Here is a 260,067-nt window from a genome sequence, read left to right as displayed (position 1 = left end):
GTCATGGAGAACAACAGACAGGACATTTTAGTTGCTCCTTGAAGAACAAGTAGCAAATGGTAAGGAGGTGAAGGGCAACATTCCATGCAAAAGAAAGAGCGTGAACGAAATTACAAGTGATACCACTTGGCTTGATGCGGGGAGGGTGCAGGAAGGAGGGAGGGCATCAGTTATGGCTGGAGCCAGGAGCAGAACTAGGTTATAAAAGGCCCGTGGATCATAATGAAATCTGTACTTTGTCCTGCAGGCACTGGGGAAATGAGAGCAAACCCCACTTTCACAGAGACCTAATGTCAGGAACTTACGTCTCCTCCGCTGCAGTCCTAGAAATGGATTAAGAACCTCCCAGGTGTACACCACTAGCAAGGATCTCATGGCCCAGGGCAGAAGTTACTGAGCCTAGGAGGCTGGGAAGAAGTGGGGAACAAGGATTGGGGACCCTAAGGAGGAAGGGACTATGGCAGGAGGTGTGGGAGTAGAGAAGGTCCAGGGGGTCAGAGGCTGTAAGGGACAGCACTGCGCCCCAGCCTCCTGGGGTCAATCTTTTCCCATCCTCCTCTCATTCTTCTCACCATGGACACGTGGCAGGCACGAGGTGGTGGGCAGGAGAGGGAGGTGCAGTGGCAGGACATGGGTGAGAGCCTTTTCTTTCCACATTCAATAGCAGGGACTAGTGTTGAGAAGAGAGGAACAGAGGGAGTGGGGTAAGGAAGAGGAGGTGGAGAGGGAATCTCTCCCCACCTTTCCTCCACCAAAGGTCCTATTTTCTATTTTTTATCTATCTATTTTTGGCTGCTTTGGGTCTTCGTTGGTGGCACGCGGGCTCTTCTCTAGTTGTGGCGAGCAGGGGCTACTCTTCGTTGCAGTGCACGGGCTTCTCATTGCGGTGGCTTCTCTTGTTGCGGAGCATGGGCTCTAGGCGCGTGGGCTTCAGTAGTTGCGGCACGTGGGCTCAGTAGTTGTGGCTCGTGGGCTCTAGAGTGCAGGCTCAGTACTTGTGGCGCATGGGCTTAGTTGCTCCATGGCATGTGGGATCTTCCTGAACCAGGGCTCGAACCCGTGTCCCCTGCAGTGGCAGGCGGATTCTTAACCACTGCATCACCAGGGATGTCCGGTCCTATTTTCAACAGCTACTCACAGTAGAACCAGGAGAGGAGTTGGGGGCGGGGTTGTCATGTGGGAGACACGGTTAACCTCAGACATGGTGTGATGCAGCGATGACTCTGCGATGGCAAAGGAACTGGGCAAAGAGAGGCAAAGCGCACGCGCGCGCGTGTGTGTGTGTGTGTGGTGTGTGTGCGTGTGCGCGCATGCGCGCATGCACGCGCACCTCCAGGGTTATGAAGTGAGGGAGAGGGAATCTCTGGAATCACCCAGTTGGGAAGGTGGGTGGGAGGGAAAGGGGCAGGTACAAGGGGCAGCAGAGATTAATGTCAAGCCGTCAGAGACCGGCAGCCCAGGGCCGGAGCCACCTAGCAGATGGGAAGGCACATGACCTGGCTCCGTGGTTCTACTGCAGTGGCTTTGGAGGTTCTTGCCAAGAACTTCTTGATGGACTCCCACAGGACTGGTATTGGTCTTCAGTGGAAAGAATTGCTCCCCTATGACAGGACCAAGAGGGTGTAAATTAGAGAAAAGTATGCTAGTCATTTGCTGGTCAGATTGCTTTTTTTTTTTTTTAATTAAGAAGCTTAGACGACATATTACAAATTAGCTTTTAAGCCTTTTCACCAAACTCCTAGACTAGTTCCACTTCTATGCACTGTTTTCCTAAAACAGCACAAGAAAGATTTTGGATTGCAAGTTGCCTTCTCCACCAAGACCTCGTTCCATTACTATTAGAAGTAACTGTTTAAACTCAAATTTTAATGGAGTCAGTTTAATTATTGAAACCTCATAAATGAACAGTATTTAGATAAATATAATACGTATATATATTTTAAAGTCAAAGTATAAAAACTATGTATGTGGTTGTACAATACCAGTACTTTTTCATAGAATTGAAACATTAAAGCTGAATATATACATATATATGAATATATATATGAATATATATGAATATATATATATGCATCACTGAATCACTTTGTTGTACACCTGAAACTAACATAACATTGTAAATGAACTATACTTCAATTTTAAATATGATTAAAAAAAGACAGATGGAGAAAGAGCAAAAACCTCAAAAATAAAAGATATCATCTGGCCTTCCCTGGTGGCGCAGTGGTTGAGAGTCCGCCTGCCGATGCAGGGGACACGGGTTCGTGCCCCGGTCTGGGGAGATCCCTCATGCCGCAGAGCGGCTGGGCCCGTGAGCCATGGCCGCTGAGCCTGGGCATCTGGAGCCTGTGCTCTGCAATGGGAGAGGCCACAACAGTGAGAGGCCCGGGTACCACACACACACACACAAAAGAAGATATCATCCATTCAATTATGTAAGGAATATACATAAGCTTATAAATAGGGTTTAGTAATTTTTTGAGCATTATATTTCACGGTTTGTTTTGTTATACCAGCAACTAATATCTATTAAAAAGAAGGTTCTGGGGCTTCCCTGGTGGCGCAGTGGTTGAGAATCCGCCTGCTGATGCAGGGGACACGGGTTCGTGCCCCGGTCCGGGAAGATCCCACATGCCGCAGAGCGGCTGGGCCCGTGAGCCATGGCCGCTGAGCCTGAGCGTCCAGAGCCTGTGCTCCGCAATGGGAGAGGCCACAACAGTGTGAGGCCCGCGTACCGAGGAAAAAAAAAAAAAAAGAAGGTTCTGGAATCTTGCCCTGGCTTCCAGAATTCTTGGGGAAAATTTTTTTAGAAGCATTATTTCTGTGCATCCTCCATTAAAATAGCCCTGCTCACATGTATATGATTCATTCGTTTGTGTACAACCTACTTGATGCAAGGTGCTGTGGCCACTACTCTGAGACGTCAGATATATAAGTATATACTTATATGTGTACATGCAGAATAACACTTTATGCATACGTTCTCTCCTGCTGGCTTGTGATCCTCTTTAGGGCAGGTCCCATGTCTGTTTTATCTTTGTATATTTGTCTGATTTTTTAGGACAGTGCCTTGACCATAGTTAGGACTAATTAGGTGTTTTTTGCCTGCTGTGTGGTCTGCTGGACAAAAATGGTAAAGATGACCACAGAAAAGATGGGTTTGGACAAGTTTGGCTAAAACATACCCTTTAAGTGAGTAAACTCTATCCTCTTCCAGAGTTCATTTCCAACATCAAATGGTGATGAACTAAAGCTTTATTTTATTTTCTCCTTAACGGATAGGTTCGTTAGACAGGACACTTGAAGCAGGGAATAACAGGCGACGTCATTACATTCTCTGTCCACGATGGCGTCATACGCACTGGGCTCCAGTCCATTCAGCTTGGATAGCACTGGCTGTGAACATCCTCTGAGGTTAAGATACCGTTCAGGCGTCCCCGCGTCATCACTTTCCATTCCTTCCGGCACCTGGAGTCCCATTTTAGCTGCGGGGATCAGGCAGTGTGTCTATCACGTCACTTGCAGAGATACCAGGACTGTTTTGTGTCTACTGTCCAGTGCCCCCACTCCAACACCCCGTGTCATGTACCGTGTGTGTAATTTAGAAGAAGGGCATCTGAGTAGAAGGCTTTGCCTGCAGCAAACTTTTCAAAAAGAAAGTGTGAGACATAGAGAACAAACTTATGGCTACCAAAGGGGTAGGGGGGGAGGGATAAATTAGGAGAGTGGGATTAGCAGATACACACTGCTAAATATAAAACAGATAAACAACAAGGTCCTGCTGTATAGCACAGGGAACTATATTCAATATCTTGTAATAAACGATAATGGAAGTTATAGTTATAAGATATATATATAACTGAATCACTGTGCTGTACACCTGAAACTAACACAACATTGTAAATCAACTCTACTTCAATAAAAACAATAAATACAAAAAGAAATTGTGAGCAAGGCAATTTCTCAGTGTTCAGCAACAAATTCAGTCCAAATACCTAGGTAGCTGTAACACACATCATCTTTTCCCTACAGTAAGAGACAGTAGGATAAAAAGTCCCCCTCTGAGTAGCCAGGGCTCCAAATGTCCTTCAAATCCTCCTGCAATTCCATCAAGATTACCATCCCATGGGTAGCGGCAGGGATTTTTAGTAACCTATTTTTCCACCCGGGAATATCTCTTTAGGACAATCACTTTCATTTCATTGCTATTTAGTTCCAGACGCAGAAACGTAAAGAGGGAAATCCAGAAATAAAATCGGAGGGACAAAGAAAGCAAGCAATGGAACAAAATACTTTCTGAGAGTTACATGGACTTTGTGGAATTTCCTTTCTTAATAATCCTCAGGATCATCAAAAATAGGTCCCGGCTGCCCTTTTGGGTGCTGCAAAGTTCTTGGTCTTGTACCCCTCCTAACTTGAACGCCAAGCTGGGCAGGTGGGAGCCCTCAGGGCAGGGGTCCCTTACAGAGCAGCTGCACAGAAGCTTCAGGAGCTCAGGTTTGCCAGCACTCCCTCAGCTCGCTGCCAGGTTTCCAGAGTGCTAGAATAGTAAACAGTTGTTTCTCAGAAACAGAGATGGGGTTATATCCACAGCCTCACATGCTAAATTTAAATTTAATGAAGCTCTTTCCTAACAACCCGTATCACTGATTTTCAACTGGCTGGTGGTGAGACAAGATCCATCTCCAGGGGGCTGGGGGAAGGAACCAGCACGTGTACTTTGAGAAAGTTCCCCAGGTGACTCTGTATCCCACCTGCAAACCCCAACGCCTCTTCAGAAAACCACTGGCACAGATCTTGGATGCTGGTGGAGGGCCTCTCTAGCTTTTTCTGCAATTTGCCCACAATGCTCCTGACATTTCAGAGTTAACTTCTGAAGCACTTAAGGAAGATGACCTAAGCCTCCCTCCCCCAATGCTGCCCTGTGAACTTTCTCACACTTAGGAGAGCATAGCTAAGGAGGCTGAATAGCATACAGTATAATTCAGTATCGACAACAGTTGACTGAATGTCTTAGGTTTGTTCCTTGGAGCTGCCAAAGACTTCAAATGTAAAGTTGGATGCCATCAATCATGTCTTTCATAATCCCTGCAGAACAGGGATGGTTGCACAGCCTGGAGCAAAGGGCTGATGGTGGAGGCAGATGCATCCTTCTACTGCCCCATCTCTGACACATCTTCCTGCTCCATATCCTTCTCTCATGCCACGAGCTTGGGAGGGAAGCTTCCTTCTTGCAGAGATGCCTGGGAAGAAGGAAAGCACAGGCAACATTTATTTCACCCGTGACTGAAAAGACCCTATGCCTTTCTGAATCCAAATGCATATTAGGGAAACCAAAGTGAGCCTGCATTTACAAAACTGCTGGTCGTTTTCTGTTTGGTAAGCCATGAAGAGCTGCACATAATCGTGGGGAAGACTGTTCCTTGGTTCTGAGGCTAACACTTGAATTGACCATTTAGTTATGCAAATAAAAGGCAAAGCCCCAAATTGGAAAATGAGACCATGGCAGACACCCCTCAATGGCTAACACAGGGCTCCCCAACTAAAGACCACATCTATGCTGCACTGGTTCTCAAAATGGTCCTGGGACCCTTTCAGGGGGTCTGTGAAGCTGGTACTATTTCTTCCAACACGAAGACAGTACTTGCCTCTGCCACTCCCATCCTTTCACGAGCGTACAGTCACATTTTCCTGACGTTATACGACATGTGATAATGAAACATTGCAGGAGCCGATAGGAGAATCCAGCTGTCCTCTATTAAGATACATAATAATGAGATGTGCAAAAAAGGCAAAACAATGCTACTGTACCCACCTATTTTTTTGGGGGGGGAATAGAGTTATGGGGCTTCCCTGGTGGCACAGTGGTTAAGAATCTGCCTGCCAGTGCAGGGGACACGGGTTCGAGCCCTGGCTTATGAAGATCCCACATGCCACGGAGCAACTAAGCCCATGCGCCGCAACTACTGAGCCTGCGCTCTATAGCCTGTGAGCCACAACTACTGAGCTCATGTGCCACAACTACTGAAGCCTGCGCACCTAGAGCCCACATTCCACAACAAGAGAAGCCACAGCAATGAGAAGCCCGCGTACCACAACGAAGAGTAGCCCCAGCTCGCTGCAACTAGAGAAAGCCTGCGCACAGCAACAAAGACCCAACACAGCCAAAAATAAAAACAAATAAATAAATTAATTAAAAGAAAAAAAATCATTAAAAAAAGAGTTATGTTTCATAAAAATATATTCTTTGTGTGAAACCTGTACTCTGGGTTTGTTATTGATATTCTAAAATGAATTAAGAAATATTCTTTAAATGACTGATTTTTCTTTTTAAAATTATTATTGTGATAAAATATACATCACAATTTAACATTTTAACTGTTTTAAGTGTGCAAGTTCAGTGGTATTAAGTACATTCATATTATTGTACAACCATCACCATTATCCATATTCAGAACTTTTTCATCATCCCAAAATAAACTCTGTTGCCATGAAACAATAACTTGTCAATATCCCTTTCTCCCAGTCCCTGGTAACCACTATTCAACTTTGTTTCCATAAATTTGACTATACCAGGTACTGCATGTAAGTGGAATCATACAGTATTTGCCGTTTTCTGTCTGGCTTCCATGACTTAACGTTTTCAAGATTCATCTGTGTTGCATCAGAATTTCATTCCTTTTTAAGGCTGAATAATATTCCAGTGTAAGTACATACCACAGAATTTCTCAGTTTTTATATCTGCTATGGTAAATATTGAGAGATATAAGCCACATAAATAAAAGCTCTTTATGGTTCCACTATAGAAAGTGGGGAAAACAAATAAACAGGAAACAGATATTTGCTTTCCTGGCTTACCGTGCATCCAGTGGCCATGTGTCTGAGTTCTCACCAGCGAGACCTAAAAGTTGGTGAGAGTTGTTTCTGAGAAAGCTTCTGCTTTCTCCCAAAAGGTCCAGGTAGGAGACAAGGACATGCTGACACGACCCTGTCCTCTCCCTCTTGCCTGGAATGCCTGGGTTGAGGCAGCTGTATTGCAAGTGTGAGGGGGCCACACACATGGCCTATTGGGTGACAGCATGGGAAAACTGGCCTAGATGGCATCCCTGCAGAGCCTCCTTATTCTTTTTGTCACCTCAGAAAAAGAAACACTATTTGTTTAAGTTTTAGTGTGACTTTCTGTTCTTAGCATCCCAAGCATGGCTAATGGATACAGTTACCTAAAAGCTCTAAATGTCCTGTGGCAGGCAGTGCTGCGAATTTTGGTTGCCTTGAGGAAAACGTTTTATTCATTTTTTCCCCCTTACATATACTTAGAGATTATTCCGAGCCTAAAACATAAAACAACACACAAAAAGAAAACGTGCACTCTGGCGGGAGCGTGTGTGTTTTGAGAGCTGCTGACAGATCAGTGGCTGGGCAGAATTACGGCTTCTCTCATTGGGTGTTCATCTCAGCTCTCAACTCTTCTCAGCGCACGGCATTCAGGGTCCTTCTACCTTCACTCTCTCCTCGCTGCGTCTTCCATCAATCTCGGTGAAAGCCTCTTGCTCGTGGTGCTGGGGACCTAACAGCTCCCATAGGATCTCCTGGGCCCGGCCCCCCTGTAAAGGGGAGGAGCAGGGAATACGGCCACTTCGAAGACCGGAGGCAATCATCCTGAAAAACGATGTGTGAAAATAATGCCGGAAATAGAGGCACCTAATCACACGTTACTATCACTCTTGTCCCACGTTGTAATCTTCGGTGGGTATCCTAGTAGCACGGGACGGCTGGTGAGCCAGCAGCATCCCCTTTCCGGTTCCATTCACATTCTGCATGCTGAACACTTCCTTTTGTGCCTTATATTTTCTTAAGGCGCCTTGATGTTTGCTTCTGTGTTGTTTCACTGCTGTAAAATATGTGTGCGAGTGTGTGAAGGAGAAGGAGGGTGAGGGGGTGGGGTGGGAGATGTGATACCCAATCTGACTTTCCCCAGACCCTGTTTTTCAAGTGTGGAGATTCTCCTCATTGTCAGAGACAGCCTTTAGGACCCAGGACAGAAATAATGCACGAGGAGTGAACAAGAAGCATTTCCTCCTTGTGGGATGGAAGGTACAGGACCTTCCTTCCTGAATTCACACTTGTTCTTTTTGTTTCCTCTTTCAAACAGTTTCTAACTACCTGGTTCTTTCTTTCAGATTTTACCTCTATAGTATGCACTACCTTCCATTTGTTTTCTAAAAAACACTTTCTGCCTTTTATTTGTAGACATATTTTGCATGTTGAGCAGCCAGTCTGAGCAGGCACCACTCTTGCCCTCAAGACTCCCATCCCAGGACTTCCCTGGTGGTCCAGTGGTTGAGACTCCATGCTCCCAATGCAGGGGCCCGGGTATGATCCCTGGTCAGGACACTAGATACCCCATGTGGACACTAAAGATCCCTCATGCCTCAACTAAGACCCAGTGCAGCCAAATAAATAGACTCCCTTCCCAGACTAGGGAAATTTAGACAGTGACATTGTGGACATGCTGTAATTATGCTGCCTCTCTTATCTTTCCTCTTTTCCCTCCCTCCCTCCCCCTCTCCCTCCCCCTTCCCCTCCTTCTCTTTCTTCATTTCCCTCTCTCTCTCTTCTTTCCATTGTTTTTCAGGAAGACTCAACTATTGAACAGATCCTGTGCTGCAAGATCGTAACCAAGGAGGGGAAGAGGGTAGACCAAGCCCATTTATGTGGACTTTTTCAGAGACCCTACCTGAGCAATTCCAGTGAGGCCTCTGAGGGAAGAGAGTTGCCCTCCTTGCCTCCCTTCATTCAGTTAGCTGATCCATTCAGCTTTCACTCTTGCTTCCTCTCACCTCTGTGTACTGGAGAGAAGGTGGGTCCGGATTAAAAGCACAGAAGTTAATGAATCTGCCTGGCTTACATGGGACTCTAACGTAGGATGCTGGCCTTATTACCTCCGCTGCCCAACCACATAGAGAAATTGGTGACACAGAAAGGGATGGCAAGGGTCTCCTGAATTTCAGACCACGCAAGTACCAGCTTTCACTGCTCTTCAGTGCCTTCCCAAATTCAACTCGAGATTTATTTAGGCACTAGGGACTTCCCCGGTGGTCCAGTGGTTAAGACTCTGCACTCCCAATGCAGAGGACATGGGTTCGATTCCTGGTTGAATTGGGGGAACTAAGATCCTGCATGCTGCATGGCACGGCCTAAAAAAAAAAAAAAAATCTAGGCACTAGGTAGAACTGACGTTTCCATGTAATTTGGTATTGGAAAAACGAAATATAGAAAGAAAAAAATCACTGGACAAAGAAAGAAGATTAAGGGGTTTCTTTTAGGTTAATAATAAGAGACAGACTGAAAGCTAATTCCCAAAGCCATGGGAATATTCTTTTGTTCATAAGGATTACCATAAGTAACAGGAAAAATGGAACTTGAATACTTATTTTATTGTAGTTAAAGACAGCACTGAAGGAGAAGGAGGAAGGTGAAGAGGAGGAGGAAGAGAAGAAAAAGAGTAAGAACAAGAAGAAAAGGGTAAGAGGAAGCAACAAACAGAAGCAGAAATGATGCATCTAATGTGTAGTAAAATTATATGGTAATATGCTATATATATGTACATTCACAATCAGTATGTAATTATAAATATAATTTCCTAGATCATTTGGCATTTATGTCTAATTAGAAAATATTTAATTATAATATGTATAATTACATGTATAAATTAATAATAGCTTTCCTGCATTTATGGAATTACTAAAAAATGCAATTATACAGAGATGTCGTTTCAGCATACTATTGGAATGCACATGACTGTGTGACTAAGCAAAGTAAATGTTTTCTCTTTCCAATCTGCTTTTCATCATTTGATTAAATGAGGTGACATAAGCAATGCACACTGCATTGTGTTGGCACATGGTACATGCTTCATAAACTTTAGCTGTTTATGTTCTAATCTTGGGATTAACCAATCAATATGCATTTCCTGAATGGCTCAGTTACTATTGTACACTTCAGATTTGGAGGATGAAAAAGCCAATTCATAATCTATAAGGTTATTATTATTTTTTTAAATTGACTTTTTATTTTTGGCTGTGTTGGGTCTTCGTTGCTACGCACGGGCTTTCTCTAGTTGCGGCGAGCGGGGTCTACTCTTGATTGTGGTGTGTGGGCTCCTCACTGTGGTGGCTTCTCTTGTTGTGGAGCACGGGCTCTAGGCACGCGGGCTTCAGTAGTTGTGGCACACGGGTTTAGTTGTTCCACGGCATGTGGGACAGCCCTTCGGACCAGGGCTCGAACCCATGTCCCCTGCATTGGCAGGCGGATTCTGTGCCACAGGGGAAGCCCTACAAGGTTATTTACAATCTACCTTCTGCTTTTAGAAGTGATTCCTTCATCTTCAATGTTCTTCTAGCATTTTGCTTATACCTCTAGTGTGATTTTTCATTCTTATTTTTGTATTATAGTTTTTTGCATGTGTATCTCCTCTATTTGACTCTAAATTCCTTGAAGTCAAGCGTACAGCACCATTACCTGTGATTTGCACATAGGAATAACTCAATAAATGTTTTTTGAATATAAAAATTTGATTTACTGAGTTAAACTTTATAGATGACTTTTTTTTTTTTTTTTTTTTTTTTTTTTTTTTGTGGTACGTGGGCCTCTCACTGTTGTGGCCTCTCCCACTGCGGAGCGCAGGCTCCGGACGCACAGGCCCAGCGGCCATGGCTCACGGGCCCAGCCGCTCTGCGGCATGCGGGATCTTCCTGGACCGGGGCACGAACCCGTGTCCCCTGCATCGGCAGGCGGACTCTCAACCACTGCGCCACCAGGGAAGCCCTATAGATGACTTTTGATATGCTTTTTTCATGCCACATGTACAATGTCCTAAAAGAATATGGTTACTAAATTACAAGTTTTCTTCTGATACTTATTCATAAGGTAAGGATACACAAGTGCAAGATTTTCATTTATAGTTGAAAGTGTAAATCTTGACAAAAGGGTGAGATCATGATTGAATTAAGTTTAAAAAAATTTTGGTGGGGAGGAATAAATTAGGAGTTTGGGATTAACAGATACAAACTACTATATATAAAATAGATAAACAACAAGGATCCACTCTATAGCACAGTGAGCTATATCCAATATCTTATAATAACATATAATGGAGAAGAATCTGAAAAATAATACATATAAAGTATATATATATATATATATATATATAAATGAATCACTTTGCTGTACACCTGAAACTAACACAACATTGTAAATCAACTATACTTCAATTAAAAAAATAACAACAAACTTTGGTATGCTTATACCATGGAATAACAATACAGCAATTAGAAAAGAATGCAGAATATCTACATGGCCCGGTGTAAAAGCCCTCTAAGACATGCCATTAAGCAATGCTCCTTCTAAGCATCCCTCTTTGTGTTCACAGTAGTCCACTCTTCTAGTGACACAGGCTCACCTCCCTTTGTCTCCTCACATCTAGAGTCACATAGTCCTTTCTTCAAGATCTGCCATCTTAATTCCAATCCATAGCACGGCACTCAACGTTGAAGCACTACAGTCTGTTGGTTTCTAGTTTCTTCCTGTTCTGCTAGTCCATGGTGGGTCCTCCTAAGATGTGACTTCACATATATCACATCCTTTGCCCACCCATATTTTTTTTCAGAAGCCTGCATTTAACAGGTTTAGCCAGCAGTCAAGACTTTGCATAATTTCACCGCTACCTAAACGGGTTTTAATATTATCTCCCACTATCTACTTGAGTTGTTTTCTAGACAAAGTCAATTAGGTTTTGCTCCCAACAGTCCACTCTTGTTCCTGGAATTCTAGGGACCACGCTGCCCTCCTCCCTGCTGAGTGCTGTAAGAGGGCATTAGACCCCGATTCAGAGAATCTGGTCTCCGTTCCCAATTCTGTCATTTAACTAGCAGTGATGTTGGCTGGCAAATCCAAGTCCTTGGATTCTACTGCCTCACCTGTGAGACAGACAAATGATTTTCACCTTGCCAACCTCTCCAGGTTGCTATGAGGAGTAATTGAGCTATGTCTGCAGGGGTTTTAGAAAGTGTAAATAACAAAACAGTGGTAAGATTTAATAGCTAATAAAAATGCAGACTAATAAGAAAATGAGCAATTGATCTATGTCTATAGTGTAAAGAACAATACAAATGTAAGATTTAATAACTAATAAAAATGTACGGGTTTTAAAAAGTATAAATAACAATTGTAAAATATGAAATCTAATAAACAAATAAAAGTGTCTTCAACAAAAAATTTCTCAGCTTTTAATAATCACTTTCTTATGGTCAATGTACCTGATTTAGCTGCCTCATGGTGTGTTTATTTTTTGTAAATATCTTCTCTCCCCAACTAAATTTTAGCCTTGTATGGAAGAAAATACACTGTGTCCCCTTTTTAATCCCAACATGTAACACAATCCCTACATGCAAGGAATGCTCCATCAATAGGGTACTTGTCCCTACCATAACCATTTAACAGCCTCCTCTTTCACTTTCAGATGTATCCCAGTTTGGACAACAAATTTTCTGGTCACTCTATGAATAAGTGATTGTGGATGGTGATCATGGTACAGAAGCATCCTTCATGCTGCATTTTATCTGGCTTCTTTTTCCACTCTCCTTTCATTTCTCCATGTCACAGCCAGATTTTTTGATGTTTGTTTTTGAAAACAAAAGTATTCATTAGTGGTTCTTTCACACAGAAATATAGAATTGTAATTTTCCTTTCAAGTCCAGCAGAATGTTAGGATGAGAAAATCATCTCCTGAAAAGCTGTACGCAAAATATGGTTGTTCTCCTTTTGGCTTAGCTGATGGAGACAAGGGCAGAAGCAGGTTGGCATAGAGGCAACCCAGAACAAACTCGATATTCTTCAAGTAGCCTGAGCTAACCCTTTGAGCCTGAATGTAAGCACAGTGTAAAATCAGCAGGTGACACAATAAGACAGTAATTAATTCTCTGATATTTTAAAACATCATTATAATGACTGACACAAGGAAGATGTGTTTTCGGATGTCAATTATCATTCGTATCAAAGGGATTAAGAAATTAAAATTCTATTTAGCCCCTAAGCAGTCATTTACGACGTAATCCACCCAAGCAATGTGATTTGAAAATTTAGAGTCTGGTTTCAGTTCCTCTGAAAATAGCAGACATTGCTTTGATCTGAATTTAGCATGGCCCTTTTGGCAATAGGCACAATTTGTGAGAAATCTCTGTTTGGCGGTGGTGGGGGCCATTTTATCCTCCCTGTGCAGAGGGCTGCCTTTGAGTTGGGTACCTGTGTGAGTCTAAGAACGCTTAATGTGAGAATAGCACTCAGTTCAGACTTGGAGGAGACAAAACTGTTATAGGATGGGAGGATTCAGAATTGACTCTTGTGGCCAGATTTTCCCCTCCTGGAGCATGTATATTTTTGGTACAAGCAATGTTATGGTAGGTGTTCAGTATGCTTAGATACATTTTGGAAAGCACAAAGTTTCAGAGGTGAGTGGTATGTTCAATTAACCCTGTGCTCCAGAAAAAAAGCCAACTCTTTGCTGGAACCTAAATAATATCTTGTTGGTTTGGAAGAGAAATCTTACCCCAGGTACCAGCATGCTGATATAAAATGCTAATCCGCTTGTGACTCGGTCTGATAGAATTTTGATTCTGGCTTCTATTTTCGGTCACCTTCTTCTGGAAAATGTCTTATGTGCCCCACAAACATCATGTAAGACCCACATTCTGAGGTGGATCTCAACCTATGCTCCTGCAAAAACTCTGTTGCTCCAACACTGAACTCAAGTGTCCTGCTGGCAAATTCAAAGAATGGTAACTGTTTCTTAACTTTCAGAAAATGATAATTTAATGGATAGGATTTTCTCAACTTCAAATTATTTTTTTCCCTACTTTTCTTCACAGTTAAGAACTTGAGTTGACCAAAGACAAAATGAATAAAAATTTAGCAAATAAATAAAAACTCACACATTTCCTGTTTTCCTTTTTTAAGTTCATATTGATTGTTACAATTTTATATACATCTATTAAATAGTTATCCTTTCTTTTAGTCAAATTATCTTGGTTTTGGTGAAGGATTTGAATATATCAGTACATATCAGAGCCTAGCACAGTGCAGGCACTCAATAAATGTTTGCTGAATGTCTGATTATGGGATGAATACATCATGGTCTTCCTGGAAAGCACCATGGGATTCTGCAAAGAGTATCCTGTCTCCTGAAGAAGTTGGTGAAATCACGCACCAACCAAAGCAAGACACTGTTCTAGGCCCCTGGAGAGACAAAGAAGAGCTAGATAGTTTCCACCCTTTGGAGAATTGTTAATCTTTGGCAAAGTTTGATTGGTAAAATATGGCAAGAACACAGATTATTGTACTACCATATAAAGAAAGATGGGTGTCTTGGATGGACCTAGAGATTATCATACTAAATGAATTAAGTCGGAAAGAGAAAGACAAATACCATATGATATCACTTATATGTGGAATCTAAAATATGACACAGATGAATTTATCTACAAAACAGAAACACACTCAGGGACATAGAGAACAGATTTGTAGTTGCCAAGGGGGAAGGGGCCGGGGAGGGAACCTTTGGGATTAGCAGATGCAAACTATTATATATAGGAAGGATAAACAACAAGGTCCTACTGTATAGCATGGAGAACCATGTTCAATATCCTATGATAAAACATAACGGAAAAGAACATGAAAAAAAAGATTTGTTTATAAACTATAAAATTGAATCTAAAAGAGATACTTAAATGTTCCTATGCACTTGTCTGGACTATGAAAATTCCTTAACTGTGGAAAATTATAATATTTCTCCTTCAAAAGGAAAAAAAAAGAAAGAGGGGTGTCAGAAGAGAGGTGTTTTTCAATGGCAGAGTGAATAATTATATCTGATTGGAGATGATCAGAATAGATTTCACGGTGGTTCTAGTACTTAATCTGCACCCTGAAGGATAAACTGGATGTTGTTGAGCAAACTTAAGATGTGTAGAATGAAACGCAGGGGCAAAAGCAAAAAGTGAGGAAGCATCAAAGGCAGATTCAGCGAACCCTGAGTTCTATTTGGTGTGTGTGAATTAGAGTGATTTGGGACCCTTCTGTGTGGAAAGACCTACAGGCCTGGGTAGGGGTTATGGTTAAGTAGGAAAGCAATGGAAACCACAGGAAGGTTTTGAATGGGGAAGGTGATGTGACCAGAGCTGCTCTTTGGGAAGGTCAGTATGTATGGAATGGATTTGTTCCCCCCAGGAAGCAGGTATGAGTGTACCACCATCCAGCGAAGAAATGATGATTAACAGCAATGCTATGTTCTTTTGAGTTCTTATCATACAGCCATACCAAGGTCAATAGGCAATAAGTATTAATTCTTGACAATGATCTGTACTGTTACCCACAAGGAGATAATAGCTAACAGACCTGTCTAACCTCCCCACGACTTTGGATCCTTAGAAATGGTCTTTGTTTAAAGTCTGGGTAAGTTGTGCTGGCCCAACTGCAAGGAGCGCCAAGCACTTCAGGGCACCACAAATTTATATAGTCATGACGACAAGAAGCTGTAAAATGTCCTTAAGAAGGGGATCCCTTTTCTAAATTGCACAAAGTCTCCTGTATGCAAAAAGTGGGGTGGCGGGTGCATGATCCTTTAGAGGAAAAGACGCTTAAATTTCTCGGTATTTTTAGAGGGGCTGCTCCACGTTTGCTGAAAGCTAACTAGTGCCTTTCATTTCTGGTTTGCTAACACCCTATCATCCCAGAAACTCTTTACTAACCCTGGTAACTCAAACACCGGCTGAATCACTCCATTCTTAGTGAGCGTGTCCTGTCCTCTTCCTACCACCTTGAGACCAAGAATGTTTCTCAGTCAGTCCAAGAAAATCTTAATTTAGGCAATGGCTCTTCCAATCTCCCATGCTTTTTGTCCTCTTGCCAAAACTTGTATAGGTTATCTGCTTCTAGCAGTTAAATGCCAGTTACCCTAGAGAAGCAAAAGAAACAGATTTTGGCTCGACACTTCCCTACACTGTTGACATGCACAGTAATAGGACTGTATAAAACCCAAATACTATTATTAGCTCTGACCTCCTACCTCCTCTTCCCCTCCCCCCCAAAAAAATAAATGAATAAAACCCAAGTCAAGAGGTATTCCAGGGTAGACATGAAAAAGTAAGTGGATGTCTTCATTTTGTTACTCCAACCTTGTTCCAGTCAGTTGGCTTGGCCATGTAGTTGGTTTCACTTGGGTGTATTTTCAGGTCAGGCCCCTAAAGGATCTCTCCTCCTAGGGGTAAGATAATGTGGTAGGCAAGTCTGAGAGACAGGCTGGGCAGACAGCACTTGCCTGTTATGATTCAACGGGTGAAGTCCTCCACTCTCAAAAAATGTGTCTATTTATATAATAATATTGCTTTCTCCCTGTAAGTACAGTTACCCTTGAACAACACAGAGAGTGAGGGGTGCCCACCCTCCACTACAGTTGAAAAATCCACATATAATTTATAGTTGGTCCTCCATATAGGCAGTTCCTCCATGTCTGTGGTTCCTCTGTATCCCTGGTTCTGAATCCTTGGATTCAACCAAGCATGGGTCTGGACCATGTAGTACTTTAGTATTTACTACTGAAAAAAATCCATGTATAAGTGACCCATGCAGTTCAAACACATGTTGTTCAAAGATCAACTGAATTCACCTTCTGAAACGTAGGCATTCCTGCTACAACCTGTCAAGGCTTTTCTGCCTGGGGCAGTGAGGAAGGCCCAGCCCATCTGGTGTACAGAGGAGAGGAAGGAGCAAAAGATGGGGGAGGATAAGACTGGACCTCACCTTGCCCTAATTTTGCCAAGGGCTTGCCCACTTATGCACGTGGATTAGCAGACTGGCAAAATGCCTGTAACTAGAAGAACAATTTTTCAATAAGCCTGTTTCTTGGGGTGTAGAAGCAGCTGAAAAGTTCTTAGAGGTTTTTTAAGATGCCTTTTCCAAATGACATTTGTTCATTACCCAAAGTTTATTTGTAAAACCAAAACTATGAACAGGACCGGCTATGTAATGTATGGGGCCCAATGCAAAATGAAAATACAAGGCCTCTTGTTCGAAAATTTAAAATTTCCAGTGGTTGGTGAGAGCAGAGAATTAAACCAAGCATGAGAGCTTCTGAGGGGAGGTGGGGAGTCTGGGCTGCTGCCGAGGTTGTGTGCCCATGAAGAGGCTTTATTCACCAACTCTCCTCGGACCAGTTTTCTCCACTGCCGAAATCTAGTGTTCTCAGGGGTGAGGTCCCTAGAAAGTGACATCAGCGACATCCAGGAACTTGTTGGACATGCCCATCTTGGGCTCCTGTCTGTGATTTAATCAACCTTCCAGGTGATTGTGTCTCATGTTCAAGTTTGAGAACCACTGCCACATGATGGAATTCGATGTTTAAAATGATGGATCTCGGTAAGTCAGACGGAGAAGGACAAATACTATATGATATCACTTCTATGTGGAATCCAAAATATACAACAAACTAGCGAATATAACAGAAAAGAAACAGACTCACAGATACAGGGAACAAACTAGTGGTTACCAGTGAGGAGAGGGAAGGGGGAAGGGTCAAGGTAGGGGTAAGGGATTAAAAGGTACGAACTGTTATGTATGAAATAAATAAGCTGGGCTTCCCTGGTGGCGCAGTGGTTGAGACTCCGCCTGCCGATGCAGGGGACACGGGTTCGTGGCCCGGTCCGGGAAGATCCCACGTGCCGCGGAGCGGCTGGGCCCGTGAGCCATGGCTGCTGAGCCTGCGCGTCCGGAGCCTGTGCTCCGCAACGGGGGAGGCCACAGCAGTGAGGGCCCGCGTACCGCAAAAAAAAAAAAAAAAAAAAAAAATGCCATGAGGGTATATTGTACAACACAGGGAATATAGCCAATATTTTATAATAACTATAAATGGAGCATAACCTTTAAAAATTATAAATCGCTATGTTGTACACCTCTATAATATTGTACATCAACTACACTTCTATAAAAAAATAAAAATAATAAAATGAAATGAGATACGATACCATGTAAAAATAAAATAAAATGATGGATTTCGGAATGAAAGCAATCTTAGGGATCATGTGGCCTAACTATCTTGTATTGAGGAAATGAAGAGCAGGGTGAAGCAGGGCGAGGCCTAGAGTTTGTGGTTAACTCTTTACTCATCTGCTGAATAATTTTTAGAGCACCAAATGGTCTACGGTTCATCACTCATGGTCACCTTCCCAGTCAAGCCAGCTCATATCCCAATTTTAAAGATGAGGAAATCAAAATGCCAAAAGTGTTCAATGAGCCGACAAGTGGAGCTGAGATTAAAACCCTGAGTTCTTAAATCTCCTGCCCACTGTCCTCTGCTCGGCCTACAGGTAACATGATACAGGTGAGCTAAACGGCTAGCCACTCTCTACCAGCATCAAAACCCAACACCAACCAACAGAGCGCCATGGGCCCAGCAAATGCGTAGCTCAGAGTGGCTCAGTTCAGTGTCATGAAAAGGACTGATGGGGGTCTTGGCTGTTTTGAAGAAGCTGGTATTTGTGATTCACGCTGTATGTACTCATGGATCTCAGCATTGGCACAGAAGTGAGTCTTGGAGTTTTCTACCCTAGTCTAAGCAGCCAGCAGGAGAGGGATGCAGCCTAAGTCCTCTGCACTCAAAGGTTCTTCAGGAGGCTTGTAATACCCTCTTCTGTATCCTCAGGTCTGCCCCTTGCATTCCTGGCATTCAGTCACTTTGAAAGCTTTGGCCCCAGCTTATCATTTTTTCCATTCTTAGGCCAAGGCTATTTGTAGTTTCTCCACCTGTCACCATGTGTGTTAGGCTGCAAAGGGCGAGTGCGGCTTCATGAATCACACGATCCCAGCTCAAGCTCCTTTAGAACACCATGCTTTCTTTGAACGTTCCATTTGAGGGACACTTTATGAATCTTCACAGCTTTTCAGCTGTGCCGTTTCACTTGGGTTGGGTGATACATATTGAGTTAGGTATATATGAAGTTAGTTTCATGTAGGGTCTGAGTTATTTCCCATTTTTAAATGAGAAATCTTTGACTTACTAATTGCAAAATATGCTCATGATTAAAGAAGCTATTGTACAGGTCCAAACCATATAGACGTTATAAAAGGATTATTGCAGAAGAAATACCAATGGAAAGGAAGCAGAAAAACTTAGTGGAATAGAAAGTAAGAAGAACACAATTTTCAGAGCGCAATTTATAGTGTGAATGGAAAATAGTCACCAATGCAATAATTAAAATGGGAAATTATGGAGAGTATTAATCAAAAAAAGAAAATAGAATGTATCACAGATCTAAATGAAAAACTCCTGGAAGATAACACAGAAAAAATCAAGGTGACCTTGGTTTGGTGATGAGTTTTAAATACACCAAAAGTGCTATCTATGGGGCTTTCCTGGTGGCGCAGTGGTTGAGAGTCCGCCTGCCGATGCAGGGGACTTAGGTTCGTGCCCTGGTCCGGGAAGATCCCACATGCCGCGGAGCGGCTAGGCCCGTGAGCCATGGCCGCTGAGCCTAAGCGTCCGGAGCCTGTGCTCCACAACGGGAGAGACCACAACAGTGAGAGGCCCGCGTACCGCCAAAAAAAAAAAAAAAAGGGCTATCTATGAAAGGAAGAAATAAGTTAACATAGAAAACAAACATGGTTACCAAAGGGGAAGGGAGAAAGGGATAAATTAGGAGTTTGGGATTAACATATACACATCACTATATATAAGACAGATAACCAGCAGGACCTACTGTAGAGCACAGGGAACTATATTCAATACTTTAATAACCTATAAGGGAAAAGAATCTGAAAAAGAAGATATATATATATATATATATATATCTGAGTCACTGTGCTGTACACCTGAAACTAACACAATATTGTAAATTAATTCTAGTTCAATAAAAAAAATTTTTTTAAGAAGTAAGTTCGACTTTATTAACATTAAAAAAAAAACCTTCTGGGGCTTCCCTGGTGGTGCAGTGGTTGAGAATCTGCCTGCCAATGCAGGGGACACAGATTTGAGCCCTGGTCCGGGAAGATCCCATATGCCACGGGGCAACTAACCTGTGCGCCGCAACTACTGAAGCCCGCGTGCCTAGAGCCCGTGCTCCACAACAGAAGAAGCCACTGCAACGAGAAGCCTGCACACCGCAACGAAGAGTAGCCCCCGCTCGCCGCCAGCTAGAGAAAGCTCACGCATAGCAACGAAGATTCAACGCAGCCAAAAATAAAAAATAAAAATAAAAATAAAATCAACAAAGAAAACAACCTTCTGTTCTGTTTAAGTTACTATTAAAAGAATGAAAAGGCAAGCCACACACTGGGAGAAAATATTTGCAAAAGGGATCTCTCATAAAAGACCGTTATCCAAAATATACAAAGAACTCTTAAAACTCAACAATAAGATCTGAACAGATACCTTAAGAAACAAGATATACAGATGGCGAATAAGTGTAGGAAAATATGTTTTATATCATATTGTCATTAGGGAATTGCAAATTAAAACAATAATGAGATACCACTACATACCTGTTAAAACGGCTAACATATAAAACGCTGACAACCCAAATCCTGGTGAGGATGTGGAGTAACAGGAACTCTCATCATTGCTGGTGGGAATGCAACACAGTGCAGCCACTTTGGAAGACAGCTGGAGTTTCTTACAGAACTAAACATACTCTTACCATATGATCCAGCAGTAGTGTTTACTATTTACCCAATAATTTAAAAACTTATGTCCATATGAAAACCTGCATATGAGTGTTTGTAGCAGTTTTACTCATAATTGCCAAAACTTGGAAGCAACCAAGACATCCTTCAGAAGGTGAATGAATAAACAAATTATGGTACATTCAGATAGTAGAATATTATTCAGTGATAAAAAAGAAATGAGCTATCAAGGCATAAAAAGACATGGAGAGAGTATAAAAGCATGTTACTAAGTGAAAGAAGCCCGTCTGAAAAGGCTACATCCTATATGACTATTTACGACATTCTGGAAAAGGCAAAAGTATTGAGATAGTAAAACGATCAGTGGTTGACAGGGATTTGGGGGGAGAAGGCAATAAATAGGAAGAGCATGGGGTATTTTTAGGTCAGTGAAACTATTCAGTATTATTCTGTAATGATGGACACAAGTCATTACACACATCTGTCAAGATCCAAAGACTGCAGTACCAAGTATGAACCCTAATGTAAATGATGTACTTTAGTTACTAATGACATATTAATGTTGGTGCATCAATTGTAACAAACGTACCACACCAATTGAGATGTTCGTATTAGGGGAAACTAGTTTTAATAGGGGAAATAGGTGAGGGAGTAGATGGGAACACTCTGTACTATCAGCTCAATTTTTCTGTAAACTTAAAACTGCTCAGGGGCTTCCCTGGTGGCGCAGTGGTTGAGAGTCCGCCTGCCGATGCAGGGGACGCGGGTTCGTGCCCCGGTCCGGGAAGATCCCACGTGCCGCGGAGCGGCTGGGCCCGTGAGCCATGGCCGCTGAGCCTGCGCGTCCGGAGCCTGTGCTCCACAGCGGGAGAGGCCACAGCAGTGAGAGGCCTGCGTACCGCAAAAATGAAAAAAATAAATAAATAAATAAACTGCTCAAAAATGTCTATTCATTAAAAGATTATATAAACTAACAAAAGAATAAAGGATTAACCAAGCCTGAATTGCCTACCTCTGGATTTCTTGATATGTGGGGCTACACATTTTCCTTGCTTAAGTGAGTTCTAGTCAAATTTCTATTACTGGTAGCCAAAAGTGCCCCAACATAAAGTTTTTGTTTGTTTTTGGTGGTGTTTTAGAATTATGCCACTCTGTATTGCTTTAACACATTCATTCTCAGTGAAGGGGTGAAAAAAATCTTACTCTTTTTATGTGTAAGGCACAGATACACATACAGTGTCTAAACAGATTTACAGATTTTCTCTCGTATTTTAATTTCATGGAGAAGTGACAGGTTTAGGGGGAAAAAGACCAAAAAAAAATTCCTGGGGGTATAATAATGAAAAAAGTGGTTGAGAAGCTCTGCTTTCACAGAAAAGACTGGAAATTTAGATAGCAGCATGACGTACTGAAAAGAACATTTACTTTGGTGTCAGAACACCAGCTATGTGACCTCCATAAAGGCACCTAAATCCTCTGACCACATTTTTCTCTGTCTAAAATATGGGATTGCACTGATGATCTCTAAAGGTGTATTCAAGTTCCAACAGTCTATAATTTTAAAAAAATTTTTACAAATGTGACATTTTCTAGCATTAGAATACAGTGTTATTGAAAGCAATCTCAGTGCTAACAGCACCATGCGACCTTACAGTGAAGGAAACAGAAAAATAAAATCAAGTTGTCTACACTGGAATTGATAACTGTTTTTAGTTTTCTGTCTACAGGAACCTTTTCAAGACGAGCACTGACTAGAAAACTTAACTTTATCTTGCTGATGGAGATAGGGCTCTGAGAGCCAACTGCAACTGGTCCAAGGGTGACTGATGTGAGACAGGGGTGCTGCCAAGGTATGTGACAGCTCGCCTCTCTTCCCACTTCCACCCTCGCCCCGTCCCCAAACACACAGACATAGACACAGTCACGTGCACATCCTTTTGCCTCAACAATATGCAGTTAGAGACTGTGCTTTCTGATGAAGGTAGAAAAAAGAGGAAGCAGGAATCAAAAACAGAAGGGAAAGGATGGACCAGCTTCTGTTTATAAACTCAGGTGTGTGCAGGGGACTAAAAGTACTTTAGGTGCGAGAATGAAGCCTGGAAGTTGAAAGAACTCTTCAAGAACAGAGCCTCTGCGTGCAAGCGAGCTATGTGGTATTCCAGAGGAGAAGGTTGGAAAGGAAGCCCATCCCCTGGCCTCTGCGCAGGATCCGATAGTGCTCTGACATCCCAAGTCCTGGAAGCACTGGGGCTCGGAGGTTGGTGGTCCACGGATGGGCAATCAGTGAAAGTGTCTTTCAGGGCCATTCCACCAGCCAAGAGGCTAAGGAAAGGAAGGCCTGGCACTGGGAGGAAGTGAAGGCAACAAATTGCTTTACGAGCACTTGACAATCCCTCTTTAAATTCTCCAAAAACAGCTGGGAGATGTTTTGAGGGGGGCTGAGACCCTGTTGTTATACATATGAATGCTGTTGAGTCAGTCAGTACGTGGGTTAAGAATGATACCCTGAAATGGTACAGATGAACCTATTTGCAAAGCAGAAATAGAGACACAGACGTAGAGAACAAACATATGGACACCAAGGGGATAAATGGGGGTGGGTGGGATGAATTGGGAGATTGGAATTGACATATACACACTACTATGTATAAAATAGATAACTAATAAGAACCTGCTGTATAGCACAGGGAACTCGACTCAGTGTTCTGTGGTGACTAAATGGGAAGAAAATCCAAAAAAGAGGGGATATATGTACACATATAGCTGATTCACTTCGCTGTACAGCAGAAACTAACACAACATTGTAAAGCAACTGTACCCCAATTAAAAATAAATAAATAAAGGCAATGTAAGGAGAAAAAAAAAAGAATGATACCCTGTTTAATGGGTCCAGAGCTTTAATTTGGGAAGATGAAAACCTTCTAGAGGTGGATAGTAACGATGGGTACACAACAAAGTGAATGTAATTTGTGCCATTGAAATGTATACTTGAAAATAGTTAAAATAGTAAATTTTAAGTTTTAACACAATAAAAAAAAAAAGTCCTGCAGAAATGCTGTCAATCATCTTGTATTGCCAGAGTCGTCTTTTCAAAAAAAGTTAATAAAACAGATGTATGACAATCACTTTACTGTAGACCTGAAACACTGTAAATCACCTAATACTTCAATTAAATAATTAATAAAACAGAGGTCTGGGAAAGGAAAATTTGATTAATATTTCTGGGACTTTGTCCTCTGTAAAAATGATCTCCAATTTCCTCCAAGCTCAAAGATACCAAGCTTCATAATTCTGTGACTTAATTTGACAGGGATGTTTGCACAACAGGAAGGTTGGATGGATAATGAAGCAAAAATGAAATGGAAGCAAAAATGAAATGGATAAAGCATTTCCCGCTTTATCATTTCAAGGTGGGCTCAGCTCAGCTGTAGTTCTAAATGTCTCCACAGTCTATTGATAGAAGCAGACTTCCAGGAAACGAGACACAATTGGGAAGGGGCGAGTTTTTCTCTCTTGCCGTTTGTGGTACTTTCTGCCCTTTCTGGGCAGCACTGCTGAACTCTCTCATACCCCCCAGCCCCCTCCCTCTCCCTCTCAGCAGATGTCCTTGCTTCCTCCACTTCATTGGTGACTCTAAAAAGCCATCAGACAGAAGCGCCTCATCTTCCGGGGACCATGCCCACAGCCACCCAGCATCTGTGCACGTCTTTACCAACCCCCTACCCCGGGAGCCCCTGCCTCACCCTCATGCGCTCCGATCCCATTCCCTTCCTTTTCACACCCACCTTCCTATTTCTCATTTCTTCCTCGAATGCTTCCTCTCCTGCTCTCTTCTGGATTGTTTCCCTCCACATTCAAATTTGCTCTAATATGTTCTACCTTTCTGTTATCCTTTCTTTTTTCTTGCCTTTTTATGGATAAAATGTTTTCTTTCTTCCTCAATCCAATTTTTCCCCTTTACTACTTTGAAAGTTATACACCATATTTCTATTCTGTTAGCAGTTAGATGGGAATTACAACATGATAAATGTTAACTTCTAAAGTTACACAACATCTTTAACTTCCTCTTGGACCATGCAAGGACTGTAGACCACTGTAATGCTGAGCACCCGTTCCTGATTTATATGCTATTGTCCTCATGCCTTGTCCTCATGCCATATACATGACAGGGACTTCCCTGGTGGCCCAGTGGTTAAGAATCCTCCTGCCAGTGCAGGAGACACGGGTTCGAGCCCTGGTCTGGGAAGATCCCACATGCCGCGGAGCAACTAAGCCTGTGCGCCACAACTACTGAACCTGCTCTCTAGAGCCTGCGAGCCACAACTACAGAGCCCACGTGCCACAACTACTGAAGCCCGCATGCCTAGAGCCTGTGCTCTGCAACAAGAGAAGCCACCTCAATGAGAATCCACCGCAATGAGAATCCACCGCAATGAGAAGCCTGCGCACTGCAACGAAGAGTAGCCCCCGCTTGCCACAACTAGAGAAAGCCCACATGCAGCAACGAAGACCCAACGCAGCCAAAAAATAAAATAAAAATAAATTTTTAAAAACATGTAAGAAAAATAAGTACATATGACATAAAAATATATAGCAAAACAAATATGACATAAATTTTACCATTGTAACTTTTTTTGTTGTTGCAGTACGCGGGCCTCTCACTGCTGCAGCCTCTCCCGTTGTGGAGCACAGGCTCCGGACACGCAGGCTCAGCGGCCATGGCTCACGGGTCCAGCCGCTCCACGGCATGTGCGATCTTCCCGGACCGGGGCACGAACCCGTGTCCCCTGCATCGGCAGGCGGACTCTCAACCACTGCGCCACCAGGGAAGCCCAATTTTAATCATTTTTAAGTGTACAGTTGAGAGGCATTAGGTACATTCACATTGCTGTACAACCATCACCACCATCCGTCTCCAGACACTTTTCAGCTTGCAAAACTGAAATTCTATACTCATTAAACAATAACTCTCCATTCCCTCCTCCCCCAGCCTCTAGCAACTACCATTCCTACTTTCTGTCTCTATGAATTTGACTCCTCTAGGTACCTCATATAAATGGAATTATACAATATTTGTCCTTTTGTGTCTGGCTTATTTCACTCAGCATTAATTCATTCCTCAAGGTCACCTATGTTGTAGCATGTGTCAGAATTTCCTTCCTTTCTAAGGATGAAATATATATGTGTATATATTTCACACTTTGCTTATACATTCATCTGTCCATAGACACTTGGGTTGCTTCCATCTCTTGGCTATTGTGACCAATACTGCTATAAACATGGATATACAAGTATCTCTTTGAATCTTTGCTTTCAAGTTTTGGGGGTATATACTGGTTCCAAGGTAATTCTATATCACTGGATCATATAGTAATTCTATATTTAATTACTTGAGGAACCTCCATACTGTTTCCCACAGTGGCTGGACCCTTTTACATTCTCACCAACACTGCACAAGGGTTCCAGTTTCTCCACATCCTTACCAACACATTATGTTCTGCGTGCGGGGTGGCAGATTTGGTTTCCTTTTAAGTAACGTGATGCTTCCATATTCAAATTTTGTAAAACATGATTGATGGAAAACACTGTAGATGATGAAGTCCTCATTTCTATGTGGGATTTTTCCAGAACCTACCTCTGTATTCATGCAGGCAGTCTGAGTGCTCTGACACTGATTTCCCTCATGAGGTTGGGGCCTTGTAAGATCAAGTGACTTTTGGGTAATAAAGGGAAAATGAAATTGTGTTCCAGTTACCTGTGTGTTCTTTAGGGCAGGAAATGGCTAACTTTGACTGTAAAGGGCTAGACAGTAAATATTTTAGGCTTTGTTGGCTATATATTGTCTCTGATGCAACCAGTCAACTTATCATATTTATAATAATACTCCATTGTATGTGTATTCTATCTTGATTTTTTTGAATTTTTGAATTTATTTTTTTATACAGCAGGTTCTTATTAGTTATCCATTTTATACATATTACTGTATATATGTCAATCCCAATCTCCTAATTCATCACACCACCCCTCCATCTTGATTTTTTAACCATCAAGACATTACTATTTTTGTTTCACACAGTTACAAAAATTTTTTTTGTTGTTTATTTATTTTTGGCTGTGTTGGGTCATTGCTGCTGCATGTGGGCTTTCTCTAGTTGTGGCAAGTGGGGGCTTTGCTTGTTGCGGAGCATGGGCTCTAGGCGTGTGGGCTTCAGTAGTTGTGGCACTCGGGCTCTAGAGCACAGGCTCAGTAGTTGTGGCACACGGGCTTAGTTGCTCCCCAACATGTGGGATCTTCCTGGACCAGGGCTCGAACCCGTGTCTCCTGCATTGGCAGGCGGGTTCTCAAACACTGCATCACCAGGGAAGCCCTGGCTTCCATTATTGATGTTGAGTAGTTGGGAATCTAATTGTTATTTCTTTGTGGTAAACTAACTGGGTTTTCTAATTGACTAGCATCTCTTTCTCTTTGTTGCTCTGCGGTTAACCATGAGAGGTCTAGGGATGGATTTCTTTTCATTTATCCTGTTTGAAATTCAATAAATTTCCAGCATCTGAGGATAAGGATCTTTCACCAGTTAGGACAATCTTATGTAATGACTTCTTTGAAAGTTGCCTCCTCCCTCCTATTCTCTATTTTGTCCTCCTGCAACTCCTACTGGTAGTGCCTTAGACTGCCTCACACTCTCCATATTTTTTAAACTTTCTTTCATATTTTCCATCTCCTTTTCTCTATGATGCATTCTGTTTTTTTTTTCCCCACATCAATCTCTAGGTTATTTATTTTCTCTTTAGAATATCTGGATTCATTTTCTATTGCTGCCATAACAAACTACCACAAACTTTGCGGCTCCAAGCAACACAATTTTATTGTCTCACCAATCAGTAGGTCAGAAATCCATTGAGCTTGGTTGGTTTTCTCTGCGCAACTCCCACAAGGCTGAAATCAAGACCTTCGCAGGACTGTATTCCTTTCTGGAGGCTCCAGGGGAGAATCTGTTTCCAGCCCATTCAGGTTGTTGGTAGTACTGAGCTCCCTGTGGCTGCAGGACTGATGTCCCCATTTTCTGGCTGGCTGGTAATCAGGATTGTTCTCAGCTTCTAGAGGCTGCCCTCAGCCCTTGGCTCATGGTCCCCTTCTGTCTTCCAAGCAAGCAACAGTGGGCTGAGTCTTTCTGACCCTTCCGATCTCTCTCTGACTTCAGCTGGGAAATGTTCTCCACTATAAAAGGCTTGTTACCATAAAAAAGAATGAAATAATGCCATTTGAAACAACATGGATGGACCTAGAGATTACCATACTAAGTGGAGTAAGTAAGACAGAGAAGGACCAATATTATAGGATATCACTTATATGGGGAATCTAAAAAATAATACAAATGAATCTATTTACAAAACAGAAACAGAGGACTTCCCTGGTGGTACAGTGGTTAAGAATCCACCTACTCGCAGTGGTTGAGAGTCCGCCTGCTGACGCAGGGGACACTGCCCCGGTCCGGGAAGTTCCCACATGCCATGGAGCAACTAAGCCCGTGTGCCACAACTACTGAGCCTGTGCTCTAGAGCCCATGAGCCACAACTACTGAAGCTCGTGCGCCTAGAGCCCATGCTCTGCAGCAAGAGGAGCCACTGCAATGAGAAGCCTGCGCACCGCAACAAAGAGTAGCCCCTGCTCCCCACAACTAGAGAAAGCCTGCACACAGAAACAAAGACCTAATGCAGCCATAAATAAATAAATAATAAATAAATAAATAAAACAAAACAAAACAGAAACAGACTCACACATAGAAAACAAAGTTTTGGTTACCAAAGGGGAAAGGGGGAGGGAGGGAGGGATAAATTAGTAGTATGGGATTAACAGACACACACTACCATATATGAAACAGATAAGCAGCAAGGATTTTCTGTATAACACAGCAAACAATATTCAATATCTTGTAATAACCTAGGGTGGAAAAATAATCTGAAAAATATATGTATATAACTGAATCACTTTGCTGTAAACCTGACACTGACACAGTATTGTAAATCAATTATACTTCAATAAAATAATTAAGTTAAAATAAAGGCTTGTTACTGAACCAGGTTCATTTACCTGACGCACAGCAAGCTGAACGCTGAGATGCCAAGGTCTGCAGCAGAGAAAAGGTTTATTCACGAGGCAACCAAGCGAGGAGAAAGGAGAACAAATATCAAATAGTCCTCCACCAAGGCACAGAGGTCAGAATATTTATGGGATAAGGAGCAGGATGGGCTGAGGCGGCGGGGCCTGTGGCAAGGTGAATGTAAATAAGAAAAAGGTGAGGTAATCATGGTTTTGCGCAGGCGCAACTAAACTACAGGCATCTTCACAGGACACGTGTTCAGAAATTTGGGCATTAGCATGATCTGAGCGTGGAGCTTCCAGCCCTCTGTTGTCAAAAGGTCACGGAGCGGGGCTTCCCTGGTGGCGCAGTGGTTGAGAGTCCGCCTGCCGATGCAGGGGACGCGGGTTCGTGCCCGGGAAGATCCCACATGCCGCGGAGCGGCTAGGCCCGTGAGCCACGGCCGCTGAGCCTGCGCGTCCGGAGCCTGCGCTCCGCAACGGGAGAGGCCACAGCAGTGAGAGGCCTGCGTACCGCAAAAAAAAAAAAAAAAAAAAGGTCACGGAGCGGACACTCGCGCATGCCGGGTTGGGGGGTCGGTGGTCCTAACCAGTCTTAACCGGCTCAAGCTCCAGCTGGACACAGCTGACTCCAGGTTGCTAAAAATCAGCTCAGGCAAACCTCTTATTGTTTCCACCACGTGATGCTTGAAGGACAGGGAAGTCTTCTGTAGCAACAATTAAAGCAAGCTTGATCAGTGAAGGCAGGTGACAGGTGTAAGAGATCTCACTGATGACTGATTGCCCTCAGTTTCAAGCTCCCGTGTTGACTTTGGACCCACCCAGAGAATCCAGAATAATCTTCTCATCTCAAGATCCATAACCTTAATTACATCTGCAAAATACCTTTTGCCGTGTAACATAACATTGTCACGGGTTCTAAGGACTGAGGTATAGACATTTGAGGGGAAGGATATTATTTACCAAAGTATATTTTCAGCTGTGTTTAATCTATTGTTAAATTCCTTTGGGTTTTGGTTTTTTTGGGGGGGAGGGAGGTGTTTGGCATGTGGGATCTATTTCCCCAACCAGGGATCAAACCTGCACCCCCTGCAGTGGAAGCAGGGAGTTTTTACCACTGGACGGTCAGGGAAGTTCCTCCTTTGGGTTTTAATTTTCCATTATTATTATTATTATTTATGTTTTTTGCGTTATGTGGGCCTCTCACTGTTGTGGCCTCTCCCGTTGCGGAGCACAGGCTCCGAACGCGCAGGCTCAGCGGCCATGGCTCACGGGCCCAGCCGCTCCGCGGCATGTGGGATCTTCTCGGACCAGGGCACGAACCTGTGTCCCCTGCATCGGCAGATGGACTCTCAACCACTGCGCCACCAGGGAAGCCCTAATTTTCCATTATTGTAGGCTTATTTTTTTAAGTTTTAATTTATTTCATTATTTTGCAGTATTTAAAATTATTTTACAGTCCTTTATATATTCATGTTTTTAATTATCTTATTTCTTTAAACATAGGAAGCATATTTTATTTTATATTCTGATTTTGATACCTAATTTTTTTCCTGCAGATTTTTTTTTCTGCCTTCCTTCCTTCGGTGTTTTGGGAGTTTCGAACATAAGCTCAGAATCCTTTGAAGCTGATTGATGGGAATTTTTCAACCCCAGTGTTTAAGGTATCTGGTATTCCAGACAGCATTTGGATTTACTTCTACCAGGAGACTGTGGGCACTCGTGATTGATAGCCCTTTATATTTTGTTTTGTTTTGCTTTGTTTAAAATATATTAAGGCATCATTAACATAATAATGTATACACATTTAAAATGTATAATTCAATAAAGCTGACATACGTATACACGTGTAAAACCATCACCACAGTCAAGATAATGAACCCCTCCAAAAGTTTTCTCGTGCCCTTTGTAATAACTTCATTTCTGCCCTTCCTCACCCCCAGGCAAACACTGATCTGCTTTCTGTCTCCATAGTTTGCATCTTCTAGAATTTCACAGAATTTCATAGAAGTGGAATCATGCAATATGTACTCTTTTTTGGGGTCTGGCTTCTTTCACTTGGCATAATGACTTTTAAATGTAGCCATATTATTATGTGGAGGAAGTGTTCATTTCTTTTAATTACTAAATAGTATTCTCTTGTATGTGTATTAGTTTCCTGGGGCTTCTGCAACAAATTACCACAAACTGAATGGCTTAAAACAACAGAAATGTATTCTTCCCACAGTTCTGGAGGCTAAAAGTCTGAAATCCAGGAAGACCACTGTTTCCAGGGGCTCTAGGAGAGAAACTATTCCTTGCCTTTTCCAGCTCCTAGGGAAAGTCTCCATTCCTTTACTTGCGACTGCGTCACAGTCTCTGTGGTCACAATGCCTCTCTCTGCCTCTTGTTTGTCTTCTCTTTCTCGTGTCACTCTTACCATCTCGTGTCACTCTTATCATGTCACTTTAAGGTGGTATTTAAGGCTCATCTGGATAATCCAGGATTATCTTTTCTTCACAAAATTCTTAACTCAATCATTAAAACAAAGACCCTTTTCCCAAATAAGGTAACATTCAGAGGTTTCAGGCATTGGACTTGGGTGTCTTTGGGGGGCAATTTTTCAGCCTACCGCAGCATGGATATACCACAATTCTTTTATCTGCTCACCTGTTGATGGACATTTAGTTTATTTTCAGCTTTTTGACTACTACAAATACTGTAAGGACATTCATGTATAAGTCTTTGTATGTACATATGCTTTCATATCTCTTGGGTAGATATCGAGGAGTGGATTGATTGGAAGATATGGTAGGCATATATTTAACTTTTAAAGAAACATCCAGGGCTTCCCTGGTGGCGCAGTGGTTGAGAGTCTGCCTGCTGATGCAGGGGACGCGGGTTCGTGCCCCGGTCCGGGAAGATCCCACGTGCCGCGGAGTGGCTGGGCCCGTGACCGCTGGGCCTGTGCGTCCGGAGCCTGGGCTCCGCAGCGGGAGAGGCCACAACAGTGAGAGGCCTGCATACCGCAAAAAAAAAAAAAAAAAGAAACATCCAAACCATTTTTCATCAGCAATGTCTTGAGGGTTCTGTTTCTTCCACATCCCGGCCAACACTTGGTATAGTAAGTCTTTTTAATTCCAGCCATTCTAACACACATGTGATGTTATCTCATTATGCTTCTGATGTGCATTTCCATAGTAACAACTGATGTGCCTATTTTATGGTGCTTAGTTGCCACCCCTATATTTTTATTGGTGAAGTGTCTGTTTAAATATTTTGCCCATTTTTTATGGGATTGCTGGTATACCTAAACATAGGTATTTTACAGATAGGACTTGTAAATATTTTCTCTCCTGTGTAATTTGTCTTTTCATTCTCTTACTAGTATCTTTTGAAAAACAGAACTTCCTAATTTTGAGGAAGCCCAATTTGTCAATTTTTTCCTTTCACGGATAATGCTTTAGATGTCATATCTAATGTAATAATGCCAGCTCATTAATGCATTTACAAAGATGTTTTAAAATATTACGTCCAGTCTCTTAATTGATTTATTGTATTGAACTTCTTTCAATCCCAGGCTCCCATTAGAAAAATTATGACATTTCCCAGATGAGAGAATGAAGAGGATAAGAGGCCTTCCTATCATTTCATAAACCTCACTGTGCAGGTAATTACCTCTCTCTATAAACAAAACCCATCCTATCAACTTCTCGAAGGTACTTTGTTCAACTATCAATAGAGTCAGGATTATCCCCCTTCTTAAAAGTTGCTTCTCTATAATAAACGTTTACAAAGTTCTTTTGCATATATTATTTCATTTGCTCTTCATAATACCCCTGATGAAGAATGCAAGGCAGGAATTATTCACATTTTACAGCTGGGGAAGCTGGAGCTTGGGGGATAATTTGTCCAGCATCACGCAAATAATAATAATTCTGGGCCTTGAATCTAAATTCTTTTTTTTTTTTTTTTTTTTTTTTTTTTGCGGTATGCGGGCCTCTCACTGCTGTGGCCTCTCCCATTGCGGAGCACAGGCTCTGGACGCGCAGGCCCAGCGGCCATGGCTCACGGGCTTAGCCGCTCTGCGGCATGTGGGATCCTCCCGGACCAGGGCACGAACCCGTGTCTCCTGCATCGGCAGGCGGACTCTCAACCACTGCGCCACCAGGGAAGCCCTGAATCTAAATTCTTAAGTCCTGATGATGTGAAATATGAATTTGATCCGTACAGTAAGTAATTTGTTTATATATGCTTCTAATTTATGTTTTTTAAGTTTAAACACATTAAATGTCATGTTAATATAAATATAATACATAAATAACTATAAATAAAAATAAATAATATACATATACATATAATGTTAATATAACTAGAGTGTTTATGATCAACACTATAGCACAGAGTGTTTAAACACAGTGCTTCTCAAACTCTAAGCCGGTAGTGGATCTTGTTAAAATGCAGAGTCTGATTCACAAGGTCTAGTCTAGGGTTTGACCCACAAGCTCTGCTGTATAATAAGCCCCCAGGTGTAGCTGAAGGTCTGCAGACAGACCACTCTTTGAGTAGAAAGTGTTTCACAATTTTTGCAAACAAGAACTTACGGTGTGAGGGGCAGTAAAGTGTGGTTTAAATGTCCTGGACGAGCGACCAGGTAATTTTGGCTCTGATCTTAAAGAAGCCACTTGGGGACTTCCATGGTGGTTCAGTTGTTAAGACCCTGTGCTACCAATGCAGTGGGCACGGGTTCGATCCCTGGTCTGGACGACAAAAAGCCACTTGGCTCCTCCCCATACCCTCCCCAGTGTGCGCCTCCCCAGCCTCGAGACCTCGGTGGCCATGTGACTGAGGCAGTGGCACGCCCCCCCGCAAGTTCACATGGTGCTTTAGCACTGTGCATGCAGGCACAATTAAAATAAATAAACAACAATGAAAAGCCCAACCAACCAACAACAACAAACCATTTTCAGGATGCTATCACTTGAAGTGATAGTAGAGATTTTTTTGTGTGTGTGGTACGCGGGCCTCTCACTGTGTGGCCTCTCCCGTTGCGGAGCACAGGCTCCAGAGGCGCGGGCCCAGCGGCCATGGCTCACGGGCCCAGCCGCTCCGCGGCATGTGGGATGTGGGATCTTCTCGGACCGGGGCACGAACCCGTGTCCTCTGCATTGGCAGGCGGGCTCTCAACCACTGCACCACCAGGGAAGCCCAGATAGTAGAGATTTTATAACCCAGGTTTTTCTTTTTTACATGGATGGAAATCTAGCTCAGAGAGGTAACTAAAGCTGCCTGAGGTCTCAGAGCAGGACCAGAAGCTGGGTCAAACTGGCTCTATTACCAGTTCTTTTCTGCTACAACACATGGCCTCTCCAGAGGCCAAGTGATGATTAGCCCTAGGGCAGGCCCCTAAATCCATCAGCCTCAGTAAGTATATCCTCACCTGTAAAATGAGAGGGTTACACATGATCACTATGGTCCCACTACCTCTAATACTCTCTGAAAGTTGTATCTCCTTTACTTCTCATGTTGGAAAAGAATAGGACAAGAGATGGGTCCCCGCTCCTACTGTAGCAATTTAGACCTAAGGCAATTAACCCAAGCACAAAGTGTTGTTTAAAATAAAATTTCAAGTGGGAATGTACTCTTTCCACTGTTAGAAGCAAGTCCCCTGATTCTGTCTCTGTCAAGTGAGAAAATTGTTTTGCCTTTTGCCTGGAAGCACTTGTGTTAGTTTCAGCTGAGTTGCCTTAAGGACTAAATTATAGGGTGGGCTTGGAACTTGGCTTCTTTTTTGTGACAAAGAGATAACAAAAACTCATCATCCTATTTCTTTATCATTGCCAGACCTCCCAGGAGGGAGCTTTAATAGCCAAGGGCTACTTCAGTTGTGGTCTTCCTACATTTCCTCCACTGCTTGACTTATTTTGTTTAAACTGTCAGGGTCCATTACTAGGGATTGGGAAAGAGACAGAGTGGAATTGGTCTTTAGAAGATGCATTTGAAGATTTCTTTTAGATGAAGGAAATAAAAATTCCTGATGATTTTATAACTTTCTAGAAAAAAAGCATATTTGTATGAACATTCAGAAAAAAGAAACTGTATTACTCAATCCCACATACAAAATAAAGAAAAAGGAGACTAAAATAGAATAGAAAGTTTTCTGGCTTGTGGCCAAAGAAAAACAGCTAGCCTTTTGGTATATTCGGTAGATCCATGCATGCTGATTAAATTCAAACCAACAATAGTTGTTTTGAATCTCTACTAATTAAAATAGGATGCCATTAAAAAAATGATTGTCAAATCAATGAGCAAATCTGCCCACAACTAGTTAATGCTGCAGTCAGGATTCAGAGATCTTTCCGATTTCAAACTCCTTAGCTATTGTGGTATACTGCTTTTCTCAAGGCAGTAATCTCAGTCTATCTCATTTTAACTGGTAGATTCTGATCCAAGCTAGGCAAATATCCTCTGATGCAATTTTTTTTAATTTTACTTTTTTAAAAAATTAAAGTATAGTTGATTTACAAAGTTGTGGCAATCTTTGCTGTGCAGCAGTGACTCAGTTACACACATAGAGACATTCTTTTTTTTTTTTTTTTTAACATCTTTATTGGAGTATAATTGTTTTACAATAGTGTGTTAGTTTTCCCTCTACAACAAACTAAATCAGTTATACATACACACATGCTCCCACATCTCCTCCCTCTTGCATCACCCTCTCTCCCACCCTCCCTACCCCACCCCCCCAGGCGGTCACAAAGCACAGAGGTGATCTCCCTGTGCTATGCAGCAGCTTCCCACCAGAGACATTCTTTTTCTTTGTATTCTTTTCCATTATGGTTTATCACAGGGTATTGAATATAGTTCCCTGTGCTGTACAGTAGGACCTTGTTGTTATCCACCCTATATATAATAGTTTACAGCTGCTCACCCCAAACTCCCAGCCCTTCCCTCCCCCTTCCCCTTGGCAACCACAAGTCTGTTCTCTATATCTGTGAGTCTGTTTCTATTTTGTAGATAAGTTCATTTGTGTCATATTTTAGATTCCACATATAAGTGATGTCATATGGTATTTGTCTTTCTTTCTGACTTACTTCACTTAGTATGATCATCTCTAGTTGCAGTCTGATGCAATTTTGAATTTAGTGATTCTCACCAAGAGAGCGTAAGGAAACCCAAGGCAAAAGAATTTGCCAGACCTGTGCTTGGGGAAAAGTAGGTTCAACTCTTGTTCTTGAATGACCCGCTTCCCTGGGCCACTCCAGTTTAGAAATACTCCCATACAAGTGAGAAACTTCCAGAAGTTCCTCTGTTCTCTGAATCAGCTCTGTTGCAGCCAAACAATCCGGAGAAGGCGGGTCAAGAAGGTCACTCCTTTATTCAGCAAATATTTTTTGAGCAGATTCTAAGTACCAAGGACCTGGGTAGGTGCTGGGGATACGAAGAAGAAAGCAAATTGCGCTTACCTTCAAGGAGCTCACAGACTAAAGAGGAGAGAATCACAAATGAAGGGCTAAACAGTAGAATCATTTAGTAGCTGTGATGGGAGTTTGTACAAATGCATGGGTGTAAAGGAAGATGGGACTCAGGTCTGATCAGGTGAGACAAGGCAGACTTTACAGAGGAGGTGGGGTTTGAGCTGAGATGTGAAAGTTGAGCAAGAGTTTTCCAGGTACCTAAGCTGGAGTCAGTATTTAGGAAGACGAAAAAACACATGCAGAGGCATGGATGCCTGTTAGAGCCCTGAGTGTGAGAATCTAACGTGAGGTGGTGGGGTGGGGCAGAGCAGGAAGGAACAGCAGACACATCATATGAGGGCTGGTGCAGACCGTGACGAGGGGCCTCGTGTACTGCACAGGACAGTGTAGACCTGGTCTATAAGACAGGGGAGAGCTACAGGAGAATTTACTAAGGGCTCATAATTGGATTATCATGTTAGAAAGATCCAAAATTCAGGCCCTGGCACGCTATAGAACCATAAATCTGCCAATGGCAGTAGAGAGCGTTTAAGGAATTATTCCAGCCAAGTTTACCCATATTTACCCAAGTTCTATCAAAATTACAAAGTACATAAAAGTCTTCGCCCACCTCTCTCACTTCCTTCTTCTCTTCCAGCACTGTGTTCTGTCCTTTACCATCTAACATCCTACATCCCACCCACCCAGGCATTCCCATTTTCCAAAAGTCCAAATTAAACCTTGCTACCTAGAACCTAAACTCAAATTCACAAGACCATCTCAGACATTGCCTCAATAAAACAGTTGGCACAAATGGATATTTATGAACAGGCAGACTTAACACTGTGTGTCCTCCGGCCTTCTACCATCCCCCCACCAGGTGTGGGAGAATGCTGTCCTGGGGTGAACTTGGCTTGAGTGAATCCAGAAGGGCAATTCTGGCAGGGAGAGGGTCTCTTCTCTGGAGACTACCTATCAAAAATTGTAAATGTGCTCTTTGACCCAGAAATTCCATTTTTGTGAACCTACCCTACAGATACAGACAGATGTCCACGTGTAGGGGGTTGATTAAAGAAATTATGGAACATCTCTAAATGTTGATGTCTGTGATTTAGAAATGAAAAGCAAGTTGCAAAAGTGATTTCTTTTCTGGAAGAAAATTACATATGTCTATAAAATGTTTGTATTTGGAAGAAAACACTCCAAGCTCTTCATATCAGCAAACCATGGCAAATGGGTGGGGGGTGGAAAGATGCGGGGACTTCGACTATTTATTTCATACCATTTTGTACTATTTGTATTTTTACAGGGAGTACATCCCATTTATAATAAATGATAGCCTTTATGACTCCAGCTGTGTTCTCGCCAGCTCAGAGAACAATGCATCATCTAGAACTGAATATCACATCTATTAATCCAGTTTAACTTTGCATTTGATTTCTTTGGTCCGCCTACAGTTGGCTTCTATTGAACTTGCTGTCAGTTAAGACACCTAGGTCTTTTTCACAGAACCAGAAAGCAGTGTGGGTAAAAAAACAAGAGATAAAATTCAGTCCAATTATTGTTACTTATTGTTAAGAACAGACTTAAAACACATGAAATCCTTGGCATTTCCAACATTTATTCATGCATCAACCCACATTCTCTTTCCTATTGATGATGTTTATGGTTTCCTTGAGTTACCATGAGGTTCATCATCTCTTAAGAGAGTGAAAAAGGGCAGGTGGGTGGCATGTGCAGGTAGGGCTATTTGACTGTGCTGGGGGTATTTCAATTTGTTTGTTTTTTTATAAATGTACATTTAAAAATGTGATGCTTTTCCATAAGTTTTTTTAATTTAAATAAGATTAAACTATATGAACGATTGTACAACTTCCTGTTTTTAATGTAACACTATCTTGGATATGTTTCTATATCACTGCATGTAGATCATTCTTCCTAAAGGCAGCATTGTCTCAATAATGTTGATTTAACTTCTTGACAATCAATCTTTTTTTAACTGAAGTATCATTGGCTTAAAATGTTTTGTTAGTTTCTGGTGTACAGCAAAGTGATTCAGTTTTATATATGTGTGTGTGTGTGTGTGTGTGTGTGTGTGTGTGTATTCTTTTTCAAATTCTTTGAAATATTGAACTATTGAATATACTTCCCTGTGCTATACAGTAGGTCCTTGTTATTTATTTTATATATATGGTGTGTGTTTGTGAATCCCAAGCTCCTAATTTGTCCCTCCCCACCTTTCCCCTTTGGTAACCATAAGTTTGTTTTCTATAACTATGAGTCTGTTGTATAAGTAAGTTCATTTGTATCATATTTTAGATTCCACATATACGTGATATCATATATTTGTCTTTCTCTTTCTGACTTACTTCACTTAGTATGATAATCTCTAGGTCCATCCATGTTGCTGCAAATGACATTATTTCATTCTTTTTTATGGCTGAGTAATATTCCACTATATATATATATATATATATATATATATATATATATATATATATATATATATATACCACATCTTCTTTATCCATTCATCTGTCCTTGACCAATCTTTACATGTAGGTGGGAGGAGTTGGGGAGAAGGGGCCAAAGGAAGGGTAGAGATTTTATAAATTTTATTGTTTAAAAATGCTAACCATCATCTGAGCCTTTAGCAAGTTGTAATCTTTTTGCTGGTGGAGGGTCTTGCCTTGATGTTGCTGGGTGGTGGTTGCTGAGCCTGGGGTGGCAGTGGCAATTTCTTACGATAAGACAACAAGGAAGTTGGCCATCAGTTGACTCTTCCTTCCATGAACAATTTCTCTGCAATGCTGTTTGATAGCATTTTACCCACAGGAGAACTTCTTTCAAAATTGGAGACAGTTCTTTCAAACCCTGACGCTGCTCTATCAACTAAATTTGTGTAATATTTAAATCCTTTGTTGTCATTTCAACAATTTTCATAGCATCTTCACCAGGAGTAGATTCCATCTCAACAAACCACTTTCTTTGCTCATCCGTAAGAAGCAACTCCTCTTCTGTTAAAGTTTTATTGTGAGATTGCAGCAATTCAGTCACATCTTCAGGCTTCACTTCAAATTCTAGTTCTCTTCAATTACTTCCTCCACTGAAATCTTGAACCCCTCAGAGTCATCTATGAAGGTTGGAATCAACTTCTTCCAAAGTCCTGTTGTTGATAGTTTGACCTCTTCCCATGAATCGTGAATGATCTTAATGGCATCTAGAATGGTGAATCCTTCTCAGAAGGTTTTCAATTGACTTTGTCCAGATCCATCACAGGAATCACTATCTATGGCAGCCATAGCCTTAAAAAATATATTTCTTAAATAATACGACTTGAAAGTTGAAATTACTCTTTGATCAATGGGCCTGCAGAATGGATGTTGTGTGAGCCTGCACGAAAACAACATTAATCTCGTTGTACATCTCCAGCAGAGCTCTTTCATGACCAGGTGCATTATCATTGAGCAGTAATGTTTTGAAAGGAATTTTCTTTTTTCCCGTGCAGTGCCTCAACAATGGGCTTAAAATATTCAGTTAACCATGTTGTCAACAGATGTGCTGTCATCCTGGCTTTATTGTTCCATTTATAGAGTCAGAGAAGATTTAGCATAATTCTAAAGGCCCCAGGATTTTTGGAATGGTAAATGAGCACTGGCTTCAGCTTAAAGTCATCAGCTGCATTAACCCCTAACAAGAGAGTCAGCTTGTCCTTTGAAAATTTGAAGTGAGCCATCGACTTCTCCTCTCTTGCTATGAAAGTCCTAGGTGCTGTCTTCTTCCAATATAAGGCTGTTTCATCTACATGGAAAACCTATTGTTTAGTGTAGCCACCTTCATTAATTCTCTTAGCTAGATATTCTGGATAACTTGCAGCAGCTTCTAGATCAGCCCTTCCTGCTTCACCCTGTACTTTCATGTTATGGAAATGGCATCTGAGAGGAAGCTTCTTCACTTCTCTCAGCCATAGAATTGAAGAGTTCAGGCTTTACTCTGGATTAGGCTTTGGCTTAAGGGAATGTTGTGGCTGGTTTCTTCTTCTATCCAGACCACTACACCTTTCTCCATCTTAGCAATAAGGCTGTTTCACTTTCTCACCATTTGTGTGTTCACTGGGACAACACTTTTAATCTCCTCCGAGAACTTTTCCTTTGCGTTCACAACCTTTGCTCACTGCTTGGCACAAGATGCCTCGCTTTTAGCCTGTCTTCGCTTTTGACATGCCTCCCTCCCTAAGCTTAATCATTTCTAGCTTTTGATTTAAAATAAGAGATGTGCAACTCTTTCTTCCACTTGAACACACTTAGAGGCCACTGTTGGGTTTAAGTGGCCTGATTTCAATATTGTTGTGTCTCAGAGAATAGGAAGGCCTGAGCTCCCCTGGTGGCGCAGTGATTGAGAGTCCGCCTGCCGATGCAGGGGACACAGGTTTGTGCCCCAGTCCGGGAAGATCCCACGTGCCGCGGAGCGCCTGGGCCCGTGAGCCGTGGCCGTTGAGCCTGCGCGTCCGGAGCCTGTGCTCCGCAAAGGGAGGGGCCACAACAGTGAGAGGCCTGCGTACCACAAAAAAAAAAAAAAAGAATAGGAAGGCCCAAGGAGAGGGAGAGAGATGGGGAAATGGCCAGTCGGCAGAGTAGTCAGGAAACACACACAACATTTACTGATTAAATTTGCCATCCTGGGCACAGTTCATGGCACCTCAACACAATGACAACAGGAACATCAAAGATCACTGACCACAGATCAGCATAACAAATATAATAATAATGAAAACATCTGAAATATTGAATTACCAAAATGTGACACAAAGACATGAAGTGAGCAAATGCTGTCAGAAAAAAATGGCACCAATAGACTTACTCAATGCAGGGTTGCCACAAACCTTCAATTTGTAAAAAAAAAAAAAAAAAAAAAAATGCAGTCTCTGCAAAGAGCAACAAAGTGAAGCACAAGAAAACGAGGTAAGCTGGTAGTATATCTTCTCAGGTGAATTATCTGTTTAAGACATTTGACCATCTTTTTACTGGGTTGATTGTTTTCTTAGTGTTGCATGAAGAGAGTTTTAAAAATGTATTTTGGATATAAGCTCTTTGTTGGATATGTGATTTGCAAATGTTTTTATTCTTTTTATACATAACCAGTTCAGTTTGCTAATATTTCATTGAAGACTTTTGTATCTAAGTTCATGAGGGAAACTGGTCTAGTTGGAAGAGACCAATTGGAATAGACTAATTAGAATAGTTTTCTCTCTCTCCCTTTTTTTTGCACTGTCTTTGTCTGGTTTGGGTACCAAGACAATGCTGGCTTCATAAAACGAGTTGGGAAGTGTTCCTGCCTTTTCTATTATCTGGAAGAGAATGTGTAGGATTAGAGGTATTTCTTTTTACAATTTTGTTAAAATTTGCCAGTGAAACAATTTGGATCAGGATATGTTTTAATACAGTTGATTTTTTTGTATATTGATCTTGTATCCTGCAACTTTGATAAATTAACTTATTAGTTCTAGTAACTTTTTTGATGATCCCATTGGATTTTCTACATAGATGATCATTGTCCGTGAATAAATACGGTTTTACGGGACTTTCCTGGTGGTGCAATGGTTAAGAATCTGCCTGCCAATGCAGGGGACACGGGTTTGATCCCTGGTCCAGGAAGATCCCACGTGCCGCGGAGCCACTAAGCCCGTGCACCACAACTACTGAGCCTGTGCTCTAGAGCCTGCAAGACACAATTACTGAGCCCTCGTGCCACAACTACCGAAGCCCACGTGCCTAGAGCCCGTGCTCCGCAACAAGAGAAGCCCGTGAACCGCAACTAGAGAGAGCCCGGGCACAGCAATGAAGACCCAATGCAGCCAAAAATAAATAAATAAATAAATTTATTTTAAAAAATACAGTTTTACATCTTTTCCAATCTTGATGACTATTTCTTTTTCTTGCCTGATTGACCTGGGTTAGAATCACCAGTACAATGTTGAAAAGAAGTTGTGAGAGCAGACATTAACAGTTTTGTTCCTGATTAGTTCCTGATTTTAGGGAGAAACCATTCAGTTTTTCAAAGTTAAGTATGGTGTTAGCTATAGTTATTTTTTTAATAGATGCCCCTTTTCAGGTTCAGAAAGTTCCCTTCCATTCCAATTTGCTGAGGGTTTTATCAGTAATGAATGTTGGATTTTGTCAAATTTTTTTGTATCTACTGAGATGATCATATGGTTTTTCTTTTTAGTCTGCTAATATGATAAATTAAATGTTAATTGATTTTGAATATTTAAATCAACCCTGAATTCCTGGAATAAATCCCATTTGATCATCAGGGATTGAATTGGTAAAATTTTGTTGAGGATTTTTCCATCAATTTTCATGAGAGATATTGATCTGTAGTTTTCTTTTTTTGTAACATCTTTACCTACCTTTGGTATCAGACCAATACTGGTCTTATAGAATGAGTTGGGAAGTAGTCCCTTCTCTTCAGTTTCCTGGTTATGTATAACCAGGTCTTCCCTCGTGGTGAAGTGGTTAAGAATACACCTGCCAATGCAGGGGACACGGGTCCGAGTCCTGGTCTGGGAAGATCCCACATGCTGCGGAGCAACTAAGCCCATGTACCACAACTATTAAACCTGTGCTCTAGAGCCCAAGAGCCACAACTACGGAAGCCCATGTGACACAACTACTGAAGCCCACGTGCCTAGAGCCTGTGCTCCACAACAAGAGAAGCCACTGCAATGAGAAGCCCATGCACTGCAATGAAGAGTAGCCCCTGCTCGCTGCAACTGGAGAAAGCCCACGCGCAGCAACAAAGACCCAATGCAGCCAAAATAAACAAACAAACAAACAAATAAATAAAAAATTTAAAAATGTTTGATTGAATTCACTACAGAAGCCATCTGGGCCTTAGGAGTTTTTGTGTGCCTATGCTGGGGGAGAGGGGTGTTTTAAACTACAAATTGAGTTTCTTTAACAGATATAGGGCTATTCAATTTTTTACTTCTTGAGTGAGTTTAGTAGCTTGTGTCATTAAAGGAATTTGTCCATTTCATCTAAACTGTTGACTTTATTGGAATATAGTTGTTAATAGTATTAATAATAGTTGTTATTATACTTTAGTGTATATAGAATTGTAATGATGTGACCTCTTTCATTCCTGATACAGATAATGTGTTTTTTCCCTTTTTTTTTCCTGATCAAAAGTGTGGCCTGAAGTGGATCAATTTTATTGATCTTCTCAGAGGACCAGCTTTAAGTTTACTGGGTTTCTGTTTTATTTGATGTCTACATTGATCTTTATTATTTCTTTTCTTTTGCCTACTTTGGGTTTACTCTACTCTTTTTTCTAGTTTTTAAGGTGGAAGTTGAGGTTACTAATATAAGATCCTTCTTCTTTTTTAATATAGGCATTTAGTGCTATAAACTTCCCCCTAAGCACTGCTTTAATGGCACCCCACAACTTCTGATATATAGTGTTTTCATTTTCATTCAGTTAAAAAATGCTTTCTAATATCACTTTTGATTTTTCCTTTCATCCTTGGATTACCTAGAAATGTGTTATTGAATTTCTAAATATTTGGGGATCTTCTAGAGGTCTCTTTGTTTCTGCTTTCTAATTTAATCCTATTGTGGTCTAAGACCATACTTTGTAAGACTTATATCCTTTTAAATTTATTGAGAGTTGTTTTATGGCCCTTAATATGGTCTATCTTTCTGCTCATGCTGGTTTTCCATAATTCCTAAGTCCCATAGGGGTGATTCAAAGGACCCATAATGGAAGCCTGCACACACTGTGGGTTTCATTATAGGAGAGGAAGACTGAGCTTGGGGATTCATGACTTTCATAGCAAGCAGAAGCAAAACTGTTCTTTGTTCAAAGGGGTGAACATTACCTCATCTGTCAAGATTGCTCATTGCAAATACAACCTGGTGAAATTGCCTGGATAAAGTGGCCAGGGTTCTGCAATTCTGGCATACCTGCAAGAATGTGCAGGCATACTCAGGACCCATGGTGGATTACCCCCCAACAAGGTCACTGAAGTTCTCTTCATTCTTCTGGATTATTTTTTTCTTTCTGTATTTCATTTTGGATAGCTTCTATTTTTTTAAATTAATTAATTTATTTTTGGCTGTGTTGGGTCTTTGTTGCTGCTTGCGGGCTTTCTCTAGTTGTGGCAAGCGGGGGCTACTCTTTGTTGCGGTTGTGCGGGCCTCTCGTTGCGGTGGCTTCTCTTGTTGTGGAGCACAGGCTCTAGGCGTGTGGGCTTCAGTAGTTGTGGCACACAGGCTCAGTAGTTGTGGCTCACGAGCTCTAGAGTGCAGGCTCAGTAGTTGTGGTACACGGGCTTAGTTGCTCCGCGGCATGTGGGATCTTCCTGGACCAGGACTCGAATCTGTGTCCCCTGCATTGGCAGGCGGATTCTTAACCACTGTGCCACCAGGGAAGCCCCTTGGATAGCTTCTATTTTTATGCTTTCAAATTCACTGATCTTTTCTTCTGCAATCTCTAAACTGCCCTTAATCCCATCCAGTGTATTTTTCATCTCAGATATTATAGTTTTATTCCTAGAAGTTTCATTTGGATCTTTAAAAAAAAGAATCTTCCATGTTTCTCTTTAACTTTTTGAATATATGGAATACAGCCGTAATAACTGTTTTAGTGTCCTTGTCTGTTATCGCTAACATCTATGTCAGCCCTCGATCAGTTTTGATTGATTGCTATTTTCATTATGGGTTGTGTTTTCCTGCTTCTTTGTATAGGTGGGAATCTTTGATTGGGTGCCAGATATTTGTGATTTTTACCTTGTTGAGTGCTGGATATTTTTGTGTTCTTATAAATCTTGAGCTTTGTTCTGTGATGCAGTTCAGTTGCTTGGAAACAGTTAACTTGCAAACAAGTTACTTGGAAAATAGTTTTATCCTTTTGGGTCTTGCTTTTATGATTTCATGATTGTTTTATGATTTTTTAGGCCAGTTTAGAGCAGTGGTCATTCTAGGACTAGTCTAGGAATAATTAATTCCATACCACTACCAATCTAGGAATAATTCATTCTACACTACTGAAGACCTTAAGTCCTCTACTCAATGCTCGGTGAATTAAACGCTTCTGCGGTCCTGTGGTGGTTGAAGCAGGCACCCACCTGGCCCTGCGTGAATACCATGCACTGCTCCCTCTAATCCTCTCAGATGGCTTTTTCCTTGGACTTGGGTGGCTTCTTCACGAGCATGCTCTGATCAGTACACGCTCAGGTGGGACACTCCGAAGATCTTCAGAGCTCTCTCTGTGTGTGGCCCTCTCCTCTTTGACACTTTATCCTATGAATACTAGCTGCCTTCTTCTCCCCATACTCTCAGCTTCATGTCCTCAACTCAGGAAGCCCTCCGGACTCTACCTCAATAGTCTGGTCTACAAGCCTAGGCTGTAAACTGAGGCAGTTATAGAACTCTCCCCATTTGTTTCCCATCTCTCAGCATTCCTGTCCTTCATTACATTACTTCTGGTGTATTGGAAAACCATTGCTTCATATGCTTTGTCTTTTTCTCCCCCCACAATTGTTTCAAGAGGAAAGGTGATTCCAGTCCTTATTAGTCTTTTTTTTTTCCTCTCCATGTTTCATATTGCATTGTTTCTATTGCTAAGTCTTCAAGTTCTTTCATCTTTTCTTGTCTACCCTGTAGTTAATCCCATTCAGGGTTTTGTTTGTTTGTTTGTTTTTTGTTTTCTGTTTTTTGTTTTGCAGTACATGGGCCTCTTACTGCTGTGGCCTCTCCCGTTGTGGAGCACAGGCTCCGGACGTGCAGGCTCAGCGGCCATGGCTCATGGGCCCAGCTGCTCCGTGGCATGTGGGATCTTTCCGGACCGGGGCACGAACCTGTGTCCCCTGCATCGGCAGGTGGACTCTCAACCACTGCGCCACCAGGGAAGCCCCCATTCAGGGTATTTTTAATCTCAGATGTTGTACTTTTCATCTCTAGATATTCAATTTGGGTCTTTTTAAAATCTTCCATGTCTCTACATAGCATGTTCAATCTTCCTTTTAGCGTCTTGAATACATGGAATACAGTAATAGTTGCTTTTAGTGTTCTTTTCTACTAACTCTATCAATCATGTGTCAATTTTGGATCAGTTTTTTGTTGTTGTTGTTGTTTTTTGCCATGCCACGGGGCACGTGGGATCTTAGTTCCCTGATCAGGGATTGAACCTGTACCCCCTGCATTGGAAGCGTGGAGTCTTAACCACTGGACCGCCAGGGAAGTCCCTGGATCAGTTTTGATTGATTGTTCTCCTCATTAGAGATCATACTTTCCTGTTTCTTTGCACACTTGGTAATATTTGATAGGTGCCAGAAACTGCAAAATTTACCTTAGGTGTTGAATGTTCATGTATTACTACATGTTCGGCTTTGTTCTGGGACAGTTATGTGACTCGGAAACAGTTTGACCCTTCAGGTCTTGCTTTTGCGCTTTTTCAGGTAGCACCAGCACATCATTTAGTTTAAGCCTAATGCCCCTTCCCCCACTCCCCCACTTCTGAACACTCTATCTAATGCCCTGTGAATTATGAATGGAAACCGGAACTATTCCCAGCCCTTTGGAAATTCTAAGAATCATTCCTTCTAATCTTTTTGGGTGCTTCCTTCCTTGGCCTCAGGTGTTTTTCTCCCCACACATTCACTGTTAAGACTCAAGGGAGACCCTCTGCAAATCTCCAGGGTTCTCTCTCTTTGCAGCTCTCTCCTCTTCTGCAACTGGCCTTGCAAACTCTACCTGCCTTTGTCTCTCTGAACTCACGGTTGAGGGAGACCACTGAGCTATGCCTGGGTTCCCCTTATTCTGGTACATCTTGGAAACCTCCTCCAGGCAATAACCTGGGGCAATCAGAGTACTCATGTCATTTGTTTCCTGCCTCTCAGGCATTATCATGTTTCACTGCCTGATGGTCAATGTCTTAAAAAGCTTTGCTTAATATCTTTTCCTCCAGATTTTAGTTGTTTCAGGCAGGATTGTAAATCTGGTGTCTTTTAATACATCTCACCTGGAACCTGAAGTCCCCACAATTTTTGAAGCCTAACATTAACAGTTTTTGTAATTACTGGTCCAGTTTCTAATAATTAAATTTACTCATAAACTTGTTCAGAGATTATAATTTTAATCCAAAATTTAAACTTTAAATTTAAATCCAAGCAAATTAGCTCAGTCACTGTTTCTAAGGATACTTATTTCGTCAACAAATACTTGAGCACCTAGTGGTTTCTGGGGATTACAGCTGTGAACAGGACAAGAGCCCTGGCCTCATGGAGTTCATATTCTAGTGGGCATGTTTTTAAAAAATATTAGCATGATGTATTTGCTAATTTGTCAAAGTTTTTTGCACAAAGCTCAAAAAAATAAAACTAAGTGAGGTAAAAATTCTAAGTAACAATGACGAATCCAGGCATACTTTTGGCTTGAAACCTGTCAACAAATTAGTAGCCCTGAACCACAGTTGTGTAGCACCTGTGGGAAACTTTTATTCAATTTGGACATAAATTGCAGGAGGCAGTGCCTGCCTGCTGGCCTCTGGATTCCCAGTATCTAACACGTATGTGATAAAAAAATTTCAACCTCCTCTTCAAGGGACCTCATCTTGGTTCCTACACGGGCATAAGGAACAGGAAACAGCCAGCTAGGACGATAGGGAGGAAAAGCCTTAAGTGCAACACATCAGGGGGAGATAGAAATGTAACATGAAGCTGGCTGCTTGTCCTCAATTGTCAGTTGTTTTAAGATTGGCAGGTGAGAGCAGACAGGAAACTTCCTGCCTTTGGTTTGGTTCCTGACTTTTTAACATGGCTGGGCCAACTCCCTTGCCTCGGTTTCCGCTGGTGAGGGCAGGGAGGAGAGGAGGAAGAAAGGGGATGCCGTAGCTTCTAAACTTTACTTTTTAGGGGTATATGTGTGTGGTATCTATGAATATGTGGGAATATATGGAAAACGTGAATACGCTGGACAACTTGGATGTGCTGGGGGTGGTCAGGAGTCCAGGCCGTGTGTCCCTCCTCTGATCCGCGAACATCCACTCACCCGGGTAACCCACCTGGGCGCCCGCAAGTCCAGCCGCGCAGCGAGGCAGAGGGTGGGTGGGAGGCGTGGGCTGGTGCCGGCGGCCTCAGCTCGCAGCGCTGGAGGTTTGGGGTAGCACCGCGAACGCGGACTCCAGCCGCCTGGCCCCGCTGCCCGCCAGCACGTGCTTGGAGGGGCGGGGGCGGGGGCGGGCGGAGGCCGGGGCGGGGCGGGGCGGGACGGGGGGTGGGGGCGCGGCCGGGAGGCCACGTGACGGGCGGCGCGGGTATTAAGCCGCGCGGCCTCTGCTCCGCAGCCCGAGCTGGTGCTTCGCCCGCGACCCCGCGCCCAGGCGTGCCGCCCCGAGAGGACCGCGCGAAGGTCACCCCGCGCCCTCCAGCCCGTCCGCCGCCCGCGCCTCCGCCGAGCCCCGCGCGCCTCGCCGGCCCCGCCGCGTCTCCGCCCGCCCGTCCGACCGCCCGAGCCCCGCGCGCCCCGCCGCAGCCCCGGCCACCCGAGCGCCATGAACCAGATCGAGCCCGGCGTGCAGTATAACTACGTCTACGAAGATGACGAGTACATGATCCAGGAGGAGGAGTGGGACCGCGACCTGCTCCTCGACCCGGCCTGGGAGAAGCAGCAGAGGAAGGTCAGCCAGGGCCGCGTGCCCGCCGTCTGCGGGCTGGACCCGCGTGTCAGTGTGTCGCCTTCCTCGGGGGGCGACCGCCCGGGGGCGCCGCTGACCGTGTGGACTAGCGGGAGGGAGCTTGATGGAGGGTCGTGTTGTCCCATGTCCTCGTAGCCCGGGAAAAGTCCAGGGACAGGCACGGACCTGGGCGTCGTGAGTGCGCGCGCGCGCGCGCGAGTGTGCGTGGGTGCGCGCGTCTGTCACATAAGAGTCCCAAAACGAAGAATATTAGGGGAAGAACAGTGCAGCCGTTTCTGTTTTAACCTGCATTAGACCAGAATGTGAAAGTCTCAGGTCTGCTTCTGACTCCTTGAGTCTGTGACCTTGGCCATAGAGTTGTGTCTTCTGGTCCCGTTGTGTCCCATTTCCCCCTAACCCGTCTCTCCCCAAATAAAAGAGGTCAAAAGAACATCGGCTTCATTCCGATTTTCACAGGGCTGCCCCAGAGAGTAATTGAAAATCATTTATTACATGTTTTGGGGTTCCCTGGAGAGAGATGCTGTATGAACACTAGACATTCACCGATAAGTTGGTAGTTATTTCACACTCTATTTACGGTTCATTGAGGTAAGCGCACAGGGACGAGGGAGTCAGCCCGCTCTAAAAGTTCCCTTCCCATCTTGGTTGGCGCTCTCTGGGGGCCCAATGGAACATTCCACTATGTCAGGGTTTCTTCATGATCCCCTTGGCTAGAATTCTAGGGACTGCTCACCAGGAGGCTAAATCCCGCCTCCTGTTTGGGCACAGAGCCTGGCCGGGTCAGGGATGCCAACCCAGACCTGCTCACCCAAACCTTATGATGACAGTGTCCTGGCAAAAGCAAAGTGCCCTCTGCTTTTCCCCCCTATTTTTCTCGGGGTGGGGCAAAGTGGGTTTCCCTTCTAAGGGCCTGCCATAAAGTGGATAACGTCTGTTGACCATCTGTGTGCCTGGGAATGCTCTGTGTAGCTGCCACTGGTGGGTGATTATCTGATAGTGCCTGGTGAATGTATATGACTATAGGAAACACTTCAGCTAACACTTAGTGTTAGCTGAAGGAGAGAGGTCCCATATTTGGATAATTATCAGATAGCCATTTTAGGATTTTTTTGGTTATTATTTATAAAATAACCATGGTATTTTCAAATCAAGATTTTTCTTTTGTTGTCTATTCTCTGTTATAAAACCACTTACTATTATTGTTTTAAAGCTCTAATTTAGCTACATTTCATTCTCCCCCTTAGTTCCATCATCTCTGCCTTCTTGGAAACAGTAGAATGGGAGTGATAAGTAGAAGATGAGTCTATAAAGGAGAATAAAATTTCAAACCTTCTACAATTTTTTAAACACCTGACTTGAGGATTATTAATATGTTATTATTATTATTAGTTTGTCATCTGGGCTAATTGCTGCATCATCAATGAGAAAGAAGTTAAATAGTCGCTTTAATTTTTAACAGTGAGTGTTTCTTTTTAAAAAGTTTTCCCACAATTTTGATTACTACATTTTTTTCATTGATTTTTTCAAAAAGTCTTAAGTTATTTGTTGCAGAGGTTGCTTTTTTTTTTTTTTTTTTCCCCTCATGAGGAAGAGCAAAGTAGCTAAGGAATTGGACCGGTAGTCTGCCCATCATTTTTGAAAGTAATAGTCTAATCACGGTGGTTCCTGTTGGTTTTTTAAAATTACAGTACAGGATAGAGTTAATTTTAGTTTCCAAAGACCACACTGATTTATGTCTTCGGTCATATACATATAATTTTAAATTATTTTTAATATATGATGTATAATTATATATATTTTAAAATTTATTCACAGTATTTTTGGGTATAATTTCATTGTTGTGATTTTTTTAAAGTTTGGGGTTCCTGTGTGAATATATTATTAGAATTGTATAGCATTGTATATTATATATTAAAAAACAGACATATGTCCTGGTCCTTGTACAAAATAATGCTAAAAAGTTTAAAGTGAGAATTCATTTTTTTCCTCAGGTAGGTTGAATGCTGTGTTGTGAATTTAGTGACAAACAAAACAGAGCCAAACATTACGTTAGGAAACAGACCTGAACAGATCCAGAAGATCCTCTGTTTCTACTTTTGGTAGAGAATCCTCTCAAGTCAGTAAAGTAATACTGAACTGTGAGGTCCGGGCAGCCAGAGCAGTAGCCTCTATTTATGTCCTATGAGCCAAACTGCTGGAACAGGACAGGGATAAAATGCCATTGTTTCTATTGTGGGCTACCTTTTCCACACTTGCCATTTCAATGATATGCCGGGTATGAGATCTGTCAACAGATGCTGGTAACACATGATGACGTCTGTGGCGTTATAATGGATGAGGGACCTAATTATATCCACAGTTCACAGAGTCTCATGGGCTGTGGTAAACCTTGCTCTGGTATGTGCCTTGCTACAGAAGGACTTAGTAAAACTGTAGTGCTGTGTGTGTGTGTGTGATGGGAGATCTTTTTTTTTTTACATAAAATTTACCATCTTAACCATTTTAAAGCATCCAGTTCAGGTGTGCTACGTACATTCACGTTGTTGTGCAATCAATCTCCAAGACTTTTCATCTTGCAAAATTAAACTCTGTATAAAACAATAACTTTCTATTCTCCCCACCCTCCAGCCCCTGGCAACCACCCTTCTACCTTCTGTCTCCATGAATTTGACCCCTAGGGACCTCATATGGGTGGAATCATACACTATTTGTCCTTTTGCATCTGGCTTACGTCACTCAGCATCATGTCCTCAAGGTTCATCCACGTTGTGTCATGTGTCAGAATTTCCTTCCTTTTTAAGGATGAATAATATTTCACTGTATGGACCACATTTTGTTTATCCATTCATTGATGCACACGTGCATTGCTTCTACCTTTTGGTTATTTATTGTAAATAATGCTGCTGTGAACATGGGTGTACAAATATCTCTTCGTGTCCCCGCTTTCGGGTTTTTTTGGTTAGATACCTAGAAGTGGAATTTCTGGATCTTGTGGCAATGATTGGTTTTCAATTTCTTGAGGACATGCAGTGCTTTTTCCAAAAGAAGGCAATTTAGAAGATGTTGAATTTAGCATGAGTATGTACAGGCATTTCAAAGTGCTCTCCTCTTTCAGGGGTGTTTCAGAATATTTGTAGTCCATAAATGAATCTCTCTTCAGTGGACTTCTGAAACTTCTAGAGCTTTGTTGTTTAGAAGTAAGCTCCTCCTGGAAGCAGAGAGCACATTCAGCCTTTAATTCAACTGCAGCCTAATCGGGAGGTGACTTGTCAGAACAGCAATGCTGAATATGTGTGCTATCTCCGTGGGCACAGGGCGCTGTCCTTCACCACTCTGGGAGGCTAGAACAGACCTTTTAAGGAAATGACTGTGTGTTTCGATACATAAAGGGCCCTTACATCCTTAATCTGTGTAGGGCTAGGTGATCGATACTCTTTTTCGCCAGTTGTGGAGCCTAAGAGAGTCGTTCATTTATTCCACATTCAGAATTCTGATTCGTTTTCATTGTTCCTAAGGAAATCCGAGTTCTCCCGCACAGTCACGGTTTAGATGGAGCAGCTCCCTGTTCTCCTCAGCACACCTGCTGCCTGTCCTGTCATCAGGCTGAAATGTTGCCACGTGGGGTCAGGCAGTGGGGAAGGAAGCTTTTGTGGGAGCAGCTGCGCACAGGTTGGATTAAATGAAGGATCCAGAACCTGCCAGTTGCCCCTTTCCGTGCCTCAAGGAGCAACTGCTGGTTAAGGGTGCAGGTCAAGGCTCTTCTCCCCTGCACAGTGGAGTATGCTCTCGCGGGAATTTTTCCTGGGGAAAAAAAGGCACGAATTGTTCCAACGAGGTGAACGATTAACGAAGGGCCTGGGAAGTGTCTCAGATTCATGAGACCCAGATGAATCTCAGCTCTGCCTGGTACTCTCTGTTTGGCGTAATCAAGTCACTAAGCCTTTCGAGTTCCATCTCTTCATCTAGAAAATAAGGATAAGGGATTCCTGTCTTTCTTGCCTCACAGAGTTTTTCAGAATCAAATGGTCAAACTAGTTTACATCGAAGGGGCTTTGTACGCTGTACAGGGATCTGTAAATGTTCAAATATTATTACTATCCTAGTGCAGCCAATACTTATTAATTTCATCAGGTGGTGTCGTAGTAATTAGCGCTGTGATTGAATTTGTGAGGATGAAGAAGCATGTGATTTGTTCCTTAGTGACTTCGATGTACTTTTCAAAAAAAATTGTGATAAAATGTACATAACATAAAATTGACCATTTTTAGGTGTATAATTCAGTGACATTAATACACTCACGTTGTTGTGCAACCATCACCACCATCCATCTCACCCCCAAGTTAAACTGTGTCTATTAAACAGTAACTTCCTATTACCTCCTCCCCCCCGCCATGTACCTTTTTTTTTTTTTTTTTTGCGGTACACGAGTCTCTCACCGCTGCGGCCTCTCCCGTTGCGGAGCGCAGGCTCCGGACGCGCAGGCGCAGCGGCCATGGCTCACGGGCCCAGCCGCTCCGCGGCATGTGGGATCTTCCCGGACCGGGGCACGAACCCGCGTCCCCTGCATCGGCAGGCGGACTCTCAACCACTGCGCCACCAGAGAAGCCCCCCCCCCCCCCCCCATGTACCTTTAAAGGTAGGGTTTATACGCTTCCACACTTAGAACAAGAAATTGTTTAATAACAAGTGCCAGGTGCTTGTTGTATAAAGAGCAAAAATTTTAGGAGATCAAATAAGGAAAACCATTGTGGGTGAGGATAATGGGGAAACAGCTTTACAAGGGAGTAGAACTTGGGGTGGGCCTTAATTTGAGGAATAACTAAATACTAGCTGCGTGGTAAGGAAAGAGAAACAGAACATTCCTGGCTAGAGAAATAGAGTGAACAGTCTAGGCTTAACTGAAGCTAAAGATACAGATTTAGAGAGAAAATTGCATAGGTAGTCCGGGGCCAGTTTACAGAGGACCTAGGATGCCAGGGTGAGTGTGGACTTCGTTCTTTAAGCAGTGCAGAGTTCTGGGAATATTTGAGCCGGGAAGAGCCATGCTTCAAGTAGAATATTGTTTTCAGAATAAATCGGAGTGGGTGAAGGCCTGAGGTGGGGGACCCAGGTAGAAGCCCGTTACGGGGATGATACGTTTAAAGCGGTGAGGATTAGAAGCAGTGGTGAGGAAGCCATCAATTTGAGAGTGATCAGGAGGGATTATACAAAGTATTAAATAACCCCATGTTGTTGCATGGCAGGCTGTTGTATAAATCCAATTAAGCAGACATGATCTCACCATTAGAACTCCTGGGCTTAAAACTCAAGATAGTGAAATTGACAAGTAACAAACTAATGAGGAGTGGCTGCTTATCTAACCAGGAGAGGTGTCTGGGTGGAAAGCTAACCATTTACAGGATGTATCATTCAGTGCGGGGGGGCTGAGTGCTGAGGGGCAAGTTGTGTGTCCAGGTGGCCATTGCCTAGATGCAGAGCTGGAGTTTCAGGCAGCCTTTGATGTCCAGAGAGAGCTGCTGATGGGCAGGCTTGCAAAGGCAGAATCTTGAATGAGCCCTAAGAAATCTCTGCCCCCAGAAGGCCTGTTCTTCTCAAGATTCCCTAATCACTCTTTGTGATTTCTGCATCTTCTCTTAGGCACTGCATTGTGTCCTGGGGTCTGCCCTATCCCTTCAGCCACCTTCACCAAGAAAGAAACTTGAACCCAAGAAGCGGTTTTCCGGGAGCGTGGGAGGAGGAATAGAACTCTTAGCTGGGAAGCCTAAAGAACAGCAGCTTCAGAAAACTGTCAGAAAGCCCTGCAGTCGGTTGCTGCAGCTGGGCTACAGAAAAGGCGCAGCTCTGGGGTGGGTGGAGGCACTCCCGTGACGAGCAGAGGAGTTGGTACGGAATACGTTGGAGGACAGTCAGAATTGTACCGCTGTTTCCCTGGGAACGGTACTCGTTCTTCCAGAGAGAACAGAAAGCAAAGATGAGGGGGAAAACGCTTGCTAACTACTGTGCTAGACTTAGTTCAAAGGAAGGAAAATCTTGAGTGCCAGAAATGGGTTTTTCTAAAGAAGCTGAGGAACATGTTTTACACAAGCAGGTATCAGTCTGAGCACTTGCACACTCGCCTCTGAGCTCACACCACACCTGTACCCCTCCCCACGATTTTCTTGATCAGAAACTAGATGTTTTCTCCTGCAGCCATACTGAAGGGCAGAGTAGAAGTAGAGCACAAGCACGGCTGTTTATTCTTTTCATTCCTTTGGCAGACGTTTATTATGGTCCCGCTAGAGGCCCGGGTTAGGGAATGGAGTTGACACCACCCCAGGCTTTAAGGAGCTTGCAGCTTAGTTCAAGAGACAGAAAGGGCAGTGAGAAGTACAGAGGAGGGGCACCCAGTTCACCCTGGCCCGGTGGAAGGGAGTGGAGAGCATTTCCAAAGCCCCTCCTGCATGGTCCCTTGTCGCGGTGCCTGGAAGCATCTTCCTCCCAGGCGCCCGTGCAGGGAAGCTGGGAGTTATCCTTGAGGCTTCCCTCTCTCTCAACTCCTGTGAGCCCACCTCCTAAAGTCCTCTGTACCCTGCCCCTTCCTCCCATCATGTGCTTTTTTTTTTTTTTTTTTTTTTTTTTTGCGGTACGCGGGCCTCTCACTGTTATGGTCTCTCCCATGGCAGAGCACGCAGGCTCAGCGGCCATGGCTCACGGGTCCAGCCGCTCCGCGGCACGTGGGATCTTCCCGGACCGGGGCACGAACCCGTGTACCCTGCATCGGCAGTCCGACTCTCAACCACTGCGCCACCAGGGAAGCCCCCATCATGTGCTTTAAGGCCTTCAGGGCCTCTGCACTTCCTGCCTGGGTGGGGATGGTGGCCCCTGCTTTGTCGCCCTTCCACACACCGTACTTGCCTTCAGGCTTTTTTCTGCCTGATGCTGCAGGAGTGATCTGTATAAAACACAAGCCTGGTCATGGTGTTTCTGCTTAAAGCCCCTGTGTGGTTCTTTATTGCCTTCATGAGGGTGTTGGGAGCCAGGCCTGAGCCAGTCTCTGCTCCGCCTCTCCCCCAAGGGCTCCTGGAGCCCACGTGTTTGATTCTCCTCTTTGCTTATACCCGAGACTACCACCTCTACCCACCCTGGGAGTTCTTCTTCCTCGGGCCCCTCCTCTAGAACATGGGTCCCTGGGTGCTGTCCTGGTCTCCCTATAAGCAGACACTGTCCTGTGGCCCCCTGGCCCTGCAATGGTCCTGCTTAGAGTCTGTGCTCACATTTGTGAAATGCAGGAATTATAAATCATATTTCTGAAAAGAATTTAGTATAATTAAATTTTTTTTTTTTTTTTGCAATCTTTGCAACTCCTTGAGCTACAAATGTATTAACTCAAGCTCATACTTGTTTAATGCTCCTCAAACATGTTTCCTCAAGTTCCCCAAACGATGGACTTCTCTGACTTGGCTCTTATTCTCAGACTGAGCCTACAAAGATAAGCTGTTTAGTTAAAAAAATAACAATAATTTGTAATTTAGAGATTTGGGGGATAAAATCATACATGTAGATTTATTTAAATGATAATAAAATGTGTCACCATATTAATGAACAAAGCTCTGGTAGCCCAAATTGGATTGGAAATGACTGTTTTGTCCAGATTGAAAAACTTTACCCACATCATAGAGAAAATTCCAAATTCATTTAGATTCAGAGAAGTATACATTTAAATTTGTTCTTCTGAATGTAAAACCTGGTAAGACAAAAACTTCTGGAAGACATGCTAGGCTTCACAGTAGTGGAAATGGAAAAGAGAGAAGAGATGCAGATGATTCTGCAGAGTATGTGGACCCTGGAAAAGAATTGGCCTGGGCGGTATTGATAGAAGCCAAACCCAAGACTGCAGAGTTAGCATGGCTTTGGGTTGTCTTGCTGTGTTTGTTTGTTTTTGCTAGGGAATAAATGTATAGTCATCATTGCTATAAATTACTATATAATGAAAATAGATTCTCATTAGCCTCTGTTACAACCTTTTCATTAAAAGGCATGCTATCTCGGGAAAAACTGTTATTTTTTTAGTAATTTGTGAGGATCAAGTGGGCAAGTAAGGTGAATATGAGGTTGAGAGGAAATGAGAACAGTATTTGATATTGAAGGTATGACTGAGTCTTATACAATTATAACTGAGATTGGCAACTCAAGAAATCCTCGGGAATTCCCTGGCTGTCCACGCTTCCGCTGCAGGAGACACGAGTTGGATCCCTGGTTGAGGAACTAAGATGCTGCATGGCATGCAGCATGGCCAAAAAAAAAAAAAAAAGAAATCCTATCTTTTAGAGTCATGAGGAGTCTAAGTTCCTTCATTATAGTCCAACAGGATGGGAAGATAATAATTATTTAGAAGGTAGGTAATCTAATCTCATTGTTTTTTTATTAGGATTTTAAGATATTTTGTATGCATTGGGTTGAACCGTAGGAAATTTTTGACACTGACCATTTTGACCTCCAAAAATTGCAGTTTCTTATGGCTCAACCCAATAAAACCACTTTACCACTATTGTCCCACTATATTCATGGTACTTGACCAAGACCACATCACAGCCAAGCCATAAAACTGAGTTCAGCTTGTTTCTAGTCTTACCTGTAATGCCTTTGGTGTTCATTTGGGAAAATAAGGGGTGGTTAGGTTTTGTAGAAGTTAAAAATGTGAGGTTTGGATTGAGGGCTTGACAGCCCATGGAAATATCGAGAAGGAAGGTCAAGCCTAGAGATTTAGGTGTGGGAGCTATCTGCTCAGAGGCCATGGTGGAACCTGTAAGGAGGGGATAGTGGAAACTGTAAGGAAGGGATAGTGGAAGATCTACCTGCCAGGCGCCGAGGTGAGCTAACATCGAGGGCTCCCAGAGGAAGCAGTGATTACTGGAATGTGGAAGCATCGCTTCTCTGGATGAAAAAACATGCATTTACTGGACGACTTAAAACTAGATGAACTGTCGAAATGTCTGATTTTCTTTTGGGAGAAATCTCACCTTGGTATTTCTCTGGAGCTTCGCCAGTCCGACTGAATCTGACATTTGAATCCGTTTAGTTGCTGGAACAGAAACCCAGGGCTTTGGCACCATGGAAGGAATGGGAGCTCTTTTAGCTCATGAGATAAGTTAGGCTTGCAAAGGAAGTGAAAAGCTGTAAGAAACTATTTATGGCGGTGTGCTCAAGTCTGTGACATAAAATCCTTCTGCAGCTGGAATGGCCAAGGCTGGGCTTTATTGAGAAAGACTTTATTGAAAATTTGTAAGGATTATTGAAGAAAGTAGTTTCATTACTGAAAAGAATTGGTTTCATCTTAACATACCAAGTGTACCATTCAACCACAAGGTGGGTTTCCCTTTTCTGTTTTATCATTTATAAAATTAAGAAAATAGGATGAGTGATGGTCCTCATTTAGGGGTTTTGTTTTAAGGTTTAAAAAATATTATTGATATTTTGGGTTTATCAGTCATGAAAATAGTAAAAGACATAACAGAATTGCCATCAGTTTTGAGATTACCCATAGAGGATAATATTTTTCTATTTTAAAACAAATCTATTCTGGAGGGGTGGCAAGGGTAAGGATCAGGTTGGACTGGGACGTGAGGAGGGGATGTTCGTTGGAAAAATGCAAACCATGTGTTTTACATTTTGTAAACCGTGGAATTTCTATTCTGTTACTGCAGTTTATGAAATAGGAAGTGTCTGAATATTTCATTGCATACCTTTCCTGTTAAATTTTGGAACAAAATGATGTTTATTTTCATTTTTTCAGTATAACAGCAAAACAAAAATATTCCAGTAAGACAGTAAAAGTGATATTTTAATATATGGATTTTTTTTCCAGTGGATTAAAAAAAAGAAGGGGCGGGGATTTGGCATATGGTTCCCAGTATCCCAAACTATTCAGTATATAGGGCAGAGCAGCTATTTATTGAGAATTTTCAGGCACTGTTTTGACCATACGTTTTTTGTTTTTTGTTTTTTTGCGGTACGTGGGCCTCTCACTGCTGAGGCCTCTCCCGTTGCGAAGCGCAGGCTCAGTGGCCATGGCTCACGGGCCCAGCCGCTCCGCGGCACGCGGGATCCTCCTGGACTGGGGCACGAACCTGTGTCCCCTGCATCAGCAGGTGGACTCTCAACCACTGTGCCACCAGGGAAGCCCTATTTCATTCTTTTTAAAGGCTGAGTAGTATTCCATTGTATATATGTACCACATCTTCTTTATCCATTCCTCTGTTGATGGACATCTAGGCTGTTTATTGGCTATTGTGAGTAGTCAAAGGTGGTGCGTTTTAACCACTAAATTTTTCTGTTTTTGTTGCTTTTTTGCTCAGAGTTTTAACCAACAACCCAGAGAAAAAGCCTGGAATTCAGTATTCCTAAGTTTTCACTTATCCAAAACCTACTGCCCATGCATAAGGGTGTGTGTGTGTCTGAATTTTTAATTTCTAAATGGGTCCAGGGGGAACATCTGATGAGAATGAGAAGACTAAATTTTGAGTTATGGAAAATACTGTCCTTCCAAGGTAACCCCAATTGAGGGCCTAGCAATCACTCTGTCCCACAGAAGTGCCAGAGGAGGAGGAAAGGGACCACAGGAAAAGCCAACTATACCTCTCAAATGGAGGCTTACAGGACATGCCATTAAGGGCACATCTTTGGAATTACCTTCTGGTCTGTCTGACACAGTTCCAAAAAGAAGCCGGAGTTCAGGATGCCTAAGTATTTGAGTCAGTTCCCTTTTGGAACTAGAAAAGGAGACTTCCAGAGGCAAGAGCATAGATTAGAGCCGTCCTCCTGCAGAGGTGATGTCTTAGTGGACAGGGATGCTCTCCAAGATTTGGGCTCCACAGATTTGGCCAAAGGCAGTGCCAAGGACTCCCTTCACTTTACATTGAAAAGAATCCTGCTTTTCTTTTATTTATTTTTAACTTACTATGGAAAATTTCAAACATACATAAAAGCAGAGAGAACACATAGCGAATCCCTCTGAGTCCCACTGGCCAAGGAAAACCAAAGTTTCATGAATAGGGGATGCCTGGTTCTTTTTTTCTCCCAGCTTTATTGAGATGTCATTGACAAAAAATTTTATATATTTAAAGTGTGCCACGTTTTGATAAATGTATACATTGTGAAAGAATTACCAGGGATGTCCAATCCTAAAAGGAAAAAAAAAGTTTTTATGTTCAATAGATGCTTTAATCTCTAAACGAAATTTTGAATCAAAACTGGAAGGAAGTTGCCTTCCCTGTTTTGAAACTCCAGTCTCCTCCCCCGCAGACCCCACGCTTCCTGCCACCCCTTTTGGCAGTCCAGGCCTCCTCCCTGCTCTGCTGGGATACCTCTCCTAATCCCCAGTTCTCCTAGTAATTTCTTATGCTGTTAATGTTACAACTGGCTATTTCTAAAAACCAAAGATTGCCAAGACCCGCTTTTCTAGAGATCATCAATATTTTAAAGGTGACCTTTCTAAGACAATAATGCTGTTGTCTAATTACAGGAAGGACCCTGATGGTGAATTTCAGGCTCTGTAGGAGAAGAGGACAGAATTGTGCTAAGAAAGCACTGTTGGCAGAGGCAAAGCCTTTACACATCCTGTAAACGGGGGTGGGGGTGGGGGATGGGGGGATGACGACGACGACGACAGACGGTTAACTGCTGTTTGTGGCCCCTTGTAAAGTCAGTACTGATAGGGTATTTCTCTTCTCCTGCTGCAGACTGATCTGATAAACTGACCTCATAACCTTCTTCAGGTTTATTGGTCTAGCTCCTGCGACCACTGCTTTTACTTCTTGGAGTGGGGCGCCTGAATTTGAGACAGGAGGTGGGCACCCGTGTCTGAAGAGACTGAATTTGATACCTCTGCATCTTTGTTTCCTCCACCACCCCAGAGTGCATGCAGCAGGGAGAAAGGAGCAGAACACACATGTTAAGTGTTCTTGGGGAAAGGTTATTTTTAGGGGCCATCTTGCCAAGACTGCTTCGGCAGCTTTTCTTTAGGTACAGATCACACCCTCACCTGCTTAGGTATGTGAATTTCTAGGGGAGCCCTGGGAGGGATGGGGGCTGCCTGCATGTCGTAGTTCCAGGCCACCTCCTTCCTTACCAAGATTCATTTTATTTTATTTGTTTCCCAGCTTTATTGAGATGTAATTGGCATGTAATAATGTGTAAGTTGAAGGGTTACAACATCTTGCCCATCTCTCAGGTTCTCTTTTCTTTATGAAAGGAAATGAGGAAGGAGGGTGGACTGATTTCCAGAGGTAGGGTGACCCCTTGTCCAGGTTTGCCCAGGACAGTCCCAGCTGTGGCTCTTGTCCCGGAGTAACTATAAATAGCATCACCTTCGACTCTCAGAAGTGGTCCAGTTTAGACTTCTAATTCTGTGGTCACTGTTCAGAGGAGATGCACAAGGCCAACTCAAGAGAAGGTTAACATAATATTGAGACCCAAATAATTTGTATATTGGACAGTAATGCCTTTTCGCAAAGTACCGGCCTATTTCTGAACTTGAAAAAATGCAAATATTGGTGAAATGAGAGTTCTAAAACTTTGACAGTTTTAAACATCACTGTCTAGTAATTTCTGAATCTTCTAACTCACGAATCCTTTAGAAGACCAAGCCTTGTAGCCAGCGGTGGGAGTGAGCCCTGCGTCTGGAGGGTATGGGACCGCGGACCCCGCTGGATGCCTGCTGTGGGCCAGGTTTCCCTCTGAAATCCACATTGCCATCGTCCTTATGGTAGTTTGTATGCCGTCCGTGTGGTTTTATAAATAGTATGTATACTCATACTTCAGATAGCTTGCTATTAATATGTGCTAGGCTTTAAGGATGCTTGTTTTGCCCATCTAAAAAACTAAGAGTTGGGCTTCCCTGGTGGCGCAGTGGTTGAGAGTCCGCCTGCCGATGCAGGGGACGCGGGTTCGTGCCCCGGTCTGGGAGGATCCCACATGCCGCGGAGCGGCTGGGCCCGTGAGCCATGACCGCTGAGCCTGCATGTCCGGAGACTGTGCTCCACAACCGGAGAGGCCACAACAGTGAGAGGCCCGCGTACCGCCAAAAAACAAAAACAACTAAGGGTTAAACTTTATTGAAATATCTGGACCAGTTTCCAAGGTTGGATCTCTAGGTTTGTTCTTATGACAGCTTAAGTCTTTTTCTAATAAAATTGTATATATCTTTGGACACTTGAAAGTCTGGAAGTGAAGTGATGATAAGTATATTTATTGTGGGACAAAACCGTGTTTAATGTAAAATTGTCCCTTCTGTCATGAGACACAGGTGGGGCTGTCACCATTCGAGTCCATTAAGGACTTGGTCGGGCAGCAGGGTGAATGCTGTCAGAAATACTTGGGGAGTGACAGTGGGTTCTATTGCTGTCACTGGTGTCTGGGTAACTGGATACTAAAGATTTCTCTGCTGCGGTCCTTGGACTTGGACAGTGTGTACCTTCTCCATGGGCATTTTAAAAACTTCACGTTGAAATAGGGATTTTAGTGTCAAACTTAAAAAAAGTCCTGAAGTAGCACCTCACCGACTGAACAACTTCAGAAATGTAGGCTTGCTGGAGTGTATCCAATTTAAGTAGTTTTTCTTTTTCAGGTAAAACGATGGAGGCTGAGTGAAAGAAAGCTAGCTAACATAATTACAGATAACCAGGGAAGGGAGAAGAATCAAGCCTAACAAATTATATAGACTTTTCCAAACTACCTTTTTTTTTCCTTTTTTTTTTTTTTTTTTTTTTTGCGGTACGCGGGCCTCTCACTGCTGTGGCCTCTCCCGTTGCGGAGCACAGGCTCCGGACGTGCGGGCTCAGTAGCCATGGCTCACGGGCCCAGCCGCTCCGCGGCACGTGGGATCTTCCCGGACCGGGGCACGAACCCGTGTCCCCTGCATTGGCAGGCGGACTCTCAACCACTGCGCCACCAGGGAAGCCCAATTTTTATGAACACTTTTTAGTCAGCATGAGCCCTAGGGAAGAACTTCTCGATGGAAGAAATCTCAGCCTGGTTCCCCCAGGGCAGAGTGGGCAGGAACTTTGGAAATGACCAGCTTCCCTGTTTTTTAGCTGTTCTGTTTTCCAGAGCTTTCCGCATATGTAGAGCAAACCTGAAGATGGACCTGATTGGGGGCTGTTCCTCACTTAGAACTGTGCTCTGTCCAAACTACCAGTGCAGAGACTGGCGTATTATAGAGAGCTGTTGCCTTTGAAATGAACACTTTGATTTCTCTGTGCAGGCAGCCATTTGTTTGGGTCCCTGAAAATAGTAACAGTATGGTGAACTTGAATTAAAGAATATTTATTTTGGTGTCTGGGTAGTACAAGCTGCTTCCCCAGTTGCTGGGATGGACCGGGCTTGGGAGGGGGACATCAGTGTGCTTTTCTTTAAACTTGAATTCATCCTCAAGAAGAGAATCGTGAAAGTACAATTAATGTTGCTTTTGCCTATCGTGAAGCAACAGTTGGGTCTGCCCTATCCCAGAGCCATGTCTTATACATAATTACCCAGGCTCCAAGGGAACAAGTTATTTTGGAAAGCATAACTCAGGATCAATCATATGTGAGGCTGTTGGGAGCCTTAAATGCTTGCTTACCAGAAAGTCGTCAAAGGAATTCTCCACCGAGGTCGTGCCAGCTTGGGGGAGGCAGGTGTGACCCCACAAAACTCCCAGCCAGCAACTAGGTCAGGCTTTTGACCCCAGGAAATCTTTAAGCTGAGATGACCAGGCACCAATAGCTTTCATGTGGTTCTTTGAGCTTACTGCTTTTTGTTTTTGTTTTTAATACTTTAGAGCAAAAGTGACCAAAACTTTGATTCTGTAGAGATTTGATTTGGTTAGCGTATGCCTCCGGTTGTTTAGGAAGTATCTGCATATTTCTAATCTTAACTCTTTTTTTTCCCATTTAACAGTTAAAATGGGGAGTTTCATCAAGATCATTTAACTGTCCTTTAGAAGACAGAAGGCTGTAACTTTTTTTTAATATATAATTAAGATTTTGTTTCAAGCCTTGCAAAACATCCCTTGGAATTAAAGGAGAGGTAGTTTGGATTGCAAACTAGTATTGGGAGTCAGTGGCTCACAGAAGTGTTTGATGTCCTTGCTAGGTTGCTTCCCTCTACCTTGAGGACTACAGAGAAGCAGAGATGAGTAATTGCCCCTGAAAAATAAGAATTAGGAGAATAAGTAATAAGGACTCCTGTAAGTGGTAATAAAATGTTTTTAGGAAATTTCATGAGCTGGGAGGAAATTAACAGATGGAGGTACTTTAGCTTCTAGAGGAAAGTAAGATTTTTTATGAAACAGAGGAAAGTGCTAAATAATTCAACCCAAATCCAATATTATTTCTGGTGATCTGTGTAAGAGGGAACATGGGGATGCACATTGGGTTTTAAATGAAAAAGGAATGCAGTAAGCTGAGATTTCAGACAGTTGTCATTTTCACAGGACAAGAGAAGCATACTCTTATTAACATCAGCAAGTGATAGACTTCATTTATTATGGTGTATCATTCTTTTTGTAAAATTTTTGCTCATGTCCTTTTTTATTTTTATTTTTTATTGAATTATAGTTGATTTACAATGTTGTGTTAATTTCTGGTGTACAGCAAAGTGATTCAGTTATATATATATATAACTTATAACTGTATACTTCCATTATAGTTTATTACAAGATATTGAATATAGTTCCCTGTGCTATATAGTAGGACCTTGTCATTTATCTATTTTATATATATTAGTTTGTATCTGCTAATCCCAAACTCCTAATTTATCCCTCCCCCAACCCCTTTCCCCTTTGGTAACCATAAATTTGTTTTCTATGTGTATCATTCTTGTGCATTAATTACTATTTGTCTTTATCAAAATCAGTAAAATTTAGACCAGAATAGTGAATATTTTAGCACATGTGAATGTTGACCTCTTTTTAGAAGAAAGACTAAAACTATTAAAAGATAGTTCTTTTTTTGTGTGTGTGGTACGCGGGCCTCTCACTGCTGTGGCCTCTCCCTTTGCAGAGCACAGGCTCCGGACGTGCAGGCTCAGCAGCCGTGGCTCACGGGCCCAGCTGCTCCGCGGCATGTGGGATCTTCCCGGACTGGGGCTCGAACCCGTGTCCCCTGCATCGGCAGGCAGACTTCCCTCAACCCCTGCGCCACCAGGGAAACCCTAAAAGATAGTTCTTAAATAAAGGTAAAACGACGACTCTCATACAAGTAGAAAAATAAACACGTTAAAGATGTTATTTAACTTAACTAATGAGAAAACTGGAGAGGAGTTCCATCCAGTTCAAAAGAGAATCTGAAGAACAGTAACATTTATAGATGGGTAATATTGAAATTAATGTCCAAATGGTGGCAGATAGTTTTCTGTGAGTGGAAGGAGGGTTGTCCCTGAACTAGACAGAATGCATTCCTTGTCTGTAGACAAGAATGACTTTGCATTGCTCTTGATCATCTTTGGCTTAGATAGATGAGCTGTAGAAGAGCGTAGAAGTGGTGCCGCAGACAATGCACAACTTTCCCTTTGGAGCGCAGATGCTTCCCAACATAAAGTACCTTATTTAGCTATTTCCTCTTTCCAAATTCCATAACTTTCCGTCGTATCCTTTCTGGAAGTTACAGAAGAGACTCCACATAGTAGGCAGGTCATTCCTTTTTTTAAAATTTTACTTATTTATTTTTAATTTGGTTGAGGCTGGGTTTTAGTTGTGGCAGGCGGGCTCCTTAGTTGCAGCACATGGGATCCTTAGTTGTGGCATGCGGGATCTTTAGTTGCGGCATGTGAACTCTTAGTTGCACCATGTGAGATCTAGTTCCCTGACCAGATATTGGACCCAGGCCCTCTGCATTGGGAGTGCAGAGTCTTATCCACTGCTCCATCAGGGAAGTCCCAGACAGGTCATTCCTTAAAACGGAATTAGTCCAGGCTAGACTTGGCTTTGTTAAAAAAACTGAAAAGTATTTTTGTCCCGTTAGGCAGCCTCAAGGGTTTTTAAGCACATTTCTTTTATCTGTTCTGAACATCCAGGGACTAAATGGAAGTCAGTCTTATGAGCCTGGTGATTGAAGCCTAAAATTCATGATGAAAACCAGACCTGGTTAAGACTGTCTTTTCAGAGGCTGGGAGAGCCATCTTTAACCTCCCCACTTCAGTCATCCATTAGCCTGATTCTATTTTTAGGTGCCCTCAGCAGTAAGGTTCCCTTTTACTTTTTAGGAGGTGTTTTTTGGGAAGCAAGATTACAGACTCCTCTTTTTTAACGTTTAAGGATTCTCTAAGTTAAGTTTGACATGATAATAATAATTTTCAAAAGCATGGAACTTGAGCAGATAGAGATTTTTAGCTCTGTGGTGTTTTTTATGTTTTCCATTAAAAAAATCTGATTGCTATCTTCTTTGATCTATCCCAGAAGGTCAAATAATATGTTATTCAGCAGGGCTTCCCTGGTGGCGTAGTGGTTGGGGGTCCGCCTGCCGATGCGGGGGACGCAGGTTCGTGCCCCGGTCCGGGAGGATCCCACATGCCGCGGAGCGGCTGGGCCCGTGAGCCATGGCCGCTGAGCCTGCGCATCCAGAGCCTGTGCTCCACAATGGGAGAGGCCACAGCAGTGAGAGGCCCACGTACTGCTTAAAAAAAAAAAAAAAAAAAGATGTTATTCAACAAATAGTTACTGAGTGCCACTAGGTCCTGGGCACTGTCTAGAACACAAAACAAAAATCCCAGCTTCTTTGTGTGGCACTTTCACAGACATTTTCAGAATGTTCCAGGTGGTGGTGTCACCCACCAGGTATTTCTGAGAGGATTATTCCTGCTTCCCTACCAAATTCTTAAAGAATTCTAATGGTGACAGCCTTACTTGAGTTGTTTGTAGGCTTTGATATTCCTTAATTAGAAATTATTAGATATTCTCACATTGCCTAGAAAGAGATCCTGAATCCTGCTTGAAGGCAGTATTTGTTGGGGATGAATCAGTGGTAAAAGGCTGCCTCTGTTTTTTTCTCTTACTTTGTCTTTGAGTAATCAAATTTGTATTTATGAGTATTCCTGTTACTCAAGTTAAAAGCAGTATGTTGTTACTGTTGAGGCTCCAATCCATTTATGACTGAAATTGTCACAGTTTAAGCTTGAAGTATTAAAAATTTGAATAGTGCTAGCTCTGTGTGAGTGAATACAGGTGTCCCTGCTGGGTGCTGATACAAAGGTGAATAAGGGAAGATTAGGGGCTACTGTGTTCATTTTGTGGTTCTTTGATTCATAATATGTATGCCTGTGGGCATATAAAAGCCTGGGAAACCAGTAGTGGGCCTTCCATTTGCAATGGAATGCAATGGAATTTGTCTTTTTAAAAAAATTTTATTTATTTTATTATTTTATTTTATTTTAAAAAATGTTTTGGCTGATTTGGGTCTTCATTGCGGTGCATGGGCTTCTTCTTGCAGTGGCTTCTCTTGTTGTAGAGCACGGGCTTCAGTAGTTGTGGCATGCAGGCTGAGTAGTTGTGGCTCATGGGCTCCAGAGCACAAGTTCAGTAGTTGTGGTGCATAGGCCTAGTTGCTCCACAGCATGTGGGATCTCCCTGGACCAGGGCTCGAGCCCATGTCCCCTGCATTGGCAGGCAGATTCTTAACCAGTGTGCCACTAGGGAAGCCTGGAATTTGTCTTTTTACACGAGTTAATTTTAAAGTTCATGGGCAAAATATTTTTACCCTCTATGAGCAAAAACCTAGTGTTCTGAGCACCTTGTACCTTCAGGAAGTTAAGATATGCCAGTGGGTGTCCTTGGTTCTTTAAATGGTGGGGTGAGTACTTGTGATAAACCAGCAAAGATGGAGACCTGGCATGGTTCTGGGTTCTTGGATCACAGACCTCCTTCCATCCTTCTCTGTGTACAGCAGTAGGCTGTGAAATGTGCTGAGTGACAGCATGTTTATGTTCAGTTATCAGAGGTGGAATATCTCTGCTGTTCAAGTAGATGTAAATTGTGACCATGGGCTGTCTTTATTTTTCTATATGATGACTTACTTCCATTTCCATTGTAAGTACCTCAGGTTTCTTTGAATTGCCATCACCGACTGCAGGTTTTTTTGTGTGTGATCCTGTAGCATTTACATTTGCAAAATATTTTCCAGTCCCTTACAATTCATCACACTTCCCAGCCAACTCGTCGAATTAGGTTCATGGTGCATTGCTTAGGGGAAGAAATAAACCACAGGATCAGCAGAGGCAAACTATTATATATAGGATGGATAAACAACAAGGTCCTACTGTATAGAACAGGGAACTATATTTAATATCCTGTAATAAACCATAATGGAAAAGAATATGAAAAAGCATATATGTATAACTGAGTCACTTTGCTGTACAGCAGAAATTAACACAACATTGTAAATCAACTGTACTTCAATAAAATGAAAAGAATACAGGATAAATCCAAGGAGAAACACGCCAAGACACATATTAATCACACTATCAAAAATTAAATACACAGAAAAAATACTAAAAGCAGCAAGGGAAAAGCAACAAATAACATACAAGGCAATCTCCATAAGGTTAACAGCTGATCTTTCAGCAGAAACTCTGCAAGCCAGAAGGGTGTGGCAGGACATATTTAAAGTGATGAAAGGGAAAAACCTACAGCCAAGATTACTCTACTCAGCAAGGATCTCATTCAGATTCAACAGAGAAATTAAAACCTTTACAGAGAAGCAGAAGCTAAGAGAATTCAGCACCACCAAACCAGCTTTACAACAAATGCTAAAGGAACTTCTCTACGAAGGAAACAGAAGAGAAGGAAAAGACCTACAATAACAAGCCCAAAACAATTAACAAAATGGTAATAGGAACATACATATGGATAATTACCTTAAATGTAAATGGATTAAATGTTCCAACCAAAAGACACAGACTGGCTGAATGGATACAAAAACAAGACCCGTATATATACTGTCTACAAGAGACCCACTTCAGACCTAGGGACACATACAGACTGAAAGGGAGGGGATTGGAAAAAGGTATTCCATGCAAATGGAAATCAAAAGAAAGCTGGAGTGGCAATTCTCATATCAGACAAAATAGACTTTAAAATAAAGACTATATTGGGCTTCCTTGGTGGCACAGTGGTTGAGAATCTTCCTGCCAATGCAGGGACGCAGCTTCGGGCCCTGGTCTGGGAAGATCCCACATGCCGTAGAGCAACTAAGCCCGTGAGCCACAACTACTGAGCCTGCACATCTGGAACTTGTGCTTTGCAACAAGAGAGGCCGTGACAGTGAGAGGCCCGCGCACCACGATGAAGAGTGGCCTCCGCTCGCCGCAACTAGAGAAAGCCCTCACACAGAAACAAAGACCCAACACAGCCGAAAATAAATAAATAAAAAAAAATTTATTTTAAAAAAATAATTTAAAAAAAGACTATTACAAGAGACAAGGACACTACATAATGATCAAGGAATCAATCCAAGAAGAAGATATAAGAATTGTAAATATTTATGCACCCGGTATAGGAGCACCTCCATACATAAGGCAAATGCTAACAGCCACAAAATGGGAAATTGACAGTAACACAATCATAGTAGGGGATTTAGCACCCCACTTTCACCAATGGACAGATCATCCAAACTGAAAATAAGTAAGGAAATACAAGCTTTAAATGATACATTAAACAAAATGGACTTAATTGATATTTATAGGACATTCCATCCGAAAACAACAGAATCTACTCTCTTCTGAAGTGCTCGTGGAACATTCTCCAAGATAGATCATATCTTGGGTCACAGATCAAGCCTTGGTAAATTTAAGAAAATTGAAATCATATCAAGGGACTTTCCTGGTGGTGCAGAGGTTAAGAATCTGCCTGCCAATGCAAGGGACATGGGTTCGAGCCCTGGTCTGGGAAGATCCCACATGCTACAGAGGAACTAAGCCCATGCGCCACAACTACTGAGCCTGTGCTCTAGAGCCTGTGAGCCACAACTACTGAGCCCGCTCGCCTGGATCCCATGCTCCGCAACAAGAAAAGCCACTGCAATGAGAAGAAGCCTGTGCACCGCAATGAAGAGTAGCCCCTGCTCACTGCAACTAAAGAAAGCCCACGCGCAGCAACAAAGACCCAACATAGCCAAAAATAAATAATAAATAAATAAATTTTTTTAAAAAAGAAATCATATCAAGTATCTTTTCCAACCACAATGCTATGAGACTAGATATCAATTACAGGAAGAAAACTGTAAAAAATACAAACACATGGAGGCTAAACAATACACTACTAAATAAGCAAGAGATGACTGAAGAAATCAAAGAGGAAATAAAAAATGTAGAAACAAATGACAATGAAAGCACAACAACACAAAACCTATGGGATGCAGCAAAAGCAGTTCTAAGAGGGGAGTTTATAGCAATACAATCATACCTCAAGAAACAAGAAAAATCTCAACAACCTAACCTTACACCTAAAGCAATTAGAGAGAGAAGAACAAAAAACCCCCAAAGTTAGCAGAAGGAAAGTAATCATAAAAATCAGATCAGAAATAAATGAAAAAGAAATGAAGGACACAATAGCAAAGATCAATAAAAACTAAAAGCTGGTTCTTTGAGAAGATAAAATTGATAAACCATTAGCCAGACTCAGAGAAGAAAAAAAGAGCAAAGACTCAAGTCAACAGAATTAGAAATGAAAAAGGAGAAGTAACAACTAACACTGCAGAAATAAGGATCATGAGAGATTACTGCAAGCAACTATATGCCAACAGAATGGACAACCTGGAAGAAATGGACAAATTCTTAGAAAAGCACAACCTTCTGAGAGTGAACCAGGAAGAAACAGGAAATATAAACAGACAAATCACAAGCACTGGCATTGAAACTGTGATTAAAAATTTTCGAACAGGGCTTCCTAGGTGGTGCAGTGGTTGAGAGTCTGCCTGCTGATGCAGGGGACATGGGTTCGTGCCCCAGTCCGGGAAGATCCCACATGCCACAGAGCAGCTAGGTCCGTGAGTCATGGCCTCTGGGCCTGCACGTCTGGAGCCTGTGCTCTGCAACGGAGAGGCCACAGCAGTGAGAGTCCTGCGTACCGCAAAAAAAAAAAAAAAAAAAAAAAAAAATTTCCAACAAACAAAAGCCCAGGATCAGATGGCTTCACAGGTGAATTATCTCAAACATTTAGAGGGGAGCTAACACCTATCCTTTTCATACTCTTCCAAAATATAGCACAGGGAGGAACACTCCCAAACTCATTCTACGAGGCCACCATCACCGTGATACCAAAACCAGACAAAGATGTCACAAAAAAAGAAAACTGCAGGCCAATATCACTGATGAACATAGATGCAAAAATCCTCAACAAAATACTAGCAAACAGAATCCAACAGCACATTAAAGGATCATACACCATGATCAAGTGGGGTTTATCCCAGGAATGCAAGGATTCTTAAATATACACAAATCAATCAATGTGATACACCATATTAACAAACAGAAGGATAAAAACCATATGATCCTCTCAGTAGATGCAGAAAAAGCTTTTGGAAAAATTCAACACCCATTTATGATAAAAACCCTTCAGAAAGTAGGCATAGAGGGAACTTACCTCAACATAATAAAGGCCATATATGACAAACCCACAGCCAATATCACTCCCAGTGGTGAAAAACTGAGAACATTTCCACTAAGATCAGGAACAAGACAAGGTTGCCCACTCGCACACCACTATTATTCAACGTAGTTTCGGAAGTTTTAGCCGCAGCAATCAGAGAAGAAAAAGAAATAAAAGGAATCAAAATTGGAAAAGAAGAAGTAAAACTGCTACTGTTTGCAGATACATAGAGAATTTGCAGATATATACACTGTTTGCAGATACATAGAGAATCCTAAAGATGCCACCAGAAAACTACCAGAGCTAATCAATGAATTTGGTAAAGTAGCAGGATACAAAATTAAGGCATAGAAATCTCTTGCATTCCTATACACTAATGATGAAAAATCTGAAAGAGAAATTAAGGAAACACTCCCATTTACCACTGCAACACAAAGAATAAAATACCTAGGAATAAACCTACCTAAGGAGACAAAAGACCTGTGTGCAGAAAACTATAAGACACTGATGAAAGAAATTAAAAATGATACAAACAGATGGAGAGATATACCATGTTCTTGGGTTGGAAGAATCAACATTGTGAAAATGACTATACTACCGAAAGCAATCTGCAGATTCAACACAATCCCTATCAAACTACCAATGGCATTTTTCACAGAACTAGAACAAAAAATTTCACAATTTGTATGGAAGCACCAAAGACCCTGAATAGCCAAAGCAATCTTGAGAAAGAAGAACGGATCTGGAGGAATCAGGCTCCCTGCCTTCAGACTATACTACAAAGCTACAGTAATCAAGACAGTATGGTACTGGCACAAAAACAGAAATATAGATCAATGGAACAGGATAGAAAGCCCAGACATAAACCCACGCACATATGGTCACCTTATCTTTGATAAAGGAGGCAAGAGTATACAATGGAGAAAAGACAGCCTCTTCAATAAATGGTGCTGGGAAAACTGGACAGCTACATGTAAAAGAATGAACTACCTAACACCATACAGAAAAATAAACTCAGAATGGATTAAAGACTTAAATGTAAGGCAGACACTATCAAACTCTTAGAGGAAAACATAGGCAGAACACTCTATGACATAAATCACAGAAAGATCGTTTTGGACCCACCTCCTAGAGAAATGGAAATAAAAACAAAAAGAAACAAATGGGACCTAATGAAACTTCAAAGCTTTTGCACAGCAAAGGAAACCATAAACAAGACCAAAAGACAACCCTCAGAATGGGAGAAAATATTTGCAAATGAAGCAACTGACAAAGGATTAATCTCCAAAATACACAAGCAGCTCATGTAGCTCATTATCAAAAAACAAACAGCCCAATCCAAAAATGGGCAGAAGACCTAAATAGACATTTCTCCAAAGAAGATATACAGATGGCCAACAATCACATGAAAGGATGCTCAACATCACTAATCGCTAGAGAAATGCAAATCAAAACTACAATGAGTAGTAGTACAAAACTCAACACCTGTCAGAGTGGCTATCATCAAAAAATCTAGAAACAATAAATGCTGGAGAGGGTGTGGAGGAAAGGGAACCCTCTTGCACTGTTGGTGGAAATGTAGATTGATACAGCCTCTATGGAGAACAGTATGGAGGTTCCTCAAAAAAGTTAAAATAGAACTACCATATGACCCAGCAATCCCACTACTGGGTATATATCCTGAGTAAACTGTAATTAAAAAAGAGTCATGTACCACAATGTTCATTGCAGCACTATTTACAATAGCTAGGACATGGAAGCAACCTAAGTGTCCATTGACAGATGAATGGATAAAAGAAGATGTGGCACATACATACAATGGAATATTACTCAGCCATAAAAAGAAACGAAACTGAGTTATTTGTGGTGAGGTGGATGGACCTAGAGTCTGTCATACAGAGTGAAGTAAGTTGGAAAGAGAAGAACAAATACCATATGGTAACACATATATATAGAATCAAAAAAAAAGGTTATGAAGAACCTAGGGGCAGGACAGGAATAAAGACACAGATATAGAGAATGGACTTGAGGACACGGGGAGGGGGAAGGGTAAGCTGGGATGAAGTGAGAGAGTGGCATGGACATATATACTTTACCAAATGTAAAATAGATAGCTAGTGGGAAGCAGCTGCATAGCACAGGGAGATCAGCTCAGTGCTTTGTGACCACCTAGAGGGGTGGGATAGGGAGGGTGGGAGGGAGGGAGATGCAAAAGGGAAGGGGATATGGGGATATATGTATAAGTATAGCGGATTCATTTTGTTATACAGCAGAAACTAACACAAGATTGTAAAGCAATTATACCGCAATAAAGATGTTAAAAAATTAAAAATAAAATGAAAAGAAAAGGAAAGAAATAAGCCACAGGAGAGATGAGCTGACTTGCCCACACCAGATGCTGAGCTGGTCACAGAGCCAGGCTTCGGATTTTAGGGTCGCTGTTTTTTAGGGACTGCTAAACTGAGCTGTTGGATGCCATGTTATCCAGCAGGATATTGGAGACTAAGCAGAGATTTGTGGGTGGAGAAGAACGGGCTGCCCACCGTGTCTTTAGCTGCCTGGTTATGCCAGTTATGAGAACAGGAGGGCCCCAAATGTACTTCCGAGTTATCTGGTAATTGATTGTAGCACATGCAGCATCCTTAGAAGGAACACTCTTCTACTTACATACTGCTTGCTTTGATTCAATTTTTTAAATGTCTGTAGTTGAGAAGTGTTATTTGGGTGTTTGGTAACCTTGAAGGTTTGGAATGTTTTCAAGATCAGATGATTATCCAACGCTTCACTGTGCTGAAGAGTCGGTGACGACTGTTGAGTGACTACTGGGTCCAGAGAACTATCCTAATGTTAGTATAAACTCCAGCAGAAACACCTTTTTTTTTTTTTGGCAAATTACATTAAAAAAAATTTTAAGTGTTTTTTTTAAATTGAAGTATAGTTGATTTACAATGTTGTGTTAATTACTGCTGAACAGCAAAGTGATTCAGTTATACATATATATTTCCCATTATGGTTTCTCATAGGATATTGAATATAATTCCCTGTGCTCTACAGTAGGACCTTGTTGTTTATCCATTCTATGTATAATAGCTTATGTCTGCTAATCCGAACCTCCCACTCCATCCCTCCTCCAACCCCCTTCCCCTTGGCAACCACCAGTCTGTTCTCTATGTCTGTGATCCTGAGAAACACCTTTTAAATGCTTTTAAAGATGGTTGAGTGTCTGAATCTTTCAATTCAAGGTCATTCTGCTGATTTTTCTGATGTGATGTTGGAGTGGCCCATTTTTCTGGGCGTTAACGGCATTGTCCAGGCTCACCCAGTGCTATTCCCCCTGTGATTTGTGGGTCAGGGTCTTTCTGGCTGAGGGGTGGTGAAGCTTTGTGGTGAACCAGCACGTCTGCTTCTGCCAGCCACATGGTTTGCAGGCATTTCTGCCCTCTCAAAGGAGCGGCTCCCTGCCCTTCAGGAGGGCAGTGTGTCCTTTCTTAAATGCTGGAGCTGCCCCCCTCCTCCCTTAACTGGAGATTTTACAAAATGTGTGCATCTTTCTAGACAACTGCACCCCTGCCTTACTTTTTGAATATTTAAAAAGAACGAGGAAAGCGATTAGGAGGGATCCTGGCAAATTGAGAATTTGTGAAGTGGAAAGGAAGACATTGTTATAATGATTCTTGTAAATAGAAAAACAAATGGAGCATTTTTAGAAAATCAACTTAACAGAGCTGTGGTTTTCAACAGTTTTTCATGGGAGCTGTTCAGAACCATTGTGATAATAGGTCATGTGGCCCGGCTGGGCTTTGTATTTCTTCTCCTCCTGATAACCTTTTGAATTGTTTCATTAAGTTGATCATGGCAATTTTTTGGTAGCTGGGAAGGTGTCAGGACGTGAAGGAAAAATAATTGCATGGTGTCAATTAATAATTAACTGATGGTATGAGATGGACTCAAACTCAGAGAACCGGGTCAGATTCAGGATTGATCTTTTTGGTTCTTATTTGTGTCTCCAGGTGATAATCTCTTCCAGGTAGAGATGCAAACTTGTGTTATTTAAACAATATATATAATCACAGATATTATTCATTTTGATTAAAAGACCTTGTTTTCCCTTCTCTCTTTGGAATAGTCTACAATGTAGGTTGTTGTGTCTGTAGAATTAATTGACTTAATTAAGTTAAAAAGAAACCAAATACAAATGCATAGTATTCAATAACTCAAGCTTATCTCAATATTTCAGTGAGGACATAAGTGCTTTTTTTTTCCTGCTCTGCATGGCATGTGGGATTTCAGTTCCCTGACCAGGGATCAAACCCTGCGTTCCCTTGCGTGGCATATGGGATCTCAGTTGCCTGACCAGGGATCAAACCTGCGTCCCCTGCAGTGGAAGCGCAGAGTCCTAACCATTGGACCACCAGGGAAGTCCTTTTCTTTTTAATCAGTGCTTTTTTGACATTAAGCACATTGTACTGATTGTCATGGCATATAATTTAACTTTCAGAAAGATAGTAGTCTTAGGATTCCTATGGACTTGGGACTTTGCTAGTATGTTCTTCAAGGAAGAAGGTATGGCCTCTGAATGGGGGTAGCAATTCTTGCTAACAGATATTCCTGGAAAACTCCTCCAACTGACATTGTTCTTTCTTTTTCTTTTTTATAATTTTTAATTTTTAATTTTTAATTTTTAATTTTTTGTGTGGTATGCGGGCCTCTCACTGTTGTGGCCTCTCCTGTTGCGGAGCACAGGCTCTGGACACGCAGGCTCAGCGGCCATGGCTCCTGGGCCCAGCCGCTCTGCAGCATGTGGGATCTTCCCAGACCGGGACACGAACCCGTATCCCCTGCATCGGCAGGCGGGCTCTCAACCACTGCGTCACCAGGGAAGCCCTCTTTTTCTTTTTTAAAATTTTTATTTTATATTGGAGTGTAGTTGATTTACAATGTTGTGTTTCAGGTGTACAGCAAAGTGATTCAGTTATACATATACATGTATCCATTCTTTTTCAGATTCTTTTCTCAATAGATTATTACAGAATATTGAGTAGAGTTCCCTGTGCAATACAGCAGGTCTTTGTTGATTATCTATTTTATATATAGTAGTGTGTTTGTGTTAATCCCAAACTCCTAATTTACCCCTCCCCCCAACCTTTCTTCTTTGGTAACCAGAAGTCTATTCTCTATGTCTGTGAGTCTGTTTCTGTTTTGTAGATAAGTTCATTTGTATCATATTTTAGATTCCAGATATAAGTGATATGATATTTGTCTTTCTCTTTCTGACTTCACTTAGTATGATAATCTCTGGGTCTACCCATGTTGGCACATATGGCATTATTTCATTCTCTTTTATGGCTGAGTAATATTCCATTGTATATATGTACCACATCTTCTTTATCCTTTATTCTGTCGATGGACATTTAGGCTGCTTCTGTGTGTTGGTTATTCCAACTGACATTTTTCTCAACCACCATGTTTCAGGGGTTGAGGAGCATTTTCTGGATCTCTAGATTAATGTTCAGGAAGATAACGGGGCAGCGACTGCTGATTGAGTATCCTTCAGACTTATCCCAGGAAAACATAATACTGTAAGTCAGAGGCATATCACCTTAACCCCCAGGCACTCTTCCTCTGCTCCCTGTGTTTGGAGAGTTTCAGTACCATGACCAGAGAGGGTCCTGTATGAGCAGGGAGACCAGTCTGCACCCACAGGACTTTCCATCCTGGCCAGTGACTCATGGGTTATGATTCTATATGTTTCAGGAAGAAATGCTAATATTTGCTCCCATTTGCCTAAGGAATATACAAAGTGAGACAGTGACTCCCATGCCTTTCCGTCTTTTCCTCTGTGACTTGAACACTCATTCCCTTAGTTTTTTTTTTTTAATATACACATTATATATATTTTTATTTTTATTGAAGTATAATTGATTTACAATCTTGTGTTAATTTCAGGTGTACAGCAGAGTGACTCAGTTATACATATCTATTTTTCAAATTCTTTTCCCTTAGAGGTTATTACAAAATATTGAGTATAGTTCCCTGTGCTATATAATAGGTCCTTACCGGTTATCTATTTTATATACAGTAGTGTGTATCTGTTAATCCCAAACTCCTAATTTATCCCTCCCCCCACCGTTTCCCCTTTGGTAACTGTAAGAGTGTTTTCTGTGTCTGTTAGTCTACTTCTGTTTGGTATATAAATTCATTTGTATCACTTTTTATTTTTAGATTTTACATGTAAGCAATATCATGATATTTGTCTTTCTCTGTCTGGCTTACTTCACTTAGTATGATCATCTCTAGGTCCATTATTCCCTTACCTTTGTCATTAGCGTCTTTGAAGGGTGAGAAGGTCTGGAAGCATCAGCCTTTCCTATCTGCAGGTAGACGGTTCGTGCTTTCCCATCTTGGTTCTCTTTGTGTGGCTCTGAGAGGTTTTTTTATATGCTTGTTTTCAGGATGAAAAAAGTGTATGTATTTATAACTAGGTGAACAGGGGCAGGGAAGAAGCTCTTCTCTAGGAGAGAGGTAGAGGAAGATTTGAGTTAGAAGCAAAGGAGTAGGTTGGAGGACGTCAAATGTGATGAGGCAGCTTCTGAGGTGAGCTTTGGGCTGGGGAGACGTTGGCCTCTTTCCTTGAGGGTCTCTGTCTGGTTTGTAACACCATGTCTTTTAAGAAAGGACACCTGCCTTCCTAATCTGGTTTGAACGAAGGAGCCTCCCTCCAAAACGACATGGACCTACCTTGGTTCCATTTCATTTCTCCCAGATTTAGTTCACAGGGACCTTAAAGATGCATGTTGCCATCAAAGAGCAAGAAAATCCACAAAGAAGTCTTTTTTTTTTTTTTAATTAATTAATTTTATTTTTGGCTGCACTGGGTCTTTATTGATGCGTGCGAGCTTTCTCTAGTTGTGGCGAGTGGGGGCTACTCTTCATTGAGGTGCAGGAGCTACTCTTTGTTGTGGTGTGAGGGCTTCTCATTGCAGTGGCTTCTCTTGTGGAGCACGGGCTCTAGGCGTGTGGGCATCAGTAGTTGTGGCTCATGGGCTCTAGAGCACAGACTCAGTAGTTGTGGAGCACGGGCTTACTTGATCCGCGGCATGTGGGATCTTCCCGGACCAGGGCTTGAACCCGTGTCCCCTGCATTAGCAGGCGGATTCCCAACCACTGCGCCACCAGGAAAGTTCCCACAAAGAAGTCTTTTAGGTACAACGTGTGGGATTTTGTTGCTGCTGTGGTGGCTTTTGTTTTTATCTCCTCCACGATTAGCGGGATTTTCACAGAAGCGGAGGACAATGGGGAAGGCATAGGAACAGTCTTTGTAGGCCATGGTAATGGAAACTGTAAAGAGAATGAAAATTAAACAGTCTAATAAAGCTTAAAATTCCTTTTCAGAGTGCACTGGCCTCTTCGCAAGTTATTATCACAGAGCTTTGGGGTACTTTTTCACGTTTGAGTTGGTTAGTCACCACCTTTATTGGTTCTTCGGAATACTCATTAAAGAAAGCGAAACTTCATTAGGCTTAACTGACAAAATTGACCTGGTAGATTCAGTTCATTCTCTGGATTTGCACAACTGAATAATTACCTGTGGTAACTTACCTTCATCGCATGCATGCCTATAAAAAAGTGGTATCCAGCCGGTGTTCATAGTGTTCCATAGTGGGAGTCAGGAAATCTGCACTGATTTCATGAAAAGCTTTGGGGTTCTATCCTGAAGTGCTTCTGATACTTATATTATGAAGGGGCTTAAATAACATGGTAATAAGTTAAGGTACTTTACACCAGCAATATTTGCCCATTTTTAATTAGAGTATAGATAAAGATAATTCAATAAATATTTTATATCATTATATTTTTTTCTCTGTCAGTTCCATAACCCACTGTTCTCTTGTGCCTTCCCCAAAAGGTTAGGTATATGGTTAGTCTTGGTATTGTGAAAAAAAGAAAAACAAACAGAAAACCTTTAAAGTAGTTTTGCTTGCTGAAAATGGGGCCTGGGAAGTTTTTCACTGTATGAACTTAGTTATCTGGAAGCAACCTAAATGTCCATCCAAGGAGCTAGTTAGAAAATAAAGTATGGTATAGTCATGACAGTGGAATACTATGCACTCATAAAAAGGAATGCTCTTTGCTGATATTGAATGACCCTAGGTTACAGCTTTCTTAAAAAATATAAAAAAGCCAGGTGCAGAACAATGTGTATATTATGATTTGTATTAAAGGGATAGAAAAAAGATGTGTGTGCCTTTGTGTTTACGTATGTATACAATATTGTTGAAGAGAAACACAAGACCCTGAATCTCTTTGTTGTTCCCTCTGGGGAAGGGAACTCAGTGGCTGGGAACAGGAGTGAGAGGGAGGCTTTCCACTTTATGCCTTTTTGTACCACTTGAATTTTGAACCCAGGTAATAATAGACTCTTGTTAATAATCTTAGCTTCAAAAAACAAAATTTGATTATGTATAGTAGCACTGTTCAGTAGAACTCTCTGTGATGCTGGATGTGTTCTGTACACATCTGCACCATCCAGTACAGATGTGCTTGTACACATATGGCTTTTGAACACTCAAAAGATGGCTTGTACAGCTGGGAAACTAAAATTTTAATTTCCTTTCATTTTAATTAATTACATTTAAATAGTCAAGTATGGTTACTGGCTACAATATTGATTGGGTGCAGACCTAGAGTATATGACTTAGAGTATCTCTTCTGTTTAGACCTGACTAAAGTTTAGATGTGTTTTAGGAGAAATAACTATTAGTTTCGGCTCTCACAATAACATTTATTATTGGAAATGCAAGAAAATACCTACGTTTTCTTTTTGTCCTAGAATTTAATGCCACCACATATTTCTTTTTCTTAAATTTATTTTATTGAAGTACAGTTGATTTACAGTGTTGTGTTTATTTCTGCTGTACAGCAAAGTGATTCAGTTATACATCTATATTCATTCTTTTTCATGTTCTTTTCCATTATGGTATATCACATATATATTGAATATTGAATATATATATATATATATTCAATATATACATTGAATATTGAATATAGTTTCCTGTGCTATACAATAGGACCTTTTTTTTAACATCTTTATTGGAGTATAATTGCTTTACAATGGTGTATTAGTTTCTGCTTTATAACAAAGTGAATCAGCTATATGTATACATATATCCCCATATCCCCTCCCTCTTGCATCTCCCTCCCAACCTCCCTATCCCACCCCTCTAGGTGGTCGCAAAGCACGGAGCTGATCTCCCTGTGCTATGCGGCTGTTTCCCACTAGCTACCTATTTTACATTTGGTAGTGTATATATGTCCATGCTACTCTCTCACTTTGTCCCAGAGTAGGACCTTGTTCTTTATCCATTCTCTATATAATAGTTTGCATCTGCTAACCCCAAACTCCCAATCCATCCCTCCCCAGGCTCCCTTCCCCCTTGACAACTAGAAGTCTGTTATCTGTATCTGTGAGTCTCTTTCTGTTTTGTAGATCAGTTCATTTGTGTCCTATTTTAGATTCTACATATAAGTGATATCATATGGTATTTGTCTTTCTCTTTCTGACTTACTTCACTTAGTATGATCATCTCTAGGTCCATCCATGTTGCTGCAAATACCATCACATATTTCTTGAAATAAGTGCCCATCAATCAGATTTGAAAATCCTTTTTATTACCCAGAAAAATCATTTTTATGGAAAACTGTGTCTTTTTGTAGTCTTACTTGGAAAAACTCTATTTTTGAGAGGTTCATCTTCTTATCTGTAACACAAACCCTGTTTGTCTGTCTCTCTGTAGTGTGATGTGCCGGCACTTTGTTCCGTGGCCCAGCAGCTGTTGTGTGACAAGGACACAGTTTGCATTCTTAGCCAGCAGCTGCCAGAAGCATTTCCAATCTGGTTTTGGCAGGAAATAGTGCACAAGTGGAAACCAAGTTAAAAGAAGTTTGAAAAATAAACAGAATGACTTTGGATGCCACTTAGTATGTAGTTCATCTTTCTGCTTAATATTGCCCTAGCTATTTGTTAACATGACTAGTCCCTGAGCCCTTCCAGGGCAGGGCTGTTATCTAACTGTCGTTGAAATCCGGGGTCTAGCCCAGGACCTGGATTATGCCAGTAGGAGTTCATTATTATTGCTACTACTACTAGTATTATTATTAATGATTGACTCTACTGCAAATTTGTTTAATTGATTCAGTTACTAGCTTAAAACTGTTGTTCATCCAGGATAAACTAGTTGTAGATAATTAGTGGTTATGGGTCCTTCTTCTCTTTTCCTTTCTACTGCACAATGCTGCCCACCCTCTGCTCTAAAGTACGACATTTTGAACATTCTTTAAGCATAATTTATTCATCCATTCTGCAAGCACGCTGACTTCTGTTGTATGCAGGGAATAAGCACATCCTAATTTCCTACAGAATAAGAGGTTTTCAGAAGGCAAAGGCATAGGTGTAAACATGGTATCTTTTAAAAAAAATTTTATTACTTTTTTAATTGAAGTATAGTTGATTTACAATGTTGTGTTAGTTTCAGGTATACAGCACAGTGATTCAGTTTTATATATATATATTATATATGTATATATATAATATATATATATTCTTTTTTAGATTCTTTTCCCTTATAGGTTATTATAAAACATTGAGTGTAGTTCCCTGTGCTATACGGTAGGTCCTTGTTGGTTATCTATTTTATATATAATAGTGTGTATATGTTAATCCCAAATGGGTTACCTTTCTAAACTGAAGGCAAAAATTCCTCAGGTGGTTAGAGCCAATAAATGATTTTTTTTTTTTTTTTTTTTGTCTATTAAAATCTTACCTTCGGGTCTCAAATCATGCTTTCCATCCAATTTGGTCTGCTTTCTCTCGAAGGTCCAAGATGCCCCAGCCTCCTGGTCTCCCCAGGATGTGTAAGATGTCAGGCATGGTCCATGTGGAGGGGCTCTGAGAGCTGACGGGGCTGTGCTCAGCACTGTCTGCTTCTCGTTGCAGACCTTCACTGCCTGGTGTAACTCCCACCTCAGGAAAGCTGGCACTCAGATCGAGAACATCGAGGAAGACTTCAGGAATGGCCTTAAGCTCATGCTGCTTCTGGAAGTCATCTCAGGTGAGTCTTAAACATTTTTCGTACGTGTTATACCCAGTCTTACACGTACTTCTATGTCCGAGCAGTAGATATGCATCTGTTGTTGTTTTTGTTGTTTTTTTAAAAAAAGCTCCCTTTGAACCTGGCTGGGGGAGATGGTATTATTGGCAAAGCAAACCTTTCCAAAGAGCAGTCTCTGCCTGGAGTTATTTTTCTGTTCTAAAAAAGGAGTGAATTCTGTTTAAAATTGACTTATTAAAATCATGTTTCTCCCACCCACTTCGAAACAGAACAGAGAAGAGAAAATGACATTTTATATGACTGCCCACCAGGCTGCCCTCTCCACTAAGTCCAGCCAGTGTGTATTCCAGAAATTGTCTTTCATGCCAAAGGCCAGTGTGCATGTTGGCTTAACTCTGAAAACAGGAGTTAAAGTTAAAGTTATCCTTTGCCCTGAATTTCAGCTGGCTGGTTTAGACTTTGGACTGGAGAGTGGATCAGGCTTAATTAAAAAGGTGTGAGTGGGAAGGATGAAGGCAGGGTGGCCCTGATCCAGGTATCTTTGTAACTCCACATCTGAGATGAGCCCTGTGATTTGAACGAAGCTCCCTGACTTTCTCCCACAGCTGGTCTGCACCTCTGAATGCTGCAGGGGCACCAACCAGCTTCTTTCTTACTCATTCGTACTTTGGCTCAAAGACCAAACCGGACTCTCCCAGCAAATCTGAAAAGCATATGGCCTTAATAGCACAGCTCCCCTCTGGTTCATTTGACCTTGAAAGTACTGTGATTTACAGAAACCGAGAACACATAAGGAACAGTCAAATAATGATTCCCATTTAAGGAGGGCACGGACTCTGAATTTTGGTATTTTGATTCTGCATCAAGGGTCTCCTTTCTCTGTGTCTACACGATTCTTTCTTCATCCAACAGGGGAAAGGCTGCCCAAACCTGACCGAGGAAAAATGCGATTCCACAAAATCGCTAACGTCAACAAAGCCTTGGATTACATAGCCAGCAAAGGCGTGAAGCTGGTGTCCATCGGGGCGGAAGGTAAATGGGGCGTGATGGGAATGACCCTGACCGCGCACAGACCTCCCTGTGGGGCAGTGGGCCTGCAGCTGGATGCCTGCTTCCCTCCCCACTTCCTTCCCCCCCATCTCCTGTGTCAGCCTCTCTTGCCAGGCTCCCCGCAGGAACCATGAACGGGAGACAAGGCTCTAGGTTCATTTGTACAGAACAGAGTCAAGGGAGTTCCCTGGTGGTCCAGCGGTTAAGACTCTGAGCTTCCACTGCAGGGGCTGCAGGTTCAATCCCTGGTTGGGGAACTAAGATCGCACATGCTGCATGGTGTGGCCAAAAAAAAAAGGAGTCAAATATGATGCTGTCTTTTTCAAACTGATCATCCACATGAGATTGAACTTGTACATCCCAGAGACTCTTAATAAGAACTAGTAGGAAGGATCTCCATTCTCTGTGGGAGATTGGGAGTCCTGGTGAGTTTGGCAGGAGCTGAGACTGCCCTGCCTCTCATTCTATACAACTGAGCCCGAGAACCTGCCAGCTGGGGAGCTCAGGAAGAAGGATCAGGGTAAAGATGATGCAGTGTTCTCTCTGTTTGATTATTTAGAACCTTGGCTCATCTAGTCTTTAAACCTTGGAAACCCCTGGGTTGTTTTCAGTGACTTTGCATCTGCAAGCTTTGTGTTCATTATTAACTCATAACTCATTTAAACTGTAGACATTTGGTTATGAATACCACATTTATAACTAGACACGCTGCAACACTTACAAAAACAGAAACTGGTCTTTCCATATGTATATCTTCCAGTAGCTCTGAAGTCAAAACTTTACAGGAGACTCATAACTTATAGGAAAACTTTATGTGCTGATTATCTTTACCCTCATTTGTTGCTTTTTTTTTTTTTTTCTTACCTCAAGAAATTGTTGATGGCAACGTGAAGATGACGCTGGGTATGATCTGGACCATTATCCTGCGCTTTGCTATTCAGGATATTTCCGTTGAAGGTAAAGGGCAGGGTTAAAAACCTGATTGTATTAAGATACTTAGTGTAATTTGTAAATTGAGCTGATGAAGTTGAATTTGGATAGGCTTTTGTAAAATTGAACAGTCACTGACAGGATTGAATGAAAGATACGGGGCTTGGGTTTTCACAGATTTTCTATTTGTATGAAAAAAAGACCCCAGCAATGCTGTTTCATTCATGGGGGTGGAATCATTTTGGAAAAGATGAGTACATGTTCAGAACAGAAGTCGCTTTTTAAAATGAGCATTTTTTGAGCTTCTTTATTGCTTATTATACTAGTAGGTTCACGACTATAACAGTTCTTTAGACTGTTATATCTTGAAACGCTTGAAATGCTTTCCTTCAAGTGCTGAAAGATAATCGATTGAAATCTGAGTTTGTTTATTTGTTCTTTCTTTTTTTCTCTCTCTCCCCTCCCTCTCTCCCTCTCCCCCCCTTTTTTAAAACAAAATCTCTATTGTCATTGTGTCTTTTGGCCCCAATAACTGTTCCATCATTGTAACATAACCCTGATCCTTGGCACTGCCACTGAAGATGCAGATCTTTAGTCTTTTATGCTCACTGCGCTCCAAAATATTTTGATGAATTCAGCACTGTCAAAAGTGTCAAATTGGCATTCTTAAAATTAGAACTTGGCCTATCTAGCACTCAAATCACAAAAGGTATAGCTGCAGAACATACTTGGGACTTCTCTGGTGGCACAGTGGTTAAGACTCTGCACTCTCAATGCAGGAGGCCTGGGTTCGTTCCCTGGTCAGGGAACTAGATCCTACATGCATGATGCAAGTAAGAGTTCGCATGCTGCAACTAAGAGTTCGCATGCCGCAACTAAGACCCAGCACAGCCAAATAAATAAATAAAAAAGAATGTACTTAAGGGTGGTCTGCCTTGTCCAACCAGGCAGTCTCCTCTAACTTTGTCACCTAGAAGGCAACCACGCACCCAAATGGTCAGGGCTGGGAGCGTGGTTCATAATTCTGTCCAGGAATTTACTTATGCTCTCTAAAAATCAAACTAAGATAGAATGATATTAAAACCTCAAGAATTCAGGCTCAGGAATAACAGCCAGCTCGAATTTATGAAGAGTCTGAATTTGAAAACTTTCATACAATGTAGTCTTATTAAAGTACATTTCTTTCATTCTAGTGAAAATAATAATCTGCTTTTTAAAAGTTCCTGCTTTATTATTAACAAAGAATAGTTTGTAATCATTTAATCAATATTTTATACTTTGGCATTTAAATATTTAAGCAGTTGAGCCCACCTGATAAAACAAATATTATTTTTAAGAATCTTGTTCACACCACTGCATTTGCTACACTAGCAAATCCTTTTCCCACAAATATTACAGAGGTGAGCTTGACCTCAGGTTTTCTTCTGATTGGATACAGATTTCAACTTAGTGATAATACTAACTGAAAACTTAATTCATGTAACTATGAATGGTGTGGTCCATTAGAGGTTCCCCAATTTATTATTTATGTGCCCAAGATTAGATAATCAGATCATAGTATTTCGTAAAACATCATGGTAGAAAGGTATACTAATCTGCTTTTCAAAAGACTAAGAAATAAACATTCAAAAGTGTGATATCACTGACAAGGTGCTTAAATCTCTTCAAGCAGAAGTCTTCCAGTGTCCCACCCAGCAGATGAAGTTAGTTTGCTAACTTATATTTTTATTTGTTTTACTTCCATGGGGTCATTTCTTAACAACCTCAATTTCTGTAAATCTACAGAAAAATTGTCCAATTTATTTTGATGATGTATATTATGTAGGAAAATGACATTGTTATTAAACTGAATTCTTTGAGGAGCCAGTGTCCATCAACAGAATGATGGACCTCTTCGAAGAAGGAAAATGAGAGATTGACATACCTGTTGGTGAGGGCAGTGCGGAGATGCCCAAGTAGATGGGGCTCCTTGGTGCATCCTGTGGTTTTTCATGATGGGATAACCAATGACACTGCCTATTTATGACATGCTCTTTATACCCACCATCAGGGTTCTGTGTGTGGACTTCTCAGGTTTAACCTACACCTGTGGGGGCGGGGCAGAGGTACCACAGTCATGTACTATTTGGCACAGGCTTGTAAGCTTTTGCTGAATGCCTCAGAATGGACTGGGGGTAGGAGAGAGTCAGCTTTGTTAGAGTAGCCAATTCAATAAGGAAAAAACTTTGTTCAACATTCATAGCTGAAGAGTGTTCAGACGTATTCAGACAGAAATTAAGTGAAACTCAATGAGTTATAAATCTAAGCTTAAGTGGCAGTTGTAAGCTTGTATTGATCTACTTTACCTCTGTTTACTTTTCTAATCTAAGTGCCATTTAATCTTTATTAAAAAGTTTGGATTATTTCCTCCTGTTATACTTTTTCTTACTAATTCCGTTGGCCAGGACCCCAAAGGCAGGCAATTGTGTGTATAGCAGAACAACTGGTATGGAGTTCCATGTTTCGATATCTATACCAGTTAATATTTTAATAAAGTCTTAGAACTTTCAGTCATTTTCCTTAACAGGAATTTGGTAGATAAGAGACATGATCAAGAATCATTCAAATTATTCTTAGAGCATGTGGAAGTTTGCAAGGGGCGGGGGGTGTGTTTCATATGGGTTATGGGTCAAAGAAAAATCTGAACTAGAAATGGACAATTTAGATAAATAATTATAGAATACTTACTTTGATTTGAAAAAATCAACTTAAGCTCTTAATGAAATGGAAGGCCAGGTCCCAATGTTGGTTAGGAGTCCACATGTTCATAGGAGCTTTCTAAATTGTTAAGATATAAATACAAGCAGAATCCCAGTTATGTAAGTGGCTTTGAGGAACTGTTGGGATGTATAAAACTTTGGGTCCTCTAAGAAGCAAGTGCCAAGATGGTGTTAGAAGTTGTCTTAGTCTGTTCAGGCTGCCATACAAAATACCATAGACTGGGTAGCTTAAACAACAGAAATTAATTTTCTCACAGTTCTGGAGGCTGGAAGACCAAGATCAGGGTGCCAGCATAGTTAGTTTCTGGTGAGGGCTCTCTTCTTGGCTTGTAGATGGCTGCCTTTTCTCTGTGTCCTCACACGGCAGAGAAAGAAAGGGAAGGGAGAAGGGGGGTAGAGGGAAGAGAGGGAGAGGGAGAGAGAGAGAGATTGAGCAAGCACTCTGCTGTCTCTTCTTATAAGGGCACTAATTCCATCTTGAGGGCCCCACCCTCACGACCTCATCTAACCCTAATTACCTCCTAAAGGCTCCATCTCTAAATATCATCATATTGGGGGTTAGGGCTTCAGTCTATGAATTTGAGGGGGACACAGACATTCCATCCATAGCAGAAATGCAAGAGATTTGTTGGGGGAAATGCCTGTGGAGGATAAGGGTGGGGAGAAGCAGGAGATGGCAGAGCACCTTCAGGCATAGGGCCTGGCTGACACCCGTGCTGGGGAAGGAAGGGCTTGAGAAAGAAGAATCTCATTCTGCAAAGTGGTCCTCAGGCAGGGTCAGTGGGCCAATGGAGAGTTCTTCAGCCTCAGTTGCTCTCAGAGGAGTCCCATGTGTGGCAGGAATGGCCCAGCTCTGGTGCCCCTCCCTCACTCAGTTTGTGGCTGGAGTAGCCCTGAAGAAGTGTGGCCTCTGGGGAATGCAGGGGCGGATTCAGAGTGTGGCAGCTGGGACATCGGTTCTGTCCTGTGTTCCCTGCAGCGGGACATCTGAGCAGCACGTCTTCGTGGCTACCACAGGGGTGGTTGCTTTCTTAACTTGGTCAGAACCCAAGTGGCCAAACTTGGAATTTCCCAATAAAAGCCTTCAAGTATTTTAAAATCAGTGGGTAAGGGAATACATTTCAGACACAGTGGCCTCTGTGAATTCCATTTACCTAAGAATATAAATTATAAATGAGATAAATGACGGGATAGTTAAGCCATAAATTATGCACATTAAAACAAATTTTCACCCGAAAGGTACGTACGTTACCAGTAACCCTGAAGTCCAGTTTTGTATTCATCATGTCATAACTTGCTGTTGCTCCCGCACCGTCCTTTTCAAGTCCCTTCAAGTGGCCTCAGAAGTCAGTCCCTGGGAGCAGGGTTCCAGCTCCATCCTCTTGCAGAGACTGGAGAAGAGAGGTTGCCTTTGGTGTTGGCCCCCTGGGAGGTCTCTTTAGCAAGTGACTGTAAGTTGGGTGAGTGAGCAGTGAGGGTGAGTGTTTCCCTGTGGACACTTTTTCTTGGCTGTCATTACAGAAACCTCTGCCAAAGAAGGTCTGCTGCTCTGGTGTCAAAGGAAGACCGCTCCTTATAGAAATGTGAACATTCAGAACTTCCACACCAGGTGCGCAACCAGTGCCCTGGGGGTCCTGGTATTCTCTTTGGGATCCGGGTTGGCAGGGAGAACAATGTTTACTTACTCCTGTGTCTCCTCCTCCTGTCTGATGCGCGTTTTCTGTATGTCGTAGAGCTCAGGCTCTAGAATGACTGATGCTTAGGGTCTCTCAGGGGAAAACGTTGGATTAAGGTTTGGGAGGCTGGCACTGTTTATAAGTGAGTGTCACGCAGGGATGCGGCAGCGATGGATTCTCAGTGACAAGCGGACACCGTAGCAGGGTCTGCGTATCCCACGTACAAGCTCCACCCCGTCCCTCCTCTCTGTCGTGCCCTAAAGATGCTTCATCAGTCAGCTTTGTAGGCTGGGATTGGAGAGAAGTAGGCAAGTCATGTTGGAAAAACTGTAGGGAACTGGATGAAGGAAATCCAGATAGAATCTGAGAGCATGATATTGTCCCTTGCTTCAGTCTCTTTTCTCACGCAGGTCTTTTGTCAGCTGTTTACATTTTCTCCCTCTGTGTGGTGGGTTACCCGTGAATATAAATGGGTCCCTGGCCCCCATAGATCAGAGAAAAGAAATGAAGGATATGGACAAGCTACCAGGACAGACTGGGGAGGTTATCTAGGTAGATAAGTATTATTAGGCTCCGAGCCACGCCCTGAGTGCCCACAGGTGAGGAGGAGGCTTCCTGTTCGTACATCATGCTGTCAGGGGGTGGGACCTGCCCGGTGAATGTCTCAGGGCCCAGCCTGGCCTCCCGCTCGCCTTCTTGCTTTTCTTCTTCTGGCCCAAGATGGGCCCGAGCCCTTCCGACAGTGTGGCCCCAGGGGCTTCCTTCTTCCCCGACCCTTCGAGGCTCAGGCTCCTGGTCTTCAGTGAACCCGCCGCTCCTCACTTGGGAGCTCGTAGCCCGGGGGTGTCTGGGAACAGTGAGCGCTGGCGTCTCTGGGCAGACAGACTGGAAATCCAAACCCTCCCAGCTCAGTCCCTCAGCTGCTTACACGTCTTTGCCTTTAAAGGAAGAAACCCAAAACAGAAAGGAACCTTATGAAGAAAGGTAGAGGAGAACCGGGGAGTACTGAGTATACTAAGGAGTGTGCTCCTGGAGGGAAGTGTGTCCTGGGGGCCTTTCTGGGTGGATGTCCTTGTGTCTTGTCTGTTGGGCAGACTCTGGGGGTCAGGTCTAGAATGGAGACTTGGAGAAGAGAGGAGAAAGCCGGGCCTGCTGGGCCCTGAGGGAGGAGGGGGACAGTAGGGGGCATCTCCCCCTCCAGTCCCTTTCAGTTCTCCCAGCACGGCGGGGACCGGGGCAGGACACGGCGGGGGTGGGGGGAGGTCAGGGGGAGTCCCAGGCAAGGCTGGGCCTGAAGCTGTAGATGGAAAGGAGACTGGTAAGGGGGTGGCAGACCCTGGGAGGGAGGCGAGAGTCCAGGGAAGGGGCCAGGGTGTCACTGGGTGCGGGAGGGAGGGGGGGACCTGGGGCCCCAGGTCCGCGATTTCAGGCCGACGTCTGACCAAGGTCAGCCCCTTGCCGCTTGCTGCCTGTCCATTAACCCGTGTTCCTGTTCCTCTGACTGTGACCGTCGTGCAGCTGGAAAGACGGCCTTGGACTCTGTGCACTCATCCACAGACACCGGCCCGACCTCATTGACTACTCAAAGCTGAACAAGGTCATTTGGGGGGCCTGGCATGCCGTGTCCGCCCTGCCCCCAGCATGTCGTCCTGGAAGTGAGCCCATCGGCCTTGAACTCACACCAACGCCTAGGCTGCTGCCAGCATGCCCTCCCAGCTAGCCTGGCACGGGATGGAAACAGGAAGGGTGGCGGGAAAATACCTGTTATAATTAGGGCAGGACAAGACCCAAAAGCCAAGTCACCTTTTTGCCTACATTACGATACGTTTGTTGATTTGGCTTGATTTCCTATGAAAGCTTTTATACCTGTTTCTCAGAGATTTTACATTCCCAGACTGTAAATATGAGAAGGGAAGTGTCTGTTTTGCTGCAGGGCGGGCGGGCTGCGGGGAGAGAGAAAGGTTCAAATACCCCAAACCTTCATTTTAAATTCCTCTTAACCTTTTCTGAAGGATTTAGTTGCTGACAAGTTTACTTAGAGTAGATTAACTTGTTTCTCACACAAGGGATGCTTATCTTGCTATTGATACAAGGTATTAGTTGCACCCTTAGAAAAGAAGTTTGGGGGAATTTTTTTTTTTTCTCTCTCTTTTCAGAAAATTCAACTTAGGGAACTTATGTTTTCAGCTTAGGAAACTTTCATTCTCCCTTTAAGCTTAAGCTTTATTGTGCTTAAGTTTCAAATAGTCTGCACATTCTTTCTTTAAAAGTAGTTTGCACATGTGATCTGTGATGGAAAAAAGAAATCCTGGCCCCTTCTAAATCTTGTGGTGGACAGTCCATCTGTCCTAGAAATAATGCCATGTAAAGACTTAAGATGGAACGTGTTGCCTGCCTCATGACCGTTCCTGCCAGGAGTTGTGGGGCACATTTCCTCTGGTCGCTGGTGTGTTTCATTGGCCGTGCACCTCGTGTCGCTGTGTCGGGCATGGTATCCAGTCCTGCTGCATGCTGCCCTCCCCGTGTGGCACAGGGGGTAGTAGGAAGAGTGTCCTGGCTTTTGCCACCTTTGCAGTTGTCACGTGCTCCCCACCCTTCCCCTGGCCTCTCTCCACCGACGACAAGATAGCACATGAAAAATGTACTTGTATCGTGAAGATGAGAGCTACCGAATGGAAGGTTGCCTGAGGGAACGGGGCAGCCAGAGTTTCTCGACTTCCCCAAGCATATATTCTCATTCCTGAGTTATTTTGAAACGTTTCAAACATAGAGACGGTGTATATTTTTTTCAATTACTCTTTATCTCATTTGCAAAATGAAGGGATTATACTAGATAGACCTCATTTCATTAGCAGTTTATAACCTTCAGTTTCTATTACAAAAGGTCAACAGACGTGGTAATTGGCCACCTATGATGGGTGGAAAAATGATAATAATTAACCATAGCAGTGAATACTTCTATAGCTCTAGATTAGACACTGTTAATAAATAAGTATATATGTTTATTATATATATGTATTAGTATGTGTTACATATGTGGATATTACATATTAATGTTTTATATACATATATGTATGTTAATATTAATACATATATTTTATGTATGTTATACATACACAGTCATTCAATCTTCATAATGCACAGTAAACTATATAATATCATGCATCTATAAAGGAGGTACTAATTATCCCAGTTTTACACATGAAGAAGGGAGGAATTCTTTAATCTTCCCAGGGTCACATAACAGTAGCTGAGCCAAGAAAACACTTAATTGCTACATTTTTATCTAAGTTACAGTGTAAGTGAGATAGCGTTCACAAAGACTCAGAATCATTACTCTGTTTTTAATGCTGAAAATTTTCTTATATATTAAGAGCAAAAAGAAACTTTTACTCAGCTATTTGGTTTTCTAAACATTTGCATCAAATATGCAGGTAAGACTCACCTTATGATATGGCTGCTTTTAGTGAAACGATTATATGCTTTGTTAAAATAACATGGAGTTGAAGAAACATTTTGCCTGAAATGATGGTGAACTCTGAGAGGCCAGGAAGCTTGCTTTGGCTTCTTCCTTGAGTACCGAATGCTTTTGAAGCCTCTATGTTTTAGATGTTTCACTGCATTAAAATGATTGTGCTCATTGCAAATCATTGCAGTTTCTGAAGTGTTTAAATGGCTTTGTTGTTAAAATTCATTACAGTCATCCCTATACTAACACCACTTTTCATTTTGATTTTTCTGTCTCACATACCCCCATCCCACTTCAGAATCACAATACTTAATCTCTTTAGAAGATTAAAACAGGAAATGTTAAATACCTCTTCTAATTTTTCAGCATTTCAGTTATACGCCTGTGGTTCAATGTATTTTGTTACGTTACGTATATATTTAACCAGTTTTACCGTGGAAGACAAACGCAATCGGGCGAACAAACATTTCTTCACAGTTTTCTTTTATGATGTTAAGTTTCTTTCATTTCCTGTGGTCTTTAACATCTTAGAAACCTAACTTTTGCTCTTTGTAGCCGTCTTGTAATATACTTTAGTGACCTAAAAGTTTCACCTAAACATGCTGAAAGCAGCGTGTTTTCTTATATTTAAAACAAAAATAAACAAGGTTAGTGTGGTACTATACTAAATATTCTCCATGATCACCTTCCAGATGTGGAAAATGTATGTTTCATGCTTCCTTGTGGAATCATCTAGATTTTTGTTACCCGGAGTTGAAGCTCAGCGCTGAGGTATCCAGGTGTTTTTCCACCCATGAGAAAATACCTCACAACTTTCCTTCTAGCTGCACAGTATCTGTTCTCTTCAACCTGTTGCTCACATTTTATGAAGTTGGAGTGTACATGGATTGGGTGATTTTCATGTCATTTTTGATATTTCTCTAAATGTTTGAAATGTTTGGGAAAAGATAAGAAAGAAGATCTTATCCTATTATGGTTATGTGTGGATGGGAAAGTTTCCTCCCCAGAATGAGGTATATAAAAAAGAGTCATTAAGTCCTGTTCAAAAAAATATGCTAAAAAGCTGGTTGTGCTGTTTTCTATGCAGGATGACCCAATAGGAAATATCAACTTGGCCATGGAAATTGCAGAGAAGCACCTGGATATTCCCAAAATGTTGGATGCTGAAGGTGAGATGAAAATTGTGTTTATTGGCTTACAGAAAATCTGTTGCCTCCCTATGTTACGACCACACATAAAGACCTGTAAACTTTATAGCCAGGTTACATCTGAAGGCCTTAGGATTCCTAAGAAGTTTCTGTCATTGGCCTCATAAATATTAGAGAATTTCATATGTAGCTTGCTCAAAATTATTTTTTAGAATCCTGCTCAAAACCAAGCCAGCAAAACTACAATGAAAGGGTTGGGTAAAAGGTTCAGCTTTGGCAAAGAAACAGAATGCTTTTGGTTTGTGATTTTCAATGGAAAGCTTCCTATTTTTATTTTAACAACATTTTTTTAAAAAAAATGTTAGAAACTTAACAAATAAATCTCCTTGTTCTTTAAGACTCCACAAAGAAAAAAATGCTTCCTTCCAACGGGAAGTCATAGAATCTCAATCTAGACTATGGAGCGGTCATTCATCGTGTGCCTCTCAAACTTTCACGTTTCATTTTTTATTTGTCCAAATTAAATTTCGTTTTGTTAGAGCTAGAACCTCTCAATTATTTTGCAGCTTTAGCAGCCCTCATGCTGGAGACTAGTTTCAGTACCCCTTGTGCCCTTTATCTGAGATGAGTTCATGTGAGTTTAGCCCTGGCACAGCATTTAAAGCACAGATACGTGGAGACCATTCCTTCATTTCACTTATGCATGAGTCACCTCTCACTCAGCAGACGCTTACCGAGCACCTACTATGTATAAGACCCTAGAGATGCTGCAGGAGATGATGTGATGTATAAGGCAGGGCCTGGCCCTCAAGGACTTATATTACTGTGCTCGCTGTTAATCTTATTATTCTCTATTGGCTCATTGCTTCTGTTAATTAGCATTGTTGGGGAAAAGCAAAGACCTTGATTCTATTCCGTTGTCAGTCTTCTGTTCCGCCTTATTTTTGGTGACTGCGTCATGGCTGCTGTACCAAATCACCACAAAGTAGGTGGCTTTTGAAACAACAGAAGTTTATTCTCTTGTAGTTCCGTAAGCTGCGACCCTGAAATCAGGGTGTTGGCAGGGCCATGCTCCCTCCAAAGCCTGTAGAGAAGGACCTTTTCTTGCTTCTTCCAGCTTCTAGAAGCCCCAGGTGTTCTTTGGCTCGTGGTGGCCTCACTCCAGTCTCTGACTCTGTCTTTACATGGTCATCTTCTCTCTGCGTCTGTCTCTGTCTCCTTTTCCCTCTACTTATGAGGACACCGGTCATCATGGATTAAGGCCACACCTCACTCCAGCACAACCTCATCTTAACTTGATCACATCTGCAAAGACCTACTTCTGAATGAGGTCACGTTCACAGGTACCAGGAGGTAGGACCCCACCTATCATTTTTGGAGACACAGTGCAACTGAGACAGTAGTCTGTCAATTAGGATTCTAATTTTGCCTGCTTGTTAATTTAGCCATTTAATCAAACACCTGTATTGGGTGTTGAACACACTTGAATACACTTTTCAGAATCTACTTGTTTCAAAAACTCTTTAGAGGGAGAAAGACAATAAAACAGTGAAGTTGCCACATAGGGAAAATACCTTTTCCTTCTTGTCTGTCCTCTCTGAGCTAAGTTTGCATTTGGGTGCTCTGTCCTTTGACCTTTCCATACGATAAATAATTACCCAGAGTTTACCACTTGAATCAACAGCTAGGATACTGAAGACAGTAGAAAACAGGCGACATTTAGTAAATTCATCTTTCCGTTCATTGATGCCTCCCTGATTTCCTACAGTTGAGGGTGAGCTCAGGATTACTGTCATTATTACTCTGGGAGGCTAACCATCCTCTTGTTCCTGGGTTTCCCTTAGTCTCTGAGTCCTGGTCTGGGCATATGTTCTGCTTGTCCTCTGAGTGGATGGGATGCTGTTAGCACTCTATTCATTTCTTGCTCCCTGGTGACACATCCTAGTCTCTTATTGCTTTCCTTTTTCTTTCCTTTTTAATGGCTCAGAAAAATGCTTGCATACGATATTATTTTCTTTGCAGAGCAATTTCTGTAAGAGTCTTCTGGTGAAAGAGTCATGAACTTGACTGACTTGGGTGAGGAGCGAGCTGTGGTATAACCAGCTCCCCAGCAGATCAGCCCCCATGTGTTAATTACCCTTTGCATCTTTGCCACCTGCATCCGGACTTACCTTCCCCACGGCTTCCTATGAATGTGTTCTTACTGCTGCTGCTCTTTTACTGTAATGTCTTATACTGGTCTCCTCCCCTCAGATCACTTAATCCCTTTGGCGAATCCTTGCCTCTCCACCGCCTGCTGCTGTTGACCTTACTTCCTGGCATTTGTGACAGCCTCTGAACCCTAAGTGGGGATTTTCAAGTGGTTAATTGGGCTGCGCACCCATAAACCTGTAGTGAAAACTGGTGAAACTCTTCCTCATCTTAACTACCTTGCATGCTTTTTAAAAGGTTATGAAAACTGTTTCTCTGTTTTCCTCCCTCCGGTGAGTACTGCTTGTAGCTTTGTGGGTGCCCGTGTTCTGTGTGGACTTGCAGGAGGGACCTTTGCTGACCCCTGGGCCCTCCATCTGTCCAGAGAGAGAAAGTGCTGTTGCGTGCACTCTGAGGAATTCTGGAGGTCCAGCTCCGGCCATGGATGTGACTTCCTTGTTAGTTTAGGGCTCTTCTGAGCTGGCCGTGCCCTTCTCTTTGGTGGTTCTTAGAAGTGCACACAGAGCAATGACTTTGCAGATGTGACTTCTTTGATTTGAGCCAAAGTTTGAGCAACACAAGTGTGTGGGGCGGCTGGGGGAAGATTCGTGACCTTGGCCTCTCTGAGGCAGCCCTTAGCAGGAGCTTGCTGCTCTCGGAACATCCGAGCAGTTAACCTTTTTTTCCACACAGATTTAGTATACACCGCCAGACCTGAAGAGTCGTAATGACTTATGTCTCCTGTTACTATCATGCTTTTGCTGGTGCACAGAAGGTGAGGAGGTAAAACACAAGTCACCACTCATCCTTTACCTTCTGTGTCCTGATTTTGTTTCAGTTGTTTTTCTCTTTTCCCCCCACCGACTCCTCTCTAAGAGGAGTCCTGTAAGGAGACCCTTCTGGTTCTGAGGAGGCAGTCGTTTGTCTTTTTCGGTCCAGTTTTCTTTGAAACTTACTTCCTGTCCATGCAGTAGTATGCCATTCATCTTTGTTTTCCAGAAGATTCCATGCTGTTCCACATCCCCGCATCCTTTCTATCAGTATCCTCTGGAAACCCAATGACTAGGTTTCGCCTTAGGGAATTACGAGGCACCTTTTTAACTGCATTCTGTCCAGTGACTGAACTGAGTCTGAAGGTAGAAAGTAATTCAGCCAAAAATGGGGTGAGGCCAAGGTGAGGAAGGAAAGGTGTGTTCCCGTGGTTCTGTTTTCTCTCTTCCTGGTAGCTGTCTCAGCAGCTCGTACAAATAGTGGCAAGAGGGTGACACAAGAGGGAAGAGTTATGGGAACATGTGTATATGTATAACTGATTCACTTTGTTGTAAAGGAGAAACTAACACACTATTATAAAACAGTTATACTCAAAGATGTTAAAAAAAATAGTGACAAGAGTCATAGTTAATAAGTACAAGACGCGTAGACCCTTCTCTTTAGATGCTTTGTTACTCTGGGTAGTTTCTAGCAATGGCATGGCAAGTATGTATAGAAGGATTAGGAAACATGCCATCTTCAATGAACTTCATCCCCACACAAGCCAGGGCCGTGCACAGAGCAGAAAGCCAAGGATTATGAGGACGGGGGCGGGGTGTGGCATCCGAGATGGGGCCAGAGAGATCTGCATGTGTCCCCGCATCTTGCGGAGGGACACGCCTTGCTCACAGCCAAAGTGGCAGATGACCTGATCCGGTCAAAAGACAGGAAGACGGGGCCCCACGGGTCCTTAGGAAGTGGTCACCGGCTCTGATAGGCAGCCCACGGGTTCCCATGGGAATGCCTCGCCTGCACTTAAGAAAAAGCCATCCAGGGTAGGGGAGGAGGGAAGCCCTTGGTTTGATGATGTGAAAACAAAAAAACACGTGCTGGTTGAAAGCCTTCTGTTCACGAGTGTGTCAGTTCTGTACAGGCTTCCTGCAGGTCAGGATTGTGGGCCCGAGAGACACAGAAAGTCAAGTGTAAACCAGTTCGTTATTCCATTTGTTCACCCTGGTTTCTGCTCTTCATCTGTGCGTGTGTCTGTTTTCTGTGTTATTTTTCCCTCCCTCAGACATTGTGAACACTCCCAAACCCGATGAGAGAGCTATCATGACATACGTTTCCTGCTTCTACCATGCTTTCGCGGGCGCGGAGCAGGTATTTAACCCTCGTCCGTCCGGTGGCCGTGCTGCTCTCGTGCATCGGTTTTAGCTGTGTGGGCGTGCGCGTGCATACCTGGGTGCGTGTCTGTGCGCTTCACATCTTACCTTGGACTCTTTCTAAGTGTCTTGTGATGACCTAATACGGCAAGTTCCAAACTGCGAATGCTTTTTTACTTAACAGCTTTACCTTTAGACAGTCCTGAAGTGTTCTTAGCTCTCTGTCTTTCTAAGGTATTGCTCTTATTTCATTAATCAATGGTGGGAAACATTTGTGCTCCAGGAAAGAACAAGGGCCATGAAAATTGAGCCACACTGATTGAGTGGTGAAGGGGGACTTGGACAAGGAGAAGTAAACGCCTTTCCAGGGCCCCTTTCCCGTGCTCTGCCTGGAGATTGCCTTCACTGTTCAGTGACGTGTTCAAACATCTTGCAAGATGAATCTTAATTTAACTGAAATAGTGAACGTCTAACAGTGTTAAAACCTCAAAACACTTTATACTCCTTAAGATAAACAGCCTGAGGGACTTCATGGGTGGATGTCCCTCTGCTTTCCCCATGTTCGCCTGTTTCTGCTTCCTGTCCCTCCCCCTATCTCTACTTGCAGAGTCCTGAGAGATGGGGTTGGACAGAGTATGTATCATTTCTGTGATCTTTTTTTTTTTTTTTTTTTTTTTTTTTTTTTTTGCGGTACGCGGACCTCTCACTGTTGTGGCCACTCCCGTTGCGGAGCACAGGCTCTGGACGCGCAGGCTCAGCGGCCATGGCTCACGGGCCCAGCCGCTCCGCGGCATGTGGGATCTTCCCGGACCGGGGCACGAACCCGTGTCCCCCGCCTCGGCAGGCGGACTCTCAACCACTGCGCCACCAGGGAAGCCCCCTCTGTGATCTCTTTAAGACCATCACTGGGAGACTTCCCTGGCGGTCCAGTGATTAGGACTCTGTGCTTCCTCTGCAGTGGGTACAGGTTCAACCCCCTGGTCGGAGAACTAAGATTCCACAAGCCACCTGGTGGGGCAAAAAAAAAAAAAAAGAAGAAGACCATCACCAGCAAACAATGATAACTGGAAATCGGCCCCTACTAGGGCTTCAGAGGCAAGGTTGGAAGCCAGGCTGCAGGCCCGGAAGCCGGACGGATCTCATGGTCACGGTTTAAGGCACTTGGCCACCCCCGGCTCAAGCTCCCCACAAAACAATGATCGGGAATTATTGATACCTCAACAGCTACTCACATGGGTTAAACAAAGTATTAAAGCAGGTTCTGCCCCGTGGAAGGATCCCATCTAGCACATTCGACATATTCATTTCAGGAATGAATACGTAGAGGCCCTCGTGAACTCAGTGCAACGACAGATATACATTCAGGATGCAGTCCTGTCTGCTTTGATTTCCAAAGGCTAATGTAGCTCAGAGAGTTCTCTCCCTGTAGTTGTGAGGTTGGCAGGGGGCTCTGGTGGATGCCAGGGACCGTTGTTTCCTCAACCCATCAGTTTCTGTTACTAACTTGCTTGATGTTTCACAAAGCTCGTGTTTGCGACTAATGCTATTTTGCTGTTATTCCCTACAGTATATTCAGCCTGCCACGTAAGTCTGTGTGAAAACTGTCCCAAAGCTGTGAAATGACCCATAGTGTGAAAGAGCTGTACCCTCAGGCTTACCCCACCCGAACCCAGAACCTGCACCACTTACAGCACATGCTGCCTCTCTGGTCACCCCCTGCCCTGCCACCTTCTACCTTGTGTATGCACGTCCCTGTCGACAGAGCCGTCCTGTTTACCTATTGTGTTTTACAGGCCGAGACAGCGGCTAACAGGATATGTAAGGTTCTTGCTGTGAATCAAGAGAATGAGAGGCTGATGGAAGAATATGAGAGGCTAGCGAGTGAGGTAAAGGAAACGGGTCCCCAGACTCCTGTCCATCCCCGCCCTGAGGGTGAGGCACAGAGGGTGAACACGGATTGTCAGTGGTGTTGTTGGTGTTGTGCTTTTTTTTTTTTGCATTTTTCATCTCACACAGAATAAAAGTAGGAAAGTACACTCGCTCTCAGGAGTTGTTCATCTTGCTTAATTATTGGCACAGAGGTAGTACTGCTGGTCTTCCCAAGCATTGCAAGGCACAGAGGTAGTTTGCATGTTATAAAACGTAGAATGTGGTTCCTTCCTCACCTCTGCACCTCCGGGGTCGGGCTCCCCTAGATGACATCGCGTTCCTTGTTTTTCACCTGCTTCATCAGCTACTGACATCACGTAGGGTGAGCTCCGTATTCAGAATCCCAGCTCCACGTGGTGACTCAACATCTAAGGAACGTGCCCAGTGAGACAAGGCTCAGCCTTGTGTGTGTATTTAAATATCTAGAGGGAACCTCAGGAGAGGCAGAGCCCTCCATCCCAAGACATTTGAGCATGAGTTTCCAGGATGCCTTTCTACAGCTCTGCAGCTAGATTTCTCAGTTAGAATAGCACTTTCCACGTTACTTTTCTTTTTGTTCTTATTATAGCATAAACCTTAACTAAGCAGGATCTGAGTGAGGTCCAGAGCCACCTTATCTCTGGATTGAACTCAATCACAGTGACAATGTCAGAGACCAAATAATGTTTGCTCTGACTTACTTTGGCTGATACTTGGTCTGTACTGTGCAAAGCATCAGGACACTGGGAATCAATCTTCCCAAGTAGTGGTGTATATTAGTCCAAGCTAATGATACTGTTTATATTTCCTGCTGCTATGGGAAAATTCCATTTGGCAACATTGTTTAATACCAGTGATCAACATCAGGGTTGAAGTATGACCAGGACCGAAGGACAGATGTTCCTCAGTGATGATAGCCATCCTTTCCTCACTTGGTCCTTCATTTACACCCCTCAAACAGACTCTGCAGGGCCTTTGTAAGGCCTTGGTAGTAATTCAAGAGAAGGGGGCGTACTTCCTCCTTGGAGTCACTGCCATTTTCACTTTCATCCTGTGGATTTCCTTGAAAGCTAGCTATTAAAATAAAATATACTTCGGCATTGAGTCAGTCCCAGATTTACGATAACTTTCATCTCATAAGTAGACCCGTTAGATTCGAGCTGATTTAAACTAGAAATACATTTTGAGTAAAACCCAGTTCTTTCCTGATTTTATTCCACCACGTTCCACCCCGTGAGGTTTTTGTTTTTTTCATTTGAGAGTTCCATCCAGCATTTGTCTGCTAATGTCTGGTCCCCGAGTTTCCTGTAAACGTCCCATTTTTGTAAAACATGACTCGTGCCGACTCTGAATTTTCGACCTGTACGTGGTGTCATTGGGGCGATGGTGAGTGGCCCTGGGTGAGCACGGAAGTTTGTATTTATGCCCTCTTTCCAGTCAGGGCTGTTACGGTCAGACTTCTGTAATCTCGGGGGTGGGGGGGGATTCAGTCAATCCATTCCCAGTTGTTGGGTGCCTCTGTGTTTTAACTGGGGGGCAGTTTGCTGGTGTTTTCAGCAGTTTTGTGTGTGTGTGTGTGTGTTTTGGGAACAGCTTTTGGAATGGATTCAGCGCACGATCCCCTGGCTAGAGAACCGGACCCCTGAGAAGACCATGCAGGCCATGCAGAAGAAGCTGGAGGACTTCCGGGAGTACCGCCGGAAGCACAAGCCTCCCAAGGTGCAGGAGAAGTGCCAGCTGGAGATCAACTTCAACACCCTGCAGACCAAGCTGAGGACCAGCAACCGGCCGGCCTTCATGCCCTCTGAGGGCAAGATGGTGTCGGTGAGTAGCCCCCTGGCCCTGGGGGCAGCTCCCCCCTCAACTTTTTAAAAAAATTTATTTTCCCAAAGTCCTTCCTCTGATGGGCCACTGAGAAGAGGCATTGACTATAATTTTGGCCCTGTGACCACTTCCTTCTGGATAGTTTTCTCCCTGCCATCATGCAGTTCTTGACTCTCACTGCGCTTGGTGCCTCACACAGAACAGGCCTCTGACAAACACACGGTGACGATGGTCCCCTTCCTCTCCTCCTGCCTCCAGGAGGACCAGCACCGAGATCACAGGCCCTCTGTTCCCTCCTGTTACCGTGTCCCCGATTCACCTTCTCCAGGGCTCAGTCCCATGTTGACATCCCTCTTGGCATCAGCAGTTTCTCCCGCTCTGCTGAAGCTTTCACATCCGCCTAGGAAGCACTCTAGAATCTGCCAGACGAAAATGGAAACCTCCTGTGCCTCCACGCCTCCCTGCAGCACCTGTCCTGTTTCTTGGCTCCCCTTTGTAGCAGGACATCTAGAGAGAGTTCCTTATGGTACTGGTTTTTGGTTGCTTCCCGCTCCTTTATGTCTTTTACTCTTCAACCTGCAGTAAGCAATCCGGCTTCCATCCACCCTAAGACAGACTCTTCTGTTCAGAGTCAACAGCATCTGTGTTGACAACCTAGCGGTCACTTTTATTTTTGTATTCACTGTAGCTGTAACCACGGCCGCCTTCTGGAAACTCCATCCACCCTTGAACTTAGCTGAGTTCCTCCCGCCTGACCACCGAGTCCTGCCCGTCGCTGTTCACAGCTGTGCCTTCTCCTGTCCCCGGGCTGTAGGTGGATGGTTTGTGGGTACAGGGATGCTGACCTCCTTCTCTGTCTTGACACCTGCGGGTGACCTCATCCAGGCCCGTGGCTTTAACTACCAGCTGTAATGGCAACACCTCCCAAATTTTACATCTTCAGCTCTGCTTTCTCCCCCAGTTCCAGGTTCATAGAGCCGCTTGGATGTCTCAAAACCTAACATCCAAGAGTCCTCCTGCAGTGGTCTCTGTCTTAGTAAATAGCATCACTATCCCCTAAGTTACTAAAGCCCCAACCCCAGGTGTCATCACTGATTCTCCTAGTTTGTCCCTTTCTTGTACCTGGTTCCTCAGCCAGTGCCACTGGCTCTGCGTCCAGATTATATCTTTTTTTAATTTTATTTATTTTTTTGAGGTACGTGGGCCTCTCGCTGTTGTGGCCTCTCCTGTTGCAGAGCACAGGCTCCAGATGCGCAGGCTCAGTGGCCATGGCTCACGGGCCCAGCTGCTCTGCGGCATGTGGGATCTTCCCGGACCGGGGCACGAACCCGTGTCCCCTGCATTGGCAGGTGGACTCTCAACCACTGCACTACCAGGGAAGCCCCAGATCATATCTTAAATCTGAGCAGCCCTTCAGCTGCTGTCGCCTATGCTAAGCCACCAGTGTCTCTCCTTCGACCTTGCAGTAACCCTCTCACTTGCTTTTCTTGTTCTTTTTCCCCTAAAATGCATTCTCTACGTAGCAGCTGCTGTCATCTTTGTAAAATATAAATCAGAGCGTGTCTCCTTTCTTCTCAAAACCCTCCAGTGACTTCCCGAAATACTTAGAATAAGATCGGATTCCTTATCCGGGATCCGATGTGGTCTGACCCCACGGCCACCCTGCTGACCTCATCTCTGGCTGCTCTACCACTCACCCACTATGTGCCCGCCGTGCCTGCTGTGGTCCTTCCCCTACGTGGAGCGCACCCCCTCCTCAGGCCTTTAGCTCGTCCCCCACTTCATCACATACCTGGCTTTTCCATCAGTGAGGTCTGGGCTCCAGTGCCACCTCCTCAGAGGGGTCTCCTCTCAGTAACCCACCTAAAGGAACTGCCCCAACTGTGCTCTCATGAGCATCACTTGACCGTGATTTGCTTTTCCTTCAGAGTGTATCGCTATCGGAAATAGGAATTACACTTGTTGAATTCCTTATTTAATGTCTTTCTTCCCCAACAATCATGAAAGCTGCACAGGGGCCCAGGGAACTTTACAGGTGCTGTTCACTCTTGTATCAAAGGCGCTCACTGTGCCTGGTACATGCGTGACGCCGGGGAAACAGTTAATGACTGACTGAACCCAGTCGCTGAGTCAGAGTCCTTTTGGGCTGAGTCACCGTGAGCCTTCATCTTCTCGTAGCCAGAAAATTAAAGCCCCGTTAGCCTTTGTCCACATCCGGAGAAGCATCAGGTTATCAGTTCGCCGATGAGAACCGTGATCTTAGTTCTAAAAGGGTGCGGTGGTAATGAAGACGTTTAGAAGCCAAAACATTTGAATGGCTGTTTGGGGCGGGTGTGGAGGCACAGGGATGAGGGAAAGACAAGAAGACACAAAGGAAAACACTGTTGGATGTCGTGGAGGGGGTTCGTAGAGAAGACCAGGAGGCCAGGGCGTAACGGACGCCTTTGCCGGTCCCCAATCATCCCAGGACATCGCGGGCGCTTGGCAGCGGCTGGAGCAGGCGGAGAAGGGCTACGAGGAATGGCTGCTGAATGAGATTCGGAGGCTGGAGCGCGTGGAGCACCTGGCAGAGAAGTTCCGGCAGAAGGCGTCCACGCACGAAACCTGGGCTTACGGTGAGTCCGCAGGATGTGGTGGGGCTCCTGGAGAATCGGGCTTGAGCTATGGACAGAGCCCCATGTGCAGTGACCACTGTCCCTGGCGCCTGTGACCCTGCGGGCAGCTGCCCTCGCCCCTCTCTCGTCTGCTGTCCCAGGTACTGCGGTTCTTCAAGAGGTGGGTGTGGGGAATTCCCTGGCGGCCCAGTGGTTAGCACTCGGCGCTTTCACTGCCCTGGCCCGGGTTCAATCCCTGGTCGGGGAGCTAAGATCCCGCAAGAAGCGCGGCACAGCCAAAGAAAAAGGAAAGAAAGAAAAAATAGAGGAGGTGGGTGTGAAGATGGATGTTTTTATAAACCAGGACTCACAATGCGTTCCTCCCACACTTACCTGCATAGGTACCCGCCTCCTCCTGACTCCCCTGCTTTCTTCTCTCTGATTCCAAAAGCATCTGTCTGTTCCCTAACTGCGGGTCAGACAGCCCTGGCCCAGACTTTAGCTTCTGCTGATACAAGGTTTATTAAGTGCCGCAAAGCAACATAATCGCCCACTTAGAAAATCTGCTTGGAAAGGAAGAACACGAGGTGTGATTTTTCTATGGTCTTAGCTCCTTTGTTTCACTTCGATTCATCTACTCCTTTCAGGCCTTGCAGACATACCTGTTTCCATGGCCGTGACACTATGGTCATGATATTTTTTTTTGGCTCTGCTGTTTGCTGAGGTTAAAGAACAAAACATTCACCTCATCCCATGGTAATCTATTATGAGAAAGGGCAGGGAGGTTCCCCTCATCCCTTGGGTCCCTTGTGCTGTCTTAGTGCTTGATTGTTGGTGTTGCACAGCGAGACGGTCACAGGCACAGACAGGCAGTTGATACTTCCCAGCTATGGGCCTTGGATGCATTCTCACCTCTCGGGGCGTCAGCGTCCTCTCCAAAGTGGAGTAACAATCATACCTCCCTCACAGGGTTTTGATGAAGACTTAATGAGTTTGTATTTATAAAGTAGTAAAATTGGTATCTGGCAGATGGTAAGTGCTATGTTCTCATCATTAAATATATGAACACTTGCTTTCCATGTCTAGCTTTGTGGAATTAAATTCTTAAAGGTCATCAACCAGGGAATAAAAATGGGTCCAGTTATAACCACAGCAGTTGCTTAACTTAGGAAATATTTGTGGGGAAATAGGTGGAGTTTCAGAGAGAAATTTTCCTAACGTTATTAGATAAAAAAATCACAGGCTGCACTTAACCACATTAAAAAAAATAAAGCTTTCAAACAAAAAGAATTGGAGTAAAGGTTGAGCCCATGGGCAGACAAATAGAGTACAAGTGTTTTACCTAATAATCCCAGGTAATATCTGTGAACTAGTAATTACTAACTTAATAGCAGAGTGACAGCCTGAATTCCAGTTGAAACGTGGCCTCTGCCTCTCAGGGCCGTCCTTCTTTCCTCCTCTTGATTCTCCGGAATCACCCAGGACTTTGCAGAGAGGCTGAAGTGTGACAGCATTCACACTCCCTTGCTACAACCATTGCAGGCAAAGAGCAGATCTTGCTGCAGAAGGATTACGAGTCGGCGTCTCTGACCGAAGTCCGGGCGTTGCTGCGGAAGCACGAGGCGTTCGAGAGCGACCTGGCGGCACACCAGGACCGTGTGGAGCAGATCGCGGCCATCGCGCAGGAGCTCAAGTACGTGCTCTGTGTGGGTGCCACTGCTGATGTTGAGCCCTGGGTCCAAGCGAGGACTCGGTGGAGAGCTTCCCCAGGCATTCCCAGGGAGGGGCAGAGGAGCTTGCCTTTCCTGTCCTGTCCTAGATGTGTCCATAGAACCAAGCCAGAGGACCCTGTGATGGGATTGGTCCTGTTTTTTTTTTTTTTTTAAATTGAAATACAGTTGATTTACAGTGTTGTGTTTGTTAGTTTCAGATGTACAGCAAAGTGATTTAGTTATACATATATATATATATTCTTTTTCAGATTCTTTTCCCTTCCTAGGTCATTACAAAATACTGAGTATAGTTCTCTGTGCTATACAGTAGGTCCTTGTTGACAACCCAATCAAAAAATGGGCAGAAGATCTAAATAGACATTTCTCCAAAGAAGACATACAGATGGCCAGCAGGCACATGAAAAGATGCTCAACATCGCTAATTATTAAAGAAATGCAAATCAAAACTACAATGAGATACTAATTCATACCAGTCAAAGTGGCCATCATCAAAAAGTCTACAAATAATAAATGCTGGAGAGGGTGTGGAGAAAAGGGAAACCTCCTACACTGTTGGTGGGAATGTAAATCAGTGCAGCCACTATGGAGAACAGTACAGAGGTTCCTTAAAAAAACTAAAAATAGAGTTGCCATATGATCCTGTAATCCCTGGGCATATATCTGGAGAAAACTATAATTCAAAAAGATACATGTACCCCTTTGTTCATAGCAGCACTATTTACAGTAGCCAAGACATGGAAGCAACCTAAATGTCCATTGACAGATGAATGGATAAAGATGTGGTACATATATACAGTGGAATACTACTCAGCCATAAAAAAGAATGAAATAATGCCATTTGCAGGAACATGGGTGGACCTAGAGATTATCACACTAAGTGAAGTAAATCAGACAGAGAAAGACAAATATCATATGATATCACTTATATGTGGAATCTTAAAAAAAAAAGAAAAAAAAAAAGGACCTTTTTTTTTTTTGAAAAAAAAGAGATGCACTGACTTCTGCTCTGGTGCTTTGATTGTGGTAGGGTCCCTGTGTCCTCCCAGCGGGCAGCACCCCCAGCCCCAGCACAGGCAGCTTCGTATCCAGGAGGATGAGAAACAAGTAACAGGACAGAGCACGGCTCGCAAAGGCGGCCTCACCCAAGCCTGGGTGCAGGAGACGGGGACCACATTGCCCGCCCGGAAACCATAAACAAGACACCTCTGAAGGAAGAAACATGAAGGCCCCACTTTTCTTTGTCATCAAATAAGTGCTGTTTCATTTTCATGGTTTTTATTTTATGGGAGGAGCTAGCATGGGGTTGAGCCCAGGATGGTTTACCCAGTGGGAGTTGTAGGCCCTACTGGTCCAGGTGGTGCTGCCTCTGGCTGTGGCCACCCTCTGAGAGAGGGAGGACTCCCTGCAGTGTTTCTAAGGTTTTTTTTTTGTTTTAAGACCCTTACTTCCTTTTGATAAATACAGAATTTCATTCCCTACTTCTCTGTCTCTCATTATAACCACGGATATATGTGCACAATTTTTAGAGCCTGTCACATAATGATAACTTTAAACAACCAATAATAAATGTTTATTATGATATGTTACATTTTAAGAACCCCATGTTGCTCACTCTTAACCAGAGCAAATGCCTTAATTAACAGAGATGGCCTCTTTTAAGAATATCTTCCTATTCGGCCTTGCCTAAATATATTCTTAATTTTTTGTGGTCATCATATCTGATTTGTTCACTGTGTTTGTGGCCTTACTCTTATCTTATTTCTCATGCTTCTTGCATGTTGGCTGTTTGGCTGCTTGTGAACAATTACAAATAAGGGGGAGAAACTCAAGCAATTTAATGCTCTATCATAGCTCCCATAAGTAATTTGGAATGGTTTTAAGTGTTGCCCTTAAAATTTAAGTAATACTTTTATGTTATTATTATTCTCGGTATCCTCAATGCGTATTTCTTTACACAGTCAAGAGAGGAACCACTGAATTTAAAGCTGTGCTCAGCTGACTGTTATTAGTCTCCCTTTCCTTTTTACCTTTTCTAAAATAACGAACGTGGTTGTGCAGTTATTAAAAGTACAAAAAATAAAAATAGGGCTTCCCTGGTAGCACAGTGGTTAAAAATCCGCCTGCCAATGCAGGGGACACGGGTTCGGGCCCTGGTCCGGAAAGATCCCACATGCCGCGGAGCAATTAAGCCCGTGCGCCACAGTTACTGAGCCTGCACTCTAGAGCCCGTGAGCCACAACTACTGAGCCTGCGTGCTGCAACTACTGAAGCCCGTGAGCCTAGAGCCCATGCTCCGCAACAAGAGAAGCCTGCGCACCGCAACGAAGAGTAGCCTCCGCTCACTGCAACGATAGAAAGCCCACACACAGCAACGAAAACCCAACGCAGCAAAAAATAAATAAAATAAATTTATATTAAAAAATAAATAAAATAAATAAAAACAGTATGCACAGTTATGCAAACCCTAAGTCCTTGAAAGCAAGTAGGTGTAGAGCTAGTACGTATGAATTAGAGAGAAGAGGGAAAAATGTACACCCTAAAGATAACCACGGAGAGATGAGCGTTGATGTCTCCATTGTGGATCAGTAGACGGTTCCTGGGTTTTTGTTTTTGAAATCTTTCTGTTCTTTAATAGTTGCATTTTGAAGGGCCATGGCCTTTTCATTTTGTATTCAAGGCTGTGCACATTGCTGGTGTATTTTGGTTGGTTTTGGCTTTCTGGTTATAATAATAAGCACAGAATCTCAGTCCATCTCAATTAGTGAAGTGTGTGTATGCAGAAAGCTGCTCTTAAGAACTGGACAGGCTTTCATTAGGTGATAGGGAGCTTCTTACCCACTGAAATGACACTCAGATCGCAACTGTATGCATCTTCTTTATTCAGTAACAGAAACAGTAACATTCAATAAGGACAAGCTAATATCACTTAAGAGAAAAAAACAAGTAATAAACAGCCGTTGCCTTCATTTAGAGTTGGAAGAAGAAATAAACTTAAGCTTCAGGGAAATGGATTTGGATGGATAGGAGGGAATTTCCTAAAAGCCTCACCCTGGACCATTTTTGAAGGAGAAGTCTCCTGAAGATATCTTTAAACCTCCCTGAGTCTTGCTCTCATCTTAACTAAAAGGGTGATTACATTTTGTCCAGGATTCAAACTTTTTACCCCCAGAGATAATAGGTTAACCTTCTGGTCGAGAATCTGCTTGAATGGTAAGTTCAAGTTACTTCCCGTCACAAAGATCCCGTTAGGCTGTACAGACGGGGCTGGAGAGGAAGAGGGGCGACGGAGTGAGAAATCATTTTGTTCCTGCTGTCACACGAATGGCATAAGACGAGTTGGAATCTGTCAGAAGAGGAAGGACTCCGTCCTGCCAGGCTCAGAGTCCTAGCGCCCCTCCTGGACGTGGGGCTCCATCCAGCCCCGTGCCCTTTGAGAGCAGCCAAGGACACAGTGGGGTGCAAGCTGATCCCTTCCTCCCTCCCTCATGACTCATTTGGTGTTCCCATCACCGTGGCTTCAGCACAGCCCCGGGACTGTCCTCCAGGTCAGATACTTGGCTTCATTTACAGGTACATCACCACTTAAAAATAATGCACTCCGGAGGCCTGGCCAAGAAAACAAAGGGAGAATAAAGTTAGCCTGAGGCGTCGAGAAGATAGCATTTAGGCTCTGTTTAGAAATCTGTTGGCCACCCAGAGTTTTACTAATTCTTCTCGTGATGTAAGGGAATAGTGATCACTGTTTGCGATGGTGATGATGAACAAAACCCTGAAATACCCTGCCAGTTCCCCAGCAGATCTTTTTTTAAAAAAAAAAAAATTATCATCTGTTTATTTTGAGCCCATGTCCACTTTTCTTCATGTCATCTGGGAAAGTCAGTCTTTATTTTCCCTTCTGATAGTGAACTGGATTATCACGATGCTGTGAACATCAATGATCGGTGCCAGAAAATCTGTGACCAGTGGGACAGGCTGGGAACACTCACCCAGAAGAGGAGAGAGGCCCTGGAGGTGAGTCTCCAAGCCACCTGTTGGCACGAAGTCTTTTAATAGGGGCTCTTTCAGTGAGTCACCGTTACCAACTTCGTTTTTCTGTGGTATGGTGTCTATAAATCGAAACACATTATCTAGGGAAAGGAGCTTCTACAGAAAACATGAAAAGTAGGAGAAAGAGGGAAATGGAAAGTTGGTAGTTTTGTACTGTAATTTATCCATACAGCAGTGACGCATCCTTTTGAATTAAAGAAACAAAAATCCAGTAGTAATGAGATAACGGTATAAATTCATTTTGTGTGAAGTAGTAATGGCAGTTAATTCCCCAGAGTCCTTACCTGAGAGTAAATTGAGCCAGGAATGAGTCAGGAAATCAGGAGGAACGGAAGTTGAGATGTGCAAAGGGAAAATGGCAACACATGTTGAAGTCAGGAAAAATGGGTATGAAACAGAATCAGGATGAATGTGGCCTTGTTCAAGTATAAGGCTTGGAGAAAACAGCTGGTTTTTAGCTGAACGTAATCGTCTCTCACCACGGAAGACTCAGACGATGTGACGGAAAGAAGCAGTTAGCAGTTTTCTGCGTCTTTTCACCCTGACTCTGATGAAACTTTTAACACATGTGATACCAAGCTTCCTGGATGCCGGCCAGCTGTTAACGTATCCACCTAAAGAAAAAGGCTGAGAGAAAGGAAGGACCAGGCATATAACAGAGACGTTCTATATTTCAGAACAGGAGGAAAAACGAATCTAATCATGGAAGACTTGAAGATACCAGATGCTTCCCTGCCAGCTCCCCATCCTCTCTGCCATAGGAAACGTGTAGTACCATTCTCGGTGGCTTGAAGCCTTGTGTTTTCATGTGCTCAGAAAGGCAAAAAGGGTCTCTGTGTGAAATCCTGAATGAGGATTTAAGAATGTGGAACTGTAGTTCCTTCTGTCTTCTCTAGGCGACTTTTGGGAAAGGTACACTGTTGATTATCAAGTGAGGAAGATACCGTGACTTTTCTGTGAACCAGCACGGTTAGGGAATCAGGTCCTGTAACTTACAAAGTACTGCTTTCGCTGAAAGCAAGTGCCTATATACCGTATGTGGATTCTCAGTTTTCAAAAGAGTAACATGTGGTAGAATATTTTAAATACTTTCAGCACAGGGTGACTCTGGATGTTGTTAAACCCATCGCTGATTCGGAAGGCACTTTGGACACCTGCAGGGCTCAGCCTAATCCTTTGAACATCAGTGAATCTTTTGTATACACAAGCTAATGATGAGAGGATTGTGACCATCAAAACGTCAGATAATAGTTTACTGCTTTGGAGTGCATCTTCACATGTTCAGAGAATTTTTATGATTTAACCTCTGATAACACTGTTTTCTATTTGATCTCCAGAGAACTGAGAAATTGCTGGAAACCATCGATCAGCTTCACCTGGAGTTTGCCAAGAGAGCTGCTCCTTTCAACAACTGGATGGAAGGCGCCATGGAGGATCTGCAAGACATGTTCATCGTCCACAGCATTGAGGAGATCCAGGTAACTGAAGCCATCTCTGTGCTCTCACCGTACCAGAAATGAATTGTAATTTTAAAAACTTAAGAGTTCTCTTTTTGGGCTTCCCTGGTGGCGCAGTGGTTGGGAGTCCGCCTGCCGATGCAGGGGACGCGGGTTCGTGCCCCGGACTGGGAAGATCCCACATGCCGCGGAGCGGCTGGGCCCGTGAGCCATGGCTGCTGAGCCTGTGCGTCCGGAACCTGTGCTCCGCAACAGGAGAGGCCACAGCAGTGAGAGGCCGGTGTACCGCAAAAACAAAAAAACAAACAAACAAACAAAAAGAGTTCTCTTTTTGGTTTTGTTTCATTTTTTAACTTAAAAAAAAATGTGGTTAGAAAACCTATATTACCCTTTGGCCTTTAGCTTAAAAATGTGCCTACCACTCTTTAATGCAACTAAATTAACATCAGCCAGAGATAATGGTGACTACATCTAAAAAGGTCTGTTCTTTAAAATGGATGTGGAATCATAATGAGCAACATAGACATATGCTCTTGGAGTTAGTCACAGCAAGTTATGAGTTTATTGGCTGCTGAGTTAACTACTTTGCAAATGTTTGCATATTACCCTTCATTAAGATCTATAGGGTTTTGCCAGATCATAAAGCATAAGAAGCCACAAATCAGTACCCTCTGCTTCCCACCATCCAAAATGTTCTGCTTTCGATTTTTGCTGGAGCTTCAGATTGTAAATAAGACCTCTAAGTGATCGAGTTAGGGAGGAGCGTTCCTCTCCAATAGCCAGGACCCAATATATTAGAGGCCATTGTCTACTGAATTTGACGTATAATGGAATATAGAGAAAATACTTTTAGATTCTCTTTTTTCTGTAAAATAGATAGGTCATTGAAAAGAATCCAAATGTAAAGGAAATACTGAAGTTTGGGATTTGAACCCATACTCTCCCTGCCAAGGAGCATTCTAGAAGGGTTTGCACCGGGGTGTAAGAGGAAAGAAATTTGTTGAACATTGCCTTTGTTTTCTGAAAGAGGCTGTGATGGTGTTTCTTGCATAGACTCTTTAAGCAGAGGTTGGCACCTAAAATCATTTATTTTTGGAATAAGTGAGATGTCTAAGTATGCCTTGGAAGCCATACTTGATGCATGAAGTAGTTTCTCTGTTTAGTGAAAGGTTTGCTAGTAGCTGATTTGTTGTAGCATCTGAACTGAGTGTTAGCTTCGCCCTGGAAGGTGGTCCACGTGGCACCTTCCTACAGCTGAGCATAAAGGGCTGCTGTCTTATACTTTAGGGTCCAAGGGTATAGGGTTGTTAAGTGGAGGTTTTATAAAGCCTGAGGAGAAGGAGTTGGTTTCTGTGGCCTTTTCTTTTGGAGAAAGGGATGTACTTCCTGGTGATCTTTAGGTATAAAGGCAGCAAATGTGAGGTTCTTTTCCTGGGCTGTAGGTAAATCCGGTCATTAGAAAGGGCAGCTAATATAAGTTCTTTTTTTTTTTTTTTTTTTTTTTTAAGTGTTACTGGGACAGTCACACATTTTTTTTTTTTTGACCGCGTTGTGTCTTCATTGCTGTGCGCAGGCTTTCTCCAGTTGTGGTGAGTGGGGGCTGCTCTTCGTTGTGGTGCGGTGGCTTCTCTTGTTGGGGAACACAGCCTCTAGGTGTGCAGGCTCAGTAGTTGTGGCTCACGGGCTCTAGAACGCAGGCTCAGTAGTTGTGGCGCACGGGCTTAATTGCTCCGCGGCATGTGGGATCTTCCCGGACCAGGGCTCGAACCCGTGTACCCCGCATCGGCAGGCGGATTCTTAACCGCTGCCCCACCAGGGAAGCCCTGATTTAAGTTCTGTATGTCAGTGGCGAGTAAGACCTAAACAATAGCTGGGGATCCTATATGATGAAATAAAACATAATTTTTTTAAAAGAAAACAATTCTTTTTGGAAGACTTTGGATTAATAGCCACCAAGGAGTCATCAGGAGATCTTTTCTTCCCTTTTCGAGGAACTTGACTTTTGTGCACCAGATAGCTTTTCTAAGACATCCAGAATTTGTCTTCCACTGGAGATTCCCGCAGTTATAAAGTCATTTATGCGCGTGCTGAAGGGAACAGCAAGCCTGTAAAATTCACACTGAATGAAGTCAGTCGGGGTTTTCTCCTCTCTGTCTCTGGCTTAGAGCTTGATCACCGCCCACGAGCAGTTCAAGGCCACGCTGCCCGAGGCCGACGGCGAGCGGCAGTCCATCCTGGCCATCCAGAACGAGGTGGAGAAGGTGATTCAGAGCTACAGCATCAGGATCAGCTCGAGCAACCCCTACAGCACCGTCACCATGGACGAGATCCGGTCCAAGTGGGACAAGGTGGGTGACTGAGGGGCGAGGGGGCGAGGCTGACATTCCGGAAGCTGAGGTGGGGGGAAGAGGTGAAACCCTGGGGGAGTTAGAATGACTGCCTGACGTTGCCTCAGGATCACGGTCGTCTTCACAGACATGTTAAAAGAGAAACTGAGACAGTAACAATTTTAAGTGTTTGAGCAAAAATCGATTCGAATTGGGCAGCATCCAGTCTAGCAGACAGAAAGGGACTCCAAGGAGGTGAACAAAATGAAAGGCTTTTATAGGCAGAAAGGAGTAGGAACAGGGAAGTTATCTGGCCAAAAAAAAAGCGGATTGGTTATTGCAGAGTTACTTTCCTTTAGGGGAGGGAAGGGGTCTACCCAGATGACTGATTGACTAAGATTCCGTTTCTGGGAGACCGGAAACTGTAATTAAGTTAAGTCTTGGTCTGGTGGAGTGGGATTTAGCACTCCACTCTATTTTGGGCCTGTTGTTTTTAACAGATGAAATATGTTATACTCTTAAATACTATTAGCAGCTTCTGTGATTTGTAAGGAAAGAAAGTAGAAATGATTGTCCTTAAGGAAAAACTTAATCAACGTTGGCAAACTCAGTACAGGTCATGATACTAATACCATAAAGGAAACTAGTTTTAAAACCCCAACTGAAAATTTGATGGAATCGGCTTGCCGCTAGTACTCCATTAAAGAATTTTTAGAATATGGGATAGACGTGTCCCAAGTGTGTGTGAATTTTGAATGCGGGAAAATTACTTAGAAAACCGTATCTGGGGAACCAAAGGACTTCCTGCTAATTTGCTGCCTCTTATATTTTGGGAAACCGCACAGATTTAATTATAGTCCAATGGGATCATTTGAGCCTTTTTGTCTCATTCTTAAGAAAGATTTATTTTCATGTTTAAATTGAGGCACGATCATCTTAGTATGCTACTACGTAGTCTTTAAGAAGTCCACCACGTGCATTTGAGGTGGCTTGCTATAAAAACACAAATTCAGCAATGGTTTAGTTATAAACGATGCAAAGAGGAAAAAAAAAAAAACAGGTATGGGAAAGAGTGTTCATCTGAGAAACCATAATTAGTTATTGTGTTTGGCCTTAAAATTAGCTCTGTTCTTCTGACAGCCGGAGTGAAGAGGGAAACCTGTTGAGCAAAGTAGTTTCCTTGAAAAAAAAAGGGAAATGTGTCATTTCTTAAAGTGAGACAAACTTTTCTCTTGTCACTAAGTTACAAAGCACAATTCGCCAGAGGGAGTTTTGTAAAAGGAACATTGAATAATAATGTCTTTAGCAGGAGTTTTGCCAACACACAGAAAAGCCTTCTTGAAGTAGCTCTTTTGTCTGCGGATTCAAAAAGAACTGAGACATAGCATTAAAGTGTAAATCACAAGGTACAAATGGAATGGAAAAGACGTAGGCGGGGTAGGATACTTTCCTGTGGTCCAACATCATATAGGACTGAGCTCCTGAAACTGGTAGGGGTTCTCAACTTTTTTGTGTCTTGGATATACTTGGTAGTCAGGGAAGCCCGTGGGTCCCTTCTGATAATAATATGTGTAAATTCATAAAAAATACTTAAGGTTACAAATGAAATAAATTACATTTAAAAGTTATTAAAATATATTATATATATGTATAACTGAATCACTTTGCTGTACACCTGAAACTAACGCAACACTGTAAATCAATGGTACTTCAATAAAAACTAAATTTTAATGAAAGGCTATATATTTAAAGTTGGGATATAGTAATGTAAGTGCTTCTTTTCTACCACATTTTAAACCAAGATCTAATAGCAGGTCTAATAATTGTGAGTAGTGATGAGAGTATATGATATTTTGAGAGGCAGGCAGTAACTAATGTATATGAGAATGTCTGTGATTTCTGTTGTGATAAAGTCACAGTGGATTTGGTGCCCACATTCATAATCAAAGGAAATGCTCATTTTCCATTAGGGGTGGTGAAAATAAGAAGGCCAGTTTTCCCTCATTCAAGTTCACAAATTCTCTGCACCCTGGACCCAGCTCCCCTCAGGGTTAGTACTGCAGGCCGAGAGCCCCTGGCTAGAGGAATGGTCAGTGTCCCTCTTGCAGACTTAGCCAGTCTTTCAGCAGGCAGTGGAGGCACTGGGTAGCAGTCGAGGCTAGACTGAGCTCTTCCTTTAGTCCCTAAAGTAGGGGCCCCACTCCCCTTCCCCTCCCTACCTCCCCTCCCCCCGCTCTCCCTCCCTTCTCTCTCTGCACCCACCCCTGCCCTTCAGCCACCACCACCGATCTTGGTCCCTCCTCCTGGACCACAGCTGGCCTCTAACCCCTGTTGCCCTTGAACCCTGGCAGGTGAAGCAGCTCGTGCCCATCCGGGACCAGTTGCTGCAGGAGGAGCTGGCCCGCCAGCATGCCAATGAGCGTCTGCGGCGCCAGTTCGCCGCACAGGCCAATGCCATTGGGCCCTGGATCCAGAACAAGATGGAGGTGGGTTAGTGCCCTTCAGAGGGAGCCTGTCACAGCCTCCCAATCGGTCCCTGAGCTGACACAACGACCCGTCTCCACTCAGTGCCATGAGAGCAGCATCCACGTCGCCGTGGGCCTTACTCTTTTATTTTTTATTTTTTATTTTTTGCGGTACGCGGGCCTCTCACTGTTGTGGCCTCTCCTGTTGCGGAGCACAGGCTCCGGATGCGCAGGCTCAGCGGCCATGGCTCACGGGCCCAGCCGCTTCACGGCACGTGGGCTCCTCCCGGACCGGGGCACGAACCCGCGTCCCCTGCATCGGCAGGCGGACTCTCAACCACTGCGCCACCAGGGGGGCCCGGGCCTTACTCTTGATGGACCTGGGCTCTTGCAGCCTGGGCGCCCGTGAGTGTCAGTGCGGGGTGGGGGGCAGGGAGCGCACCTGTGCACCAAAGTTGAGGCTGTTCTTGCTGCCATCCATTCATTCTATCCTTAAGAATGGTGATAGGTCTCTTTCTCAGTTTTCAGCCTCTACAGGACCTAGATTTTTAAACCATCCGTCCCTAATAAGTCACAAATACTTGGCACTTTCAGAATATTCAGGGAAAAGTAATCTTTGAATGACACTGATTTCTGGGTTCATTTTATCACCAAGAACAGCCAAGAGACATTTATTTGCCTATTTATTCTTCTCCCAGCCTCCCTTTTAGTGATAAAATGTTAACTTTTTTCTTAAGAGGAGGACATCTAAAAATCTAGGAAATTCTTTTGACCGGTGATGGAGCATCCAGTGATCTGAAATCTCCCTGGCAGCTGCATTCATGCAGACCATCCCCTGGCCTCCTCCAGAAGAGGCAGCTCCAGCCCGGGGAGGCTTCTGTCTTCACTGGAAGAGGCCTAAATGGCTCCTTTCTTACCCTTCTTGCTTTGCTTTCATGGATCTTGGTGGTTTTGTTTTGTTTTTTCCCCATTCTCTAGACAGACTAGAAATAGAGCTTGCTTCATGCTGCGGTACCATCCTGTTACCCGCTTTATCTGAAAGAGCAAGTGTCTCTAGCTGCCGCCTAATGCCGCCATAGTGTTGGAAGCAGAAGCAGGAAGGCCCCCGTAGTAACCTGAAAGGCCGGCTCACCTTGTTTTCTTCTCCTGTTCATGCCTCCACCAGGAGATTGCCCGGAGCTCCATCCAGATCACGGGAGCCCTGGAGGACCAGATGAATCAGCTGAAGCAGTACGAGCACAACATCATTAACTACAAGAGCAACATCGACAAGCTGGAAGGTGACCATCAGCTAATCCAGGAGGCCCTGGTCTTTGACAACAAGCACACGAATTACACCATGGAGGTACAGCCACCGCACAGGCCTGCGGTGCTCTGCTTTCTGGTTGTGACCACTTCACCTTCTCAGCGTGTTTTCCTCCCACGTGTGTCTCCATCTGTTCCTGTTTTGTTCTATAAGTATGAAAGGGATCGTTAAACCTTTCCTGTTGCTGTATGTGAAAAAGCTTTGTGAACTAGATCAAGCGCTACCTAGTTGTTAATGATCACCACCATCCTCACCAACTTTATCCAATGCATTCATTGCACTGCCTTGGAGAGACTTCACCGAAATTGGACGATTACGTTTTGGCCAGTTTGACCCAATTTGATCTTGCAAACTGGCCAGTGGGTATAATCCAGGGCCCATCTTGCTCTTTGGTAAATGCTAGTGCCAAATAATACATTGTACATTGTATATTTTATCTTCACGGTGCCAGCCAGTGGCCACTGTTAGAACCCTGGTCTCACTTCTGAGGATTTCCCACCGTAGAATCTCGAAAAAAGTGGAAAAGTAGAATTTTTTTTAAAAAGCATAGGGAAGCCCTACTTATCTCCCTTTGGGTTGACTCTCTTGTTATGAAAATGAGGAGGCAAGATTGACCTGCTGGGAGGACCTGGAGCTGATGGTTTGCTGTTTCCCTCGGTAGCACATTCGTGTGGGCTGGGAGCTGCTGCTGACGACCATTGCCAGGACCATCAACGAAGTGGAGACCCAGATGCTGATGAGAGATGCGAAGGGCATCACCCAGGAGCAGATGAATGAGTTCAGAGCCTCCTTCAACCACTTCGACAGGGTACCTCACTCCCTCTAGTTACTTGAAAGGCACCACTGGGGACATCAAAAGACGTATTTGAAATAATATTCATGCTATTATTTTAAGGTTTAATGTCCTTAAAGGTTATGGGGAAACAGGATGATTCAGGCCAAAGGAAAGGAGCCTCTGAAATGAAGTGTGCTAAGCTCTGATGTCGCTCAAGGTGACACAAAGTCTAGGTTTGTGGGCTGGTTTTTTTTTTTTTTTTTTTGCGGTACATGGGCCTCTCACTGCTGTGGCCTCTCCCGTTGCGGAGCACAGGCTCCGGACGCGCAGGCTCAGCGGCCACGGCTCACTGGCCCAGCCGCTCCGCGGCACGTGGGATCTTCCCGGACCGGGGCACGAACCTGCATCCCCAACATCGGCAGGCGGACTCTCAACCACTGTGCCGCCAGGAAAGCCCTGTGGGCTGTTTTATACAGAGCACTTAACGAATGCCTTTGTAGTTGGGAGCAACACTAGATTTGTTCTAAGTGAAAGTGTATCCTTAACAAAATGTGGTTTTGGGATTTAGGTCATTTTCTAAGTACTTAAATACAAAGCTGTAATGAACTTTTCCTAATTAACTATTTAGGTGAAGCACCTGATGAAAATTAGCCTACTCTTTTGCCATACAATTTAATTTTCTTTTTTAATTAACAAAATTGTTTCGTGGAATGTTGAAGGAAAATGCACCAACAAAATGGTGATCATAGAAAAAGTTAAGTGCAGCTCTTAAAATATTATCTAGTATTTTGATTTGAATACAATTGAGTAAAACCAGTTCTTCACAAGAAAATGCCCAGTTTGCTTATCATCTAGTTCAAAGTGACTCCTAAGGCCACATTCCATTCGTTAAAAGATCTGTAACAAAGTAAGTGTATTTCATTACTTTGCTTGGGACCCTGTTTATGGTTTACAGATATCAGTTAAATGGTTCTTAAAATACCTCTGCTCCAGACCAGCTATATTCAGGCCTATCAAAGAGTTCAGAAAGTAGACTTCTGATCAGGGAACTGAGGCATAAATAAAGAATTATACACGGAGTTGGACATTAAAGTTAGCTTGCCTTCCGCACAACTGTACTGTACAAAACATGCTGTGACACTGACCTGACTTCCTTCAGGTTGAGTCATTTTCCTCCCGTGGAGGGAAATAATTGATCATTGTCCCTACACATATCCACCCGGGCTTATGAGAAGACAGCCCTCAGTCGTTTGGGCCACCTCATAGGAAAAAAAATCCAAATGTATTTGAATCTAGGATAACGAGACTGTCTTTTGCAACAAAAGTTCAAAGGCAGACAATGCAGAACCTGCCAAGTTTAAAAGTTTAAATTAAGGATTGTTGTGTCTTGGAGGGACATGGGCCTGAGAGTAGCTGCGGGGTAACTTTCCAGTGTGAGTCCTAGCCATGCTTTTAATCTTTGGGGGAATTTTACAAGTGAGGACTGCCTGGGGCCGCGAGAGCGTGAGGATTTCTCAGGTTCGGCCATTGGTGGGTGGCAGTGGGCAGCTCCTGACGAGGTCATTTTCACTGGCACTGGGTAGTCCCTCCTGCTTTCTTGAATGTGTGGTCTCCTTTCATTTTTGACTGCTATTTACCCTCCTTTCCTCCTTTTTCCTTTTTAAGAAATTATTTTCTAACATCCTGTGTTGGGTCTGTCCTTCCTCTAAGTCAGTGATGACATTAACAAATTATTTGGCAAATCTCAAAGTGTCCCTTCTTGTATGGAATTTTATTCCCCGGTCAAGTAGAGTTTTTTTTATTTTGCCTCTAACTCTCAACTTCTTTTTATTTATTTATTTATTTATATAATTTATTTATTTGGCTGCGTTGGGTCTTCGTTGCCGTGCGTGGGCTTTCTCTAGCTGCAGCGAGTGGGGTCTACTCTTCGCTGCGGTGCACGGGCTCTGGGCGTGTGGGCTTCAGTAGTTGTGGCGTGCGGGCTCAGTAGTTGTGGCTCGCGGGCTCTAGAGCACAGGCTCAGTAGTTGTGGCGCATGGGTTTAGTTGCTCCGCAGCATGTGGGATCTTCCCTGCCCAGGGCTCAAACCCGTGTCCCCTGCATCAGCAGGCGGATTCTCAACCACTGCGCCACCAGGGAAGCCCTCAACTTCTTTGTTCTTTGTATTTGTCGGCAGAGGAAGAATGGCCTGATGGATCACGAGGATTTCAGAGCCTGCCTGATCTCCATGGGTTATGACTTGGTGAGACAGAAGTTGAACATTTTACTACCATGTGATATTGTGTTGAGCTTAGGTTTGTATTATAGGAGACAACTGCCTTAAACTATGGCAGCTCATTTGGGGTGCGTTGATTTACATTGTCTAGGGTAACGCTTTTGAAGGTGTGCCTGGTACCATATAAAAATAACTTCACAGAGCCAGAATATATATATTTTCATTCAGTCATCGGTCAGCTGGTTTTTTTCTAGTGAAGGAAGAGAACATAAACTTTCCTGATGATTTTTCAACAGCTTTAACCGAGAGATAATTCACATACCATACAATTCACCCATTGAGAGTATACACTTCAGTGTCTTTTCCTGCTGATTTTTAAAGTATTTTTTCCTCTAGTATTTTAGAAGGTAAAAAGTTTTTAGTAAAAATCAGCTAAGAAATCTTACATTTCCCTGTGGGCTGTGAGTGTGCCCTTATACCCTCACTTCTCTATTACCTGCTAATGTGTAATGTTGAACATGAGCTGCTTTGATGCCTCCCAGAACTGTCAAATAAGCATCATGAGAACCCTCCTCTGACCTGCCTTCTCTTTTGCAGTATTATTATTCTCAACTGTAGTCTGAGAAAAGGCCTAACCGTTACTCTTTGAATTCCTCTTCCATAACTATATTAAGTCCCAACGGCAACATGGGTTAGAGAGAGGGAGGAATTCTGACATTCCGGAGCTTCTGGGTTGATGCTACAGCAACGTTTAAAAATCATTTGACGGCAGTACACTTAAGTCACCCATAAGGGGAATCTGTTCCAAAAATGGAAGTGCAGGGAATATGCACGTTTTCAAGCAGAAAGGAACTTGCGTGCCAGCACGTAAAAGCAGGAGAACGGCACTGCTGAGAGTTGTGTACGGTTGAAGTAGAGGTCTCTTTGCAACCTTGCCTCAGGGTGAAGCTGAGTTTGCCCGCATCATGACCCTGGTGGATCCCAACGGGCAGGGCACCGTCACCTTCCAATCCTTCATTGACTTCATGACCAGAGAGACGGCCGACACGGACACCGCTGAGCAGGTCATCGCCTCCTTCCGAATCCTGGCGTCCGACAAGGTCTGCGTGCACATGTTTTCTTCTGCTTTTGTGACAGCCCACTGCTTCATTCTAATAAAAAAGGAAACAGCATTGCAAATAATAACCATTTTGATGTATTGCATTTTGTATCACAACAGCACTGAATTCAGAAATCACGTAAACATAACAGTGATGCACCCAGAACAGGTTAAGCGCAGGCATTCTGTCCTGGCATTTGTGCTTGTCCTTACGGGGAGTTTTATAGAAGGAACCAAGAGGATGTATTTTGCAGTTTTTTGTGTGTTTTTCTGGTTCGACCCTACTTCACATTCTGGGTTGGTAGATATGACTCTGAAAGAAGGAACAATGCAATTCAGATGTTATAAAACTGAGAACCTTCTCTCAAGGATCAATGACCCTGACACTGTTCCCCGCCCCTGGAACAAAGTTAAATAGAGCCATTCATTCATTTAAAAAATTGGCTACTTTTTCATTATCTGAAGCCTAGAAATTAAGTAGGAGTTTAATTGCAAGTACAGGATTTTCACATCTCTTTCCCAGAACAATATAAAAACATCTCAGTATGTATAAACTCAGTTTGGGCTATGATTCCTTTACCCTGTGTTCTAGCTGAGAGGCAAAGGAAGTTAGGATTCTAAAACACATCAGCATGGGACCTCCCCTGCAGTCTACTGGTTAAGACTCCACCTTCCAATGCAGGGGGCGTGGGTTTGATCCCTGGTTGGGGAACTAAGATCCTACATGCTGTGCAGTGCAGCCAAAAAAAAAAAAAGAAACACAGCAACATGGCCATGTTTATTACCTTAAAAAAACCCTTATCAGATAAGATAAACTATCTTTAAAATAATTATGTTTGTTTAAAAATGAATCCTTTATCATGGGGATAGGGGTGGAGGGGAGGAAGTCCAACTGATGTAGGAGATAATAAACCAAGGCTTATTTAACCCCCCCAAAAACCCTACTATAAATTACAATATGATATTTGCTATTTATCTTGACCAGCCAATCTGGTTTTTTTTAAAATATATTTATTTATTTACTATGGCTGTGTTGGGTCCTCGTTGCTGTGTGCAGGCTTTCTCTAGCTGCGGTGAGTGGGGGCTACTCTTGGCTTCTCTTGTTGTGGAGCACAGGCTCTAGGCAGGCAGGCTTGTGCAGGCTTTTCTGCAGTTGATTTTGCAAACACATGTATTTTTTTTATCTCTGGTTTTATCTCTGGGTGGTGAGATTCCAGGTGTTTTTTTGGTCATGCAACAGATTTTTATTTTTTATTTTTATTTTTTTTGCGGTACGCGGGCCTCTCACTGCTGCGGCCTCTTCCGTTGCGGAGCACAGGCTCCGGATGCGCAGGTTCAGCGGCCATGGCTCACGGGCCCAGCCGCTCCACGGCACGTGGGATCCTCCCGGGCCGGGGCACGAACCCGCGCGTCCCCTGCATCGGCAGGCGGACTCTCAACCACTGCGCTACCAGGAAAGCCCTACGTCATAGTATTTTTCACTTGCATTATGGTTCAGTTCGAGAAGTACTGATGGTACTGCTCCCTTTGCCTTTATGAAGTATATTAAATTTCCTGCTGGCCAGATGATGAATTACAAGTAAAACTCAGCCTTTTGTTGGCTGTCCAGTACTGTGCACATTAGACACCCTGCCTTTAGTCCTTTTTATTTTTACTTTATTTCTTTTAATTTTTATTTCATATTGGAGTATAGTTGATTAACAATGTTGTATTAATTTCGGGTGTACAGCAAAGTGATTCAGTTAGTCCTTTTTTAAAATTACACAAATGCAGTGTATTTAAACCATTTATGTTCCTGTGTTTTCTGCAGTTGATTTTGCAAACACGTGTGTATTTTTTTTTCCAGCCGTACATCCTGGCAGAGGAGCTGCGCCGAGAACTGCCCCCTGACCAGGCCCAGTACTGCATCAAGAGGATGCCCGTCTACTCGGGCCCAGGCAGCGTGCCCGGCGCCCTGGATTACGCCGCCTTCTCCTCCGCGCTCTATGGGGAGAGTGATCTGTGAGGCCGGGGTTCTGTAATCGCTGGTCCCAGCAGAACGCAATAAAAGCTCAAGTTATAGTTTGTTTCTTGGAAACTTTGACAAGCTTTATTCAGTTAAGAGAGAGAAAACTTTTTTTGCAGCTCAGTTACTGCCAGCAATGTAATATGGCTGAAGTTTTTCCAGTAGATGACATAGTGTACTTAACAAATAAGTTTCTTTATTTCTGAGATTCTAGCCAAATGCAATGAACTATCAGGGTTTTTTTGGTTTCTTTGATAAAACAAAGCAAATTACTTGAGTAGTGTGAAATTAGGAAGACCTAAGGACAGAAGAAATGTACAAAGTGGGAAAATTCCAAAATACCCAAGATTCAAGAGCAGAAAAATAATAGTAAATGTTTGATACTTTAAAAAATATTCTTCATATATATAATGTGCTTATATGGTTATCCCTAGGGGAATATATTTGGGATACTGGTGTTTTACTTTCTTGCTTATCCAAAGATTAGCTATGTTTAAGATAAATGGTACTGTGTCGCCTCTTTAGCTGAATTTAATATTGTGAGATGGAACTTCCAGGGAATAGAAACAGACTACCCAAAAGATCTTTAGTACTTAAAACATTTTAGATAGAAATTATAGTCAGCTCTTCATTATTTAGGACTATGTAGTTTAGTTAGTGGGTTTCAATGCCTTACCCATCCTCCAAAGTAGGGACCTCAGGAAACATGGAAGTCAGTTTAATTGCCGGGGAAGAAGGTGGAATCACTGGGTAAAATGAGTTTTTTAGGATTATTTATTGATTCCAGGTTTCTGTACTTTGTCTAGAGCTTGTTAGTATGTTAGGTTCTCAAGAGATGACCGTACATAAGTGCTCTATTTTTAAACAAACAGGTGTTGATAGTAGTTCATAACAGGGGGACAAGTCAAAAACTGGTACCTTTATAAGCCCTCCAGGCAGAACTTCTCCTTTATACCTTGAGTTTTATGATATGGTGAAGAGAAGGCATTAGAAGGGAAGAGTTAGTACGAAAGGACTAGTTCTCAACAACAGTAGAGGTAAGTTCTTTCACTGTAGAACCTTTACATACTTCAGGTGAATTCATTTCGTGTAGTAGGAGTTCCTAGATGTTTCTGCCAGCACTTGGTGCACATTCCTGCTGTGATTGGATGACGCACCCTAACACATCCTGAGTCTGGCTCTGTCCGTGTGGAAGCCCCATGCAGAAGATGCCAGTGGCTCCCACCATCAGCTGGATCTGTCAGTGTTCGTTCATTTTCCTGCTTGTGCTACCATCTGCTGTACCTCCCCTGTTTTTCCATCTTGTTGACAGCTTGTAGAGAATAAAGCAGGCATTCTTTTTATATCTGAGTCCTTAATGATCAGGACATGAATTATAAACAAAAACAGTTGTAAACAGCAATTAAAGTGTCACTAGAAAAGCAGTAATGTGTTACCTACAGTTTGTTTCCTCAGATTTTTGTAGATTTCCACCAGTAGTTGGAAATGTGATATTTTCCATTCATGACTGTCTGGCAACTTAATACCTTTACACAATTGGCCCACTTAGAACCTTCAGCCTTTATAAATTTCATTTAATTTGCTTCATTTTATTAAGTAGTTGATAGTTTACAAATTCCTGAAATATGTAAGTCCCTGAGTTCAGTGCCAAACACTTTTGGGGTGTCATTTAGATGAGCTGTGACTCCTTATTTTACTTCAAGCAGGTGCTATAGTCCAGCCATAAACATTAAGGAAAAAATGGGAAATTGTTCTGCCTTTGAGGCTACTAGGGGGATTTGTGGTGTTTTAGAATGGCTATAGGTAGTTCATCTACCTAAAACTTTAATTTCTTTACAACATTCAGGCAAGAGAATGGATCAATACTGTCTGCTAATAGATGAAAAAAGGAAATAAACTCTGAAAACACTTAACATGTTTATACTCTCATTTTAGAAGTTATTTTTATTTCTGAAGCTGAATTATTAAACTTAATTTGTAAAAGAAAAGGAATCCCTGTTTTTTTATTATTTCAAAGAATAACCAGCTTCTTTGGTTAACCACAAACTTTTCTCATGTAAAATTTCCATCATCATTAAAAACTCTCATTTGGTTTAGTATTTGCCTCCCTTAAATTATTAGACTGGCTTGTTGGGTAAAGGGTAAATTTGAGATGAGGAATTAAGGTTTGACTCAGTTAGAGGTGAGTGATAAATGGATTAGGAAACTAAATGGATTAGGAAGAAATTTTTACCCAGGAGATCACTTCAGAGTCCCCAGTAGGTATTTTGAAAATGTATGCATACCCATCCCTAACCCCAGAGTTTCAAGGTGTGAAGGTCTGGCTTATGACCTGGACATCTGCATTTTTTAAAAGCTCCATGGAGGATTCTAATAACCCTCAATCAAAAACCACTGGATTAGAGGTAATGGAAAGGGTCATTAGTAATTAGGAAGTCTCGGACAGTTAGAGAAACTCTTACTGGAATGGTTAATGGTAGGACCGTATGAATGGCCAGGCCAACCCCTGCACCATCTGGTTGGTAATATACAAATGCTTGGCAATGGCTGAATTTCAGATGGGTACAGTTGGCTTCATATTCTTTCCTGCTACATACCTGATTCGTGTATGTTCGTGAAATAAGCTGGAGATGAGCTCTCTATAGCCTTAAAGTGAAAAGAAATAAATCTAAATGATATAAAGTCAGAAACTTGTATTTTAAGAAGTAGTAGCTGTTACCAAGCTGACAAAGATTTGCCCACAGTTGCCTTGGAATATTTGACAAGAAGGCATTGAGTGTGTCTGTGTCCATGAACTTTCTCAGATGCAGGAACCTACACAGTGATTGCACTGTACTGTGTGAGGCGTTTTCATATTTCAGCTGGAATCAGCAAAGAAGGACACATGTTTCTTTTCCCTTTTGGATTCATTCATTAATAACTCAATACTTTTTTAAAATTTTAATTTATTTTTTTATACAGCAGGTTCTTATTAGTTCTCTATTTTATACACATCAGTGTATAGACGTCAATCCCAATCTCCCATTTCATCCCACCACGGCCTCCACCACTTTGCCCCCTTGGTGTCCACGTTTGTTCTCTACATCTGTGTCTCTATTTCTGCCCTGCAAACTGGTTCATCTTAATAACTCAATACTTAAGCAACTGACAAACCATCATTCTTTTTAAGCAGGGAGCTGGAGGTGGTTGTGATTTGTCAACGAGAATTCCTAGCCAAGGATTCCCCGGGACCTTAAAGTCTTTCCAAAGTTATCTCCACAGCACTGTTGATAAAACAAATGGGCAGAAGTGATGGCAAAACAGAGCATCCCTAAGAAATAAATGGCTTTTTTGTTTGTTTTTTGGTCATCTGTTTAAACATGAGCAATTCTTTTCAACTATTTTCAAGAATAATCCTTAGGGGCTTCCCTGGTGGCGCAGTGGTTGAGAATCCACCTGCTGATGCAGGGGACGTGGGTTCGTGCCCCGGTCCGGGAAGATCCCACGTGCCGCGGAGCAGCTGGGTGTGTGAGCCACGGCCGCTGAGCCTGCGCGTCCGGAGCCTGCACTCCACAACGGGAGAGGCCACAACAGTGAGAGGCCCACGTACCACAAAAGAAAAAGAAAAAGAAAAAAAAAAAGAATAATCCTAAGGACAAAGAAAAAACCCAACTGAAAAATGGGCAAGAGACCTAAGTAGACATTTCTCCAAAGAAGACATACAGATGGCCAACAGGCACATGAAAAGATGCTCAACATTGCTAATTATTAGAGGAATGTGAATCAAAACTACAATGAGGTGACTTCCCTGGTGGCGCAGTGGTTAAGAATCTGCCTGCCAATTCAGGGACATGGGTTTGAGCCCGGGTCAGGGAAGATCCCACATGCCGTGGAGCAACTAAGCCCGTGTGCCACAACTACTGAGCCTGCACTCTGGAGCCTGCGAGCCACAACTGCTGAGCTTAGAAGATTTCATTTGGATTTCCCCAGGCCCTGAGCACACATTCCTTTCACGGTGAGTATCAGAGTGTTTTAACTGCCTGGCCATCAATAGGCACGTGAAAAGATGCTCAACACTGTTAATTATTAGAGAAATGGAAATCAAAACAACAATGAGGTACCACATCACACTGGTCAGAATGGCTATCATTAAAAAGTCTACAATTAACAAATGCTAGAGAGGGTATGGAGAAAAGGGAAACCTCCGGAACCCTCCTACACTGTTGGTGGGAATGTAAATTGGTACAGCCACTATGGAGAACAGTATGGAGGTTCCTCAGAAAACTAAAAATAGAGTTGCCATATGATCCTGCAATCCCACTCCTGGGCATATATCCAGAGAAAACTATAACTTGGAAAGATACATGCACTCCAATGTTCATTGCAGCACTATTCACAATAGCCAAGACATGGAAACAACCTAAATGTCCATCGACAGATGAATGGATAAAGAAGATGTGGTACATATATACAATGGAATATTACTCAGCCATAAAAAAGAATGAAATAATGCCATTTGCAGCAACATGGATGGCCCTAGAGATTATCATACTAAGTGAAGTGAGTCAGAAAGAGAAAGACAAATGCCATATGATATCACTTATATGTGGAATCCAAAATAGAACACAAATGAACTTATCTATGAAACAGAAATAGACTCAGACCCAGAGAACAGACTTGTGGTTGCCAAGGGTGGGGGAGGGGAGGGAAGGATTGGGAATTTGGGATTAATAGATGCAACCTAGTATATATAGGATGGATAAGCAACAATGTCCTACTGTACAAGGGAACTATATTCAATATCCTGTGATAAACCATAATGGAAAATATGAAAAAGAATGTATACATGTATAACTGAGTCACTTTGCTGTACAGTAGAAATTAACACAGCATTGTGAATCAACTATACTTCAATAAATTAAACAAAAAAAGAATAATCCTTAGAATGAGTTAGCCAATTAGAAAAGCACCACTGAATAAAGATGGCAGCACAGACTGGTAATAGGAATGCTTTCTGAGACAACCACAGTTTTCAAATTTCACTAGATAAAACCTGTGGTAATTGTTTACATGATTTCTTTTAGATTTGATGTGTATTATACAAAAAGGCACTTAAAACACAGTCATCCAAGCATACAACATTTTCCTGTGACAATCTTGAACTTAATTCATCTTACAAAATATTCAGTATGTACTATTTCATGTTAACCAAAAAATAAAATTTGTGCTAAATACCAGAGCAATTAATTTTTGGCAGTTCATACTTTACTCTTTCATTAAATACTTTGAAAGAGTTTGATCAGAATGTCTAAGGAAATTAATGGAATTATTTCCTAATTTTATACATGATTTTTATTTAATTATTCCCAAACACAACTTCAGTACACATAAACATAAGCACACACACTTATCAAAGGCGTGCCAATCCTTTTAGCATCTCCCTCGCTTCACGAATAACTTAAAAGTGTAGGTACATATTACACTGCATAAATAAATGAGAAAAATTTACATAATGAAAATTTTAATTCTGTTAGCACCCGGCATTTTAACTGCCTTTACAAGGTTTGTTGCAATATTTATTTCTCTGGTTTTTATACTATTCCTCAAAATGTGTTAAGAGTTTATTTGAATTGAAAATGAAGTCAGATTATTATTTTTTTTTTTTAACAACAGACAGTAAGGCTGATTTAGTTAATCATTTAACCTGACTTGGGTAATTAGGCTACGTGGGGGACAGTTTAGATTTTTTCAATTATCTATTGTAAATCTGTGGCTCCAGTGTTTTGATAAAAATATAATTAAAGCACATGATAATATAAAAACATTTTACTTAAAAAAGGCATTGGCAAAGGTGTGTTCACATTAATTTCCCCTAACTCTTCCTGAGTATACTGGACTAAATAAGGAGTCTTTAAGAGAAATATAGTAGGTATCATTCATAGTTGGTAAGTTTAAGGGACGGCACAGCTACAGCTTAGAAGAAATCTGGGTTCCTGTTTGACAGATGGCCCCAGTGACACGGGCTGCTCTCAAAACTGCCATGTGGAGAAAGAAACTTGTGTATTTTTTAAGCTATTATATTTAGAATCTCTGTTACAACAGCTTAGCTTTACCCTAAATAATATGGTATTAACCTTGACAGCTTCCTATCCTGGTTGTATAGCTACATTTAGGATATTTTAGATTATACTAAACATTTTCACTTCCATTTTAAAAAAATCTCTCAACGTATCTTTGTATGAGTTTTGATAATGAGAGATAATGACACTTCGTACCAAATTTAACACATTCATTCATTCATTCATTTTACAGCCACTGCATTTCTTTTCAGTGGGGAGCTGTGTGGACACCAAGCTGTTGCTATGGAATTATATGTTTAGTGCCTCTTCTTCCAACATCTGGCAGCCCCCAAATGGTTATCATAAACTAACTGTTCATTGCCCCACTTACTCTTGATAACTATGTAAGGCTCTGGGGTGGAGTCTTGACAGGCAGCTGGGGTTTGTGAGGTCAAGCAAATCCGACAGCAGACCTCAGGCGTGTAGCCTGGGCAGTGCTGGCCCTCTTGTCAACTCTTCCTTGTCTGTACTATCTATCAAAAGAAGGAATGTTCTTTCACATACCAAAAATTCTCTTGTTAACCACGTTTTGGGACATATCAATTTAAAGATAGAAAGATTTCAGGCCATCCAGTGGTTAGGACTTGGCGCTTTCACTGCCAGAGGCCCAGGTTCGATCCCTGGTCAGGGAACTAAGATCTTACAAGTTGTGGTGCAGCCAAAAAAGAGAGAGAATTTCAGTAAATAAGAGGGACATCCAATGTTAGTTAATATCAACTTTCAAAAGGAGTCTGTGCCAATCTAGTTCACGTTCAGGCATAGAAGATAAAACTAGGCAGGGACATTAAACTGAGTGGTTTCAACTTAGGATCAGAAGACCCATCTGAGGTGTCTCTGTTCTTCTGCCTCTGCCTTAGGCCAGGCCCTTATCTCCTATCTGGACTATTGTAACAGCCTCCTCAAAATCATGTCTTCGTTTTCTTCCGTGGATCTTGGAATGACTGTTATTACCATGCATGAAAGAATAGTGTGTCGTAAAACCGCCTCAGCTCTTTATGGGGGTGGAAGGTGGGTGTTGGTCTTTGACTCTCTCCCGGTCACTCCACCTGCACACCACTCACTGTCAGACCAGTCCTCCTATCAAGATTTTCATCAAGCACCTCCTTCACGTACCAACCAGCCCTCCTCTTATCTGGCCGAGATCAACCTTGAGAAAGCTGGAAGCAAGCTCAGGAGTATCCATCATGTCTATTCTGCCAGTGAGCTGCCCTGCAGACAGCCCTCACCCAGAGGCCACGGGCCCTGGGAAATTTCTGGGGACCTAAGCCCTGGGGCAGAAAGAGACAGACAAGCTTTGGCCAGTGGTGGACACTGGTGTGAAGCAGGTGCAAGCACCGACTGAGGCCATATGTCCCTTGCCAAAGAAAAAAAAAAAAAGCCTAGGAGTTGAGACATTATCATTTATTCAACAAAGATTTATTGAGTTCCTGCTGTATGCAGGCACTGTGATAAAGAGTGGGGATCCAAAGATAAATAAGGCATGGTCCCTGTCTTTAAAGAACTTACAGTCTGGGCTTCCCTGGTGGTGCAGTGGTTAAGAATCCACCTGACGATGAAGGGGACATGGGTCTCGAGCCCTGGTCCGGGAAGATCCCACATGCTGCGGAGCAACTAAGCCCGTGCGCCACAACTTCTGAGCCTGTGCTCTAGAGCCCGCGAGCCACAACTACTGAGCCCGTGCACCACAACTACTGAAGCCCATGCGCCTAGAGCCCATGCTCTGCAACAAGAGAAGCCACCGCAATGAGAAGCCCACGCACCGCAATGAAGAGTAGCCCCCGCTCGCCACAACTAGAGAAAGCCAGTGCACAGCAACGAAGACCCAACGCAGCCAAAAATAAATAAAATAAATTTTAAAAAAATCCTTGCAGTCTACTGGGGATAAAGAATTTCAATTCCATAATCTCACTGGACACTGGACTTCTAAGGAAAGACTTCCCAGCAAGGAGGGGATTTAAAGAAACAGGATCTATTTTTCCCCTTGTGTGAGCCAGACATTTAAGGAAATCTTTGTAAGGTCAAAGACTGACTGCAGAGACTGCGGAAGAGAAACTTCAGTGATCATACCTAATAAGGAATACAAACTTTGAAAAATTAGTATGGAAAATTCACATGGCTCTAGACCTCAACAAGCAAAAACTAGCAATCCCTATGGAGTTGGAGAATTCGATTTCCAGAATTACCAAAACATTATACTCAGAATGTTCAGTTCTCAACAAAAAAATTACAAAACATACTACGAAACAGGAAAGTATGATCCATTCATTGGAAGTAAAGAATTGGACAGAAATCATCCCTGAGTAATTCAGATATTAGAATTATTAATCAAAGACATTTAATCAGCTATCTTAAATATGTTCAATGAGATAAAGGAAACCATGGACAGAGGAACTAAAGGAAATCAGGAAAATGGTGTATGAGTAAAAGGAGGGTATCAATAAAAATATAGAAATGATCAAAAAGAACCACACTGAAACTCTAGTGTTGAAAAGCACAATAACTGAATTAAAAAGCTCACTAGAGGGATTTAATAGAAGATTTGAGCTGATAGAGGAAAGGATCAGCAAACTTGAAGATAAGACATTTGAAATTACCCAGAAAAAGAATATGATAATATGCAACACCTTTGCATGATAAAAGCATTCAATAAACTAGGAATAGAAGGTAACTTCCTTAATATGATAAAGGCCGTATGAAATGAAAAACACATAGCTAATATTATATTCAACAATAAAAGACTGAAAGCTTTTCCTCTAAGATCAAGAACAAGACAAGGATGCCTTCTTTCACCACTTCTATTAAACAAAGAATTGGAAGTTGTAGCCAGAACAATTAGGCAAGAAAAAGAAATAAAAGACATTCAAATTGGAAAGAAAGTGAAGTTACCTCTGTGCTACAGATGATATGATTTTGGATGTAGAAAATCCTAATGAATCCACAAAAACATTGTTAGAGCAAATAAATGAATTCAGCCTTGCAGATAAAACTGATTTTGAGGTGTTGATGCTGTATTTCTACACAGTTGCAATTAACAATCTGAAATGGAACTTATGAAGTAATTCCATTTACAACTTCATTAAAAAGAATAAAATACTTAGGAATAGATTTAACCAAGGAGGTGAAAGACTTGCACACTGAAAACTACAAAACGTTGCTAAAAGAAATTAAGGAAGACCAAATAAATCTCATGTTCATGACCTGGAATATTGTGTGATGTCAATATTACCCAAAGGCAATCTACAGACTCAATGCAATCCATATCAAAATTCGAATGGCATTTTTTTCTTTTTTTACAGAAACAGAGTCACCCTAAAATTCATATGAACTCTCAAAGAACCCCAAATAGCCAAAACTATCTTAAAAGAGAAAAAAAAAAAGCACAAAGTTGAAGGACACACACTGCCTGATTTCAAAACTTACTACAAAGCTAAACAGTGTGGTACTCGCACAAGAACAGATATAGGCCAATGGAATAGAGAACTGAGGAATAATTCAATGTGGAAAGGACAGTCCTTTCAACAAATAGTGCTGGGAAAATTTGGATTCCACATGCAAAAGAATAAATTGGGACTTTTATGTTACACCCTGCACAGAAATTAACTAAAAATGGATCAAAGACCTAAACTTCACAGCTAAAACTCTGAAAATCTTAGACGAAAACACTGGGGAAAACTTTCATCACACTGGATTTAGCAACGACTTAGATATAACACCAAAAGCACAAGTAATTAAAAAAATAAATAAACTGGACTTCAACAAAATTAAAAGCTTTTATGCATTAAAGGACACTATCAAGACGGTGAGAAGACAACCCACAGAATGGGAGAAAATAATCATGTAGCTGATAAGGGATTAATATCCAGAATACACAAATAATTTCCACAATACAACAACAAAAAATAAACAACCCAATTCAAAAATGGGCAAAGCATTTAAGTAGATATTTTTCCAAAGAAGATATACAGATGGCCAATAAACACATGAAAAGTTAACGTCACTAATCATTAGGGAAATGCAAATCAAAACCACAATGAGATGCCATTTTACTCCTATTAGGACGGCTATTAATAATAAAATGAAAAATAACAAGTGTTGGCAAGGATACAGAGAAATTAGAACCCTTGTATATTGCTGGTAGAAATGTAAAATGCTGCAGCCACTATGGAAAACAGTTTGAAGTTCCTCAAAAAGCTATACCAATACCACCAAAATCCACTTAATTATATGCCTTAAATAGGTGAACTGCGTGATAGGTGAATTATATTTCAATAAAGCTGTTAAAAAAAAAGAAGACAAAGCAGCAATCAGCTTTGAGGGAAAAAGGTTGTGTATCAAGACTTTCATAGGCAGCCAGTTAGTTGTGCATGAACAGTAGAATGAACAGTAGAAAGACTTTTTACATATGGCAGAGTTTAGAACGTCTATTATCTATGTGTCCTTCTTCAAAAATTTACTTGCAGCCAAGTAATAGCCTTTTCCTTCCTACCCATTTGTCTTAGTCCATTGGGGCTGCTCTAACAAAATACCACGGGCTAGGTAGCTTATTAACAACAGATATTTCTCACAGTTCTGGAGGCTGAGAAGTTCAAGATCATGGTGTCAGCATGGTCAGGTGAGAACCCTATTCTTGGTTGCAGACTTCCCTTTATATCCTCACAGGGCAGAAGGGACAAGGGAGCCCTGCTGGGCCTCTCCTATAAGACCCCAAATTCCATTCCTGAGGGTTCCACCCTCATGACCTAGCCACTTCCCAAAGCCCCATCTCCTAATACCATCACATTGGGCATTAGGATTTCAACATATGAATTTGAACACAAACATTCAGCCCATAGCACCATTTTTTGTAGTCCGAACTCAACTCCTTCCGTGAATCTTTCTCAGTTCTTCATATTTTGAATGAACTTTACTTCCTTTTCCCTAGTCAGTAGCTTTACATTTGTATTTGTTATTCTATTTATTATGATCTGCTTTGTGTTATTCATTCATAATTTGTCTTGAAGGGTCTTTGGGGAAGGAATCTTATTTTGAACATCTTTTTATTCCCCAAAACACCTGACACGGTGCTTATCCACTTCAGGTATTTAATTGGCACTTGTTTTATTGCATTTTCTAAAGTTCTGCTGTCAATATTAATCATACATTTTGATAATCTGAACAAGGCTATATAGGCTTCAGTTTCTTTGAAATTAATTTAATTCCTGATAACAGAAATTCCAAGATTGAACACACTGCAGAACTAATCCTGCAATGTACCTTAATAATGTTTGACAAACAGAATGAAAGAATAATTGGTGATTAAATATTTACTTGAAGAAAAATACATTATTTAATTTTAATGTTTTCAGGCTATAGTTCATTTCTGTGCAACAACCAAATTGATGGTTTTATAATAACGCCTATATTAAGGTTCTTAATACCAACTGGCTAGCCAAGTGTAAAAGCTACCTCTCACAGTCTGAGAAGTACATGATACTTACACATGGCTATTCTTAATCATACACCAGGTATAGTATTTTTCCACTTTCAATGTGAAAAGCAATACCAGCATGATTGTCTGTCACCAGAGAAAGACTAGCTTTCTATAAAGACCCAGGCAACAGTTAAATGGCTTTGAAGACTAGTGCTATCAAACCAGGACAACCTGAGGTATGCAGTCTGCATTATAGATACCAGCTGCACTTTCATCTCAGGAACAGGGTTAAAGATCCCAGCAACCAGGTGAACATTTCCAAGTTCCCTAGTCTATGCCTCCAATCCTAACCAGTACTCGGCCCCAAACCCCACATTTGCCGACAGACAGGTGTTTCTTCACCAGGATTAATACCTTTAACCAAATTACACTTGACCTGGGGATTATTTTGCTTTATTTAATGTTAACCTTAGTGAGATTTATCTTACCATTGGCTAATTAGGGAATCGTATTTCCAATCTTAGAGAATGATTATAGCTTTCAAATTACATCCTGGTGAAGACAAAATAAAACAAAAATCTCTCTTTCTGCCAGTAAAGCGTCTGCTATGAAAGCTAAGCTAGCGGTGCTCATCTGATAATGTCCAGAAAATGGCGACTGCAATATTTCTCCAGTAATTTATTCCTGCAAACATTATTTCCTCACATGCCACCGTGTGCCAGGTATTAAATGTTGCTGTAGCTATAGCTAGGACCAAGCCAGAAAAAGTCTGTACTAAAATAAGACTTTCTTAAACTGAATCAAAGACTTAAGTAAGCAAGGCAAAAGAGCAGGCAAGGCACCTGGCCTACCAGAGCTCAGGAAGGTCTTGTACTAACACTCTGGGGATGATGTTTGGTGACCTTTAATCATAAACCCTTTAAACATTAAAGTTTTATCTGTTCCCCAAAGCCAAGTAGGAATATCTCCCATTGAAAATGTAGTATATTTAAAATTCCATGGTTTCATGAATGAAGATAGCATTTGTTTAATTCTAACGACGTGGCAGCATTTTATAAACTCATGTTATTCTGTAAATTAAGGCCAGGGAATCTGAGTAACAATGGAAATTGCAAGCAATTCCGTGTGTCCATTTTTCTGCAGAGAGGGCTCTTTCATCAGCTATTCAAAGGCAAGTACTGGCTTACAGATAAAGAGGAGGAATGCTGAAACCAGTTCTCCCGGGATTGAGGCCCAGCTGTACCACCTCTTAGAAGTGTGACCTTGGGCCAAGTTGTTTAACTTCTCTCTCTCTCTTCTTTTTTTTTCCTTTTTCTTCTTGGTTAGTTAAGTGAAGCAGTGGGGGTGGGGAAGGAACAAACAAATCTGTACCTGGCTGTGATCAATGAATTGTAAACACTGTTGCACTCAGACCAGCCAACCTCTCTTTACTTTGGTTTCCTCATCAGTAAACAAGGATGATAACAGAAACTAGGTTATAAAGATCCTCCCCCGTGGCACTAATCTTGTTTTATAATGATATATTTGATTATCATTTGCCATATCTCTAGGCTGCAGGACCTGGATCTGTTTGGTCTCATTATTTTAGCTTCAATGCCCGGCACATAACAGTGTCAATAAATATTTGTGAAATAAATAAATGCCCCAACAATTCATAGGATTTCAACAATTAGGTCTTTAAAAGCCAGTATAACAAGAACTCTTATTTTTAATGAGTTTGATAATGTCCCCCAAACCATAGAACTTCTAGGTTTCAACTTGATTATCTTTTTTTTTTTTTTTTTATTTTTTAGCCACACGTCCGCCAGGGAATTCCCCAAAACTTGATTATCTTAATTGCACTTCACCTTCCAGTCTGAGCCAGAAAACAATGCTGGCTAGTTCACTTAATTCTTTTAAATCACCTGTATATTGAAATTTTAAAAGAAAACCAAAGCAAAATACTAACTGGTTTAGGTTGCTGAACTTTAGATTAGTTTAGATCACATTGAACTTTAGCCAGTTTCCTTTTGGGTTATGAGAAAAAAATTCATTCTTCATGTACTCTTTTCAATTTAAAAATTATTTCTGGGACTTCCCTGGTGGCGCAGTGGTTAAGAATCCACCTGCCAGTGAGGGGACACAGGTTTGAGCCCTGGTCTGGGAAGATCCCACATGCCGTGGAGCAACTAAGCCCATGCACCACAACTACCGAGCCCACGCACCACAACTACTGAAGCCCTCATGCCTAGAGCCTGTGCTCCGCAACAGGAGAAGCCACCACAGTGAGAAAGAAGCCTGTGCACCACAACGAACAGTAGCCCCCGTTCGCCACAGCTAGAGAGAGCCCACGCACGGTAACGAAGACCAAACGCAGCAAAAATAAATAAATTAAAAACAAATAAAATAGCACCCATATTAAATGAAGTGTAGGTTTAAATAAATAAATAAATAAAATAAAAATTATTTCTGATTTCCCTCCATGTTTAGGACACAGATTTCCAGGATTCAAAGACAGAACTTTAAAACGTGTTTGTCAGAGCACTTTCCCCTCCTTATTTATAAGTCAGATAGATTAGCAATTATCAAGTTTAGCTCTCAATTCAACATCTTAAGTACCAGATTCCTGTCTATTAAACAAAAATATTTGACTACTCTTAGGCAAAACCAAAAGAAAAAACATAGAAAAAAACCAAAACAAATTCAAAACAAAACCAACCCCCCCAAACAATAACAACAACCCCCCCCCCCCAGAAATCAAAAAAATCCAAATCAAAGAAGAAAAAAACAAAACACAAAAAACAGAACACATTGCATGTTCTGAGAAAGGTTTAAAATAATTCTTACAATTACCTACAGGGGAGAATCCTTCCTTGTCTCTTCCAGCTTCTGATGTTTGCTGGCAATCCTTGGCATTCCTTGGTTTTCTCGACGAAAAATTAGTCGATCTAAGAAAGAAACAGAAAATTTTATTTGAGCCAAATTTGAGGATTATAACCGGGGTAAAGCGTCTCAGAAAGCTCTGAGAACTGTTCCGCCCGTTAGAAGTAAAGGCACTGTTACCTAAGTTTTTTTGAGACAGAGGGCTGTACATCAAATGACCTATTATTGATGGTTTACATAATCCGGATCTGCAAGTACAAGGTGGTGGGTCATGTGACCCCTTACAAGCTCAAGAAGGACTGTTATATTTTAAGGAGTTGTCTTGGTGCTGGGAGAATGTTGCTCTTTATGGTTGAGCAGCATCCTGCTGATGCGGAAGGTTTGGTCCATGCATAATGTAGACACACAATGCACAGTGGCGGGAGAGAGGAGGCCAAAGGGCAGAGAAGAATTTTTTATGTTTAAATTTTTCTTGTCTGGCCATAAACTATGAATTTACTTCACAGTTTGTAGCTGCATCACACCAATATCTGCCTTCACTGTCACATGACTGTTTTCTTCTTGTGCATCTCTCTCCTTTTCCTATAAGCATGCCACTCTGCTCCTGTATGATTTCATGTTAATTACATCAACCACCACCCCATATCCAAATTTGTTCACATTCTAAAGTACCGGAGTTAAGGACTAACCTCAACATATCTCCCTGGGGGGACACAATTCAACCCTCACAAGTATCCTTGGAACTTTTAAGTTGTGTGAGTTTTTGTAGTAGGAATTCACTGCTGCTTTAGACATTATGTATCCCTTAAATCTTGTTTCCCTTTTACAACTAAGAAAATAGTTAATTTGGTCAGTTTTATCTGAGAAAGTAAACTTCTGACGACTTGCTAACAACAGAGACTGAAATACAATACCTGGAATTTTTACTAGGATAGGGGATAGTAAATGACTAGGTGCCTTTAAGATTACTTTTCAAGAGAGACATCAACAAACTTGGAGAGAGAGGTGAAAAATTTTAAACTAGCCCTTACAATCTTAACAAGACCTTCAGCTATTCAGGGATATCCCCTACCTCTCACACTCTTGTTTCATTCTCTCCCCACTCACTCCATTATCCCCCTCCAGGTATGACCGTGCTTGGTAAGGATGCTATACACATTACTATAATTTTGTAGATTTAAACAATTGAGGTACAATTACATACAGCAAAATGAGAAGGGCAAGCAAACTTGTGCTCTTTCTGAAAGTTAGTAGGCTTCATAATTTTGTCTCTATTTTTTCTAGATTCATTTGCTTTTCCTCCTAGCATGCTTAGCCTTACACAGCTGTCTTTTATTTACAAATTCTCTCAAGTGCTGTGTTCTACCTGGGAGTTTCTCCCAACTGTAATGGCCTTAGCTGGCACACACCCATCCTTCAGAACTCAGCGTCTTCTTCGAAACCTTCTCCCAACACCCTTGGGTTTCTGAGTTCCTTTGGCACAATGTATGTGATTCTTTTTATTTTTTTCCCTGTTCAATTACCAGTCTTAACCAGACTGAGTTCTTCCTCTTAAGACAAAGGTGGGGGGTGTGATGTACCTTGTCTGTCTTCGCATTCCAAGTGTGTAGCCCAAAGCCTGACACATAGTGCGCGCTCCATAAACGTTTATTGTCAGTAAGTGACAATTAACACGCATATATGTACTTTATAGTTTTCCCAGCACGTTCACACGATCTTATTTGATCCCTACTACAACCTTATAAAATAGTAATTATCACCACCCTATCATTTCCTATTTTATAAAGTGTAGAGTGAAGACGAAGAGGTTAAGTATCTTGCCCCGCGCCAGTCAACAGTAAAGATTGCCTCGTACCTGGTTTTCCAAGACTCCCAAGTACCGGGCTCTTGACATCATACAACATGTTGAGGTCAGCGCCAACTTTGCACCAGGATTTAAACTTGAGGAGACGCGCTGCGGCCGCACTTTCGGACGCTGGGCTGAGATGCGCAAAACCTCAGAGGGGCACCTGGGACCCTGTACTACATCTCCCAGAAACCCCTGGGGCAAAGCCTCAGGTGAGTGGTTGAGATCTAGCAGCCCACAGAGCCGCGACGAGCTCCTACAGACCAATCACGGGCCTGAAGGGAGGGACCTCCCACGCTGAGGCAGGATTGCGCGCAGAAACTAACAGTGTCCTGAGTTGCCCCAAACCCTTAGGGGACTCAGAGCCTCGGCCCGCGCTTCGGCCGCCACGTCGTCCTCCTCTTCGGGTCTATCCCGCGCCCTCCCGGCGACCCGGCGTCCGGTCGCGGAGGTCTAGCCGCCAGGCCCTTGCAGAGGACAGGCCAGGTGGCCGAGAAGAAAGCACGTGCTTGAGCAGTGGTCTGGGCCAGGGGTCCGCCGGTCGTCGCCGCGCCCGGGTCTTGAGGGGAGGCCCTTCCCTCAGTGTCCCCCCGACTCCGGCCTTTTGTGAACCACTGACCCCGCGCTGGCTGGCGTGGCTCTGGGCCGTCACGTGTGGAGGGAGGGTGCGTCTTCCCCGCCGCGTCCCCTGCCCGAGGAGGAGAGGACTCCGCAGCATGTCCCCCGCGCTCCACGACCTGACGCCATCCGGTAACGCTGCGACCCGCTCTCCGCGCTTCGGTGGTTTATTGCCTCCTAATCCCTGGGGTGATTCATTCATCACCACCAGGAGACACCTGGTTAGGTTTCCCCGTGGGCGGGCGGCGCCTTTGAACTTGCGGAGGAGCCGTGAGGTCCCACGTTTTTTTGCTGCGTTCCTTCCCTCCACCCACTTCCACCTACCTCCCCAGGCAAACAAACCATCAAATCCGTAGAGCACACCCCCTCCCCGCCGTGCCCCCGGAACACATTCTGAACGTCAAGGTAACTACACTTTGCCGTTTGACGTAGCATATTCCTGCAGGGCCCTATGGAAGTTTTGCGTGATTGAACGTTCTCATTCAGCATATGTTTATTGAGCACCTAAGCCAAAGAAGGTTCAGGTGCTGAGAGATAAGCCCAGAGAATTATTTAAAACTGCGTTGAAGTTTTGTTTTCCACTTCGGGGTTAGAGCAGTAGTTCTGCAAACTCCAGTGTGCATAGAATCACTATGTTAAAATAGATTGGCAGGTACACAGTAGGTCGGGATGTGGAGTGATAATCCTGAGTGATTTTGATGTTGGTGGCTCTGGCATCAACAATGAGGGGGGAAAAAAAACTAGTTTAGCACAAGAACAGAATATATTTTCAGCTTTAAAATGAGCTCTGGGCCTTTGTGGACAAACACACCCATAAAAGCATGTGAGGTATGAAGTGGAAAATGAAGAAACAAGAGAATCAGTAATAAGGACGGAACAGTAGCAATGTTGTGACAGATGACGACTTTCAGCTCAGGGAGGAGCATGAAGACTGAATTCATAACTCAGGGAAATTTTTCAGAGGTGAGCTAGTGACCCTTTAGACTGTAAGGTCCTGATAAACGGGACCGTTAGAATTGTTCATGAAGCAAGTGGAACTATGCCTGAGAAACATTTGATCACTGTTGCTATAAAGGAAGACCTATATCTCTCACAGGGGTGTCATTTATTTATTTGAACAATATCTCTTACTGATGACTTCTGGCCTTCCCCTCCCCATTTAATTAAAAAAGGAGGTATGTGATTTCCTTATCCAGCAGCAAAATGCCTCTAAAGATTTAGAATAGTTTGAATACTGAGTGATCTTTGTACAGCAGATGAAAGGAAAATTGTTGAGTATTTGAATCTAGCTCGGCTCCCTGACCCCAAGGCTCACTTCTACAGCTTCTCTCTGTGTGGGCAGACTGTATGTTGTGGTGAGAATCAGGTTTTAACTTCCTAAAAACCCTTACATAGTTACTTATTGGTGTCCAGTCTTAGTGAAGCTCTTTAATGAAGAACTGGGAATTCTTGAATCTCGGGGTCAGGCCTTAAGCCTAAATGTCCGTGACCTCAGACCATGGTTGTACCCCCTTAGGAAAGAGGCTGGTGGGCTAGCAAATACTTCTTGTGAGAAAAGTTTAACTACAGCTTCTAAACATTGCTTAGTTTCATCCTTGCTATGTATGTTATCTGGAATGACTAAATGAGTTAGTGAATTGATATCAGCCAGTTACCTGATTCTACTTCTTCCCTGTCTTATTAAAATCAAAGTGGAAATAGTATATTTCAGAAATGGAACATTGCACAAGCAAAAAGAGATGTCTACAAAGTGTAGCAAGTTGGTGCAACCTAGAAGATAGAGATTCAAAAATGAAGTATCTTGCAAGGGACTTACAGGGCAGTAGTAAGATAGTCTTTAATATAGTAAAGTCAGGAAACTGCTGAGAATGTGTTGGGATCATTTGTTTACAATGCAGAAAATGAAAACTTCTTTTCCTTGCTCTATGTGTTCCCCAGTTAGTGCAGTGGATATGGGAGTCCTAAATAAATCAGCTACATGGGATCATTCTACCCCCAGAGGAAATGTGTTCCTGACACTAATTTATTATCTAAAATCCTGTGTATTAGGGGTTTATTGGTTTATGCCTTCATCTTGTCATTCTTCAGGATGGTTCTTAAAGGTGATACTATCTGACTTGCCCACCTCAACATCTAATTGGTGTTTTAACCAGTTAACCCATGCTTGTTTATTCTTTGGAACACTTATTATGAATCACAGTATTATTACTGGGAAATAAAACGTTAATGGTAGAAAAAAAAATCACCCAAATAAACAAAATACATTGGCTAGGTCCTCTCAAACTGGGAAAAACACTGTGGTCTCTTAGGCTCGCTAGACAAGGACTCTCTCTTCTGGATTGCGTATCTATATAATACATATATATGTTAAACTTAAAAATATTTCTGAGACAGTGTTGTAACTAGTCAGTTAAATGAAGGACCTGCAAAACTTCTACTGTGAAAGATGTTAGGGAGAATCTGCTCTGTTTAGAACCTGACTAGTCAGGAGTAAAATGTACAGAATGTTATAGACCTAATGAACTGAATACAGATAAATACCAGAGGTTTGTTTTGTTGTTTTTGTTGTTTATGGAAGAGCAGCATTTCAACAAATGCTCATCCTGCCAAGGGAAAGGAAAATTGTTAAGGCGACTTACTCTTATGAGAAGGTTTTGGAGGAGCAATGGTGATTAGAAGCCAGTGGAAGATAATCCCCTACTGGAAAGTCTTGGGGAACACATAAAGATTAGAACAGTGAACACTTATGCTAACAAATATGGGAGGAGGATCTTTTAGTTTCTCTTACCGTAAATCTTATGTTATCCCCCAAAGGATAAATAAGCATGTGGAAAATGTAGATGAATTGGATTTTTAAGGACTTCAGTTGCAGAGGAGTTTTGTATTCAATCCTTACAATTCCCACTCATATTTGTTTTATTATGTGTTCCCTTTTGCCTCTATTTTCTGTTCACAATTCTTTTGCTCCTGTTTCATATATTTCCACGTATTTGTACATTTCCTTGTAGACTCTAGTCTGTGTGTTTTTTTTGTTTTGTTTTGTTTTTTGTGGTACGCGGGCCTCTCACTGCTGTGGCCTCTCCCGCTGCGGAGCACAGGCTCTGGACGCGCAGGCTCAGCGGCCATGGCTCACGGGCCCAGCCGCTCCGCGGCATGTGGGATCTTCCTGGACCGGGGCACGAACCCGCGTCCCCCGCATCAGCAGGCGGACTCTCAACCACTGCGCCACCAGGGAAGCCCTGTGTATGTATTTTTAATTCATATAAATATAAACCTGGTAGTCATTTCTAACTTTCTCCCTCAATATTCTGTCCGTACAGTAGAGCAACAAAGAGGTAGAGCCGGCTACCACCCAGTAATATTCCGCATGAGCATCCTGCACATTTGACTTTGCCATTTCCCGAGGTTGTCTGCAACTTGCCACTTCTATAAACATCCTCTGATGTGTTCTCTGTGGATCGATGGAGACTTTGTTTGGGAAATACCAGGAGTAAGATTGTTGGGTTTTCCTCATGCTTAATTTTACTGACTCCTGCTAGGCTGCTCTCTACAATGGTTGTATCTGTCTGTGTTCCAAAAAGCAAGAGTTTAGATTTTCTTTGGCATTATCCAGTCTTCTAATTATTTCCCATCCATTGTGTATATATTGGTTTTATCTTGTTTTAATTCCTGTCTCTTTGATAGTTAATGAGTTGGAGCATCTCTTCATATACTTGTTGATTATTCAGTGTTTCCTTCTCTTGGTTTGCTTATTCACGTCTTTTGCCCATTTTTCTATTTGATTTCTTATTGAGCTCCTGGCACATTATAGATGTGAGTCCCTTTCACTTACACTTTTTTTTAAAAAATATTTTTTCTTTGGCCATGCCGTGCTGCTTGCGGAATCTTAGTTCCCTGAGCAGGAATAGAACCTGGGCCCCCAGCAGTGGAAGCGCGGAGTCCTAACCACTGGACTGCCAGGAAATTCCCAGTCCCTTTCAGTTATAGACATTGCAGACTCTTCCTCCAATTCATAATCTGTTTATTACTTTTGTCTGTGGTGACTTTCATTTAACAGAAATTCTTAGTTTTTATGTAATCAAATTCACCTTTTTTTTTTTTTTTTAACATTATAGGTTGAGCTTTTTGAGTCTTTGGAAGTCTTTCCCTATGCTAAGTAATAAAGATATTCTATATTTTACTTTCCTTATTTTATGATATTGTTTTATAGTATATCATAGTATTTGGTAGGCCAAATAATCTCTTCCTACTTTTTAAAAGTTAACGTAGCTCTTTTTGGACTTTTAGTCTTCCACATAAATTACAGAGTAAGTTTATCAAGTTTATCATAAAAAAATCACGTTTTGTTTAGAGTTTCCAAAAATCCTTTGATCTCTTACATATGTGATGGCTCTTAACAAGATATCACAATTTGTATGTGTGGGGATGGGGTTGTTTTATGATAAATAGTGAACTGTCTTTTTTTTTTTTTCCTGGCTTTGCCACGCGGCATGTGGGATCTTAGTTCCCTGACCAGGGATCGAATCTGTTCCCCCTGCAGTGGAAGCCCAGAGTCCTAACCACTGGACGGCCAAGGAAGTCCCTATAGTGAACTGTCTTCCAGATTGAAAACAATCTATATTTCTGATTTGAGAAGTGAATACAGTAGAGGCCTTGTGGAAGAATGCTTAGACTTCTTATGACGATGGGAGAAGTGGGGTGCACTCCATTGTCAGATGTGCAGTGAGTAGAGAAGGGCCAAACCAACACTGATGAGCAAGACCAGGGTGGGAGGAGGTGGGGCATTTCTTATGTTGTTATGTTAATTTTTCCTTTCTTCTTCCTGTCCCCTTAAGCATGTGTGCACTGTGGTCAGTGGAGGAGATAGAAGGACAAAGACATGTAAATAATATGATATTGATTGACCATTTTGCTGATTCCAAAGGCATATTTCATTGTGGAAAAGACTGGGGTTTTCTTCCTAGAAGGTTTGAATACTTTTTAAATTTAAGATGCATCACTTACTCCCATCCCCCCCACCATGTCCACATCCCATGCACCCACAGTTGGGTGCTTCAGTCACACCTACTTAAGCTCACATGCTCTCATTTCAGGGTGGATTGCAGCTGCATTCTTTTAAGAAAAAACGAACTCAGTTGAACATAATAGGTTAAAGTTTCTAATCCTCTCTCTTCTTATTCCCCATCTGAAAGGATCTCCATTTTAAAGTTTTCACGGAGTATTGTCTTCCCTCTGCCACATTCATGTTCATTTCCAATCCTGTAAACATGCCATCCCTGCTTCCTGCCCCAAGATGAACAGAGCTGAGAGCTTCAGGCTTACCTGATGCTTTTTCATGGTCCGCTGGACACTGTAGTATATAAAAAGCAACCTTTTGAGTTTCAAGCCCAGCTCCACTTTTTATCAGCTATTGCAATAATAATGACATAGGAAGAGTCGTTAACATTTACGGGCTGTTTATGTGAAGGATATATGTCTCATTTCATGACTTGTGTGATTTGAGAGTCCCAGCTGTTAACATCTGAAATTTGCTTTCAGACACATTGTTTCATTCTGTTATCACACTTTCTGTGCTAAAGGCAGGGCAGATATTTCTCCGTTTTTCAGAAACACAGTCTGGTCCAAAACCCCATAGCTGCTTATGAGAGCGAGGACTAAAACCCCAGTTTCTTGGCTTTTTTTTGTCATCACCATTAACTTAATCATGGCAAATTCTGGGCGCTCATTAGCTGATAGGACAACCACATCATGGGGTGTCCAAATTAATGCCACACCTGAATTGCCTTTTTTGACTTTAGCTGGAAATGACTGGACCACTGCCTGATTGCCTACCCGTCTTTCTATTATACGTGTCTCATTAAGCCCTGCTTTTCTTCACATTCCAAGGAAGTGATTTTTTTCCTTTGGTACTTGAAGTACTACTGGTCAGATCATTGGATCTTAACTTTGTTCCTTTTTCAGGAAGAGTTTTCTTTCACCTGTCAGCTTGATAAACAGAATTAGCCAGTGAGTTGGTTTTGGAAAGGAATAGTAAACCCTGAAATAAGCATAATGCCCTTTGGGAAAGAAACCAGACATTGGCAAATTTGCCTTGCGGGTTGCTAGAGCAACCTTTCTGAAGCCTATTAGGAGTAACTCAGTCAAAATAGCTTTGTAGCCATCATTTAGCTCCTGTTTCTGTATTGAGTACCTAAGACTCTGGATGGTAAGACCGGGCTGGCTTGTAAATTTGCACCCAATGCCAGCTTACAAATCTTCATACATTACTGGTTTGGGTTTTAGATGACCTTCTCTTCTTTCTCATCTTTCCTCACTTTTTTGCTGTCTCAATTAAGGAAAGAGTTAATGAACACTTAGGTGCCAGGTACTGTCCTTGGTATTGCTAGGGACAGGGATCAGTTGGTGTAGTCACAGTCTTTTCCTCCAAGAAGCTCAGGTAGCTTAGAGCCAGCTGCATTTTACTCCAGCTTTGTTCCTCTCTCAGGGAGCACAGAAGGCCATGTTGACAGCAGAGATGAGTGCCATTGTGATTTGTGGTGAATAACTTGTAACTCTGGTGGGCAGTAAGGGATTGGTGAAGGTTTTTGAGCAAAGGGAAGCAACTGGTTTAAACTTGTACTTTAGGAAGATGAATCTGGTCGTGGTGCATAGGATGGGTTGGAACGTAGGGTGACCAGGTCCAGTCGCCCTGGTGGTCGTGATCTCTTACCTTTGTAGAACACTTGATTTTTTACCAAGCCTCTTCATAGCTGATCCCATTTAACCCATAAGACAACTCCATGAGGTAGGATGAGCAGGTACTGTTATTCTCAGTTTTCATGGATGCAGAGTGAAGCTCAGAGAGGATCTGTGGTGGCTGGGGTGTGTAGTAAGGGCTTGAAGGAAGGGTGGCACTGGGCATGGAAGGTGGGCCCAATGTGAATGCCATGGTTGGTTTTTTGGGATTCTTTTGGCCATGCCGCTTGGCATGTGGAATCTTAGTTCCCCAACCAGGGATCAAACCCATGCCCCCTTTCTGTAGTGAAAGTGCAGAGTCCTAACCACTGGACCACCAGGGAGGTCCGTGAATGACATTTTGGATGCTAGATCAATAGAGCTTGAGATCTGAGTAGATGCTGGTTATCAGGGCGAGTGAGGAGTCAGATAACACTGAGGTTGTCAGGTCAGGCTTCTGGGAAGGGTGGTGCCATTCACAGAAACAGGGAGATCAGACAGGAAATTTGGCAGGTTTGGATTTGGATAATAGATTGAGGGGCAGGTGGGTATTCTAGGGGGCCATCACAGGTGGACACCTTGAAATCTGAGTCTAAGATTGGAGCGCAGTGTTTGAGAATTCGAAGGTCGGAGGTGCCTTTGGAGAGTAATTGCGGTAGAGAGGCAGAGGAGGAAGCCACAGTGAGAAGACAGGTTGAGCTAGAGCTGCCCGGGGTTGGTGGCGGGGAGAGGGAGTTGCTCATGTGCTCTTCCTTAGGTGCAGAGGGAGCCTAGCTGCAAGAGGATTTTGAGGTGGAGGGGGGTGAATTTGAGGGGCTCCCCAAAGAAGACTCTTTATACAGGATTAGGTGAAATCACCTGTGAGTGAAAAGGGTGAGAAGGATTTGGTGTCAAAAGCAAGCAGAGGTTTGGAACAGCAGGTGTGGGAAGTGTTGAGAGAGCTGAGAAAAGGTGAACCAAACAAGAGGCTCGATGTTAGGAATTTTCAGTGACTCCAAACAGCATGGTTTTGTGGCTTTCCAGTAGTTCTTGGAGACCATAAAGTAGGATTGGAAGGAGTAGGCCTTGGGGCTTTTGAGCACCGGGAATTAGGAGAAGTCAGGGGTGCAGGGAAAGCTGAGAAGCTCCAGGGTGTTAGGCAGTCATCGGTCCAGAGATGGAGCAGGGGGTGAGGAAAACCGTGTGTGTGGGCTGTGTGAGCTCCGGCAGTAGGTGGGAGAGACCGTCAAAGTTAACAGTCTAAATGGCAGTTTGCAATTATTGATGGCTTTCCGTTTTCAAGCTCAATCTCCTTATTGAGGGGACGCATGCACAGAACCAACAAAGAACCCTAAAGATGTTCTCAGGCATGTGGCCTGGCCTTGTAACACTTGGCTCTTTGCTGCCTGTTTTTTTTTTTTTTTTTTTTTCTTTTGCGGTACGCGGGCCTCTCACTGCTGTGGCCTCTCCCGCTGCAGACTCCGGACGCGCAGGCTCAGCGGCCACGGCTCACGGGCCCAGCCGCTCCGCGGCATGTGGGATCCTCCCGGACCGGGGCACGAACCCGCGTCCCCTGCATCCGCAGGCAGAGTCCCAACCACCGCGCCACCAGGGAAGCCCTGCTGCCTGTTCTTCTCATCTTTGAAACAGGAGCAACTAGAGCCTACTTTAACCTTGGTGTGGTGGTTTACCAGTGATTCTGTGCTGTGTACAGTGTCCTATTTCATTAAGCATTGTTATTTAATGTAAACATTTGGGGGCAGCATTTTTCAAATGCCTCAAGTTTACAAGCACATGTTTTATGAGCCCCATTTACTCCCTGTTGTGAATTAGTATAATTTAGTCTGCACTCCCTCTGCACACACGTTTTCCCCCTTTCATTGTGTACAGTCAGATTTTCACTTTCTTTAAAGCCGGACTGAAGAAGAGCCTGCAGGATGAGATTGACGCCGTCCTGCGGGAGAGGATTATGGTGCTTGACGGAGGGATGGGGACCATGATCCAGCGGCTCAAGCTGAGTGAAGACGACTTCCGAGGACAAGAATTCAAAGATCACGCCAGGCCCCTGAAAGGCAACAATGACATTTTAAGTATAACTCAGCCCGATGTCATTTACCAAATCCATAAGGTAAAGCATCCCCAGGTTCTTATAGTTTCATCCTGTCATCTGAAAGGCCTTTGGTGTCCTGAGGGCAGACCACTGGGCCAGGTGCTCTGGGGGAGACAGAAGAAAGGGGTGATTTGTTCAGATGGAGGTGGCTTATTCAGAAAGCAGGTTTTGGGCACCATATAAAAGTCGTGCACGGTATTGAGCATTCAAGATAAGGAAATGAGGAGGGCAGGTTTTCTGCCTTTGAGGCATTTCAACGACAGTGAAAAACCATAAAATACTGGACACATTAGGATTTTTACCTACACTAACTTATTTAAGTCACCACAACAGCCCTGATGAAGTAAAACTGAAAGGTAGTTGTTGTTCTCATTTTGTAGATTCGGAAACTGAGCACCTCAGAGTTTAAATAACTTGCCTGACGTTACAGAGGTTTACTGACTTGAAATCCCGTGTTCTTTCGTGCCATTTTCCTGTCTGTCATAAAAGTGACTAGCCTTGGTCAGGGAACTAAGATCCTGCAAGCTGTGTGGCATGACCAAAAAATAAATAAATAAGTAAAAATGGCCAGCCAACATAAAGAAATCAGAAGCAAGTAACTGGGTATTGCTAGACCTTTGAATTTTAAAAATAAGTGTTGGACTAAATTGTTTCATAGGTTATCGTGGCAGTTTCATAGGATTATGACTACAAGAGATAATAAGGTGATTTAATCTGTTTTTCTGGTCTGGATTGAATTTGAAGGACAAACATATTTACCAAGGAAGTAAGAAAGTTTTATCTTTTGGAGAAGGGCATTGTTATAGGTGTTTCAGACTCTTTTAAAAAAATTGAGGCATAATTGACAAAGAACATAACATTGGTTTCCAGTGTACAACGTCATGATTTGAAATTTGTATATATTGTGAAACGGTCACCATGGTAAGTCTAGCTAACATCTGTTACCCTACACAGTTGCAATTTTTTTTTCCTTGTGATGAGGATTTTTAAGGTCTACTTTCTTAGCAACTTTCAAATATACAATGCAGTAGTATTAACCATGGTCACCATGCTGTACATTATATCCCCATGACTTATTTATTTTATAACTGGAAGTTTGTACCTTTTGACCCCTTCATCCATTTCCCCTTCCCTCCACCCTCCGCCTCTGGCAACCACCTTCCTTCTTTTTTATAGCTCAGTTATATTCCATTGCATATACATATAACATTTCCTTTATTCAGCCATCAGTGGACACTTAGATTGTCTCCATATGTTGGCAACTGTAAATAATGCTGCAGTGAACATGGGGGTGCATCTAACTTTTTGAGTTAGTGTTTTTGTTTTCTTTGGATATTACCCAGAAATAGAATTGCTGGATCATATAGTAGTTCTATTTTTAATTTTTTTTTTTTTTTTTTTTTTTTTTTGCGGTACGCGGGCCTCTCACTGTTGTGGCCTCTCCCGTTGCGGAGCACAGGCTCCGGACGCGCAGGGGCAGCGGCCATGGCTCATGGGCCCAGCCGCTCCGCAGCATGTGGGATCTTCCCGGACCGGGGCACGAACCCGTGTCCCCAGCATCGGCAGGCGGACTCTCAACCACTGCGCCACCAGGGAAGCCCTATTTTTAATTTTTTGAGGAACCTGCATTCTGTTTTCCCTAGTGGCTGCACAAATTTACATTCCTGCCAACAGTGCGAGAGGATTCCCTTTTCTCCACCTCCTCACCAACACTTGTTATTTCTTATCTTTTTGATAATAGGCATTCTGATAGGTGAGAGGTGATATCTTGTGGTTTTCATTTGCCTTTTCCCTGATGATTAGTGATGTTGAGCATCTTTTCACGTACCTGTTGGCCATCTGTATGTCTTCTTTGGAAAAATGTCTATTCAGATCTTCTGCCCTTTTTTTTTTTTTTTTTTTTTTGGCCTTGCTGCGAGGCATGTAGGATCTTAGTTCCCTGAGCAGGGATTGAACTTGCACCCCCTGCAGTGGAAGTGCGATGTCTTAACCACTGGACCGCCAGGAAGTCCTGTCTTCTGCCCATTTTTGAGATGGATTGTTTGGATTTTTTTTTGCTACTGTGTTGTATGAGTTCTTTGTCTAATTTGGATATCCTTATCAGACACATGATTTGCAAATATTTTCTCCCATTCAGTAGGTTGCCTTTTCATTTTGTTGATGGTTTCCTTTGCTATGCAGATGCTTTTTAGTTTGATATAGTTCCACTTATTTATTTTTTGCGTTTGCTGCCTTTCAGGCTCTTAAAGAAAAAAAACTCAAACGAATCAGTGATTAAATGGTTCATTGAGAGTGGAAAGGATCCTTGGGTGGTCAAGACTTTTTTCTAGATAAGATGCAGAACGGTTTTCATTTGAAGAAGAACTAGGAATGCCTTTCCTTTGGTCATAATGGAAATTGTAGTTACTGGAAGATTTTACATTGGTCCTTGAAGAGCTTTGGTTCTACGAGTTTTTCTGCGAGGCCTGAAACTAGGTAGTCAAATTGCATTATAAAATTCCAGTATATTGTGGATTGGGAATGCCATCATGGGTATGAATTGCTTGGTGTGGTTACAAACATCAGTTCTTATTATGCAGTTGGTGAAATCACCACCCTCCCCCAACACCCGACACCCAGCCCAGCCCATGATGTGTGGCTTTGTCCTTATTCAAGTGGATTATCACTAGAGTATGAGCTTCCTGAGGGCAGGAATTTAGGCCTGCTTTTCACTACTGAATCCCTACTGCCTAAAAACGGTATCTTGCACATAGTAAGTCAGTAAATTTTTTTAAAAATAAAATTTATTTATTTATTTACTTTTGGCTGCGTTGGGTCTTTGTTGCTACGCACGGGCTTTCTCTAGTTGCAGCGAGGGGGGGCTACTCTTCGTTGTGGTGCACGGGCTTCTCATTGCGGTGGCTTCTCTTGTTGTGGAGCACAGGCTCTAGGAGCGTGGGCTTCAGTAGTTGTGGCGCGGGCTCAGTAGTTGTGGCTCGCGGGCTCTAGAGCTCAGGCTCCATAGCTGTGGCTCACGAGCTTAGTTGCTCCGTGGCATGTGGGATCTTCCTGGACCAGGGCTCAAACCTTTGTCCCCTGCATTGGCAGGCGGATTCTTAACCACTGCGCCACCGGGGAAGTCCCAGTAAATGTCTTTTGAGGGAATGAATCTTTGTCCTGTGAGTTAGATAGATAGGTAGATAGGTAGGTAGAACAGCAAGTTTCCCAGGATAGGGACATGAAGCAAAAATGACTGTAAATACCATAAGGTGTAACCTAGCTGTCCCATTTGTGGGGGAACATTGACTAGCTGGAGTTCTCTGGATGTAGAGACCGTGTCATGTTCATGGATGAGGAAGGGAAAAAGACTGGGTTATTTTCACACTTAGTTATTTCTAGTGGAGTTACTGACCATAGAGCTGATCCCCTGATAGTTAATTTTAATGGAATGGCCAGGTTCTATTTGAAGTGCAAGTGTCTGACACTAAGCTTTTTGATTGTAATATAAGTGCCTGACATTAAGCTTTTGGTTGTGGAGGCATCGTTTCAGAGGCATCCATGTCAATAAACACCCTGCCAGCTGTGTGACACATCTGCTAGCTAAACAGCCAGACCGGAAACCAGGCTTTGTCCAGACATGAAATTCCCTTTTTAGAAAGCCCTGGGTAACCTCGATGAATTACCCTGCTTTTTCCTTCCTGAGCCCTAATTCCTGCTTTTAGGTTTTAAGTTCTCCAATAAAGAGTGAACCCACAAAACCCTAGGCACCCCTGCATTGACCCCAATAAAGGCAGAACCCCTGGTTCTCTCGGGTCGTTCCTGCCCAACCCCCTGCCTTCCCCCAGCTACCTCACTGTATGACCCGGGCATGCCTGTGAGTAATAAACCTTGTTTTTTGTTTTTTTTTTTCAAAAGTTCCCTGTTGGTAGTTGCTGAGGTGAGTCTTGCAATCATAATAAGAACCAATAGCGCCAGTGTAGCTGTGGCATTGGCTCGGTCCTGGCTCAGCACAGGCTGTAAGGGCCCATGTGAGTGCATCAGGCATTCCTAGCCCATCACTGTTTATAGGCTGAGACCAACAGGAACCAATATTTAAAACACCTGTGGCCTTGCTGTCATTAATGGCCTCCTTTAATCTTGACAGCTTTCTATTGATACATGGGAAAACTGAGGAGAAATTAAGTAGCTTGCCCATATCACATGTGTTTTAAATTGGTGAGAATAGGCTTGGAATCTCAGGGGTGTCATATCCGGAGCCCATGAGTGGGGTATTGTTCCAGGAAAGAAGGTGGAGAGAAAGGGTGAAGAGCTAGAAGAAACACCTTTTAAACTTTATATTATTTAAAATTTTAAATCTACACACAATTTGAGAAAATAATAACTAGGGATTTAGACATATTTTTTCCCTAATTATAAAGACAATATGTGTTCATTGTTACAAAAATAAAATGTCTAGCTAGATTCTGTAGAAAGCATAAAGGAGAAAATTAAAACCACCTGTAATATCGATACCAAGACATAATTGCCATTCACATATTTTAATTTATATTTCAGTCTAGTTTTCTGTTTGGATTTTTAAAATTAAATTGGGATTATTATTGCTTCATACTGTTTTATAATTTGCATTTTTTAGTTAATACCATGGGCATTAAATATCCTGAGACCTGGTTTTAATAACTTCATAATAATCCATTCTACATATATATCATCATTTACTTAACTAACCTTATTCTTAGGCATTAAGGTTGTTTTCAGTTTTTCTTGCTCTTTGTTGAAAAACTAAATTTTAATTTGTTCTTATAAAACAGAACCCATAGATAAGAATAAATTCCCTTTTAACCACTACTCCCAATTTCTATTTTTTCCAAGAGCTAACCACTTACACTAGTTGGTGTATGTCTTTCCAGATCATTTGTTATGCATTTATGTATATGTATATATTACGTATGTAGGTGTATACATATAGATATCTGTAGAAAACTCAGTACTATTTGTGTGTATGTATGTTTTAAACTTAATGGTGTCATGGTTTACATATCAGTCAAATTTGTTTTTCTACTCAATACTTTTGGAGATTTTCCATGTTAGTGTATGTAGATATATGTGCACACTGTTTTTTAGCTGCCATATAGCATGTAATAAAATGGACATATAGTTTATTTAGCCATTTCCCTAGTGATAGATAGTTGGGATGTTTGTGACTTATTATAAATGTGTGAATCTTGGTTTTCATTTCCCACCTCTTCTGCAGTGTCCATCTGCTTAGGTGGGGTTGGGCTTACTCACTATTGGAAAATCAAGAGATTCCAGAATTTTCATCAGATTGAGGTTGAGACGGTGTCCAAAGAGTGAAACAAGGCAGAAAGGTTTCAAACAGGGAGAACCGGAGGGCACCGAGGTCCTCAGGGTTTCGTAAGGGTGCAGTTGTGGCTCAGAGGGACCCGGAGCTGTGGACTGAAACAGCGGTGGTCTGAATCAAGGTTGTAGAGAGAGTGCCCTTCTCAGCGGTGTTCTGACTGCGCTGAAACAGAGAGCTGGCAAAGGAACGGAAGGAATGTTCCTTGGTCATCATGTGCCAGAAGCTTGGTGTGTGATCTGTACCATCATCTGGCCACCCGGTGAAGTAGGGTTATACTGTTTTCAAATGAGGAAACTGAAACTCAGAGAGTTTAGGAACTTGACTCAATTCACACCGCAAGTGAACTTTGTCTGAATTCAAGTTCTGTGTGTATTTATTTGTATTATCACAGGTCTTGCTATGAAATCCTTAGGTCTTTTTGCATCCCCAGCCTCTATCTAGTACAGTGCCTTGCGCTTAGTAAGTGGTCAGAAGATGTTGGGTGGCCTTGGTGAGGGAAAGACTAGTTTATCGTTGGGGGAGAGGGATTCTAAAACTCATAGCATTGACATTACTTTCTCTTGTGGCAGGATTACTTGCTGGCTGGGGCAGATATCATTGAAACAAATACTTTTAGCAGCACTGCTATTGCACAAGCTGACTATGGCCTCGAACACTTGGTAAGGACTTCATTTTTCCTTGTATCTAAGATGTTCATGAGCGTTTGCTGCATTGGCAATTGCTAGTGAGAAAACCAGCCAAAGCTGCGGAGTCAAGCTAATTCCTAGTTGTCTATTATTTGTGGTCAGATGGGGAAAATGGTTAGAATCGCTTCTGCTTATGAACACAACAGCCCATTCATTTTCCAGCTGGTTTCTTTATGAGCAAGTAATAATGGAATAAAAATGATACTTATTATGCAGTGACTGTGAATAAAACCATAATGATTGGCCATGTGCACAGTTCTGTGAAGCCTTTTTAAGTTGGGTGACAGATTTGGTTTCCTTTTTTAAAAAAATTGTGGAAAAATACATGTCACTTAAAATTTACCATTTTAACCAATTTTAAGTGTACAGTTAGTTCAGTGTCATTAAGTACATTCACATTGTTGTGCTATCATTACTAACATCTGTCCGTGGAACTCTTTTCACCTTGTAGTCCTTAAACTCTGTGCCCATTAAACAATAATTCCCAATTTTCCCTTCCACCTCAGCCCTTAGAAACCACCATTCTACTTTCTGTCTCTATGAATTTAATTCCCCTAGCTACCTTATACGAGCGGATCATACAGTTTTTGTCCTTTTGTGACTTATCTTGTTTCACTTAGTTTAATGTCCCCAAGGTTCACTGGTGGTGTAGCATGTATCAGAATATCGTACTCTTTCGAGGTTGAATAATATTCCACAGTATGGATAGGCCACATTTTGTTTATTCGTTCATCCGTTGAGAGACATGGGCTGATTCCACCTTTCGGCTGCTGTGAACAATGTTACTAGGAGCACGGTGTACAGAGAATCTGTTCTTCATCCCTGCTTTCATTTCCTTCGAGTATATATACATAACCAGAAGGAGAGCTGCCGAATTATACACTAATTCAATGTTTAATTTTTTGTGAAACCACCATTCTGTTTTCCACAGTGGCTGCATCATTTTGTATACCCACCAGTAGTGCACAAGGTTTCCAGTCTTTACACATCTTTGCCAGCATTTGTTCTGTTTCTGTTTTGTTTTTTCCTGGAAGTAGGCATCCTAGTGGGTGTGGGGTAAAGGATTTCATTTCTTTTTTGTCAACAGGATGCTTCCATATTCAAATTTTGTAAACTGTTAATGATGAAAATATATGGTAGATGCTGAGGTCCCCATTTCTGGGTGGGATTTTTCCAGAACGTGCCTCTGTGTTCATGCACGTAGTCCTGGGTGCTCTGTCACTGTTTTCCCTCATGGTGACGGGGCTTTGTGAAATCACTTGCCTTGTGGGTTATCAGGGGCATTATTTGAGGGCAGGAGTTGGCAAACATTTTCTATTAAGGGCCAGACAGTAAATATTTTAAGCTTTGTTGGCTACGTACAGTCTCTTTTGCAACTACTCAACGCTAGCATTATAGTGCAAAAGCAGCAACAGACAATACGTAAATGAATGGGCTTTGAGTGTATTTTGGTAAAACTTGCAGGCACTACTTTGTATGTTTCTGCATGCTTGCTTTATTTCCTAGTGAGAGGGTTCATGGCCCTTCTCCAAATTCTCAAGAGTTTCATAATCTACAAAAACTTCAGACCCACTGATTCCAACCATTGTACGGTGTAGGAAGCCAGGACATGGAGGAGTACCTAAGGGAACCACCCGGGCAGGTAGTGACAGAGCTGGTTTTAGAACCCAGGTCTTCTGTCTCTGAAGCCCCTGCTTTTTCCATTACTATGCTTTTTTCTAACTCTCAGAATATTTCACTACATCAGCTTATTCTGACATGCCAGACGTCCAGAGATTGCCCTTTTTGCCAGCTGGCTCGTGGTTCTATGGAAGACCGTAAAAGCAGTTCCTAAAGACTCTTGCCTTTCCTGTCGCCCTCAAGGCTGGGGCCGCCGGTAGGCCTTTTTGACTAAGATTTCATTCAGACCTCAAACTAATTCACTCCACCTTTCCTTACTGAATAAAACTGTGTTTTAGAAGGTCATGAATTCCTTATTTATTTTATGGAGGGAAAGAAGGACAAACTAACATTTGCAGTTAATGTGTTAGGCCTACAGGATGAACAAGTGCTCTGCGGGAGTGGCCAGAAAAGCAGCTGAGGAGGTAACTGTCCAGACAGGTAAGGAACAGTTTTCTCCTTTTTTCTTTTTTTTTTTTTTTAACAAAGATGTTTCCTTTGACATTCTCAGCTATAATATACTGTCCTTACTTCCCTTTTTCCTTTCGCAACAGTTGACCTACAGCAGCACCGCAGACACCATCACATACTTCTTTGTAGGTTACTTCTCTGCAGTTTCATAGTCAAGCAGTCAGTGTCCCTCTGAATTGACTCTGTTTCCTTGGGCCTTGGGCTCAGGGTTTATGCTGTGTTTACTCTGCTGGGTGTTTTATCCTAACTTTGTAGCTAGAACCGTGACTTCCTTGTACATTTACATCTAAAATGATTTGTCTCCCTTGGGAAGTACGTCTTTTGGTTATTGAGGCACAGCTGTTTTGGTTACATTAGTGATCATTAAGATATTTGATCTTCTCGCTTGAAAGCCACCCTCATTCCTGTGATTTTGCCTTATTTAGGTAAAGAGAGATTGTCTTTTGAGCATCTTCTACTTCATACCACTAGTGTCTTTGAAGGCGCTGTGTAGCACACAAAGAGGGTGGCATGAGAGTCAGTCTTGCTGGGATTTGAAAAGTGCCTCCCTGAAATAACTAACCTCGTGGCTGGCTGCCGTAAGAACACTTGGGCACCAGCTGCAGGGGAGGCTTTGAGGGTGGGAAAGGAATTGAAGAAATACATGGAGCCCCTTAAGATTTGGAAACGTGAAATTATTGCCAACAGGGAAGACATAAAGCAAAATTGTTGGGAAGTTAGACACAGCATACTACTGAAGACTGAGGCAATTTTTAGGAGCTCCGCTTCTGAGAGATAATGTTGAAATCGGAAGGGCATAGACTGTTGCCCCAACGAAGTCACAGGTCAGAGGCTATCAAACCAGCTAAAGCAGGGAAAGATAAGGATGTTTTTCTTACACCCACTTTATTGTTCAGCTTTGGGGAAGATAAAGAATATCGGGGCTTGTAAGCTGTTCAAAGGCTGGCCTATCAGCTAGTGGGTAGTTTGCTCCAGTTAGATGGTAAAGCATAACCACCTGGGTAAAACCACCAAAGGTGAAGAGCCCTACGGCCCTGCCCTGTGTTCTGATATGTAAGGAACACAATATCTCCAGCTTCTTTAGAAGCACCTAGACTCTAGCCTAGAGGAAAGCTTATTAAAACATTCATGAAAGAGTTTTAATGTGAGATTTGATCTGCTTCGTACTTGAATTTCAGGCTTTATCATTGTTAATCGTGATTTAATATTTTCCCCCAGCAAAGGCCCTGCAGTACAGCAGTGGAGAGCATTTCAAGATCAATGCTACTGTGAGGAACTTTTGCAAACCTATGTTTACGACCTTCAGGGTTTCTTAAGAGTAGGGAGAGAGAGCATTTGTCCAAGCATAGCTATGGTGATAGAAAAGTATTACTAACTGAAATTCTTTGAAGCCACATGTGTGAGAATTCAGAGTTTTTGGGGTTGGCTTGGCAGTAACATGTGCACATACTTTATATTTCATAATTTCCTCAGTGGGATCCAGGACAGCCTCGTAATCAAACATCTATTTGCAGTAAAATCTATGAATCATCCACTAAGTGAGGTAAAGACTATAAATAGCTTCTTGTAGTTTAGGAGAGGTCAAGTTTTGTTGTTAAATGAATTAAGGAAAAAAGTGGGGCTTTTGCGCTTTTTGGATTTCAGAGTTACAGACAAAGGATTGTATACCTGTGTTCTAGGGGAAATCTGATAGCGTATTAACTTATGAGCTGTTCAGAGATTTCACACTTGTTTCTCTTTTCCTAAAGGAATTAAGAGGTATGTGGCAGGAGCTCTGGGTCCAACTAACAAGACACTCTCTGTGTCCCCATCTGTGGAAAGACCAGATTACAGGAACATCAGTGAGTATGAGATATAATCATTGACCTTGGGCAAGTACCTCTGTGTTTCAGTAATCTGTAAAATGGGGCCAATACCAGCATCTACTTAAGGATTATTGTGACCTAGGGGCTTACAGCAGTCCCTGGAATGTAGTAGACATTAAAATAAAAAGTGAGCTATTATTAGTCATAGTATTAGTATTATGCATTTTGAGCCTGCTTTCAAAGGTGCATGTTGTTGTGTTTGGGCTTCTTTATTAGCTGCGGAAATGAAACCAATCAAAATAAAACTTTAAACTGAGAAGTTGAGCAAATATAGATACCAGGCCTTGGTCAGTTATAGAATTACCCACTAGACTCCCACTTTATTTATCAGAAAGCAGTCTAAGCTATATATGCATACTAGCATTGTAAACGTTGTAAACCACCATCTATAAGCATACTTGAATTGAGAGTGTATGAAACGTCTAGAAATCTAGGTCAATTTCTGAAGCATCAGACTACAAAAAAACAAAAAGTATTAAATGATCAGAGCAGAATAGTAATGATACTACGCATGGTAATGAATTCTGTGTAGAAGGCAAGTTCAGGCAAGTGTGGATTGTAGGTTTTGGTGACAGACACCACACTTTTCCACCGGGGGTTGCTCATTCTGGGCTGACGTGTGGCCAGTGCTCCCTCTGGTCTAGGTGTGGCAGTGAGGAGCTAACGTGTCCTGTCTCTTGTCCTGAATAAGATGAAGTAGGCTTCTCTGTTGAATATATGAGCATCTTTTCTTTCTTGGGTGAGAGATTGAATGGGGAGAGGGGTGACCTCTCAGATGGAAGTAGACGAGACATTTCTAACAAAAATTTTATCTAGGAGTGATTAGACACTTTTGTGTTTGAGAGTGAAATTTCCCCCCAGGCAGGTTTCTTCTCTGACAGTGTTGGTGTTAGAGGGCAGGAGCAAAATCTACAGGACCGCAGACTCACACCCCAGAGGGTGTGAGAGAGAATGTGATGCAACCCGTGTTGTATCCAAATCAGTGTGACGCGTTTCTCTAGTTGTTCCTCACACTCATCCCTGAATTGATTAACACCATCCCCGGAAAGTTCTGTTTTAAAGATCTTAAAAGTAAGAGCCAGGGCTCAAGAAATCATACACCTTTCCACCCAGCCACTCATTCTCGGCTCACACATGGCAAGTGAGCCCGTGTGCTAAGTGTTTAGGAGCATCTGTGTTCAATTTGCTGGTTTAACGTCCATCACTGCCATGTTTCTTACAAAAGGTGGTGTTGCCCTTAAATTATGCATTATAAACCAGCAGTGGTCAGTTCACCTGGCACCAGGCCTGAACTCAGTGTGTCCTGGGCTTTCAGAGGATGTCCATGACTAATGTTCTGGGTGTGGTTTGTTTTTCCGCAGCATTTGATGAACTCGTTGAAGCATACAAAGAGCAGGCTAAAGGGCTTCTGGATGGTGGGGTTGATATCTTACTCATTGAAACTATTTTTGATACCGCCAATGCCAAGGTGAGTTAAAGGAGAAGAAAGACGCTGGGCTGGGGGCTGGGGTGCATCCCCTAATGTAGTGAGGAGACTGTACTAGCCATTATTAATGTTAAATCAAATTCCTTGATTCCATTTTATTCTTGAATATTTTTAACTGAGTCCAGTAGAATGAAGGAAACTTCAAAAGATTATGTTTCTAACTGTTAAAAAATGTTTTTTTTTTTTTTGGTGGTACGCGGGCCTCTCACTGTTGTGGCCTCTCCCGTTGCGGAGCACAGGCTCCGGATGCGCAGGCTCAGCGGCCATGGCCCACGGGCCCAGCCGCTCCGCGGCATGTGGGATCTTCCCGGACCGAGGCACGAACCCGTGTCCCCTGCATCGGCAGGCGGATTCTCAACCACTGCGCCACCAGGGAAGCCCTTAAAAAATGTTTTTTAAATTATGAAAGTAAATATTTTCATATATAGCTACTATATGTACATAGATGCATAGGTAATAAATATATACGCATGGTTCTGAAATTCAAAAGACACATAAATGGGAATTCCCTGGCGGTCCAGTGGTTAGGACTTGGTGCTTTCACTGCCAAGGGCCCGGGTCCCATCCCTGGTTGGGGAACTAAGATCCCACAAGCCGTGCTGCTCGGCCAGAAAAGAAAGAAAAAAAGACACATAAATGTATGGAGTGAAAAGTAAATATCCTCCTGTCTCCTATTCCTTGGGTACTCGGCCGTCTTCCCCAGGGACAACTGCTCTCACTGGTGTGAGGGCCCTGACAGGGATTCCATGCAGATAAAAGCGTGCGTGACGTGTGTGCGTATGTACAAAGGTACATAAGTGTGTGGAATAAAAAGTAGATCTCCTCATACATACGTTTTTGCACAGTGTCTCTGAAGATAAATTTCTACAAGTGAAATTGCAAGGTTTAAAGGGTCTGGGCACTGTTAATTTTGATTTTTAGTGTCAAATTCCCTCTAAGATTGTACTCATTTATCCTCCAATCAGCAAGCAGTGCACAGTAGTGCTGCTTTCATCACACCCTCTCTGTTCAACTTTTTGATCTTTTCCAATCTGATAGCTGAAAAACACTACCTCACTATAGTTGTCATTTGTGCCGTTGGCCCTCCGTGTCGGTGAGGTCCGATGTGGAACGGCCTTGAGCATTGGAGGACCTTGGTGTCTGGTCCCGGAACTTAATAAAACATGGACGGTACAGATTGACATGGGATTTGTGCCTTTACAACCCATTCTAGCTCATACTCTTTTTTGCAATGACATACACTGTTGGTTCATATACCTACCATGTATAGATGAGGCTGTGGAAAGCAGAGGCTTCTTATTTATCTATTTTTAGTTTTGACTGAGTGAAAGAAGAAAGATTAGCTCTTCAGCTCTTCCTCAGAGGAAGTATTAGTTCATGGAGGGACTTTCAGTCAGCATTTGTTTTGTTGTAACATGTACAGTGTTACCCTTGAGAAAGGGACCCTGGGGTTGTGCGTTATCAGGAGGACGTGTTTCTCCTTCTCCTCCCCAGAGAATGTGATGTGTATCTTATCTGAGAGGTCTGGGTAAGGGAGCGTTCTGATCAGCCAGTTAGGCTGACCTGTGTCACAGTCTCTCAGAAACAAAGGTGTCCTTTTTCTCCCTGACAGGCAGCCTTGTTTGCAGTCCACAAACTTTTTGAAGAGGAGTATGGTCCCCGGCCTATCCTTGTAAGTTCTCAAATATTTGCACGATGAGTTTCGGTTTTTATTAATATTGTCATTTTGAGGGTGGGGTTTTTGTTTTCCTGCCGTGGAACTATTGATAGTATCTTTTAGGAACCCGCTACTTGCTTCTTCCACCACCTCTAGACCAATAGCAGTCTTATCCATGGAAATGTACAGAATATGAATGTCGCGGTGGTTTGTGGGAGGCAGGCTATTCCAAAGAAGCCTGGCTGCACTGGTCCCCCGAAGCCAAAGGCTCACTCTCGTTAGGGCCCGAGGGCGGATGACCTGACGTGCTGACCGTGAAGCGTCCAACACCAGAGACAGCTGTCAGTTCATTAATGCAACAGGCAGGCCCCCACTGCTTGGTGAGAATAGAATGGAGTCAAACAAGGGGTGTTAGACGGATCAGATGTTGAACAGCCGGAGACCAGGGTAACCTGAGGTATCTGTGGGGGAGTCTTCTCCAGTGAGACTGGAGGTGTGAATCCTAAAGCTTTTTTGGACACTGCTTTTGTCTCTGTGACTTTCCCTTTTCTCTGTTTCTGTGGCTTTCCAACCCCTCCCCTGGGCACTTTGCATTCATCTGTTATGACCGTTAAAGAAAACAGAGCTGCCTTGGAGTTTGAGTGCCACAGTTCTCTTCCTTGTAAAAAAAAAAAAAAACACAACAAAGAAAGTCAGCTTGCTCATTTTATTTTGTTTCTGTGGCTGTATTCTTAACTCAAGTCTATGCTGTTGACGGAGTTTACTTTGTTCAATTCAGATTTCAGGGACAATTGTTGATAAAAGCGGGCGGACTCTCTCTGGCCAGACCGGGGAGGCGTTTGTCATCAGCGTGTCTCATGCAGACCCACTCTGGTGAGTGATCATTCTTTTCTGACTCCAGTCCTTTTGGGGGGAATCTCTTCTGAAGACTACAGACTGTGACCCGGGAGGGGATTGCTTCTCTATATTTCTATGGTACCACTTGCATGAGATGCTGTCTTTCCTTGAAGTACAGTCTTCCTGGACCCACCAGAGAGTTGCCTTTTTGTCTGTAAGTGTCCCCCTTGTAGTTTAAGACTGGCTCGGCCCGCTAATAACACCTTAAATCTATTATCAGCACTGAAAAACTTTGCAAGGTTTTTTCACTCCCTGCTTGTGGAGCAACCAGAAGTAGCATAGTTTGAAATAAGGTGGGAATTCTAAAGCTCAGATTTTTATCTTTAAAATTAACATGGCTTTTACATTCTAGTTTGAAACATCTCTCGATTTTTCTGATCAAAATGGTTTAAATTCTGTACCATGAGTGAGATGGAAGCTCCAAGAGTCTATACAGTTTCCTCCTGTGCCTTTTCCATGCACGTTCTACTCCCGTCTGGAGGCCGTGCCTGCTCTGCAGCGTCACCCTGCCACGTGAGCCTTTCAGACCCATCTCTAGGGTCCTCTCCGGAGACCCTTCCCTTTCTTACCAGCCCAGGTTGATGTTCTTCTCAGAGCCCCCTATTCACTGTTATTATAGCCTGGGCCATAAAAATAAGAGTCATAGACATTTATTGAGAGTTTGCTGTGTGCCAGGCTCGGTTCTAAGTGCTTTATGAGAGTTCTCTCTTTTAATTTTGGCAGCAACACGTTGAGGTAGCTTAGCTGCTCCCCTTCAGATCTTTTGCTTATTGCTTTAGTTGGGTGGTTTCCTTATTGTTGAGTTTGAAAAATTAAAGAAAATATTTTGGATACCATATATGTGTTTTGCAAATATTCACTCCTAGTCCGCGGCTTGTCTTCTCATGCTCCTAACCATGTCTTTCGCGGAGCAGAAGTTTGTAATTTTAGTGAAGTTTAGCTTATCATATTTTTTTGTTTGTTTCTTTCATGGATCCTACTTCTGGTGTTGTCTCTAAAAACTCATCTCCAAACCCATGGACACCTAGGTTTTTCTCCTGTGTAATCATTATATATATGTTTATATCTTTAATAGTTTTGCAATTTGCAATTAGATCTGTGATCCATTTTGCGTTAATTTTTATGAAAGATACAAGATCTTTGTCTAGATTAATGTATTCAGATGTGAATGTCCAGTTGTTCCAGTACTGTTTGTTGAAAATACAATCCTTTCTCCATTGGATTGCCTTTGCTCGTTTGTCAAAGATTAGTTGACTGTATTTGTGCGATTCTGTTCCTGGACTCTATTCAGCACCATTGATCTGTTTGTCTGTGCTCTCTCATCAATACCAGAGATTCCTTTAGCTTTTCATTGAGTCTTGAAGTCGAGTAGTACCAGTCCTTTGACTTTGTTCTTCTCCTTCAAGAATTGTATTAGCTATTTTGGGTTGTTTGCCTCATCATGTAAACTTTAGAATCAGTTTGTTGATATCCACAAAATAACTTGCTGGAATTTTGACTGGCGTTGTGTAAATGTATATAAAATTGGGAAGAATTCAGTCTTCCTGTTGATGAACATCGGATAGATCTCCATGTATTTAGATCTGCCTTGATTTCTTTCATCAGAGTTTTGTAGTTATACACAAGTATTTCATTTGTTTTGGTGCCATTGTAAATAATGTGTTTCATATTTCAAATTTCAATTGCTCATTGCTGGTATATAGGTAAGCAGTTGACTTGTATATGAAGCTTGTGCTTTACAACCTTGGTTGGTTCTAAGAATTTTTTAGATGATTCTTTGGAATAGATAGTCTTATCTGTGAACAGAGACAAATTTATTTCTTCCTTTCCAATCTGTATACCTTTTATTTTCCATCTTCTCTTACTGCCTCACCTAGGACTCCCAGCATGGTGTTTAGCAGGAGATGAAAGTGGTCATCTTTGTCTTGTTCCCGATCTTGCAGGGAAAACATCTAGTTCTGTCTCATTAAGTATGATGTTAGCTATAGGTTTTTTATAGACGTTCTTTATCAAGTGGAGGAAGTTCCCCTCTATTCCTAGTTTACTAAGAGTTTTTATCAGGAATGGGAGTTGGGTATTTGTTTGTTAAATAAACTTTTTATTTTGGAATAATTTCAGATTTACAGAAAAGTTGCAAAGATAGTACAGAGAATTCCCATATGCTCTTCATCTGGTTTATTCTAATGAGACATCTTTCATTAACTGTGGTACTTTTGTCAAAACTAAAAGTATATTACTATTAACTAAACTCCTGACTTTATTCTGGTTTCAGGTTTTTCCACTAATGTCCTTTTTCTGTTCCAGGATCTAATCTAGTATACCACATTGCACTTAGAAATCATAGTAAAAGAAAAAAAGTAAAATGTGAAACAATAAAAGGTGACATAGTCCTGTCACTTCATAGTTAATTCTCGAATTCCTGAAGACTTTAGCAGCTCCCACTGAGTGTGATTTTGGAGGTGTTTTAGCAGATCTGCTTTGATCTGTTTTATTTTAGTCTACAGTAAGTTTCATTTGCAAATCAGAGAGCCCCTTGGTTACAAATTAATTTATAAGAGGACAAATTCTAAGTCCAAGGTCACGTTGCAATTCAGTTGGAGCAAGGACTGAGTCTTGGTCTTCAAGACCCCCGAAGTGGCTTCCATGTGCCATTAATGTTCCTTCTACCTCCAAGATTTTCCTTTTTCTTTCTCTTAAGTATTGCTTTCCAGTGTTTATTAGCAGTGGTAGTTTGCAGACATTTCTGTTTCATGGTATACCATTAACTAAATGGTGAACTGATTTAAGCAGTCACATCTGTAGGCGGGATCTAATGTTGGAGACATGGGTAGAAATATTTAGGGTTGCAGGGAACTTCAGTGAAGTGGCTTTGACTGGAGCTGAATAAACGTGCTTTGAATCAGGAGACTTACTATCTGCTTGGTTTTAAATATACTCCTTTCTTTATAGTAACTTTTTATATGTATAAATATTTAGAATAAAAGAGGGTACTTCTAATACCTTCTTTTTGTTTTTCCAGCATTGGATTAAATTGTGCTCTGGGTGCAGCTGAAATGAGACCTTTTATTGAAACAATTGGAAAATGTACAACAGCCTATGTCCTCTGTTATCCCAACGCAGGTGTGTGTTTCAAGGTAGTCACACATAGGAAAATGCAAAAACACAAGACCTGGGTAGATAGGGTAACAGATCTGGATTAAAAGAGTTTGTTTTGCAGGTCTTAGTATATAGTTGACTTTCAATAGGAATTTTCTAAATGAAGAATATTTGGGTCTAGACCACTGTTTCCCTCTAGACTTGAAGGAACAGTTTGGCTCAGCCTGAAAGGGTCAGAAGTGGACAGAACTTGGGGGCATGAAGCCTAGTCATAACTTAACTGACCAGAGCCTTGGAATTGGTGACAGTGCTTGCCGTGTGGGCGTGGCCAAAGAGATGAGTGCAAATAACGTGAGAGAGAGAGCCCTCTTCTTTGTTCCACTGTATCGACAAAAGAGCCTGTTACTTTTCTCCTTTTTAAAAGTTAGGACTTATCAGTATATAAAAATTCCTAAGATAAATGTAGACAATTTTCAGACTATCCATTTAATATTGGTAATCCATTCTGGGTTAACCAGATTTCCTGGTGAATGTTTCTGAGCACCACTTAACTACTTTGGGCTCAAAATCATTTTCCAGCCGTCTTTCTCCAAATATATACATTTTAATGTGCAGTAAATTTTATTTCCCACCAGGAATGAGATAACTGGAAGGGGATAATAAATAAAACAGGAAATTGGATAATTAGATGCTAAAGTCTTTACTTGGGAAAACTTACTTGAAAGGAGATGGGTTGTGTTTTGCTTATTTTTAATTGCATGTCCAGTGCTCATTAGTTCAAAGCATGTTTGGTGCTCCTCCAACCCCTACCCCTAGGCGTCTAGGAGACAAGAATGAATTTCCTTTACAGAAAAGGGAGGGATAGGGGTAGGGGAATTCTGTCTCATGTAGTAGTGATGCTTTTCTTTCAAATAGAAAAGAAATAATGGATGTTTATTTTCCGCTGTGATTTTATTGTTGTTGTCTGGTATGGCGTCTCTGTACTTATTATGTTTAATGTTAAGAATTCTTACTTGTTTTTGCAAGTAATCACGATTTAATTATAAATATTTTTTCTAACCTTTTAACCTAAAACCTTTACAAATACTATGGCATTTGTTAAAGTAGTTTCCAATAATGGCTGAAATATACTTTCTTAGGTCTTCCCAATACCTTCGGTGAATATGATGAAACTCCGCACGTGATGGCCATGCACTTAAAGGTCAAGAATCCTCTTTCACTTGGTTTTTAAGAGATCGAGAAATGGAATTTTTGATTTAGAATATCTAGAAGTAGACTTTTCCCCTAAAGAAATCCCAGTGTATATATAAAAAATAAAAGCTTAAGATGAATTAATGACGCAAGAGGGAAGAGATATGGGAACATATGTATATGTATAACTGATACGCTTTGTTGTAAAGGAGAAACTAACACACTATTGTAAAACAGTTATACTCCAATTAAAAAAAAAAGATGAATTAAAATGGTGGAGGCAGAGGGAGGGGGCTCGCTGTCAGCATCCTTCTCCACGGTGGGTACTCGTGGCTATTGGGAAATTCTCAGAGAGGTCCAGCCCAAACTAACGGAAACTCAGCTCTCCTCTGCAGCCCTCCCAGGTGGTCCCCTCCACCCTGCAGACTGCTGGGTGGAGTCTATGTCTCCTTGCTCCCCATTGTCACCTCCCCCATTCTCCTTCTCTCCCATACACCTCCCGTCTTTGAATCCCAGGTCACGAAACCATACTACCCACGACCCCTCCTTATCACTAACCCCTGGGTCTCTTTTCCCTCATTCCTTGTATTTTTAGCTTCTGGCTTACCGACATTCTCTCCTAAACTATTTCTCACTTAATTCTTATGTTTTCAGTACCTTATGTAGATGCTCTTTTCAGTACTCTGACTTCTCACTTCCTTGACTTCCTCTCTCTTGGTTATCTTGTCCTTCTTTCAAACCAGCTGCAGTTAAACTCCAGCTTTCAAACCAACTGTGGTTAAACTCCAGACATGCACTGTGCAATATGTGTAGCCACATGTGTAACCTCTACCACATGTGGTCATTGGAGCACTCGAAATGTGGCTGTTGTGACTGAGGAACTGAATTTTTAATTCTTTAAACATTTGAATTTAAATTTAAAAACTGAATACGTATTATTGGAAAATGCTTTACTTAGCTCACATTCATTCTGCTCAGCATATGGGTAAAAAAAACTTTATCGTGATCAGATAGGCAAATATCTCATTGCGTTTCATAGTATCTGAACTGGTCTCTGCTTTTAACCTTATGTCTAAGGCTTATCAAAGCTTGATATCTAGAGTTAAGTATGTTTAGCTCTCTTTTAGATGGAAAATTAGTTATTCAGGAAATGCAGATTTTCTGCTGAATTGGTAGTGGTGAGTTTAGAATTCAGATGAACTCTCTGAAACTTTTTCTTTTCTTAAGTGCAGGATTTTGCCATGGACGGCTTGGTCAATATAGTTGGCGGGTGCTGTGGTACGACACCAGATCATATCAGGTGATAATCCCTTCTAAGTATTTTACCTTTTGTTATGGGATGAATTGTGTCCCCAAAATTCATAGGTTGAAGCCCTAATCCCCAATTCCTCTGAATGTGCCTGTATTTAGAGGTAGGGCCTTTAAGGAGGTAATTAAGGTAAAATGAAGTCATATGAATGAATCCTGATCCAGTGTGACTGGTGAGGACACAGACACACACAGGAACGGGCCATGTGGAGACCCAGGGAGAAGATAGCCAGCTACAAACCAAAGAGAGGCCTAAGAGGAAACCGGTCCTACTGACACCTTGAGCTGAGACTTCTAGCCTCCAGAACTTGAAGAAATAAAGTTTGCTGTTTAAACTGCCTAGTCTGTGGTATTTCGTTATGGCAGCCCTAGCAAACTAAGATACTTTATATTTTGAAAAGTTCCAAAAATTAAAGTAGAAAAGTAATAAAATGAACCCCCATGCACCTATCGCATAGTTTCCATAATTTTCAGCATTTTGCTATTCTTATTTTATTTATTCTCCAACTTTTTTCCCCTTAAACTATTGTAAAGCAAATCCTACATATCTCTTTTCTTTTTTTTTAAATTAATTTTTATTGGAGTATAGTTGCTTTACAATGTTGTGTTAGTTTCTGCTGTACAGCAAAGTAAATCAGCTATATGTATACATATATCCCCTCTTTTTTGGATTTCTTTCCCATTTAGGTCACCACCGAACACTGAGTAGAGTTCCCTGTGCTATATAATATGTTCACATCAGTTTTATACATAGTATCAATAGTGCATATATGTCAATCCCAATCTCCCAACTCATCCCACCTCCCTTTCCCCCTTGGTATCCATACATTTGTTCTCTATGTTTGTGTCTCTATTTCTGCTTTGCAAATAAGATCATCTATACCATTTTTCTAAATTCCACATATATGCGTTAATATACGATATTTGTTTTTCTCTTTCTGACTGACTTCACTCTGTATGACAGTCCCTGAGTCCATCCATGTCTCTGCAAATGACCCAACTTCGTTTCTTTTTATGGCTGAGTAATATTCCACTGTATATATGTGCTACATCTTCTTTATCCATTCATCCGATGATGGACGCTTAGGTTGCTTCCATGTCCTGGCTATTATAAATAGAGCTGCAATGAACATTTTGGTACATGACTCTTTTTGAATTACGGTTTTCTCAGGGTATATGCCCACTAGTGGGATTGCTGGGTCGTATGGTAGTTCTATTTGTAGTTTTTTAAGGAACCTCCATACTGTTCTCCATAGTGGCTGTATCAATTTACATTCCCACCAACAGTGCAAGAGTGTTCCCTTTTCTCCACACCCTGTCCAGCATTTATTGTTTGTAGATTTTTTGATGATGGCCATTCTGACTGGTGTGAGGTGATACCTCATTGTAGTTTTGAAGCAAATCCTAGGTATCTTAACACTCTACCCTTAAGTACCTGAATAATATTCCAGTGCTCAAGGAGGGACAGCTGATATTTCTTGTGGGCAAATACCTGCCTCCACTGGATTCTCTCATGAAAGGAAAAGACAATAAGCAACAAGCACCTTGAGGTCAAGAGGAGCATCTTCACCTCGCCTGACACAGTCACTGCTTAACCCACGTTGTGGAGTGAGGGCATGAAGGAAGGGGGTGGAAGACAAGGGCATGGAGAAGGGTGTGGTTAAGTCCCTGCAGTTTCGTGCTTTATAAGAAGATTGGAATTGAGTGGAATAAAACACAGTTGAGGACTGTTTGTATTTTTTCCCTAGAGTGACTGATGGTCATATTTTGAGCCAGTCATCTTATTGTTCTTCGTCTTCTTGCGTGCCTGTAATACGTTCACTGTCCTGAACTGCCTAATGTTGCACTGATTTTGTTGATTTCCATGATAGACTCTATGAAGAGTCTCTATAATTTTTTAAACATCTTTTAAATAATATCTGAAAGTTATCAGTAATTGAGGATAGCTTATCTTTGGATCTCTTTTTGTTTTTAAGGTTATCTCCTCCTTTATAAAGAGAGTTTTTTTTTTTTTAACATCTTTATTGGAGTATAAATGCTTTACAATGGTGTGTTAGTTTCTGCTTTATAACAAAGTGAATCAGTTATACATATACATATGTTCCCATATCTCTTCCCTCTTGTGTCTCCCTCCCTCCCACCCTCCCTATCCCACCCCTCAAGGTGGTCACAAACCACTGAGCTGATCTCCCTGTGCTATGCGGTTGCTTCCCACTAGCTATCTGTTTTACATTTGGTAGTGTATATATGTGTCCATGCCACTCTCTCACTTTGTCACAGCTTACCCATCCCCCTCCCCATATCCTCAAGTCCATTCTCTCTAGTAGGTCTGTGTCTTTATTCCCATCTTACCCCTAGGTTCTTCATGACATTATTTTTTTTTCTTAGATTCCATATATATGTGTTAGCATACAGTATTTGTTTTTTTCTTTCTGACTTACTTCACTCTGTATGACAGACTCTAGGTCCATCCATCTCACTACAAATGCTCAACATCATTAATCATTAGAGAAATGCAAATCAAAACTACAATGAGATATCATCTCACACCGGCCAGATTGGCCATCATCAAAAACTCTAGAAACAATAAATGCTGGACAGTGTGTGGAGAAAAGGGAATACTCTTGCACTGTTGGTGGGAATGTAAATTGATACAGCCACTATGGAGAACAGTATGGAGGTTCCTTAAAAAACTACAAATAAAACTACCATACGACCCAGCAATCCCACTAGTGGGCATATACCCTGAGAAAACCATAATTCAAAAAGAGTCATGTACCAAAATGTTTATTGCAGCTCTATTTATAATAGCCAGAACATGGAAGCAACCTAAGTGTCCATCGACAGATGAATGGATAAAGAAGATGTGGCACATATATACAGTGGAATATTACTCAGCGATAAAAAGAAACGAAATTGAGATATTTGTAAAAAAGTTGTTTTAAAAATACCTGTGTGGGGGGGGTTTGTGTGTGTATGTCTATCTATCTCTGCGTATATATTTGCTGCTTTTACTTTGCCATTCACATACTCATTTGGGGGGCAGTAGAGTGAGCAGTTCATACTGGTCCTGATAAATTTGGTAGAGCAGCCAGATTTTTCCAGGTTGATCAGAAGACAGACTTCATTGAAGCTGATAAGGTTCAAAAGAGTATGAATAATTAAAACAAAATTTTAGGAGTAATTATTTTGGAGTTTCAGTGATGTATTACTCTTTACCCTCCCTACCACATATGTGTGCTTGAAAAAAACAGACCTAAAGGATTTAATTTCCTTAACTCCTGGCACCTCCGCTCCTATTTGCTCTTCCCTCTCAACAATGAAGCCTTTCTTTCGTTTAAATTACCATGTGGATTTGATGGAGTTAAGGATATCTTCAGGTTTGGGAAGGGGTGGAGGAGATTTGCTGTTAGCATCTGTGCCAACCATCACATCTGTAGGTTCACATCTGTGAGCACAGAACCTGGTACAATCAGTGTACAGCAACGGGGCAGATACAGAAATGTTAAAGATTGTAGATTCATTTTCTGCGTTACTGAGAAAACTGAAAAGCACGGTTGCTACTTCACATTTGGAGCTAGGTATATAATAATATTAAACAGACTTAATTTCATAGGTGGAAATTAGTTTAATTGAATTTTGTTTGGATTTAATGGATATCGTGTTTTCTCTTTTAACTCAGAGAAATTGCTGAAGCTGTGAAAAACTATAAGCCTAGAGTTCCACCTGCCACTGTTTTGGAAGGGCATATGCTACTGTCTGGTAAGTCGTAAAGACATGATTTTTTATGATTTCAGAAATCATTTGTAGATTGTTAGTATGTTTAGTCTACATGGTAGTGATGTTTCTGCCAAAGAACTTGTTTATTAGGTCAAAGAAGTGTACATATTTTTCTTGGTACTTAAATGAATTGTGGTAAAGGATGCTTTGGTTTTTTTTAGGGGTGAGAGCGGGAAGATACTGACTTCAGGGAAATGTGAATGAAGGCACAGGTAGTGGCCTTGGTCAGACTTATTGTGCACTGCTTTGAAAACGTACATAGGCCACAGCCTAACAGTTTGAATCATCAGATTTGCTGCTAGTTCCTAAAACACCTAGCCCAGGCTTAAGGTTTTTTAATGACTGTAGCCTCTTCCTAGAAAATTTTGTTTGCTTCTGTAACATTATTGTCACGCTCTTATGTTGGCTGTGTGTTTAGGCTTTACAAAGAGTTGTGATATTTATTATTCTGTTTTATTCTCAGCAGCCCCGTGGAGCAGGCAGCTTCCCTTTTTCAGAATGAGTTCTGATATTCACAAAAGGAACATTACTGAAATAGATGATCATGCCAACTATTAGAACAGTAACTTTAAATTTTATATTTTTCCCATAATACTTTAATGATGTATTCTTAGATAGTATCTTTAAGCAAAAAAAAAAAAAAAAAAAAAAGTGTATACAGATTTTGAGAGAACCTGCAAATAGCACACATGAGGAATTATACACCCTAATAATGGAGAATTTAACATTTCTCTACATTGCTGTATTTTTGTTTCATAGGTTCTCCTAAGAAAAATGAAATAAAATGACAGTGAAGTAAAATAAAAGTGAGAGCAAAAGTAATACCCACTTTTCTCACTCAGAACATATTGTATAGAATTACTCCCAGTGAGTGAAAATAAAGCTGGGTTAGAAATATGCTTCTTCAGGCTGCCCTTTTTTTCCTTTTTTACTCCAAGAGACGGGATGAGATGAGAGGAAGAGGACAGAGATGTGTGATGTATGACACACTCCCTACCCTGAAAAAGTGGCTTTTGTCAGAGAAAGGTGTGGTAGGGTAGTTTCTTTAAACCTTAGATCTTAAAGCTATTAGTTGACTTCAGCCAAGGGCTAAGTTGAAATTGTTAGCCTTTGCCAAAATCGAAACATGAAAGAACCATTTAGTTAAGATTTTTAAAGAGTTTATGTGTAAGAATGAAAGAATTCTTTCTTCTAATTGGAATTTCATGTGCTATTTCTAAATTATTTTAAAAATCATCTTCAATCAGATTTTAAAAGAATGGCACCAAATACACTCTTTTTAATTGTTCTTTTATAAATTGCAGACTTGAGAACAATGTAATTTTTAAAAACTTGTTTATTTATATTTTAATTTTTGGCTGCGCTGTGTCTTCGTTGCTGTGTGCAGGCTTTCTCTCGTTGCAGAGAGCGGGGACTACTCTTCGTTGCAGTGCAGTGGCTTCTCTTGCTGTGGAGCACAGGCTCTAGGTGCACGAGCTTCAGTAGTTGCCGCACGTGGGCTCAGTAGTTGTGGCTTGTGGGCTCCAGAGCACAGGCTCAGTAGTTGTGGCACACGGGCTTAGTTGCTCTGCGGCATGTGGGACCTTCCCGGACCAGGGCTCGAACCCGTGTCCCCTGCATTGGCAGGTGGATTCTTAACCACTGCACCACCAGGGAAGTCTGAGAACAATGCAGTTTTTGTGTCAGACACTTCACATTCGTAATAGATCGGAAGTGCTTTGTGTGAAATGCTTTTAGGGCAACACCACAGGTTCTCTTCGGCATTTAAATGCTGGCAGCCCTGCTTGTCTGCCCTGGGAACCCCAGGGTCTGACTAAGGGTCAACATGGAGGGGGAGGGGCGAGGGGCTGTGAGGATGTTACCAATGGGAAAGGAAATCACAGCCCAAACTGGGAAGTGATAGTCTTCCCAGTCGGGGAACAGAAGACCTGGAATAGTTTTTGTAATTACCTATCTTCATTATTTTCCTCTCCCTCATGTCTCTTTCTTCCTCAACCAGTGCTTTGGGAAAGGGCTCAAAAGCCATTTCCTTTTATTAACAAGAACAGCTGTGATTGCTGGTGCTCATGTTATAAGCTTGATAATGTTTATCAGTGTTATCTGGTCTCATTTTTACAGTAACATTGTGAGGCAGATGCTTCTGCTGTCTCTATTTTATAAACTCAGAGGCTCTGAGAGGAGTCCCCCAGAGTGTTCACCGGGCTGGCTGTGCAGGGCTCAGAGCCTAAGGCTGGCCTCCCGAGAGCCTGCTTGTAACCAGCTGGCAGGACTCCTGCTCCTCATCCTGTAAATACAATGAGTAGAGCAAAACCAGTTAAAGGCCTTTTCCTATAGCGGTACTTTATGCTGCATGTTGCTTTTCTACCTCAGTGTAATGTGTCCACGTTAATTATCTGGCGTTGGCCCCCGGATCAGCCTGTCACAGTGGAGATGGTATTGTCCCTTTGCAAATAAGGAAGGGGGAGCCGAAAGCCCAGGCGGCTTGCCCAGAGGCAGCCAACTCCAGGGCTCAACCCAGGTCCTTCCTCGAGACCCTGTTTAGGCCTTGCTGGTTGCTGGTTCTTGGCCTCTGGATCAAAGAGACGAGATAAAGCTCTAAACACACTGTTGGTGGGATTAAGAACGCTTGTTCCATCAGGCTTCATGCCGATGTCTGAATGGACAGCTGTGGAGCAGGCATTAAGATTCTAACTTCATGGTTTTTGCCCCAGGCTCTTGGTTACATAAAACTATGATGATAATTTTTCCTTGTTTCTCAGAGCTGATACGATTCAGCTCTTGAGAGAAATTTGCAATTTAAAACCCTGAAATATTTCTTCTTTTGAGAGTTCTCGTTATAAACAGAGAGCCTTTTGTTGTGTTTAAATATCCCCGGGGGTGGGGGGGGGATGGCCATGACCCTATTTCCACATTGGGTCTCCTTAGCTAGTCAGACGCGCTGTGGCACAGAAACTTTCTCATGAAGACATTTATTTTCTGTCTGTCTCATGTCGTTACATGCATTTTCAGAAAATTTTCAAAATGCTTCTCTTTTAAGGTCTAGAGCCCTTCAGGATCGGCCCGTACACCAACTTTGTTAACATTGGAGAGCGCTGTAACGTTGCAGGATCCAGGAAGTTTGCTAAACTCATCATGACAGGAAATTATGAAGTGAGTATCTAAATAAGACCCTCGAGGCATCTGCCAGGTTTTTGGCTAAGACAGCTTGCAAGTGAAACAGCTCTGCCTTTGATAATCATTAGCAGAGCTGCTGGGAAGTGTGAGAAGAACGGTAAACTGTGTTTGTAGCAGGCAGGGCTGGTGGGAGGGTGAGACTTCGAAAAGTCATAGCTGCCCTTGTCAATATTTTTCAAAAACATTCATCTAGGGTATGAAGTGGGGTGAGATGGGAGGCACCCAGGTTCTAGCTATTTCTGTTAATTGTGAAATACATTTAAAAATTTGACAGACTCTTCATTTTTGCTTCTCACAAATCTTTCCAAGAAAAAGGAAAGCCAAGACAATTCTATTCTTTTCCTCATGACCACATCAGACACTGACTAATGTGGTATTATTGATTCTGTTCACTGTAAAATAAGCTAAACAAACACAAAGCTTGCAAGGTAGTTTCACCATAGGATTCTTAAACTCGGTCACTCTAAGGGTGAGCAAAATTGAATCCAAGTAGAGCCCACTCTAAAAATCTGGACAAATTTTTTTTCCTTATGCAAATACAAAGTTAAAATTGGAGGAACCTGATCTGGGCTTTAATGATAGCCTTTGCAACCTTTAGGAAATAGATCTTCCAGCAGCCAGCATCAAAGCAGACTCACTTCTAATCACAAAGAAAGGGCTCATGTATCTTCCTTTAGGGACTTGTTAATGACTGCTCCGTGGCATCCCTCAGCGATCTCCTCTGCAGGTACCTCAGTAGGGCCTCGTTACCTGGTTCCTGACAGTTCCCGTCAGTCCTATTCTCTTCGTTCCCGCTGCTGCCTAGCCAGCACGTTCTGCTGCCACGGTCCTCCCCAGTTCAGAAGCTTTCACGGGGTGGCCTTTTTTGCACATGGGATAAAACCCAAACTCCTTCGGACCGCCATCCACATAGACACCAAACTGTCTTCCATCCTGATCTGTCATCTGAACATTCCAGGCGGCCTGCTTCTGCCTCCAGGACTTTGTCCCTGTTTGTTCCCTTCTGCAGTCCTGATGACCCTTCATGGTTGTATAGCGTTCTCCAGTTGGCAGTATTTCTATTCCTGTTTTGATTCTTAAGACCATTCTGTGGTGTCCCTTTCAGCTCTCAGATTTGATACATTTGCTTCTGAGAGCAGACGGCATTTTAGGAAGAAGCAAACAAGTGGGAGTGATATCTGTCATCTCATAAGCTCTTACTATTGAATATATGCCAGTGACTGTGCTGAGTGCTATACAGCATTGCTCGTGTAATCTTTACAGACCTGTGAGATAGGTGCTGCTATTATCCCCATTTTACAGATGTGCAGCTGGAGGCTTGGGGGAGGTTAAACCACTCTCCTGCTGTTTGACAGCAGGTGAAGGATAGACCCTAAGTCCTCCAAGCCCCATGCCCTTCACCGCTCTGCTGTCTTGGCTTGGAGGACACGGGAAGGAGGCCGGGAAGTAGGAGGGGGTTGGGGAGGAATGGCTCCTCCCTGGATTCCAGTTCCCCATGGTTAGTGACCCCTCAAGGCTCTGTGGTTAAGGGAATGACCTGAGAGAAGGTCCAGTCCTGTCTTTGTGCCCAACTTGTACACCTTTAAATAAATCACTTCATCTCTCGGATCCTATTTGGGAAGGTTGGACCGCTGAGCTGTGATTCTGTGGCTCTTCTGATGTAGAAAGGTCAGGCATTGGCGTCTATGTTGTGTGTCTTTTGACCTCTGGTCTACTCAGGTCGTTTGCCATCTCCCCTGTGCTCCCTCCAGTCCATTTTCCAGGGGCAGCTAAAGCTGCTCCCCTCAGGTAGCTTTCTCCACTTCAGTCCTCAGAGATCTTGCCCTTCCTGGTGTTTCGGCAGGACATTTGACTCGTACGTTGTATGGCAGTGCCCGTAGCTTTTCATATGACTACATCACATGCCCCCAACTAGATGAAAGCCCTTCAAGAACAGGGACTGTGACTTATACTTCTTTTTATTCTTTATAGTATTAATATTTAACATACTGCTGATACCAAAAACATTTTTTGCTGAATTTTATTGAGATCCTTTTTCTCTGAGTAACCTTGTGTTATTATGAGTGGTCTTTCCTGTGGCTTGTGCCAGAGGGTCTCATGCTTATTCTTTTACGGTGATTGCTAAAAGTTTCTGTTTGGTTTCTTAGGCTAAGAAAAAATTAGGACAACATCAGAAGCTACAGTTGATTTTATCCCTGCTTATTCTATGACACTATGAAGTGTGCGACAAAGACTTAAAGTCTCTGCTGTACCAGTCAGTTAGAAAGCCTTATTGAACACGTCTGTTTTGCCCTGTATTGTTCAAATGAGAGTGGGAGATACCTAAGACCTTTCTAGATTTCCAAACGCTTAAAATCTGTTTCAGAGAATAAGCTAATATTCGTGAAATCGTGAGGAAATAATAATGTAATACACCATGTGGTAATGTTTATAATAGTTACAGATGTTTAGAGGCAGCTGGTCATTGCGGAATAAGCAGTGTTTCCCAAAGTATGTTCCCTGGAACACTGATCCTACAAGATATTCCTTAAATGACTGTAAGTGGGAAATGCTATATATTGTATCTTGTCCTTGGAGATTTACGGTGTAAAATAGCGTATCAAAGGATTTGAAAATCCTTTTAGCACAGAAGAAGTTTATTTAAACGCATATTTCATGTAACTTCTATCAACAGCCTACAATGACTGCTTTGCACGTTTCGGCAAACACTGAAGAGTTAGATAACTCTTGGACTGTTTCTCTAAGGACTTTCCTTGGAGGAGATGGGACTTGAGCCGGATCTTAAACAGTACAGGAAGGAAGGGGGTTGTGTTGGAAGCAGAGGGAACGTCATGATGTGTGACACAGAGGTGGAAACAGATTTGGCTGGGTGGAGGGTGCTGGGAGTGGGCGATGGGGGAGAAGTTCAGTTGCGTGAGAAGATGGGGCAGGTCCCAGAGTGCCCGGAACACCAGGCTGAGGGCTTGAGGCTCTTTACAGGAAGAGTCGAGCTTCGCCAGGTTGTGAAGAGCGACCCGCTGTGATGGAAGCGATGTGTAAGAGAGCTTCATCTGGGATGGTTGAGAGCAGGCTCAGGGTCAGGGGTGCTGGCCAGGCAGTCTAGTGGAATCTAAAAGGACTGCCTGGTGGGGGTGGTGAAGGACTACTTTTCTCAGCCTTCTCTTAGTCACCCTCTCCCAATGCTCGTTCCTCTTGAATGCCGTCCTCAGGAAGCTCTGAGCGTTGCCAAAATGCAGGTGGAAATGGGAGCCCAGGTGTTGGATATCAACATGGATGATGGCATGCTGGATGGACCAAGTGCAATGACCAGATTCTGCAACTTCATCGCTTCCGAGCCTGACATTGCCAAGGTCGTACAAAACCTTGATTCATCAAGGGAGTTAACATATGCTGCTCTGTCGCTCATTTAACTTTGTCACTTGTCCCTTTGTCTGTCATGTCATACACTGGTTTTCTGTTGTCCTGTATTGAAAGTTTCTGATTGTCAGTTTTCTCACTTAATGGCAGCCTTTCGATAGAAACCAGACTTTAGAGAGAGATGTGACTTCAGTGTGGCTGTTTCCAAGGCTTCCAGAGTTGGTCACAAGGATTGACTGAGTTTCCTCTGATGTCTGGCTAGGCTAAGAACCAACTTTTCATGTCTCCGAAGGATATACTTACTGTTCCTACAGAATCATTATTTCTCTTCCTGTCGCAGACAAGAGAACTCAGTTAATCCTTACTTATTGCAGGAAGAAGAGACCTTGTTAGGTTTAATCAGAGTGAGACAGACTTATAAAACAAGATTAAATCAAGGTATTAATGTCAGCTTTTACATTTGTTCTTTAAAAGATGAAAGTTAATATTTGTGTCCATCTTTTCAAATATTTTAGATCGATTCTAAAAACTTAAAAGTCTCACTTCACTTCTCTACCATTGAATTTGTGATGAGGAGTGATTTTTGAAGTTGGTTTTATTGTTGGTAGTGTTTGAAAGACACCTCCTATAGTGCTTTAAGAGATAGGGTTGTCGTTTTTTTGTTAGGCTTCATTCAGCATATGTGTAAGTCTTGTGGTAAGCAGTGAATTACATTACCTGTCCTTCATTTGTCTTCAACTCCTCACTTAAAAGCCTCCACAGTCCTCTGGGAGTAAATATTTTGCGAATTTAAGGTGCAGAGAAGCTAAATGACTTATTCAAAGTCTGAATCAGATGGGGAGCCCGTGAAATGACTTCAGTGCTTTCATTCTTATGTTTAGCTGTGATCTTTTGAGTTATCAATTTCTGGCCCATGCATGGGGTCTCTTGTGAGACTGGAATTACTCCAAGTTTTTTGGGCTTTAGGAAGAAGGGCTTAAAATCAGATTAAAATCGTATCTCTGTCACACTACTGTTATTTGTTTCTTGTTTCCCTAAGGAAGAAGGAGGGAATGTCTGGGGGTCCTTGGAAGGGGATCTGTGGTGACTTACAGTCTCTGTGTGATCACCTTCCCCTTCTGACCTCAGGTGCCCTTGTGCATCGACTCTTCCAATTTTGCTGTGATTGAAGCTGGGTTAAAGTGCTGCCAGGGGAAGTGCATTGTTAACAGCATCAGCCTGAAGGAGGGAGAGGATGACTTCTTGGAGAAGGCCAGAAAGATTAAAAAGTTTGGAGCTGCTGTGGTGGTTATGGCTTTTGATGAAGAAGGACAGGTGAGTGATTTCTTTTCCTCTCGCTCCATTGTGTTACACAGGCTTAGAGCAGTGGAAGAGAACTGAGTCCAGAACAAATGCGTTTACCATATATACCATATGTGTGTGTACACACACACACACACACACACACACACACACACAGAGGCATACCTCCGAGATAACCACGGATTCCATTCCAGGCCACTGTAATAAAGCAGATATCACAATAAAGTGAGTCGCCTGAATTTTTTGTTTTTCCAGTGCATGTAAAAATTATGTTTACACTATACTGTAGTCCATTAAGTGTGCAATAGCATTGTCTGGGAAAACAACGTACATACCTTAATTAAAAATACTTTATTGCTAAAAAATGCTGACCATCACCTGAGCCTTCAGGGAATTATAGTAGTAACATCAAAGATCACTGACCACAGATAACCATAACAAGTAGAACAATAATGAAAAAGCTTGAAATATTGCGAGAATTACGAAGATGTGACACAGAGACATGAAGTGAGCAATGCTGTTGGAAAAATGGTATCACTAGATTGCTCGAGGCAGGGGTGCCTCAAAGCTTCAGTTTGTAAAAATGCAGTATCTGTGAAGTGCAATAAAGTAAAGGCCAGTAAAACGAGGTGTGCCTGTAGATATACGTGTGTGTGTGTGTGTGTGTGTATACACAAGTACATACACACATGTGCATACATACTTATATGTGTGTGTGTGTATATATATATAGATATATATATATGAAAATTACATAAGACACAATAAGGTTTTTACATCAGTTGAGAAAGGAGTTATTCAGTAAACGTTATTTGAATAACTGACTCTGCATTTGGAAGAAAAAGTTAGAGCCCCATTTCCCACCATATCCCAATATAAAATATACATCAGTTAAAGATCTAAATGTAAAAAAAAAAATCTAAAGAATATATGAGAAAATATTCTCTGAAACTTGGGAAGCCAGAAAGAAAACTGATAGATTTATTTACCTAAAAATGTAAAACGTTGTATGACAAAAGATATGGTATTATTTGCAGCATGAGTAATAGCAGTGGGTTAATATCCCTACTATGCAAAGAGTTTCTATAAATCAGAAAGTAAAATGCCCTAGTCAAGTCAGTAGAAGAATGAACAAAGGAAAAGAATGAGCGAATTTTACAAAAAGAAACAAAAATAGCCAATAAACCTATGAGAAGTTACTATACTTACTAATAATTATATTATTTTATGTTTCTATAAATAATTCCAATGTTGGAATCAGGAAGGGGCGATGGAAGACTTCAAACACAGTGATTGTTTAACCTGGGTGATGGGTGTGTGGTGATTACTGTATTGTTGTCTTATAATGTTATAAATACTTTCATATCTATTCCCTATTTAATTTGATTAAATATTAATTTAAAAAAATCCATACCTTATAATTCAGGCTCCTTCTGGGAATCCTTAATAGGTTGAGTATGTGTTCATATTCATTGTAGCACTGTAGTAGCAAAAAATTGAGAAGGCTCTAAATGTCCATTAATAGGGGAATACTTAAATCTGCCTACATGTCATATAGAATACTGTGTAGTAGTTAGAAAGAATGAGGTGATGGAACCATGTCTAAAATATATATATGTATATATGTGTATATGTGTCTCTCTATATATATATATTTTGGCCACACCATGTGGCATGCAGGATCTTAGTTTGCCGACCAGGGATCAAACCTGTGCCCCCTGCAGGGGAAGCGCAGTGTCTTAACTACTGGACCACCAGGGAAGTCTCTAAAATATATTGAAAAGTAAAAAACAAAACGAAACAAAACCCACCAAGTGGCACGATCCTGGTTTTATTTAATAAAAAAGGATTTATATGAATATGTGTGTGTCTGTAAACAGAGAAAAAAAATTTGGTTGTTAACTGGAGGGTAGGGGTGAATTGACTTCTTATATATATAATTGATAAGTGGTGGGGTTATATGTTATTTTTCTTTCTTTTCTTTGTTTTCTTGTGTTTTTGAAGTAAAACTGTTTTTAACAGAAGTGTCTTGTTTTTGTGCAAAAGATATATTTTCTTCATGAAAAAAATTCACATAGAGTCCAGAAGAGGACAAAAGAGAGTTAATTTTGATAACAAACGTGTATTGAACCTTTACTTGCACCAAGCAAGCACACTCGCATGTTAAATCAGTTTTTCTTCCCAACATATACATGTCGGGTATATATTATTATTTTTGTGTTTCATGTGAGTAAACCAAAGCACAAAGACTCTGCCTGACTGTTGTCACACAGGTAGCAAGCAGTCGTGCTTGGATTCAAACCCAGGAGATCTGGGTCTGTGCTAAGTGGTTGGGTGAAAGAATCCGGGGTGAGGCTGTCAGGGAAGAGTTGGCTATTTTAGATAAGGTGGTCTTGAAAAGCCCCTCTGAGGGGGATATGTTTGAAAACCTGAATAAAATGAGAAAGCCACGTGGCTATTTAGGGGAAGAGAAGAGGTTCTAGAAAATTGCAGATTTCGTATGAACTACTGTTCTTTAACTCTTGCCCTGACTCAACAAAATGTTGACGTCTTCCCGTCTTAGTAAATATGGATTATAACTCCATCTTTTATGCTTGCATTATATTCCAGTGTGTATGTTTTACTTAGCCTATTATTGCATAAAATTGCGATTGTTTCTAAAATTTTAGTAGGATGAACAGTGGCCAGTGAGTATACTAATTCGTGCAGCCGTTTTCCTCTCGTAGAGTGATTTTCTTAGTTCATAGAAGTGGTCAAAGGCTGGGTCAAAGGGTGTGCACATTTGACATTTTAACACACACTGTTAAATTGTCCTTCCGAAAAGTTGTATCTAGTCATCTTCTGCTACTAGTTCAGTGTGGTAAGACCATTTGACATAATTTTTATTTTTACCAAAGGTATATATGCAGATAGTGAAAGAGACAAATAGTTCTTTTTATGAAAAACAGAAGCCCTAAGCCTCCAGGTCCCCAGAGGCAACCACTTACAAGTTAGCTGATTCTTGTATCATTTACCTCCTTAATTTCAAATTACAGTTTTAGTTATTATTTGTTGCCTTTCTGTAGTGGGTAAGGATTTGACTTTTTCTCCATCTTCTGCTCCCCACTCCACACATCTTTACTTTTAATCCCCCCATCCTTCCAATATAGTTAATTTCAGTTGTAACTATCTTTGGCACTTATATTAAGCTGTGTAAAAGCTGAGCCATGTAGTAGTATACCATGCCATGATTCCTTTTCCTTTCCTGCACCCTCTTTCTTTTCTATGAACTTAATACCTATCTTTGCGTTTGCTTTGCTTCTTAGTATTTTCAAACTGTTCCCTAGTTGTGTAAATGTCCAATATCCAGTGTATCCAAAGACACTAAGTAGACTGTTGTTTTAATTTCTTGAAGAATTATCTCTCCAAGTCTTCCGATATAATCTGGAAAGGTTGCTCAGTAGGCCAACTGCACAGCTGTCACTGCAAGATGTCCCATCATGTGGACAGTTCTTCTCACCTCTCTTTTAGGTGTTTAGATCTCATAATTTCCTCATTCTTGGTTTAATCTCTCATTTAGTGAACTGTATCCTCTGGTTAGCTTCTTATGAAAGAAGACATGGTAGTAAATATTTTTGAAACCTTTCATGTTTGAAACCGGCTTTATTCTACTTTTTTTTTTTTTTTTTTTTTTGTGGTATGCAGGCCTCTCACCACTGTGGCCTCTCCTGCCGCGGAGCACAGGCTCCGGACGCGCAGGCTCAGCGGCCATGGCCCACGGGCCGAGCCGCTCCGCGGCATGCAGGATCCTCCTGGACCGGGACACAAACCCACGTCCCCTGCATCGGCAGGCGGACCCTCAACGACTGCGCCACCAGGGAAGCCCTATTCTACTTTTATATTTAATTAACAATTGTGTGGGTATAGGAGTACAAGCTTGAAATTATTTTCTCTATGTTTTGAACTCATTGATCCATTGTCTTCTAGTTTCCATTAGTATTGGTGAGAAGTCCAGTGCTATTCTAACCCTTGATTCTTTTTGTGAAACCTATTTATTTTCTGGATGCTTCTTGGATCTTCTGTGTCCATGGTATTCTGAAATCTAGTGATTATGAGCCATTCCTTGTGCTGGGCACTCAATAGGCCCTGTCAGTGAGGAAACTTATAGCTGCAGTTGCAGGAAGTTTCCTTGAATTCTTTATCCTCTCGGCCTGTGTATTATCCAGAAACTGGATGTTTTAGAAAGATTGCCTAATTTTCTTATCTTTTCCCTCCTGTTTTTCAGTGCTAACATTTTGCTCTGCTCTATGTGAGATTTCTACATATGTATTTACGTCTTCTTTTTCCAGGAGCTCTTTTTTGTTATCTAAATGTTCTTTTTCAAATTTATATAGCAACCTGTTATTGTTTAATGGAGGCAGATATCTTCTCAAATTCCTTCAAATATATCTTGAGCACCTTGTATGTGCCAATGTGCCAGGCCCTGAGGAGACAGCAGGGGACAAACCTAGTCCCTGCCCTGGTGCAGTTTATGTTCTTAGGGGGCAAAGGGAATAAGAAATGAAAAAACATAAAGATACACACACACACACACACACACACACACACACACACACACACACACTGGGGTATGGAAGGGATAAGGGTGATAGGACTACCAGGATGAGGGTGGGGGATGCTCTTTTATATAGGATGGTTTGGGATGGAACAGCGGGGAGAAGAGGAGATTGAGAAGTTCTGAGGTTAAAAAGGCAGCTGCGGGCTTTCCTGGTGGTGCAGTGGTTAGGAATCCACCTGCCAATGCAGGGGACACGGGTTCGGGCCCTGGTCCAGGAAGATCCCACATGCTGTGGAGCAACTTAGCCCGTGCGCCACAACTACTGAGCCTGTGCTCTAGAGCCTGTGAGCCACAACTACTGAAGCCCGCACGCCTAGAGCCCGTGCTCCGCAACAAGAGAAGCCACCGCAGTGAGAAGCCCGCACACAGCAACAAAGAGTAGCCCCCGCTCGCCACACCTAGAGAAAGCCTGCGCGCAGCAAAGACCCAACGCAGCCAAAGGAAAAAAAAAATGCAGCCACCAAATCGTGTAGGGCCTTGGAGACCACTGTTAACACCTTGGCTCTTCCTGTGAGTGAGCTGGGAAGCCACTGAAGGGTTTTGAGCAGAGGAGCGAACATGGTCCGATTTATGTTTCAAAACTACTCTGGTTCTTCAGGGAGAATGGTCTGTGGGGACCAAGCAGAGCCCCTGGAGGTTGTTGCTGTAGCGCAGATGAGGGGTGATGGTGGCCGTGACCAGGGCGGGGGCAACAGAAGACGTGGGGCGTCATCCATTTCTAGATGTGTCTTTAAGGTAGAGCCAGCAGGGTTTGCCTTCGAGCTGGTTGTGAGCCATGAAGGGAGGAGGAGTCACAGATAACATTCAGCTTTTTGGCCTGGGTAGTTGAGGTAGGAGGGCAGTGAGCAGCCGATGCGGTACGGACTGAGGAGAAGTGCCGGTCTGGCCGTATGTTTTCAGTGGTGCGCTCAGGATGTGGTTGTGTAGGTGAGTGCGGGCTTCATGGACAGAGTCTGGCTTGAAGATAGGATTGCCTTACTTGGGAATTATTTATTGCTAGATGATATTTAAATCAGTGAGACTGACTTCACCAAAGGAATGACAGTAAAGAAGAGCCCCAGGACTAAGCGGGTCTTGGAGCCACAGTGCTTCGTGGTCAGGGAGAACTTGGGAAGGAGCAGCCTGTTTGGTAGGAGAGGAACCAGAGGGGAGAGTTCACCTGGAAGCCAAGTGAAAAGGAAGCTTCTGGAAGGGCGTGACGAGCTATTTTAAAGCGCTGTGGGTAGATCAGGGAGGAGGAGATCAAGAATTTACCCTTGGATTTAGAAGTGGGATAGTTGATGATCTTGCTGTGCTGTTTCCAAGGAGATGAAAGCTTAATCGCAGTGGGTTCAAGAGAGAAGAGGAGAATTGGGGGCAGTAGGTATAAACCATTTTGGGAGAGTTTTGCCATAAAGGAGAACAGAAATAGGGTGGAAACCAGAGATGGATGTGAGGTTAAGAAAGGGTGTGTGTGTGTGTGTGTGTGTGTGTGTGTGTGTGTGTGTGTGTGTGTGTGTGTGTGTGTGTGTGTGTGTGTGTGTGTGTGTGTGTGTGTGAAGACAGATGATGTGACAGTATGTGTTTGTAAGCTGGTGGGAGTGACCTGGTAGAGAGAAGGGGAGGAATTGGTGTGCAGGAGAAAGGGGGCACTTGCTCCGTCTGTGACCTTGTGGGTCGAGGGGCTGGCAGGCAGGGCATGGGGCAGCATGCTTACAGCGCAGCAGCAGCAGCAGCAGCAGCAGCAGCCGCAGCCGGCAGAGCTCGGAGTGCTGGGGGGAGTTTGACTGCTTCTATTTTCTCAGTGAAGCAGTAGGCAAGGTCAGCCCTGAGAATGAGAATGGAATGTTGTTTGCTTCGTGTACTGGTGCTTTACCAGAAGTGTGAAGCAGCACTCCCATGGGGAAGGGTAGTCACTGACTGTGCTGTTAAAACATACACACCCCTGGTTTCCGCCCCCTGAGTTTCTGACTCATTTGGTCTGGGATGAGACCTGGCTTTGGTAATTTTAAAGTCTTAGATGTGATTCTCCTGTATATTCTGGCTGAAAACCACCAGCAGAGTTTATCTCATTTAGTCCTCGTAGTAACCATGTGGGGTAGCTGTCGCCCCATTTTACAGTGAGCCAAGGTCAAATGGCTAGGACGTGATGGAGCCCTGGTCTGCCTAGTTTGAAGACTGATGCATGCTTCCAAATCCTGTGTTATCTCCCCTGCAGAGTGCTTGATCTTGGCTGAGAACAAGCTTTCCCAATTTAGATTTGAATGAGTCCACAAATAAAAAGCAAATGTAGGGGAAATTTTTTAACTTGCTGGTTATAAGAGAAATACACATTAGAGCAATATTAAAGTGTTGTTTTGTCCTTATTAAGTTAGCAAAAGTAAACTTTAAAATGATCAAGGTCTGTGCTGGTACAGCAGTGGTAAACAGAAGGCCTCATTCATTGTAAAGTGTAGTAAAAACTGAGTCAGTCCTTTTGAAAGATCCCATAATGCCTGTTGAGAGACATGAAAATGTTCATACACTTTGAGGTAATGATCTCATTTCTGGGAAAGTATCCCAATAAAAGCATTCAGCAGCATAAGAATTCTATATATGTCAAGGTTTTTCACCTGCTTTTTATTGAAGATAAAACAACCTAAATGCCCAACTGGAGAGAAAGTGATAACTTAGGTTATCATTCTGTTATAATATTATCCAGAGTTTTTCAATATTAATTATGAAGATTATGGAGCAGCTTGACAGTGCTTACAAGATATAAATAAAAAAATTAAAAAACAATAGTTATATAGACACTGTATATGCAACTACATAAAAACCACATTTGATAAAGATTGGAGGAAAATGCTATTAAGGAGAATAGCTGTTAGAGTAAAGGTGGTGGGATTAAAGGTCCCTTTTCAAAAACTGCTTTTCCTGATTAAAAGTAATTTTTCTATATAATCATAGACCTACATATGCTCATTGATGGATTGTAGTATTGAAAATTATAAAGAACAAAGTAAAAAACTCATATACTTGAATAGTTCAAAAATCAGCAATACAGATATTTTGATGTAAAGGCATTTCTTCTATTAATTGAGTTCGTAACACCTTTGAGTGTAACAATCAGGTAAGAACAAAGATTTGCTTTGCTTGGATGACACCACTGGTTATAAGGAGAAAACAGCTCTCTTAAATGGAAGACCACCGTTGCAACTAAACAAAGCAGAGGAACATACAATGTGCTTATGTTCCAGTACATGGCAACTGTCTTTGCTTTATGTTTGTGATCCATAGTGCAATGAAAACTTCAAGGTCAAGGCCAGATATGACAGGGAGGACTGGCCCTGAGACTTCTGGATTAGAAGGCAAATAAGGAAGCACTTCTGTGTTTTTTGTTGATGTTAGTAGTTTTGATCAGATGTTACTTTTTTTTTTTTTTTTTTTTTTCTTTTTGCGTTACGCGGGCGTCTCACTGTTGTGGCCTCTCCCGTTGCGGAGCACAGGCTCCGGACACGCAGGTTCAGCGGCCATGGCTCACGGGCCCAGCCGCTCCGCAGCACGTGGGATCCTCCCCGACCGGGGCACGAACCCGTGTTCCCTGCATCGGCAGGCGAACTCTCAACCACTGCGCCACCAAGGAAGCCCGATCAGCTGTTACTTTTAACTCTAAGTAACAACAACAACAAAATATATATATGATATATGTAATAATATATAAAATATGAAGAACACTTTCATTATTGAAATTTCTATGGGAAAAATTATTACTACTCACCTCTAGATTTAATTCTCCTTTTCTAATTGAAGTGATTATTTTTATGACAATTTTTGATAACTGTATTTCTAAGAAAACTTACATTATCACATAGTAGAATAGACTATATTATTTTTGTTTGCACGTGTGTAAACTATGTAAAAGAATAATCAATATCATCCTATAAAAGATCCATTATATTCAGCACATTTTCCTATGTTAAAATGATTTGATCATAATATTCTAATTTATGGAGAAATAAAGCTCCATTAGGTTATTGATTAAAATGTAATAAATCCTAACCTAGAAAATAATAAGGAATTGTTGTCTGGGAGACATTCAGGAACATGATATATCTTTCTGGTTACTATTCAATCAAGTTTTATAGTTTTTCTTAAATAGGAAACCTCAAGAACATTCCTAGGTATTTGTGTTGTTTTATTGTTGTGATTTTGGCTTATTTTTCCTTTCTTAAATATTTTTCCTTTGGTAGTAATTTTTTAGATTTTTATTTCATAACAACTTCTTTTTAAAATTTAGGTAAATTGACACTGTTTTCGAGTTGAATATCTTATATTTTCCAGTAGGTTATGCACCATAGTATGATAAACACATAGTTGTAGGAAACCAAAATCAATAGTGGTTAGTTTGCCCTTTATTTTTTTCCTTGGTGAAGGTAGTTGACCCAAGCCTAGGAGTTGATTCTCAGAGTTTCTGCTCTGATGCTCTCCCAGCTTTGTTAAAATCTGACATATATTTCTGCATTTCCGGGGCCTCCTTTTTAGTGGCTATAGAGAGGTCACCCCTCTCTGGTAAAGACGCTGTGATTGAGTATTTATCTCCTTGGACCTTTCCTTATAAGGTAGTTATATTTTAAATTCTCTGTTTGTAAGAAGACTTGTCCAGATTGCCTTCAGAGGTAGGAGTTTTTGATAGGGATATGAGGAACATAGGCCTCTGAGCCACGCCTGGTCTCAAGACCTCCATGCCTGAGGTGTCCAGTTGTCCTGCAGGAATAACAGCACAGCATGCAGTAGGCATACCTCCTACGCTGAGGGTCCCAGCTCCCCGGCATGTGCCTGGCACCCCTCGCTGTGAGAGAGAAGATTTGAGTGGGTTCATTTGCCCCTGCTGGGACGTAGCATTGCTTCATCCAGGCCGTAGTATTTGACTCTGCAGAGTAGGATTTTCCAGCAAACAGCCTCTCTCTGCAGGTTCTAGAGAAAAGCCACAAGGACCTGTTGGCTTATGATAATGACCTTGCAGATGAGTCTGGTTTCTGGTCTCCTCACCTGCTGTATCCCCTGTGGCTCCTCTAAACCAGTAGTTCTCAAGTGGGGGGGGGTGATTTTGCCACCCCAGGGGACATTTGGCGATGTCTAGACAGATTTTTTATTGTCATGACTGGGTTGTTGGGAGGGGATGTGCTCCGTCATCTAGTGGGAGCGGACAGCGACGCTGCTGAAAGCCCTCCAATGCGTAGGGCGGCCCCCGCAGCAAAGAATGCTCTGGTCCAGATTGTCAACAGTATCAAGGTTGAGTAACCCAATTCTTAACCCAGGGCAGCTTCTTTTCTGCTACCCGTTTTTCTCTCTGATGTTGTCTGGCTGATGGGGAAAGGACAAATATGGTTTTCGTATTTTAATCCTCTGTGCCAAGCCTTGGGCTCTGGGCACTGAGGATAAATAAGGGTTAGCAGAAGGCCCAGCTCCTTGCAAGATTCAGTGCCTTTCAGAGGTTTTGGTGAAAGTGGAAGAAAGACCTGATGAAGCAGGGAAAATCTAGCAGGGTGGGATTCCAGAAAGAACTGAAGGGCAGGGAAAGAGTTAATATTTAAAGCTCGATTGTTAAAAGGAAGGCAAAGCTAGATAGGTTATGGGTCTTATCTAAATATTTTTGGGTATTGGTTTTAAATACATCTCTGGATAGTAGGTCAGTCTTTTTCTTTGCTCTTCCTATGAGCTGTCTCTTTCTACTGTATCCCCTTCCTAGCTCTCCCTTTGAATGTACTAAAGCCAACCCATCCTCCACTCTATCCAGGGATCGATAAACATATTAAGAATTTCCTTCTCTTTCACCCCGCACAGAATTTGCATCCTCTCCTAGAAGGTGACATTTAAAACAGCTTGACTTCTTTAAAGAGTTCAGAAGTTTTCAGTGTGGTGGCACCTGCAGTTTCTAGATTGCAACCGATACCCCTTTTTCCTCACCAGATCGCCTCTCGGTGTCTATTCCACGTCTGAAATCCTATCCATGTCCTCTGTAATCCTGAGTTACTGGCATCCACATTCTGCCTTAAGTGTGAGTTCTGCCAGGGGCACAGCCTCCGTTCTTTCAGGAGAAGGGTGAGCCAGGAGGCGTTCCAAGGTGACCTTGCGTCTCCTACGACCCCAGCTCAGTGCTCTGCGCTGTCCTTAATCCATGCCTCCGCTTCTGCCCTCAGGCCTGCTGCTTCTGCCGGCCTCTGGGTGTCCTAACCTTCAGCTGCTTCTACGCCCCACACTTACCCCAGCAGGGAAGTCACTCCAAGGATTTCTGAACCGATCCCTTGCCCTGAGTGATTTTAAGCCAACGGGTCTCTTGTCCTGTATTTTCCCTTGGAAACTTCCCTTCTTCAGCTTTTTTCTCTCTGACTTGTCGGTGCCTTTCTGACGGTGGCACACACGTTCCGTTCCGTCACTTCCGTTTTGAACTCTGCTGTGTTCCGTGGCCCACGTGAAGCTGGTTCAGTCAAGTTTGAAACCTTTAACTTGCCTCTGAAGTTGGTCCTGTTCCTTCTCTGTTCCTCGTCAGGGTGCATTTTCACAGAACCTAGGTGTCTTTGATCCTTTTTCTTTCTTTCTCATAGTATCAGCCTCGATAACTAAATCAAAAATTGTTTTGTGCTTATCTCATTTTTCCCTAAGTGTCTGATAATCTAGCAAAACCTGAGCAGTGGATTTCTTAACTGAAACCTCCTGCCTACTGATGGCTGTCTAGCTTTACTACAGCTTAAGAATAAACCTGGTAAATCATAAAAGGTATTTGTTCCTCCTTCTTGGCCCTTAGATTTGCAGTATTGTCACTGAGGTTTCTTCTACCTCAGCCTGAGAAGGTGCATCTCGCTCTTGAGTGGTTCTCACCTGGGCTGTATGTTAATATTGCTGAGGGGCTCTTTAAAAATACTGTTGCTTAGGTCTCGTCTCAGGATTCTGATTGAACTGGTCTCGAGTGAGGTTCAGGTATCAGTGTTAGAAAACGAAAATCCCTCCAGGTTATTAAAACGTGCCACCAGAGTTGAGAGCTCCTGCATCTTTGAAATCCTCAAAGCTTGAAGCTTATTAGTATCTTTATCTCACAACCCTGGCTGAGGAACAGGACAAAGAGAACCTTGGAGAATCTTACATGATATGCTCCTGGCAAAGGCCTGTCCATTGAAACTGCGTTCTGAGATTTGCTTGCTTATTCAACAGACAGTAGCTGCTTGTCTGTTCATGTGGCAGGTAGTGTACTAGGTGCTGGGAGAACAAGTTGACAGGGGCCTCATCCTTGCAGCACTGAGAGTTGATGATTCAGTTCTGACCTAGAAATGAATTACTGTCCTGTGAGATGTCATTCATGGCTCAGAGAAAGAGAGGACCAGGACCTACCAACCAAACTAGGTGATGAAGAAATACTAACAGCACTGCTAACCCCAAACCCCTGTACCTTTTCTCCTAGTGAGCTTAGCTGGGCCATGAACCTAGAACCTAGAACTCTGTTTGGCTCTCTGCAAAGGGGGAGATAAAGTCCAAGATGAAAGGTGACCCTGGGTGACCTGCTCTTGACCGCTGTCTTCTGAGCCTACGTCTTGATCTTAACCGTAACTTTATCACTAACTGAAGGAGGAAGCAAGAAGTTTGTTAAGGAAGATGAGAGCCTGCCACCTTCCCTGAAGCCTGGGGCAGTGGGGCTGCAGAAGCCCACTCCTTGTGGTCCTTTCCCTGGGCCCCTTGGTCTGCTAAGTCGTGGGAGCACATCCCCAGCAGGAGGTAGACTCTAACCCCAGCAGCTGCAGGAAGCAGGGATAGATTAGACAGAATGAACACCGAAGTAGGCGAGCAATCAGAGGCCTAGATCTGAGTGAGTTCTTTTTATAATTCCCCCGCCACGCCTTTCTCTGGAGGCTGGGGCCTCACTAAATGTCCTTGAACTACAGCAGTGTCCGCACCCCTCATCCCTGCTGTTGCCTGAGAGCTCCCTCTAGAGGTCAGGATGTGTGTGATCAGCAGGTTATTTGCCATCCTTCGTGTTCACATCTGGTCAAGGGTATCCTCCCTCCAAGTAGTCAGCCTGGAAGACTCAACACTTAATTCAGTGGTGTTGGACACTTTTCAGGAACATTTTGCACATTTATTCAGAACTGTATGTAACTTATTTTTTTGGAACCACTGTAGTGATAGCAAGTATTCATTTTTTCTTCAGAGCAGATTTGTTTTTTTTTCTACACACAGAAATCATTCAGCATGAAATTCGTTGAATAAGCCTCGTGTTGAGGTTGTAAATTTGACCTGAAGACAGTTTCCATGACCAAGTTTAGAAATGCCCTGAGTCAGGGCTTCCCTGGGGGCGCAGTGGATAAGAATCCACCTGCTGATGCAGGGGACACGGGTTCGATCCCTGGTCCGGGAAGATTCCCACATGCTGCGGAGCAACTAAGCCCATGCGCCACAACTACGGAGCCTGTGCTCTAGAACCCGCGAGCCACAACTTCTGAGCCCGCGAGCCACAACTACTGAGCCCACATGCCACAACTACTGAAGCCCACGCAGCTAGAGCCCGTGCTCTGCAACAAGAGAAGCCATCACAATGAGAAGCCCACGCACCGCAAGGAAGAGTAGCCCCTGCTCGCCAAAACTAGAGAAAGCTGGTGCACAGCAACGAAGACCCAACGCAGCCATAAATAAATAAATAGATAGATAGATAGATAAATAAATTTATTTTTTAAAAAAGAAATGCCCTGAGTCAAAGCCTCATTCATTCATTCATTCAACAGTGATATTGAGCACATCCTCTGGCAGGCGCTGCCCTGGGCTCTGGGGTTACAGCAAGACTGATTCTAGCTCACCATGACAAATTAATAATAAATAATAAAACAAAAAGTAATAAACAAGTTGCCAAATAAATATATTTTCTAGGAGAGTTACCATGAAAAAGAGTAGAGGATGCAAGAGGGGCGGCAGGAGGCTGGTTTAGAGATGGTGATTAAGGAAGGCTTCTCTGAAAACGGGACATTTGGGCGGAGACCTGAGTGATGCAAAGCACAAAGCCATGTCACAGTGTGTTCCAGGCAGTGGCAGCAGTGAATAGAAAGGTTCTGAGGGAGGACGAGCTTGGTGGGTTTCAGGAACATCAGGGAGCAGTGTGGGGAGAGTGGAGTAGATGAAGGGGCAATGATAGGAAACGATTGGAGGCATGCGACCTGATTCTGAGGATAATGGGAAGCAACAGGAGGGCTGGGATTTGCTGGAGTCAGTGCTTTGCTTTCTAGGGTCATTGTTTTGAAAAGTAATATTAATTTATATTTATGACTTAAGGCACAAGTTAGTTAGCTAATGTTATGGTGGGTGGGGTTGGAGGTGGGGAATAAATACACGTCTTTGAATCTGTGTAGACTGTTACTGCAGGAAGGTCCAAGAAAGCCTGGGTGATGGGTTAGGACACTGCAGGCAGGTCCAGAGAGAAAGGGCACGTATTTTTAAATTTATTCTTTAGTAGTATTTGAATTTTTATCATATGTGTGTATTTTTAAGAAGGCTGTTTATTAATATACCATGTGTGTGTAAGATTCGATCTTTACAGAAGTAGTATAGCTGTTGTGTTAACGAAAACACAAAGGGACTTTAAACCAATTCCTCCTTGGAGATAATTTGATAAACATTTAGAGGCTGCTTGGCATTTGGATTTCTATGAAATCCAAGCATTGATACGTAAGCGCTTTCAACAAGTGAATTGTCCTTCTGTTTTCATAGATAACACCTCATTTTTCTATTTCAAATTACATCTTTTACTCCTTTCCCCAGGCAACAGAAACAGACACCAAAATCAGAGTGTGCACCCGGGCCTACCATCTCCTTTTGAAAAAACTGGGCTTCAATCCAAATGACATCATCTTTGACCCTAATATCCTCACCATTGGTACTGGGATGGAAGAACACAACTTGTATGCTGTTAATTTTATCAGTGCAACAAAAGTCATTAAAGTGAGTATGAGTGTTTTTCTCCTTTCTACCCAAGACATTGCTTAGATTTACCACATGGCTCCAGTGAATGGTTTGAGCTAATGTATATATTTGTTGGCAAGGAATATTGACATTCTTTATTCTTAGGTAGTAAATTGGTTTTCTGAAATTTAGGGGCCTTTATTGTTTTTTCTTTTATATGTTATTTTATACTGTGAAGTAAAACACACATACCAGGAAATATAGAAAAAAATAATAGAATATGATAAATAATTAATTATGAAGCAGATAATAGCGTTCACTTTCACTTGCGTCCTGAAATGGAACAGGGGTAGTTCCCCCATGGCTCTCCCTTTGTCATTACACCCTCATTCTGAATTTTATGCATGTTTCAACAGGCTGGGTGTTATGATTCTACTTTGTTGCTTTTCTTTAAAATTTTATCACTTCTGTATACACAGTCAATCTGAATTATCCATGGCTTTTGGATCTGCAAATTCACCTACTCACTAAAATTTATTTGTGACCCCCAAATCAATACTGATGGTGCTTCTGTCTCATTCACAGGCATATGCATGTGCAGAGTGGTGAGAGAGCTGAGTGCCTGACCCACATGTTCCAGATCAGTCAACAGGGTTGAACCTCTTGGTTCAGCCCTCATTCCGTAAACAAGTGCCCTTTTCATGGTCTGTTTAGTGCCATGTTTTTCACATTTTTGAGCTTTTTCTTGGTGATTGATTTCTCTATTTAAATGGCCCCCACGCATTGTGCTGAAGTGTTATTTAGTGTTCCTATGTGCAAGAAGGCTGTTATGTGCCTTATGGAGAAAATATGTGTGTTAGATGAATTTTGTTTAGACACGAGTTGTGCTGTTGGCTGTGAGCCCAGTGGTAGGCAATCAACAATATATACTAAGCAAGATGTCTTTAAATGGAAACACATATAAAACAGGGTTATATGTTGATCAGTGATGATAATTTGGGGACCAGAGGTTCATGAACCTAACCCTGCATTTCCCATGGGAGCAGTGGTTTTTTTCCCCAATTTGCAGTGTTTGCAGTGACTTCATACAACATAACTATCAAATAATGAGAATTTTTTTTAAAAATGAGAATTAACTGTATAAACAGTATAGTTTTGCCTATTTTTGAGTTTTAAGATTCTAATGCCTTTTTTCCTCACCCAGTCTCATTTTAACGATTCGCCTGTGTTGTTGTAGCTGTACTTTGTTCATTTTAATTAATGTATAATATTCCATCATATAACTTTCATAATTAACTGTTCTGCTGTTGATAGACATTTGGTTTTTTTTTTTTTAACGTTTTATTTTTGGCTGTGTTGGGTCTTTGTTGCTGCCTGTGGGTTTTTCTCTGGTTGCGGAGAGCAGGGGCTACTCTTCCTTGCAGTGCGCAAGCTTCTCATTGCGGTGGCTTCTCTTGTTGCGGAGCACGGACTCTAGGCACGCAGGCTTCAGTAGTTGCAGCGCATGGGCTCAGAAGTTGTGGCGCACGGGCTTAGTTGCTCCGCGGCACGTGGGATTTTCCCGGACCAGGGCTCGAACCCGTGTCCCCTGCATTGGCAGGTGGGTTCTTAACCACTTCGCCATCAGGGAAGTCCCTAGACATTTGGTTTGTTTCCAATTTGGGTATGTTATGAGCAAGGCTGCCATGAGCGTTCTTGTATATATCTCTTGCGTGAGCTTCCCTATAAAATATACCCAGAAGTGGAAAGGTCGGGTCACAGTAGCAGGCAGTGACCAGCTCTCTCCCAAAATGCTTGAGCAAGTTTGTACTTTAACCAACAGTAAGAGATCCTGTTGTTCCACACACATACTAATGCTTGATATGTCATAAGGTGTGGAGGGAACCTCAATTTCCTTTTGCCCTTTTAAAATTAGTCAAGTTTATAGTGAACCTGGGAGTTTGTTCATTTAGGCAATGGAAGCATTCTAGTAGTTTGTGCCTTCCGTGAATGACCAGTTACTCTCTGTCTCTGTTTGTTCTCTCTGTCTGTCTCTCTTTCTGTTATCTGTCTCTGTTTCTTTCTTTTTCTGTTATTTATCCAGCAAAGTTTTTTTCTTTTTAGCTGCGTGGTGCAGCATGCAGGATCTTAGTTCCCCGACCAGGGATCGAACCCATGCCCCCTGCAGTGGAAGCGCAGAGTCTTAACCATTGGACTGCCAGGGAAGTGCCTCTCCAGCAAATATTTTATGGCATACTCACCATGTATTATGGCCCTATCATGGTCTCTGTAGAAGTATACAGAGATAAAGCAGAATTTTTTATTTTTCCTTAGGGAGATTAGAGTCTAGTAGGAAAAACTATGAAGCACTGCCTTTGTGATGTCCTGATATGCAAGTTGTGGTCTATGTCTAGCTAAATGAAGCTCTGAATTACTTTGAACTCTATATGTTTGGGGTTTTTTTTGGTTTTTTTTTTTTTTTTTTTTTACTTTCCACTGTTATAAATAAAGCTTAAGGGATGTGATTGCTGCTTTTGGCAAAGTAGGGAAATCTCTTCACATTTTAAAATTTTTTCCAGGAAACGTTACCTGGAGCCAAAGTAAGTGGAGGTCTTTCCAACTTGTCCTTTTCATTCCGAGGAATGGAAGCCATTCGAGAAGCAATGCATGGGGTTTTCCTTTACCATGCAATCAAGGTATAGTGGAACACCTGTTTATCCTTTGACACCAGCTTTTACTTAGGGCAGGGGTTTGCAGACTTCAGCCCACAAAGTAACTCTGCTCTGCTTTATTCACAGAGTTCTGTGAATACAGTTTTATTAGAACAAAGTCACACATTCTCACTCGTATCCTGTCTATGGATGCTTTTATGCTACAGCAGCAGAGCTGAGTGGTTGCGACAGAAGCTATGGCCTACAGTATTTTCTGTCTGGTTCTTCACAGAAAGAGTCGCTGCTCCGATTTAGAGTATCCCTAGAAATCCTCATTTTTCTTTTTATTGCCCTTAGTTTGGTATGGACATGGGGATAGTGAATGCTGGAAGCCTTCCTGTGTATGATGACATCCACAAGGAACTTCTCCAGCTCTGTGAGGACCTCATCTGGAACAGAGACCCTGAGGCCACCGAGAAGCTCTTACACTATGCCCAGGTAGGGAGAAGTGTTCCGACGGATGGCTTTTCCTATCTTTGAATCTTTCATTCACTTAGTGTTATTAGACCTTCATTGTAGAATAGAAGCAAGGATCCAGCCATGTCTTTGAATCATTGAAGGTTTCTACAGAGAGTTTTAGAGAAGGTGTTTTCATTAGGGCAAGGAAAGAGAAGCAGGCCTTACCTATCTGCTTCAGTATTCTTAATTTATATTTCTTTAAGTTTATTTTAAAATGTAAAATTAATTTTTATCATGCCAAAGTAACATATATTAACTCTAGAAAATGTACAAAATACAGGTAAGCAAAAGAAGAAAATAAAAATTACTCATAATCCTGCTTAACCACTGTTGAGATTTTGTTACAACCTTCTAGTCATGGTTTTGGTTTTTTTCAATACGAATATGTGCTAATAGGTGTGTCCACACACACACACACACACGCACACGTACACGCACACACACGTACACGCACACTCACACACATTTTTTATAAAAATGTTAACTATTTTCTCAATGCTTTTTTGATAACCCATTTGTTTAGCAGTATACTGGGAACATCTTTCCATGTTATTGGGTATTTTTCTACCTCATCATGTAAATTGGCTACTTTGGACATTTTCTTGTGTGGCTGTGTGATTACCTGGTTCCCATTGTTACAGCTTTATATTTGTATTTATACCTGTTTATATTAGGATCTAGTCCAGTTATGGCACAGTTCTACAGTTCAGGGCTTGAGGTCTGTACACATTTGATCTATAGACATGAGAATAATTTTAGTTAATCCAAAAATCAGTTCCTCGTTTCCATTTATTATGTGTTCGGCAGTCCTGGGTGTATTAAGTATCTATTATGGGTACTGCTTCCTATAACTCACTTTAAGGAAAGATGAGATCTTTACCTCAAGAAAACTTACTTTTTAATTTATTCCAGAAAGTGATAGCAAGGGAAGACATTTTTCTCACAAAGCACGTTGGGAAAGTGGTAGAATGCTTTTGTGTGTGTTGCTACCTATGTTAACGTTTTCCATGTTAAAATCTGATTTCATCTCTGGCAGAACTGCTAACTTTTCCTCTGCCTTCGAAGAGTACTGAAATGTTCTGGAAGAAGGATAGGACAATTTAGGATTAACTGCATCCTTGATTTATTAGCCTCATGGAGACAAGATTTAGATTTCTGAAACCGCTCATGTTAGCCTTAGGTTCATTCAGCAGAGCTGAGTGGAGTTCAGACTTAGTCAGTGAGCACATGACCCTCCTCTCAGTTCCTTGGGACATTTCTGATTTCTCATGTGGATCCAGGATGGAATGTCTTGACTGTTGCAAATATGATCAAGTTCTGCTTCACAGCTCATTACATAAGAAACAGTGCCTAGCTTTCCTTCACTATTTCCATGATTGTTTCCACTCAGGTAGACAAAGTGCTTAGCCCAAGACGTGAGTGTTAAAAACTATTCAGTTTTTGTCTTAGCCTGCCTTCCACTTAGCAGGGGATCCTTCATGAATCACTGACTAAAACAGGGTTCTGCTGAAGGCCAGAAGGGTATCATAGCTTCTATATCAGGAAGTTATACTAGAGCGTTCTTAATTAACCCATAAAGTGATGTGCTATTTCATCTTCTCCACTGTTCAGATGAGACAGCTCTCGGTTAGGAAAGGTAGGGCTCCATAAGCCTATTCTCATATACGGTTTTGCCAGTTTTGTATTTTATATCAGTCATTCTTTTCAGTCTTTGTTCACTTTCAGTATTTACTTACAAGTTTTTGCTTCTCTATATCTTGCTGAGCTGCCGAGAGGTTTTGCCCCTGGGGCACAGCTGAAGATTAAGGGGGAAATCTTCATCACATTTGCAAGGGTTCAGGCTTCCCTGGTGGCACAGTGGTTAAGAATCTGCCTGCCAAGGCAGGGGACACAGGTTCAAGCCCTGGTCCGGGAAGATCCCACATGCTGCGGAGCAACTAAGCCCGCATGCCACAACTACTGAGCCCATATGCCACAACTACTGAGTCCACATGCCACAACTACTGAGCCCGCGTGCCGCAACTACTGGAGCCCGCGTACCTAGGGCCCGTGCTCCGCAACAAGAGAAGCCACTGCAATGAGAAGCCCATGCACTGCAACGAAGAGCGCCCCTGCTCGCCACAACTAGAGAAAGCCCGCGCACAGCAACAAAGACCCAGTGCAGCCAAAAATAAATTAATTAAGAAAAAAAAAATTGCAAGGGTTCAACAATCCATCGTATAAACAAGTGCCTCCCTCTTCATGTAAGCACAAAGACTTACCACAAGCCATTGACCCCTCTGTCAAGTAGGCTGTCTCCATTCAAGGTGACTTCTGTTACTAGTAAGGAATTAATAACCAAAACAGGTATGCTTTCATCACCGCCAGGAGTCGTCAGCTCTGTAGCCATTCCTCAGGATACACCGAGTGCAAAGGGAGCGTGAAAAGCAGGAATATTATGAGGCAAATAAGGGTTGAGGAATTATTTTCTATATGAGAGAATAATTATTTCTTTTTGTTGTGAAACGATGAACTCTGCACCCAAGTTTCATCTGATAGATTATTGAATATTATTATTAAAAAGGGTGGAAAGAGTCCTGTCTCTGATCTTCCTAAGCTCTCTAATGGGCTTTATTGAAAAATAATTCCCCTGATTTGGTGCAGGCTGACCTGTGGCGAGTAAGTTCCAGGTGTCATGAGACCATGCAATTCCCATGGAGTTTGTTTATTAGGCAGTACTGTTATGGCATGAATGGGGAGGATCTCTGCTCTGGGTGGGATGGCTCTTGAATGGCCTCAGATTGTGAGAATACACAGGTCCCCAACTTACGATGGTGCGAAAGCAGTAAGCACTCAGTAGAAACCGTACTTTGAATTTTTGAATTTTGGTCTTTTCCCAGGCGAGCAATATGCAGTACCATCTTCTCTCCTGATGCTGGGCAGCGGCGGCGAATCATAGCTCCCCGTCAGCCCACCATCACGAGGGGAACAACCACTACACTGGACAACCACTCCGGACCTACACAGCTGTTCTGTTTTCCAGGACAGTTTTTTTTTTTTTTTTTTTTTTTTTTTTTTTAGATTCCAAATATAAGTGAGATCATACAGTATTTGTCTTTCTCTGTCTGACTTATTTCACTTAGTATGATGCCCTCAAGGTCCATCCATGCTGTTTCCAATGGCAGGATTTCCTCTTTTTTATGTCCAAATAATATTCCATTGTATATATATATACACCACACTTTCTGTATCCATTCATTCACTGATGAACACTTAGGTTTTTGTTTGTTTTTTGTGGTACGCGGGCCTCTCACTGCTGTGGCCTCTCCCGTTGCAGAGCACAGGCTCCAGACGCACAGGCTCAGCGCCCATGGCTCACGGGTCCAGCCGCTCCGCAGCATGTGGCATCTTCCCAGACCGGGGCACGAACCCGTGTTCCCTGCATCGGCAGGCGGACTCTCAACCACCGCGCCACTAGGGAAGCCCCAGCACTTAGGTTTTTTTAATTGCCATCTTCTTTAAGGTTTTTCAGCATGCGAGAGAGGCATTGGTCTCTCGACATGTGACAAAGCCCTGCGTCATTCAGTTACCCCAGACCTCAACCCTGGAGCTCCCCTCAGGCCCTTCCTTCTTTCCTACCACACTGTCCATTACTTGATGCGTTTATGTTTGTCCTTTCCTCTCCTTCCTGTTCCTACCACTGTAGTTCAGGCCTTCATCATGGACTGTTAAAATATTCTCCCCCTTCTAGGATTCTCTTAAAAATACTACTTTGATGGGAATTCCCTGGCGGCCCAGTTGTTAGGACTCGGTGATTTCACTGCCAAGGGCCCGAGTTCAATCCCTGGGTGGGGAACTAAGATCCCACAAGCCATGTGGCCAAAAGAAAAAAAATTACTACTTTGACTGTTACTCTGCAGCTTCAGAACTTTGTATTGTGTCATTCCCCCACCTCCACCCCTACCACCACTGCCTGGAAGGTTAAGTCCAAACTCCAGAGCATGGATTTCTGGCCCTCTGTGACTTGGCCTCTAGTATCCTGCCCAAACATTGCTCTGGAAAATCCGTTCTTGTTCAGGATTAAATCATTCAGCTAATATTTACCCAACTCTTGTTTTGTGCTTTGTGCTTTCTGTACTTAGAGGATCTAAGTAGTAAGAGAGACGTGCCCCTGCAGAGCCTGCAGCTTAGTGAGACGTGAAAAAGTGTGTAGAGGCAGTTGTCATCGAGTGTGGTGGGTAGGTGCTGTGACAGGGCATGTATAGGATGCTCTAGACTGTTTAGAAAGGGCACTGAACCCAAAGGTAGAGGTGGTCAGGGAAAGCCTTCCAGAAATGCTGGGTCAGGTGAGACCTGAAAGCTCAATAGGAGTTAGCCAGGCTAAGGTTTGGGGTTGGATTGTACTGGTATCCCCCACCAAAGGAGGAGGATTTGCATGTAGCTGGGACCTGGCATCTGGTAGGTGCTGAATAAGTGTCAGGTGAACAGAAGTGAAGGCCCGGGGGTGAAAGAGATGATGGAGAGTGTAAGGAATTGAAACGTTCAAGATGGCTGAGCTCCTCAGGAGTGTCAGAAGATGAAGCTGGGAGGAAGTCAGGTCAGGGCCTTGTACGGCGTGGAGAGGAGTCGGTACTGTATCTGGAGAGAAATAGGAAACTTACAGTGAATTTTTCCCCTTGGGTGCAGTTTGATCAGGTTTGCATTTTGGAAAGGTCCTTCTGGCTACAGGGTGGAAGATGCATTGGAGACCAGGGTGATCCTGGGCTGTGGAGACCCGTTAGCTGCTTGCACTGTGAAAGTGGAAGCCGGGTAGAGAGAAAAATTGAGACGATGTAATCACTAGGACTAGGCGATTGATTGAACGTGAGGAATGGATGGAGACTCGAGAGTGATACTGAGGTTTATGGTTTGGGCAACTAGTGCCATCAGTCGAGATGGAGGAAACAGATAATGCCACTCACCTTCCATGCCACGATCATTGTGCTTTGGTCCCTTTGCTGAATCTGTCAGCTTCTTCGAAGTCTCTCTTCGCCACTCCAGTTTGCGATGATATGCAGAATTCCTAGCCTCATCTGTGTCATCTCCTCATTCTAGCCTCGTCTGTGTCATCTCCTCATTCAGCGCTTGGCACGTGCTTTCTCTTTAGCTTACCTTTCTTTGTGTATTTCCACCTGCCTTATGATATGGCAAAGTCCCCGAGAGCACAGTCTGTGTCTTGCACCTTGCAGTGTGCCCACCTGCAGGATGATTTCTGACTTAGCTTCATTACAGCCTCTCTGCACATATCTGTGGGTAGTGATGGTCCTTGTTGAGAACTTTAAAAGCTCATCACATTTGAGGTTTAGCTAGCTTCTCTTACTGTTCTGGAAATCTTTGGTCCTAAGATGCTATCTTTTAGGAAAAAAGGAAAGAAAAAAAATGGAGCCTCACTCTGTCTCTCTCATAAGCATTCAAATCCTAGTGGTGACCATTTTGTGATTATAGAAATATTGAAGCACTATGCTGTGCACCAGGAGCTAACATAGTGTTGTAGGTCGATTATGCTTTAAAAACAAACAAACTCGTAGAAAAAGAGATCAGATTTGTGATTACTAGAGGCAGGGATGGTGGGAGGGAAAATAGGGTAAAAGCAGTCAAAAGGTACAGACTTCCTCATAAGATAAGTAAGTACTAGGGGTGTAATGTACAACATGATAAATATAATTAATGCTGCTTTATATTATATATGAAAGTTGTTAAGAGAATAACTCCTGAGAGTTCTCATCACAAGAAAAAAATGTCTTTTTCTTTTTCTTTTATTTTGTATCTATATGAGATGATGGATGTTCACTGAACTTACTGTGGTAAACATTTCATGATGTACGTGAGTCAGCTCATTATGCTGTAAATCTTAAACTTACACAGTGCTGTATGTCAATTCTATTTTAATAAAACTGGAAGGAAAAAAATTTTTTTAAATAAAAGTTCAAATCCTAAAAGACTTCTCTCTTTCCATCTCTCCTTACCTCAAACATTTACCGAGATCTTAATTCATGCTGGATACTCTACTAGGGCCTTGAAATGTAAAAGAAGAATAAGGTATAGTTTTTTTCTGCCCATTAGCTGAGTAAGTGACCTGTTGTATCATCTCTCTGTCCAAATTTCAATCCAGACTCAGGGCAAGGGAGGGAAGAAAGTCATCCAGACTGATGAGTGGAGGAATGGCCCCATCGAAGAACGCCTTGCATACGCTCTTGTGAAGGTGAGCTTGGGCTGGAGGCTGGGGCTCGTCCTGGGGGCTGATGATGTGGCTGGAGGGGAGGTGCTGACAGCAGCTGACAAAGGAGGTTCCCTGGACCACCCTGGGTGATTTTGCCCTCCACACCCACCCCCCTTCAGCACTTTTAGTAGTATCTAGACATACTTTTGGTTGTCCCAACTGGGGGTGGAAGCTTTTACTGGCATCCAGTGGCCAGGGGTGCTGCTGAACTGACCATCCTACAATGCACAGGATAGGCCTGCACCACAGAGAATTATTCAGTCCAAACTGTCAGTAGTGACAAGGTTGAGAAGTGCTGTCCGAGACCAAGTTGCTGTCGTTTGGTCAACAAGCGAATCCTGGCTCTTCTGCTGTAATTGGAATTTTAGGCCAGATAAATAATCTCTTGGGGGCTTCCCTGGTGGCGCAGTGGTTGCGAGTCCGCCTGCCGATGCAGGGGACGCGGGTTCGTGCCCCGGCCCAGGGGGATCCCACATGCCGCGGAGCGGCTGGGCCCGTGAGCCATGGCCGCTGAGCCTGCGCGTCCGGAGCCTGTGCTCCGCAACGGGAGGCGCCACAGCAGTGAGAGGCCTGCGTACCACCACAAAAAAAAAAACCACAAAAAAACAATAATAGTAATAGTCTCTTGGCTTCAGTTTCCTCATTTCTGATTCTGGAAAATTTCAGAGTTTTTTTTTTTTAATTAATTTATTTATTTTGGCTGTGTTGGGTCTTGTTGCTGCACATGGGCTTTCTCTAGTTGTGGTGAGCGGGGCCTACTCTTGGTTCGGTGCACGGGCTTCTCATTGCAGTGGCTTCTCGTTGCGGAGCACGGGCTCTAGGCACACGGGCTTCAGCAGTTGTGGCTCCTGGGCTCTAGAGCACAGGCTCAGTAGTTGTGGTGCACGGGCTTAGTTGCTCCACGGCATGTGGGATCTTTCCAGGCCAGGGCTCGAACCCGTGTCCCCTGCATTGGCAGGTGGATTCTTAACCACTGTGCCACCTGGGAAGCCCCAGAGTTCTTTTTTTGCCTCTAGAATTTAACTTCTAATTTCTGGGACCTTTTGAGATTCACCTACTTCAGGTTGTGGAACTAGTCAGCCACCTCTAAGGATCCTTGAACGGGGGATGCTGGAGGATTAGGGCCTGACCAGTGAAGGCAGGACAAGTCAGTAGAAGCTTCATGGACTGAACTTCGTCTAAGTGTCCTGCCCATTGTCATTCCTCCCCGCACCCAGCCCTGTAACATTACAGTGAGAAAACATACTGTTTTCACAGGAGATATTTGTTAATATATGACCTGTTAAACCACTAGGAAAATAAGTGTATTTTATTATGAATTTGATCTTAACTTATTAGTACTCCTTCTGTCACTAATTTTTCACTTTTACTCAATATTTACTTTATATCAGTAAAGCTAGCTAAGCACTTTACACAGGTTATCTCATTTAATCCTCAGAATAACCACATGAGGTTGGTACTGTGTGATATATTAATCGAGGAAACTGAGGCTTAATGAATTGTCTAAATTAGTGATAGGAGCCAGGGTTTGAACCTATGTGGTCTGATTCCAAAACCCATAATCTTAAGTATTTCCATGATTTATTCTTTGTTGGCTATTTGAACTTAAGCCAATTTTTTCTGTGATATTTTTCCTTTTTTTTTTTTTTTTTTGTGTGTGTGTGTAGGGCATTGAAAAATACATTATTGAGGATACTGAGGAAGCCAGATTAAACCAGGAAAAATATCCCCGACCTCTGAATATAATTGAAGGGCCACTGATGAATGGCATGAAAATTGTTGGTGATCTTTTTGGAGCTGGAAAAATGTTTCTACCTCAGGTTGGCAAATGATGGGGGGAAATTTTCACAATTGAAAGAAAAAGCCTTTGTCTTTTAATGCATAGTAAGTTTGGGTGTATTTCTCAGGTTTTAATTTTGACAAGGGCTCAGGGGCATTGAGATGTGATTCTGGTCATTCTTTCTCTGAATTCATTTTTAAGAGTAGTCTGGAAAAGTCCATCTAGGCTGATGTGGAGGTTAGAGGTCATCTGGATATTCCCAGAATCCTAGTCTTCATGTTCTGGCTTCTGTATCACTTCTTACCCCAACATCTGTCTCTCCTCCACCCCCAAATTAAAATAAAACCCATGTTATACAGAGTGCATTAAGTCAGGCAGAGAAAAACAAGTACCGTGTATTAATGCATATATGTGGAACCTAGAAAAATGGTACAGATGAACCGGTTTGCAAGGCATAAATAGAGACACAGATGTAGAGAACAAATGTATGGACACCAATGGGGGAAAGTGGCGGGTGGGGTGGGGTGGTGGTGGAATGTATTGGGAGACTGGGATTGACATGTACACACTACTATGTATAAAATGGATAACTAATGAGAACTTGCTATATAAAAATAAATTAAAAAATAAAACTCAAGATTAATGTAAAATTATCATATTAAGATTTGATTTGACCAGCCAGTGTTCATCCTTAAGGATGAATATTTTGAAAAGGTCATTACCATTTTAAATAGTGATATACATTAAATGATATATTTCAAGTAAAACCAGTACTCTTACTCTTATTTTGACTTACAGCAGCTACTGACCACATCAGTTAACAAGTCTTGTTGAGGCTTCTGGGTTCAGGTCTGTGAGGTATACAAAAAATGAAAAGTGTCTGTTCTTTTTTTTTTTTTTTTATTTAACTTTTTTTAAAAAATTATAGTTGGTTTTTTAAAAACTCATTTTACATTTAATTATTCATTGCCCATTTCCCCTGTTTCCTTCATAGCATTCATCTTTTCTTATAGCTTTATTGTTTTATAATTAATATACAATACACATATTTAAAGGTTGCAGTTTGATAAGCTTTAACATGTCTGCACCCGTGAAACCATAACCACAGTCAAAATGAGGAGCATTCAGTTGTCCTGTCTTAGTCTCCCCCTGTCTGGGGCAGTTCCGCAGTCTTTATTTTTCGTGATGTTGACTTATTATTTTAACTTTTTATTTTCGAGTTAACTTTAGACTTACAGACAAGTTGCAGATGTAGTTTAAAGCGTCCACGTATCCCTCACTCAACTTCTTACCCTGATGTTAACATTTTCACTTGATCATAGTACAGTTATCAGAACCAGGAAGTTAACATTGGTATAATACTTTTAACGAATGACCTTTTTCACATTTCACCAGTGTTTCTGCTGCTGTTCTCTTCGTGTTCCACACCCCCACATTGCTTTTATCCTGCCTTTTCTAACAGTTCCTGAGTCTTCCCTTGTGACCTTGACTTTTGAAGGGTATAGTACAGTTTGATAACGGTAGCCTATCCCTCAGTTTGAATTTGTCTGATGTTTTCTCATTTTTGGCAAGAATAGCACAGTATAATGCTGTGCCCTTTTTGGTGGATCGTATCAGGAGGCCCATCATGTTGCTGTGTGTCATTACTGGTGAGGTTAACTTTGATCATTTGGTTACTGGTACCTGCTATGTTTCTCCACTGTAAATTTACCTGTGGGGAGAAACTTGAGACTATGCAAATATCCTGTTTCTCATCCTACTTCTACTTATGAATTTTAGCATACGTTGATGAATTTTATGAAAGGCTCTGTTCTTTTTTGTCTGTTTAATAAATTTGACATGTTATGTTTTGTAAATTTAAAGTGCACAGTGATACATTTGCGTATTGTGATATGATTGCCATTGAAGCAATTTTTATCACACTGTATCATTATAGTACAATATTATTGTCTATATTCATTATACTGTGTGTTAGATCTCTATGGCTTATTTACTTGTTACAAGTTTGTACCTTTAAATACCATCAGTTTTATCTTCCCATCCCCTATCCTTTGGTAACCACCATTTTACTCTCTGTTTTGTTTTGTTTTTTCTTTCCTGTTTGCCTTTTTCAGGTTCTGCATGTAAGTGATAGCATACAGTACTTAATCTATCTCTATCTGATTTATCTTGCTTAGTATAATGTACTCAAGGTCCATCTATGTTTTTTGCACATGGCAAGATATCCTCTTTTATCATGGCTGAATAATATTCCATTGTATATATGTACCACATCTTTTTTATCCATTCATCTGTTGATGGGCATTTGGGTTGTTTCCATATCTTGGCTACTATAAATAATGCTGTGATAAACATGGATGTGCAAATATCTTATCGAAATCCTGTTTTCATATCCTTTGGGTTTATACCCAGAAGTGGAATTGCTGGATCGTGTGGTAGACCTGTTTTTAATTTTTTAAAGAACCTCCATATTGTTTTCCATATAGTTGGACTATTTTACATTCCCACCAACAGTACATAAGAGTTCTCTTTTCACCACATCCTCACCAGCACCTGTTGTGTCTTATCTTGATGATGGCCATTCTAACAGGTGTGAGGTGATGTCTCAGTGTGGTTTTGATTAGCATTTCCCTGATGATTAGTGGTGTTGAGCATCTTTTCATATGCCTACTGGCCATTTTTTTTTTTTTTTTTTTTTTTTTTGTGGTACGTGGGCCTCTCACTGTTGTGGCCGCTCCTGTTGCGGAGCACAGGCTCCGGGCGCGCAGGCTCAGCGGCCATGGCTCACGGGCCCAGCCGCTCCGCGGCATGTGGGATCTTCCCGGACCGGGGCATGAACCCGTGTCCCTTGCATTGGCAGGCGGACTGTCAACCACTGAGCCACCAGGGAAGCCCCCTACTGGCCATTTTGATATCCTCTTTGGAAAAATGTCTTTTTAGTTCTTCTGCCCACTTTTTAATTGGAATATTTGGTTTTTTGTTATGAAGTTGTGTTAGTTCTTTATATATTTTGGAAATTAATTGCTTATCCAATATATGTTTGCAAAATTATTCTCCAATTCTGTAAGCTTTAAAAGGTCCTTTTTTGCATAAGCCTTAATTGTAAGTGAATTGTAACACTGGGGATTGAGAAGAGAAGGCTGACAAGGGGCTCTTGGAGGAGAAGCTTGACACCTGAAGGATGTATAGAACTTGGAGATGTGATGGAGGACCTTCTAGGCAGAGAAAAAATAATGTGCAGAAGTTCAGAGGACAGAAACTGCAACATTTGGTTTCTAGCCTTGTTTTCCTTCTGCTCTACCTCATCCATTGACTTTCCTCACGGGGATCTCCTTCCTTACCCCACCCGCTGTCGTAAGTGGACTCCAGGGTGGCTGACCTGAGGACAAAGCATGCATAATAATTTGTGCTAAAATTTCACAAGTGGCCAGTAGCAATCATCCAGGTGTTCTGGTAAAGACGCCTGACTCTGTATATTTACCCCAGGTTATAAAGTCAGCTCGGGTCATGAAGAAAGCCGTTGGTCACCTTACTCCCTTCATGGAAAAAGAGAGGGAAGAAACCAGAGTGCTTACTGGCATGACAGAAGACAAGGTGAGTCATTTTGTCCGAACCTGTGGGCCCTGTGGGGATCGGCTCTGCACACTCTTACTGGGGTGTGGGTAGGGACCTAAGCCGTCATCCCTGGCTGTGTTTGTCATTGAAGAGGAAAGGGAGGAATGATCTAGCTCTTTTACCAAATATCAGGATACCCTGGGATTTTTCCCATAAATGTGGCTTCATGAAATTTTTAATGGGAACATAATTTTTCAAACGAAGCCCATGATTTCCAGACAAAAGCAGTTTGTTCATTCATCTACTGACTATTTACAAAGCTCCTACTACGTGCCAGGTACTGTGCTCGACACAGTAGCTAAAAAAGATTGGTCCCTACCCTTGAGATGCTGTTTAGTTTTGGAAAACCTCTTAACCTCTTAACTGAGTATTTCCTGTGTGCTGGTCATGTTCTTGTCACCACTTCTGGATTCAGTTCCATTCTTGTTGGCTGTACCACCACAGTAAATCATTAAGCTTTTGACCTTGTTTAGCCCCCTGTGAAGCTCAGGCAGCTTTGGCCCCTGGGATTCTGAATTCTAAAATCGATCTGAGTTTGTGAATGGCTCTTGCATAGTGTTAGTAAAAATCCCATTTGCCTTGCGTGTCTTTTTCTTTTTCTCTTTTCTTCTTTTCTCCCTTCCTCCCTTCCTTCCTCCCTCCCTCCCTCCCTCCCTGCCTCCCACCTCCCTCCCTCCCTCCCTCCCTCCCTTTTTCTGAGGGAGGGAATGCTGACAGTGTAGAGCAGCAGTGTTGAAGCCCCTGCCCTGGGCTGCTGTGGTCCTTCCCATTCTGACAGGACACATGCAATTCACCACCTCCTCCCTCTCCCTTTACTGCTAACAGCAAACGTTTATCAGCCAGGTTTGGGGGGTTAAGGATATGATCTTCAGCGATGGGACTGTTTTGTATTTGAACTTAAACTGTCCTTTGAGGTGATGGAATGCATGATCTTGGTTGAAGCCCCCTGAGCTAACCAGCTGGGCGGGCCTCCTTCGAGCTGCTGGGGCTTACAGCCGCCTTCTCACAGAGCACGGGACTTGGCTTCTGGGTCCATCTTTTTTTTTTTTTTTTTTTTTGGCCATGCCATGCAGCATGTGGGATCCTAGTTCCCCGACCAGGGATCAAACCTACACCCCCTGCACTGGAAGCCTGGAGTCCTAACCACTGGACCACCAGGGAAGTCCCCCGGGTCCATCTTTGAGGTTGCCTTGGTTGTATTGAATCGCTTTCTGTGCTGACACCTGTCTGGCTTTAGAGAACTGGGTGATCTTCTCTGAAGTGACCAGAGCGATGCTTAGCTGCTTGGCTTCCTCTCCAGGACCCTTACCAAGGTACCATTGTGCTGGCTACCGTTAAAGGCGACGTGCACGACATTGGCAAGAACATAGTTGGAGTAGTCCTTGGCTGCAATAATTTCAGGTGAGTTAAGACCTGTCGTTTTCACCCCCTTTCTTATTTAAAATAAAAGCATTAACAGGGTAATTCTTTACTGGATGTGAAGGGCAGGGTAGGGCAGTAGATGTTAGAGGGTTTTGTGTGTGTGTGTGTGTGTGTGGTACGCGGGCCTCTCACTGTTGTGGCCTCTTCCGTTGCGGAGCACAGGCTCCAGACGCGCAGGCTCAGCGGCCATGGCTCACGGGCCCAGCCGCTCCGCGGCATGTGGGATCTTCCCGGACCGGGGCACGAACCCGCGTCCCCTGCATCGGCAGGCGGACTCTCAACCACTGCGCCACCAGGGAAGCGCTAGAGGTTATTTTAAATTTCTTTTTCTTCACTGTGTTTTCAAATTTTCTACATTGACATACCTTTTCAAATGAAAGAAGTTAGTAATTATTTAACGTTGTATGTTCAGTAAGGACAAAAAGAATAGAAAAAACTGTTCAAGCAGTGTCACAACAACAGGAGGCCTCTGGGGGTTTGACCTCCGGCCAGAGGCTAGAACATTGGGTCCCACCCATGGCGCATGACATTGAGCATATTTCCTTTTTCCTCTCAATGAACTGCCAGATTTTTAGAGCCAAGATCTTATTAAGACCTTGGCTAAATGGAGTTTTATAAGAAGACTTTGACTGTACAGTTCTTTTTGCTTTGCTTAGAACAGAACCAGGCATGCCTCCTGGTGTTGATGAAGCTAGTTTCTGAATGTTGTATACAAGTAAAATCCCTTTCTTACATCTCTCATTATAGTTGAATGATTATTCAGAGCAAATTTATGTGAGAGCTCATGACCTACAGTAACAGCATGTTTTGCTCACATTTCAACATATTCTTTGTAATGAAAAGCCTAATATAACTAATGTCTTCTGTGGTCCATGTCCAACCAACAGTCTCTTTGAGTCATGGACTTCTTTCCAGTGTGCATTTTTCTCTGTAGAGAAGAGAGACTTGACTGCAGCTGCAGCCGGGCCCCCTTGGAGTTGCCCTTGCCCACTGTCAGACAATTGCCCTCTAAGCCCCCTGCCTACTCTCAAAATGTTTATCCATGTCTGCGTTCAAGGCTAATTAAATGCAGCTAAGAACCCCTCAGAAAGGCTGGAGACGGAGGAGCAGTGTCAGGGTGGCACCTTCTTCGCTCTGACTGTCTTCCGTTTGGCTTCCTGCTCACTGTCAAAGACTTAGCATTCTCTCCTGGTCCTGGAAATGAGGAATATTGTTCTTGGAATGTATTAAATTTTTTTAAGATAAAAATACTGGAGATACAGTGGAGGTTGTTATAATGAGATTTTACCTATAAGATAAGTATTTGGACAAGGAGTAAGTATTTGGATGAGGTATTTGCTTCCTAAAATCTCTGATATTTCTTCTGTTGTCTCATCTTTTCAAACCCTATGTTGTTGGTTTCTATTTGCATTCATCATAATTAGTTCAAATTCCGTTACGCTGATAAATGTTTATAGATCATCTACTACATACCATGCATTGTATCAGACAGCAAAGTGATTAGTTGACTTTTCTCCATTCAAGAACTTTACTGTTTATCAGGCTAAAAAGCCAGGAACGTATTCAGTGGTGATAGTGGTACAAGAACTGTTGAAAAGGCAATTTGTAGGCAAACTCTTCTACAGCAATTCTTGAGATATCATTGTCATGTCATGTCATATATATCATTTTATTATATCATAAAAAATGGTATAATTTTTTATTATGAAAAATGGACAAGTAGCTGAGAGAATCATACCAGGAATGTTTTTTCACCAGTTAAAACATTTTAAGGGACTTCCCTGGTGGCGCAGTGGTTAAGAATCCGCCTGCCAATGCAGGGGACACGGGTTTGATCCCTGGTCCAGGAAGATCCTTCATGCCACGGAGCAACTAAGCCCATGCGCCACAACTACTGAACCTGTGCTCTAGAGCCGGCGAGCCACAACTGCTGAAACCCACGCGCCTAGAGCCTGTGCTCTGCAACAAGAGAAGCCACCGCAATGAGAAGCCTGCTCACCGCGACAAACAGTAGCCCCCGCTCGCCGCACCTAGAGAAAGTCTGCGTGCAGCAAGACCCAAAGCAGTCAAAAAAAAAAGAGGCCAGGGAAAACTGTGACATTTCTCCAGGGTGCTACTGGAGCCCAATGTCAACAGTGAAAGCGGCTTATTAAACCTGAGGCTTTCCTCCAGCATACCCAGTTCCTCTGGCTTGTGCACTGGGGGCCACTTATCTGGAGTAACATCTTCTGATGAAATTTTATTCTTTTTGCAAAAGAAAAAAATAAGTTAATGTGCAAACTTTTTCTATCAGGTCAAACAGCCCTTTGGGTCTTATGTCTTATAACACATAGACCCTTGGCACTGGTGGGTTTAATGTTATGTCAGCTAGTAGACAGGTGGCCCTGATAGCTGCTTTATGTAGTTAAATGTATGCTTTTGTTGAGTAGCCATGTTCCAGCTGATGCCCGGGTGAATCACCCAGCTAGTGAGTGAGTGTAGCAAACCATCCAGTACCAGATATTAATGCACCTTTCTCATTCCTGGTTCTTTGTCGTTGATGCAGTAAATCTCATGAAAAGACATGTTCTTTGTGGGGGAAAAAAGAAGTAAAGAGGACTGAAAGTGATAGTTCTGTCTAGACAGAAAACACTTTTTTTTTTTTGCGGTACGCGGGCCTCTCACTGTTGTGGCCTCTCCCGTGGCGGAGCACAGGCTCCGGATGCGCAGGCTCAGCGGCCATGGCTCACGGACCCAGCCGCTCCGCGGCATGTGGGATCCTCCCGGACCGGGGCACGAACCCGTGTCCCCTGCATTGACAGGCGGATTCCAAACCACTGCGCCACCAGGGAAGCCCCTATAAGCACTTTAGAAAGATGATTATAAAATACAAAATTTTCCATAATATCATTTTTATTTTCTTTAATCTCTCATGTGCTAAAATATAAGAATGTGTATAAGAGGCCTACAGACACGGGGTATAGCTCAGAGTGCAGGAGGGAAACCAAGAGAAAGCCAAGGGAGGTGGAGAGCTATGTGGGGGACGCAGGGAGTTGTAGTAAAGGGGAGAGAAAATGGGAAGAGATGGTTGGAAGAATGGCGGCTGCCACGGAAGGCAGGGATGGGATTGACCCAGGCTTCAGATCCTTTCCTTCAACCAGGGTTCCCCAGGGCCAGTTGTTTGTGATTCTGGACCTTCATAGTACTAGTTTCTGCCTGGGCGGCCCTCTGTTTTCCTTCATCCAGCTAATACCTACGTATTTTTTCAAAATGCAGCTGGAATCACCCTCCTGGGGTGCTTCTAGTTGTTACCGAGATTAGATGGTCTCCCATAGCATACTGTAAATGCCTCCTCTGTGGCACTTGTCACTCCATATTCTAATTCAGAATATGAATTAGAATTCATATTCTAATGAACTCACATGTGCTCAGAATCTGATTTCTCGACCACACAGGCTCAGAAACTGATCCCCTTCTTCTGGGGTGGGGCTGGGGACAACCCCAGGCCTAGATTGCTTGTCCCTGGTGGGGAACAGCCTCCTTCCTGTATCCCAGTGCCATAAATACTACTTTCTGTGCGTGGAAAACGTTGGTAAGTGCTCCTCTAAACAGTGATATATTTGACTGTCTCCCAGCAAGACCTCTTAAGGCCGCCTAATACGTTGGAAGTTGAGCTTGTACCTCAGACCCCTGGCTCACTGTTTCCAGACCTCTTCTTACCTGCCTGACTGCCGGTTGCCACTCTCTTGCTGATTTCTCCTTCTCTGTGCAACCCCTGAACAAGGGAGTGCTCCGAGGCTCAGCCCTGGGACCTCTTCTCTGTCTGTCCTCACTACCTAGTTTAGTGCTTCTTGGACTGTAATGTGCCTTCTGACCACCTGAGATCTTGATAAAAGTCAGATCGGGTTAAAGTAGGTCTGGTCAGAGAGTCTTAGATCATCTCATTCAGTCTCATGACTTGTTTTTTTTCTTGCTCCTCTCCCTTTCATCTCCCCTCCCCTTTCCCTCCTCTCTCCCTGCCTTCCCTCCCCCCTTTCTCCCCACTCTCCATCCGCTTTTGGCAATTTATTTTTCTACATCTTTTACACATGGTCTGAGGACTTTTTAACACCATCTAATATACTGTCAAGTCCCAAGTTTTATCCCCAGCATGGATCTGAAACCTGGACCCCAGGCTTACCTATCCAGATGACTACCTAAGGACTCCATCTGGATAGCTAAAGAAACTTTTGAAAATCGAACTAATCGCTGCCATTATGATTCCCTCTGTGGGGCTTGCCTGGTGGTGCAGTGGTTAAGAATCTGCCTGCCAGTGCAGGGGACACAGGTTCGAGCCCTGGTCCAGGAAGATCCCACATGCTGCGGAGCAACTAATCCTGTGGGCCACAACTACTGAACCTGCGCTCTAGAGCCCGTGAACCAGAACTACTGAGCCCACTTGCCACAACTACTGAAGCCCGTGCGCCTAGAGCCTGTGCTCTGCAACAAGAGAAGCCACTGCAATGAGAAGCCCACGCACTGCAACGAAGAGTAGCCCCCGCTCGCTGCACCTAGAGAAAGCCCGCACGCAGCAATGAAGACCCAATGCGGCCAAAAATAAAAAAATAAGTAAATAATAAAAATTTAAAAAAAAAAAAAAGATGCCGTCTTCTCCCCCTCTGACCTTACTCCCTACAGCTTTCTCCTTCCTCCATTTCTGTCTGGCCACGAAGTCTCCTTACTTTTCCTCAAACAAAAGCAAGCATCACACAATGTTCCTGAACGATACAGTGCCTAAAACAAGAAAAAGAATTGAGAGCAGGATGATTCTTGCCATCATACTGATGATTTTTAATTGAACTTTAAAAATATATGCAATGCTGAAAGCAGTCAGCTTTGAAATACATGCCTCTTTGTCTTGATATAAAAGCAATATGCTATTTTGCTTAGTTTTATAGGCTGTATTTAGTCACAGTTTAACAAATCTAGTTGCCAGACTCAGTGCAATGTGCTTAAAAAAAAAACGGGGTTCCACCTCGCCCCTGTTATAGCCTGCAGTGCCCTATCACCAACACCGACAGCATTTGTTCTCTACCGGCTTTGTGCTAACAGACCTGAATAGAGTGAGCGTTGATTTGAAATTGTGTATTTACTGAGGATTCCGTATGTGCTAGTTTTTTTTTTTTTAATTTAAGTAATATGGCAACAAGCTAAAAAAATCTAACGGTATGAGAAGCTATATAGTGAGAAGCAAGGCTCCTTCCTGCCCCTGGTGTCCAACTACAGCCACCTGTTAGCAGCTGACATGATGTCAGGTAGTAATAGTTCTTAAGTATTGATTTTTTTAAATTTAAAATTATTTTGCCTGTTTAGTTTTAAGAATTGTTGACATTAGGAAGCAAGTGAAAACGCGTACTGTAATTTTTTTAAGCATCTTTATAACAAATACTTAGGATCAAATTAAATTGTCAAAATGACTGATATTCCGTGTACTCTCTAAATCTAGAATAGAAGAGTAGTTTATAGAACATTTTCAAGGGCAGAAGTCCCATTTTCTCCAAGTTCCAGAAAACCGTCTCCTCCCTGAGTTACAGTTCCTTGGTGTTGCTCTGTCCTCTGAGCATAACAGGCTCCAGGCTTCCTGTGCCCAGTTACATCCCCCTTCTCATGTGCCCGCCCAGGGTCAGCTCTTCCTTTGAGTCTCACTCCATCTCTCGTGGTTACCTGCTGTCTGATCCAGTCTCCCTCTCCCTCGACTTAAGTCACCAGATTCCTTCTCGTCAGCTTTTCATGTACAGGAACTGACCTCTTCTTGCTTATCCTCCTTGTTGGCTTCCATGTAGGGTATACTGTTCAGTGGATATTTAGTGAGTGAGCTTACCCAGCATCTTTATTGGCCTACATGGCTAAGAAGATGGATTTTGGTGTCAAGATCCTGGTTCCAACCTCAGCTCTGCTACTGATTAGTTGTTTGACTGGACAAGATGCTTAACTTTTGGGCCCACACTTTTCTGGGCCCTTCCTCATTAAAATGCAAAAATCATGTTTTCAAGAAGTTTAGGGCTTCCCTGGTGGTGCAGTGGTTGAGAGTCTGCCTGCCAATGCAGGGGACACGGGTTCAAGCCCTGGTCTGGGAAGATCCCACATGCCGCAGAGCAGCTGGGCCCGTGAGCCACAACTACTGAGCCTGCGCGTCTGGAGCCTGTGCTCCGCAACAAGAGAGGCTGCGATAGTGAGAGGCCCGCGCACCGCGGTGAAGAGTGGCCCCTGCTTGCCACAACTAGAGAAGGCCCTTGCCCAGAAACGAAGACCCAAAACAGCCAAAAATAAATAAATTAATTATTTTTTTAAAAAAGAATTTAAAAAAAGAGTATTATTTGGTAAAACCTGCCTCAAAATCGAGTTTAAAATATGAATCAAGCATCGTAAAAATATTTATATTCTTTAATGCAATAATGCCATTTATAATAATCCATCCAGTGTATATATTTGGATAAATGCATGAAGTAAAATATGAAAACAAACCACAGAAAATGGGTCCCATGGTAGTGCTTCCATGTAGAGTTCCTGTGAGGGTTAAACAAGATTGTTTATACAGAAGGCTTAGCATAGTGGAAACAACCCAGGTGTCCATTGACGGATGAATAAACACCATGTGGCACATTCATACAATGGAATATTATTCAGCCTTAAAAAGGAATGAAGTTCTGACACAGGCTACAACGTGGAGCAACCCTGAAGTCATTATGCTAAGTGATATAAGCCAGACACAAAAGGACAAATAATGTATGATTCCACTTGTATAAATATCCAGACTAGGCAAATTCATAGAGACAGAAAGTAGAGTAGAGGTTACCAGCGGCTGGGGCGGGCGGATCAGGGATTGTTGCCGAGGGATTACAGAGTTTCTTTTGGGGCGATGAAAGAGTTTTGAAAATAAATGCTGGTGATGGTTGCACAACATTGCGACTGACTGATTAGTGATGCTGAATTGTACTTAGGTTAAAATGGCAAATTATGTGTTATATACATTTTACCAGAGCTTAGGAAATAATAGTGTCCTCTACCAAAAATTATTGAATTGTCTACTTGAAATAGGTGGAGTAGATGCTCTGTGGATTAAGTCGGCAAAGGTGTTTTAAAAAGCTCAGCATAGTCCCTGACCCATGATCAGTTCCTAATAAATGGTAGTCGTCGTTGAGTTGGTGGTTGATACTCAGTGAGCTTTTCAGTGTGATTCCAGTTTACGTTAGAGCAGTATTTAATGGCTAAATAAAAATGTTTGTCTAGCTTTTTCGCCAGTGGGTTCTCATTAATTTTCTCACATCTCATTTCTGTGCCCCAGAGTTATTGACTTAGGAGTCATGACTCCATGTGACAAGATACTGAAAGCTGCTCTTGACCACAAAGCAGGTACTGTGCAGCCGTGCTCCTGGGCATTTCAGTAAATATCATTTCCTCCCATTGTCTGTCTGTCGGTGAATAGTCATGCCCCAGCCCATGTGGGATGGTGGGACATTCATTCAGACATTCAAGTGCCAGCTCTGTCTGGGGGTGCTGTCATTGCCGTTTATAATGGAGGTCGAAGGAGTGAGCAGGTAACCGTGAAACTCCTTTCTAGCTATGAGGAAGGGGAATGGGGACAGGCTTCTTAAAAGAGAACAGTTTTATTTGATTTTTTTTCCTCTGTGTGTAGTTGCTTTTATGTTTCTTCTGACACTGTGACACGTTGAGTCTGGGAAATCATGAACTAACAATTGCGTGGCTTCCCGAAACTGTGGCAAGCATATTATTGCAACTTGAAGTTGCAAATCATATTTACTCCTGAAAGCAAACAATAAATTGAAAACCCCCAGTCAGAAAAGAAGCCTCAGAATTAGAAATTGGGAATTTATCTTCTGTCTTGTGGTCTTTATTACAAAATTTTGAAAATGAGTCTTCATACTTTTCCTCTCATCCTCCTTCTCACTGTCCTTTTTTCTCTTTTTTTAAATAATAGATATAATTGGCCTGTCAGGACTAATCACTCCTTCCCTGGATGAAATGATTTTTGTTGCTAAGGAAATGGAGAGATTAGCTATAAAGATTCCGTTGTTGATTGGAGGAGCTACCACTTCGAGGTAAGTCATGCTAATGAGCTTTGTGCTTCCCTTAAATTCTCTTAAATGCCAGTGTTTAAAAACAGTGATAAAACCTGACTTTTTTTCTCATGCATAGTGCATTGTCTCCTTATTATATAAATACACGAACTTTCCAGCCTTCACACCACGAGAGCCAGAATCATTTGGGGGCCTGCTGCAGGAAACTCCTCTGTCATCTACACCCCTCTCCCTGTTTTTGGATTCCTTTGGCCTGCAGTCCTCTTTTCCTTCATCTTCTCACCTCCCATTCAGTTCCTGAGACTTTTAACAAACACTTATCCTCTTGAAATCAGACTGAGTGGAGAAGCTGGCACAAAAACACTGCTTGAACTTTAGCCCACTCTCTGTCTTGAAGCAGGTGTCTGACTGAATAATTACAGGTTCTCTTGAAGAAACTCCGACCTTGTAATAGTTGAGATAGAAAGCTGACCTAGAGAGAATGAATCAGAGGATCACTTTGGGGAGTTGTTTCTGAAAGAGAGACCTTTGGGTCAAATAATTTAAAGTAGAGAAAGGGGCTTCCCTGGTGGCGCAGTGGTTGAGAGTCCGCCTGCCGATGCAGGGGACACGGGTTCGTGCCCCGGTCCGGGAAGATCCCACATGCCGCGGAGCGGCTGGGCCCGTGAGCCGTGGCCGCTGAGCCTGTGCTCAGGCCACAGCAGTGAGAGGCCCGCGTACCACAAAAAAAAATTTTTTTAATAAAATAAAATGAAGAGTAAGTTCAAATTTGGTCACATGATTATTATTCAGTTTGTTGGATTTCTCCTGGGGTCACGATCATAATGATATTTGGTGAGAGGTATGTTAATTATGAGTATTAGACTTTTTAAAAAATTTTTATTTTATATTGGAATGTAGTTGATTAACAATGTTGTGTTAGTTTCAGGTGTACAGCAGAGTGATTTAGTTGTACGTATATACACGTAGATCCATTCTTTTTCAAATTCTTTTCCCGTTTAGGTTGTTACATAATGTTGAGCAGAGTTACATGGTTATTAGACTTCTTATGACACATTCCTTATGCCCCATGTAGTTCACTTTGGCAGGGAGCAGTGCCCAGGAGGAGCATTGACCTTGATGGTCGCACAAGCATGCAGTTTACTTTTCTGATACAAAATACAGTAGATGTGGGACAAAACTATTCCAGAGTTCCTTTCACTCTGGAAACAACTGTATGTTAAGCCATTTGTATTAGGGATCTCCACAGAAACAGGATCAGTAAGGGGTGTGTGTGTGTGTGTGTGTGTGTGTGTGTGTGTGTGTGTGTGTGTGTGAGCGAGCGAGAGAGAGAGAGATGGGGGCAGGTACATCTGAAATCTACAGGGAACGTGGGCAGACTGGAAGCCAGGCAAGAGTTGCTATTGCATCTTGAGTCCAAAGGCGGTCTGGAGGCAGAAGCCCTTCTTCCTCTGAGGACTGCAGCCTTTTCTCTTAAGGTCTTTAATTGATTGGATGAGGCCCACCCACACGGAGGACAATCTGCTTTACTCAGAGCCTACTGATTTAAATGTTAATCATATCTAAATACCTTCACAGAAACATATAGATTGTTGTTTGATCAAAAACTGGATACCATGACCTACCCAAATTGGCACATAAAATTGACCATCCTTCCATTTATAACCTGAATGGACCATGTTCATGAGTAGTCAGCGTTCTATGTCATGTATCCACTAAGTACTTTTCATACTTGAAGGACTCAGTAGTGTGGCTATTCTTGCTCACATTAGAAAACTGGGTTTGTTTTTCCATGAAGGACTTACCCACTAGGATGCTGGCAGATCGTTCTCCAGGGATATGACCTACGATCGATAACTGAGATTTCGGTGAGCTTGGTTGTGGGTAATTGATGATTATAGAGTGAATATTCATTAGCTTAGCAAAGAGAATGGTAAGGGAATCTACAGATTATTGTCAAAATGAAAGACCTTTTAAAATCATGGTTGTAAAAGAGGGTAAATAAATATTTAAATGAGCAGATGTAATGAAATGCGTTATGAGTTATGTAAATGTGATGCCGGGTTCCAAATAAGAACCCCTTTATGTGGACACTGCACTCGGGAGTTCAATACCAGGAAACCACGTATTGCTACTTGTGCAAGCTGGAATGTTACCAATAGTTAATTGTACTATATCTCTTACCAAGTAAGAGCCACCAGATTAAAGAGGTTTCTTAAAAAATAACCGGAAGTAACATGACTAGCCTCTCAGGATACATCATTGGCAAACTTAGCCATAAAGGACTCTTGTGGCTATGACTCTATACCAGTTATAACCTGGTATATCAAGTTAAAATTAATCAGATCAGAAATCACCCACAGTCTTAGTGCTTTTGTAGAATACCTATTCTCATCATCTGGGAAACTGAATGTGTTCCTCCAAGGAGAGAGACGTCTGGATCCCATGACCTCCCAAGGTCTCTTTAACTCTCTCATGCTTTGTTTCTCGATGAGCTTTTCTGGTTCTATTCTCTTCCATGCCTGTTGCAGTTTCTGAAAAATTATTTAGAAAATAAAAGCCAGTAGTGGTGCTTCCAGGCAACCATCCCCTTCTCCATTGTGGTGCAAGAGCAGCCTTTGAAAAACAGATTCTCGTGCAGCCGCCAGGAATGTCAGTGTAAAATTCCCCCCCTGCCTTCATTTTAAAGTGGTGACAGTGGGTGAGGTCTCAGACCTGGAGGCTTGCTTCGTCAAGCCCTCTTATTTAAGTAAGCACTTTTGTTAAGTATAGCACTCATGTAGAAAAGTACACAAGTCACAGGTAAACAACTTGATGAATTTTTACAAAATTGAAACCACCCATGTAATAACCCCCAGATCAAGAAATAGAACATTAATGGCACTCTGGGAACTTCACTGGATCCCTCGACCTAGTCATTCTATCTTCTATCACTGCAGTTTGGTTTTGTCTGCATTTCAGCTTTGTGTAAGTGGGATCCTACTGTATGTACTCATTCTTCTGTGTCCCGCTCAACATTATGTCTTTAAGGCCTGAACTCATTATTACAGTAGTGTTTTTGTTTTTTTTCCCATTGTGGTATAATATTGCATTGTATTATGCCCTCTGGCTTATTTATCCATGCTAGTGTTGGTGGACATTTGGATTTTTCCAGTTTGGGGCTATTACACAGAATGCTGCTATGTATGTATTTCTGCCCTGAAGCAGACTTGCTGGGTCACAGAATATGCACATGGTCATTGGCATTGGATATTTTTTCCAAAGTGATTGTATTAATTTATATGCCCACTGGCAATTACGAGATTTCCAATTATTCCACACCCTTTTCAGTTTTATCCATTTTAGTGTGTGTATAACAATATCTTGCTAAGGTCTTCATTTGTATTTCTCTACTGACTAATGATGTTGAGTACCTTTTCATGAGTATATTGACCACTTGGATATGCTTTTTAAATCTTTTTTTTAAAATTAGGTATTCTGCCTTTTATTTTCTTTTACTGATTTATATGCATTCTTTATTTATATTGGAGACAAGACTCTTTACCAGAAATATATATTGCAAATAGAGTCTTCCAATATGGCTTACCTTTTGCTGTCTTAGTGGTATTTTGGGTAACAAAAGTTCTTCATTTTCATGAAGTCTGATTTATTGATCTCTTTATGGTTAGTGCTTTTCACATCTGTATAAGTAGCCTTTTACCCTAGGAGAGTCAGCTTTGCTAGAAAGCATTCGGGAGTTTGAATGTCTCAGAAGTCATCTGAGAACGCTTATTGTCACCTCCTACAGACCTGTGGAGGGCTCAGCAGAGGCCCAGTTCTTTCCTTTGCTGTTTTGAGCAAATGGAGGCTCAGGACTTCCAAATTCTCATAAAAGCAGATCTGTGAGGGGAATAGCAGCATGGCTTTTCCAAACCTCAGGGGCCTGAGGTAGGTAGCATGAGAGAATTAGAACTGTACCCCCAAGACACGAAATGAGGCTTGAGTATGGATCCTTGGAGAGGCTGAAAGGGTTATACAGATTTGGGGTCATATGTGGGTAGAAATCTGCTTGGAATGGCCCTTTTTTTTTTTTTAATTTTTTTTTTTTTGCGGTTCACAGGCCTTTCACTGTTGTGGCCTCTCCTGTTGCGGAGCACAGGCTCCGGACTCACAGGCTCAGCGCCCATGGCTCATGGGCCCAGCCGCTCCGCGGCACGTGGGATCTTCCCGGACCAGGGCACGAACCCGTGTCCCCTGCATCAGCAGGCGGACTCTCAACCACTGCGCCACCAGGGAAGCCCTGGAATGGCCCTTTTTAACCTGTAGCTATAAGAGACTAGAAAACTGAATATTCTCCTGTCTGTAATACAGATGGTTTTGTATCACAAACTAGAAATGACTTTAATGGAAATCTGGCCCTTTTAGCTACAGAACTTCTCAAGGGCACAAGTCTGGCAGTTAGCTCTCAATTTTTAACTGGTTTAAAGCCAATAACTGCAAAATGTCTTTTTCAATTGTCTTTTGTGTAGTTTAAACTTGGAGAATTCAACAGGAAGTCACATTGCTCAAAGCTGGAGTTAATTTTCTGAGTTTTCTGGGTTTTTTTTTTTGTTTTTTTTAGACTGCTATGAAGTAAGGTGCTGAATTACATAACTGATAATATTTTCCTCTGTATAGGATTTCAAGGAATGAATTTTACATGCTAATCTCATTCCTGATTCCATCTTTCTTTTTTTTAAGTAAATTTATTTATTGAATTTATTTATTATTTTTGGCCACGTTGGGTCTTTGCTGCTGCATGCGGGCTTTCTCTAGTTGCAGCGAATGGGGGCTACTCTTTGTTGCGGTGCATGGGCTTCTCATTGCAGTGGCTTCTCTTGTTGCAGAGCACAGGCTCTAGGCGTGCGGGCTTCGGTAGTTGTGGCTCACGGGCTTCAGTAGTTGTGGCTTGCGGTCTCTAGAGCGCAGGCTCAGTAGTTGTGGCGCAAGGGCTTAGTTGCTCTGTGGCATGTGGGATCTTCCCGGACCAGGGCTCAAACCCGTGTCCCCTGCATTGGCAGGCAGATTCTTAACCACTGTGCTACCAGGGAAGCCCTGTTTTGTTTCTTTTTAAAATAAAATTGTATTAAACATACTGTTTTGCTACTTTGGTTTTTCCTTATAAAGTAGCATATTCTGGACATCTTTCCAAGTGAAAATATATTTTAGTTGAGGGGAAACAATATGAAAGGATCTGACTTGGGGAAAGCTGCCGCTACTTTAAGGGGGAAGGAAGGAGGAGAAAAGACTGGAAACACTGTCCATCTCGTGGAAACTACTGTTGTCATCCTTTTATGTGGAATTGTGGCAAAGTCCACACTCTGTCCCAGTTTCAGGGTCCTAATTTAACTACAGTAGCGGAGGCTGTATACATTTTCAGTTCTCACTTTAATATGTTATGTTCCGTGATGAAATAGCAGATGTGTAGCCTATGCTATTGCTATAAACATTCAGCAATGAGAGGGCAATTTTGCAGTAAAATTAGGTAATTTTAAGGATTAAAGGGTGTTTCCTCCTCAGAACTGACATTTTCAAGTTTGGCAAAAGGGATTTGGGGCTGAGCCAGTGTTAGGATAAGATATTGCTGCTTTGACCTCTCTGTGTTACTTTGTGTTGAATTTATTTACGGTCTGAGGTTCCTTCCTACAAGTACAAGGTGGGCTTGGGGTGGAGAAGTGTTGGTGTCTCCCGGGGGCACGGAGCAGCAGATGGGGAGTGGTGACCCGTGGCTCCTGCCAGTGTCTGGTTCTCCAGGGGTCCTGACTGGTGGCCCAGCTCGTCTGCAGGAAGAAACTCCACTTGACCTTTATGACAACAAAGTGCTCTGCCCGGGCCCGTCGGCTCCCTTACTTCAGACAGGCTGCTAGTACAGAGAGCTGAGGACACCATCCTTCTCATTTTCTCCTAGGCTTCTTTGGAATCTGGGGCAAAAATTCATGGCTTTTCCCCTTGGCTTCCCCCTCTTAGGGTGGGGAGAAAGTCATTCTCATTTTCCAAGGGAAATTTGGAGTTCAATATTTATAAGTACCTTGAAATCTTTCTCTGTGAAGCATTGTAGAATCACGTTATCTCTAATGCTTTTGAAGAAGACTTGTGTAGGAACTGTCAGCCCTAACGGATGTGTTTTTCTCCCTGACGTCTCTTTTCAGAACCCACACAGCAGTTAAAATAGCCCCAAGATACAGTTCGCCTGTGATCCACGTACTGGACGCATCTAAGAGCGTGGTGGTGGTAAGTGTGGGCCTCGTGTTGTTTCAGAGCAGCTGTGAAGGGGCAACAGAGAGCACTGAGAGTTAGAGCTGCTGTGAACGGGCATCAGAGAGCGCTGAGATTCAGAGCTGCTTGTGAAGGGGCAACAGACAGCGCTGAGAGTTAGACCTGCTGTGAAGGGGCAACAGAGAGCGCTGAGAGTTAGAGCTGTTGTGAAGGGGCAACAGAGAGCATTGAGAGGTAGTCAGAGCTTCTATGAAGGGGCAAGAGAGAGCGCTGAAAGTTAGAGCTGCTGTGAAGGGGAAACAGAGAGCATTGAGAGTTAGAGGTGCTGTAAAGGGGCAACAGAGAGCATTGAGAGTTAGAGGTGCTGTGACGGGGCAACACAGGGCACTGAGAGTTAGATCTGCTGTGAAGGGGCAACACAAAACGCTGAAAGGTAGTCAGAGGTGGTTTGAAGGGGCGACAGAAAGCACTGAGAGTTACTCAGAGGTGCTATGAAGGGGAAACGGAAACTGTTGAGAGTTAGATCTGATGGGAAGGGGCAACACAGAGCGCTGAGAGTTAGAGCTGCTGTGAGGGGCAACCGAGAGTGTTGAGAGGTAGTCATAGCTCCTGTGAAGGGGCAATAGAGAGCGCTGAGTCAGAGCACCTGTGAAGGAATAACAGATCGCTGAGAGTTACAGCTGTTGGGAAGGGGAAACACAGAGTGCTGAGACTTGAGAGTATCGTCCAAGACCTTCTATTGGTTTTTGTTGAATTCTACCCAAAAAATGTGAAAGAATATTCTAGGGCTCTTGTCGTGGTCCCTGCGGGTGTCTGCATTGCTCGAAGGAGGATGGCTGAGTGTGTCCTGTGCTTTCCGGCACCCCTCTCTGAGCCAGCTGCAGTGGTGCTGGCCTGAGTATTAGAAATGATGCCAGGACACTTGGACCTTGACACCAACCCAGGGAGAGATTTCAGCCATTTACAAACATTTCCAAACATGAATTGGGACTTTCTTAACTCTGTACCAGAGCTGAAAGGAATGCAGAATTTTTTAATCAATTTTTAAAAATTTGAAGTATAGTTTTTTTACAAGGTTGTGTTAATTTCTGCTGTACAGCAAAGTGATTCAGTTATGCATATATATGCATTCTTTTTAAAATCTTTTGCATTATTTATTTATATATTTTTTAACATGTTTATTAGAGTATAATTGCTTTACAATGGTGTGTTAGTTTCTGCTTTATAACAAAGTGAATCAGTTATTCATATACCTGTGTTCCCATATCTCTTCCCTATTGCGTCTCCCTCCCACCCTCCCTATCCCACCCCTCTAGGTGGTCACAAACCACCGAGCTGATCTCCCTGTGCTATACGGCTGTTTCTCACTAGCTATCTATTTTACGTTTGGTAGAGTATATATGTCCATGCCACTCTCTCACTTTGTCACAGCTTACCCTTCCCCCACCCCTTATCCTCAAGTCCATTCTCTAGTAGGTCTGTGTCTTTATTCCTGTCTTGCCCCTAGGTTCTTCATGAACTTTTTTTTTTCTTAGATTCCATATATATGTGTTATCATACGGTATTTGTTTTTCTCTTTCTGACTTACTTCACTCTGTATGACAGACTCTGGGTCCATCCACCTCACTACAAATAAATCAACTACACATAACTCAATTTCATTTGTTTTTATGGCTGAGTAATATTCCATTGTATATATGGGCAACATCTTCTTTATCCATTCATCTGTTGATGGACACTTAGGTTGCTTCCATCTGCTGGCTATTGTAAATAGAGCTGCAGTGAACATTTTGGTACATGACTCTTTTTTTTTGGCCACACGCGGGCCTCTCACTGCCGTAGCCCCCCCATCGTTGCGGAGCATAGGCTCCGAATGCGCAGGCCCAGCGGCCATGGCTCACGGGCCCAGCCGCTCCGCGGCACGCGGGACCCTCCCGGACCGGGGCATGTACCCGCGTCCCCCGCATCGGCAGGCGGACTCTCAACCACTGCACCACCAGGGAAGCCCAGTACATGACTCTTTTTGAATTATGGTTTTCTCAGGGTATATGCCCAGTAGTGGGATTGCTGGGTCATATGGTAGTTCTATTTTTAGTTTTTTAAGGAACCTCCATACCATTCTGCATAGTGGCTGTATCAATTTACATTCCCACCAACAGTGCAAGAGTGTTCCCTTTTCTCCACAGCCTGTCCAGCATTTATTGTTTCTAGATTTTTTGATGATGGCCATTCTGACTGGTGTGAGACGATATCTCATTGTAGTTTTGATTTACATTTCTCTAATGATTAATGATGTTGAACATTTTTTCATGTGTTTGTTGGCAATCTGTATATCTTCTTTGGAGAAATGTCTATTTAGGTCTTCTGCCCATTTTTGGATTGGGTCGTTTATTTTTTTGATATTGAGCTGCATGAGCTACTTGTAAATTTTGGAGATTAATCTTTTGTCAGTTGTTTCATTTGCAACTATTTTCTCCCATTCTGAGGGTTGTCTTTGTGTCTTGTTTATGGTTTCCTTTGCTGTGCAAAAGCTTTAAAGTTTCATGAGGTCCCATTTGTTTATTTTTGTTTTTATTTCCATTTCTCTAGGAGGTGGGTCAAAAACGATCTTGCTGTGATTTATGTCATAGAGTGTTCTGCCTGTGTTTTCCTCTAAGAGTTTGATAGTGTCTGGCCTTACATTTAGGTCTTTAATCCATTTTGAGTTTATTTTTGTGTGTGGTATTAGGGAGTGTTCTAATTTCATACTTTTACATGTACCTGTCCAGTTTTCCCAGCACCACTTACTGAAGAGGCTGTCTTTCCTCCACTGTATATTCTTACCTCCTTTATCAAAGATAAGGTGACTGTATGTGCTTGGGTGTATCTCTGGGCTTTCTATCCTGTTCCATTGATCTGTATTTCTGTTTTTGTGCCAGTACCATACTGTCTTGTTTACCGTAGCTTTGTCGTATAGTGTGAAGTCAGGGAGCCTGATTCTCTTTTGCATTATTAAATATAGGATATTGTATACAGTTTTCTGTGCTATACAGTAGGACTCTGTTGTCTGTCCATTCTCTATATAAATGCTTACATCTTCTAACCCCCTCCCCCTTGGCAACCACCAGTCTGTTCTGTATGTCCATGATTCTATTTTTGTTTCATAGATAAGTTCATTTGTGTCCTGTTTTATATTCCACATATAGGTGATATCATATGGTATTTGTCTTTCTCTTTCTGATTTACTTCACTCAGTATGAAAATCTCTAGGTCCATCCATATTGCTGCAAATGGCATTATTTTGTTCTTTTTTATGGCTGAGTAGTAAGGAATGTAGAATTTTTTTTAAATGACCCATTTCCAGGTAGAAAAACGTTTAATTTGGAATTGGCCAGTTGACCCTACCCAAGGGCAGTAAAGCATTCACAGATATATGGTGAAAACACAGAATTTGGTAAATATAATAAACAACTTACCCAAGTGGTTTTTCCTGCTTTTCTCCATCAGTGAAGCCTAACATCATCTCTTGTTATGTGTTTCATTATTTTCATTGAATAATGGGATATAATAGGTTGTGGAAATCTGAGTGACCATGTGGTCCAGTGGTTTCCAAGTTTGTTTTAGCCACAGAAACCTTGTTTGCAAGTGACGTCACCCCTGAACTCAGTAGGATACAAATAAGAGCGGCCCCTTCCACCCCTCATCCCACTCCTGGTTCTCATTGAAAGAGCGCAATTTAAACACTACTAATCTAGTCCAACCTTCACATTTGCAGGCGAGGGGCCTGGTGACTTGTGACACTACCAGGCACTGTCATGCAGCCTGGACCAGGGCAACACATTTCCTGATCCATTTTCCAAAGGAATTCTTTCAGATCTGTGAATTTACTTATATGAAAATTATACAATAATCGCTAACATTGTTAAATATTTATAGTGTACCCAGCACTGTGCTAAGTGCTTCACATGGATTTTTTATTTAATCCTCATGAGGTACTTTCATTATTCCCATTTTAGAGGTGAGGAACCAGGAACGAAGAGATTAGTAACTCTTGAGGCCACACATCCCTGAAGCAACAGGTGTGGATTTGAATGCAGGTGCTCTTACTCCGTGTGGCATTAGTTAAACTTGTTTCCATTAATATTTAATGTCTCCTTTATTAAGAAAGATAGAATTAAATCGGGCTGGAGTCATAAAATTGCAGTTATTTAAATTGCCATTGAGATAGACTAATGTGCAAATAAACTACATTTCTACAACTCAATTTAAAAAGAATTTTTTTGGATCTTATATTTGGATAGTGTTTCATAAAGAGGTTATGTTAGGTCCATGGTTGAGTAGCCAGTGAGCCTCTCTTTAAGGCTTATTCCTGTTTTCAAGTGCTAATGGATGACTGAACTTTTCCTGTTTGGAGACCAGGCCTTTCGGCCCATTTGCGTGTACAGTGGTAACACTGACCCCACGGGTCGGGGACGACTTTAGCTGGGAAGGACTTGGTCCCTTGATTCTCTTTGGAGGACACTCCTCCACCGTCTGGAAGAGCTAAAGCACCGTGGGCCCAGCTGGAAGCCAGCAGAGGATGAGGCGTGGGTGTCTGTGCCTTTTACCGTTTGATCTCAGCCAGGCAGCCGACAGTAGATGGCTCTTCTCATATACAAAGAAACAGCCACCTTTTGAAATTACTCAGACATAAGTCTGATGGTAAATCATTTGGGTAATTGCCAGTGACACATTTTGGGAGTCAGTGGTACAGTTTGTTTAGGTTGATTTGTTTAGATTGATTGATGGTTTAGAGTCTTTTGATCTCACTGCAGTGATCATGACGCAGGCTCACACTCTGGCTACTGTCTCATGTATTTATTTGAAAGGTTCCAAAATGTGGCAACTACATAGTAGTTGGAGATTTAGACTGGATGATGGATGCCCTCTTACTTTCTTTCCTTTTTTTTAAAAAAAAAAAAAAAAAAAAAAAACAAGGTGCGAATATTCAGTCCTCTTTAAATTAGAAAATAAATGTTCAGCATATTCCCAAAGTAAATTGTGCTGCAATTTGCCATGAGAAAGAAAAAAGAAAAGAAAAGCTCTACTATGTCTGATGGTTGGCAAGAAAACACAGAATGGACTCCGGTTTTGTGATGGAAGGATCACATAGATTAGCCCATATAATTGGCCATGAACTTGTTTCCATTGAGCAAGTCAGCCTGGGCAGGGAGGGGCCTGTCACCGCAGCTCTGGCAGCAGGAGCTCCATGGGGGGTGTGGAAGGGACCAGCCAACAGTAGCAACCCCTTCCATTTACCCGGTAGTTCCTGTGTCGGATGCTGTCAAGTTCTGGAAATCGGGGGGGTTACTTTCTCAGAGTTTAAATTCTAGCACAACGTTAACAGTGTTTTAAGACATTGACTGCATGTACTTTGGGGGAGCTCAGGAATAGACATCCCTTCTTGTTTTCATGAGCTCTGCTGGATTTCCTAAATGAGGACCCCATTGAGGTGAGGTTCACATAAGACTGGGAATTACTCTGGTATGCATAACCATTTGGGAGCCTGTTTTTAGGCTTTTCACGATGGCCTTTACTGATTATATTTCTTAATAAAGTGATTTGGTTTTATTCTAACTCACAGGTGATTGGATTGTTATTAGAGATACTTAGACAATTCACCCAGAATTATAGACATTTAAAGCTGATGGGCACTTTAGCCATCATCCAGCCCAACTTCCTCCATTTCAGATAATGGTATTGAACTTCCCTGCCTTTCTGTGTGTTAGAAAATCCTGCTGGAGGATGCAGGGTTGGGGCAGTGCTGTGATTTTGGAACTGATGTGACCAGCAGCAGCCATTGCCTCTTCCTTTGTGATTTTACTTTGAGCGTTGGTGGTAGCTCTTCTACCTATATGATAATCATAGTCATAAATACGATTTAGCTGATTCTAGTTTTACAGTTTACTGAGTAGCCTCACTTTTCTTGGATGATCAGTTTCCTTTCTTATTTTAGCACAAGCTCATGGTTGACTGTGAAGATCAACCTCACTCCATCAGCAAACATTTTGTGAGGATGCACCTTCTATGTGCCGGGCCCCACGTTAGAAGCCAGGGGCACGAAGGTGGTTAAGGTGCAGTCCTGCCCTCACAGGGCCTGTCCTCTAGTCAGGGAGGTAGATGCCTAGGCAGATGCTGGAAGCCTGTGGTAAATGCAATGATGGAGAGATGAACAGAGTATCTTTGAAACCCTGAAGACGGGGTACCTAACCAGTGTGTTTTGGGGCCCCAAGACCACCCCGAGTTTCAGTGGTTTGCTAGGACTCACAGAGCACTGAAATGCTGTTATACTCACAATCACGGTTTATAACCATGAAAGGATACAGATTAAAATTGAGTGGAATCTAGAAAAGGCCAGGCACCAGCATCCAGGTCTCTCTCCCCTCGGAGTCCTACGGACAGAGCTTAGTTCTTCCACTAATGAGGTGTGACAGCATGTACGGAGTGTTGCCAACCAGGGACGCTCGCCTGAGCCCTAGTGTCTTGGGCTTTTATTGGAAGCCAGTCACATAGGCAGGGCATGCTCACCTGTCTGACCTGTGTTAGTACCTTATGGGGTACTCAGGCCTCAACCCCTCCAGAGGTTAGATAACACATAAGCCAAGTTCCCCATAATTCACATTGTTAGCATAAACTTTCTGGGATGGCCCGAGGCCCCAGGTAGACAAAGACATTCTTTATCAGGCAGGATATTCTGAGGGCTTAGAGTTTATCTCCCAGGAGGGTCAAAGTCCAGTCTCTTCTTTGTAATGTGCAACATTGGAGCACCCCAGTCCTGCTGAGTTAACCCTTTACTGTAAAGCCAGGCAGGCATTAGCACAACTGGTGAAGGGAGAGGAGATGTTAGTATGGGAAGGCTTCCTGAAGGAGGTGACCCTAGGACTAACTCTGTGGTTTTTGAACTCTGATCTTGCATTTTCAGTGTTCTCAACTGCTAGATGAGAATCTAAAAGATGAGTACTTTGAGGAGATCATGGAAGAATATGAAGATATTAGACAAGACCATTATGAGTCTCTCAAGGTAAGTGACAAAAACAGGTCCCCGCTTGTTTGGGTAATAAAACAGTCCTACAGTTTTTTGCTTTTTGTTTTTTTTGGCTGCATCAGATCTTAGTTGTGGCACGCAGGATCTTCGTTGCCGCACCTGGGCTTCTCTAGTTGTGGCCCATGGCTCCAGGGTGCGTGGGCTCAGTAGTTGCGGTGCGCGGGCTCTCTAGTCGTGGCGCACGGGCTTAGTTGCCCCACAGCATGTGGGCTTTTAGTTTCCTGACCAGGGATTGAACCCGCATCCCCTGCATTGGGAGGCGGATTCTTAACCATTGGACCACCAGGGAAGTCCGATCCTACAGTTTTTAATGTGACTTTGCTGTTTGGAGGAGGGGAAGGTTTGGGATCATTTTAGGGAAGCCCTACTTTCTAGTTCACATCAGCGTTCTTCAGTGTTCCCAGTAATTTTGGGTTATTTTAAGGTTAATTTTATTTATTCCTCCAAACATGTACTGAGTAAGCAGTAGGTGTTGGGTGCTGTGCTGGCTACCACTTATGAGAATGAATAAAACATGAGCTCATAGGCAGCAGGGAGACGGGGACTGAGTGTACTGAGGTGACTCCCACAGATCCTTACGCTTGAGGAAATATTGGAAGAGAATGAAGACATTAGACAGGACCATTGTAAGTCTCTCTGCCTGATCGCCCGAAGCTCTCTGTGCAGAATAACGTTTCGAGAACTGTCCCTCTGTAGATTAGCTTCAGGAGATCCATGGAGACTAGGTATGATTACTCTTTAGAGGTTGTTGGGATATTTCTTCCTGGTTATCTGCTTGCTGGGCCTTGTGTATGGGGCGGCGGGGGGTGTATTTCAGGGGTGGCCAGGTAAGTGAAATGGGATAACAGATAGCAAGATGGGAACAAGTTTCTGAGGTGTCAGCTGGACCAAGGCACTGTGGTTGGCCTTCCCCTTCCTTAGTTTGCCCATGTTTGACTGTTTCTTGGTTCTGCCTTCTGGGCCTCAGGGAGGTCAGTGGCCACCAGTTAATCCCAGCCTCAGGTGAAGTACAGGTAGGAGGCCACCCCCTCGCAGGCTTGTTTACCTCACGGTGAAGGCTGCAGGTCCGCCTTGCATTTACGTATCCATATGTAATGGATGCTCATTGCATCTTTACTCTCTATTGTTCTGGTGCTGATGTGAAGCCATATTGGATGGAAAAGGAAGAGCTTTCTAGGATATGAATTTTCGTGAATAAAAGCATATGTTTTCTTGCAAAACTTATTTACTAGCTTCCTTGGGCATGCTTCCATAGTAGCAGCTGAAACGCTGAGTCTCTGACTGAATAACTTTTCCTTTTTTCATAGGAAAGAAGATACTTAACCTTAAGGCAAGCTAGAGAAAGCGGTTTCCATATTGACTGGCTGTCAGAGCCTCCCCCAGGTCTGTTTGGCTATTGGTTAGAGAAAAGTGGATGTGGTAACTGTGTGCTGAAGAGATGCTTGCATTTACTGAGCAGCAGAATCAAACAGGCAGCTAAAAACTCTTAATTTTGTTCAGTAGTGATGACGAAGGATAGTGATGATCAAAAATAAAAGTCAATATAGGCGCCATTTGTGGAGAACTACACACTGTCCTGAGATTGACCTGCAGCGGCTCTGAGTCCTTGACACAGGAAGTGCTATTATCCCCACTTTTACTTGAAGAAACTGAGTTTCGGGTAATAACTTGGGAGGTTACTAGCATTCTATCTCTGATCTGTCTTCTAAACCCATACTTTTGCCTCTGTGCTTTGCTTGAGTGGGCCTCCTTCAGGTTGAAGCCAGTTCTAGAGACCTGCCTGGGTGGTGCTGTCACTACCTTGGCCTAGGTCCCAGGTGGGCCCGAGTGCAGACGTGGAGTGTCTGAAATTGCAAATGCCTGCACGTTGAACAGACTTTAAAACATTGCAGCGAAGCAGGCTCTCCTATTTTTGTTCACTCTCATTCTCTCTTGGATGCTTCCCTCTTTTGATTTCTTTCATTTGGTTTCTTCCCCTTCTGATTTCTAGCCACTTTTCTTGCCTTGCATAGGTATTCACGAAGGAATAAAATGTGTAAGACGATTTGACAGGTTCAAAGAGGCATGTGATACGAATGCAAAATCGAGACAGGGTGAACAGGGGTTATATTAATTGAATCTGTATTTCCAAGGTAACATCTCAAATCCACTTTCATTGCTCACGACCCCCATGTTCTACACACACTCAGCAGAGTGGAATAAATTGGAAACATAGGTGAGCTGGGTTCTAGATTCAGTCTTGCTGAGTTCAGTGCGGTTTAGTGAGAAGAAAGCAGATGGGGAGTTGGGAGCCTTGGGTTCTGATCCCAAGTGACCTTGAGCATATTGCTTCCATGTTTGACAGTTTCTAATATGTAAAAAAAGAGTTACTTTATGGAAATGTGAAGATAAAATAAGACATGTAAACCTTAGAAAAATATAAATCACTATATAGTCCAAACTATTATTTTCTCTTTTCCTTTCAGTATGAAATTGGAAAAATATCACAGGGGGGAGTGCATTTTAGCCAAGCCAAACGTCCAAAATACATCTCAGTGGCAATAGGCCACTGAAGGCCTGCAGCGCCAGGTGGCAGTGGTGACTCTTTTCAAGTGGCTGTTTAACCCCTTTGTAGGGTCCCTAAGGACAACCCAGCCTTAGCGTAGTTGCAAGAAGTCAATAAAGAGAGAAGGAAAGGTTCTTCTCTCTAGGTCTTTGGTTGTAAAACCTCAAACACATCTCCAACTCTGGCCAACAAGCTCATTCAAGAATAACACACTTGAGTGACCTGGAAGCAGAGCGTTTCCCTGACTTTCCAGGCAGGGGGACACTTCAGTCAGGAGAATAGCTGTAATTTCTTTTTAATTACCAAACAAACCAGCGTAATAGAATATTTACAAAGAAAGGATTGTCCTGTATAATAGAAAGATGACCAGGAACACATGGGAAAAAGCTACCATGAACTATGTCAAAAGGTAGAGATTTCCAGGCAAAATTAAGAAACTACGCATACTTTTCTTTTCCTATACTTTCACCTCTCACTGTTACTGTCTAACGAGAGAAAAACACTTTTGAGACTTCCGTGTTATCCCTGAGCACCTGAGCGTGGTGCTTTAGTTTAAGTTCTCTGATCCTTATTTGCAGATCAGGAAACTGAGGGCGTGAGGGCTGGGAAGCAGGCAGTGGAGCGGTCACCTTGGACCCTAGCCTAACCAACCAGGGCTTGGTGGTGTGGGGTGGTACTGGTGCCCCAGGAAGCCCAGTGGCACCATCTGTCTCTGAAGTCTTCACAGTATTTCACTTAAGATCTTTTTTAGATTCACAAGGAGGCGTAAAGAAGACTGTATTGAACATTCATGTACCTCCACCAGGCACTTAAGGAATAAGTTACTGCCCACTTAAAAAAGATAAAACCATACATGTGGGAATTCCTGTGAGCCCCTCCCTCCCCTGCAGGATCCTGAATTTGATGCCTCATTTCTGGGCATTTCCTCAGACTTTGATTATGTGTGTATGTTCAGTAGGCAATACATTGATCGATTATTGATTCATGTTTTTTAAACTTTGTGGAAGTGGCCTGTTACATGTGTCTTTCTCCAGCGCTCGCTCTTTTAGTATCGTCTTCATCTGTACAAGTGAGATCAACCCCAGTCTGTCTTGTTTCTCGGGCGGGGGAGTTGGTGGGGAGAGGGTTGAGGGAAGAGTTCCCAAGGGCGGTGCAGTCAGTCAGCTGCAGGGGAAGAAGAGGTTTTTTTTTTTAAAGATGTGCTGACGAATTACTCCTTCTCCACAGTAATTTCAAGTTCCCCTCTTTGTAAAACAACTCCTCCGGGTGACAGGAGGGAGGCGGAGCGTGGGAGCCAACAGAGCGGGAAGGCCTCCCGCAGGCGGCACCAGGCACAAGCGGCAACTGTGCCCCAGGCTGGCGCCAGGGCTCACGCCTCTCACTCTGTCCTGTAGTGAAGCCCACGTTCCTTGGGACTCGGGTCTTTGAGGACTACGACCTGCAGAAGCTGGTGGGCTACATTGACTGGAAGCCTTTCTTCGATGTCTGGCAGCTCCGGGGCAAATACCCGAACCGAGGCTTTCCCAAGATATTTGATGACAAAGCTGTAGGTTAGTTCAGTAAGTCCTTCCATTCTGCTCTGGTATCCGAGACATGGTCTTGGGACTTTGAAGACAAGAATAGGTGGTGAGCAGCCGGGTGGATTATGCGGGATAGAGTTTATTGTTATGACATGATGTAGGATACTGTTCCATCCACTCAGCTCTTTGACAGTTTTTAAACTGCTGGGTTGGTCCTTATTTACTGACTACCTTTCGCATTTCGTTTATCCATTCTTTACTAAATGTTTATTGACATCAGTTACATGCTGGGCACTGGGGATAAACAAAAGAAGACGTATCATCGCTGCCGCCTGGTACCCGGCTGCCTGGTGCAGCATTGGAGGGTGATTCCCATACAGCAGGGCGAGCTCCTGCTGCGGGACCAAGGCCCGGCTTCTGTGGACACGGGGAGATGAGACCGACCTCAGAGTGGGACATCAGGAGAGGCTTCCTGGAGGAGGTGGTGTTTGAACTGCTTTTGAAGATTAGTGGGAGCTACTGGGCCTGGGACTGGGAACACGAGGTGGTGATGAAGAAAAGGACACTCTAGGCCGAGGAGACCGAGTGGGAAGGCACAGACATGTGGGCTGATTTGGGGACCGGCAAGGAGGCCATTGTGCCTGCTGGGGAGGGGCTGGGGGTGACGAGCTAGTCGATAGATAAACTGCTAGCCCCGCGTCTCGCTGCCAGCCCTGCCCCCGGAGGATGGGACCGAAACACTAAGCCCTTCAAAGGGTTCGGTAAACACAGCTCAGCGCGAGGTGGGGGGTGGACTCTGGTGGATGTGTGGGGTTAGTGCTGAGGGGAGCCTGGGAGAGTGGCCCTTGCCCGCACCCTGGGGTGCGTGTTAGGTGCTGTGACTCAGCGGCTCTCGGGCTAGCTGGGGTGCAGCAGTGGGCAAGGGGCTCTCAGTCTGATCTGCTCCCGAGTAATCACAGATGAGCAGTTGAGTGGCTGAAGCAGGGCTGGCCAGGCCCGGATGGAAGGCCTAACCCTAACCGCGTTGGCTCCCGCCGTAGCCAGGTGAGGGTCTGACGGCCCCTGGGCTGGGCCATCCAGGAGCAGCACCGAAGCCACACTCCACTCCTCAGGCTGTTCTGCACCCCCAGGGGTCACGATGAGGTCAGGGGAGCTGTCTGTGCACGAGCAACGTGGTGGTGGAAGGGTCTGGCCTGCTTTGTCTCACTCTCTGTCTGACACATTGCTGCGGCAAGCCGAGAGCTGGCTCTCTGCCTTTTGTTGAACGGAAAAAGAAGTGGCTTGAGCTGGCGAAGCAGACTGTGTACGGGAGCTGCACTTAGCAGAACTGCTGAACCCTTAGCTTCTGCACCTGGGGTTGCTGATGGCAAACACTGATTTTTAAAGTATTTGAGTGGGAAAGGGAGGGGTGAAGAGTGAAGATGACTGAGGAGGGGTAGTAGTTTTTAAAAGAAGCATTCTTTGCTGGTTATTATTGGCATCTCTTAAGTGAACTCTTACGATATTTTCCTAACAGGTGAAGAGGCCAAAAAAGTCTATGATGATGCCCAAAATATGCTGCAGGCACTGATTAGTCAGAAGCAGCTCCACGCCAGGGGCGTGGTTGGGTTCTGGCCAGCGCAGAGCAGCCAGGACGACATCCACCTGTATGCTGAGGGCGCGGCACCCCAGGCCACGGAGCCCATCGCCATCTTCTACGGACTCAGGCAGCAGGTGCGGAGGCCGTGCGGCCAGCGGACACATTGCCCTACTCTGTGGTTTAAGCACTCAAAAAACATAAATAAGAGTGGTGTAAGTTAGAACTTTGTGTAAGCATAGCTCTGCCCCACCTCACCCCAAATGACCAGTCACAGCCCCGAGCCCAAGGCATTTGTGATGGTGAGAAGGGGTCAGTGTGGGTTTAGAAGCTGGGCCTCTGGGACACCAGCAGGAGGGAGGTGTTTCCTGTTGGGGTTGAACGGGTGAGGAGAAACACTGCTGCTGCCTCGGGGCGTCACGCACGGAGTGCATCCCCACTCCGTGCACTCAGGCTCAGACACCTCAGAACACAAGAGGATTCTAATGTTAAGTCCTGGCCCCTCCTCACTAGGGAACTGGTGACTTTTCTTTTAAAGAAGTAATTAAGGTCAGAAACCTCCACCCTGGCCTGAATTTCCATCCTTGAAGCCCTGTGTCTTCTGACCTCTTTTTACATCCAACACCATTCATGTCCAGGCAGTCTGTGAGTGACTGTATTAGAGCATTTAATATAATGACTTTTCAGTGTACGTGTATTACCTACCCAGATAGCTATTTCTAAGGATGTGCTTTTTTCCAGTATGCTGGAAAACTCTGGCTGCAGCGACTTACTGCTCTGGGAGTCTTCTGTTCTGAGTGGCTCTGATCACTGTCTATTTTAAAGAACTGTGTGGCTCTGTGACCTGTCTCTCCTTGTGGTGCTGGGAAACTTTGTATCTCCTTCTGGCTTTTGTTAGCAAAGAACAGTTGATGGGCGAGTACAAGTGGAAGGCAGCTCCTCCCTGCATAGCTGGCCGCGGCTCTGTGACATTTCCACGTGCCTTTATCAAATCCCTTCTTGTCTGCAGCCACTTAACTGTTTTCTGCCCAGTGTCCATTAGGTACTTGTTTCCAGAGCTGACAAGCAAATAGCTGTGAAGCTTCTGGGTTGACTGCTCATTAATTGATCCGTCCTAAACAATGTTGTATAGTGGTCAAGAGCATTGGTTGTGGATCAGACCCCTGGGCCTGCCACTCTCTGGCCTTGAACTAGTTCTTCAAGCTCTCGCTGCCTCGGATTTCTTGTATAAAATGGAGCTGTTGGTATCACTTACTTCACAAGGTTGTTGAGAGGATTGGATTAGTTAATTCGTATAAAGCACCAAGACCAATGCCTGACACACAGTCAGCACTCAGTAAATATTAGTCATTTGTTATTTACCTTCTCAGCAAACATGTGTTGATTGTGAAGTATGTGTAAGGCCTTATTTGTCAGCTCAGTAGCAGGGGTAAGTCAGTCATCAGCTGAAGATGGAAAGCAGGCGAGGATGGCCACCTGGCCTGAGGAGAGAACCCCAGAAGCAGATCCTGCTCAATTTTCTGATTGGTTTCAGGCCAGCCCAGCAGTGTCCTTAGCCATCCCCTGACCCACCGCCCGTGGTGGACAGCACGCGGCCCTGTGTTGCTGACCTTAGCCGTTTGTTGAACTGCTTCTGTTGATGCAAAGTGTAGAGGCTTACACACTTAGTGGACCCCTTTTGAACATAACTTTAGGATTTAATGTGGGTCTCGAATTGAAAACACTTTTGGAGGAAAAGAAAAGCTTTTTATATGAATATTTAGGGTTCCAGTTCCTGCGGGCATTCAGTAAATGTTTGGTCAGTGTGTGAATGAGCGAGTTAACTGCTTTCTCAACTGTGTATGTCATTTCATGTCATATCTTTCTAAAAATCTCGTTCCATTTATTTATTCAACACATGTTTATTGAACACTCATTACATATCAGGCACTCTTCTAAGTGCTGGGGTTGTAACAGTGAACAAAGCAGGCAGACAGCGCCATTAGAAGCTGCATTCATTGGAAGGCGCTCGGTTGCTCTTCTCTGTGTGTTGGTGTCAATTCCATGCTAATCGGCCACTCTGCCCACTCCTTGCGTTTCAAGGCCGAGAAGGACTCTGCCAGCGCGGACCCCTACCTCTGCCTCTCGGACTTCATTGCCCCTCTGCACTCGGGCATCCCCGACTACCTGGGTCTGTTTGCCGTCGCCTGCTTCGGGGTGGAGGAGCTGAGCAAGGCCTACGAGGAAGAGTGTGACGACTACAGCAGCATCATGGTCAAGGCGCTGGGGGACCGGCTGGCCGAGGTAGAGCCGTGGTGCCCTGAGGCCAGAGTGCGCGTGCATGTATGCGTGTGCGCGTGCATGTGCGTGTGTGTATGCGTGTGTGTGTGTGTGTGTGTGTGTGTGTGTTTGGCTCTAATAGCACACATACTCTTAAATCCTGTTTTTTCGAGTTACTCTGACGCCTCATCTTTGGGCACAGAGTAGCCTTCAGCGACGCTGTAGTTGGAGTGGCCCATGGAGCCTTGACTTCATTGTCTTGGTTCTGGTGTCACCCTGTGCTTGTGATTTGATGTTTTCCAGAGGAGCCTGCGAAAAGCCAAACAGGCTCTGTTTCAGAGCTTCTCGTTCTGATGTTGGGCTCCCCTGTAGATCTCCCTCATCTTCCTCTGTGGGGTGGGGCAGCCTGAGCTGTGGGAGCCGCTCCCCTTTTCCCGAGGCTCACAGCAGACTCGCTGGCTGCTCTCATGGTCCCCGCTCCTCCTTCTGGCCACCATAAGCTGTAGGCTGAGCGTCAGGGAAAGGTCTGAAGGGCCTCGGATCATTGAATATGATCCTTGAGAGCCTGGGCTAAGGCCAGAACCGAGCCGCAGAGCAGCTGATGACAGTACAGATGAGTTGAGCCCCCGGCCCATTCCTCTCGCCGGTTCCCCCGCCTGCTGTCGGGTCAGGGAGGTGCGTTTGCGGGCGGGACGGAGGGCAGGAGGGAGGGCGGGAGAAGGGTTCCCGCCTCTGTCCGACGGCGTGTTCTGCCCCAGGCCTTCGCCGAGGAGCTGCACGCGCGGGTCCGCAGGGAGCTGTGGGGCTACTGCGGCGGTGAGCAGCTGGCGGTGGCTGACCTGCGGAGGCTGCGCTACGAGGGCATCCGGCCGGCGCCCGGCTACCCCAGCCAGCCCGACCACACCGAGAAGCTGACCATGTGGAGGCTGGCGGACGTGGAGCGGCACACAGGTCAGCGCCGGGCAGGCGCGCATCCTGCCTCATGTTACACACACGGTGGCGAAGGGCAGGCGCGCGGGGGGAGCAGGTGGGAGACAGGGAGAGGCTTACAGTGAGACCCTTGACCCTAGCCCTTCCTCGCTTCCAGCAGTGTGTTCTAGTCCTTCACTTCCATATTATTATTATTTTAACAGGAGGAAAAGAAACTCCTTTCAATTCGTGCACATGGAGGCCCTGTAGAGTTATTATTGAGTAGTGGTCTTTCATCACCATTTTCACGTTTATCAGTTTTCATTATTTTCTCTTCACCTATAATAGATGGGAGCTTAGCTGACTCACACCAGCCCGTACATCCCCTGCCCCATTTTCCTATTACACGTGTGTTACTGTTTTCAGTCTCTCTGCTACCGAGTGACCTTTGTAACCTTTAGTAATGTATTTCACGTCACTCTCTCCTTCCACCACTTCCAGGAGTGTCTCTGGACCTCCTCTCACAGAATTCCCACCCCTCCCCTCCGCTCCCTCTCCCTTTACTTCTACACCACTGTGAACACAGTGCACTGTTTTCAGTGGAGTTCATCAAAAGAGTGCCATCCATGCTGAAGACGTTAAAGGAATGTATGTAGATGGACGTGAAGAGCTATGAGGGTCGTTGAATCTGGGCTGGCAGGGATCCACCGGCTCCAGGAGACAGGGACTTAGGGACCCATTTCTGCCGTAAGCCAGCTGGGCGATCTTTGACAAAGCACCGAGCCTTTACATCGCTCTGTTGCCTTGTCCAGAAAATGAATGGTGTGGACTAGATAGCCTTGATGTGGGCTCCTCCTCAATGGGCCCTGGCTGTATGTCATTCCTCTAGTGGCCTTGGCCTCACAGGTGCGCTTGGAGGTCCAGGTGGTGTCCCCATCTGCAGGGTTGGAGTCCTTGTCTAGAAGGCCCAGGCGTAGCCTCCATGGCTCATCTTGGAGGGCAGAGATAAGAATGTAGAGAGTCTTTTCCAGGCCTCTCCCCCGCAGGGTGGAGGAGATCTGCACGTCCTGAATTTGTTTCATCCCTTCGGCGGGAATTTGTTAGACGGGTCTGCTCGCGTCTTTCATGCTGTGTCACGTGTCCACCTGGGAGGCACAAGCTCACCCGCATTCACTCGGGAAGAGGAATTTACTGGGAGCCTACCGCTTGGCAGGCCTGTCTCAGCACTGAGTAGACGAACGCTTACTCCCCGTGCCGCTCTCCCCAGGCATCAGGTTAACAGAGTCGCTGGCCATGGCGCCTGCTTCAGCGGTATCCGGCCTTTACTTCTCCAATTGGAGGTCCAGATATTTTGCCGTGGGGAAGATTTCCAAGGATCAGGTAGGTTAGCTGTTTCATTGTGTGTGGCATCCCTAGATGCCTGTCTTTTTTTGAATGGAACCGTTAAACCTGTTTTATTTTACATGTGAGTGAGAAGAAAAAGAGGGAAAGGACGAAGAAATGTACTCCAGTTTATGTCTTGAGTTGATTTCAGCCCACTGCCCCATTTCTCGCCCTGCCATTTACCCAGAGACCAACCCTCCCACACCCCTGCCACACACACACCCCAGCCAGGCTCTCAGCCTGAGCTAGTCACGACACGTTGTTTTTCTGCCCAGAAAATAAGGCACCTAGATGAATAGATAAATATCTGTTTCCATTTGACTCAGTGGATTACTATTAAGGCAAAAGACATAAAACGTACTTAGTGTATCTTGGCGAATGCCGTGGAAACTTGAGTTCAAAAAGTCTTCTCATTTTGGTATAATAAACTGCTTTTAATCTTTTGCAGGTTGAGGATTACGCTCTGAGGAAGAACATGTCTGTGGCCGAGGTTGAGAAATGGCTGGGACCCATTCTGGGATATGATACAGACTAACTTTTTTTTTTTTTTAACCTTATCTATACTTGTTTCCTCAAGGAAACACAGTCAAAAGTGCCTTAATAATAACAGCACAGTGGCCGCCAGCCTATCTGCGTCTGGTTGACCTTTGTGCTGCTCCAGGTTGTGGACGTTTGGTGGGACCTTGAGGAAGAACAGAGTGTTCCTACAGTTCTTGGAAAACAGGGGGCTGTTTTCCAGGGGACTTTGAATGAAGAGCAGTGAGCAAGACTCTGCGGGTGTCCCCGTCCCTCCGGGACTAGGACAAGCCAGAGATGGAGGTCTTTTGCATTGCAAAGCAAGTCAACTTGCTTTTTTCATTTTTACCCCAGACCTAGGAGGCCATTTCTTCCTTCCTTTCTTTTCTTTTCTTTCTTTCTTCTTTCTCAGAGAAAAGCCTGAAAGTCAGTTGAATAGGGGGATGTGACCCTGTGGCAGAAAGATGCTGTGAGCAACGGGGCGTTTTAATCTGAGTGGTTAGAGCAGTGACTCTGATGAAGGAGAAGCATCACCCCGCTCTCTCTCCCGAGGCCTCCTTTTCTGAAGCCTCGATTAGATGCCTGCAGAAGCCCCTGCGACCAGAGGCATGCTCTCCCCTCCAGCTTATCAGAGGTACTCAGGCTGCTGCTGGCCCTGGCAGGTCACATACAGTCAACGTTCTCCAAGCATTTTGTCCTCTTGTGATCTCATATTCCCTCACGCTGAGGGGGGAAGAAGGAGAGGTGGGCAGAGAGAGCGGCCGCTAAGGGTAGTTAACAGCCTTGGGTTGATTTCCAGAACTGAGTAGGCGCTCGGCTCAGCTGCGTGTCCACGCAGGGTGGATAGGTGAGCAGCGACACTCCACTCAGTTCTTCCTTTTCTGCGCTGCCCCAGCTCCGGACTCGCCCGATACGGGAACAGCACGTGGACTTGTATGTGGTCATCGCAGGGAGATGGTCAAGAACCAGGGCTTTGAAGTCAGACACACCCAGGTTCGCGTTTCATGTTTGCCGCGTCCTTGCTGTGCGACTGAAGTATCAGCACGATTTTCTCATCTGTGATATGGAGACAGAGAGACTAGCTCCTCTCTCACAGGCGTGAGGTGTGGATTAAAGGAGATGATACACGTAGGCAGGTAACGGGCTGTGGCACACAGTGAGAGCTTGATAGACAGCAGCTGCTGTAGAGCTCTCTAGGGGGTCCCCGAGCTCAGCACAGGGTAGGTGCTCATGGAAAGGGAATAAGAGATTAATGGAGGTGAAAAGATACTGGGGAAATGCATATGGGAACGACCATGTTGAATATACTAGGTACCCTTTCTGGGATTAGAGCCCCATTGAACATGGTGACTGTCTTGAGAGAGAAGCTACTGTCTCGGCACCACCAGCCCTCATTTTCTGTGAGACGGTGCCCCCTCCCCTCGTGATGTAAGCTGGCCTTGCCCCAGAGCAGTTATATCAAATACACACTCAGGTACATTGGAGGTGAAAGGGGAAAAAAATTTAGCAAACGATAATCCTGCATAACTGTAGCATAAACATGTTTACCTGCAGAGTAACACGCCTTCTTAGGCATCACTTGCCCTTGAAGTGAAGAGAATTGTATGCTTTCTTTTTTTTTTTTTTTTTTTTTGCGGTATGCAGGCCTCTCACTGTTGTGGCCTCTCCTGTTGCGGAGCACAGGCTCCGGACGCACAGGCTCAGCGGCCATGGCTCACGGGCTTAGTTGCTCCGCGGCATGTGGGATCTTCCCGGACCAGGGCACGAACCCGTGTCTCCTGCATCGGCAGGCGGATTCTCAACCACTGCGCCACCAGGGAAGCCCTGTATGCTTTCTTTAGGTCCATTTAATCTGTGCTAGATTGAGGCTGGGACTCATTTTCCCCGAGGTGCTCAGGTGGACTTATTTTCTCTGCCATAGCAGGTAGGTTGTTCTAGATGTTGGCACGTCCTTCTGTAAGAAAGAATAACCCCCTCCACATATTTTAATGTATTTTATCGGAATTACAGTTGCCAAGAGTCTCCCAGTTTCATTAAGTATGTACCATATCTTTTCTCAACTAGCTGTGTGACGGAGTGGCTTCCTTAAGTGTATTGTTGATCTAATCCCATGATGGATGCCTTTTATCTAAAGACAGAAACAATTTGTGCAAGTTTGAGTGCCTATATGTTCATTAAAGAATATAGAATATGGCTTGAAAACCCCCTACCTTAGTTTATGTCAGGTGACCTCAAAGGCAGGAAGGTGACCATTCTGCAGCCGGGGTCTTTTCTGTGTCTCTGCCGGTACGTCCAGAACCTCTCCTTGTCATCAGCGTCCGTGGCTCTCACACCACTCGCTCACTCTCATCCTTTCCGTTAGGGATCCCATATTTATTTTTTCCCTCTAAAGAAGCACTTGTTCGGAACCTTGCTCACTCTGCTGCTCACTCTGCTGTCTGTAACGTGGGGGCTGGTGGGTGGGATGGCGGTTGAGGTCAGGTCCTGCAGCGCCCTGTTTCTCATCTGAGATATTCTGCCATCAGCCTCCCTCTGTTCACAGCTGAGCTCATTTAGAGACGAGTCTGCCCTCTTTCCATTTCTCTCAGGCTTGTCCTCGACAAATATACGAGTGTCTTCTCTTTGCCAACCGCCTTCTCCTCCCATACTCTCTTTAACTCAGTGAAGTTAGGGGTTTTTTTGACGTTGTTGTTTGGTTTTTTTACCCATCTCTTCTGTCATTAATGCCTTCTTAATTGTTAGATCCCGTGGCCTTTCCAGTGATCTGTCTTCTCTGGGTTCGGGCAATATTGACCACTTCTTCAAAAATCTCCTTTCCCTGGTTCCCCCTTGACTTCACTCTTCTGATTTACCTTCCATGTTTCTTGTAATTTCTTAGCTTTTTTCATAGTTTTCTCTTCCTCTGCCCATTTAAAGCCTGGTCCTCGTGAGCCTGTCACTAGTTAACTTCTTAGTCATACAGTTTCAGTGGTCAATCTATCCATACTCCTCTGTGCTGAAGCACACCAAAGACCCGGTGTGTCTCAAACCAGTATCATCTTACTCTTCTCGAATTCTCAGTATACTCAGCAACAAACCTCAAACCCACCCCATCTTTTTCTTGGACTCTTGCAACTATCTAAAAAATTTGCACATGAAAGACATGCTTGTTCTCCTTTTAGTTGAGAAGGTAAAATACATGTTTGAGGCAGGCAGTGTTTAGATTAAGGCTCGATTGAGGATTTGAAAGATAAGGATTTGAAGGATAAAGGTGAAGAAGCAAGGTAGAAACAAAAGAAGAACTACAGTATCTTTGTTCATGAAGGTTGTAAGGGTATCAAACCTCCCCCAAATGATCTACAGATTCAATGCTATTTCCAGCAGAAATTCCAACAGAGGTTTTGTTGGATGTGACAGGCAGATATCTAAATGTCTGTGGAATAGCAAAGGACTAAGATGGCTGGATGCTTCTGACCATAATGAGGAGGGTGAGGGGACCTTTTATAAGACAGTAAGTTTTATTACAGAGTTTGCGTTGTATGTGGTGCAGAGGTAGGCGCTCTGAGCGGTGCAACGAGCTAAGGAGCCTGAGAAATATAACCCAGGTATATATGCTGCCCTTTGAGATGTGATGAGGTGGCATGGCAGGTCAGTGGGGGCAGGAAGGGTGGCTCCATAAGTAGTGCTAGAACAACGGTTATCCTTATGGAAAACAATGAAACGGATTTCTGCCTCACACCGCACCTAGCAGTCAATTCCAAGTACATTAAGGTCTTCATTACGAAAAGCAAATATTTAAATGTTTGCATGGAAAAAAACCTTAGGGCCGGAAAGACTCTCTTGAGATATATGCTAATCATAAAAAATGATTAAATAAAATATATTGAAACTAGCACTTAAGTTAAGCTAACAAACAATTTAGTGTAGTGGAAAGACAAACCAAGACTTGACATTTACGATACAGTTAACCGACAAATGAGTAGTAAGCAGAATATATAGAGAATTCCTATTTTTTTAAAAAAGCAGAAAAGTAGCCTTCCTCTTCCGGGGACGGTATCTAGAGGCATTCAGGATGGTCCAGCGTTTGCCATACTATTGTAGGCTGTCCTACAATACAGTCTCTAACAAAACCAGCCTGTCCCGAACCCCTGGTAATAGAATTGTTTACCTTAATACCAAGAAGGTTAGGAAAACACCAAAACCCGCCTTGGCGTGTGCTCAGGCCGACTTCAAGGAGTTTGCGCTGTGACGTTAAGTTCTTGTGAGATCATCTAAAACAAAGAAATTTGTCAGCCGGGCCTGTGGTGGCTCCATGTGTGCTAAATGTGTCCGTGACAGGATAGAGCACACTTTCCTTATTGAGGAGCAGAAAATTGTTGTGAAAGTGTTGAAAGTACAAGCACAGAGTCAGAAAGCTTTATTTAGCTTTTGTATTTAAAAGTGAACCCTTTTTGAGTAATAAAAAAGAAAATCAGAAAGCACACACAAAAAAAAAGAAAAAGAGAAGAAACTTGAAAAGACATTTCACAAGAAGAGGAAATACATAGGGCTTACAAATGAGTAGAAACCTTGGAGATATGAATTAAGACCACAATGAGCTTGCAGTTTATATCCATAAGATTAGTAAAATTAAGGAGTCTGACAACACCAGGTGCTAAATGTGAGCTCATCATTGTGTGGATGTGTAGACAGGCACCTCTGCTTTAGAAAACAACTACACCTCACAGAGTTGCACATTGGCATACTTTAGGATCTAGCTTATGACTCCACCTCCCAGTTGTGTATCCAGTAAACTCTTGCATTTGTGTACCAGCAGGTGTGTACAAAAATGTTTAAAGTAACATTTTCGTAATAGTTAATAACTGGAAAAACTGAAATGCCATTCTGTCTACAAGAGAATGTTTAAGTAAATTAGGTATATTCACAGTAAGGGATATTATTCTGTAGTGACGAGGTGAACTACAGCTATACCTGACAATAAGAATGAACCTCAGAAAATATTAAGAAAAAGAAGCAAGTCCCAGGGTAGGGTTGAGACTATGTTTATTGAGCTCAAAACCAAGCAAAACCAAAGAGTACATTGTCTAAGGATACATAAATGGCAAAACTATACTGTAAGAAACAAAACAAAACAATGCTAAACCAAAATTTAGCCTGCTGCTTACCTCTGAGAGGGAACCAGAGGAAGCGGATAACAGAGGGACACATGGGTAGTTGCCGTTATTAGTAATGTTCTCGTTCTTGGGTTGTATGGTAGGTTTACGGTTTATTATATTATGCTTTGTAACTCATGTATATCGTAGAATTCTGTCTGTATTAAATATGTTATACATAATGTATTAAACATAAAAATAATAAAGGAAAAAGGGAATTATAAGCCAAAATCTGGGATGGTGACTTTGTAGATAATGTTTTGTGTGTGTCAAATGTATTTTTTAAAGAAAGGAAGGACAGAGTACACAGCAATGCAAAGGTGGGTACAGAGAGTGGAGCATCTGTGCCCTGTCCAGCCAGAGCTAAGCGTGGCTCCAGATACCGGGCTTTGGAGGATGATCTCTGGTGGCACCGTTGGCACAGGCAGAGAATGTAGGCAGGGAGGAGAAGGGAGCTCTGGACAAGTTTCCTGTGTGGGAATACTGGCAGTTGGACACCTGACTTTGGGATTTTGGAAGAATGGCGTTAGAACTGGGAGACTTCCACGTGGAGGTGGAGGTGCAGACGGGATCGCATCTGGAGAATGTGAAGGGAAGATGGAACTTGATTCTAGGACCAGGGACCCCCGGGGAGGTGGGGAAGCCAATGGAGGAGCCGCCGTGTGGGGTAAAGGAGACCAGGAGAGGGGGCCACGTCAGGCAAAGCAAAGGAAGAGAGAATTGAAGGCCTGGCCACGGAGCCCGGTGCTGCCGAGAGCTCGGAACGGGAGCCCTCTCGTGGGTGACCCTCACTAGAGCAGTTTCAGGGGCGTTGTGGGGACTAGTTGTGCTGGATTGAAGATAGGGAGAGGAGAGGCAGGTTACTTGGTTATCTTAAGAGGGTGGGATGGGAAGGTAGAATTGAGTGGTTATTTATTTAGTTTTTATGTTTACATATTTATTTTTGGCTGCGTTGGGTCTTGTTGCTTGGAGCGGGCTTTCCCTAGTTGCGGTGAACAGAGGCTACTCATTTCGGTGGCTTCTCTTGTTGCGGAGCACGGGCTCTAGGTGCGCAGGCTTCAGTAGTTGTGGCTTGCGGGCTCTAGAGCGCAGGCTCAGTTGTTGTGGCGCACGGGCTTAGTTGCTCCATGGCATGTGAGGTCTTCCTGGACCAGGGCTCGAACCCATGTCCCCTGCATTGGCAAGCAGATTTATTTATTTACTTTTTCTTTCTTTTTTTTTTTTTTTTTTGCGGTACACAGGCCTCTCACTGTTGTGGCTTCTCCCGTTGCAGAGCACTGGTTCCAGACGCACAGGCTCAGCGGCCATGGCTCACGGGCCCAGCCGCTCCGCGGCATGTGGGATCTTCCCAGACCGGGGCACGAACCCGTGTTCCCTGCATCGGCAGGCGGACTCTCAACCACTGCGCCACCAGGGAAGCCCCCGCAAGCAGATTCTTAACCACTGTGCCACCAGGGAAGTCACTTTTTAAAAATTCATTTATTTATTATTTTTGGTTGTGTTGGGTCTTCGTTGCCACGCACAGGCTTCCTCTCTAGTTGCAGTGAGTGAGGGCTACTGTTGGTTGTGGTGCGTGGCCTTCTCATTGCGATGGCTTCTCTTATGGAGCATGGGCTCTAGGTGCGTGGGCTTCAGTAGTTGTGGTACACGGACTCAGTAGTTGTGGCTCATGGGCTCTAGAGCACAGGCTCAGTAGTTGTGGCGCACTGGCTTTGTTGCTCTGCAGCATGTGGGATCTTCCTGGACCAGGGCTAGAACCTGTGTCCCCTTTATTGGCAGGCGGATTCTTAACCACTGCACTGCCAGGGAAGCCCCACGAAATATCTTAAGTGGTTCCCTCTGGGCAGTAGGACTGGGGGACCAGGTGTGAGGGCCTCATGGTTTGTATATTTCTCACTCTTTCTGCACTGTTTTGAATTTTTACAACAAAGATATAAATATTACTGTACATTAAAAAAGGTTAGCTTGGCAACAAATCAAACTTGAAATAGATGCTATTTTGAATAATCTGAGTGAAAAGTTAGCACTTAAGTGAACTAACCCCTAAACTTGGTCACATCTCTCAACACTTGGAGTAGCTAATTCCATCTACATTCTCCCTTCTTCAAATGTAATTTTCAAAGATATCTTTTGCCTCCTCCCTTGCTTTTAAGTAGTATTATAGCCTTTAGAGACTCATAAAACAAGCAATCTCTGGAACTGCTGTCTAGGAAAGGATCTTGGATTAAATGATTTTTGAGAACCTTGAGAGCAAATATGCCATGAAATGGAAGAAACAAAAACCAGACACTCATGAATGATGTTTATCACAGTCTTTGCCTTCCATAACGCAAATACATATGGCAACCTACAAAGTATGAAGCTTGCAGCAGCTGAGAAAAGAACTTTGAACTTTTTACAGTTCTGTTTGTTCTTTCACCCAGAGAGAAACCAGAATAGAGAAAAATGACATTCCAGATTATCTGAAAGAAATTCAGTGGTTACCTGTCTTTAATCATGAGACATAATCCTCTTTGAGGAAAGAAGAGGCATTTATTTTGTGTGTGTTTTCAGTGCAAATATGTGAAATCCAGTTGTCTTGGCGAATAGTGTTAAATATCATTAATTAAAAATACTTTAGGTCTCGGGAGATACAGCGACCAAGTGGCAGTGACAAAGACGTCTGAGCTGCCCCTGCCAAAAATGGGTGCACGAGACAGATAATAAGTGTTTCCAAGGCTTTTGGCTACATTTGCATCTTCTTATCTCAGTTTATGCAGAATTTTTAGATGATGGTGTTTGAGATGAAAGACTGAGGAAAATTCAAAAGAGACTGATGTTAACGAAGGTGAACTCTCCTCAGATATTAAATATAAAACACCTCAACCTAGAGGAGAAGTATGTTTTACACAAACATTTGATGGTGGAAGATTGGCTGGGTGGATCTTAGCAAAAGCAAAGGAAGATGATACAGATGTGAAGATTTCTATATATGACAGCCTCTCCTGCAGTATGACAAAAGGATTTCTTCCTCTAGTGTAAAGCTAGCCTCCTCAATTGTTATAACTAAGATCAGCTTCTTCTCAAGGAAGATGGCAAACAGAAGAATTGAAAGAAGTCTAAGTACCTGGCAACAGAGGACCAGTATTGAAATCTAGACCAAAGCACTGCTGTATTTGCAAAACTCTTTATTTTCACTGATAAACCTTTAATAGGTCAGTAAGATACTTTTTCTGAAATGTGTATTTCATGTAATTTGGCTTGTTAATATAGATTGTATTTGAATAATGAGTATAAAATCCAGATTTTCAGTTTCACTTACTTGAATGCACAATGCATGAATACACATAAACACCCTGAGGTTCTGAGTGAAAAGCAGGTTAATTTAAAAATCTTATAATACATACTGTAATATATGAAATTCAGCTACCATAAAATATATAGTACACACTAAAGTCATCATCTTTAACTGTTTCTTAGAATTACTTGCTATTAAGATACTAAACTCAATATATTTAGAATGAAATCGTAGATATTGCTGTTAAACCAGTGATAAGATTCAAAAGCAGCAAATTTATTTTTAAAAGGAAATGCATATGTAGATCAGTGTCTTTCAAGTCTGGACCCCTTTAAAAGAGTACATGTTCTCACAGACAATCCCCCCTCCCCTGCAGCGTGACTTAAATTAGTTTTATTATGACATTGCTTGCATGTGTACTGTCATAAAATCAGGGATAAATTCCTCAAGCTTATTTTACCTATACTGATATAAAACCAGAATAGAGTTATACAAATACAATTACAAAACCAATAAAATTTAAATTCAGTGATCAGTGATATTTATAACGATGAGCCAAAAGTATTCCAGTATTCCCACAAGAGCCTTCATCATCCAAGACTCATGAAAATTCGGAATAGCTTCAGTATTAGGTACTTTTTTTTTTTTTTTTTTTTTTTTTTTGTGGTACACGGGCCTCTCACTGTTGTGGCGTCTCCCGTTGCAGAGCACAGGCTCCGGACGCGCAGGCTCAGCAGCCATGGCTCACGGGCCCAGCCGGGGCACGAACCCATGTCCCCTGCATCGGCAGGCGGATTCTCAACCACTGCGCCACCAGGGAAGCCCTGTATTAGGTACATTTTACCATGCGAATTACTGTATTTGAAGGCTGGCCACCCAAAGATGATAAGGGTGATTCCTTTCCTTTAACCAGAAAATAGATGAAGAGAAATTCTTCCCCCGTTGTCAGGTAACAGAGTATCTTCTGCTTTCATCTGTGGCAAAAGAGCCAAGCCTGACATGGTTTAAACTAGAGAGAGAGAGAGAGAGAGAGAGAGGTGCTGAAGTGAAGGAGGTTCACTGGGGTGAATGAAAAGATGTAGAAGAAATGTGGTCACAAAATGAGAGAGTGTGTCATGATGGGGTGTCAGCACAGACCCTGGAAGCTAAAGGGGCTGGTGCCTGGCAGGGCTGAGTCGCTTAGCACCCTTGGCATTGAGGGGGAAGGAAAACGCTAATTTTAGATGGTTTGTATCAGATTAGCAGGAGGATCTGACTTCAGAAAGCACAGTAATTATTGGGTTTTATTAAGTGAAAGGTGAGGTTTGGCTTTGGATGCCACCGTTAAATTTTGACTCACAAAGTGTGTGGTGGGGAGGTTGAGATTTCTGGATGGTGGAGAGCAAAAATGAATTTTACAAAGGGTTTGGCAGTATAAGTAGCCAACATTTGTGGGCACATTTGAGGGTGGGGAGCAGGGGGAAAAATAGGAAAGAGTAACAGAGTCATGACTGCCTTAAAAATGGAGAGAGAGTGGAAAGGATTCTAGTGGGACCAAGCCTTCCTTCTGTAGGGAAAAGACATGGGTGCTTACTCTAGTAGAATGGGTGTGTTGTCAATTGCTTTGATTTTACGAATACAGGCCACTTTGCTGACTCCTGAAAGGTAAAAATCTGAAAAACCTTGATTATTTTGTACTGCTAAAATTTGCTATAATAGGGGAAAAACCATTTACATCTACCTTTTAAACTTTTTTTCCCATGAGCAAGCAACGTAATAGTGGTGATATGGGGAATTTTCCAGAAGGAGCTATAATGATATTAGAGAAAATGCTGATTGTGCAAATTTCCTCTCCTTTTGCTTTGGCTGAGATCCCCAAGAGGGGAAGAATTTACTGTCATATGGCATTTGTGCCTTCATTCATATTCATTCAATCCGTTCATTTATATGTTCATTTATCAAACATTTATTGGGCCAGGTCCTGTTCTAAGGGCTGGGTATACAATGAGTCACATTCGCTGGCCTCATGGAGAGTAGTAGTGAACTGACTCCCTCCAGTACTTTGTATCATTCACGTCTTGAACATTCCTTCACTGCAGAGTCAAAAGCAGAGGAGGTGGGTCTTCCCTGGTGGCGCAGTGGTTGGGAATCCGCCTGCCAATGCAGGGGACACGGGTTGGATCCCTGGTCCTGGAAGATCCCACATGCCGCGGAGCAGGTGAGCCCATGCGCCACAGCTACTGTGCCTGCACTCTAGAGCCTTCCCGTGCAGGGGGTGCGGGTTTGATCCCTGGTCCAGGAGCTAAGATCCCACATGCCTCAGGGCCAAAAAACCAAAACATAAAAACAACAACAACAAAAAAAAAACAGAAGCAGTATTGTAATATTGTAACAAATTCAATAAAGACTTTTAAAAATAAATAAAATAAACTTAAAAAATAAAAGGGCAAGAGCTATCTCTTCTGCCTTCTTTGCATGTTTTGAAACTTTGAAGAGATTGAGGAGAGCAGATGTTAGGTGTTTGTTAATGAACCATCTGGCCTGAGATGAATGGTTTTGTCTCTCAGTGGACAAGTGTGTGATTAGCTGTAGCGTAAGTCCTGTACTCTTCACCAATGCCTTCTCCCCACACCTCCAACCATTATTAGCTGGGTGACGTTGGGCAACCCACATGGCCTCCGTAAGCTGCGGCTTCTCCCTCTCTAAAATGACAGTGATGCTGGCACTCACCTGGCAGGATAGAGCAGGAGCTGGGATGAAGTCCCCCACAGAAGGCATCCAGCATGTGCCTGGCTTAACATAAAAAATCTTCATTAACCGAAGAACCATAATGAAGACCCCTGGGAGATGTTTGATTTTCTCCATGCTTTACGGAAAAATGAATGCAACACTACATCAGACATACCTCATTTATAGACAATGTGTGTGACTCTAATTATGAATACCAGAGGCACAAGGGGAGTTCAGGGGCAAGCAACATAATAGTGGTGATATGGGGAATTTTCCAGAGGGAGCTATAAATATCACGGATGAGCCAGCTGGGTGCAAGTCAAGGCCATTGCTAATTAAGAGAAGGTGATATGGGTTTTGTCAAGTATCTTTTCAAATGTAGCATCACATTTTTGTACATTAACCTTCTCTTTATAGAAATTTTATTTTAATTTTGACTGGATTGAGTCCTGAATAGACATAAGTGGGAAACTTGTTTTGGTTCTACAATTATAGACAATATTCCTGTTACAGGATTGACGTTTTACAAATGGATTATTCCAGTCATGAGGAGAGTTATCAGAATTATGATGGGTAGTTTAGTGAAATCCACAGCACACCTGGAAAAGCACCCCAAATACACTACGTTATATTTGCATTATTTTAAAAGTTCATATGAAAATAGGTAGCATTTTTCATTATAAAACATGTTCATTGCAAAAAGCTTGTAAGCTATATAAAAGTATGCAGAGGAGAACAATTCATGATTCTATAACCCCCGTTTAGCTAGTATTAATGTTTTACTATATTTCTTTCCATAGTCTTTACTTCTTTCTTTCCTTCTGTCCGTCCATGTGTGGGTAAGCTGAGTAGTGGCCCCCAAAGATATCCACGTACTAGTCCCCAGAACCTGTGAATATTATATGACAAAAGCTGTGATTAAGAATCTTGAAATGGGGAGATTATTCTGGCTAATCCAGTGAGGCCTAAGTGCAGTCACACCTGTCCTTAGAAGAGGGAAGCAGGGGGAGATTTGACACAGAAGAGGAAGGTGAAGTCACCACTGAAGCAAGACACTGTGCCACTGGCTTTGGAGATGGAGGAAAGGGCCATGAACCAAGGAAGGGAAGCAGCTCCCAGAAGCTGCAAAAGCAAGGAAACGGATTCTCCCCAGAGCCTCTGGAAAGAGGGCAGTCCTGCTGACACCTTGATTCTGGCCCATTGATACTGATTTCTGACCCACAGAACTGTAAGAGAATAAATGTACGTTGTCTAAGCCACCAAGTTCATGGTTATTTGTTATAGCAGTGACAGGAAATGAATATACCATGAATGTATCAATTTTTATACCTATCAATCTACTTACCACATACCTTTTATAATATGATTTATATGTTACTGTATTTATAAAACTACACATATGGGCTTCCCTGGTGGCGCAGTGGTTGAGAGTCTGCCTGCCAATGGAGGGGACACAGGTTCGAGCCCCTGTCTGGGAAGATCCCACATACCGCGGAGCGGCTGGGCCCGTGAGCCATGGCCGCTGAGCCTGCGCGTCTGGAGCCTGTGCTCCGCAACGGGAGAAGCCACGATAGTGAGAGGCCCGCGCACCGCAAAAAAAAAAAAAAAAAAAAAAAAATCTTCCAACAAACAAAAGCCCAGGACCAGATGGCTTCACAAGTGAATTCTATCAAACATTTAGAGAAGAGCTAACATCCGTCCTTCTCAAACTCTTCCAAAATATTGCAGAGCAAGGAACGCTCCCAAACTCATTCTATGAGGCCATCATCACCCTGATATCAAAACCAGACAAAGATACTACAAAAAAAGAAAATTACAGACCAATATCACTCATGAATATAGATGCAAAAATCCTCAACAAAATACTAGCAAAGAGAATCCAACAACACATTAAAAGGATCATACACCATGATCGAGTGGGATTTATCCCAGGGGTGCAAGGATTCTTCAATATATGTAAATCAATCAATGTGATAAACCATATTAGCAAATTGAAGAATAAAAACCATACGATCATCTCAATAGATGCAGAAAAAGTTTTTGAGAAAATTCAACACCCATTTATGATAAAAACTCTCTAGAAAGTGGGCATAGAGGGAACCTACCTCAACATAATAAAGGCCATATACAACAAACCCACAGCAAACATCATTCTCAATGGTGAAAAACTGGAAGCATTTCCTCTAAGATCAGGAACAAGAAAAGGATGTCCACTCTCACCACTATTATTCAACGTAGTTTTGGAAGTCCTAGCCATGGCAATCAGAGAAGAAAATATTGCTCTGCAATATTTTGGAAGAGTTTGAGAAGGACGGATGTTAGCTCTTCTCTAAATGTTTGATAGAATTCACTTGTGAAGCCATCTGGTCCTGGGCTTTTGTTTGTTGGAAGATTTTTTTTTTTTTTTTTTTTTTTTTTGCGGTACGCGGGCCCCTCACTGTTGTGGCCTCTCCCGTTGTGAAGCACAGGCTCCGGACGTGCAGGCTCAGTGGCCATGGCTCATGGACCTAGCCACTCCGCGGCATGTGGGATCCTCCCGGACCGGGGCACGAACCCGTGTCCCCTGCATCGGCAGGTGGATTCTCAACCACCCTGCCACCAGGGAAGCCCCCTGTTGGAAGATTTTTAATCACAGTTTCTATTTCATTACTTGTGATTGGTCTGTTCATATTTTCTATTTCTTCCTTGTTCAGTCTTGGCAGGTTGTGCATTTCTAAGAATTTGTTCATTTCTTCCAGGTTGTCCATTTTATTGTCATTTAGTTGCTAGTAGTAAATTCTCATGATCCTTTGTATTTCTGCAGTGTCAGTTGTTACTTCTCCTTTTTCATTTCTAATTCTTTGATCTGAGTCTTCTTTTTTTCTTGATGAGTCTGGCTAATGGTTTATCAATTTTGTTTATCTTCTCAAAGAACCAGCTTTTAGTTTTATTGATCTTTGCTATCAGTTCCTTTATTTCTTTTTCATTTATTTCTGATCTGATCTTTAGGATTTCTTTCCTTCTGCTAACTTTGGGGGTTTTTGTCCTTCTTTCTCTAATTGCTTTAAGTGTAAGTTTAAGTCGTTTATTTCAGATTTTTCTTGTTTCTTGAGGTAGGATTATATTGCTATAAACTTCCCTCTTAGAACTGCTTTTGGTGCATCCCATAGGTTTGGGGTCATCGTATTTTCATTGTCATTTGTTTCTAGGTATTTTTTTATTTCCTTTTTGATTTCTTCAGTGATCTCTTGGTTATTTAATAGCATATTGTTTACCCTCCATGTGTTTGTATTTTTTACAGTTTTGTTTTCTTGTAATCGATATCTAGCATTGATATCGTAGCATTGTAGTCAGAAAAGATACTTGATATGATTTCAGTTTTCTTAAATTTACCAAGGCTTGATTTGTGACCCAAGACATGATCTATCCTGGAGAATGTTCCATGAGTACTTGAGAAGAAAGTGCATTCTGTTGTTTTTTGGATAGAATGTCCTATAAATATCAATTAAGTCCATCTTGTCTAATGTGTAATTTAAAGCATGTGTTTCCTTATTTATTTTCATTTTGGATGATCTGTCCATTGGTGAAAGTGTGGTGTTAAAGTTCCCCACTATTATTGTGTTACTGTTCGATTTCCCCTTTTATGGCTGTTAGCATTTGCCTTATGTAATGAGGTGCTTCTATGTTGGGTGCATAAGTATTTACAATTGTTATATCCTTCTTGGATTGATCCCTTGATCACATGTAGTGTCCTTCTTTGTCTCTTGTAATATAGTCTTTATTTTAAAGTCTATTTTGTCTGATATGAGAATTGCTACTCCAGCTTTCTTTTGATTTCCATTTGCATGGAATATCTTTTTCCATCCCCTCACTTTCAGTGACACTTTCAGACCTAGGGACACATACGTGTCCCTAGGTCTGAAATGCATCTCTTGTAGACAACATATATATGGATCTTGTTTTTGTATCCATTCAGCCAGTCTGTGTCTTTTGGTTGGAGCATTTAATCCATTTATATTTAAGGTAATTATCGATATGCATGTTCCTATTTCCATTTTCTTAATTGTTTTGTGTTGTTATTGTAGGTCTTTTCCTTCTCTTGTGTTTCCTGCCTAGAGAAGTTCCTTTAGAATTTGTTGTAAAGCTGGTTTGGTGGTGCTGAATTCTCTTAGCTTTTGCTTATCTGTAAAGGTTTAAATTTCTCCACCGAATCTGAATGAGATCCTCGCTGGGTAGAGTAATCTTGGTTGTAGGTTTTTCTCTTTCATCACTTTAAATATGTCCTGCCACTCCCTTCTGGCTTGCAGAGTTTCTGCTGAAAGATCAGCTGTTAACCTTATGGGGATTGCCTTGTATGTTATTTGTTGTTTTTCCCTTGGTGCTTTTAATATTTGTTCTTTGTATTTAATTTTTGATAGTTTTTTTGTGTGTGTGTGGTACGCCAGCCTCTCACTGTTGTGGCCTCTTCTGTTGTGGAGCACAGGCTCCGGATGCGTAGGCTCAGCGGCCATGGCTCATGGGCCTAGCCGCTCCGCGGCATGTGGGATCTTCCTGGACCGGGACACAAACCCGTGTCCCCTGCATTGGCAGGCGGATCTCAACCACTGCGCCACAAGGGAAGCCCTAATTTTTGGTATTTTGATTAATATGTGTCTTGGCATGTTTCTCCTTGGATTTATCCTGTATGGGACTCTCTGTGCTTCCTGGACTTGACTATTTCCTTTCCCATATTAGGGAGGTTTTCAACTATAATCTCTTCAAATACTTTCTCAGTCTCTTTTTTTTTTCTTTTCTTCTTCTGGGACCCCTGTAATTCAAACGTTGGTATGTTTAATATTGTCCCAGAAGTCTCTGAGACTGTCCTAAATTCTTTTCATTTTTTTTTCTTTATCTGCTCTGCAGTAGTTATTTCCACTATTTTATCTTCCAAGTTATTTATCCGTTCGTCTGGCTCAGTTATTCTGTTATTGATCCCTTCTAGAGAATTTTTAATTTCATTTACTGTGTTGTTCATCATTGTTTGTTTACTCTTTAGTTCTTCTAGGTCCTTGTTAAACGCTTCTTGTATTGTCTCCATTCTATTTCCAATATTTTGGATCATCTTTACTATCATTACTCTGAATTCTTTTTCAGGTAGACTGTCTATTTCCTCTTCGTTAGGTCTGGTGGGTTTTTACCTTGCTCCTTCATCTGCTGCATATTTCTCTGTCTTCTCATTTTGCTTAACTTACTGTTTGGGGTCTCCTTTTCGCAGGTACTGTCTTTGGTGTCTGTCCCCAGTGGGTAAGGTTGGTTCAGCGGGTCATGTAGGCTTCCTGGTGGAGGGGACTGGTGCCTGTGTTCTGGTGGATGAGGTTGGATCTTGTCTTTCTGGTGGGCAGGGCCGCTTCCAGTGGTGTGTTTTGGGGTGTCTGTGAACTTATTATGATTTTAGTCAGCCTCTCTGCTAATGGATGGGGTTGTGTTCCTGTCTTGCTAGTTGTTTGGCATAGGGTGTCCAGCACTGTAGCTTGCTGGTCGTTGAGTGGAGCT

The 260,067-nt window shown here is 42.8% G+C and overlaps 2 protein-coding genes, 1 long non-coding RNA gene and 1 pseudogene across 7 annotated transcripts; 3 read left to right on the top strand and 1 right to left on the bottom strand.

The window, feature by feature from the left end:
- Nucleotides 1-48,609: 48,609 nt before the first annotated feature.
- On the top strand, nt 48,610-123,843 carry ACTN2 (actinin alpha 2). The gene is made up of 21 exons (XM_059054617.2): nt 48,610-48,939; nt 82,548-82,662; nt 83,575-83,694; nt 84,583-84,669; nt 88,923-89,010; nt 90,596-90,674; nt 93,634-93,715; nt 97,929-98,014; nt 99,810-99,902; nt 101,518-101,748; nt 104,216-104,363; nt 105,885-106,035; nt 109,978-110,086; nt 111,460-111,600; nt 113,745-113,927; nt 116,258-116,392; nt 117,537-117,716; nt 118,339-118,485; nt 120,629-120,694; nt 121,609-121,767; nt 123,613-123,843. Exons 1-21 carry the CDS (start codon nt 48,814-48,816, stop codon nt 123,769-123,771), a joined length of 2,685 nt encoding a protein of 894 aa, XP_058910600.1. The 5' UTR covers nt 48,610-48,813; the 3' UTR covers nt 123,772-123,843.
- On the bottom strand, nt 120,519-140,986 carry LOC136793564 (uncharacterized). The gene is made up of 3 exons (XR_010838999.1): nt 139,997-140,986; nt 138,112-138,206; nt 120,519-121,818 (listed from the first exon to the last, which is right to left on the bottom strand). It is a non-coding gene; the product is annotated as an uncharacterized lncRNA (long non-coding RNA).
- Nucleotides 127,747-244,579, top strand: MTR (5-methyltetrahydrofolate-homocysteine methyltransferase). Of its 5 annotated transcripts, XR_010838998.1 has the most exons (35): nt 127,747-127,765; nt 139,929-140,199; nt 149,212-149,426; nt 155,316-155,405; nt 157,463-157,532; nt 159,311-159,403; nt 160,789-160,895; nt 162,526-162,585; nt 163,349-163,443; nt 166,487-166,587; nt 167,703-167,764; nt 168,987-169,054; nt 172,745-172,824; nt 175,880-175,992; nt 179,226-179,366; nt 180,502-180,687; nt 195,032-195,211; nt 197,731-197,847; nt 198,160-198,300; nt 204,452-204,541; nt 206,227-206,379; nt 209,826-209,933; nt 211,255-211,355; nt 218,680-218,747; nt 219,334-219,454; nt 225,601-225,682; nt 232,608-232,706; nt 234,038-234,113; nt 236,670-236,825; nt 238,312-238,508; nt 240,454-240,654; nt 241,389-241,581; nt 242,807-242,919; nt 243,371-244,072; nt 244,334-244,579. XR_010838998.1 is itself a non-coding variant. In XM_067025664.1 (34 exons), the coding sequence occupies exons 2-34, from the start codon at nt 140,127-140,129 to the stop codon at nt 243,455-243,457; spliced, it is 3,837 nt and encodes a 1,278-aa protein (XP_066881765.1). In that variant the 5' UTR covers nt 127,747-127,765; nt 139,929-140,126; the 3' UTR covers nt 243,458-244,579. The 5 variants fall into 5 exon arrangements, 4 of the variants coding, with proteins under 4 accessions (XP_066881765.1, XP_066881767.1, XP_058910599.1 ...); XM_067025664.1 differs by having other exon boundaries at nt 243,371-244,579; XM_059054616.2 differs by lacking the exons at nt 127,747-127,765; nt 139,929-140,199 and adding an exon at nt 140,258-140,737 and having other exon boundaries at nt 243,371-244,579.
- A 2,096-nt stretch (nt 244,580-246,675) lies between these two features.
- On the top strand, nt 246,676-248,801 carry LOC131751182 (large ribosomal subunit protein eL34-like; annotated as a pseudogene).
- Nucleotides 248,802-260,067: the final 11,266 nt, after the last annotated feature.

The sequence above is a fragment of the Kogia breviceps genome, chromosome 2 (genome assembly GCF_026419965.1).
Source record: "Kogia breviceps isolate mKogBre1 chromosome 2, mKogBre1 haplotype 1, whole genome shotgun sequence".
Classification (NCBI taxonomy): Eukaryota; Metazoa; Chordata; class Mammalia; order Artiodactyla; family Physeteridae; genus Kogia; species Kogia breviceps.
The sequence above is the reverse complement of the archived record's forward strand: the minus strand, read 5'-3'. Positions and strand labels throughout refer to the sequence as shown.

What these genes read in the sequence shown, in the direction of transcription:
- ACTN2 (XM_059054617.2), top strand. Translation starts at nt 48,814, where the DNA reads ATGAACCAGATCGAGCCCGGCGTGCAGTATAACTACGTCTACGAAGAT. An exon ending in GGTGTCCATCGGGGCGGAAG is followed by an intron (nt 83,695 to 84,582) that starts GTAAATGGGGCG and finishes TCTTACCTCAAG; the next exon opens with AAATTGTTGATGGCAACGTG. An exon ending in GAATCCTGGCGTCCGACAAG is followed by an intron (nt 121,768 to 123,612) that starts GTCTGCGTGCAC and finishes TTTTTTTTCCAG; the next exon opens with CCGTACATCCTGGCAGAGGA.
- MTR (XM_067025664.1), top strand. Translation starts at nt 140,127, where the DNA reads ATGCGCAAAACCTCAGAGGGGCACCTGGGACCCTGTACTACATCTCCC. An exon ending in TCTCATGCAGACCCACTCTG is followed by an intron (nt 163,444 to 166,486) that starts GTGAGTGATCAT and finishes TTGTTTTTCCAG; the next exon opens with CATTGGATTAAATTGTGCTC. An exon ending in TCATGACAGGAAATTATGAA is followed by an intron (nt 175,993 to 179,225) that starts GTGAGTATCTAA and finishes TGCCGTCCTCAG; the next exon opens with GAAGCTCTGAGCGTTGCCAA.